The 288,358-nt window shown below is 38.0% G+C and overlaps 3 long non-coding RNA genes and 1 pseudogene across 4 annotated transcripts, besides 4 other annotated features; 2 read left to right on the forward strand and 2 right to left on the reverse strand.

Annotated features, from left to right (window-relative positions):
- Window positions 1–14,377: 14,377 nt before the first annotated feature.
- LOC105373682 (uncharacterized) lies at window positions 14,378–30,074 on the reverse strand. The gene is made up of 2 exons (XR_923467.3): window positions 29,827–30,074; window positions 14,378–16,577 (listed from the first exon to the last, which is right to left on the reverse strand). It is a non-coding gene; the product is annotated as an uncharacterized LOC105373682 (long non-coding RNA).
- A 3,159-nt stretch (window positions 30,075–33,233) lies between these two features.
- Window positions 33,234–219,936, forward strand: LINC01818 (long intergenic non-protein coding RNA 1818). Of its 2 annotated transcripts, NR_187171.1 has the most exons (5): window positions 33,234–33,384; window positions 78,079–78,157; window positions 189,938–190,099; window positions 217,799–217,835; window positions 219,173–219,936. It is a non-coding gene; the product is annotated as a long intergenic non-protein coding RNA 1818 (long non-coding RNA). The 2 variants fall into 2 exon arrangements; NR_187172.1 differs by lacking the exon at window positions 189,938–190,099.
- LINC01817 (long intergenic non-protein coding RNA 1817) lies at window positions 98,637–120,752 on the reverse strand. The gene is made up of 3 exons (NR_146972.1): window positions 120,604–120,752; window positions 109,328–109,432; window positions 98,637–98,946 (listed from the first exon to the last, which is right to left on the reverse strand). It is a non-coding gene; the product is annotated as a long intergenic non-protein coding RNA 1817 (long non-coding RNA).
- Window positions 190,105–192,703: an enhancer, noted in NCBI's record as "VISTA enhancer hs1386". NCBI's record gives its function as "enhancer in: neural tube[6/12] | forebrain[12/12]" and the evidence as "EXISTENCE:transgenic organism evidence [ECO:0001131][PMID:17130149]".
- Window positions 207,203–208,402: an enhancer, noted in NCBI's record as "BRD4-independent group 4 enhancer chr2:151199972-151201171 (GRCh37/hg19 assembly coordinates)". NCBI's record gives its function as "activates an origin of replication core promoter dependent on BRD2, P300/CBP, MED14 and CDK7 cofactors, and independent of BRD4, by STARR-seq in HCT116 cells {active_cell/tissue: HCT116}" and the evidence as "EXISTENCE:reporter gene assay evidence [ECO:0000049][PMID:35650434]".
- Window positions 219,208–219,710: an enhancer, noted in NCBI's record as "NANOG hESC enhancer chr2:151211977-151212479 (GRCh37/hg19 assembly coordinates)". NCBI's record gives its function as "activates a minimal SCP1, AML or CMV promoter by ChIP-STARR-seq in naive H9 embryonic stem cells {active_cell/tissue: H9 hESC(naive)}" and the evidence as "EXISTENCE:reporter gene assay evidence [ECO:0000049][PMID:30033119]".
- TRE-CTC9-1 (tRNA-Glu (CTC) 9-1) lies at window positions 226,508–226,580 on the forward strand (annotated as a pseudogene).
- Window positions 274,503–275,392: an enhancer, noted in NCBI's record as "OCT4-NANOG-H3K27ac-H3K4me1 hESC enhancer chr2:151267272-151268161 (GRCh37/hg19 assembly coordinates)". NCBI's record gives its function as "activates a minimal SCP1, AML or CMV promoter by ChIP-STARR-seq in naive and primed H9 embryonic stem cells {active_cell/tissue: H9 hESC(naive and primed)}" and the evidence as "EXISTENCE:reporter gene assay evidence [ECO:0000049][PMID:30033119]".

Below are 288,358 nucleotides of genomic sequence, written 5' to 3' on the forward strand. Positions count from 1 at the left end.
CAAGGCATAATATTCCATGAAATACACAGATGATTTGAGCCAATTATCCCACAAAGCCAGTAAAACAATCCCATCTTTATTATTCAGAATTCAGGTGAAATTGGTTGAGCAGTGGTGTGGAAAGCCACGTATTATAAATGTTCTCTCTTTCTCTCTCACCCCTCCAAAATATTCAAATGGACAGGGCTGATTATTTTATTTGGCTATTTTAGCAACTGCTTCCAATTACGTTGCTGACTCATTTAAAGATGATTGAATATAGTAGAAGCAAAATTGCAAGTCAGCAGAATATCCCTTTGACAGTGTCTCACTTCTCATACTCCAGTCTTCTCTCACTGCTCCACACCCTAAACGTTGTTTCCTTTTGTAACTAGGATTCCTAAAAGCCTAACTCTGTCACTCCCATATATATTCTGACAGGCCACCAGGGGCAAAAATGACCTTTCTCTACACTACCTCCATGCACATCCGTTGAATTTCCCATTTCCTAAGTTGGCTGATCACTTTAGGAGTTTTGAGATAGAAAATTGTGCTGATTCAATCCAAAGTGTACCAGATGGATGACCCAGTTAATTCAGCCAGGGTTTTTACTTTTTAAAAAAGATTTAAAGCCCTAAATATAGTAGATTTTTTCTGAGTTGTAGTATACGTTGAGGTAGGAATGTCTAAATGGGAGAATTTTAAGCCATGTGACCCAAAGAGGGTAACCCAAATGTCCCCATGTTCTCTAGGCTTCGGGGATCACTCATCTCGTTAATACCAACTGACATGGAATGTGCCCTATCCTGTACAGCCATGGGAAGTCAGCTCTCTCCCCCTTGTATTTCTGTAAATCCTAAGGAATGCTGACATGTTAGACAAATCCATCCTGTAGCGATTTGTCAGCTCTTGTTCTGATCTGCCGCTCTGAACATCTTTGTTGGATACCTCTTTCCACATCATAACACTGCTCTGGGTTGCTGCCCTTCTGCCTTATATGGCTAGGCACCAAACATTGAACGAGTATCCACTTCGAAATGCCCAAAGTACAGCAAACACCAGGTTATGGTATTTAACATTTTACTATGGCTTGAGATGATCTGAAGTGAACTGCAATGGAAAAAAACAAAATTAAAAATTCACTACTCACATAGAATACAACCTTATATTCTTGCCCCAAAAGATTTCCTACCATCTCTCTTTTAAGCCTCCTCACTCCACCCCATCCCCTGCTTTCAGCTTGCACCATGTTCCAGGAATCAGGTCATCTGCCAAGTCTATAGGAATTACAGAAACAAACCAGTGAGTTGTCTGCAAACATCTTGCCCCAGGTGGTGCCCCAACCCAATGGAATGAGATGGACTGCGGTGATGAATGGACACATGAGTTAACCATGAGAGAAACTGACTTATAACTGCTGAATTCTTCTCCGGGGATATCCTAGGAGGACATGCTTGTCTCAGAGTAATGCTGGGCTCAGGAAAATGGACATCTTCCAGGGTCCATTTCTGAAATACATGCAGTTGAGAGAAAAAAAAATGTTTCTCATGGCAAACCTTTTCTCAAAAGCACTGTCTACATCATCCTCTGTTTCTGCTCAGTTTTTCCTGTTCGCACGGTTCTCAGAGACAAGCACACAGCCATTCACTTATTTATTTCATTCAGTAATTATTTACTAAGTACTTCTTGTATACTGGGTGCAGTGCTAGTTGTTAAGGACACAGGATTCAAATAACATCTTTGGTTCCTCCCTAAGGACCTCAGTTAGCAGAGGTTAGGTGATACACAACTAGAAGCAACGCTTAAATATAAAAATTGCAAACTGTGCTCAGTGCTATAAAGAAAAGCGACATGACTTTCTGAGAGTCATTGAAAACTGTCTTTTAGGTTAGGGGCAAGAAAACACTTTATGGAGAGGTGATGTTTACACTGAGAAAGAAGAATGAGAAAGAACTAGCCAAGTGAAGACAATATGTAAGTATGGGCACGAGTGTGGGATGGAAGTGGGGTGGGAGGAGAGAAAAAGAAGATGAAAAACATTCATATCAAAGAAACACTGTGTGCAAAAGGCCTTAAGGGCATTTTACAGGAGCTCAAAGAAGCAGCAGCAACAACAACCAAAACCAGCCAACAACAAACTCAGACACCTGGAAGCAGTGATGCAGAGAGCGGAGGAGATGAGATTGGAGGGCAGCCAGGGACCATTTCTTAAAGGCGTTCATTGTAAGCCCTAATAATGCATTCCATTGCCCTCTTATTTTAAGTGTAAAGGTGAGATTAAGGATGAAGGGGATGAAATGATCAGTGTTGTAGTTTTTAAAAGATGACTCTGTAGAGATAATGAATTGGTGAAAGTAGAAGCGGGGAGATCATTACTGGAGTCGTCCAGGTGAAAGATAATCATGGTGAAAGCAGAAAAAATGAAGAAAAATGAAAAGGCTCGGGATAAATTATGGAAGAATAGCAAGAGTGAAAAACAAGAAATCAATGACTCCCAGAGGGTCACAAGAGAACCTTCTGGCATCTTGGAAATGATCCAGGTGGTTACACGGTGTATTCATAAGTAGAAGTTGGTTGAACTGTACACATCAGATGCATGTGCTTTATGCTCTTTTTGCTCTGTGGGCTATACAATACTGGAACAAAAATGTTTAAATAAACTTTCTGGCTTGGCAACTGTGTGGGTATCAGTGCCTTTTTCTCAGCTGGGAAAGCCTAGGGGAGGAGGTGAGGGCAAGGAATCAAGAGACCCATTTTGGTGTGTGGGCACTGAGGTCCCTGAGTGTCACCCAAGTAGACATGCCACATGGGCAGCTGTGTTTATGCATCTGGGACTGAGAGGAGAGACCTGGGGATAAATATCATGGACCCTTCTCATTTTCAGAATTTACTGCTCCATTCTGAGGGAAATCAGATAGGAAATAATAAACACACCTTCTGAGGAAACAAATTGTGGGAAGTTAAACAGGCTCATAAAATCTTAAGAAGTTTTTACACAGACTGTCTTTCGTTTCTATTGAAATTCCAAAGGCCTGATGGTAACCAGAAGCACTATTAGGCTTTCACTCTATGGAATATTTCTGAAGTTCTGGCAGCAGAGAAGATATCCATAAAAATGATTTCCTAAAAATCATGATTGCCCTAGATTTTATTATTGTTCAAAATCTTTCACAGAACTGCAATACAACTGCTTATGTTGGTGATTTTGAAGTGATTAGATAAAATATGGGCATCTATGCCTTCCAAACTTTTGGAAAAAGTAACCAGAAGGAAAGACTCAAATCAAGCATTTTAATACCTAAAGGGTATGGTAAGTTACAATGTTGACTTTGTTAATTTAGTATATACTAGTCAGCAATCAGTGACAACATATCTGCACCCGTATGTCCCAAAGTCACACTCTTTTCCTGGACTTGGAATTATAACAAGAGGAATTGCAATTATCCAGGTAATTAAAACAAAATTACTATGTGTTTTATTCTTGTAAATACATTAGATAACCATTTTCTCTGAAATCGACTAAATCATTTAGTGTCTTCATTATATATTGCTCTGCCTCCTTGATCCTTTTTTATTTTGAGATGAATGAATCTCAGATGATACAATGAAAACAAAAATAAAAGTAGATATATACGCTTGTGTTCTACCCATTCTCATACACACACACATGCACGCACACACAGAACCTTTGCTATTGACATGCAAATGCAACTGTTGTGGGGCGATGTTTACTATAAAGAATAGTTAAGAAATATAAACCCCACTAGGAATCTGCTCCATGAAGAAATATGTTTAGAAACAGATCTGCCACCCACTGAATAGAATACATGTCCAATCTGAAGGTTCATTATAATTATTTCAGAATGAGTTGACAGCAAACTGCATTGAAAGTCAAACACAACATTTAATCTGCCTCCAAGTTAATCATGGCGGGAGTCACACAGTGATTTCTGTGGGGCTGGGAGGATAATTTTCTGGACTATCACCATCCAGTTTACACCAAGTCACTGGAGATACAAAAACATTTTTGAGTCCCCTACATCCCAATAAATTATACAAATTGTCTGTCAAAAGCAAGTTTGATTTAGTAGGCACTAGTGCTAAGCAAGACACCCAGGGGAGCAAACCAGAAACCACTGATAGAAAATACAGAAAGCCTGGAGGGCACAAATGCAATGGGAAAAGATGCAACCGCCATATGGCACAATATAGCTCATGTGACAGTCATTTCTTTATGTGTACTTATGTTGTAAGCACGCCTTAAAAATTCAGTCCAGACTCTTTTAGGGAAGGCGGCAAAAATAATGTAGATATTCAGCGCTTAGAATAGAAGGAGGCATGGACCAGGGTTTGCAATGGCAAAGTGATAATTGAGTTACAGATTACAGAGGTAATCAACATCTACATTCTACATTCTAAATAGCTGTTAATGTTCTAAGCATTAGAACTAAACTAAAAGCAGCAAAAAAAAAAAAAAAAAAAAATCCAGATTCAGTTTATTTGTGGGAGAAAGATGAACAAGTTAATATCAGTGGCTAAACAAAAAGCTAGTACCATGTAGGAATTGCTGAGCAATTTGGCTGGAGTCAGAGACTGCTGTGGAATGAAACCAGGCTCAACCTCTTCCTAATTTCCTAGCTGTGGGAAAACCATGGCAAGTCTCTGTGCCTTCATTTCCTGGTATGTAAAATAGGAATAATAATGGACCTTTCTCATAAGGTTATCTTGAGGATTAAATGAGTTAATTCTTGTTAAACCACTGACAATGCTTGTTAAATAAGTAAGCTCTTAATAAATGTTAGCTACTGTGATTTGCAGATGATGAAACAGCTCAATAAGACGTTTTCCTCTAATCATTATTCTCATGCACTTATTTCATGTTTCACAAGAAGGCAAGAAGTAATTTATGAAAGTTTGTTCACATCCTTACTTGCCTCATTTTCTACTAAAAAGCAAAGGTGACCATATCCTCAGACAATCTTATTCCTTCTTTTTGTTCAATGAACTTGGAGGAACTCTGGCAGTGGCAGTGTCTTTGCTGTCTCAATCAGAAGCTAACGTTCTAGAGATATGCAAATATTTAGTACAAGAGTGTTTTTACAAATTATGTACTAGGCTGCATGTGGGAGTACAATGCACAATAAAACTAGGTCCCCGCCCTCAGGCTGTTACAATAAATTTCCTGGCAGATATTTGGATCCCAGGCAGAGTAGGTGGGTAAGAAGTAGGCAGGTGCCAGGCTGTGCTGCCTGACATGCAATGCATGCTCAGTAAACACTCTCTCTTCTCAGTCTTATTTTCACAATGTTTAAAAACTCTCTAGAATGTCTTTCAATTTTTCAGCCCTTCACAGTTGGATTATGGAAAAAGTAAATCAAGATTTTCCAGTGTGTATTCTCATGCTTAAGCTCTATCACTTACTGTTTTCATGAATTAAAAACAAAATTCTATTTTTCATTGTATTAAAGACTTCCGTTGGTGGTTCACCACACAGAGAGGAAATGAGATGCATCTATGGCCCATTATGTCATTTTATGGCTATTTTTTGCTCGTATAAGAATATTCCCCATAGGATGATTGCTTATCTAACTGTAACTGACTCATGTCATGATGCTTCCTGCCCTAGCTTTAAAAGTTTAAATGATGTCAGATTTTATGATTGAAGACTTTTACCAATAATGAATCTAGTTTGTAATAGAAACTGACAATTTTTAGTCCTGCAAAACTTACCTCTACATGGCACAAAAAATACAGAAACATAAGTAGAAATCAAATTGTAAAATGCGTCCCTGCTGTCTCAATCTGGAACTAACATTTCATATTGTCAGAATATCAAAAAGCTTCCGTTCACAATCATTTGTCTATTTCAGGATATCATAAATGTTTGCTATTACATAGATCAGCATCAAAACCACACTTTAGAAATTTCTTAACAATGAACATTGCAAAGCATAATTCTAACAAGAACTGAATGAATATTGATTGTTACAATAAAATATTTTATTTAAACATTGTATGCACTTGGTGCTTTAAATTGTAAAAGTTATAATTGTTAGATTAAATTAATATTTTGTTATAAAAATTCCCAAAATATGATACATTTATTTTTGAAATGGAGTTTGATCACATGAAGTAAGACTATCATCCTTGATTTTCTATTATTTTATGTCTAATGTCATAGTCCATTTATATTTTTGACCTCATATAATTCATTCATTCATTAATTCAGTAGATATAGTTATTATCTGCTCTATATAAGGCACTGCAGTGGGATCCGAATTGTAGAAGAGAACAAAGCTGACAAAATTCTCTGCCCACCTGAAGCTGCCATCCTAATTTCTCAAACAGCTCTAAATCCCACAAGAAACACAAACATTACTCTGTTATCAGGGATGGTAAAGAGTAGTCAGGATAAAAACATTAACAAACATTTTATGCATTGTCATGGCAATATCATAGAAACAAAAAATGATTCATAATAGAAACATTCTTCATCTATTGAACACATAGTATGTATAGGTCATGAGCTAAGCATTTTATGGGCATTACCCTGTTAACCTCAAAATCTGATGAGTTGTACCATAACTATTTCCATTTTACATATAAGGAAAGCATGTTTCATTCAAGATGACACAGCTTTTAAATGATAGGTCTTCATTTCAATATAGGTCTGGGGTCCAAGTCTGTGTTCTTAAACATTATGTTCAATAAATTCTGGGTTATGCGAGAGGCAGTTGTAATATAATAAATTTCTAGAAAATTAAGCCCATCTAGATTTAGGGCTGATGAGATATTGAAAAAACAATAAGTGTTCAGCAACTCTATTAGAAAGTCTGGCCATAAGGCTGTAGAATTAGCATTTGCACAAGGAACTAAGAGTGGTGCTTCACAATCTTACCGATACATGTGATCGTAATACTTAACACGTGGAAAAGTTGAGTGGCCCAAAAGGTAAGCATTGTTCAAGAGGACCAAAAGAGGATGCAACATTCCTAAGCTCTGTTTCACTTTTGATTTTCACCATTCTATTGCATTAATTCATGACGTTTTGAGTCATTCAGAGGTCATCTGATTAGAGAGTTGCTTTCTTATAACTTTTCCAGACAACTCGCATTATGTATTTGTAGCTGATTCCCTGTGGAAAGAAGTATGAAAATAACCTCATTCTTTTCAAGTCTGAGAAAAGATGCCAAATGAAGGAGGTCAGTAACACACACGACATGGGACAGCTGGGAAACAGGGGACAGGTGCTTTGTGAGTCAGTAGTAGCTGGATTCCGCTCAAGGGTTGCATTCTTCAAGATGTCTAAATATTTGCATCAAGATGAGTGTATTTAATTTGGAAACCATATAAATTAATACAGATCACACATACAAATTAATGCAAATTCAGTGCTCATTTTGAACACTTTTAACAAACCTCTTAATAAAGTCAACTAAAATTCTGGATAATTTAAAAAACAAAACAAAAAAACCTTATGAAGCAGCATGAAAGCAAGAAAACTATGGGTATCAAAAACAAAGAGAAGTCAGGGATCCTGGGAGTTGTTCAAACACCAAAGTTGTCTTTTCTCCTAAGAGCAGAAACTGGGAGATTGGAGACTTTCATTGTAATGGCTGCAGAGAGCACAGAGATCAAGAGATAAGACTTAGGGTTGAGATTGTTACTCTCTACTCCCAGACTATTACTACAGACACAGAGAGTTCCCAGTATTCTGGTCTTGCCGTTCCCTTCCCCAAATAAGTTCAAGCTATAGCCGGATAGCAAAGAGGAGAGTGTGGAGAACAGTGTATGTGGGTCTGGGATTTGTCTTTTCCTTCCTCTCATCTAGATGGATAAAGAACTACCTAGATTTGTAATCTCACCTTCCCCTCCCTTGGGGTCACACAAAAGCCCATCAAGCTTTCTGACAAATGCACTGCTGAAAGCACATTCATAACCCTGTCCAGAAGTGAGCACAAGAATGCACATTCATGCACAATGGATTTGCTCTTGTCTTCCCAAAATCCCAGAGACAAGCCTGGGTGCTTGTCATTTGCTGATTGGAACAAAGGCAGCTACATGAAGGGTGCGCTGATTGTTGTTTATTTGCATGCTGGGCAGTGTTTCCATCATGGTCTATATTTCCTTGGACAACGCCCTCAAATTCCTAGTGAAGTTAGTTTTAGGACTTCTGTAATTTGCTCTAGCCCTCACTTTAGGTCTTTGGACTCTCTCTCCTTCCTTTGCAGATGGAAAGGCAGAGAGGACCAGAGACTGCCAGTAACACTATCTCAGGCCACTTACTTACTCTGGGCTAACACTGCTAGGTCCCAAACACATGTGGCAGGTACTATCATCCCCATTTTGTGAATGTTAAAACTGAGGTTCAGAGAGGTCTAGGAACCCACCAAAGTCACACAGCTAATAGGTAACTCAGGATTCAAATGTTGCTCTGTCTGACCCTACTGCCAGCTCCTTAGAGCTCCCTCACACAGCCTCTGCCTTTGTGGTGGCCGCATTATCAGCTGCTCAGTTCAGGAACTGGCAGTGAGGCTTCTAGAAGCTATGAAGAGTAGCTGTTCCCAGTGTCAATATCCCAGCAACCTGCCTCATGATTCAATTATGGCAAGAGTCTCAATCAAGCTAGGACTTTTAATTGGGCAGACTCAAAGCATTTAGAACACTTTAAAAAAATAAGATTCTTAAAATTCTCAAGTTTTATTGTTTCTGTTTTATTATTCCTTTAGCACTAGATGTCTTATAAAATTAGCTCAGTTATAATGATCACAAGAAAAATACTTTTAATTTCGTTGAATAAGGACCATGTATAGTAGGGTGAGTAATCTCTAAGTCTTCATGCTCTCCCAGAATACAAGATTACTCATGATTCATAGGGACTGTAACACAGGGTCCTTGGGATCTTATGAATAAATCAGTTTCTTTTTCTGAGTGTGTTAATATTCAACTCTTATTGAGAAGGTCAGTTCTCTCTCTGCAGCCATTAGCTTCTTAAGGCCATGGAGCACATTTCTGGAAGCCTACTTACTTTTACCCATCACCTTTTTTCAAAAAACCTGAAACTGGCTCGAATATAATATATTGAATTATGTTTGGGAAGAGTGCTGGGAAAGCTGAACTGATGATCCTCCAAAATATGCTTGTCACCTGCTGTGAGTTTCTGAATCGTGCCATGAAGAATAAAGTACTGCCAGGAGTGTCTCCGAGAAAGTGTCAAAAGTGTCTGATTTAATTGTTAATGTAAGGATTTAAGATGCTGTTTTTCCCTGGTGCTAACATCTCTCATTGATTCTGGAGCATTTCCATTTGTTGTTTAACAGAAAGAGCCTCGGTATTTATAGCCCTATCACTCTAGAAGGGAAGCATTTGCAATTTGCACTTTCAATTTTGACTCCTAGCCTTCTTTTCCTTTAAATACCCTTCAAATGAGTGTCAGATGCAATTCAAAGAATGCTTTGCAAGAGGTTGCACAAAGCAATTCTCATCCCTATAGGTGAACATTTCAGAAGAATCCCCATACTTCTTTGCTAATTGAAATCTAAACTCATGAGCCCTAGTTAGCCTCAATCCCACTATTGTCAGGGCTCAGGGGAAGATTTGTGTGTGTGCGTTCTTGTGTGTATGCTGCAACTGGAGTCATACCCTATGGCAGATTGCTTTATCTAAAAGTGGTCACATCCGTATGTATTTCTATTCCATTCCACATGCTTTTCTTACATGTGATGTTAGCATTCCTCCGTCAAGATATGGGGTCTTTGTTTCTTCCTCTTGAGCTTGAGGGGATCTTTGTAAATCCTTTGATCAATATAATGACATAGAAGTGGTGCTGCATGACTTCCAAAACAAAGTCATTAAAGGCAGGACATATTCTACCTCTCTATTTCTCTCTCTCTCAATGCTGCCCTTTAGCCACCATGTTTTGAGGAAGCCCAAGACACATGGAGAAGCTATAAGTGGATGTTCTAGCCAAAAGTCCCTGGAAACCATTAGCTGATATTGTAACCATCCAATGGGTTCTTTTTGTCCACTGCCCAGGTAGACCCTATTTATCAAGGCAGGGGAATTGCAATAGAGAGTTTAATACACATAGAGCCAGATGATGGGAAGCTAGAATTTTATTATCACTCAAATCAGTCTCTTCAAAGGCTCAGAAGCTAGGGGTTTTTCAAAGCTAGTTTGGGGGAAGAGGTGGAGATTGCTAGGCAATGGGTGCTTGCTGATTGGTTGGGGCTGCAATTATAGGGGTATGGGAAATGTTGCTCCTATGTGCTGAGTCACTGCTGGGTGGGGCTACAGGAGTGGTTGGCTGGTCCAGGCAGAGTCATCAGTAGTCAGATATGCAAAAAACTTGAAAAGATATCTCAAAAGGCCAATCTTAGGTTCTACAACAGTGATGTTATCTGCAGGAGTAATTGGGGAAGTTGCATATTTTGTGACCCCAGGAATAATGGCTGGCAATCCTTTATGTCTACACCTTAGTAGAATTCAGGCTCCTCTATCCTCCTAGCCTGGTGGTCTTTCATTAGCTTTACAAAGGCAGTTGAGTTTTGGGGAAAGGCTATCATCATTTAAACTATAAACTAAGTGTCTACCAAGATTAGTTTGGCTTAAGCCTAAGAATAACTAAGGGCAGATTGAAGGCTAAAGGCAGGATGGGGATTGGCTAGATCAGATCTCCCTTACTACCATAATTTTATCACCAATAAAATTTATGCAAAGGTGGTTTCAATTTCATGACTTCAACCTCACAAGAGACTGAGTCAAAACCAATCATAGGTCAAGCCACACCCTAATGTAACTGCTCAAGGGATTCACCTTGCCCGTTGCCTAGAAAGAGCCAATTTATCAAGACAGTGGAATTGCAATAGAGAAAGTAATTCACACAGAGATGGCTGTGTGGGAGACCCAAGTTTTATTATTACTCAAATTAGTCTCCCCAGGCATTTGAGGGTCAGGGTTTTTCAGGATAATTTGATGTGGGGGGTGGAGCAGTGAGTCAGCAGTGCTGACTGATTAGGTCAGAGATGAAATTATAGGGAGTTGAAGCTGTCTTCTTGTGCTGAGTCTGTTCCTGGGTGGGGGCCACAAGATCAAATGAGCCATTTTATCTATCTGGGTGGTGCCAGTTGATCCATCAAGTGCAGAGTCTGCAAAATATCTCAAGTATTGCTCTTAGGTTTTACAATGGTGATGTTATCCCCAGGAGCCATTTGGGGAGGGTCAGAAACTTGTAGCCTCCAGCTGCATGACTCCTAAACCATAATTTCTAATCTTGTGGCTAATTTGTTAGTCCTACAAAGGCAGTCTAGTCCTCAAGCAAGAAGGAGGTTAGTTTTGAGAAAAGGCTATTATCATCTTTGTTTTAAACTATAAACTAAGTTCCACCAAAGTTAGTTCAGCCTATGCCCAGGAATGAACAAGGATAGCTTGGAGGTTAGAAGCAAGATGGCGTTGCCTGGGTCAGATCTTTTTCACTGTCTCGGTTATAATTTTTCAATGGTGGTTTCACTAGTCCATAGAAATTGTGGGAGATAATATATGATTATTGCTGTTTAAAATTATTACATTTGGAGAAGATTTGTTATGGCACAATTTAGAGATCAATCAGTTCACAAATATATTTTTCCTATTTGGTGGACCAGGGAGAAGAAACAAAGCATTGATCTACTCATTCATTTATTCAACAAGTATTTGCTGAGCACGTACATGTGCCAGGCCTTGTTCTGGGGCTGAGAAAACAGCAGGGAATAAAATAGAAAATTACGCTTCCCTCATGGAGCTGACCTTTTAGAGGACTCGACCGTGTTGCTCCAAGTTTCCCAGGGTGACCACCATGCATTCCATGCTGCTCCCTCCTGTTCTGCTGAGTCAGAACTATTGAAAAGGAGCCAAGTGTGGAATATCCTTAGCATCACAAGGACATTGTCTACTCTTCTCTAATTATAAGTAAAAGAGCTAATAGAATGCAAAGCTAGGGGAAAAAGAGGAAAATGTTAATACTGAATCAAACCTAACTCAATTAAAAAAAAAAAAAGAAAAGAAAAAGAATTTGGTAATAATTTCTGAAGGAAAAAGAAGGAGGAAGGTAATTTTTGATGGTAGAACACTTCTGAGCATGGAAAGTGCATCTGATTAGAGACTTTATCCAGTCAGAGGGAAGCCGGGGACATAGGAAACCATAGGGTATAAGTCAGAAGGAAAAATGAGAAAAATCCAAAGGAACATTATGCTTCCCTGGAAATTGTGCCGAGCCAGCTCTTTTGAAGACACAAAGGGCTACAAAAATCACAACCATTTCTAAGTCACCCCAGAGCTCATATAAAATAGCCAGATTCTATGACAGGTTGCCTGCAATTTTTCTTTTGCTTAGCTCTAAGGGTTTATAAGAGGAAGAGTGAAATCACCAAGCCTAACTTTTCTCTAAGGTGGGTCAATTGACTGCCCACCATAGGCAAATTGCAGATTTTGCAGGCCCCTAGAAAGTTGTAATTGCAGATTGATTCCTCCATCCTAAGAGGAGGAAGAGTAAAGCTGCTCACTAGGCTCGAAGCTGGGTAGAGAGCCTGGTCAAACTGTTGGTGCCTCATGACTCAGGAGCCAAACAGCAAGGCACCTTGTGAGAAAAGATTGGAAGCACCGCCAGAGCTCTGAGGACTTCCCAGCAAGCCTAGGAGTGTGAATGCCTAGGAGATGGCCAGCTGGAAAGCAATCTTGGGTCTCAAAGGATTTCTCTGCTCTCTTGTGAAAAACAATAATCTTCACTTCCAGCAATCACCTGATTAAAAATCTCACTTCCGTGGTCTCTAAAGTTCTTTCAATATCTAAAAAAAATTTGGCATAGTCTTTTATCACAACTATGGCTAAGAGGAAGCAAATAAAGTCTGGGAATCTTGATAGGTATTTTTTTGTTGTTGTTAATTAAAGAGTTTCTAAGATTAACCTTCTCTCTACAACTTACAGCCTCTTAAAGTGGAAAAGATAAAAGTGTCATCTAAAGAAAAATGCCCCAAACTAAAGCTGGCTTAAATGGAGAAAACTCATAGAGAGAGTTACTTGTGTTTTAAACACATACACAATATAAATGGTGTCAAAAGTTTAGAATCTAGAATTTTTAAGTCTACTTTATGTTATCTACAGAATACATTCTAAATTTGAAAGCAAACTAAGAACAATATTTCTCTTAGTGTTTATTTCAGGTTTCTTTTGCCCCAAATTAATTGGGAAGCAGGGAAAAATAAAAAACTAAAAAATGTTTCATCCAACCACAGGGAGAAAACCAAACACTCAGCCAAGCTATTCGCCTGGGCAGCCTGCACCTAGAAAGCACAAATGACTCTCTCTTCTACCCTTCTCTCTGATAAAAGAATACTGAGCTATTCTTTGAATGAAAGAAGAATCTCTACCTACATAGTGAGATATACCTTTAAGGGGAAAAATAAAAATACTTCTTGGAAAGTACACAGTTATATGGTTAAGGGATTTTTTTTTCCCCTTAACAGAAAAATTATAAACCTACCAAAACATGAACATTGTCAAAAGATCAAGGAAAAACATTTTTGCCATATTTATAGATTTTTTTTTTTAGTGACAGCTTATTCAAATCACCCAATAGGAAAATGACTTACAACCTGGCAGAAAAATGGCAAAAGGATGTGAAGTGGCAATGTACAGACAGCAATATAAATAGTTATCATACAAGAGATATTCAGTTTCACTCATTCATGAAAATGTAAATAAAAAAATAAATGGGATATCATGTTTTACTTCTCAGGAAGACAACAAATTTAAAAGTTTGAGGTCATCTGGAGCTGTTAGAGAGCTGGGAAATGTGAGCTCTCATAAATTGTTAAGTGAGATAATAATTTGGTATAATTTTACAAAAGGAAAATTTGCCAATACCTATCAAAATATAAAATAAACATGTCTTTGACCCAGTAATTTTACTACATATACACACACTCAAATAAAGTTTACTTCTAAAAATGCCCCTGAATATACATGAAAAAATTTTATGTTAATATGTGTGTTTAATTATTTGTGTGTGGCATGGCCTTATCTTCACACATATGGGTGTCCATTGCAGCACTGTCTGTAAAAGATTAAAACTAGATACGACCAAAGTCCATCTGCAGGGATGTGGGACTGTAAAATAATAAAACACTGTAAAGTCATTAAAAAGAATAAATTAGACCTGTATGAAATTATATGGAAATATCACATAATGCAAGTGAAGGAAGCAAAGTGTAGGACAGTCTATCTAGTATGATTATTTTGTTATGAAATAAACATACAAACGTGCAGGGAAAAGAAAGACACAAGGACATGCAATGACCTCCAACCCCCACTGTAAGATATATAAAACCGTCAATCAGTTACACTTTGGAGAAAGCCTGGGAGGTGGGGTGGGCACAAAGGAAAAGAATTTTATTTTTTTGACTTGTACATTTTTGTATATTTTTAGCCTCATACATTGCTAATTTTATAAAAATACCAAAAAGTTATCTGACAAGGAAAATTATCCAACTCTTGTTTTCTCCTTTGTACTTCTCTGCACTAAATATTAGCTAATACATTAATATATACATATAGTTTCCTGGCTCTTTTTCTTGCATGTTGAAAATCAAAGTTAAATTTCTCTACCAGTTATATAATTAAAGCCTGTCAGATTCAAAGAGAAATTATGAAAACTGATTTTCTAAGAAAGGGAGGACATAAGGATGCACCACTGATGCTCTTACTTTTAATAAATCCTTTTCTTTAAACAGCAATAGGTTTTCTAGCCAATCTTTTAATGTGATTCTTCTGCTCATGCCAATTCATGTCTGGGGATGGTTTCGCTGCCTTTAGTTAAACACTAAAGAGTTGTCAGGCAAAGGCACCAAGTCAGGCGTCTTCAGGACAGATACCGAAACACAGAAAGGACCAAAAAAACAGAAGTAAAATAAACCTGAGAACTTAAATAAAATGGACAAATTCCTTTAAAGGTAAAAATTAGCAAAACTACAACATGAAAGAGAAATTCTGAATAGTTTTATAGCTATTAAACAAATGGAATTACTAAGTAAAACCCAGTAACAACTAGTGTACTATTATATATACTAAAATCTAAAACCTGACAATAGCTAGAATGATCTATATGGTAATTGATTAGAGTAGGAGACATTAATATGAATTCATGTTAGATTAATGTAGATATAGAGATAGATTATATGTAGAAATATTTATCGATTATATACTGCTGGAGTGAAAGCACACAGGTATCTGTATAAAAAGGATCATTATCTCTTACATCATGGCATATGAAAAAATTAACTTAAAATACATCACAGACCTGAAGGTAAAACTTAACTATAAAACTTCTTATAAAAAAAGAATAAAAATCTTTGTATCCCTGGGATAGGCAAAGATTTTTACACAGAACACAGAAAACACAAAATCATAAATTTTAAAAATAAAAAAATTGTATTTTATCAAATGAAAACCTTTTTCTCTTTGTAAGACAACATTATGAACATTAAAAAGCAAGCCACGAAGTGAGAGGAGTTATTCGTAATATGTAGATCTGACGAAGGACTTTATTCAGAATACATAAAGATATATCACAACTCAATAATGAGAAAAACAAGCTATTTAATAAATGAGGAAAAGATTTGAAAAGATGTTTCAAATGTGTGGCGGGGGCAAGGGGTATATGGGACATCTCTGTAACTTCCTTTCAGTTTTGCTGTGAACCTAAAACTGTTCTAAGAAAATAACGTCTTTTTTTAAAAAGCAGGCATTTTATAGCATAGGCTAAAACTGCATATGCAGCCATGATATAATTCTATGGATACACGCACATCATATGGAAATGTTCCTTGACTGGGTCTTAAAAAGTAACATAAAATGAAATAAAGAAAAATCAAATAATTTCTAATCAATCAGTTTACAATCCTGGGAATTTTTCATTTAGCTAAACTTACCATAGAGATAACATAAGATGCAAGAAACAAACCAAAAAAAAAAAAAAGAAAAAAAGAAAGAAAGAAAGAAAGGAAATAAGAAAGAAAGGAAGTCCATTAAGCAGAATTCAAGTTGTCACATATTTATAGCTCCATCAGAGGGGTCCATTTGTTAACAGCCGATGAACCTATGTTGACACATCATAATCACTCAAAGTCCACAGTTTACATTAGAGTTTGCTATTGCTGTTGTACATCCTATGAGCTTTGACAAATGTATAATGACACGTATCCATTTTTATAGTGTCATATAGACTAGTTTCACTGCCTTAAAAATCCTCTGTGCTCCAGGTATCCATCCCCCAATCCCCAACCCCTGGTAACCACTGATCTTTTTATGGTGTCCATAGTTTTGTCATTTCCAGATGTCATATACTTGGAATACAGAGTATGTAACCTCTTCAGATTGGCTTCTATCACTTAGTAATATGCATTTAAGTTTCCTCCATGGCTTTTCATGGCTTGATAGCACATTTCTTTTTAGTGCTGAATAATATTCCATTGTCAGGACGTACCACAGTTAATTTATTTGTTCACTTGCTGAAGGATATCGGCATCATGGTTGCTTCCAAGTTTTGACAATTACGAACAAAGCTGCTGTAAATATAAAAAAAAGAAAAGACATTTCAGAGAAGAACACATGACATCTAATAAGTACATTTAAAAGTGCTCAACATCATAAGTCATCAGGGAAAAAAGTTAAAATCACCATGAGATACCTCTACATACTCATTGAAATAGCTAAAATTAAAATGACTAACATCAAATGTTGGTTGGAATATAAAGCAACTAAAATTTGTATCTATTTTCTTGGGACTACAAAATGGTAAAATCAATTTGGAAAAATGTTTGGCAGCTTCTGCTAAAGCTGAACATACATCTACCATTAAATCCAGACATTCTACTCCTAGATATTTGCCTAAGATGAAAACATATAGCCACACAAAAACTTGTACACAAATGTTTATGGCAATTATTTTTTGATAATCAAAAATCAGAGGGAGGGGACCCAAATGTCTATAAAACAGATGAATGTATAAACTGCAATGTGTCCACACAAAGAAATAATAATTAGCAATAAAAAAGATCAAAGTACTAATTTAGCAACATAGATGAATCTCAAAATTATGTTGATTGAAAGAAACAGAGCATTCTGTTATTTTTACACTTTTGTATAAAATTTAGAAAACGCAAACAATCTGTAACGACAGAAAGTAGACCTGTGGTTGCCTGGTGCCAAAGGCAATGTGTAAAATCAATTTTAGAGAGGAAAGAGGAATTGGGGAGGGAGATGGTGATAAAAATGCCGTGTCTCCATTGTAGTGATGGTTTCTTGGGTGTATACGGGTGTCAAAACTCACATAATTGTATTTATTGTACATAAATTATATTGCAATAAAGTTTTTTAAAGAGTCATTTACCTATTATTTTAGACAGAAATCATCAAGAATTGAGAGAAACATACACAAGAGTTGGAGTAAAAGGTGGAGCCAAGATTTAGTCCTAGCTGATAAATATCAGGAAGGCAGAATCAAGAGAAAGATATCTTTGGTCTTAACTGCAAGAGATGGCAAGTTACCAGGTCTGACACTGATGTGTTCAAAGGTTCTGGTGTTGTGATAGGAGGTGTTATCTCACCAAGTTGCTTTCTCTAATCCATTCCTTCTTTAACTGGTCCCCATACTCCCTGCCTCTGAAGCTATGGATTCCAAGGTTAACACTCACCTTAGAACTCTGCCATATAAATAGTAAGATATTATCTGTTAAGCCAATGTTTCAAGTAGTGATGTCTAACAATCATTTAATGTCCTCTTCCTTCAACACCCCAACCCCAGTTGAGACATTTGACTTTTAACAGGGTGCTCCCACATTTAGTAGAACCCACACTGTAAACTCTATAAAGGTGTGAGTCACGGCACTAAGGCTGATGAAGGGCGGGATGAGTTCAATCAGTGGAGCTTTTAGCTTGGCTCCTGCAACCATGAGATATTTTCCCTTCTAACAGTAAGGTCTGCCCTACCAAATTGTAAAAGAATGAAGACCAGGACTTTTAGCAAACAGAAAATCACCCACACAAAATCAGAGTGTCCCCAGGACAAATGGCACCTTTCCAGGACATCTTCTGAGTTCTACCACTGTTGTCATCTCATGCTTCAGTAGGGGACTCAGGTGCAAAGGTAGGGCACACATGCCCTAGGTGACCTCCTCAGAACCCTGACCTATTTCTTTCAACTACTTGCCCATATGCAAAGGCAACCTAATAGAATCAAAAGAGTTTCTTTTTAAAGCAGGTGTGTGATCTTGTGTGGGCAGCTTTTTAACTTCTACCCCGTGAGAAAAGCAAACATCTTAAGCAATCAAAAATTATGTAGTATGTGTAGTAATTGTTTCACAAGCTAATAATTTTTCTCCTCCCTTCCTTTTCCCTTCCCTCAGTGCAAGCTGTAGTGGCTTGAATTGTGTTCCACAAAAAGATACACCGAAGTTCTAATTCCAGTACCTGTGAATGTAACCTTATTTGAACACAGGGTCTTTGCTGATGTAATTAGTTAAGGATCTCCAGATGAAATCATCCTGGATTTAGAGTAAGCCCTGAATGCAATGACTGGTGTCTTTATAAGAGGAAAGGACACTCAGAGGAAAGGACACACAGAGACACAGAGCAGAAGGCCATGTGAAGATAGAGGCAGAGAGGAGCTGCAGGCCACAGAGCACCGAGGACCACTGCGAGCCTCCAGCAGCTAGGAGGAGGCAGGAAAGATTCTCCCCTAGAGCCTTCCAAGGAAGTACGGCCCTGCTGTCACTTTGATTTCTGACTTCAGGTCTCCAGAGCTGTGAGAGAATAAATTTCTGTTGTTTTCAGCAACCTAGTTTGTGGAAATTTGTTATGGCAGGCCTAGGACACGAAATATACAGGCCAATCCTATAAACCCACCCAGAGCACCAATAATATTTAATTTAGACCATGTCCCAAAGCTATGTCAGAAGAGCAAAGAACTAAAATTATAAGCTGTAATTTTTCATGCTGGGTGCAGTGGCTCATGTACTTGGGGAGGGCGAGGAAGAACAATGGCCTGGGCGACATAGCAAATTCTCTCTACAAAAATATTTTAAAAAATAAAAAATGTGCTGGGTGTGGTGGTGCATGCCTGTAGTCCTAGCTACTCAGGAGGCTGAGGTGGGAGGATCACTTGAGCTTGGGAGATCGAGGCTGCAGCTGCAGTGAGCTAGATTATGCCACTGCAATCCAGGCTGGGCAACAGAGTGAGACCCTGTCTCAAAAAAAAAATAAAATTGTAAATCTAGTTTAAGATAAAATCAAAATACTAAATGATGTCATGTAGAGAAAAGCCAAGAGCTGTTAAAATTGCACAGTGGTACAAGTATTTTGAAAAACTACCTGGTATTATCTTGTAAAGCTGAAGATGTGCACATCCTTTCACAGAACATGACTACAGTAGAGAAACTGTTGCACATATTGACAAGTGTAAGAATCTTTCTCAAACATCGTTGTTTCTAATAGCCACAAACTGGAAATAATCCAAATGTCCATCAACAGCATAACAATATACAAAATGCACTGTATATTTACAAATAAAATGTTATTCTACAGTGAATATTCATAAAATACAGCTACATGCAACCAACTGAATGACTTTTTCAAACATGATGTTGAATCAAAGGCAAGAATATACATATGTATATATATATATATACATATAGCATGATTTCATTTATATAAAATCTTGAAGATAGTTCTCAAATGTAAATTATGTTATTTGAAGATGAATACTTGGGTAGTAAAACTGTAAAGCAGAACAAGATAGTGATTAATATAAAATTCAGGATAGTAGCTAACTCTAAAAGGGAAGGTCAGTGGTTATGATAGGGAAGAAATACACAGGGCTGAGGGGAGGGGTGGGCTTTTATTGCATTGATAACTTTCTTTTTATTTCGTTGGGTGGTGGTTTTGTGATTATTTATATTTTTTCTATACCTTTATTCATTATATTATTTTTCTTAATATAAACTATTTTTTAAAATAATTTTTTTGAAAAATGATAAAGGATAAAAAAGGAACAAAAAATATCAACAGAAGCATAAAATGTTCCTATTCACGTTGAAGAAATGTGTATGTTTTCATGTGGTTCTTTCACATTATCTTTCCTGCTCTGGTTTCCAGCCTGTCAGCTAAACTCTTGTCAAGGCATTTTCTACTGAAATCCACGGTTCTGGAAAAGAAGGGAATGTGATGGAAAAGCTCAGCAAATCTCAACTGTTACCTTGGGGTCAGGGCTCTATGGAGAATGTGGTTTAGCTTTGCCACAGACTACCTCCCCCAAAGCTGCTAAGTGGTGACAGAGCTTGGTTGGGGATTGGTGTAGGTGCAGAAAGAGGCCAGCTAACATGTAGCACTTTGCCAATTCAGAACGGATTTTCACGTGGTCTTGTCTGAGCCTCACCCTAGCTCTGTGAGAACACCTTACTGCTGCTGTTATACTTTTGAGATTGTTAATGCTGCAGAGAAATTAAGGGACTTGTGCAAAGTCACAAATTAGGGAAATGACAGTGCCAGAATTGGAAACCAAGTTTTCCCCAGTGGAATTTGGTGACCTTTAATGGAGTTCTGTGGCAAATTTACTGACATCCACATAAATGTGGCAGGAGACTCTGCAGTACTTAACTGATTTGATGCAAATGTCTCAAACTCAGGCTGTCATGGTGGGCTGTGAGCCAGCAGGCTCTGATGGGCTGTCCAGAACACAGACATGGTTTAAGCTAATCACAGTACATCTGAAGACATTAGTCTTTTGTAAGGCTTGTACATATGGCATAGTCAGAAGACAACATTAATATTGCTCATGAGGGTTTGTACTGCTTAGCAAAGTCCTTCGTTTCTCTTCCATGTGGTTGATATTCCATACCCTCCCAAACATTACACACTCCTAGCCAAACCTCAGTTCTTTATAAACTCAAAGCAATGAATCACTTAGTAAATCATTTCAGATAAATAGACAGAATCAGATCTCCGTTTGGATTTCCTGCTGAAGAAAGTAGTGTGCCGACCCTGGCTATTTCATATTGCTGCCCTCCATGCCAATAAATCAACCACTTGCAATATTGTTTCTAAGAAATCTCCCAGGTCGTCGTGAGGTTTCAACAGAGGATATATGAAAAGACTGAACAAATATGATTGTTTCATCCTCATTTCTTTCCTCAAAGCTTTTGCAAATTTAAGCAAGCTATTTTTTTATGATCTCCTCAATGAATTGCAGAAGTCTATTGAAACCATTCCTGGTATTAGTACTTTGACTTTAGGTGTCAAAAGGTAAAGTTTGCATCCCTTAAATGCTTTGATAAAGTAACTTTGAAATAAAATATAAGCTACAATAAAATCCAAACTGAGGTCCCAGTCAGCATTAAGATGGATATATTTCTCTTGCTTTTTCAAGATGATTCTATCATACACAATGCATTTGAGACATAGGCCAATGAATTAGTAATTTTGCAGAATGGTAAAGCTTCGTTAAAATCACTAGAATCTGGTAGACAGAGACAAATCAAAGATGGCATTGTAATGAAACAGCACATGGTTGCAATGGTGTTTGCTTATTATCTATTAAGCTGCATGTGATGCTGGATTTAGGCATAATTTACTCCCTATTCTAAGATGGGACTGGTCACCTTGTGGATATGTAAAAGAGCATTCAGGTCACCTCCTTTTCTCTCCTCAGCCCTGCCTGAGAGTTACCTTCATAGTACAATTGCACAGGCCTTTATCACCTAAAATAATCTCTCCATTGTCACCATGCTTCCATTTCAAATGAAAAACAAGAAGAAAACGAGTTGGAACCTTAGTACAGTATACCTCATTTGAAGAATTAGGAAGCCCTACATCTAGAGTTTGTCTTTTAAGTTAGGATGGCACACGTATCATATAATCGATATATAAGAATAAGGCAATTATTTTATTTTTAGTGTCTGGTGGAGTCCAAGGAAAGGCCATGGAGAGAATGGCTGTCATCTGGAGCTGGAATCTAGCATGACTGAGGTGCATGACTCTGGTGAACCAAGTAACAATGGCATTCCTTTTCTCAGTGCTCTCACTGTGCGTTTACATCTAAATGAAATTGTCTTTGATATGAGAATATACAAAGATATAAAGAGGAACAAATCAGTCCGGATTCTTAGACCAATAATTGCAGAAAAATTTAAGTATTTTTACACCTACTGGAAACCTTCACTTGAAATTGCTGGAAGACTTAGAACCCATAAACCTCAGTTTCCAAATCTGTAAAATAAGGATAATAACTGTACTTTCTTTACTGGGTTGCTGTGAAGGTTTAATGAAATCATATAAAGTACTTAACAAGAAGTTGAGTACCTAGTAATTGCTTAATAAAAGTTACAATTAATGATTATATTTGCATTGTTTCCCAGCTAAAATATTCATTTGCATATAAAATTTTAAGGTTAATAAGGTGAAGCAATAATAAAAATACCATATACCAGAATATTGTGTTGCAACCTAAATATCGATTTTTCCTCCATTATGTCATTTACTGTTCACAGACATCTCAAGGTTCTATATTTCCGTGTTCCAGGAGAGAAAACCAAAACTAATCTCTCTGGGGAGTTCATACACAGAAAGCAGAAATATTGCATTGCACTTGTATAAATTGATTGTATTAAAGACTGTCTCAAACATTTCCAAAAATTGGTTTCAACTTTTTTAAACTAATATGACTTTGAACTATATTTTATAATTTTGATCATGACAAAATGTTCTTAAATTGTACTCTGACCATTCAGTCAGAAGTGCCATATTCAAGTAAGCCTCTTTCATTTTCCTTTTGTGTGTCTTTCTTTAAAAATAAGGAGAATATTAAAGGTATATGTGCAGGAATATGTCACGTGTGCAAAGGCACCTCATGGGATTTTAATCAGCAGGTATCTCAGGGACCTTTTGCAAGAAGGATGAAATGGAGGTGCAAATAAGGTAGTGGCTTTATTTTGTTTGCTTGTTTTCAACAAAAGCTTTATCCAATTAACCATGGGATAGGTTAATGATAATTTCTTACAGAACAACTGTGTTAAATCTATGAAGTGTTGCTATTTTCATGGGAATTGGGGGGTGATTAAAAAGATTTAATGGTTCCTTAAAATAGCAAATGACACCTAATCTAGGTAAAGCAATGAGCTAGCTCCATCCTGCCTGAACAATAGAATCACCTGGAGCTTTCAGAAATGACTCAAGTCTGCACCTCACCCACAAGAAATGGAGACTTAACGGGTCTGCAGCGGGGCCTAAACACTGATATGACGTAAAAGCTCTTCAGGCGTTTCTAGTCTGCAGCTGTGGTTGGGAGTTACTTTGATGTTACTGTGATAGATGAATAAAAGACAAAATTTAATGTCCCATCAAGGAGCTTCAAATCCTGCTTAAAGAAAATATACTTCAAAAATTTATTGATATACTTTCAACAGGTGCTGAATGACCTGATTGCTGATAAATTTCATATTTCTTTCTCTTCCTTTCTCTCCTGTCTCATCTATCCCTCTAGCAATAAAATGACTGGAGGCCAGAGACAGAGAAATTATACCTTAGAATAAATTGTAGAAATTTCAAGGGCCACTTAGTAATATGTTTTGTTGCAGGTACCCTTAATTACTCAGAAAAGACATTTTTTTGAAAAAGGATGCCCAACAAGTATCCCCAAAAAATGTACCCAAAAAGTGTCCAACTACAATTATAGATGCTTAGGGAGTCTGCTAATTGTGAGAACTGAGCATTAAGAATGGACTGTGTTGGCTTTATTTAAGGCTCTGTTGATGCTCATGTGTTTGGTGATAAAAGGGAATCCAGGGCTTTCCCATTAGTTTTATCTTCATCTCTGCCGTCCTCACTAAACCACAGGAAGCTATAATGTGAACCCAGTTTTGTTATACCATGAGGAACCAAGCTTGCCCTGTTCATAGGCTATGCCAAAAGCTGGAAAAGTCCCCGTGGAGGAAATGTGATTCCAATTTGGGTATGAAAGTACAATTCCCCCCTGCCAGGTTTAAATTGAGAGCATATTACTCATTTTTAGTTAATTTCTCAGCCTACAGAATAATTTGGCACATGTGTGCAGTATGTGTTCTCTCAGCTGCTTCCTTAGGGACCCCGGCCTTGACGGGATAGTCGTAATTGGGGGGAAAAGTTAATCAATGAGAATCGTGGTTAAACACTCTATTTATGTAAGAAAATACGTGTATTAAAATTAAAAGCAGAGCAATCAAAACAAGAGGAGCAGATTAATACATTTTTCTTATCTCTGACAATCTTTTTCTTAATGTCAAGGCCTGAAGCCCATGAAGGTACAGAAATGAAATGCAATGGTTCTCAAAGCACGTGTTCTGAGAAGAAAGAGGATCGTAGTAAGTCAGTGTGGGAGAAGCCATCCTGTTCATGGGGAAACTAAACCTTCCCATGGATTTTAAATTCAGATCCTTTCTCATAGATTTCTTATTGGTGTACTGAAAACTTCAAAGGAGATTTTTCAGGCTTTTCTTTTCATCCCTTTTAAGTGTATTCCTTTTTAACATGAAAAATTATTGCCATCTCCTATGTGACTGTAGTCTCCCTAATTCAGAAAAATACACAATGCTCAAAAGCTCCTATGTACGTATGTATGTATAATACACATTTATACATTATATATACTATGAAGTGCAATTGCATTTGCATACATTTGAAAAATAGTGGTAGATACAAGGTCACCTAAGTTTCTCCCTGTTTTGTAGTCAATGGTCATTCTTTCCTTTGACAAACAAAATACATTCCTAGGTAGCCATCCTAGCTGTCTGCGGTTCGCTCACTATGTTCTGAAGATTCCTGAGTAGGTTGCTTCTTCCTTCCAACTCGGTTTCTTTTTCCCCGCAACTCATCTGACTTTCATGACTGCCATCCTTCCATCTGATTTCATCACCCCAGGCATGGACACAAATTCCTCCCCTTCATTGGCTAAAATGTTACCCGTACAATAGTGTTGTGCATAAATAAGACTTTCGGTAAAGATCTGGGAGTAACAGCAGGGTGCTATCACACCACAGCAAGGGAGGCCATTTAAAATTGAACATCACACATTGTGTTGGCCAGTCATGTGTCAAGCATGCCTTACCAAATATTATTTCACACTCCCACCCCCTGCCCCTTTCTTCTCAGGATCTAGCTGGGATCTGCTCTCTTCTTTTTAGCAGATGGAGGAGTTGGAGTGCAGTGGGGAGATCATAGTTAGCTGCAGTCTCAAACCCCTGGGTTCAGGTGATCCTCCCACCTCAGCCTCTCCTGAGTAGTGATCTGCTGTCTTCTAACCAATAATTATTTTAACCAATAATTTCTCCTACATCTAGCACCCCTTTATCAACAACCTTTCCTCCTGCCTCAGACCCTCCCCCACAGCAATGAGGATTCCAACTTAGCTTGTCTCTGACATCGGGGTAAATTGAAAATCTCTATTATTTCATGACACAGAGAAATTTCAATCCCTTTGTTATTATTGTGTGTTTTATGATTAATATAAAAAGCCCCATTATGTGTCTTTCTTCCTGCCCTCTCAGAGCAATCTGCCCATACTTCAGTCAATTGTAGCACAGTAGCTTTTTCTCCCTGCTATAACTATGACCGACAACTATTTATTTGGCTTACAGCAGCATTGGTGCACCTCTTAGAACCCCCTTCAATGTGCCCCATTAAAGATCTACAGCCACCCCAGCTTGGAAACAGCTGATCTCTACAACAGTAAAACTCGTGAGTGGGCAAATGAGGTCTGTGACACAGTTCACTTTTGGTGAAAACACGCTTTCCTCTTTACTTTATCATGAATTTTGCTCCTTGTTCTTTTCCTCACCTGCTTTCTTTAATAAAGATGATGAACACTTACAGAGAAAAAGTAAAGGAAGACCTGTAGCAAGGTGTTAACTCTCCCAGAAGCACCGCATTTGAATGTGCAACACAATCTTAAGCCAAGACAGTTTAAACAAAAAATGAGTGTCTTTGGCTGTGAGATATTAATCATCCCAAAGCAGAGGGAGAATATGTCTTTGGGGGAAAGGGGCCTTCCCAGCTTCCTGGAATTGTACAGTATAACATGACTTCCTATTCCATCTTTCTATATGCCTCCCTTTTGTAGACTAGCTTACTTTAACAAAAGAATTGAAATGGATGAGGTCCAAGTGAAGTCATACCTTCCTCTTCTCGTCCATAGTACTGGATTAATAGCTCAAGCCTGTGCTTCTTTCTTTATCCTCCAAACTGCCCACAGCCCCTACTTCCTGCTAGGTATTCAGCAGATAACCAGTGCTCAGTGCTCTGGTCTTATAAAGCACTGATTGATTTCTGAATGTTAGAAATATGCATCTCTCTTCCTTACAAAAGTTAATTAAATTGTAAACTCGCCAATCATGCTGTACACTTGCATTTTGGAAGAGTGCCAATTAAATATTCAGCGACTGGCATAATGTCGCAGTGGTTACAATCGTGAATCAGAATCAGACCCCCTGGGTCTCCAACTCAGCTCTGACATGTACCGGGTGACCCAGGGAAGGTTATTTAATACATCTGGCATAGTTTCATCATATGTAAAATGGGAATAATAAAGTACCTGCTTCTTGGGTTTGCTGCAGGAATAAAACAAGGCAATTTCTGTTTAATGCTTAAAATGGTGTATGGCAAGAAATTCAAATATGGCTTTGTATGTCTGCTTTCACTGAAGTATCTGTGTGATAGCTGTAGGTTTCAAGGTGATGGTAAAGCTGAACTTAGAACATACAAAGAAAAGTGCAATGAATTGGCTACACAGCTCTAGAAGTTCTAGCTTCTTCAAAACTATAAAATGCAGAGGGGAGAAAAAAAGGAACTAGTTATGAAGAGATTTATTTGGAAAGATCTGTTGCTGACTGGTCCCTAGAATTTGTCTGGGAGTGGATGGCTGGGATGTGTGGTCTTGTTACCTTTTAGCCCACTGTTTTGTAAATTTGAACTGAGAAAGGAATTCAATGTGAATATTTTGAGACCTGCCTATACCGTGTCTGGGGCTGAAGAACATTGTGGATCTCACTCCTGCTTCAGGGATCAGGAAAGGTAAATAAACAGAGATGGGCTCAGTGCCTGGGAAACAGAGGCAGGACCATTTTTATGGGTTAGAGACAGCCTGCGGAGCAAGTATTTGTCAGAGCAAAGGGTTTAGTTGCTTTTCTGAGGAGCAGATGCTGACTATCCAGGAGAGAGAAAGTTACCTGGTACATGTACAGTCACACAGAGTTGCCTGAGAGGGATGGAGGACCCCAGCAGCTAAAGCCAGAGGGGAGCATCAGTGTTTGAAAGGAGTCACATGCAACCACCCAGTGCAAGGATGCATTGGTGTGTTCAAGGTTATTGCAAGAGGGTGAGTGCACCTAGCTTCTGCAATGAGATTTGGGAAGAATCAAGCAAGTGTTCCAGAGAGATATAGACAGATTTTTCAACATTTGCCAGGCTGGAGACTCAGCAAAGAGTTTCAGTTAGAATCCAAAGACAGTCTGCTGGCAGAATTCCTCCTGGCTTGCAGGAGGTCAGTCTTTGTTCTATTAGGGCCTTCAACTGATTGGCTAAGGCTCACAATGTTATGGTGTTCAATTTGCTGTACTCAGAATGCACTGTTTTAAATGTCAATCTCATCTAAAAAAAATACCTTCACAGAAACATCAAGAATAATAATTGACCAAATATCTGGGTACTATGGCCTAACCAAATTGACACATAGATTTAATCATCACAGATGGGTTGCAGGGAAGAGTATGCAAGCAAGTGAATGAAAGAGGAAAGCCAGACACATCCCTTTCCCACTTTGGGTTTGCGGAACTTGGGAAAGCAGGGAGGACTTGACGTTAAATTACACGGTGACTTTGATTTATTATGTACTAGATCTTCTGATTGTTCACATAAAAGTATCTGTACAACCCCAAGTAGACTTAGGATGCTGGTAAAGAAAGTACTGATACTGCCCAAGCAGGCTAAAATATTAAACTTTTTAAAAAGAATAGCAGTATACCAAAAAAAACGGAACAAAACAAGTCTTTCGATTACCCCAGAAGTATTCATGCATAGTATACCAGTTACATGCACCTGGTACATGGTAAACATTCAGCAAATACTCACTACTATTACTACATATACATACACATATGATAATTTCCAGTAAATCCCACACAAAATCTATATACTTTTATATATATGGTTTTTTGATGGTTCCACATAAATTTAGACTGACGGCCTGAAATAGCAGCAAACATTCAGCAAAAAAACCAATTTTTAAATGTATTTACTTCTTTTGTAAAATTATATTCCAAAGATTGCTTTATGTTTTGATGTTTCACATAACTATATTTCCTGAACTTTGCTCTGTGGTGGGATTTATATATATAAACTTTAAAACTTAAACATACTCATGCTATGTCTTTGTTGATGTTCATTATTGTCTGTAGTCTTGGAGCACTATTGACTCTTAGGTGAACCAATAATCATCTTGCTGAATTGAAGTAGGAAGTTGTAATTAAAGAATTTGCTTACTAGTCTACCTTCCCTTGCTCCTTCTCCCTCTGAGTTTCTCTCTTCACAATATACCTGCCTACTCTGCTACTCTGGATTCCAGAAAACATAGTTGCGTGTGGTACTCAAAGTAAGTCGATCAGTCAGAGACATCAGTTAGCTTGACCCAATACTGGTGTTCAAAGGTCCTTTTATAGATGTTATTCTCTAGGCTGTACGAACAGCCTTTTAAGAGATGCTTTTAAGGTTGGAGATGAAGATCAATAAGAATAAATTGGGTGCCCAGATCTAAGGATGTAAAAGGCTTGCATTAAGACGGCAATTGGCTTTCTTACACAAATAAACCCTTTCAGTTACAGCTTTAGTGGGTTTAATTTAGCCATGAGCTTCTTGATAATCATTTTTTTCTTGTTTTTTCTTGTATTTGTTTGTTTTATTATCTTTTATTCAAGGGAGTTAGGACTTGATTACACGAGACTTAACCCAAGATTGTTATATAAATTTTGACTTTACTTTTAAAAATTTCTGCTAAAGCACTAGCTGAAGTAGTTCTTACTTCAAAATAAAATGTATGTGTAAACTCATGGGACCTATAACCCAAAATAAATTACTGTAGTGGGTCACTGGTTAAAAAGAGAGGTGGACTGGGGATGGAATTGTGTTGTCTTACTTTCCGGAACAATAAAGGGAAAGACTTGGCTGCATCCTTTGGCAACGTACTGCATGTTAACTAATTTGTGGTGAAGGTTTAAACAAAATTCATGCGGGAAAATCAAGCAGTTTCAAGAGCCCCATTCTCATTCCATCAGACCACTTTGAAAATAAGACACTGCCAAGTTTTTGAAAGTGGGGTAGAAAGAATGTAAGTCTCGCCATTGACTTTTCAATGCTAAATAAGTCAAAAGGCTTGCCAATTGGAAGACAGAATGAACACCAGCATCCACAATGATGCCGGCAATGGCCCTGGTAAATGTTGAGTCTCGGAAATTGAAATTGTGACACTGTACTCATATTAAGCAGCAGGAAGGAGATGATCCTCAGAATTCTGTCAATTTAAGTGTCTGATACCCTTTCAACAACCTGTGCCTTTTTGTTAAAACTCAGAAAAGCACTTTATAAAAAAATAAAGTGTGTTTTTTTTAATCAGTTCTCTAGGCTGTAAATCATAACCAATTCATATTTCTTCAACATCTGCTAGGAGCTGTAACATACATTAATAAAATTGGGTAGTAAATTTAGCATAAAGAAGAGATACAAAAAAGAAGGCACACTTACATGAAAATATGAAAAGAAAGAATGGACTTGGAAAGAAAATCTTCTAGAGAGAAGAAAGCTGCCCATCCAATTTCCACCCTGGTATTGCCCGTGATTGCATCACATTGCAAACTCTCATTGCCAGGCTTGTCCATTTTCTTTTTGGGTCCTGAGATCATTTTATCACAGTTTCTAAGATGTCACCTTCTCCTCTCTTTCAGGGAAGGGCTCCCCATGCCTCTGAAAGTTACTGAAAGGCAGGTCCTACTGAAGCCCCAAGAGCTGAAAATCTGAGAAGGTAGTGAAAGTGACCAGAGCTCTCCCTGCCAGCAGTCATAGGGCTTTCCAAGTAGGCAACCAGGAAAGTAAACATGCCAAGGGGCAGAACAGGAGGTCCTCTCTGGGTAAACAAAGCATGCTTCCCACATGACCTCTGTCTGACCTCCCAAGGGAAAAAGCCAAAGTAGTCAGCACCTCCAGCCAGTGGAAGCAACATCGGTGACAATTGGCGCAGGAACTCCCGGGCTTTCTGAAGGAGCAAAGAAATGACACAGCAGTATTTCTAGACAGGGTGAAATGATGATCATACTGCAGAGGCTCCTTTATTCTCAGTCTCTTCTCCATTACCTGTCACATTTCCCTAACTGGTAAATATCAGTTAGACTTATGGAGATTTGTTATGAACCCAGTTATTCTGTTGCTCTTAAATGGGATGAGTATTTACAATCTGTAACATGTGATATATGAAGATGCAAGGCCTGTTAATTTTAATTGGGTTCCCGAGTAGGTCAAAGAATGCTGAGCTGCTCTTGCGGTTTTGTGGGCTTGTTTCAGCAGAGGAACTAGCAGCAATCACCATGAACACCCTTCTTATAAAAATGATAAATAAATACGGAATGAGACTTTGGGGCCAAATTGGCATTGGTATCATTTAATTTCTTTGTGTGTTTCCAGCCAATTAAATGAATGGGTGCCTGTGGTAATTGAACTCACTTTGATAATTAGGCCTTAAGGATTCTTAAATTACTGAATGTTAATGAATATTTCCCAAGTATGGTCCCTGTATCCTAAGTGCTGCCAAATGGAATTTGCCTCTTTATCATTAAAATGTAGTTCTTTTAAAAATTCCACATAGGAAATAGAAACTAGAAACAGAGGCCGAGGCGGGCGGATCACAAGGTCAGGAGATCGAGACCATTCTGGCTAATGTGGTGAAACCCCGTCTCTACTAAAAATATAAAAAATTAACTAGGCATGGTGGCGAGCGCCTGTAGTCCCAGGTACTCAGGAGGCTGAGGCAGGAGAGTGGTGTGAAGCTGGGAGACGGAGCTTGCAGTGAGCCGAGACCGCACCACTGCACTCTAGCCTGGGTGAAAGAGCAAGACTCCGTCTCAAAAAAAAAAAAAAAAAAGGAAAAAAAAAGAAACTGAGGACTTAGTTCTGTTGCTTCTCTTTACAGGTTTGAGCAGGTTGATGAAATTTAAATCTAAGAAAAATTTTACTATGAAAGAGACATAGTTGAATTTACCCCTTGGAACTTGGAAGGCCATATATAACAGTATGCAAATTAAAGCCATATGCAAGGAGGAAACTGCTGCTTCACCAAAGCTACCTACAAATGCTGTTCAGCTGACAAATGCCCACTATATTTACCAATAATTTGAGGGTACGGATGGGGAAAGGTCTGGGCTATCGTGGAGGTGTACTCTCCAGGCAGAAATGTACAATGGGCCTGCTCTGGTGATTCCACCAGGAGATGAGTCATACCAAGCATTCTTATCTGAAAGCTGTGGTTTCCATTTTTCTTGGTATTATTTTACAAACCTTTATTATTTGTCCCTCAGGCTTACAGTGCAAATCAGTAAACTGAAACACACTTAGATCAAATACTTACTGCAAACACTGAGTAATGAGGGAAACATTTCTAGGGCATGCTTTATTTGTGCTTATTTATTTCATATATTTCAAACATTCAAACATTTCAAATATTCAAATATTTTCTTAAAAATCTATAACAAAGCTCTTACATAATCTTCCTTAGAAGGGGAAGGTGTAGGGGGGCAGAAAATTAGCTTCTCTTAAACATCTTTGCTACGGTCTGAATGCCCTTCAAATTCATATGCTGAAAATCTAAACACCAATGAGATAGTCTAAGATGGGGCCTGTAGATGGTGATTATATCATAAGCCCTCATGAATGGGATTAGTGGTCTTATAACAGAGGCCCCAGAGAGCTACCTTGCCCCTTTTCTGCTATGTGAGATTACAGTCAGAAGTGGGCCCTCCCCAAATATCAAATCTGCTGGCACCTTGATCTTGAACTTCCCAGTTTCCAGAACAGTGAGAAATACATTTCTGTTGCTTACAAGCCCTAAAGTTTATGGTATTTTGTTATAGTAGCCAAAAGGAACTAAGAAAATTATTTAGGTCTCAGACCCTGTACTGAATCCACACATATGATTTCATCACTAAAAAGTCATGAGATTTTGAGGGGTGGAAACTGCATTTCTGCTAAACAAAACCATGTGGGACATTAGGGATAATTCAATATATTCTACACTAAACCAATCTATTATTTAAATCAACAAATTCACACTCATTCACTGAGGTCAAACGAGCCCTGCCATTTCAACACCATTTTAAGTGAACCTCCAAAGCCTTGATCATATCTCTGCATAAAACATGGATAATAATCCTGCCAAGAAGAGATGTTGTAAGAACCAAGCTTCATAACATGAAAAAAGCCACAGCAGAGCTCCTGGTATTTGATAAATGCTACTTGCTCTCTTTCCTTTTTCCCTTCTTGACAGAGTAAGGAATGTCCACCTTTGTTGCATGCTCAAATTTGGTCCTAAATAAATTTTAATTGCACCATCTGATGTAAATAACATTAAATGTATGAGTCATTAGTATTCAAATCACAAAGATTTGAATAAGGTTTTGAGTGTTTTTATAAGGTTCTCCTGCCCTTCCCCATATGGAGATATTTTTGTTCCAGCCATTTTATCTATATTCCTCCCCTTCAAAGCTTGCATAACATTTGTGATTACTTCCCATTGGTCAGAAATTAGTTATTTGGCCTCACTTAGATACAAGAAAGCCTAGTGTGTTAATCAGGGTTCTCCAGAGGGACAGAACAAATATCTATTGGTTATATATATATATGAGAAAGGGAGTTTATTAGGGAGAATTGAATTGGCTCACACAATCACAAAAGTGAAGTCCCATGAGAGGCTGTCTGCAAGCTGGAGAATGAGAGAAGCCAGTAGCATGGCTAGCTTGGCAGCCAGGGAAGCCTTTGGTAGCATTACTCACTCCAAGTCTAAAAGTTTCCAAACCAGGAAAGCAAACAGTACAACCCTCACTCTGAGGCCAAAGGCCTGAGAGTTCCCAGAAGGCCACTGGTGCAAGTCCCAGAGTACAAAGGCTAAAGAACCTGGAATTTGATGTCCTAGGGCAGGAGAAGAAAAGGGGTACTGCTCTGGAAAAGAGAGAGAAAGAGAGAAAAAAAAGGAAGCAAGAAAAAGAAAAAAAGAAAAGCAAGCAAGCTGAATGTCTTCCTTCTTCCACCTCCTTTGTTGTAAGTATTCCTGCAGCCCATTAGATGGTACCCACCCACATTGAGGGCAGGTCTTCCTCTCTCAGTCCACCGACTATCCTGTCAATCTCCTCTGGCAACACCTTCACAGATACACTCAGAATTAATGCTTCGCTGCCACTGAGCCATCCCTCAATCCAGTCAAGTTGACACCTAATACTAACCATCATACCTGGAAAGTACAGTTTTTATATAGGAGGCCATGTGTCAGCTAAAAGTCAGATTCTATTACTGATAAAGAAGAATCTATTGAGTGTCAAGCGCTACTCATTGCCACAAGAGGTATTACAAATTTCAAAAGACATAAAGGTAGCTTGAGTTTTAGATATATTTTGAAGGTAGAGGCAAATAAATTTATTGATTAATTGAATATAGAGTATGAGAAGAATCAAGGATGTCTCAAAGGGTTTGGGGTATAAGCAATGAAATGAGAGTTGCCTTTGAAAGAGCTGGAGAAGACAGATGGGGAGTAGATTTTTAGGAGGGCTAAACCAGGGTTCCTTTTGTGGTTTAGTGTTTGAGATATCAGTTACACATAAAAGGAGAGATGCACAAAGACAGATGATCTATAAGTCTAGAGAGTTCAGAGAGAAGGTCTGGATTGGAAAATTGATGTGGGAATCATTAAGGAACAGAAGAAAAGAGTTTCAAGTTCAGAGTGTGGGAAGCCCTAATATTTACAGATCTAAACAAAGGAAAAAACCAGCAGGAAACACTAAGAAGCTGCAACCAGTATTGTGTCCAGAATTGGTGGGTTCTTGGTCTCACTGACTTCAAGAACAAAGCCACGGACCCTCGCAGTGAGCATTACAGTTCTTAAAGGCAGTCTGTCTGGACAGCCTTCCTTCTGATGTTCAGATGTGTTCAGAGTTTTTTCCTTCTGGTGGGTTCGTGGTCTCACTGGCTTCAGAAGTGAAGCTACAAACTTCACAGTGAGTGTTACAGCTCATAAAGGCAGTGTGGACCCAACGAGTGAGCAACAGTAATATTTATTACAAAAAGCAAAACAACAAAAGTTCCACAACGTGGAAGGAAAACCCAGTAGGTTGCCACTGCTGGCTCAGGCAGCCAGCTTTTATTCTCTTATCTGGCCCCACCCACATCCTGCTGATTGGTCCATTTTACAGAGAGCCGATTGGTCTGTTTCACAGAGAGCTGATTGGTCCATTTTGACAGGGTGCTGATTGGTGCATTTACAATCCCTGAGCTAGACACAAAAGTTCTCCACCTCCCCGCTAGATTAGCTAGATACAGAGTGTCCATTGGTGTATTTACAACCCCTGAGCTAGAGACAGAGTGCTGATTGGTGTATTTACAATCCCTTAGCTATACATAAAGATTCTCCAAGTCCCCACCAGACTTAGGAGCCTATCTGGCTTCTCCCAGTGGATCCCGAACTGGGGCCGCAGGTGGAGCTGCCTGCCAGTCCCGCGCAGTGCGCCCGCACTCTTCAGCCTTTGGCGGTCGATGGGACTGGGCGCTGTGGAGCTGGGAGCAGTGCTCTCGTCGGGGAGGCTCGGCCAGGCAGGAGCCCATGGCGGAGGTGGGGCGGGGGAGGCTCAGGCACGGCGGGCTGCAGGTCCCAAGCCCTGCCCCGTGGGGAGGCAGCCCAGGTGCTAAGCCCCTCACTGCCCGGGGCTTCCGGGCCGGCCGGCCGCTCAGAGTGCGGGGCCTGCCGAGCCCACGCCCACCCGGAACTCGCGCTGGCCCGCAAGCGCCGCGTGCAGCCACGGTTCCCGACAGCGCCTCTCCCTCCACACCTCCCCGCAAGCTGAGGGAGCCGGCTCCAGCCTTGACCAGCCCAGAAAAGGGCTCCCACAGTGCAGCGGCGGGCTGAAGGGCTCCTCAGGCGCCGCCAGAATGGGCGCCGAGGCTGAGGCACCGAGAGCGAGCGTGGGCTGCGAGGGCTGCCAGTATGCTGTCACCTCTCAGTATGATAGAAAAAAGTGAGTATGGCGAACTGGTGGTTAAAGAGAGGAAGAGCACTCGTGGAGGTCGTAGCTCCAGATATCAGGACAAAGCCCAGCTTGAGACTAAGGCTTAATCAGAGCGTTAGGGAACCCTTTCTTCCCCCACTGCCACCCTAACACACTCAGTAAAAATAGCCATGAAATTCAACCGGAAGAGCTGCAAGAGATAGATCATTATTGGGGGGCAGTACAAAGACAGATTAAAAGCCAATGAAATAACAGACATTGAGGAAATAATCTCTGTTAAATACACAGTATCACAAGAGGAATTTTAAGCCTGAGGGGCACTTGGGGTAATATAACATCAACAAACCCCCAAACTTAGCCCAACTCCTGAATAGATGAATATGAGCCCACAGTTAAGGTCCAGCTGAAGAAAAGGCATGCTCATCTCCAACGTTAAGAAGAGATTTATCTCTGTATCTGTAGCCCTACACAAGATGTCTAATTGTCAACTAAAAATTGCAAGGCATGTAAAAAGACAAATACACACACATACCCCCCCACACACTGAAGACGCAAGGTAATCCTTGGGAGCAGGCTGCATATGACACCACGGATATTGGGACTATCAGACAGAGAATTTAAAATAACTATGATTAATAGGCTATTAGCTTTAATGGAACAAAGTAGACAACATGTAAGATCAGATTAATTCAGCAGAGAGTGTAAAATCTAAGAAGGAATCAAAAGGAGAAGCTGGAAGACACAAATAGTAACAGCTATAAAGCCAGGCTCATCAGTAGAGCCCACACAGCTGAGGAAAGAATCAGTGAACTGCATGATAGGCCAGTGAAAATTATTCAAACTGGAATATAGAGAAAAGAGTGAATAAAGAACACAGCATCCAATAGTGTGGGACAATTCTAAACTGAGTAACATATGTGTAATTGAAATCTCAAAAAGAGAAGAAGGAGAAAATGGGGCAGAAGCAATATTTGAAAAAAAATGGCATAAAATTTTACAATATTAACAGACATAAAACCACAGATTTAAGAAGCTCACAGAATGCCAAGTAGGATAAATACCACACATGCACACACATACACACACACACACACGCACATATCTAGGTATATGGTATTTAAACTTTTGAAAACAAAAGTGAGAAAACGGTGAAGTTAGGAGAAAAATATATGTACTATCTACAGAGGAACAAGGCTAAAAATTAAAATATATTTCTATCAGAAACTATCCAGAACGAAAGAAAATGTACTGACATATTGAAAGTGCTGGGGATCTGAAAGTGTGTGTGCATCAGGGGGTGTCAACCCAGAATTCTATATTTAGTAAAAAGAAGTGAAAGGAAAACCAAAAATCATATCAAACAAAAATTGAAGCAATTAATTGCTAGACATATTCTGTAAGAACTGCTAAAAAAATTCTTCAGGCAGAGGAACTATGATATCAGTCAGAAACTTGAATCTGCACAAAGAAATGAAGAGAACAGGTACTGGAACAAATGACAGAAAAAAATTAATTTATTTCTTGCTTGAGATTGCTCTAAAAGATAACCGATATATAAAAGTGAAATAAATGACAACAATAGCACAAAGGATGGGTGAGGGAAATGGGACTATTCTGTTGTAAATACGTTTACGCCACATGCGAAGCAGTATAATGTTATTAAAATGTCAACTCAGTTTAATTTAACATGTATACTGTAAGCCCCAGGATAATCATTTAAAAGTTTTTAAAAAGAGGTTTAACTAGTAAGTCAATAAAGGAGAGAAAATGAAATCATGAAAATGCCCAGTTAACCCAAGAAAAAGCCAATAGGGAAGAATAAAGAAACAAAGAAAAATGTAACAAAGAGAAACAGCTAGCAAGATGTTAAATTTTAATCCAACCATATCGATAATCACTTTAAATGTAAATGGTCTACATGTACCAGTTTAAAGACAGATTGTCAGACTGAATAAAAAGCGGGACACAAATATGTGCTGCCTACAAAAATAAACATTTTAGGCTGGGTGCGGTGACTCATGCCTGTAATCCCAGCACTTTGGGAGGCCAAAGCAAGTGGATCACCTGAGTTCAGGAGTTCGAGACCAGCCTGGCCAACATGGTGAAACCCTGTCTCTACTAAAAAAAAAAAAAAAAAAGAAGTCAGACATGGTGGTGCACACCTATAGGCCCCGCTACTGGGGCAACAGTAGCTACTGAGGTTGAGGCAAGAGAATAGCTTGAACCTGGGAGGTGGAGGTTCCAGTGAGCCGAGATCGCGCCATTGCACTCCAGCCTGGGCGACAGAGCAAGACTCAGTCTCAAAAAAACAAAAAACAAAACAAAAACAACAAAAAAAACCATTTTAAACATAAAAACATAATGCGTGTCTTTAAATATTTAAATAGAAATAATATAAAATATGTAAAATGCATTTTATGTTTTAAGAAGTATTAAAATTTAAAATATTAATAAAGTGAGTCATTAACTTCCGTAGGTGCTGACTCTGTGTCATACACATGTGCATTTTACATTATCACAGCATCTTCTAAAGCATTCATGTTTTACTTTAGAGATTAGAAAACTGTGGCTTAAAAAGTTAAATAATATTTCCAGTGTTTTTTTAGCTAGAAATAGCACAGACAGGATTAAAACCCAGGCTGTCTGATTAGAAATCCTACACAATGATTCACTATTTGGAACTGCCACTAAGTATAGCTTTTGGTTATGAGTTTAATAATGCCTATGAGTCTATTGATTAAGAATGATTTCACAGTATTTTCTGGTTCTTCCCAGTGCACGCCTTGAGTAATTATGAAAACAGGTCTGTTTTATTATAGAAAAAGTGAAGGGTGATAGCATGACCTCAATTTGAAATAGTTACAGTTTTACATGCCAATATTTTATAGGTCTATAATAGCATATTTATAACTTTTTAACTATCCAATTTTACTTGGCCCCAGTGATCTTAACTTCTCATGCTCTCAAATTTTCTAGACACTAACTACATTATAATATTTATCTTACTCTTTGCATAATACTCTTTTGTTTAGAAAGTAAATATTGGCTAGAACACCACATACCTTTGCAATATCCAAGTTTCTATAAACTTAGCATAGGTATCAATTTTTTAAACACCTTATCTATTACTTGTATATGTTTTGAGTCCATTAAGCTACATAAAAAAATTTATGTAAAGATAAAGCCAGGAACTGGAAGTAATTTTTTGGGAAGCATTGACTATCGCCAAGAAATGTTTATATAAGAAAATAAAAGCCAAAAGATTAATAGGATGTTTTTACTTAAATGTTAAAGTTGTAAATTTTTTACTATAGAGTTTTACTTTAGGTATGATTGACTCAATAGCCAGCATAGAACAAAATCTTGTATTCTTTACTTAATAGTCACAAGGGTATATTTGGAATGAAAAACTTCACACTCATTTTTAGCTACAGATGGTTGTTGTAAAGAATACTAAAAATGGCCATAAAGCAATTGGCCAATAAACACACTAAAAACAATAAAGTGTATCTGGAACAAACTGGCTTTATAATAGCACATACCACCCATTGTAATCACCAATATCAGTTTCAGCAATAAACAAATGATATGAACTAGGACAGCTGTTAAATATTAATCAGTAATGCTAGGCTGTAACTAGAAGTGAGAAAATAAAACTTGGAAAAAATGTATTATCTGACTGACAGTGGGGCATGTCCTTGTATAGCTGACTAAGGATCACTCTCTGCTCTAGAATTTTTCTAACTTTTCAAGTCAATCTTCTGGTTTTTCTGATTGATTCTGGTGTCCGGTTGGTAAAATATATATTTGCTTGTGCTCTTTGGCCCCTAAAGCTATCACCATGCTCCATTTCATCCATTAGAGGGAATAACAAATTGGAACAAAAGAGCAATAGATATCACCCTGATTTTTCTCAGCTCAGGATAACTGATGAGCTGAGCTCTTTCTTCTCATTGCCCCAGACATGAACAAATCCCACGTCTACTTGTCTTTGTTTTCAAACTAGTATATGTGATTCCCACCAAAATCATTTTTTTCTATTGATAGTTAAATAAAATCCCTTTATTTAACATTATACTATACTATACTATACTTACTATATCTGATACTTACTATATTTTAATACTTTATGCTTAACATTGTAATAATATATGTGTGTGTGTATATGTGTGTGTGTGTGTGTATATATATATATATATATATATATTTTTTTTTTTTTTTTTTTTTTTTTTTTCTTGAGACAGAGTCTTGCTCTGTTGCCCAGGCCGGAGTGCAATGGCATGATCTTGGCTCACTGCAACCTCCACCTCCTGGGTTCAAGCAATTCTCTTGCCTCAGCCTCCCAAGTAGCTGGGATTACAGGTGCACACCACCACGCCCAACTAATTTTTTTGTAATTTTAGTAGAGGTGGGATTTCACCATGTTGTCCAGGCTGGTCTCAAACTCCTGACCTCGTGATCTGCCTGCCTCAGCCTCCCAAAGCGCTGGGATTACAGGCATGAGCCACCGTGCCTGGCCTATTATATTTCTTGAACACTTATCTGTTAGATACTAAAAAATCATTTTAGAGATATTTCTTAATTTAATGTTTACAACAGTTCTCTCAAGTAGGTTTTATATTGTCACCATTTTATGGGTGAAAAGAGTAAGAAATAGAAAAGTTAAACACCCCCCTCAAGAGTACCCAGCTAGTATGTGGTGAGCTTGCATTTAAATCCCCATGTAAGAGAGTGGCTCTCTCAATGAGGGCAAGGACTCTGTTCACTGTATCTCCACATTTCATAAGACTCGGCACATAGTGTTTATCAAGCATTAAGTGAATTATTTTAGGAATTTTAAATATTAGATCACTTAATAGAATTAACATAATTTCTCATGACTAGTTGTTTCCCCTTTGTTCTCTAGGAACATCTGAAACTTGTTTATTCATTCAATAATATTTATTTGGCCTTAATGTCTTCTATTTAGCATTGCAGTAAGAGCTGGGGAAAGCATGATGAACTCAGTGCACACTGTCAAAATGCTTACAGTCTTGAAGTCATTACTTTTGTGTTCAATGTGCCACAGGACCCTTAAGGAAGGATGATGGGGAGTCAGGAAAAGCTTCATAGGGAGAAGGATATTTGATACAAGACTTGGAACCCATTAACCAATTGGAACTGATGTATCCAAGGGGAGCAGTGCAATTAAACACACTGAATGTGATTAGCCAAGGAATCATTTTGCATGACTGTAACCTCAGGCATGAGTAAGGAGAGGACTTTAAGAGAGACCGGCTGTCAGGATTCAAGTCATAGACAAGCTTGTTGACTACAAAAAGGCACAGGTTTAAGACTTTAGCAATGGCAAGCTGATTGAAAACGTTTAAACACAGAGATATGTCATGATTGGATTTGCTGTTATAATTTTAAGACAATTAATAGCTTATTCAATAGTAGTTCAGATGAGGTATTATAGGTACCTAAGCCCTAAGGAAGAGTTAGTGAAGATGAGAAGAGAGTTAGAATTATTAGCACTTAGACTTGACACAATATGATGGGGAAAAGGATAAATTAAAAATATTGGTATTAGCATCTGGTGTGGGAAGCCTTGTCATTAAATAAGATGAGAAATTAACAGAGAAGGAAAAGATTGCCTATATAATTATGAGATAGTGACATTTTAGTCAATAATGGGGATAGAATATATGATGGTGGCCCCAGAGGATTATAATGTAGGTGAAAAATTTTTATCACCTAGCAATGTCATAGCCATCATAATATCATAGTGCGATGCATCACTCATGCATTTGTGATGATGTTGATGTAAACAAACTTACTGTGCTGCCAGTCTCATCATATAAAAGCATAGCACAATTATGTACAATACATAACACTTGATAATGATAATAAATGACTATGTTACTGGCTTATGTATTTGCTATACTATTGTTTTTAATGTTGTTTTAAAGTGAATACTTTCTACTTATATTTTAAAAAATTAACTGTAAAACAACCTCAGGCAGATCTTTGAGGAAGTATTCCAGAAGAAGGTATTGTTAGCATAGGACATGACAGCTCCGTGTATGCTATTGTCCCTGAAGACCTCTGAGTGGGACAGGATGTGGAAGTGGAAGACAGTGATATTGATGATCCTGACGCTGTGTAGGCCCAGGCCAATGTGAATGTTTGGGTCTTTGTGTTTAACAAAAGAGTTTTAAAATTTAAAAATAACTGAAATTTTAAAAATAGTAAAAAAGCTTGTAGAGTAAGGACATAAACAAAAAAATTTTTGTATAGCTGTAAATGTGTTTGTGTTTTAACCTATAAAAAGTTAAAAAAAACTTTAAAAGTTTATAAAGTAAAAAAGTTACAGTAAGTTAATGTTCATTTTTTATTGAAAAAAATTATAAATTTATTGCAGCCTAAGTGTACAGTGCTTATAAAACCTACAGTAGTGTATAGTAATATTCTAAGCCTTCACATTCACTCACCACTCACCCAGAGGCTCACCCAGAGCAATTTTCATCTGCAAATTCCATTCATGGTAAGTGTCCTATAGACATATATCATTTTTTATTTTTTATGCCATATTTTTACTGTACCACTTTTATGTTTAGGTACATTTACATATACAAATACCATTGTGTTATAGTTGCCTATGGTATTTAGTACAGTAATGTGCTGTATAGGTTTGTAGTCTAGGAGCAATCGGCTATGCCATACAGCCTAGGTGTATAGTAGGCTGTACCATCTAGTTTTGCATAAGTATACTCCATGATGTTCACACAATGGCAAAATCACTTAATGACACATCTCTCAGAATGTATCCCTATAATTAAGCGATGCAGAACTGTATTTAGTTTTAGGATATATGACATGTTTATATCCTAGCGGATATAGGGTGTCTAGTACACATAATAATAATAATAATTCAGTTTATTGAAGAAAGTGAGAAGAGCATGAAAGATAATAATGTGGAACCACCAGTATATAAGGAGTGTTCAAAAGCTAAAGTATGGGTGAATAAAACTAAGAAGGAGCAAGCAAAGAGGCAGAAAGGGATTCAGGAAGTTATGCAATGGTGGAAGCCAAAGACTATAGAGTTTGAAGGAAGAAAATGCCAGCAGTGTGCAATCCACAAGAAAGATCATGTAAGATTAAGCACTTAAATGAAACTGGATTTTACAATCAGGAGATTATTGATGACCTCAAAGAAGGCAAACTTGGACAGGAATTCATGGTGGATGTTTGCTCACAGTTAACTGAAGTGTAAATAGAAGATGAAGTAGAGATATCAAGTACTGATTACTTTTTTTGAGGAGTTTGCTGTTAACAGAAATAGCAAACTGACACTATCTGGAGGAAATGCAAATGTGAGGAACATTTTTCTTTGTTTACCTAATTATCTTGTCTCTATTTTCGATTGTGAGAAAGTCAGAAAGGTTACTGAGTGCAGGCACATTTCCTATAGAAAATTGAGCAGGGAGGCTGAAATAAGTTATTGCAGTTTGAAGAGCAAATGGAAATGTGGAAGAGAAGGCAGGCGGAAGCTGACTGCAGCTAGAGAAGCATGTGGTGAATGCATTTTCTAGGTTTTGAACACGAGGTTCAAAATGCTTAGTGACAGGGTATATTGTTGCCTTTTTTTTTTAGGTGAGTCATAATTGAGATAGCAAAACTTTTCCCAACTTATCTCCTTGAACTAGTCTGAAGCAAGTTGTACAGTTAAATTCTCTTTTTTTCTTATTTATTTATTTATTTATTTATTATTATTATACTTTAAGTTTTAGGGTACATGTGCACAATGTGCAGGTTAGTTACATATGTATACATGTGATGTGCTGGTGCACTGCACCCACTAACTCGTCATCTAGCATTACGTATATCCCCAGTGCTATCCCTCCCCACTCCCCACACCCCACAACAGTCCCCAGAGTGTGATGTTCCCCTTCCTGTGTCCATGTGTTCTCATTGTTCAGTTCCCAGCTGTGAGTGAGAATATGCGGTGTTTGGTTTTTTGTTCTTGCGATAGTTTACTGAGAATGATGATTTCCAGCTTCATCCATGTCCCTACAAAGGACGTGAACTCATCATTTTTTATGGCTGCATAGTATTGCATGGTGTATATGTGCCACATTTTCTTAATCCAGTCTATCATTGTTGGACATTTCGGTTGGTTCCAAGTCTTTGCTATTGTGAATAATGCCACAATAAACATACGTGTGCATGTGTCTTTATAGCAGCATGATTTATAGTCCTTTGGGTATATACCCAGTAGTGGGATGGCTGGGTCAAATGGTATTTCTAGTTCCAGATACCTGAGGAATTGCCACACTGACTTCCACAATGGTTGAACTAGTTTACAGTCCCACCAGCAGTGTAAAAGTGTTCCTATTTCTCCACATCCTCTCCAGCACCTGTTGTTTCCTGACTTTTTAATGATTGCCATTCTAACTGGTGTGTAATGGTATCTCATTGTGGTTTTGATTTGCATTTCTCTGATGGCCAGTGATGGTGAGCATTTTTTCATGTGTTTTTTGGCTGCATAAATGTCTCCTTTTGAGAAGTGTCTGTTTATGTCCTTTGCCCACTTTTTGATGGGGTTGTTTGTTTTTTTCTTGTAAATTTGTTTGAGTTCATTGTAGATTCTGGATATTAGCCCTTTGTCAGATGAGTAGGTTGCGAAAATTTTCTCCCATTTTGTAGGTTGCCTGTTCACTCTGATGGTAGTTCTTTTGCTGTGCAGAAGCTCTTTAGTTTAATTAGATCCCATTTGTCAATTTTGGCTTTTGTTGCCATTGCTTTTGGTGTTTTAGACATGAAGTCCTTGCCCATGCCTATGTCCTGAATGGTAATGCCTAGGTTTTCTTCTAGGGTTTTTATGGTTTTAGGTCTAATGTTTAAGTCTTTAATCCATCTTGAATTGATTTTTGTATAAGGTGTAAGGAAGGGATCCAGTTTCAGCTTTCTACATATGGCTAGCCAGTTTTCCCAGCACCATTTATTAAATAGGGAATCCTTTCCCCATTGCTTGTTTTTCTCAGGTTTGTCAAAGATCAGATAGTTGTAGATAGGCGGTGTTATTTCTGAGGGCTCTGTTCTGTTCCATTGATCTATATCTCTGTTTTGGTACCAGTACCATGCTGTTTTGGTTACTGTAGGCTTGTAGTATAGTTTGAAGTCAGGTAGTGTGATGCCTCCAGCTTTGTTCTTTTGGCTTAGGATTGACTTGGTGATGCGGGCTCTTTTTTGGTTCCATATGAACTTTAAAGTAGTTTTTTCCAATTCTGTGAGAAAGTTATTGGTAGCTTGATGGGGATGGCATTGAATCTGTAAATTACCTTGGGCAGTATGGCCATTTTCACGATATTGATTCTTCCTACCCATGAGCATGGAAGGTTCTTTCATTTGTTTGTATCCTCTTTTATTTCCTTGAGCAGTGGTTTGTAGTTCTCCTTGAAGAGGTCCTTCACATCCCTTGTAAGTTGGATTCCTAGGTATTTTATTCTCTTTGAAGCAATTGTGAATGGGAGTTCACTCATGATTTGGCTCTCTGTTTGTCTGTTGTTGGTGTGTAAGAATGCTTGTGATTTTTGTACACTGATTTTGTTAAATTCTCTTTAAGAAAATCTGATTGTACCGCTTGATCACCTGTGTGCTTGTAGTCCTTGCTTAAAACCCATTCAAGTGAAATAGTTCTCTGTAAGGCTGCCCTGCTTACCCTTGGTGGTAAATAGTCCTGAAATATGGCCACTAAGAGTTCCTTTTCTTCTTGAGAGCATGCCAAACCATCCATTAAGAGATGGTCTACTTACCCTGCTTTGCATATGGCTGCACTTGTGACTTGCTTATCAAGAAGTTCTGTCTGTCTCCAGTGATCCAATTTTAAAAAGCAACTTCTCATTTACATTCCATTTTGTGGTAATTTTTAGCTCCTTGAAATTTGTGGCTTTTGTTGGGATTGCGGAAATGTCTTTTACCATGCTCCTCTGGTGCTACTTTAGCTTTATTCCTGTGTAGGAAGGTTGTTTCCTGTGCACTCTGCTTGGGAAGAGCTGATGGTTCATGTTCAGATGCCACTTGATGGTCACCCAAGACTTAGAGAGATTTGTCAGTAAATAAGGTATTCAGATATTGTTTCTATAGGTCAGGGGTGGATTTCTAGTGCCAAAACTTCAACGGCACCTTCACATACATTCCCATACACACCATTTGAACTTTTTGTTTAGTCTAACCCAGATTGCTTATGAGTAATTTTCAGTTTATAACAGACAGTGGGAGAAGTTGCTGGGCTTGATATCTTTTGAAAATATTGGTTTATTTAAAACAAAAAAAATCCACTAAAGTTATTTGCAGATTTCAATTATGTACGAAAATGAAAAAGAACAATATTTAATTTCTTAATGCAAACCAATTTTCAGCCTTAAAGCCTTAAGAGAGCTGCGGAATAGATCTAATGTCATTGTGACGTAGAAGGTCTTAATATGAGCAATCTCCCAATTAAATTAGGTGCCTACATAAAATAACACACTTGGCTTTAGAGTAAAATTTAAATTTCTTTGCAATTCCATATTAATTTTTATTATCCTTTCTCCTCTAATTTTATTTTATTTTATTTATTTATTTGAGACGGAGTCGGGCTCTGTCACCCAGGCTGGAGTGCAGTGGTGCTATCTCGGCTCACTGCAACCTCCGCCTCCTGGGTTCAAGTGATTCTCCAGCTTCAGCCTCCCTAGTTGTTGGGATTATAGGCGCGTGCCACAATACCCAGCTATTTTTTGTTTTTGTTTTTTTTTAGTAGAGATGGGGTTTTGCCTGACCTCTGGTGATCCTCCCGCCTGAGCCTCCCAGAGTGCTGAGATTATAGGTGTGAGCCACCGTGCTGGCCTCCTGTAATTTTGCCTGACCTCTGGTGATCCACCTGTCTGGGCCTCCCAGTGTGCTGGGATTACAGGCATGAGCCACTGCGCCCAGCCTTCTCTAATTTTAGATAATTAAAATTTTATTATAATTGCACTTAATAAAAGATGTTTAACATGTTCTGGGTTTAGTTCAAAGATTTCTCATCAAGGCTTGGTTTTTCCTGTTTACACTTTTTTTCCACTCATGTCTGGCTTATCTTCTGAATCAGGAAATAAATGCCATCTCTTACCAGGGACACGGCAAAAATAGAATGATTGATATCACTTGGCACCTACTACACTGAATGCCTGAAGTGGAAGACTGGAGATCAAAGGCAGACCCGGAATGGCTGATAATTTGTATATTGAGTTCATAACCAGACAGCCATTGTTCTGATGCAAATGGATAGACTGTGTGTGCATGGAAACTTAAGTACAGTAGAAAACAATCTGCACGAGGATTAAACATTTTATATATTCCCATTGTGATTTCTGAATATCACAGTGCCTTCATAAGAAATGTATCTCTAAGCATGTACTTCTATCACAAGCACTCTGATTTGCACATCTGGTTCTGCAGATAAAATTATGCGCTATAGATAATGGGCAGATGTATAATGTTTCGATGATATGAGCACATATGCCTTATGTCTCTATTAAATCTATCAGATACATGTTATATACTCTATAGAGAGAAGGAGAATACAAATGGGTGTTTTTATTGCCAATTTCAGTAAAACTGGCATTTTCCTTCAAATTATGTAAGTCATTTCAGTAGAATCACATAGACCAAGATATGATAAACAATAGCTGCTACTAAGTTTCAATAAACTCGCTAGAAAAATCTCATAAAAAGAGATACTAAGCAAAAGGGACAAAATTAACAGGTTTGGAGCAGTGGTTCAGACAATTCATACTTGATTTAAAACAATTTTGAGGCCAGGCACGGTGGCTCAAGCCTGTAATCCCAGCACTTTGGGAGGCCGAGGTGGGCGGATCACGAGGTCAGGAGATCGAGACCATCCTGGCTAACTTGGTGAAACCCCATCTCTACTAAACATACAGAAAATTAGCCGGGCATGGTAGAAGGCACCTGTAGTCCCAGCTACTTGGGAGGCTGAGGCAGGAGAATGGCATGAACCCGGGAGGCGGAGCTTGCAGTGAGCCCAGATCGTGCCACTGCACTTCAGCCTTGGCGACAGAGCGAGACTGAAAAATTTTTGATTGGTTTTTCAAGAATATCAATCAATTTAGACCTCAAGGCATTTTTAAACAATATTATAAACCACTGCATTATAATTTAAAGCAAGGTCAGGTGGAAGGAGTGGGAAAGACAGGTTGATAGCATGCATAGAGAGGGCTATGTGTGTGTGTGTCTGTGTGTGTGTGTGTGTACACGCATGCACAAGTCAGAAAGTTATTCTTTGGCGTTTTTGAGTGTTCATTTGTTAAGGTAAAGAAGACTTGGTGGAGGCATTAATAACTTTCAGGACTTTGTTGAAAACTTGCCCTGAAGGACAGAGCTGTATTGGAAGATGAATACTTAACGACTGTACTCTAGCTTGTCAAGCAGCCGCAGAAGAAAAGAGAAACAATGCGAGAATGTTGATCTGCATGTATATTCTACAGAGTAAGCAGATGATCGATTATTTGTTGATGCTATTTGAACAGGAAAAATATTCTAGAACCAAGGGGCTGTATAAAAACATATTTCAAGAACAACTCCAGGCATTTTTCCTGTCAGTCATGTTATCACTATCCATTGGGTTATCTGATATTTTATCATTAAGAGTATTTTTCTTAGAAATTCTATTTGGAATACTCCTATATATGGCTTCTCTTTCAACAGCAAACTCCAGTTCTTCTTTCTCCTCCCCACCCCCATCTCTCCAACACACACACACACACACACACACACACACACACACACCCCCCTACCTGTCCTGAAAGTTACCCTTGCTTTACATAGCTAAAGCTAAGCAGCATGGGGACAATGGAATTCGGGTCCTAAATAAGGACCTAACAACTTAAAGCTCTGTCTAATTTTTAAACTTTAAGAATCATAGAAGGGTAAAATTTTTCTTGATTTAAGTCCTTTTCCAAATTTTCTAACCAGAAACGATCTCCAAAATGATCTATTCTAACCTTTCCCCCAAAATTTTTTCTTTTAAAAATAAGACATTTTGTAGACATGCAAAAGCCTCCCAGCCAAGAATCAAAACCCCAAAGCTGTAGATGGCAGAATTCTTTAATTCTTATTTTTAAAAGAATAAGAATGTTTAAAAATAAGAATTATAATTTTTCTTGTTTTATACATAAGAAAACTGAGGCTCCAAATAGCAAAGTGACTTGCCTGGTAAACACTTAACAAAAATTTAACAATGACCTTTTCTGGATTAAAACCTTCTTGTAGTTTATTATCCCCAACAGTATAAAGCATTAAGCACTTTGACGAGGCTCTTCCTTTACTTCCTGTGCCCTCGTCACCCCATTCCCCTCCATTATTGTCAATCAACTTGGAACTGCTACGACATCTCCACAGGCCTTGCTTAATGCCGTCTGTCCCTGGAGCACCCATCCACCTCCCCCTCCTCTGCCTGACTCTAACCCAGTGTTCAAAATGTGAAATAAACCATTGGACAGTCATAAAACTGTCTCTACTTCCCTCAGTTTGGCGTACAGGCTTATCTGTGACCCCATAAGACTGTGATTATCTTGATCACAGTTCTTAGGCTTTTGAAATTATCTGTTAATTGTTTCTGTCCCATTAATCTCTGCATACTTTAAAGACAGAGATTGCGTCTTGTGATCTTTGCATTCCCAGCAAGTGTCTGGAACAAAGTAGTTTCTCAACAAATTTATGGAGTCTCTATTTTTCTTGCTAAAACAACCTCATCATTTTCTCTCTTCCCATCTACATGGTAAGCATGAGCCTGTTAGATTTACAGTGATTGAAGTTTATTAAAAATATATATCACTTATATAGCAACTGAAATATTGAAAGCACTTGCATGTATGTTATTTTAGGCAAATACTAGAAGTATTTTATAAATGCATTGTATCAGACTTTTTTCCATATATTTCTGCCATGATATTTGAACATAAATGCAGGAATATAATATTCATCCTGTTTAAATTTCATTTTATTCTTCAGACAATGTTCTGTCTATCTTAGATGCTACTTTGACAACCCGGATAAAACAAATATGCCCTGGAAATGGAAGGCTGGATCCTTACACACTTTAAAAATTATTTATTTTAGTCTCTACTAATATACACTTATTTGTCACAAAGCATGCAAAGAGTTGGTAAATAAACGCTATAACATTTTGGATTTAATCATTGTGGCATAGTGGTTAAGTGTGGTCTCTGTGTCCAAAAAGCCTGAGTTTAAATCCTAGCTCTGCTATTTAATTGTATAACTTTAGACAACTGACTTAATCATTCTCTGCCGCAAGTTCCTCATCTAGAATATGGAGTGAAAAATCTTGACTCTTTAAAGGGCTGTGAGGGTAAGTTAATTAAAATATCTAAAGTTTCTGTCACATACAGGACTCAATCAATAGTGGCCATTATTATTATTTAGGTTTAATTGAATCAGCTGATGCTCTTGTTTTCCACACTTTTGTACAACTTCATAAAAGGATATGGAAATTAAGAATAACTCATCCATTATTTTTCCCTTTCACTTGATTGATACTTATATTGAAGTATTTCATTTAATATTTTAAAACAAAATCCTCGTGTAGGCTATCAACACAAAAATATGAAATAAGTAACTATATGTTTGCTTATAAGTTTTAAAAATACATGTAATTATTACTGATATTTTAAATATTATATAAATGGATGGATGGTGAAAACAGCACCTTTCAATGAAATATACAAATAAAATTAGCAATATTTGTGTTTTGATTCATGTATGTATGCATGTATGTTACCAGCTTATTGAAGGCTTTCAATGCTGTAGGTATTGTGGCAGGTACTGTTGATTATCATTCCCTTCCCTCCTTACCAAGAGAACCTTAGAGCACCACACCATTGTGCTAAGTTAAAGGGATGGATTCAGTTTCTCAGATTGCTTATACTTGACATGGTCATGTGACCCAGTTCTGGCCAATGAGGTATGAGCAGAAGTCCATCAGCAGGACCTCTGGGGAAGTTTTGCAAAGGGAGTCTTCCAGCCATGTTCCATTTGATCTTTTGCCTTTTGTACTGTGCCCTTCTTCCTTCCTGGAGGATAGATTCTGTACCTTAGACGTGCAAAAAGCCTTTCAGCCACAGAATCAAAACCTACAAGTTGTGGAAGGCAGAGCAGGAAGACACTAGAAGTCTGTGTCTTTAATCACAGTTTTGAGGTGTCATACCAGCCCTGCAATACTTATCCTTGATATGGTTAGGCTTTGCGTTCCCACCCAAATCTCATCTTGAATTGTAATCCTCAAGTGTTGAGGGAGAGACCTGGTGGAGGGTGATTGAATCAAGGGGGCAGTTTTCCCCATGCTGTTTTCATGATAGTAAGTGAGTTCTCATGAGATCTGATGGTTTTGTAAGTGTTTGACATTTCCTCCTATATACACTCTTTCTCTCTCCTGCTGCTTTGTGAAGAAGGTGCATGCTTCCCCTTCTGCCTTGATTGTAAGTTTCCTGAGGCCTCCCCAGCCATGTGGAACTGTGAGTCAATTAAACCTCTTTCCTTTACAAATTACCCAGCCTTGGGTATTCCTTTATAGCAGTGTAAAAGTGAACTAACACAATCCTTAACAACGTTTTACCTCTTAAGCCAAACAATACCTTTGAGTTTAAGCCCTTATTTATAGGGATATCTGTTAACTACTACGAGTTCAGTCCCAAGCGAAACAAATATAAACGTGATTTATTTGTTTTTGCCAATCACTACTTTTAATCATTTTTGGTTGAATCTCTTTGTCTTATTCCTCAGCAAAATATTGGTGAGATTCTATAATTCCTTTATCACTTTTAATTATAGAAACTGAGCTAAATTTAAGCATTCAATCTTGAAATTGTTTTTCATCTCTTTTAGAAAAAAAAAAAAAAGGCAATCACCATGATCCAGAAATAAAACATCCCTAAAACTGAAAGGTGAAACAGTGTCCACATTTTCAAAAATAGAGGACCTTTTAGGACCTCTAAATATTTAGACTAAGAAAGAAAATGTCAAAGAGAATCAAGATCCATGATTTAAAGTATCTAAGATCCTTTATATGAAAATATGATTTCTACTATATAGCAAATACGTGAGTAAAAGGAGTAGACAGAACTAGCATGACAGAAGCTGAGTAATCATTAGTTAAGACTGGTTTATAGAGGATTCCTATAAATATAGACCCTTAATCTTCAGGAAATATCAAAGGATATGCAAAAATAAATGATTCCACTTTATTGTCTGTTGAAATTTTGATTTTTTCAATGAAATGTTAAATAATTGTAGCTTTTTAAAAAAGTCTTGACTATTTTCTATATAAATCCTGAAAGGTAACTTTAATAAAATCTAAACTATTTCACTGGAATTTATGGGGGAAGAAAAGCATAAGTCAAGGACTGACCACATTTAGCCATCTACAATGATAATTGATAGATAATGATCTTCAATGATAAAAATCATTATTTTGCATTGAAAAATGTATTGTATATTATTACCAAAAGATGAACGCAGTTCCATGGAAAAAAGTAGAAATTTTTAATATAGAGTATTATCTGTGTTTTGAGAACATAAATCACCCTGCACTTTCCTTCTGGCTTCTTGGCAACCTCCAATTTTAAATTCCATCAATAGGTGTAGCCCACGTAACATAAAACTCAGATGGCAGTATGTGCATCTTTCTATTTGCTTTGGCAGACTTCTCATCTCTCTTAATAAGACTTGGATAACACGTGGAAATCAATAAAATTATAGTTGGTTATGAAAGACGGCAATCCTAGCTTATTCAGGGTTTTGTATTCCACCTCCTAGGGAACAAAAATTCCACAGATTTTATGCTTCTTCGGGTGGCTCAGTGTAGTTCCTTGGACAAACAAAGGAAGGGGATTTACACATTGTTCTTGGTGGTTTTCCCAGGTGTTTATTTTCTTTCAAAAAAAAAATCGTAGCTACTTTAGACTTGCTAGGGAAATACAAGCATTTTGGGGGCAGGCTCTCAGTTTATTTTTCTAATCTCCCTATACTATTTATTTTCAGCACCTTTGCAAGTTCTTCTTTTAGGTTGTTCTTCAACCATCAGCATTTAAGCCAATGGTTTATACATATTCCCGTGGGTATACACAGATTTATTTGGGATTCTCTGAGGAGTAATTATACTTAAATCCCTTTATTTCAAGCTCAATAATGCATATCAAAATACTCACGAGTGTGATGTTATGTAGATAACCTTGAATTTGTTGTTTTTTTTCAGTAAATCATTCTCAAACTTTCACACACTAACTGTCATAGCTAACAAATTGCAACATACCCCATACCTATTTGCATCATCCAGGTGTCTTTTCCACTGAGGTGGAAAACTGCTCTTTTAAACAGCAATGGAGTTTGACCTGCCTATCCATGATGTAACAGTTTAAAAATATACACACTGAGGTTTTAAAGATTTTTTGTAGTCAGTCAACCTGATTTACTCTTTAGAAGCATGTGCTATTTTAACGAACTCACCCACTCAAGTCTGTTGAAACATGGAAGCTGATGTGTCCATCTGACTGCAGTGGCATTCATTTCCATATTGATGGCATATATTTGTTATTTTCTGAACCTAATCATAAAGCTCATAGCCTATAACATGCAGCCTGTGGTGTTGAGACTTCTTTAGCTTTGCAATGCCAGCAATTGGTTCATGATAGCAAATGGTTGTTCAATTAATGTGGAAGAATTCTTGTGATACTAGAATCACAGGGTATCTCAACTGACCAATGTTAAAAACGAGGTCTTAACGTTCTTGAATAGGGTAGGTAGTTGATAGCTTCTGACTTGATGAGTACAGAAACTCTTCTTTGAGGGTGCAAGAAAAGGAAAGGAATGTTTGTATTCACCAGGAGAAAGATTGGAAATGTCAAAGCAGTAGAGAGGATGGCATAGCAGCTCTCTAATCCAGCTTGAAATAGAATTTTATTATCAACAGAAAGGTTCAGAGCCTTAAGCCGAAGAAAAATGTTTTCATAAAAGACTTCGTGAAATTCTAAACACAAGCAGCGCTACTTGGGAAAAAAAAAAAACAAGTGCAGCTTAAAACTGGGGACAGATGGGTTACTCTCCCCACTTATACCTTGTCAGCACCTCATTAACCCCCTCAGGTCTTGAGGCTTTCCTCCCAATCTGAGAGTCTCTTTCTTTTAAAACTTGAGTTCATCTTATTTACATTTACTGACATGACAGATAGGCTTGTTCTTAGTTCTTATATGATTTGTCATTGCTGCTTTGTAAATTGTCTAATTTTTATATATGATCTGTCTCCATGTTTTGTTTTGGTTATGTTTCCCAACCAGTAGCTTGGAGAGTACATTCTCTGTTTTTAGATCCTGTAGTGTTGATGTTTACAAATTGTAACAATAATGCTTCTTATTTCTTTCATTTTTACAGAGTGTATATGAATTGTCCCTTTTAAACAGTGAATGAACTGGAACATTCGTATTTTCTCCCACTTTTCTTCTCTACTTCATCTCTTGATTTTGGTTATTATGTTCTCAATTTAAATTTTTCTTACAGATCTCTTAAAATAATACATATATATACATATACGTATGTATCTTCAAATAATACATTTAAACATTTGCTGCTTGATTTGCCTACTTTAAACAGTATCAATCAACTTCCAGTGTGAAAAATCAGAAATTTAACCTAGTTATATTTCTATCACATTTCACCTTCAAGAGTATGTTAATTATATTGTTATTTTGAAATTCTCAACATTTTTAAATATTTCTCTTGTGATCTAAATGACTCCTACATTTGCTTATTGTTAATACTACATCTGAATAGATTATTATCTATTAATGCTCAAATAGATGTATAGCCAACCCTTTCCCACAATGTCTCCATTATGTTTTAAGAACCAGGGTTAAAGGGTGCTTCCACAGATAATCTTCACCCCTAGATTTTGTCATTATAATAGTAAAGGAGTGTTGGATCCATCAGAGATAGCCCTACTGTTTGAGGACCCTGCTATATTAGGATGATTTTCACTATGAGTAAGAAGGCTGAAACCACTAGGACATGCATTATCTTGCATGTTGAAGAATGATGAGAAAAGCATTTTCAGGGTGATTATTCAGTGGAACAGAGACCTTATGAAACACTCAAATCCTCTGCATCTTTTCTGACTGCCAAAATGGGCACACTCACTTTCCCCTTAGGCTGGCTCCCTTTGCGGTCCCAGGTGCCATATTTCCAAGCCTTACATGCAGATAATGCTATTCAGAGGCCCTAAAGAGGCTTAACCTTATTTGTGTCCCTTTTTTTTTGAGATGGAGTCTCATTCTGTCACCCAGGCTGGAGTGCAGTGGTGCAATCTCGGCTCACTGCAATCTCTGCCTCCCGAGTTCAAGCAATTCTCCTGCCTCAGCTTCCTGAGTAGCTGGGACTACAGGCACACACCACCACGCCTGGCTAATTTTAGTAGAGATGGGGTTTCACCATGCTGGCCAGGCGGGCCTCAAACTCCTGACCTCAGGTGATCCACTTGCCTCAGCTTCCAAAAGTGCTGAGATTATAGGCGTGAGCCACCGTGCCTGGCCCCTGTGTCCCTTTTTAAAATGAGAAAATGTTTCCCAGAAGCACACTGTTGCATACATTTTCCAGAATTGTGTCACTTCTCATTCTCAAACCAGGACAAATCATGATCGGGGGCTACAACTAATCATAATTAGTCTCTGAAGTTTGTGACCACCTCATACTCACAAAAACCAAGGCTCTGCCGACGAAGAATAAAGCCTGAGGAGGGAATGGGCAAAAAACTAGTTTTCCATTTTCCATTAGACAAACAGCAATGTCTGCTGTTGCTGAAACATTGCCAGAATTCTACAGAATGTGCGTCTGTCCTTGGTATTGTCTCGCAAGACTTGGCAAGTTATTCTAATAATTTTGTGGTATGTGGTCATAGCCATTTCCTGTCTTCATTGAAGATGGAATTTTTTTTTCCCTTTTCCTTCTCTCTGTTCAAGAGGCAATAGTGAGAAGACACAACTTCATTCTGCTGTCTATCAAACTAGAGATCAATGGAAGGGATATTGTCCTCAAAATCATTAACTGGAAAAGCAGTGGAGGAAAACTTTAACAATGCACTAGAGGAAACAACACAAACAGAATAGTTCTTGGAAAATTAGGAATGCTTCCTTTATTAGAGATTGACCATTTATCTTCTTTACATCTTAGAGACATAAAATTTCACAAGAGTAAGGAGAGATGGAAGTGGGTCAAATGATTTCCTACATCTTTTTTTCCTTATCAAATACAGTGCTCAAAAAATTTAAGCATTCCCTTTATTGCTTTCTTTCAGTCTTTTCGAGAAAGTGGGAATCAGTTCAAGTAGCCGTGAGGATCAGACATGGAATAATTTATTTGGTGATGGGAGGGTACAAAGACAGATTTTGCCTACAACCCATAATTGGTCTTCTGTAGGGACACTCAGGTAAGTATCTCAGCAAAAGGAAGACATATAGTTTTTATAGACTTTCTGGGCCAGATGGTTGCTGATGAAAACTCACAAGCTTCTCATAGACTACTCCCATTAAACTTCACCCAGAGGAAATCCCACCAGGCCTTAAGCAAAGGGACGAGTCCCTTCTAAATAGATTAGAGGACATATATCCAAAAAGTAGGCTTTCCTGGAATGTCAGTGAGACAGAACCATTAACTCACCTGGAAAAGGGGATGAAGCCAGGGAGCTGAGTGCTCTTGCACAGCGGATCCAACCCCCATGGAGCCCAATAAGCTAAGATCCACTGGTTTGAAATTCTTGCTGCCAGCACAGCAGTCTGAAGTCAACCTGGGACTCTCGAGCTTGGTTGGGGAAGGGGTGTCCACCATTGCTGAGGCTTGAGTACGGGGTTTTCCCCTCACAGTGTAAACAAAGTGCCTGGGAAGCTCGAACTGGGCGGAGCCCGCCACAGCGCTCAAAGCCCTGGTAGCCAGACTACCTCTCTAGATTCCTCCTCTCTGGGCAGGGCATCTCTGAAAGAAAGGCAGCAGCCCCAGTCAAGGGCTTACCGATAAAACTCCCATCTCCCTGGAACAGAGCACCTGGGGAAGGGGTGGCTGTGGGCAGCTTCAGCAGACTTAAATGTTCATGCCTGCCAGCTCTGGAGAAAGCAGCTGATCTTCAAGCACAGCACTCAAGCTCTGCTAAGGGACAGACTGCCTCCTCAAATGGGTCCCAGACCCCCATGCCTCCTGATGGGGAGATGCTTCCCAGCAGGGGACAAGAGACACTACATACAGGAGAGCTCTGGCCGGCATCTGGCGGGTCCCCCTCTGCGATGAAGCTTTCAGCGGAAGAAGCGGGCAGCAATCTTTGCTGTTCTGCAGCCTCCGCTGGTGATAACCAGGCAAACAGGGTCTGGAATGGACCTCTAGCAAACTCCCACAGACCTGCAGCAGAGGGTCCTGACTGCTAGAAGGAAAAGCAATAAATAGAAAGCAATAGCAATCAATATCAACAAAAAGTACCCCCATGCAAAAACCCATCTGAAGGTTACCAACATCAAACACCAAAGGTAGATAAATCCAGAAAGATGAGGATAAACCAATGTAAAAAGGCTAAAAATTCCAAAAACGAGAATGCCTCTTCTCGAAAGGATCACAACTCCTTGCCAGCAAGAGAACAAAACTGGATGGAGAATGAGTTTGACGAATTGACAAAATTAGGCTTCAGAAGGTGGGTAATAACAAACTCCTCTAAGCTAAAGGAGCATGTTCAAACCCAATGCAAGGAAGCTAAGAACCATGATAAAAGGTTAGAGGAATTGCTAACTAGAATAACCAGTTTAGAGAAGAAGATAAATGGCCTGATGAAGCTGAAAAACACAGCATGAGAACTTGGTGAAGCATAGGCAAGTATCAATAGCTGAGTCGATCAAGCCAAAGAAAGGATATCAGAGATTGAAGATCAACTTAATGAAATAAAGTGTGAAGACAAGATTAGAGAAAAAAGAATGAAAAGGAATGAACAAAGCCTTCAAGAAATATGGGACTATGTGAAAAGACCAAACCTATGTTTGATTGGTGTACCTGAAAATGACGGAGAGAATGGAACCAAGGTGGAAAACATTCTTCAGGATATTATCCAGGAGAACTTCCCAACCTAGCAAATCAGGCCAACATTCAAATTGAGGAAATACGGAGAACACCACAAAGATACTGCTCGAGAAGAGCAACCCCAAGACACATAATCATCAGATTCACCAAGGTTGAAATGAAGGAAAAAAATGTTAATGGCAGCCAGAGAGAAAGGTCAGGTCATCCACAAAGGGAAGCCCATCAGACTAACAGTGGATATCTCGGCAGAAACCCTACAAGCCAGAAGAGAGTGGGGGCCAATATTCAACATTCTTAAAGAAAAGAATTCTCAACCCAGAATTTCATATCTAGCCAAACTAAGCTTCATAAGTGAAGGAAAAATAAAATCCTTTACAGACAAGCAAATGCTGAAGCATTTTGTCACAGCCAGGCCTGCCTTACAAGAGTTCCTAAAGGAAGCACTAGATATGGGAAGGAAAACTGTTACCAGCTACTGCAAAAAAAATACCAAAATGTAAAGACCATCAACACTATAAAGAAACTGCATCAGCTAACAGGCAAAATAACCAGCTAGCATCATAATCACAGGATTAAATTCACCCATAACAATATTAACCTTAAATGTAAATGGGCTAAATGCCCCAAATAAAAGACACAGACTGGCAAATTGGGTAGAGTCAAGAGCCATCGGTGTGCTGTATTCAGGAGACCCATCTCACACGAAAAGACACACATAGGCTCAAAATAAAGGGATGGAGGAAGATTTACCAAGCAAATGGGAAGCAAAAAAGAAGCAGGGGTTGCAGTCGTAGTCTCTGATAAAACAGACTTTAAACCAACAAAGATGAAAAAAGACAAAGAAGGGCATTACATAATGATAGAGGGATCAATGCAACAAGAAGAGCTAACCATCGTACATATATATGCACCCAATACAGGAGCACCCAGATTCATAAAGCAAGTTCTTAGAGACATACAAAGAGACTTAGACTCCCACACTATAATGGGGGGACACTTTAACACCCCACCGTCAATAATAGATCAATGAGACAGAAAATTAACAAGGATATTCAAGACTTGAACTCAGCTCTGGACCAAGCAGACTTAACAAACATCTACAGAACTTTCCACCACAAATCAACAGAATATACATTCTTCTCAGCACCACATCACACTTACTCTAAAACTGACCACATAATTGGAAGTAAAATACTCCTCAGCAAATGCAAAAGAATGGAAATCATAACAAACAGTCTCTCAGACCACATTGCAATCAAATTGGAATTCAGGATTAAGAAACTCACTCAAAACTGCAGACAACTACGTGGAAACTGAACAACCTGCTCCTGAATGACTACTGGGTAAATAATGAAATTAAGGCAGAATAAATAAGTTCTTTGAAACCAATGAGGACAAAGACACAACTTATAAGAATCTCTGGGACACAGCTACAGCAGTGTTTAGAGGGAAACTTCTAGCACAAGTGCCCACAGGAGAAAGCGGGAAAGATCTAAAACCAATACCCTAACACCACAATTAAAAGAACTAGAAAGCAAGAGCAAACAAATTCAAAAGCTAGCAGAAGACAAGAAATAACTAAGAACAGAGTAGAATTGAAGGAGATAGAGACACAAAAAACCCTTCAAAAAAATCAGTGAATCCAGGAACTGGTTTCTTAAAAAGATCAACAAAATAGATAGACTGCTAGCCAGACTAATAACAAAAGAGAGAAGAATCAAATAGACTCAATACAAATGATAAAGGGTATGTCACCACTGATCCCACAGACATACAAACTACCATCAGAGAATACTATAAACACCTATATGCAAATAAACTAGAAAATCTAGAAGAAATAGATAAATTCCTGAACACATACACCCTCCCAAGACTAAACCAGGAGGAAGTTGAATCCCTGAATAGACCAATAACAAGTTTTGAAATTGAGTCAGCAATTAATAGCCTACCAACCAAAAAAAGCCTAGGACCAGATGGAGTCACAGCTGAATTCTACCAGTGGTACAAAGAGGAGCTGGTACCATTCCTTCTGAAACTATTCCAAACAATTGAAAAAGAGGGACTCCTCCCTAACTCATTTTATGAGGCCAGCATCATCCTGATACCAAAACCTGTCAGAGACACAAGAACAAAAGAAAATTTGAGGCTAATATTCCTGATGAACATTAATGCAAAAACCCTCAATAAAATACTGGCAAACTGAATCCAGCAGCACATCAAAAACCTTATCTACCACAATCAAGTCAGCTTCATCCCTGGGATGCAAGGATGGTTCAACATATACAAATCAGTAAACGTAATCCATCACATAAACAGAACCAGTGACAAAAACCACATGATTATCTCAATAGATGTAGAAAAGGCCTTCGATAAAATTCAACACCCCTTTATGCTAAAAACTCTCAATAAACTGGGTGTAGATGCCATGTATCTCAAAATAATAAGAGTTATTTATGACAGACCCACAACCAATATCATACTGAATGGGCAAAAGCTGGAAGCATTCCCTTTGAAAATCAGCACAAGACAAGGATGCCCTCTCTCACCACTCCTATTCAACATAGTATTGGAAGTTCTGGCGAGGGCAATCAGGCAAGAGAAAGAAATAAGGAATATTCATATAGGAAGAGAGGAAGTCAAATTATCTGTTTGCAGATGACATGATTGTAGATTTAGAAAACCCCATCGTCGGCCAGGCACGGTGGCTCATGTCTGTAATCCCAGCACTTTGGGAGGCCAAGGCAGGTGGATCACGAGGTCAGGAGATCAAGACCATCCGGTCTAACATGGTGAAACCCGTCTCTACTAAAAATAGAAAAAAATTAGCCAGCCATGTTGGCTGGCTACTCAGGAGGCTGAGGCAGGAGAATGGCATGAACTCAGGAGGCAGAGCTTACAGTGAGCTGAGATCGTGCCACTGCACTCCAGCCTGGGCAACAGAGTGAGACTCCATCTCAAAAAAAAAGGAAAACCCCATCGTCTCAGCCCAAAATCTCCTTAAGCTGAAAAGCAACTTCAACAAAGTCTCAGGATACAAAATCAATGTGCAAAAATCATAAGCATTCCTATACACTAGTAATAGTCAAGCAGAGAGCCAAATCATGATTGAACCTTCATTCACAATTGCTACAAAGAGAATAAAATACCTAGGAATATAACTTACAAAGGATGTGAAGGACCTCTTCAAGGAGAACTACAAACCACTGCTCAAGGAAATAAGAGAGGACACAAACAAGTGGAAAAACATTCCATGCTCATGGATAGGAAGAATCAATATCATCAAAATGGCCATACAGCCCAAAGTAATTGATAGATTCAATGCTATCCCTATCAAGCTACCATTGACTTTCTTCACAGAATTAGAGAAAACTACTTTACATTTCATATGGAACCAAAAAAGAGCTGTATAGCCAAGACAATCCTAAGCAAAAAGAACAATGCTAGAGGCATCACACCACCTGACTTCAAACTATACTACAAGGCTACAATAACAAAAACAGCATGGTACTCGTACCAAAACAGATATATAGACCAAGGGAACAGAATAGAGGCCTCAGAAATAATGCTGCACATCTACAACCATCTGATCTTTGACAAACCTGAGAAAAACAAGCAATGGGGAAACGATTCCTTATTTAATAAATGGTGTTGGGAAAACTGGCTAGCCATATGCAGAAATCTGAAACTGGACTCCTTCCTTATACCTTGTAGAAAAGTTAACTCAAAATGGATTAAAGACTTAAACATAAGATGTAAAGCCGTAAAAACCCTAGAAGAAAACCTAGGCAGTACTATTCAGGACATAGGCATGGGCAAAGACTTCATGACTAATCACCAAAAGCAATTGCAACAAAAGCCAAAATTGACAAATGGGATCTAATTAAACTAAAAAGCTTCTGCACAGCAAAAGAAACTATCAGAGTGAACAGGCAACCTACAGAATGGGAGAAAATTTTTGCAATCAATCCATCTAACAAAGGCTAATATCAAGAATCTACAAGGAACTTAAATTTACAAGAAAAAAACAAACGACCCCATCAAAAAGTGGCAGAAGGATATGAACAGAGACTTTCAAAAGAAGACATTTATGCAGCCAACAAACATGAAAAAAAGCTCATCATCACTAGCCATTAGAGAAATGCAAATCAAAACCACAATGAGATACCATCTCATGCCAGTTAGAATGGTGATCATTAAACAGTCAGGAAACAACAGATGCTGGAGAGGATGTGGAGAAATAGGAATGCTGTTACACTGTTGGTGGGAGTGTAAATTAGTTCAACCATTGTGGAAGACAGTGTGGTGATTCTTCAAGGATCTAGAACCAGAAATACCATTTGACCCAGCAATCCCATTACTGGGTATATACCCAAAGGATTATAAATCATGCTACTATAAAGACACATGCACACATATGTTTACTGCAGCACTATTCACAATAGCAAAGACTTGGAACCAACCCAACTGCCCATCAGTGATAGACTGGATAAGGAAAATGTGGCACATATACCCCATGGAATAATATGCAACCATAAAAAAGGATCAGTTCATGTCCTTTGCAGGGACATGAATGAAGCTGGAAACCATCATTCTCAGCAAACTATCACAAGAACAGAAAACCAAACACCGCATGTTCTCACTCATAAGTGGGAGCTGAACAAGGAGAACACATGGGCACAGGGAGGGAAACATCACACACTGGGGCCTGTCAGGGGTTGGGGGGCAAGAGGAGGGATAGCATTAGGAGAAATACCCAATGTAGATGACGGGTTGATGGGTGCAGCAAACCACCATGGCACACGTATACCTATGTGGTAAACCTGCACGTTCTGCACATGTGTTCCAGAACTTAAAGTATAATTTTAAAAAATTGAAAAAGAAAAGAAAGGCTTTCTAAACAAAGGAGATCCAAGTAGGGTTATTTCATTTCCTTCAGAGCAAACAAAGCAGATATTTTATAAGAAAGTATTCAGTGACCCTTGCCCAAGTTTCTTCAGAACATTGATAATAATCTCAGTGTACTCCTTTCCTGTAAGAAGGATAGATCACTACATGGCTTAAGGCATGTATAAAGAGGTATTTCCTGACATCTTCTACAGAAACACATTGAGAGGGCACCAAGATACTATAGCAAGGGAAATTAGGAGCTGGGAGTGTGATAGAACTCATCATAATATCCATCACTTTAACTTCTTTACTACCCTCAATTTTATGAGGCAAGACTCAGAGACTTTCATGCTAAACATACATACTTAAGCAAAATTAAGGCCAAGTCTCTTAAAACAGATGAATCTTCACCACTTCTCCATATAATTCTGCCAGGATGAATTGAAACTGATTGTGTATAGGAGCCATTCTTGAGATGGAGGCAGCAGCTGTGACGTGAGAGAATGACTCTAAGAACTCTTTGGGTGGTAATTTTAGTCAGATTCCTCAAACCAATCCTCTCCATGGTAGCACAATCAGCAGAGGCCCAGAAGCATCAGGTACTTAACTACTTAGAGTACATGGATCTATTGATTACTATGATCAAAACTTGGATCAAAAGGAATCTCAGGACTGCTCTGATGTTATGATTGTAGTCCTGGAGTGCTACATAAAAGCTAGCCAATGCCATATCTGAAGAAACGTAGAACAACTCTGACTTGTGCAGAATGCTTAGGGAGTAAGACCTATTAGTTACTTAAACTATCTGGTGGTTCCACAAATATAGTCTGTGGATAATCACTTTTTGGAGGGACTAAATGTAATAATTAACATTACAGAAGCATAATAAATTTGCTTTTCTCTCTTTTTGATTATTCAGGAGGCACTTTTGATCTTAGATTTTTTTCTATGTTCAATAACCTCTATCTTATATTTCTATAGAAGAAAAATATGGCTTTTTCAATGTTTTAGGGGCACTTTTTGCATTAGATAAGGCCTTAAAGAGGGAAATGGGACACATTAACTACTATGATTTATTTATTTTGAGCCTCCTTCATCATTCCAGTCCCTAAAGACTAATCAACAGAAACCTCTTGATTGTAACATCTGCCAACATACTTTCTACAGCTTCTTTGAAGAACTGAGACAATTATGCTAAAATCATGTTTAAAATCATATTCGCTTTAAAGAGAAAATGAAGTGTGGTTTAAAATTTTGAAACATCTAGATACTTATCACATATTTTGCCCTGAATTTTCATGGACAAAGCTAAAGGAATTATATAAAAGCTTCAAAAAGTAAAAGATGAGATTTACCTGTTTCTATGATGCCTGTCTCCATGGTTCCCGGTTAAAAGGACACATGCATGACCCAGAAGGTCTTTCACCTCTTATTTTTGCCAGTGGTGGTAAATAAGCTTTATACAGTTTAAATCAGACATCTTGTTTGAATCTTACATTTTCAAAACAATTATTTCTTCATACTGTGCTCCTTGAGAAATAGGAACATTATTCTATTCATGACATATGCTTATTTCTACACCACTGATTCACAATGGCCCATCTCATTTCTTCTCCTGCCCACCATAATGTGTCTAAATTACATCAAAGAGAGTATATAATAGTGATTATAAATCAACATATAATAGTGATAGAAATATCATCCCTTTAAAGAATAGCACTCATTTAAGAGTTCTTATTTTACCACCGATTAATTTTTTTGCCATTAAATCAAAAACCCATCTTTCACTTCAACTGTACATATGTGTTTTGAGCCATGGTTAGTCATATGTGTGAAAGTAAACATTGAACAGTGAAAATTCAAGGAGACAACACATTAACATTAAAAAAAATTTCAGTAGAATGAATCAAAAGAAAATGTTAGTAATAACAATAACAGTACCCTTACTACAGAAGATTGACCAATTAATTTTATTTAAAGCTAGAATCAGGAGAAATCCTAGTTCTACTCTGTTATTATAATAGTCCTGAAGTAAAATAAAAGTAAAAGTAAAATAAAAGTTTGCACAAAAGCACTTACTAAGCACCAGGTACTATTTTAAGAGCTTTACACATATTACCTTATTTAATCTTGATATATACCCTATGAAATAGGTTGTTAGCCCCATTTTTACCACAGGAGGAAAATGAGACTCAGCAATATTAAGGAGTTTGCCCAAAGTTACACGGCTAGTACATGTTGGAGGGTGAACATGAACAGAAGCTGTCTGGCTCCAGATTCTGTGTGTTTTGTTTTGTTTTGAGATGGAGTCTCGCTCTGTCACCCAGGCTGGAGTGCAGTGGTGCCATCTCAGTTCACTGCAACCTCTGCCTCCCAGGTTCAAGTGATTCTTGTGCCTCAGCCTCCTGAGTAGCTGGGACCAAAGACTCGAGCTCAGAGTTCAACACCAGCCCCCGGGCAACATGGTGAAACCCCCATATCTCCCCAAAACACAAAAATTAGCACAACCACCCCTGGCTAATTTTTGTATTTTGGGGAGAGATGGGGTTTCACCAAGTTGCCCAGGCTGGTCTTGAGCTCCTGAACTCAAGAGATCCACCCGCCTCAGCCTCCCAAAGTGCTGGGACTATAAGCATGAGCCACTGCACCCAGCCCAAGTTGTGTGTTTTTAATCACCACGCTGCTGCAGTGCAGGATAACCATGATGCAATCAACAAGGAGAAAAAGAAGGTAAAATTAAAAATCAGTGGCAGAAAATTGATCCATGCCTGAAGTATATTTCTTATGGTATTTTTGGTCACTTCCCCCTTCCCCTGACAATAGTAATTCTAGGCCCCACCCATATTTTCAGCCATTGATTTCCCCCAATTTGTTCTTGCTTCTTATGCTTAGTTCTTCACATCCCAACAAAGTTCATCTCAGAGAAATCAAACTACCGCAAATAATTGTCTTCTGGACAGAGCCTATGAGACACATTGTGGTCAATCAAAAGAAAAATAAATTTTTAAATTTTTGATTCTATTTTCAGGGAAATTGGGGCTTGTAATACTTGAAAAAAAAAGGTCATTTTTTTTTTCTTATCTGAAAATCATGCAGGGCTCTTTGTAATCTTAATGAGGTGAATGATCAGCTAAGAAAAGTCCCGCAGGTGGGTGAACATGCAATTTATTGTCTTAAGTAGTACACTTCGTGTGTAATAGGCTGTCCTATTAACATTTATGCTGGAACAACAGACATAAAATGGGACTCTGCTGGACAAGCTGAGACATTAGATTATCTGGACTTTGGAGGTTGAAGAGAGGCAGGAAGAAGGTTGAAGTAGGGGAAAACATATGACTTTCTCCTGATGTTGGAGACGTTTCCATCTATATTAGATATGCTTGCATTGGCTTTCAGATTTGTTAATTACCAAGGTTCATAATTTCTAAATGTATTTATTATTGTTGCTATTATCATTTCATTGATAGAGAAATTACTATAGGACTGGCAGTGTGCTGAGGACTTAATTTGTATTGTTTTCATTTATACCTCACAACAATCTCATTAGGTAGGTACTATGATTATAGTTATTTTGGAAATGAAACGTAAAAGAAAAGTGATTTGGCCAGGGTCACACAGCTTGTAAATGGCAGAACCAAGACTTGCATACTAACACCCTTGATTGTAAATACAAAACCCACTGTATTATATGCATCTCAAAGTATTTGGCCCTAGAATACTTTTAAAAATATAACATATTGATTTTCTCCACCAAGAGCTTCTGATATACAATTTGCCTTAAATTAAAGTATACTCCAACTATTGTCTCATAGATAAATTTATTACTATAAGAGAAAATATTTGGAGTTTATATGACTAAAATAGTAAAATATTGACCAAAATTGCAAACACACATTCAAATAAAAAGACAGGCTACATGACTTGTGATGATTCACAGACAACATGCTCTGGAGTGATTGGCCCCAAAATGCTGATTTGCATTACATGTACTCCTTTCTTAAAGTCAAACTATTCTATAAAGTTAAGAATTATATATAGGTGGTTATATATATAATACCTAGTATGGTCTAAATGTTTGTGTCTCCCAGAAGTTCGTACGCTAGAATCTAACCCCCAATGTCTTGGTATTAGGAAGTGGGGCATTTGAGAAGTAAATAGGTCATGAGAGTGGAATCCTTGTAAATGGGATTAGTGCCCTTATCAAAGAAGCCCAAGGGAACTGCCTGCCCTTCCATGATGTGAGGACACAGCAAGAAGGCACCATCTTGAAGCACAGAGAGCAAACCCTCACCAGACACTGAATCTGCTGGTGCCTCAACTGTGAGCAATAAACTTCTGTTGTTTATAAATTACCCAGTCTAGGGTAATTTGCAATAGCAACAGAAACAGACTTATATGGTGCTCCCTATGTATGAGTCACTGTTCTAAGTCCTATACTTAAATTAATTTCATCTATCCGCACAGCCAACCTGAGATTAAAAAAAAAAAACTATCATAGTCCTCATTTTGTAGATGAGGAAGCTCATGCACAGAGATGTGAAATAACCCACCAAAGCTAGTGAGTAAGAGAGCCAAGATTCAGATGCAGGCCATCTGGGTCCAAATCAGTGCTGGAAATGACTATTTCACATGGGCTTGTGAACAGTATTTTTCATGTGCTTGTTCTGTGTGTATATCAGCAGACATCATAGATATGAGATACTTGTTAAAAATCTTCTAAAATACATTTTTGTTCCATTTTATTTGGTTTCCAAGATACCTATGAACATTTCTTAAAATATGTGGAACTTAAAAGTGGGTATCATATGTGAGGGGCATGAAGATGAGTAGAGCTTTTCCCAGTGATACATAAGATGAGACCAAGAATGAGAGTCTGAACTTCATATGTAAGCAAATAAAAGATTTTTTAGAATTCAAATGCATAAACAAGCATGTGATTCCCTCTAGTCCTATAATACACATTGTGCCACTGCCAAGTGAGTTTTCAATCTGAGTTTTTGCTTTGTTGTTCTTGTTTCTAGTGGTATTCTTCCTTGTGTTTTATGTGATTGGCTTTGGTTGCCTTGATTACATTACTTGGATCCTTACTTAAAGTGCGATTTGTGGAGCAGCAGCAGCAGTAACATTTCCTGAGTGCTTATTAGAAATGCAGCCGGGCCTCTGGTTCACAGCTGTAATCACAGCACTTTGGGAGGCTGAGGTGGGTGGATCACTTGAGGCCAGGAGTTTGAGACCAGCCTGGCCAACATGGCAAAACCCAGTCTAATAAAAATACAAAAATTAGCTGTGCATGGTGATGCATGCCTGTAGTCATGCTTGTGGTCCCAGCTACATAGGAGGCTGAGGCAGGAGACTCGCTTGAACCCAGAAGGCAGAGGTTTCAGTGAACCGAGATTTCATCACTGTACTCCAGCCTGGGTGACAGAGTGAGACTCTGAAAAAAAAAAAAAAAAACAGGAAGGAAGGAAGGAGGAAGGAAGGAAGAGAGAGAGAGGGAGGGAGGGAGGAAGGAAGGAAGAGAGAGAGAGGGAGGGAGGGAGGAAGGAAGGAAGGGAGGAAGGGAGGAAGGAAGGAAGGAGAAAGAAGAAAGAGAGAGGAAGGAAGGAAGGAAGGAGGGAGGGAGGGAGGGAGCGAGGGAAGGAAGGAGAACCACAGGTCCCACCCCACAGCTCCTACTGACTTGGAATCTGCACTCTGACAAGATCCTCAATGATTCTTAAGCACATTAATGTGTGAGCCCTGTTGTACAAAACCATGCTAAAATCCTTCACTAAGGAGAAACTGTCTCATTTTAATATTTTTTGAACTATTATAATCAAATAGAGGAAAGGTCAAACCAAGTCATCTCTCTGTAGTGGGGGCAGGAAGGATGGCTAGATAAGGAGGAATAAACAGTGCTCTGTTTCTTGCCTGCTCTTCCACCAAAGAGGAAGATTTCCCCTACTGCCACCCACACACACAGTCAACTCATCATACACGTACACAACCACGTAGAGTTGTGCAATCCATAATGTTTGTCATGCAGGGCAAGTTCTTCACTCAGGAGAGAATTCAAGAGTGAGCCAGTGGCTGAAGAAAGCAGCTTTTTTAAGGCATGGGCAGTGTTACAGCTCTGTGACTGCTTCTGCAGAGCAGGGTTACCTCATAGGCAGTGCACTGAGAGGAGCAGCATTACGGCATTTGCAGTCATAAACCCACTTTAAATGACATTCTAATGAAGGGATGGGTTATTCAGAAATAGCTAGAAAATGAGAGGTGGCTTCCAGGTGTTGCCATGGCAAGGGGCATTAACTTTCATGCATTGCCATGGCACTGGTAAACTGTCATGGCACTGGTGGTAGTGTCTTAGGGGGATGGGCAGCAAGAAGTGCTTTGGGCCCCTCTTCCAAGTTTTGGCCAGTCTTCACTCTGGTCCTGAGACTAGTCCTGCCTGCCTCCTACCTCATTTGTATCCAGAACAGTGCAATAGAGGACATTAAATCTCAGAACAGGAGCCTGTAATTCTGTGTTAGTAAAAGGGAGTTCTGTTTGTTTATTTACCCAATTAACCTGTAGTAAGAAACTTGTGGGCAACAAACCTTTATCCTGCACCTACGATCTGTAAAGTGTGGAAAGAATATGTAACTGATGGAGTTGTTGTGAAGATTAAATTGGATATTTGTTAACTGTATAGCCCAGTGTCTGAAAAAGTAGGTCACATGTCCCAAAGGATTCAAAACAGGAAAGTGTAGTAGGGTATAAAGTTATTGAGTGTCTACTATATGCTTCATATATGCAGTCTCCTTAAATCCTCATAATTAGTTGATGAAGCCTTTATGTCCACTTAACAGATTAGGAAACTGAGGCACTGAAAGGTAAATATAATTGCCCACAGTCTCACAGTAAGTTGAGGTGTCCAGTTTCAACTTTGGTTGGCTGTCTGTCTTCTACCCAGTGCTCTAGCTATTACCCAAAACTAGAGGGGTACAAGAAAGTAGGCAACAGGGGCTGGGCACGGTGGCTCACACCTATAATCCCAGCACTCTGGGAGGCCGAGGCGGGCGGATCACGAGATCAGGAGATGGAGACCACCCTGGCTAACACAGTGAAACCCCGTCTCTACGAAAAATAAAAAAATAGCCTGATATGGTGGCACGTGCCTGTAGTCCCAACTACTTGGGAGGCTGAGGCAGGAGAATTGCTTGAACCCAGGAGGCGGAGGTTGCGGTGAGCTGAGATTGTGCCACTGCACTCCAGCCTGGGCGACAGAGCGAGACTCTGTCTCAAAAAAAAAAAAAAAAAAAAAAAAAAAAGTAGGCAGCAGGTCTCATCAAAGCTGAATACCTCTGTCTTATCTTTCTGTTTTGCTTTAACTTAATGACAATTGTTTCTAAATTGTACTTCTGGTAAATTATTTACTATAGACAGAATCTTCTACTTAAATGAACAGAAAATAAGTAAAAGGCCATGTTTTTGCCATGAGGGAGTTTACAGTTTATCTCAGCAGAAAAGATAAATCCAAACATAAAAGCAAAGAAGAATTAGACTTGAGCCAGGTCCTTGACTATTAGCACAGAGAGATTCAGAAAACAGGTCATCTGAGTTGTTGTGTTCATCTGAGAACTCTTTGAAATGAAGTGGACATTGAGATAAGATCTAGAAAGATTTCTTACTCAGGTGTAAGCATCATTGAGTTGATATTGAGTTAATATCCTAGAACTTTATTCGCATACTCTTGAGAGGCTTGTTTATTTGTGCTTCCAAGTAAGCATACATTTGGACAAGGATTTCATGGCTAAAATATTTTGAAATAAATATTTTAATTTCGTTTTTAATAAAGGTAGGCTGCTAAGGTAATAGATGGGGGTGAGGTGGTGTTTGTAGCAGGTGGAGAGAAAATGGGGTGCTGAAACGGTGTAGAGAAGATGCCATAGGGAAACCTAATTCCCTTCAAAATGTGACCTAGGACTGGCCATGATCAGCATTAAGAATGTGGGTCAATCTGTCACAAATGTGGAAAATTCAAAATGACAGACTTTTCTAAGTAGAATGTTCATTAAGAAAATTGTTTGGGTCTGGGTACGGTAGCTCACGCCTGTAATCCCAGCACTTTGAGAGGCCGAGGCAGGTGAATCACATGGGGTCAGGAGTTCAAGACCAGCCTGGCCAATATGGAGAAACCCTTTGTCTACTAAAAATACAGAAAAAAAAAAAATTAGCCGGGGGTGGTGGTGGGCCCCTGTAATCTCAGCTACTCGGGAGGGTGAGGCAGGAGAATTGCTTGAACCTGGGAGGTGGAGGTTGCAGTGAGCCGACATCATGCTGCTGCACTCCAGCCTGGGCGACAAGAGCGAGACTCCAACTCAAAAAAAAAAAAAAAAAAAAAAAGAAAGAAAGAAAAAGAAAAAACCAGAAAATTGTTTGGGCAAGAGTGTTGGATCCTTTTAGCTAAATTCAAACTGTGTCCCAGCTGACTTGTCTTCTGCCATCAGGTCCTTTGTTGTGTTGGCAGCCTCACATTGAGCATGTCTGAAATGTCACCAGAGCAGTTCCTTCTGCTGAGTCTTGAGGACAATTAGCCATTGTCATTACCTATAGGTGTTAGTGGTACATTCAGAAGATTTCACATTGCCTGGATGCCTGAAGAACATGTACCTGGAGGAATTCCTAGTATGGTTGCACTTAGCCCCATTTGGGGACCATTAGAACTTAGAATCTTTAAAGTGTCACTCCTGAAAAGGAAAAAAATAAGCATAGACAAGGGATTTCAGAGAAAAGCTACTGAAAGAGCACTGAGGTTGATTGAAATGGTGGTCCACCTGCTTGTGATGCAAGGAAGTATCTTAACTCTATTCATGCAACAAATCTTTATCTTGTACCTACTATGTGCAAAGTGTGGAAAGAATATCTGATAGGATTGTTGTGAAGATTAAATTGGATAATATTCGTTAACTGCATAGCCCAGTGTTTGAAACAGTAGTTGCTCAGCAAATGGTGACTGAGATTAGTGGCAATAATCAAAGGCACACTTCCATATTTTCATTACTAAGCACAATCCATATTTAAATTGAAATAATTGTAGAATACCTACATGCAAAGATGTAGTCTGCACAATTCCCATTTCTAACAGAAAGGACAGGTCAAGTCTCCTTTTCCAGACTTGTAAGAACCAATTTAAACTTTTCAGTATACTGGAATTTTGATGAATTAAATATTGTTCCAATAATAATAATAATGTATTTTTATATAGCTTAAAAAAACATTTTCACATTCATTAACTCAATGAATTATTGCCAGTAGGCTTGGAAATCTCCCTGTTTCATAGAGATTTTGGTATGTAAAATTTTTCTTAAATGAATTTGGGCTGGATCAGAAAGTGAGGTAAAACAATTAAAATATCCAATTTGGGAGAATTCTTGGTAGGTTTCCAGCATGTCGTTCATTTTTGTAATCAAGCTGTTATATGATCTTTTTTTTTCATTATGCATGAGCAAATAGACTCCACTACAGTCAATTTGAAGCAATTATTATCTCTGGCACGATATAATCAAAAGGCTACTGCTATTTGTTGAAGGATTCTTTGTTTGCCAAGATTATTAATCAAGTTATGCCAGGAGCACATACAGTGCTGCTTGGCACTCAGCAGCTGGCCCGAGCAACAGGAAAATAAATCAGAATTCTTGGTGCTTGTATTTTTTAATATTCCTGCCAGTGTGGGTATTGGAGAACATTTCACATTAAATAGCACTAATTGCCTTAATTGGCTTATGGCTAACAGGCCCACTGTACTGCTGGTGTGTAGTCAAAGTCATTGGGTTTACTGGGAGCACTTAGATTCTTACATTTTCAGTGGTTCAGGTGTGACACACAGAGCAAGACAGTTGCAGTGCATGTATGACCCTGGTGTCTTATAGAATAGTGGGGTGTGGTGAAGGTAAGAAGCCCCCCCTGATTAGCCTGGGGTGGCAGCTCTTCACACAATCATTCATAGTAAACAACTCTTTATAGAGAACACATGAAGGTTTATCAGCCAGTCTTGACTAACTCCCAGAACAATCCATGAGAAAGGAAGAGTTCTCACTTGCTTGGAGGGCAGCTGTATTTGCAACTGGTAGAACTCAGCTTTGCTTTTAGGTGTCTAACAATAAGTGTAATAACACTGGCGAAATTTAAATTGCCTTCCTATTTCATCATGTCCCAAATATGTAAATCTTGATCCTGTCTTCATTGCCATTGAGTGTTTTCATTTTATTTTTAGTGAGGTATGTCATCCCAAAGGGCAGCCTCGTGGCTGGGTGAAAATGTGCCCAAGACTGTTCAGCAGACTCAAGAGAGTACAGCCACCCCTGTCTCCGTTAGCTCCTTTGTCAGATTGCAAATGCTAGAAGTTCTGCAGAAAGGGCTTCACCCCTTTAAAATGCAAATGGACCTCACCCATGCACACGCAAAATGGCCATGTAAACTTTCATACATTCACATCTTAATATGCTTGAGTTTAAAATGCTGTAAAGGGACGTGAGGTAAACACTCTAAAGGAGCTCCTAACAAAAAGGGATAATGGACAGGTGTAAATAGGGAAGAGAGCTCAAGATGGGAATCGTTCCCCAAAACCATTACACTCCACTGCTCTCAAGTAGTGAAAGTGTGCTTTATTTACTGATTAATGTAATTAAACCCAAAAAAGCAACTTCTTATTATACCTACACATTTAAGGAATAATTTCACTGCTAAGTGGTATTGAAATCACATGTGGCTAAGGAGGAGCGAAAGTATTAGAATAACAAGGTTTGCCATTTGTAGTGGAAATTAAGCTGAAATTTCAATTCAGGAAGCATTAGAGTCACATCTTATCAAAAGGGGAAAACTCACCATTTTGGGCGTATTTGGTACGTAGACAAAATTTTGAGCCTAAAAGTCATGACTGCGATATGCCAAGTGCTGTTTACACGCTCACTGGAGTAATCGATGCCACCTCGCTGTTTGAAGGACCTGGGGGTCTGGTTTTCCAGAGATGAGGAGGTGGGTTTCAGTCTCAGCCCTACCCCTGCGTGACCTTATCGGGGCCACTCTAGGGAGGGCTCAAGTCTTTTATTCTCTATCTGCCCTGGGAAGGGCCCCATAGCACACAAGAGTAGCTAGGTAGAGATCACTCAAATTTGGAGATTTTTACTAACATAAGAAAGGGTAGAAAGGAAAAATGAAGCCACAAAAAACCCTTAAGTGATAGAGCAGTTCAGTCTGTTTCTCCTTTTCTCTGATGTTATTACATCTGAAATTTATAATCACTTCTTATCCATACTTGTGAGCAATTAAGAGCATCTGCCAAGAAAAGAAAGGAAAAACTGAAAGTGAGTAATGGAATTGATGGCAAAGCAGGGAGTTGTTCGTGTTTCTTAAGTTGTAGGTTTATTAGGAACACATTCTTAACGATTAAAAGCAGTGGTTATTTTCATCTTATGTTCAAGTTTTAACCTATTAAAAGTAAAACATAGGTAGACCTATTTTTTTCTATCCCAGATGAAAGGCCTCCTCATTACAGTTTTCAATGCCAATCTGTTTGAAAACTAGCACAAAATAAATGCATTCTGAAGAAAACTATTTCTAAAGTAATCCTATTACATTTCTACCTCTTTGGATGCTCTGGTAAGTAGAATATCCTTACAAAATGTAAATGTATTCCGTTTTTTATTCTTTCAACAAAAGTCTGTTAGGCAGTCACTATCTGCCAGGTGTTGATCTGGACTCTCAGGATATAAAGAAAATTAAATCCATGACCCATGTCTCTGGGTGGCTCGTTGTTTATTAGGGAAGATCTAATATGTTAAGACGCTTTTGGTTGCAAGCTGCATCTGTAGCTGTCTTCAACAGTGAGGAAGGGCATTGAGATATATTACAGGAAAGCCTGACATAAGGCTGTTCACGGGGAGCTAATCCAGTGGGCATAATGTCATCAAGAGGGTCCTTTCAGACATTCAACTCTGTACAACCCATGGTGTGCCCATTTCATCTTCTGGCTGCTTCTCCTAAGCTCATGGATGTCTGCGGGTAGCATCTATGTTTTCTTGCAGTGGAAGAGACAAATAGCTTCCTTTGGCTCTTAAGAATCATGAAATTCCTTGCCCAAACAGTAAACCATCTTGTATGGATTTCAATAGCTCAGATTGGTTCAGACCTACAATATCTCTGAACCATTCCCAAGTAAGGGGCTGGGATTGCCATCATTGGTTTAGCCTAATCAGGGTCCATCTCTGCAGCAGGGACCCACCAGATTTCCCTGAAGCATACTGGCCATTCAGAGAAGGGTTCTATTAGGCAAGAGGAGGGAAATGGTTCTGGGCTATAATGTTTCCCTCTTTATCTTTTGTAATACTAAAAGCTATTTCAGTAAAGTAGGACTTGAGCAGCTGATGATATGGTTTCTGAAGGATATATTTTCTGCTAGGCTAATGGTTCTTAAACTTGAGAACCTGGAGGGCTTTTTAACATACACTTTTGTTAATTCTCAGGCTGTACCCCAGAGTTTGCTGATTAAAGAGGTCTGAGGTAGAGCCTTGGAATTTGTTTCTAATGCTTGCAAAAATGCTGGTGAGAACCACTGTCTAAGATGTTGCATCTAACAAAGAATTGGCAACCTTTGATTGGCTAAGATTACTATGAGAGTTGGACAAACCTTACTTTAGATTTTAGAAACATTTCTTTTCATGAGTCACAGTTTTTCATTTACTTTATCATTCAGATGCCTGGTTAGCCTTGAAGACATTCTTTCCTCTTTAAGATATGCCCTTGTCAAGTTACACAAAAAAGTCCTCAAACATCTTTTGAAAGTTATTGCTACTGTTAGTCTAACAGTCTTCAAAATTATCTTTAATAGTGTACATGTGAAATGTAAACTTTATTATAGCCAAGTTTTAAGAAAGTTGCAATTCACATTTCTGCAATTGTGAAATATCTGTTATTGTGTAAATGGAGCTCTTCTATTCAAGGGAAAATATAGTACTGAAAACATTGGAAAACTAATGGGATATAAAAAGATCATGATGTATTGACTCTCCACATGTTGAAAACAGTCTGTTTTTTGACACCAAATACAGTAATTTAAACCATCTCTTTAGCCCAGTTTAAATAATGGACATTTGTTTAACTTAAGCAGTAAGATTGGAGATCTCTGTCACTGGAAACTTGCTACATTTTCCAAGACAATTTGAGTTGGCAGTTGAACCACTATGGCCAGGTACTATTCTGAGAACTGTATCTATTTCATTTAATAAATATTTTAAAAAGAAAAAAATCAATAAGAGCTTTTTTTTTTTTCTTTTTAAGAGTCGAAGTCTTTTCTGTTGTCCATGCTGGAGTGCAGTGGCACAATTATAGCTCACTGTGGTCTCAAACTCCTGAGTGTAAACAATCCTCCTGTCTCAGCCTCCCAAGTAGCTGGGACTACAGGCAAGTACCCACCACATCCGGCTAATATTTTTTCTTATTTTTTGTAGAGCAGGTGTCTCTCTCGTTGCCCAGGCTAGTCTCAGACTCATGACCTCAAAGAGTCCTCCCACCTCTGCCTCTCAAAGTGCTGGAATTATAGATGTGAGCCACTGTGCTGGACCAGTGAAAGCTATTTTAAAATGTTTTTATAATTTTGTGCTTCTCTTTTAGTGGCTGCTATGGTCTGAATATTTGTGTACCCCCAGATTCATATGTTGAAATCTCCTCCCCCAATGTTACGATATTAGGAGAGCAGGCTTTGGGAAGGAAATTAAATCATGAAGGTGGAGCTCTTACGCATGGATTAGTCCCCTTGTAAAAGAAGCCCAAGGGAAATTTTTGCCCCTTCCTCCATGCGAGGACACAACAAGAAGATGAACCAGGAAACTGGACCTCACTAGAACCCAGCCATGCCTGACACTCTGGAATCTGGGACTTCCAGTGGGTGGAATGTGAGAAATAAATTTCTCTTGTTTATAAGCCACCCAGTCTGTGGTATTGTAGTTTAGTGGCCTGAACAGACTAAGACAAGGACCTAGAAAAGATTAAGATTCACAGCAAAGATCTTTTAAATATGTCTTTCCTTTGCTTAAGACCTTTCAGTAGCTTCTGCTCACTCACTGCATGAAGATCTAGTTTTCTAATGGCACCAAAACCCCACGTGACTGCCTTACTGGTGGAGCCTAGCCTGGGGCCCCTCTGCCCAGAAAGTTTTGCATCCAGCCGCTGACTTTCCTTCTGGGTCAGGGCAGAATCATGCTCCCTCCCACTGTGGGTTTCTGCACACGCCCTTCCCTCTGTTAGAAAAACTTCCTCACACCACACTTGCTTGATCATCCTATTCACATAGTCCACATCTTCACATCTGGACTCAAATCTCACTTTCTCAGGAAAAACTTGCTCTGTCACTAAGATTTGTGGAATGAATACATGAACACAAACATTTAAGAGCCTATTATAAGACAGGCATGTGCAATATGATACTTAATCCTTCTGTCCAGTAATCAGCCAGCTAAAGGCAGCTGCTGCTTCAAACGTGAGAACTATAATTTGCTCAATATTGTGCTGGAATGGTGCTGAATATGGGACCTCATATGCTTCTAGTAAGCAAAGAAGAATGTTTTCTATTTCTACAAAGAAAACAGGATTATCACACACTGTCTGCCTTGATTATATATGGTCTAGTATTATCTAGTAGAAGGTATGTTTTGTTTCTCCATACCTTGGTGAGGCATTAAATTGGCCTCACCGAGAAATAGTATTAATTTGAGTAGTGCAACAGAAGCTCCCTTGGAAAATCCAAGTAAGAGTTTCTCTGCCCATAAATGCTGATAGGAAAAGCAGTTAGTTCTTTTCTTTCTTTCCTGCTCAATGCTTGACCCTCTATTGAACTTAATAAAACATAATAATGCATATGAAAATGTTTTAATGTAAAAAGCACAAAATAATTGTACGGTGCTATTTTTATAAATAAATGCTTGATGAAGGACTTAAAATGATGCTTAAGGAATATCCAGAGATTTTTCTAAACTCTGTGTAGAGCAGGAAATTTGAATTTTTACAGAAAAGAATGACTATGATTCATTAAGAAAAACAACTAATTTAAGACCCACAACTTAGATTACATTCAGTGAAAATGGCTCCAAATTTAATGTGAAATTAATTTTTTTAAAGAATAACTTCTATAACATTCAGGAGAAGCCTGAATTTAAGACATCCCCCTTTCTCTCAGCTAGGCCATGACATTCAGTCTCTCCATTTTCATTGCATGGTATATATTTTACATCCATATCTTAATTGAACCTTTGTCAAGGACAGTCTTCTACCCAGAGGAGATGGCCATGCTCAACATCATGGCTTAGACTTGAAATCTGAAATTGCATGTATTCTTAGGATGCTAAACCATTTCGGGGTTTTATTTTAGCTCGTAGTCTTCTAAGGCATAACCACTAAGATGTGGTTTAAAGAAACATTGCACAAAGTTAAAAGAAAAACAAATTTAAAGATAAAATTTCAACAGAGTTCTTGGAATTTTGGAGATGTAGTAAACATTCAGAGCAAGGCTAAAAATTATACCATGTTTGTGAGATTTAGATGAATCTAAAACTGCAGGTTTTCTAGAAGTTTGCCTACAAACTCTAATGTGCTATATCTTTTCCTATAAACAAAGCAAGTAAAGCTTAAATTACAAATCCATGTAAAGTTTCTAGAATTTTTCTTTTAAGACAGCTTTTTGTTATTTCTTTTTCAGCCTGCTGTACTGCCACTGCCCAATATATAATATTTCAGGAAACATTGCTTTATGAAGGGCTCCATAACAGTTAATGAAGGTAAGTCTGTATGGCATGTTATTGTAATGAATTTTCTGGTGAAAATTAATTAGATGTGTGAATGTGTGAATGCTAACATTTATTTACATCCCAGTCTAAATGTTCAAAGAGGTGTCTGTTATGCACACAATTAGAAGCAATGATGCATTAAATTGGCCTCACCAAGAAATAGTATTAATTTTAATAGTGCAATGGATGCCCCTTGGAAAATCCAAGATAAGATTTTCTCTGCCCAGTTGCCTGCTTTTGAGACTCCTTGTCTGACTAAGTCACTTATTTACATAAAAGTTGGTGGGAAATTGAGGATGGAAGGGGAAAGTGCATTTCCTATTTCACATCATAAGGCTGGCTAATGTCTCATTAACCTATGGACTTGCTCCCAATTCCTTTTGATTTGCACTGTGCAAACAGTATCTAACAACTCCTTTTGCAAACAGTCAATGACCTTTTAAACCAGGGAGGGAATTCCTCACAGCTGGGAGCCCTCTGTTTCTGTGTTCTTTTTAGAAGTGTTACTTTCCTTAAACTATAAAGAAACAACAACAGTCCTTCCTCATTCCCCGGATTTCTCTTAGTTTCAGGTAAGTTCTTGGTAGACAGGAACCACACAACCCTAAGATGAGCAGTAGAGACTTCCTTGCTAGCTCAAGCACCATTCTAATATTCTGGGATTATTTTTAATTTACACTGGGAGTTCACTGGGCTGCCTTTTAGTCATATATTTAGGTTTGAATATTTTAGTATTCTAGTGCTTCCTTATGTCACACTATATATAAACTAGTAAGAATAATGACTACCATCTATTGAATCCTAACCATGTGTGAAGCACTGGGCTAGTATATTACATGGACTGTCTAATTTAATTGTCTCACAAATGCTATGCATGCATAGGCTTTATTTACATCTCCATTTCATGGGAGTGAAAAGTGGTGCTCAAAGGCTAAATAACTTAACAGTTGGTAAGTGTTCGAACTAACTGGGATTTGAACCAATGTTTGTTTGTCCAGTATGCCAATCAGCCAATGCTAAATGTTTAGGTGCAGTTTGCATTATAATCTTTAACCACATTGGCTGATTAAATAATAGTTCTTTTGTGATTTTCTATAATGAATATCTTATTGAATCCTCTAAATAAATTTCACGTATGTATAATACAAAAAATCCCAAGAGATATTGAATAATAAAAATATTGGCCGGGCGCGGTGGCTCACGCCTGTAATCCCAGCACTTTGGGAGGCCGAGACAGGTGGATCACGAGGCCAGGAGATAGAGACCTTCCTGGCTAACATGGTGAAACCTGTCTTTACTAAAAATACAAAATAATTAGCTGAGCGTGGTGGCGGGCTCCTGTAGTCCCAGCTACTCGGGAGGCTGAGGCAGGAGAATGGCGTGAACCTGGGAGGCGGAGCTTGCAGTGAGCCGAGATCGTGCCACTGCACTCCAGCCTGGGCGAGAGAGTGAGACTCCATCTCAAAAAAAAAAAAAAAAAACAAAAAACACCACAATTACATATTGTGTTGCACACAGGAAATAAAGATTGTGATAGTTTGCAGCCTTATAAGTTTGCAAACTCCCTCTAAATTAAAAAAAACACTAAATTATACATTTTGTGTAAAGTAATTGCTCATGTAACGAGCCCCCCACGCCATGCTTAACCCAAATGTCCTATTCTCCAGAACTGACAGCTTCACAGAAAGAAAGACAGCAGTTAATGAACTCAATAACAAGGCTGAGTTAGAGTATGTACTAGTCTAAGAGAAACTTCCGAGTCAAGTAACATATTTCAGTAAATAAAAAATGATTTCAGACAGCTCCAAATTCTAGATAAAACTGTTTTGCCTCAGAAAAACATTTCTGGAAGAAAAATGGCAAATTTCATCATCCCTAAAAGTGTGAACACAGTCAACACTTACAGCCTACACCTACCTGAACTTTAGTTCTTGTAAAGCCAGTGAGAATTTGACATCACCTCAGGGCAATGAGGATGAAACTCTATTATGAATGTGTAGGACTAACTGAGGACCTCATCACCACATTTCTGTCTAGTCTGTTATCCACAGGACTGAAGAATTTGATCAGTATTCTCCTCAATTTCCCGTATAGGAAAAAGACAGAGAAAGGATAAGAAACATGTGAATTTGTATTCTGAAAGCAGAATAGAAAGGAAAAGTACATCTTATTAAGACCTTGGCAAGTGGCAAGTACTATAACGTTGAGGTCAAATCTTCCTTGTTTACAAATGTAATTCTATGGCAAAGCTATTATAAACTGTCTTATGGTTTCAACCTCATGTAGGTTAATTTTACATCAACACACATAAAATTTAAAGCTAAAGGAAAATTGCCAAATAATTCCAGGATCTAACTTTATTTGTCCAGTAAATATTGTTAATCACCTACGGCTAAGCATTGCGGTGGGATTGGAGGTGGGGAAGTAAGTAAAATAAGTAAAACCTTCTCTCACTTTAATTGCATCTGTGAGATTTTAAAATTGTAACATATTCTCTGTGCTAGTTTTTTAAACAATTCTGATTCTACAAAAAAAATTTCATTGGGATCATTCCAAAACATATTTGTCAAGGTGGTCTGTCACTGTGAGGGTTTATTCTAACTTTTCACTTCAATTTAAAAAAATGATAAACCTTATTAACCATAGAGTGACTGGATTATATCAAGATCTATAGTGTAGTTCAAATGTTGCCTCCTCACCAAAGCCTTTCTTGACTTCCTCAAGTGGATGTAATATACTCTTTTTTTCTGAACTTCCTTGTCATTTTTTTAAATTTTCAGATAATCATTGATTTAGAAACAGTTAAGATATAACTGTAAGATATAATACAGAGATTCTGTGTACCCTTTACTCAGTTTACCTCAATAGTGACATCTTGCTTAGCTGTAGCATAACATTACAATCAAGAAGTTGACACTGAGACAATCCATCAACTTAAGATTTCACCAGTTTTGAAAGCATGCAATTATATATGTATGTGTGTAATTAGTTCTATGTAATTTTATTACATATGTAGATTCATGTGACTACCACAGTCAAGATACAGATAGTTTGTTCACAAGACTACATCATGCTATTGACAGCCACGTAGCTCCCTCCCTACCCCCATCCCCAGTCTCTAATCCCTGGCAGCCACTAACCTGCTTTCCATCTTCATAATTTTTATTGTTTCAAGAATGATATATAAACGTGTTATATAATATGTAACTTTTCCAGTTGGCTTTTTCACTCAGCATAATTCCCATGAGGTCTATCCAAGTTGTTGTGTGTGTCACTAGTTCATTCTTTTTTATTACTGAGTAGTATTCCATGGTGTGGATGTACCACAGTTTGTTTAACTGTATACCCATTGAAGGGCATTTGGATTGTTCTCAGGTTTTGGCTATTACAAATAAAGCTCTATGAAGATTTGTGTGTAAAAAAAAAATGTATGATATTCCCAAATCTACATCTTGGAAGAAACATGCTGATACAAATTTGTAGATATAAAGGAGTTATAAGCCACTGGTAAAATCAAATCCGTAAACTCCTAGGATGAGGGAGAACTCACAGATCATCCAGTTCATTCCTCACACACAGACATAATATGTTAATATTGTATACATTATTGTCATGTGTCTGCTTGAAAATTGTCACTTTTCCTTTTGACTCCCAAACTTGAAATGATTCTGTTTCAAGTCTCTCATCTACCTCCAATGAATCTGAAAAAAAAAAAAAAAAAGGGATTGCAATATTCCCCACCTGCAAAATAACCTTTGAAAGCAGTATGAAGAAAAGCAATCAGAAATGAGTTGGGCAAATTGGAATTCTGTAATAATTGTGGGTAGTGGAGAGTTCAAGTTAGGATATCAGATTGATTCCTAGTTTCTTAACTCCCTTGACTGGTGGTTTCCAAGGTTAGCTGGAGGTCTGGTTAAAAAGTCATCTCTGGCCCCACCCTCAGAGTCTGTGATTGAGTAGGTCTGGGTGGAGCCTGAGAACTTACAATTCTATCAAATGTCTAGGTGATGCCAGTGATATTAGGGTGGGGAATGAGGCACTTTGAGAACTTCTGCCATAGATCACTAGATAATTTATTTTAACTAGCTGAGCTTCAGCTTCCACATCTCCAAAAGGGAATGCCGTTACCTTTACAGTCTTACTATGAAGACAAATACCTTAGCACACAATTCCTCCTACATAGTAGATGCTGAAGAAAATGTTTATTTCCACCCCGTATCAACTTACAATGCTGAAATATTTGGGAACTCCTAAATAATCCATATACAATAAAAATATAAGTGGGGATAAGTTTGAATGTGTTATATGTTTGCTTGCTGTTTTTTGTTTGATCAGTGTGATTTGATTATTCCTAAAGTTTCCATTCTTCTAAAAAATAATCTTGATTGCTTTTTATTAATTTTTTCTATCCTTCACTATAAAAATCCAATATCAAACTCATGAAAAACAAGATCTCTATTTTAGGATCCTGAATATCCACTATCTACTAATAGGCTATAATTTTTTGATTTAAAGGTATCTTAGAGATTATCTAGCCAAAACTGCCCATTTTATAGATGAGAAAACTTACCCAAGGTCATAACGCCATGTAGTAGTGACTAGACCTCAGGTCACTCAGGCCACTAGGCTTGACCTGAGTGACCTGAATCTGGTCACTTCCTGAAAAGGACTTCGCAACATTTTTGTTTATTATTGAACAATATTTCTATTAAATAATAAGTTGGCAGGAAGGGGAAGCAGGCAGGATCAGGGCCTGGCCTCAGTGTGCCTGAGTCCCAGTGATTATGTCTGGCTTCTGTAGGAGCCTGCCCCATGGGAGGTGGAGCCGGCAGCTTTAATCACTAGAGGTGTTGGGTTAGAGTTGGGTAGGGGGCCCAACCTGGTACTAGGGGATGACTGGGAGAGCATTAGAGGACCTGGATGTGGGACAACATTCACTTCCACCAGGGCAGGGGGCCTTGGTTGGCCTCCTGGGGCAGGTGCTTGGGTGAAGACTCCTCTTTGGACTCCTGCATCACCACATCTTCTGCAGGTGCCTGTTTGGCCTCTTGTCAACCATTCTGCCTTCCCTCCAGGCTTCAGGAAATGATGCTCTAGTATCCACTGTCTAGAGTGCACAGCCCCCAGCAGTGGGAGCAGATGGGGGAGGTGGCGGGCAGCAGGGCCATCTCCACTGGCTCAAATCAGCAATCTCTTCTTAACTTCAGGAAAAAGAATACTGTTGCTTATCCTTGCCTTTATTACTTTAACTTTGGGGAAGAAAGTACAGTGTCTCTTTAATAAATAATACTGTGAATTTTTCTGCAAACACTTTTGCTGTAGAAAAAACTGTGTTCTTGTCACACAACCAGGAAAGATTAGGCTTGCACACACTTTGAAGGGTGAGGGGGAATGGAATTAATTGAGCGAAAAGGAAAAAAACTCAGCAAAGCAAGAGGGGTTCCAGTTAGCAGGCCCCCATCTCACAGATTGAACCCCAGGTCACCACCCAAGAACAGGAGAGACCAGGCTCCTCCCCTCTGCAAATGGTGTGAACTTCCTGAGGCCCCACCCCGTCCTCCCAGTGTGCAGGTGGGCACTATTCAGAAAGAATCAGTCGGGAAAGGGCAGGCTTCATCTGGAAGGGGCAGTCCAGTTTTTCAGCCTTCAGGCTGTTTTAGGCTTGAAGTAGGGGGTTTTGCAAGGGAGGGGGACCCTTGGCTGCCTCCTGTCTCTATCTCTTCTACTTTGATGGTATAAAGCTGTCTTTGAAGTAAAGATTCTTCTAAGGACTGGAGATTTCAGGGATTCCCAGCAGCACTCCTGTGATAAGTTTTCTCATAAAACACCCACCTTGTTATCTTGTCTCTTCTTGTACCTCTGGTGATTACCAGTTATTACGGCACAGAAAGAAAATGGGAGATAGGAATCTCAGATATCAGTAGGTGGGAAATATCCTTTAATGTTTTTACTCGCCCATTTTCTGGGTTGTTATTTAAACTATTTTAATCTGTAATTAAAGCCATCCATGAATATAGCAAGGTTCAGTCTGGAAATGATCCCTACTACCATCGATGTCCCTAAGGTTCTTGGCATCTGGGGGAGGATATAATAAAACAAATGGGAAGAAAAACAAAAGACTATTTAATAGTGATAGTCTATGCTGGTGATTTTGAACCACTGAGATTCCCAAACTGAGTAAGAGAAAAAAACTAAAGGGACTGTTACGCACTGAATATTTATGCCTCCTCTCTCCAAATTCATATGGTGAAATCCTAACTCCTAATGTGATGGTACTTGGAGATGGGGCCTTTGGGAGATAATTAGGGTTAGATTAGGCAATGAGGCTGGGACCCTTGTGCTGTGATTAATGCCCTTATAAAGAGGAGGTGACATGGAAATCCCTCTCTGCTCTCTAACATCTGAGAATACAGTGAGAAGATGGCCATCTGCAAACCAAAAAAAGGACCTTTGCCAGATGCCAGGTCTGTCAATACCTTGGCCTTGGACTTGCCATCTTCCCCAAACTGTGTCAAACAATCGTTGTTGTTTATATCATCCAGTATACATTTTTGTTATAGTAACTGACACTGACTAAGACAGCAACTGAAGTTAAGAAGCTTGGAGAAAATAAGTCTGAAAACTCACTTTTTTTCACACTAACTGCAGAGGAAACATAGGAAAAAAATTGTATATATTGCAAGATGAAAGGTATATTTAGCTATACAGAAGAGCCTTATAAAAGCAAAGAAATTGTTATAAAAGTCATGAGAAAGTTGCTCTTGACAGAGGAAAGAGCCTGTGGAAGTACACACACAGGAGAGACGGGGCCTCTTAGGTGTCACCACATTCCATTTCTTATCCTGGATGGGTTTGGGTGTTTGTCTTAGAACTATTGGTAAATGATACAAGTGCTTTTATGTACTTTTCTGTATGTATATTTCCTAATATTTTTAGAGCCTTGTAACAGAGATTAAATGTCTGTTAGATGTTTGGAATTTCTGTCGGAAATCTTGAAGAATTTGATTGGAGTATGTTATTAGTAATACAGATAAAATAATATTTCCTGCAATAGCATATTGCTGCCATTTGTATGGCCCTTGATTTCTCACGTTGCTTTTTCCCGAAAGGCTGAATTTATTAGGTGCTCTTTTTAATATCTTACCATTATCATTTATTAGATTTTAGTCATTTATTATGTGCCTAGGTTTTCAGGAACAACAATAAGAAGTAAACCAAAAGTGTTTACTGATTTTATTTTGAAAATAAAATAATGAAAAGTGACACTTAGGCTAAAAAGAAGTTTTAAAATTTAGGTTTACACCAACTGAAAAACATGAAGAAGAAAAGGAAGGAAGAAAGAGATGGTAGAAAGAAAGGAAAGATGAATGGAAAAGAAAAACTACTACTTGTGGAATGCTCAGTGTATGCTAGATGTCTTCATTGGTAGCATTGCATTTACTTCTCAAGGATCAGGAGAGGCCATTTCCTTTTTACAAAGGGGAAAAAAAAACTCCAAGAGGAGAATTTCTTGTACCCCTTCAGTTCGGTGGCATGCAATCTCTAATGTTAGCATTTATTAGGAAGGGGGAAAAAGGCGATGGAGTCCAGGTCTGGTGGTATTGACAACCTTCCAATTAAAGTGGCCTTTGAAGAAGTTTCAGTTGCTTCCTGTCATTTCATTAGAGACAAGGATTGGGAACTCCATAAGGTTTCCACACTTGCACTTTTAAAACCAAAGGGGCTTACATTAATACAATACATGTGAATAGATCTTTTCTTCAAAATCTGACATGTCACCTGGCTCCACAGAGAAGACAAACTCACACCTTATTGGGGGATGGTGGAATAGACTTTTGAAATTAGGAGAAATTGTATGATGTGTCATTAAATGCAATTTCTTTTTAAGAATTCTCTCATTGGTAATTATTCTTATTATGTAGGTGGACAGTCTCTTAATATAGATAAAGACCTTTGCAGCTGCTCTCATCGTCGGCCTCATGTTTAATATGCACTTTGTAATTAGTGTGGATGTAAAGCCCCACATTTGCAGTCAGCCTCCCTTTCTGTCAGATCGGTTTTTAATCTGGGCTATGTTCAGCTGCGAAAGGCTGATAAGCATTTCTGAAATCTCTGTACATGACAAACAGCACTTTAATCTCGTCTTTCAATTTCCAGTGCACTCATTACACAAATTCAGCTCAAAGAACCTTGATGCATGAAAATTAGCCTTCCTGGATGTGGTACAATTTCTTTTAACCTTTTCTAAAATACTCTGATCCTCCAGGCCATTCGGCCCAGGAAAATGTAGGCAGTGGCTTACTTGTAAAATGGGGAAAATGTATCCCCAAGGCCCATGAATGCTAAAGTTGAGCTAAATGTGAGCTATTTGTTTTAATTGAGGATGCGGGAAATGATTTCTTCAATTTTAACCTAATTTTCAGAGAATAAACATCATTACATAGAGATAAATTATATTTCCACGTAATACTTTCATATAAGGAACTGTCAACTAGCCCAGCTGCCTGATGGAGCTTGCTCATTTAAACCCCAAGCCAATTAGCACCAATTTTCAATCAGTTATGTAAGTATTAACCTGTTCCTCTCTGTATGTAATCTGTCAGTGAGCTGGCTTGGAGGAGATGAAATTCTTAAAGTGTCAAATTTCTTTCCTTAATATGTGCTTAGGTCTTTATTTGCGTTACACCCTAAGCTCTGATTTCAAGCTTTCAAAGATAAAAATGTGTGAAATAGCTGCTATGCCTTGCTAGTCTCTAGAGATGGGTGGGGACTGGGGAGGGATATGTATGACCTGCTGAAAGATTCTCCAGTGGAAAAACTGAGCCTATCCTACAGGGAAGCAGGAATCAATTTTATCTTTCATTTGGCCGCACGTCCCACGTAATATTCCTTGAACCCAAATCACGTTGAATTGAGGACAAAAGATTCCTAATATATTTAACCCTGTTGGGATTGTTAAAAATAAAAAGAGCATCTGAAATTATCAGGCAAAAAAGACAGATTATTGTATGTAAATAAACGCTTTAATAGAAGCTATAAACGTTTTTGGTGAGAAAGTTTTCGGAAATGACTGAAGGGCTTTTCTCTAAGTTTGAAGAGGAATAACTTGTCGCCCCACAAGCCCCTGCCTCACCCAAGCACAATACAAAGGCTACAGCTGAGCTCAGATCTTCAGGCCTTGGTTTAGAGATTTGCTTCCCCACATTTCGGCCATAACCTCTTCAACTATCCGTAGGCCAGGAGAAGTTTGGGAAAATAACCATGTTTTATGTTTAGGCAAGGTATTAAGCAAATCAAATTCAAGGTGTCGCATAAAGACAAAAGAATAATATTTATTCAATGACTTTTGTTGCCAGACCTTTCATTGAGATCGACCCAGGGGATCTGTAAAACCCTTAATGAAGAATACAGCTTCTTTAATAGGAAGAAATATCTGTTCTCCTGAATACAACACAGGGATTTAAGAATGAAAAATGGATAAAATGTGTGTATTCTCTTTATTTTTAGGAATACAGAGTCTGAGGCCTCACCATTTATTCACAAATAAGCCTAGTCTTCAGACTTTCTTGACGCAGAATTCTAAGCCTGGGACAACAGGCAAGGGCAGGAGAGAACTTTGGAGGAGGCTGGTTTGATGACACCACAGTAATTTTCTGTTTTCAAACCTTGTTGAGCTTTGTTCTTTTAGAGAACTGTCTTAAGGACTCCACCCAAAGGCAAGTTGTAAGAGACAGGTTTCCAGGGGGCTAGCTAAGTGAACAATTGCATTTAAATTACAATATCTGTCACATTTGTCTACCCGTGTATGCAGAACTCTAATAAGGGAGGGGAGTAGATTTCATTTCTATAATGTCACTGGAGGCAAACAATAGAATTTTTCACATGGTAGAATTTACTTTTTGTAATTGTAAAATTCTCTTTTAGTAATTCTAATGCTGGAGGCAACTGCTTAAGAAAAGGCCTGAGCTGCCTCCCAGAGTATATCACATCTCTGAGGACTCCCAACCTGAAAACAAGAAAGCAAGCACAAATTCCTGGGGATCCAGTCTTCTTCACCAAAGAACTTCCAATGATTTGGCACTGGCATTGGCATTATGCCAATTGTATGGACATGTCAGTCCACCATGTTTACCCCACAGTCCAGACCAAAGCCATCTGCTAAGGCTGCCTTACCAACCCGTCAGTAGGTCCACCCTTGAGGACTCCAAAATAAGCCAGAGGTCACTCAAGTGAGCACCCTAGACCGCGATAGTTTGTTGATGTGCTGTGAGAAGTGGCCTGTAGGTTCTGCTCTCAGGTGATGGATACCACTCCCATGTGGTGTGGTTAACAACTTACAGGTTGGACTATCATCTGTTTCATTCAGTCATCCATCTATTTAAGTAACATTGCTGAGTAGTATTCATATGTCTAGCACTGCCCTTCAGTGAGTGGAGAGTAGGGGGTGTATGCGTATGCAATGGTGTTTATCTCCATGTTAACTTCTTCCAAGGAAGATCTACTCAAAGCTCAAAAGGTCAAGGAAGAATTTGAAGAGTGATAGTGTCTCTAGAAAGACCACATCTTTCAGCCCTAGAACACTGTATCGTCTATCATTTTTGTACTTTATTTATTATGTCTCAGCTGTTTTTAATCTGCTTGGAAAAAGGTGATGAATCTTTTTCCAAGTAAATCCAGTGGAGCTCTCTCGGACTCTTCAAGCCACTTTCATGTGTTAATTTAACAATGCTGTACTGAAATAGAGATACACAGATGAAGAAGGCAGATGTCTGTCCCTCAAGGACCTCTGAGTTTAGGGAGATAAATGCAAACATAAGCATTTAATTATGATACAACCAACATGTATGTCCTAACACAGCATTTCTCAAAATGGATTCCATAGACTTTCCAGTCTTTTCCCTAAGGTGTGTGAATCAATCTGGGCCAGAGAGATCCAACTGTACTTAAATCTCAGTTCCACTGTTACTGGTGGAAGAGATCTGAGTTACCCTGAGTTACCCCAGTGTATCCTTTGAGGTCCATAGCAACTTCAGTCCTTGTCTCCTCAGAAGAAAGAATTTGACTGAGAGGCGTAAGGTAGAAAAAGAGACTGAGGCAAGTTTCTGAGGAGGAGTGGAAGTTTATTTAAAAAGGCTTTAGAAAAGGAAAGAAAGGAAAATTCATTGGGAACAGGTACCCGAAAGTCCAAGAGAGAGGAGAAGACAGCAAAAAAAAAAGGAGGTCTTTAAACTTGACCTTTGGATTTTATAGGTTCACCTCTTTCCCATGATTCTTCCCTTAGGGTGGGCTTCCTGCATGCACCGTGCTTTCCTTACCCTTTGGAAGTGAGCACACGCTGTGTGTTTAGGTAATTAAACCTATGCCCTTCTGAGGCTTTTTTTCATTCTTTTGGTGGTGTGTGCTCCCGGAACATCAGACTTCGCCATTTTGTCTCTTAATATGCATGCCCAAGAAGCTGCTTCTCCCTGGGGCCTGCATTCAATTAACGCTTTTAATGTTAAAAGGTGTGGACCATCAGGAGACAGTCCCTCCCTGGCTGCCAAATTATCATTTTTAGAGAGGCAATGCGATAATTGCCAAACCATCACCCAACATTTCTAGTGGGTAGGGGGAGCACTCTCTCCTGCCTGCTCATGCCTGTCTACCTCTAACACCACTACTCACTGCTCACAGCATTACAGGCAGCATACTTTAGTTCCTGAGTCTTAGTGTTCTCCTTGTAAAATAAGGACGCTACTTGCTACTTTTGTTGTGGAAATTAAATGGTAAGGCAACATGTAATGAATTGATGAATTACATTTCTTAGAGTGTGCAGAGTGCCTTATGTGTCTTACTTCAGCCATACAGTATTAGAATTGCCACTAGATATGGAACAAAAAAAGCACAGGTATATAAATGTGTTAAAATGTATGGGAGGCCATTGTTTTGGAGTAGCCTCCTGCACTACATCCTTACAGATCAGACAAAACCAGAATCTAGTCACTTGTGCTAAGTGCCAAGTAATCAAACTAAACTTTGAAACAGGCCAACTTCCCAAAAACAAGAGATTCGCAGTAACTAATCAGATGGGTCCTAGTTTTCCTGAGACAGTATGACAAGGAAGTTCTATTTCAACCCATTCCTTTATTTTAATGCCATAAGAAAAGTAACTTTGAAATGACCAATCCCTGTCCCTTGTTGCTGCTTCCTTCAGCCCTTTTCTGCCTATAAAACTTCCTCTGCTCAGCTCATTGGAGTATTCATTCGATTTTATGGAATAAGGTATTGCCCAATTTCAGAATCACAAATAAAATTAACTTCTTAAACAAAATTTGTTATAATTTTGTCTTTTGACAAAAGTAAATACACTGATAGCTTACTTATGACAAAAGAGAGAGAGAGCTACTGTATACCACTGACAGAATACACCTATTATTAATTTATTCTCCTCTTTTCTTAAAAATGCCAACTTCCTGCTTAGGGATTCTTTCCATACCAATCCAAATTCAACACATTTCCCTCTAAATTTAAACAGTTCAAGCTGGAACTGTTTTCCAAGCCCTTGGATGAATGACCCAAACTTCTGTTTTCAACAGAAGACTGCTTTTAAAAGTAAACATTGAATTGAGACTATCTCTCCATTAGTACAAGTTTTAATAAAAATGTAAAGTGGTTTGATTTCAGATATTTTGCATCTGCTTTGGAGGCAAAGATTTGAATTTCATGATAAAATAAAAAAGATTTTGACATTTCATGATAAATATCAGCTCTTTTCAAATATATTATTCTGTCCTGGAATAATGGCATTTCATTCAACATCATTTCCTTATAACATTGATGAGAAAAGAAATCCATTGCCAGCTGCGACCACTCCCTGTGGAGTTTGCACATTCTCCATATGTCTGCGTGGGCTTTCTCCAGGTAGTCCAGTCTCCCCCGTATCCCACAGATGTGCACCGTAAGTGAATTGGCATGTCTCCATGAAAGCAGACTGATTGAGTGTGGGCGTGAGTGTCAATGTGCCCTGCAATGGGATAGTGTCCTGTCCGGGGCTGGTTCCCGCTTGGAGCCCTAAACTGCTGAGATAGGTTCTGGCTACCTGTGATCCTAAACTAGAATAAGCAGGTCAATAATTATCATTCTTGCTTTTATTAATTGTTCTTAGTCCTTAAATATTTGTATAGCCCACATTTATTTCAGTGGTTAATCTGAGAAGTGTTTGGGGTCTTTATGAAGTGTGGTGATGTTTTCGTGATCAGAAATATGCCATAGAAGCTCAACTCTTGTTTATATCAATTTGCCTGTGGTCGAATTGGTTTTGTTCTAAGTTGTTTTGCTTACAGTCAGTTTCGTAGAAGCTATGGACAACACTGAGTGAGGACTTGCTGTGATATAAACAGGTTGCCTTTGAAGAACAAGTAAAGGAAAAGGAAAGGAAAATCAAATTGGAGCATAATTCTGACTCTTGAGGTTGGCCCTAAGTTCAGATACACCTGTCAGGTAACCAGGGGAGGTATGGCTACTCTACCAAAAGAGCCGTACTGCTGCCAACATTCAGCTCTAGAATATATGGGCACCACTTTTCAAGAGCAATAAACAGTACATAAAAATACCACACATACATATCATTTCAATGCCTGGTGGATGCTTCGGTGTGCAGAACAGAAAAAGCAGGAGGTTGTATTAAATTAAAATTAACTTGAATTAAACAAATATTCCATATTTCCTCAATCCTAACATGCCCTTGATTTTAAAACATGCTAAATATTTGGTGGCAGCATTTCTTGGAAAAAACATACATTTCAACATGAATATAAACAGAGTATTTCTAGTAACAAATCTAACATAGATTTCTCCACACAATTGCATGCCACTTTAATCTTTACTATTACAATTAACCTTGATCCCAATATTTCTTCACCTTCAGGGTCTGTGTTTCTAAGTCACTTTTCACTATTGGCAGCCCTGGTTAGCATCATGCAGCAACTAAATACTATGCTGAATGAGCCTTGGAAAATCTGTACCCTTCCCTGAGATTTGAATGCATAATCAGAGGCTCTTGCCCAGATGTTTCAGTACCATAGCCCCAACTACTTCATTCCCATTTATTTTCAACCTTAGTTTATTCTCTACTTCTCTGCCATGTAAAGAGTTTAGCTCTTAATTGGGTAGTATCTTGTAGAGTTCTTAATGTTTTCATGAGATAACACATATAAAAATGCTTTCAAAACTCTAAAATGCTTTATAATATCCATTCTTCTTATTTAAATGTGTACTCTTCTCCATCACCCTCTCATCCTCCAAATTGAATTCTGCCTCAGAGCAGACTGTTGCCTGCCTACTTTATGTCCTGCATAGCATTAGAAGACCTCTAGTCCACTTAACATGGGCTTGGCATATATTTTGTTACTAAAGCAAAGGGCTTAACAGTAAACTGATTAACAGGTTGGCATTTTTATTTTAAAAGTGGGTGGTGTAAATGTGCGGGGGAATTAGCTCTGGCAGCTTAGTTGCTTGTTCCCACACCCGATTTGACTTAGTTTATCCATATAAAAGAGAAGAAGAAATATAAAATAACCACCATTTCAGGATTGTGAGGATTTGTTCAAATCATCAGGCATAACACATCCTAGCTTGGCTCTGCAATCTGTGTGGGCTTTGCTGTGGCACTCACATAAGAGAACCATATGAGTTTATTCTGCAAAATCTTTATAAGATAGAGTCCTCACCCACATTTCCTGTGAGTGTTTCTGTTTTCTGTCTCTTGCTTGCAATTAAAAACTGATTCTTAGAAAATTGCAGGATTAGTCAGCAGTATTGACAGAAGGAAAAGATAAACACTGAAAGAAAAACCTACAAGAGACGTGTCTCAACATAATGGGGATAAATTGCTCCAATTTTATCTCTGAAAACTGGTTCAAGAAACATTGGAAATCCATCCTTCACCTTCTAAAATTCTTTGATTCTCCTGGAAACAATAAACACCTTGAAAAGTCTGTCTTCAGTTCAACAGTTCCATAGGAGAAGCTGTCTAGTTTTTAAAAGAAAAAAAGAAAGAAAGAAAATATATATTCTCCATCCCTATAAAACAACCACAGATAATTTTATGTTTATGTTTCATAAGGGACTGAACAAGTTTAAGCAAAGCATGACTCTTTCTGTTTACTGCCACTATTTTCCTACAGTCATCTTTGATAGGTTGTAGGTATTTTCATATGAATCCTCTCCGAGTATCAAATGTGTTTTTGTAATTTATCTTGAGCAATAATAGTGGATCTTATAGCTATAGGCTATATTGCCTGACATCAGTACCCGTAAGTGACAAAATACAAATAAAAAACATTTTGCACAATGCATATGCTTTGAAAAGAGTGAGAGTGGAAAGGGCAAAGGCAATGTGCCCGATAGGAGAATGTTGTCAACTACCAGTCAATTGTGCACATTGTTAAATTGAGTTGGCAACTACTGGATTCAACATCTGTTAAATCTGTTAATAGTATGAGTTGTTTCATTTTACTTATTCATATATTTAGTTCACGTTCATTTATTATGTAGGTAGTTATATCATCTAAAAATCTTACTTAATATGTTAGAACATTTTAATATTTGTTCCTAAAGATTGCTCTAATTTAAAACCATTTCTGTCTAGCTCTGTCTTGAGCAACACTAAAAAAATAAAAACAAAACAAAGGCTAATTACCTTTCTTTGGTTTAGTGAAGCCTCATGAACTTTATTCAGGTACAAAAGATAGAACAGCAGAGGTAAAATCCCTGTGTGAATGATGATTAAGTCAAGCAATACATTACCAAATATTTACTGAGTACATACTGTATGCTGGGCACTAGTTAAGATTTCAGGAAACAAAACAAAGTCTCTGCTCCCAAGAATCTTGTTTCGTGTATGAGACAGCCAATGAAAAAATAAAATAAAACAAAAACATTTAAAAGAGTACCCTGTAGTAATATTAAGTGCTACAAATAAGTTAATAAGAAAGGGAAAAAAATGGCTGTAGAAGGGAAGGTTTATAGTTCTTGTTTAGCTACACTGGCCTGGGAAAGCTTCTCTTGAGAAGGTATCATTTAAGCTGCATTTTGAATATGGAGAAGGAGCAGTCATATGCTGGGAAGTCAATATTCCAACTAGTGTGTCTGAGAGTAACAAACAGGGGGAAGGGTACAGGGAGATGGCTTTGAGAGGTAACAAGTGCCAGATCATGTACGATGTGGGTAGATCACAGGCAAAAAAAAAAAAAAAATTAATTACTCAACTATAGTGAGATGGAAAAACTGTGGTGGGGGAGACAATTAGAGAAGGCCAGTCTAGAGATGAGATATTTGACTCTTGTAGAGTTCAAATTCAAAACCAGTACTGCAGGCAGAACAACTTATACTGATGCATTGGATGTGAATTGGAAAGTGACAAATAAAATTGGAATTTTGACCCTAACAGCTAGATGGATAACATTACTGTTTATATAAATGTTGAAAACTTGGTAAGAAGAAGATTCTGGGGCTTGTATATGTGTGTGTGTTTGGCAAGGGGATCAACAGTTATTTTTTGGCCATGTTAAGTTTGTAGTGACTACTAGACCTCCAACCAGAGATGTGAAAAAAGCAATTAAATGAGTACAGAGTACAGCAAGGAAGCTAGATTTAGAAAATAACATTTAAAAGTTACCATGATGGAATTCATTTTCAAAGTCAAGAGACTAGATAAATCACTTGGAGAGTGAATGTAGTCAGAGGAGATGGCCGGAGAGATACCTAAAGGACATCAATGTTTCAACAGTTGGAAAAGACCCTGAATTGAAGGAAGCAAAAGCTTCCTCTAAGCCTAGAGAAGAACTTATCTAGAAGAAAAGAATCAAGAGCCACTAGGAAATCAGGTAAAAGGAAGACAAAAAAAAAATTAACCACTATCTTTGCAAAGATGTGTGTCACTGGAAATCTTAACACATTGAGCCATATCACTGGATGAAATGGGAATGTAAGCTTGATATGAATTGGTTAAGGAGAAAATAGGAGGTAAATAACTGAAAACAGCAAATACATGCAGAACCTCTCTCAAGGGTCTTGCTATGGAGGGAAGTAGAGAAATGTGGCAATAAAAGGATTTGGAGTCAACACCATTTACTGTTTATTTTAAGATCAGTGATATTGCACTCATGGTGGTGGGAATGATAAAAAGGTAAATAGGGAGAAAGTAACGATACCAAAGAGAAAAGGAAATTCTGCTGGATGAAAGCCACAGAGCAGTTATGAGGGCAAAGGAAGCAGGGCACAAGCGGAGGATTTGTCATAGATAAGAACAAGGCCAACTCATCTGCTGTCCCAGTAGGAAAGAAAGGCAGACTCGATGGGTGTAGGTGCAGGTAAACTGGTAGAATTGGTGGTAGCTCAATAACAAATTGTAATGGTGTTCTCTTTTAAATATGGCCATCAATTAAGTCTTTGGAAGTAATTGCTAGCTATAGATGAATGATCTTCATTGAAGGTGCAGTATAGCAGCTTTATAGTTGTTAAGAGAATGATAAAGGCAATAATCTATTCTCTGTGATATATATATATAGTTATATATAATTTATTATTTATTAAATTTATTTTTATTAAATTATTCATTAAATTTATATTAAATTGTAGTTATATATAACTATAATTTATATATACTATATAAACATACATATTTATATATGTAGTTATATGTGTGTATATATATATACATAGAACTACAATTTAATGTTTCCTATTGAAATTGTCTCTGTTAAATACACAGGTAGAAAAAAAGCAATTTTATAATAGAAAGTAAAGAAAGCGAATTTATCTGCTTGAAATATATACGAAAATGACACCAAACAATATTGATTTTAACACGAACCTCCTTTATTGTCAGCAGACACATGTTCAAGGCTTCCACATTTTAATTTTTTTTTAATAGGGCAATTGTCAATTTGAATTACTCCATCCTGCTTTGCATAATAATTTACATGTTTATCCACCAAGAATGCTCTGATAAAGGACAATATCCCACGAGAGATGAAAAGGCTTGATTCTTGAATCACACTTTTGCATCCTTGAATAGCAAACCCCCTTTTCCAGCAGCAAAATTGTAGCATTGAGAAAGACAATGGACCCAGTCAGTGGTTTGTAGTTAATTTTTTACTATGAAATTCCATTATACAAAATTGCTTGGAGCAATTTTAGCCTACATCACCCCAGTTAAAACACATTTTTTGTTTTTTAACCATGAAGAATAATTCTTACCTAAAAGGGGGTGATCACAAGGAAGCTTTTATGAGCTCCCAACAAGAAAAGCCAAGCCACTTTCGAAGACAAAAAAAACTTGTTTGTTCACAGTTTTTATTTAACACACCTAGTAATTTTAATATTTACTGATATCCTTTACTTATCAAATAAAGATTTTGGTCTTTAGAGCTTAATGCTCTGCTGAGAGTTGCTGAGGGTTATTAGAGTTCTCTGAGATTTTATTTTTATCTCAGACATAAAGTTGTCTGGGTACATCCTAAAAATACCATACCTCTCTTGATTTTTTCCTGCTTCTCTGTTAGTGAGGCATGGCCTGAGGCTAGGATAAACTCCCATTTAAACTACTTTATAATATGCCTCCCTGGTGTGCAGCTTCTCTGTGTTGCTTTCTCAATTTCTCCAAGCATAGCACATCAGAAAAGACCACATAAAACCCTGGGAAGATGATCACATGTGGGTTAGAGATTGTTGGCATCCAAAACTTAGGCATGAGACTAGGAGTTGGAAATGCTTAAGGATTCCCATGACACTAGTGAAAATCCACTGTTAATACCTGCATTAATGGTTGAATGTCAACTCCAGTGGCCTTACTGTGGCTCCCACTAAGAACTGTCCGCATTGGCATCACCTTCCACTGCTCATCCTTCCTTCCTGTCTACCTGCCTTTTTGCCCAGCCACAAGATGGTCACTTAGTTTGGATTCTCACAGGGTTCAGTTATCTTTTCCCAAGCCAAATGTTATTTCAGTGCTTTTAAAAGTATGTTTCATAGAGTGGTAATGTCTCATGGATGGGTCTCACAGTCACATCTGGGAAGTATTTTTTCAGCGTAACTGGGAACTCTCCAATCTGGTCTTTTCAAACAGAGATCATCTCCGTTCCTTTTTATTTTGTAATACAGATTGAGTATACCTTATCCAAAATGTTGGGATCAGTAATGTTTCAAAAGTTTTTTTATTTTGGAATATTTGCATTATTCTTACTGGTTAAGCAACCCTAATCCAAAACCCCAAATCTAAAATGCTCCAATATGCAATTTTTTCGAGCATGATGTCAGTGCTCAAAAGGTTTCAGATTGTGGAGCATTTTAAATTTCACATTTTTGTATTAGGGATACTCAACTTGTATTAGGGTTCTGCCTTATACTTTCTTTTGAGAAAGTGATCTGTTTTGAAAAAAAGAAAAGTTGGAAAATTACAGAAATGATCCATACTAATGGAAGTGGAGGCATTAGTCTGTGAATCCTCCTAGGTTGAATTTTAACAACGATATTCTGGAGGTAAAACCTTGTGGGACTAAGAAAGTGTGAAAGTGAAGGATGGACATTTATGGACAGTTCTTATGTGACCTCAAATCACATGGACAGCCAGCCTCTTCAACTTAGATGTGGAAGACAAGCATTGCCTCCATATTAGCAACAGGAAAACATTCTCTCTGGATATCTGCAAAAATATCTTAACATTATTTTTCTTTTTCCATTTCTTTGTGGCCTCATTTGCTTTTTGCAGTCTTTGGTGTAGTACAGTGCTAGGGGTAGAAATGGAAATTTGTATTTTCCTGGAGAAAACATAAAACACAGTTAAATAAGGGCTGGTTTATAGTGTCTCACGATTCACCTAGTAAGTCACAAATAGAATGATGAATGGCTCTTCAGTCATGAACACCCACAGCATTAATCGAAAAAGATTATCATAACATATAAGGTCTCTTTTCTCCTCCTGCAATGTGGTAGAATTACAAGATTAGTTCTCTCTTATGGCAGAGAAGAGTTTCTGCTCCAGACCCAGTATTTTTAATTCATCTTGGGAACTAGTCTATGAACAAGCAACAGGATGCAGGGACTGAAAACACCTAGGTTCTATCATACATACAACTTTCAAGAATTCTTTTTGTATTTAATTAAACCAGATATTTTTGCCTTATAACATCTTGTTGATGGTAGGAGCTACTTATTTGTTTTGGGGTAGGGGTACTAGTGAACAGAAACAGTGAAGCGTGATTCTCCCCAGTTTACCCCCACCCCTCCATTTCAGGGTCAGCATAGTTCATTTTTCCATAAATCATTTTTTAAGCAAGATCCTCAGTCAAAATTCTGGCTTTTATATAGAAAAAAGAATTCTGATCCTTTGTGTCTCCGTAATCAGCTAAGCTCCTCAAGTCTCACTTTCAGTTAGCGTGAGTAAGAACAGAAGCCATTTGTTCTGACTTGGCTAATAACCACGTCTCAAGAAAGCTGGACCTTGCTGCCTGATGGTGCTGCAAGGAAATAAATGTTTTTCTCTGATGGAGCACTCACACAGTCGGGTTTGTGTTGTAAAACGGAGGAAATTATCCAACGGCTGTAATTACAGTGACTCATTGACACAAATGCTGAGAGGCAGATGTGGCATAAATAATGAGAGAACACAAAGAAGACTCTTCATTATCAAATCCAGCCTTCACATCTTCATCATCTTCAACCATGAGAATCCCTCTTTCCCCCAAGGCTCTTTGATTATTCTTCCACCTGGAGAACTGGGTGGTGGATATCAGACTGACCTATGAGAGTAACGCAAAATGCAAATGTGAGCCATCCTCTAAGACTGCAAACTGTGTGCCATCAAATGAAAACTGCCATATGGATGGAATAAATAAGGCATATTTAGGGACTGTGCCAAAACCACAGAGCAAAAGAGAAACCCAAACCAAAGCATGACTCCAACAAAAGTCAGGCTGAGCCATGAGGAGACAGTAATAAACTGCAGTGAAATCAATTTCCTCAGCAGCATAGATGGTAGCTAGCACAGGAGGACAGAGCTGTTTTGAAGTCAGACACACCTGGATGACTTTAGAGAGTCACTGATGCTCTCTCAGCCTCAATTATCTCCGTTATAAAATGGGGGACTTGTTTTAGGGAACAGAGAACTAACTCTTACAAAGCTGTGAGAATTAAGAGGTAATAAACATGAGCATAAGGCCAGGTGTGGTGGCTCATGCCTGGAATCCCAGCACTTTGGGAGGCCAAGGATCATTTGAGTCCAGGAATTGAGACCAGCCTGAGCAACCTGCAGAAACCTCATCTTTACAAAAAATACAAAAATTAGCCAGGCAGGGTGGTGCATGACTGAAATCCTAGCTACTTGGGAGGCTGAGGTTGGAGGATCACTTGAGCTCAGGAGATTTAGGCTGTGGTGAGCCATTATTGCGCTACCACACTCCAGCCTTGGTGACAGAGCAAGACTCTGTCCCCGTCCCCCACCCCAAAAAAAACCACAACCATGAGTGTAAAAGGTGAGCATGACTCTAGGGATATATCCTCAAGAAATGGTAGTATTTGTTTCGATTTTCTAATAAGAATGGGGTCTGGATATGCGTTGAGAAGTGCTCAGAACAAAGCACTCACTCGCTCACTTGCTCTCCTTCCCCTCCCCAAACTTCTTGTCCTCTCCTCCCACCGGCAGATATGCCATCCGTATGATAGGAAGTTGAATCCCCATTGAGTGTATTGACAGAGCTAGTTAAAATAATGGATGTTTAGAAGGGAGAACAACATGAAATTAGTTATCATCCACTTAAATACTTATATAATTTATTCAAGTTTACCTTGGAATCAGATACTTAGAGAGGAAACTCAGCGTAGTCTTAAAGAGCATGGACTTGGGAGACTGCCTGTGTTCATATCCCACCTCCCACTTGCTACTTTGTGACCTTGGGCACTTAAATCTGTTTGTATTCCAGTTTTCTTTTCGTAAAGTGGGGAAAGTTATCCATATAATGCTATGAGAGTTACAAGAGTTAATTTTGGTAAAGTGCTTGGGATATTTATCACCTGGCAATTAGTAGGTGCTACTTAAGTGTTTATTAAATAAATAAACACTAATAGATAGGTATGGTGTGGTGGGATATAAAGGATAACTAGTAAAAATTACATTTTTATCTTTTTATTCAGGTTTTTACCAGAAATTTGAAAAATATAAAATTTTAATTAAAGGTCCCGACAGTGATAACAAATACTTAGTTTAACGTTATACCTTTTAGAAGAAAACAAATGGTAAGCCTTGTCTGCAATGATATGAAAAGAGAAAGACATATCTTACAATTTCTACATCATGAGCACTGTATTGACTAAAGCCTGAGTGGTAGTCATATACACTATGAAGGTTCCTTTTTTTTTTGAGATGGAGTCTTGCTCTGTCACCCAGGCTGGAGTGCAGTGGCATGATCTCGGCTCGCTGCAACCTCCACCTCTGCCTCTGCCTCCTGGGTTCAAGCAATTCTCCTGCCTCAGCCTCCCAAGTAGCTGACATTACAGGTGTGCACCACCACGCCTGGCTAATTTTTGTATTCTGAGTAGAGACGTGGTTTCACCATGATGATCAGGCTGGTCTTGAACTCCTGACCTTGTGATCCACCCACCTCGGCCTCCCAAAGTGCAAAGTGCTGGGATTACAGGCGTGAGCCACCATGACCAGTCCAGTTTCTACTTTTTGTCTTTGTTTTTGCATCTTATAGTATTCCAAAATGTCAATTTATAATGGTGATACCTGTAACAACTACTTTATTTCTTTATATTTTTATGACATGAATGAGGACATTTAATTAATTATGTATTTTTTCTATTTACAGATTTTTTATTAAGTTGAATACCATAAAAATCCAGCATTAGCGCTAAAATATCAATGTTAATTATATTGCTGCTAATACTAGTTAGTAGTAACACTGTTAGTACTGCTGATAAGAATGACAACAGAGCACCTGAGCTAGTCCAGTGAATTGTGCATTTTTAAGCCAACATCTCATTTGCGATTTCTGCCTTTTTTCACTAAAGTAAATGTATTTTTTATGACCATAGAGTAGCAATCTGTATTTTTAGTTCCAATAGAAGTTCGACATTCCAAGACTGTCACACACTCTGTATTTGTGTTTTTCACCCACTTCACATTTATTGCAAATTATTCATTCATTCATTTATTCATTCATTCATCCGATACTGATAATCTATGAGATGCTAGAATCTTTTCTTAGAACTTAGATACTAAAGTGAGGAATTTTCAGAATTGTTTTCACTAATGTTCACTACGGTTAGTAGCTTTTACATATTTTGGAATCTGGAGAACAATGAGTGGATAAAATTCATAGCCTTGAACAGTCATTTAAAAATTTGGAAACATTCACCAATTAGTGGATTTCTCTTTGTAGTATAAGTATACCATGGTGGAAGCATTTCCCCTCTGGGAACAAGGAAATCCAGACCCAAAAGAGATTAAAGTTTTAGGTACAGGACACACCAGTCCCTCACATGGGTACCATGGGAATGATGATAAACAAGGCTGCTTATACTTTTACTCCTAGGTTCCCAAGCCCATATTTTCTATCTATTAGGGGCACAGTACCATAAAATGGTCATTGATTTAGAGTGTATATGCTGTCCTGAAGGACACCAAACATTCAAGGTACATATTCTGGTTGGCACTCTAGGTGCATCTTCAAAAGGTGTTTTCATGCCATGTCAAGCTGGCAACTTCTGGGTGATGCAGGACCAGTGTGATAGGACCAGTGGATTCCATAGTCTTATGCCCATTTCTGTATTTCTTTTACTGTAGAATGGGTCCTTTGTTTTGAGGTAATATTATGAAGAAACCAGTGTCAGTGGATCAATCTCTAAGTGCCTGAGTAGAGGTGCTGAAAAAGATCCTGTGGGCATGAAAGGCAGATAAGTGTTAATCTCAGTGAAGATAAACTGCTGCCCTCCGTCAGAGTGGAAGGAGTTCAATGTAATGAACTTGCCACAAGTAGCTGATTGAACTTGATGGATGGTGCCATAATGGGGGTTCGGCATTGGTTCTTATTGTTGACAGGTTAGATAATAGGCAGAGGCAAAGGCTGGATGGTCCCTGGTCAGTGGGAACTCTTACTTTTGGCTTTATGTGTAGCTTCCATTCCTGCTACCCTGGCTACTACATTCACAAGCTTATTGTGCCAGGACAGGAGAGGCTAGCTGACATCAGGTCACTGGGCCATTTCATCTACTTACTGGTTCATGGCCCCTTATTTAACATGTGCTCTTTGATAAGTGTTAACATGTGATACCAAGGTATTTATACTCCATGCTCACACCTATAAATCCATCTGCAGGATTCTATCCCAGACCTCCTACTCTCTGAGCTTCTAACCTTCTTCCTTCCAGGACCTGGACTATGTAGCCATATATTTTCTTTACCTAAGGCCACTTCTGTTCTACACAAAGTGCATGACAATATCTACCACTGAAAACTATTTATTCTGAGGGTTTCTGCTTATTGCCACCTTTCAAGGCCCTCCCTGAGTAGGACTGTGGCTTAGGAAGAGTTCCTTTTCAGCTTTCACTCACTGGGCTGAACTATCTTTAAACCAAGCTCAACCATTTTCCTCCTTCATGAGCTACTCACATGGGACACTCAGCATGGCCATAGCATGACCTGAGGGTGAGGAGGTAGTGCAATGATGGTAGATGACCTGGAATTCTGTGGCACCTACTTATGCAGCTTACTTTGGACCTGCTCATGTCTACTCCTGAGTGAACCACTCTGTCTTACGATGAAGTGTGTCTGGCCCCACTTCTTATGACTTGGTGAATCTGGCAGAAGCCAAATCATGATATATAGTTCTGCCAGTGTGGCCATTTGATGCCCCATGACAAGATGCTACCAGGACCTGATTTTAAAATGGTGAATATTTCTGGGCTTTAGATGGCATGGCCTTGGTCCAGAGACTTAGGGATGCTTGCCATAAACCCTATACAGCATATCTTCCCACACAGACACCAGATGGGTCATAGGGAGCAAATGACAGGGCTGCTTGCATCACAGAAACAGAGCTCTTTCTGCATCTGGATCCCAATGAAATCTGCTAGTTTTCTATGTCACTCTGTAAATGGGTCACAGCAGCATTCCCAAGAGTGAATACAGTGCTGTTCCATTGTATTATGCCTTTTTATGTGTGTTATTGGGTGTTTCGAAATGTATTACTTTGTCCTTTACTTTGGAGGAAATATCCTACTATGTCCCAGACCACCAAACTCCTAAAATCTTCAGTGAATATTTGGAGGAATTACCTCTTACTGTCTAGAGCACCATGTATTTTACCAAGTCCTGCAGGAGCCTACAACTTCATGATCACGCTGGCTGATTAAAATTATATGGACCAATATGACCTTGTTCTGGTACCTCTAGACATGTGAATATAAACTACTTTTAATTCTTTTTGCTGATATGGGTGGAAAATGATGCATTCATCAGATCAATGGCCATTTACAGTGCCCTTGCCCTCTGTTTCAGCAAAGGTACCATACTTGTCACATCAGTTCCAATCAAGGCCACTACTTGTTTAAGTTTATAACCATCTATAAGTCATCTTCCAGTACCCTACTGTTGTTTTTTGTTGGTTTTTTTTTTTTTTTTTTTTTTTTTGGAGAGGCCAGAATACTGAATTATATGGGGACATGATGGTGACGATCAAGGTTATATCCTTTACATTTTTTTTTTTTTTTTTTTTGAGACGGAGTCTCGCTCCATCGCCCAGGCTGGAGTGCAGTGGCGCGATCTCGGCTCACTGCAAGCTCCGCCTCCCAGGTTCACGCCATTCTCCTGCCTCAGCCTCCCGAGTAGCTGGGACTACAGGCGCCCGCTACCACGCCCGGCTAATTTTTTGTATTTTTAGTAGAGACGGGGTTTCACCGTGTTAGCCAGGATGGTCTCGATCTCCTGACCTCGTGATCCGCCCGCCTCGGCCTCCCAAAGTGCTGGGATTACAGGCGTGAGCCACCGCGCCCGGCCATATCCTTTACATTTTTATGGGTGACACTAATTATTACCTAATGTTCCAGGGATATTGTATTATTTTGGATTTAATTATTTATTATTTTGGTTGAGATAGGGGCAATTATAGGGCCTCCACTTAGTCTTCCCGAGTTGTACCATTACAAGTATGTTGTTTCCAACTCTGCATTTTGGGACAAGAGAAGTGTTTAAAGTTATGTCCATGGATCCAGCAGATCCATCTCATTTTTATCTTATGACAGGATTCCATTTATTATCTGGCTACTGCAGGTCCCAACAGTAACAGTGGCCACAATAACACTTTGGGTTCCTCAGTATCAGTGCCGATTTGGACCTAGTATCCAACTATCCTCAAAATATTTTAGTATTTTTCTTACTCCAGTATGTGACTATCTGAGTACAGTAGTGGGGGATACATTGTAAGACCCCCAGTGGATGTCTGGAACTATGGATAGTACCAATGCCTATATATATAGATGCCCCTCAACTTACAGTACAATTACATCCCAGTAAATCCATTGTAAGTTGAAAATATTGTAAGTGAAAAATGCATTTAATACACCTAACCTACCAAACATCATAGGTTATTCTAGCATTAAACATTCTCAGAACACGTACATCAGCCTACAATTGGGCAAGATCATCTAACACAAAGCCTATTTTATAATAAAGTACTTAATATCTCATGTAATTTATTGACTATTGTACATTATGTCAACATTGTGATGGTTTAGCGCCACTGTACAGTCAAAAATCTCATGAATACTGTATGTCAAAATTGTGATGTTTGGCACCATTATAAATTCAAAAAATCATAAGTTGAAAGATCATTAGTCTGGATCATCTATACTATACTTTTTTTCTATACATAAATAACTATGATAAAGTTTAATTTATAAATAAGGTGAATTAAGAAATTAACAACAATAACTAATAATAAAATAGAACTATTATAACAATATGATATCATCACTACTCTTGTGCTTTGGGGCCATTATTGTGTAAAATAAGGGTTACTTAAACATAAGCACTGCCATACTGCAACAGTCTATCTAGTAACCAAGATGACTGCTAAGTGATTAATGGGCAGGTAATATAAGCAGAGTGAATACACTAGACAAAAAGATGATGCGCACTGGTTAGAATAGGGTGCAATTTAAAACTTATGAATTATTCACTTCTGGAATTTTCCATGTAATATTTTCAAATCTTGGTTAACCACAGGTAAATGAAACTGGAAATCAAAACTGCAGATAAGGGGTGACTACTGTAAATAGCTTTATAAGAACTGGGAAATCCTTTCAATCCATACTTGCCTTGGTATTGCAAAGCCTTTCTTCATCTATACTTAGCCTCTCCCTCAGTCAGTGGAATTTAAATATTATAATTGGTTCAGGCCTGGAAATTAAGCAAAGGATTTATGACTTTTTCTTGGGCTGGCTGGTCTCAGCCTTCTGATTATCCATTCTTGATTTCTTCTTATTACAACAAAGAATAAACAGTACCCTTGTTGGCCACTGATCTATTTTGCCCTTGGACTTCAATGTTCAATTAACCATCTCCATACTCTCTGTGGGTCAGGTCCCAAGACTGTCATTCTGACCTTGCTATTTATTTTGATAATTGTGATCACTTTCCTTCTGATGCTAAGGTGTCATCACCTGGCCTCAATTATTTGTGTTTCTGTCATCTCATTGCTGCTAGAGAGCCCAGCTCTGTAACAGCATCTCTTATTGTCAGCCCTGGACTATAGCCGTAGAGATAGCCATAATTGTGTTTCTAAAGCTGGTACCCCTTGCCACCAGTCTACCTTAAAGAAGAATGGGTCACTTCTACAAAACCTTGAAGTCTCAGAGAATTAAAATTTCAAGGTTCTAGAGTGCATCAACCTGAGATTTCCTCAACCCAAGTGACAGAGATAAAAAGAGTTGTGCTGCTTAATCTATCCTGTAAGACATTTTATTTATTTTCCTTACAACTTTTTGTTTTTAAAAACTTCTCAGTCTTCCTCAATTATGATTATTAGAATCCCCAACTAATGAAAGTTACAGTTTTATTCATAGTCTATAGGCTTCTGATTAGGTACCTATATTCGATGGAATATATTTAAAATTTAAATAGACTTTTTATTTTGAGATAATTGTAGATTCACATGTAGCTGTAAGAAATAATACAGAGGCCAGGTGCGGTGGCTCACGCCTGTAATCCCAGCTCTTTGGGAAGCCAAGACGGGCGGATCACGACGTCAGGAGATCGAGACCATCCTGGCTAACACGGTGAAACCCCGTCTCTACTAAAAGTACAAAAAATTAGCGGGGCGCGGTGGCAGGTGCCTGTAGTCCCAGCTATTCGGGAGGCTGAGGCAGGAGAATGGCCTGAACCCGGGAGGCGGAGCTTGCAGTGAGCCCAGATAGCGCTGCTGCAGTCCAGCCTGGGTGAAAGAGCGAGACTCCGTCTCAAAAAAAAAAAAAAAAAGAAAAAGAAATAATACAGAGAGATCCTGCATACCTTTTACTCAAGTTCGACCAGTGGTAACATTTTGCAAAACTATAAATTCAGTATCATAGCCACGATATTGATATTTATAAGCAAGATACATAACATTTCTGTCACCACAGGGATCGCTCATGTGGCCCTTTTGCAGCCACACCTACTTCTCTCTCACCTGCAGCTCCTCCTTAACCCCTGGAAACACTAATCTGTTCTCCATTTCTCTAACTTTATCATTTCAAGAATGTTATATAAATGGTATACAGAGATACCATTAGGTAAATATATACTCATCATAATTCTCTGAAGATTCATTCAGGTTGTTGTGTAAATCATTTGTCTGTTGCTTTTTAGTGCTGAGTATGATTCCATTTAACTGTTAACTCACTGCAGGACACCAGGTTGTTCCAGTTTGGGGCTACTGTGAATAAAGCTGTTATACACATTAACATGTGAGTTTTTGTGTGAACACAGATTTTCATTTATCTCATATTAATGTCCAGGAGAAAAAAATGTGGGTCATACTGTAGTTGCATGTTTAATTTTTAAAGAAATTATGACTTTTCAGGGCAGTTGTGCCATTTTACATTCCCAGAAGCAATGCATCAGTAACTCAGTTTCTCTGTGTCCTTGCTCGCATTTGGTTGAGTTTTTCAATCCATAAACATGGTACATCTCTTGATTTATTTAGATATTCTTTGATTTCTTTCATCAGAATTTTGTAGTTTTCATCATATAAGTCCTATATATGTTTGTTTTATTAGATTTGCACCTAAGTATTCCATTATTTTCTTGAGTGATTGCAAGTGGAAGCGTATTTTTAATTCGATTGCACCCACATGTTTACATCTAGTATTGAGAAATACAGATGAGTTTTGTATGTTTACCATGTGTCCTAAGACCTTGCTGATCAAACTTACTAGTTCTGGGAGGGGTGTGTGTATGTGTATGTGTGTACCATTAAGCATATGTCACCTGTAAGATGTTTGCAGATGTCTTTTATCAACTTTAGAAATTCTCCTCTACTCCTATTTTTCTGATAGATTTTATCTTGAATGGCTATTAAGTTTTATTAAATTTTTTCTGCATTGATTAATATAGTCATGTAATTTTTCTTCTTTAACCTATTGACATGGTAGATTACATTGATTGATTTTTAAATATTGAACCAGGCTTTAATTCCTAGAATAAATCTCATGTAGTCATGGTTTATAATTCTTTTTATATATTGCTGAATTCTATCTCTAATATTTTAAGAATTTTTGCATCTATATTTATTAGGGATATTAAATTGTCATTTCATTTGTTTGTTTCTTTCTTTAAACTGATTTTCTCTGATTTTTGGCAACAGGGTAATGATAACTTCATAAAATAAATTGTTGAAGTGATCACTCATCACACTTTATAAAAGACTTTGAGTTGAATTGGTGTTAATTTTTCTTTAAACAATTATGGGTATTTTCTGGTGAAATTATCTGGGCCTGCAGATTTCTTTTGGGGAGTTCTACAATTATGAATTCAATTACTTTAATAGTAAAGTTATATTTAAATTATCTCTTTTGGTTGGGCATGGTGGCTCATGCCTGTAATCCTAGCACTTTGGGAGGCCGAGGCAGGCAGATTGCCTGAGCTCAGGAGTTCGAGACCAACCTGGGCAACACAGTGAAACCCCATCTCTACTAAAAACACAAAAAATTAGCCAGATGTGGCCATGTGTGCCTGTAGTCCCAGCTGTCGGGAGGCTGAGGCAGGAGAATTGCTTCAACCCAGGAGGTGGAGGTTGCAGTGAGCCAAGATTGTGCCACTGCACTCCAGCCTGGGCAACAGAGTGAGACTTCGTCTCAAAAAGATATAGATATAGATATAGATATAGATATAGATATAGATATAGATATAGATATCTTTCCTGTTGGGTGAATTGCTGATAGTTTGTGTGTTTTTTGAAGGTTTAGTCCATTTTGTTGAAGTTGTCAAACATATGTGTATAGAGATGTTCACTGTTTTCCCCTATTATCCTTTTAATGTCTGGAGAGACTATAAGGATATTCCCTGTTTTATTTCTGGCATTGGTAATTTTTATCTTCTCTCTTTTATTCTTTGTCACTTTTCTTAGTTTGTTTTGCATTGCTGTAAAGGGATACCTAAGGCTAAGTAATTTATAAAGAAAAGAGGTTTATTTGGCTCATGGTTTTGCAGGCTGTACAAGAAGTAAAGCACCAGCATCTGCTTCTAGTGAGAGCCTCAGGGAGTTTTCCATTATGGCAAAAGAGGAAAGAAAGCAGGCATGTCACATGGTGAGAAAGGGAGCGAAAAGAAGAGAGGAGGAATGGCCATGCTCTTTGTAACAATCAGGTCTCATGTGAACTAATAGAGTGAGAACCCATTACCATAATCATTGCACCAACCCATTCAGGAGGGGTCTGCCCTCATGACTCACACATCTCCCACTAGGTCCCACCTCCAACCCTTGGGATTGAATTTCAACATGAGATTTGAAGGGCACAAATGTCCTAATTATATCATCAATCTTGCTACAAGTTTGTCAATTTTATTGAAAAACATTTCCAGGTTACTGACTTCTTCAGCTTCAATTTAAGGATACGTGAATCAGAAAGCATGCCTGGAGAACTTACTAATGTGTTGTTCCTTTGGTCTCAAGTTCCCCAGCAATTCTGCCTTGTCTCTACCTTTTGGAGTCTTCTTATGCTTGTTTCATATAAAATGTCCAGCGTTTTTAGCTGTATTTAGTGGAGAAATAGGAGAATTATGTTAATTTTATCTTCCTGCAAGCAGAAGCCAATAGAATAATTTTTATATGTATTAAACCTGTATCCCAAAGCAGGTATGAAACAAAAATACTGAATGGATTAGAAAAGACAATTTGGATGAAATGTGGATGCAGTTCCTTGCAAAGGAAAATGTGAAATATTGTCCTTGTCTATTATATTTTTTCTGAATATATGAAACAAATTTTGCTTTTCTCTTATTTTTGGTCATAGAGCCTACAGAGCCCTTAATATGTACAGAAAACATTTAATATGGGTTTGAGTTATAAGGTAAAGAGATGTAAAATTAAAGCCCTGGCTGGGTGCAGTAGCTCATGCCTCTAATCCTAGCACTTTGGGAGGCTGAGGCAGGAGGATCACCTGTGGTCAGGAGTTCAAGTCTGGCCTGGCTAACATGGTGAAACCCCATCTCTACTAAAAATACAAAAATTAACCAGGTGTGATGGCACACGCTTGTAATCCCAGCTACTTGGGAGCCTGAGGCAGAAGAATAGCTTGAACTCGGTAGGCAGAGGTTGCAGTGAGCAGAGATCGTGCCATTGCACTCCAGCTTGGGTGACAGAGTGAGACTCAGTCTCAAAAAAAATAAATTAATTAAATTAAAGCCCTAGTAATTTGTAAATACAAAGATTGTATATTTTTCATCTTATAAACTGTCTTAATCCATTTTTATTCCTATAAAAGAATATCTAAGACTGGGTAATTTAGGAAGAATAGGGGTTTGTTTAGCCCGTAGTTCTATATGCTGAGAAGATCAAGGTCAAGGATCTGTCTTCTGGTGAGGGCATTCATGCTGCATTACAACATAGCAGAGAAGGTCAAAAAAAAAAAAAAAAAAGGAGGAGACATGCAAAGAGGAGGAAAAGCTGAGGAGCATTCTGGCTTTATAACAACCCATTTTTGAGGGAACTAATCCATTCCTAGGCGAACAAATCCAGTCTTAGGAAAGTGAGAACTCACTACTACAAGAACAGCACCAAGCCATTTATGAGGAACCTACCCCCATAACCCAAACACCACCCACTAGGTCCCACCTTTAAACGCTGACACATCGGGGATCAAATTTCAACATGAATTTTGGTGGAGAAAAACAATTAATATTCAAACCACAGCATAAACTTACAACCTAATAACCATAATAAACAATAAATTTATTTCCTAATAATCGTATTTTCTTACAACGTTAGGAATAACTGACAAATGGCAACTATCTATGAAGATTCACAGCTGTTAAAAATAATTATTTTTAATATTTACTGTCCATTATTTCTATACATTATATGGAAAGATAAAAAATATGTTAAACAAAGATTTTTATATGTATAGACCAATATATATATGCATACATATATTGCAATTTATATACCAATAAATACACCAATATATATACACATATACATATATGTACATGTAAAACATTTTTGTTTAACATATTTTTCTCTTTCCATATCACAAATAGAAACAATGTGCAGTAAACATTAAAACTAATTATGTTTAACAGCTATGAATCTACGTAGAGAGTTGTCATTTAATAGTCTTTCCTTTCCCACTGAGACAATTTCAGGAAAGTAAACATATTCTTTTAATTGTTTAACTGCCTAAAAATAAATAAGGCTCTGGGGATTCATTTAATTATTCTCAGAATTAATTTAATTTTTCCAAATACGATAATTTAATTTGTGTGTGTGTTGTTTTGTTTTTCCAAAGGTCATAAAGTACATCAGTTCAAATATCCCTGTGTTTTGTTCATTAAATTTCCCTTTTTAAAAAAGAGAATTGCTTAAAGTACTAGGTTATTGATTTAGCATATAGTGAAGGTTTTCATGTGTTTGTGTAGAAGGACTCTCAGCCTGAACCAGGGCTAAACCATCTTAGGTTTTCCTAGAGCTATCTGGAGTACTGAGTAAGTGGCTGCTTACAATAGAGACATCACAGGAAATAACTCACCCTAAGGAAATGGAGTTTAGACAATAATTAGGTAGACAATAATACTCAGTACTATGTCAAAATTGGCCATTAAGCAGATCACAAGTAACTTCATCAGTTTAAGCTCAACATGAAACATAAGAACCATACTCATTAAAGAAAGAAACAATGCTGGGGAAATCTGTTCTCCCCGCTATTATCCAACATTTTAGTGGAGGCCCTAGTCCATGCAATAAGATAAGAAAAAGAAGAGTGGTTTGAAGATTAGAAAATGATCATACAATAACTATTACTGTTATATTTTATTAAAATCCATCTAGAACTTGCAAGTCTAATATGGTAGCCACTGACTTCATGTAGCTACTGAGCATTTGAAGTATGGCTAGTTGGAGTTGAGATGTGTCATAAGTGTAAAACACAGGTGAAATATTTTTAAAGATATATTTGAAAAAAATGCAAAATATCTCATTAAAAATGTTTATATTCAGAATAGAAGTAATATTTCAGATAGATAAGGTTAAATAATATAGATTGCTAAACTTAACCTGTTTCTTTTTACTTTTAAAAATGTTTACTAAAAATTTAAAATTGCATACTGACTCAAATTATATTTTTATTGCACAGCACTGTTCTAGAAAATTCAAGAGAATAAATTCACAAATTATTAGAAATTCTAAATTTCAAGTGTTTGAGAAAGTTTTAATTTATATTTTTAAAAGATTAGAGCAGATTAAAAAGTTATACATTTAATAATTCTATTTGGTCTAATTAGCATTTTTTAAAAGCTTTAGTGAGATCTAAATGGTAAAATTTAAAATTCTCTCATTTAAAAGGCACAATTTAATGTTTTTTAGTATATTCATAAGGTTATAAAACTATCATCACAATCTAATTTTAGGACATTTTGTCACTCCTAAAAAATACTCATTAGCAGTCAATTCCCATTTCCCCTACCTTACCTCCTCAACCATAAGCTACCACTAATCTGTTTCCTATCTATATAAACTTGGTTTTTCTGCACATTTCATATAAATGACATCATACTATATCTATATAGTATTTTTGTGACTGGCTGTTTTTCCTTAGCATAATGTTTTCATGTTGTAGTATTTACCAATACTTCCTTTCTTTTTATTTCCAATATTTCATTATATGAATATACAACATTTCATTTATTCATTTATCAGTTAATAAGACATATGGGTTGTTTACCCTTTTGTCTATTATGAATAATGTTGCTATGAATAAGTTTTTGTTTTTGTTTTTTTGAGACAGAGTCTCACTGTCACCAGGCTGGAGTGCTGTGGAGCGATCTTGGCTAACTGCAACCTCTGCTTCCTGGGTTTAAGTGGTCCTCCTGCCTCAGCCTCCCAAGTAGCTGGGACTACAGGCACGTGCCACCACACCCAGCTAAGTTTTGTATTTTTAGTAGAGACCAGGTTTCACCATGTTGGCCAGGATATTCTGGATCTCTTGACCTTGTGATCTATCTGCTTCCGCCTCCCAAAGTATTGGGATTACAGGCGTGAGACACTGCACCCAGCCAAGTTTTTGTATGTTTTTATTTCTCTTGGGTATATACCTTAGAAGTGGGATTTCTGGGACATATGGTATCTCTATGTTTAAAGTTTGAGGAACTGCCAAACTGTTTTTCAAAAGGTCTACACCATTTTACAATCACCCCCAATGTACAGGGGTTCTGATTTCTCTGCAGTCTCATCATCACTCATGATTCCCATCAGCCTCTGTATCCAGGAGGTTTATATTTGTTAATTCAACTGACCACAGATTGAAAATATTTGGGGGCCAGGGATAGTGGCTCACGCCTGTAATCCCAGCACTTTGGGAGGCTGAGGCGGGCAGATCACCTGAGGTCAGGAGTTCCAGACCAGACTGGCCAACAGAGGGAAACCCCATCTCTACTAAAAATACAAAAAACAAGTATCCAGGTGTGGTGACACATGCCTGTAGTCCCAGCTACTCAGGAGGCTGAGGCATGAGAATTGCTTGAACCTGGAGGTGGAGGCTAGCCTGGGTGACAGAGCGAGATTCTGTGAAAGAAGAAAGAAAAGAAAACAAAAGAAAAGAGAAGAGAAGAGAAGAGAAGAGAAGAGAAGAGAAGAGAAGAGAAGAGAAGAGAAGAGAAGAGAAGAGAAGAGAAGAGAAGAAAAGAAAAAAGAAAAGAAAGAAGGAAGGAAGGAAGGAGAAAGAGAGAGAGAGGAAGGAAGGAAGGAGAGAGAGAGAGAGAAAGGAAGGGAAAGAAAAAAAAAGAAAGAAAGAAAGAAGGAAAGAAAGAAAGAAAGAAAAGAAAGAAAGGGAAAGGAAGAAAGAAAGAAAAGTAAAAGGGAAAATATTTGAGAAAATTATTGCACAAAGTTCAAAAAAAGCAAAACTTGAATTTGCTGAACAACTAGTACTACGTTGAATCAATGTGAATGAAATGATTTATAGGCATTGTAGTAGCAATTATAGGTAATCTAGAGATTATTTAAAGTATACAGGATGATGTGTATAGGTTAGATGCAAATACTATGCCAGTTTATATATGGGACCTGATCATTCTTGGATTTTGTGTCTGTTGGAGGGCCCTGGAACCAATCCCCCATGAATACCAAGGGACTACTGTTATTTGTCCTCTTGGTTATACCTAACATGGGAAATGTGAATTGGTAACTCATTGTTTTGATTTTTATTTTTCTAATGACTAAGGTTACTGAGCATTGTGTCATATGTTTATTAGCCATTTGAATATCTTTGGAGAAACAGCTATTCAAAATATTTGCCTATTTAAAAATTGGATAGTCATCTTTTTATTATTGAGTTTAACAGTTCTTTATAGGCCGGGTGCGGTGGCTCATGCCTGTAATCCCAGCACTTTGGGAGGCCGAGGCAGGCAGATCACGAGGTCAGGAGATCGAGACCATCCTGGCTAACACAGTGAAACCCCGTCTCTACTGAAAATACAAAAAAAAAAAAACAATTAGCCGGGTGTGGTAGCTGGCGCCTTTAGTCCCAGCTACTCTGGAGGCTGAGGCAGGAGAATGGTGTGAACCCGGGAGGCAGAGCTTGCAGTGAGCCAAGATCCGGCCACTGCACTACAGCCTGGGCGACACAGTGAGACTCCATTTCAAAAACAAAACAAAACAAAACAAAAACAGTTCTTTATATATTCTGGATACAAGTGCCTGATCAAATATATAATTTGCAAATATTTTCTCACATTCTATTGGTAGTCTTTCTTGATGGTCATATTTGCAATGCAAAAGATTTTAACTTTTGGTAGTCTCACATTTTTTTTGCTTGTTCTTTTGATGATGTGACTAAGAAATCATCAACTAACTAATCTAACCCAAGGTCATGATGAATTATGCCTATGTTTTCTTCTATGTGGATTTATGGTTTTAGCCTCTATGTTTGAGATCATTGTCCATTTAGAGTTAATTTTTGCAAATGGGTGAGTTGTGTCCAAATTTATTCTTTTGTTTGTAGATATCCAGTTGTCCCAGGGATAGTTGTTGGAAAGAATATTCTCTACACCCTTCCCCTATGCATTTAATTGTCTTGGCACCCTTCTGGAAATCAAATGACCATAAATGTGCTTAATTTCTAGAATCTCAATTATTTTCTATTGATATATATGTCTATCCTTATGCCTGTAATATACTGTGTTGATTACTGTAAGCCTTGGAGTAAGTTTAAAAACTTAGAAATGTGAGTCCTCCAACTTTGCTCTTTTCTGAGATTATTTTGTCTATTCTGGGTTCCTTGTATATGTACATTAATTTTAAGATCAGTTTGTCTTTTTCAACAAAAGAAGCCAATTGGGCTATCAATAGGAATTGCATTGATGCTGTAGATTTGGAAAGTATTGCCATCTTATCAATATTAAGTCTTCTGATCCATGAACACAGGGTGCCTTTTCATTTATTTAGACTTTACCTTTTTCAATAATGTTTTATGATTTTTCAGTTTCAAGTCTTGTGCTTCTTTTATCAAATTTACACCTAAGTATCTTATTTTTGATGCTACTTTAAATAGAATTGTTTTCTTAATTTTATTTTCAGAATACTATTGCAAAAATATAGAAATACAATTAATTTTTGTATATTGGTCTTGTATAGTGCAACTCTGCAAAACTCATTTATTAACTCTAACAGTTTTTTGTGGATTTCTTAGTGTTTTATGTCATCTGTAAATAGCATAGTTTTGCTTCTTCCTTTCCAATCTGGGTGCCATTTATGTATGTATGTATTTCCTAATTGCCCTGTAAATAGAAGTACCAAAAATGTATATCCTTAACTTGTTCCTAATCTTATAGGGAAAGCATTCAGTTTTTCTCAGTTAAATATAATGTTAGCTGTGGTTTCTTCATAGATGGCATTATTAGAGTCTGTGATAGCATTTTTAAGCCTACCTTTCTAGGAGTTACCCTGGGTCAGAGTAGCTTATTGTTCAGTCAGTTTTTGCCAGAAGTTGTGTGAAGCTTCTTCCCTGTGTTGATGGGTCTGTCTGTGACTTGGGTAGATTTGGAAATGCTTTCAAGTCAGCTCCATGTCCTGCTCTGATTGCCCCCAAATGGGTGCAACCCAGCACTTACACACAGCCCTTCTAACCTGTGGAACTGTCTATAATCACAGGGAAGTTCACCTTGATTGTCTCTCGTTCCCACTGTTAAACTTTTGGCTGTTCTGCCATTTTGCCTTTATCAGATCTACTGCTCTTTTAATTTTTTCAACAATAATCTCCATTATTTTAGACAATGAACATACAATGGAATTCGTCTCTCTTTTTCCCAAATGAAGTCAGTCTCTATCGGCAGAGCTGTGAAACTCTTTGCCTTTATGGCTTGCTTTTCTCCCGAAAAGAAATCCTACATCAATTTGCTAGAGCTAGGAATGGGGACCGCTTTCTGATAATGACACTCTTGCTCTGTGAGTAGGCATGGGAAGGGGTGGCAGCCCCTCCAGGCATGGAACCTCTGCCCTACGAAAGAACTGGGGCTGTGGCAATCAGGAGCTTAGTATTCTCAGTCTGCCATGCCTGAAAGCCTGCCAGCCATCCTACAAGTCAGGGCTGGGTGAAACTAGAGAAGCCTGGTCCCCTTGGCTGTTCCTGCCTGGAAGAGAGCTTCTGCAAGGGAGAGTTGGAGAGAATGGGGAAGAGAAATGTCAGCAGTCTGCCCTTCCCACAGTGAAACTATAGCTTCAGACTAGGAGGCTGGGGAAGGGAGTACCACTGTCTCCCTGACCACACCTATGTGACAGTAGGGCTTCTGGCTTAAAGTTTCCCTAACACACAGATGGGGGATAGTAGAGGTTAATGGAGTGAATTCTGACTGAAATATCATGGACTCTTGCTGTTCTCAGGTTCACTAGATTTTCTTGAATAAATGTTTCTTTATTTCCTGTTTTTCCTTGGGACTATTTATAGACACTTTTCATGTTTTTTTTAAATAACTTTCACAAGTTAAATTGTTGTTTCCCTGGGAAAGGGTCCACTGGCAGTCCCGCCCCTGATTTGTGTTTTGCTATGTTTCCTTGAATGGAAAAGAAAGGGAAGGAGTTATAGTGTCATTCCTGTAATAGCACACAGGACTATATCACTGGAATGAAGACGTAATATCCCATGTGTGATATGGTAAAATGTTGGGGACATCTAAAATAAACAATGAACAGTTTAAGGGTTTTGAACAAAGGAGGAATAGGATGGTATCTGCTATGAATATGGCAGTTCTTGCAACTACCACAAGAATATGAATTTGATAATGATAAGATGGGCAACAAGAAAATAGATTAAGAAGCTTTCAAAACTGAATCATATGTCTTATCAGTGCTCTCATTTGCAGTTTGTCCAGGAGGGAAAGCTATGCAAATGAATCCATAAAGGCATATATTAGAATTGATGACATTTGAATGGAAAAGAGGGGTGAGGGACAAGATATAGTGGAGGAAAATTTTATTGACTTTGGCAATGGATTGGTTGAAGAAAGGGAAGAAAAATAAAGCATCAAGGGTTACATTGAGTTCCTAAGGCAACCACCCTGTTTGTCGTTTCCAGAAACAGGGAATTCAGACAAAGGCTCTAATTTGTAGGGAAAGCTAGTGGATTTGGATGTTAGACTTAATGAAGATGAGTACCATTGCTGCTATAAAGAAGGTCTGGATTCATCAGATCTGAATTGTTAATTTGTATCTGGATTTTAGGAGAGAAGTTATTGCTAATGAAGCCGTGAGTGTAAATTAAATAGATTATATAGACATAAAAGGGTCAGGAACTCCCTGGAAGAGCTGCATATAAGGGAATAGAGGGTGACGGAGTTAGTAGAGGAAACTCCAAAGGAGTAGTCAAGGGAAAGAAATAGAGACAAGAGGATAGTCTCTGTTATGCTTACAATTCAACTTATTATCTGTATGTTATCCAGTCTTTAGATTATCAATGTTTCTGTAATTTTATTTTAAAATCTCAAGCCCAGTGTCAGTTTGGTACAGGAAGATATAGTCGATGGCTTCATCACTGAGTTATTTTACAGAAAAATATTTTATTCCTTTTATAAGATCCTTCTGGTGATCTATTCTATGCCCCTAGATCAGAAATGAAATACAAAATTAATACACTGGGACACTCCTAGCCTGCCTTCCTCCTATATGTCTACATCCCAGTGCAAGTATTTAAAGCAGGGATGCCTATACCTTCACTTAAAGTTCAATGAATTCTTAATTTAAAATGAAGAAATACATTGAGCTTACTTATTAGGGTATTTGCCTAAATGAGTTATTTTACTTTGGTGCCTAAGATGTGGTCTCCATTCTACTTTCTACTGCTTTCTATTTCTGCTACCAACTTTTTTCCCCTCTCACCTTCTTTTGTTTCTTAGTCTATGGAGTCCTGCAAGTACAGCCAGCTCAGCACAGGTTACTCTCAAGGTGAGAGAGTCTTCACATTTCATACCTTCAAATGGCAATGACAATAGCTGATATTTATTAAGCATTTAGTATATGCCAGATGCTATATTAAACATTTTAATGTATCAATTTATTTTTTAATTTTTATTTTTTTGAGACGGAGTCTCACTCTGTCGCCCAGGCTGGAGTGCAGTGGCATGATCTTGGCTCACAGCAACCTGCGCCTCCCAGGTTCAAGTGATTCTCCTGCCTCAGCCTCCCGAGTAGCTAGGATTAGAGGCACGTGACACCACACCCGGCTAATTTTTATATTTTTAGTAGAGATGGGGTTTCATCGTGTTAGCCAGGATGGTCTGGATCTCCTGACCTCGTGATCCGCCCACCTCGGCCTCCCAAAGTGCTGGGATTACAGGCGAGAGCCACCACGCCCAACCTGTATCAATTATTTTGACCTTCACAAACACACTCTTTAGTAGGTACAGTTGTTATTGCCATTTTGCATATATGTGAACTGAAGCACAGGGAACTGTAAGCCCTGCTCAGACTCATATAGCCAGGGCCTGTGCAGAAGCAAGATGCCACCACTCGCTAGCTCAGAGCCAGACCTATCTTTTCCACTCACCACCAGAATCTATAATTATCAGAGCCAACATTTTCCTTATCTATTTCCATAGATCTTTACGAAAAAAATCTCAAATCATATATTCTTTCTCAGACCCAAAGTACTTGGAAGTTAAAATACAAATCTGATACAATTCTACTGAAAAGTTACTTATAATTCTACTGAAGTTACTTATAGCAACTTATTGTCAAAACCTACAGGTTCATCAAATATGAACCTAATAGAAAAATACAATCTGAGAACTATTAACAGACATGGTAGTTTGCAAATAGGTTTGAAAAAAAAAGTGTCATCTGAAAAGCAGGCCTTTCATTAACAACATTTTTTCTTTTCCTTTCTTTTTATTTTGAAAAATAGTTCCCACTCTTTATTTTCCCTTTCCTATTGCTGATATCTTTCACTGTTTATTTAATACCAATGGAACTGGACTCTAAGTATCAATGGTTCAGCCAGTCCAACACTTGAATAAATATTATTGGGCTCCAAATGCAAAGCTGTTGGATGTAAGAGACACCAGTACATTACTCACAGTGGTATTCCATAACAGAATGATGGGCAGCATGCCATTCAATATCTCATCCCATTCCACATTACAGACAGCAATTACACAAGTATGCATGGGGCCAAAGGCCTTGGGACTTTTCCTAAGAAAGGAACATGCTTACACCAAGGGTCAGGTTTGATAGATATCCCTATTTAAAGTAAGCATGCAGCTGAAGCTTCAGCCAAAGATCCAGCTGGTAATTGTAATACTGAAAGTGGCATTGGAAAAACTTGTTAGATTTTTAAGTGGCAATAGAGCAGCCAGTTGAGAGGAAATAGTTAAGCCCATTCACAGGTTTAATCCCGGAAAATATATACTGGAATAACTGTTACTTGTTTGTGAGGAAAAATATGTCTAAAGCACTTAAAATTAGCACTGAAAGTCTGGGTCTTTGGCCCCAGTTATTTACTCAGTCGCTATGATAAACCTTTATGCATTTTTATTGGGGAGACTTGGCCACAATGCTGTTTTGCTCCTAAGATGTGCTTTGGCTTTGTGAACAAGAAGTGCACCAAGATAAACCTTGGAACATATTTAAATCCAGTTATTTAACTCGCAGTAAACAAGGTCACAAGCAGCAAACTTGGTAAAATGAAATGCTCTTTATGAAAAAAGATAATCAAATATAACCTAGTCCACAGCAAAACCGAGACCCTTCCCAGACCTTTCTTTGGGTTCAGATGGGAGAATGCATAGTTGTCTCTCTCCTCCTTGTTCATCACTATGAGCCCATTCAGATGTGGTATGGGGGAAGAGGGGAGGGAATCTGCCTCAGTGACTCCTATTACACTGTTAAACCAATTTGTATCCTAGATGCAGATAGCTGGTGGGTTGCCCTAATTTTCAGGAATATTATAAAAGCTTTGCTATTCTACTGATCCTTCTTCTCAGTATTGCAAGGTAGCTCAACACAGCAAGTAGGACAAGTAAAATTCATTTCATTTATAAGAACACCCTTCAGGCCCCTCTCCCTTTGAAATATGAGAAAGAATTAGGCCTATTCATGCGAGTCAAGTATTTAATCAGATTGTAAAAATAATATTTACTAGTGTGCTCTTAGAGTCACTGAACATTTGGGACCCTAATTAAAAGTATGATTGTAAAGTTTTTCCCATTGGGAACTACTTACATTTGCAGACGTTTTCCAAGTATCTCTTTCCACAGGAATTTGCCTTTAATTTTTGAATTGAAACACACACACACAAACACTGAAACCAGGAATTTAATCACAGCTGGATGGATTGTGCACAGATGTCTCACGCAAGTTAGCATAGAGCTGAAAGACAAAAATAAAACTGAGGGAGAAATCAGTGTTATCTTTTATTGACACATAGAAGGGCAGAACTGGGTGCTTTAAAGGAACACAATAACTAATAGCTAGTTGATTCATTAGCTGATTAATTCTTATAGAGTCAGAGAATAGGAAAATAATGCTTAAATTCTCCTTCAGAAACTCTCTTGTTTTGCTTGTTTTGATATAGTTTATATTTAAAAAGGTAACAAAATTCTGAAATATAACAGGATAGACCAAATAGATCCACTTAAGGAAAAATGCACATATTTAAATAGATGACTTATCTCCTCTAATCTTTTGTGCTTCTAGTCTTTAATTCATTTTTTAAAATTCCCATTGTCATAGTCCCAGCTTATGTTAGCCGAGAAATAATCTTGTTTAAACGTGTGCACGTAGGCCGGACGCGGTGGCTCACGCCTGTAATTCCAGCACTTTGGGAGGCCGAGGCGCGTGGATTACGAGGTCAGGAGATGGAGACAATCCTGGCTAACACGGTGAAACCCCGTCTCTACTAAAAATACAAAAAATTAGCCAGGGGTGGCAGCGGGCACCTCCAGTCCCAGCTACTCAGGAAGCTGAGGCAGGAGAATGGCGTGAACCCGAAAGGCGGAGCTTGCAGTGAGCCAAGATCACGCCACTGCGCTCCAGCCTGGGCGGCAGAGCGAGACTCCATCTCAAAAAAAAAAAGTGTGCACAGAAGTTGATTTCTTTCAGCCTGTGTGCAACATTGAAGGTGGCATTGAAATTAGAGAATATAATGAGGAGTATCTCAAATGTAAAACAAATTTTACTGCCTTTTCTCAGTGTTCACCATCCCATAGGAATTAATAAAATCAAATTCACGGTAATAATTCAGTTATCACTGTCTTTGCTAACATGGAATCTCTAGGCCTCAGCAATGTCCCTTCCAGGTGTCCTTAGTCGTCCTCAGGGAGAGGCTTTCAAGTGCTTGAAAATATGAATACTCGCCAAAGAGCAGCCGATACTCCATTTCTCAGTGCCCTCATAAAACCCAGCTGAAACTGAATAACTTTTGTAATGTTTAATGGCTTTTCCCCTTTCTGTCATATTTTACTAAATACTTCTCAAATCAGCCCTATTTGCACTCTAGTATCTTAGAATATTTGGTGAAACAGCTCCTTCAATCCTGTTGTTTTGTTTCCATGTGTATCTGAGTTTATTCTTAGAATCTACATAGGTAATCAAGGCTTAGGCTAGGTGCGGATTGCATAGGAGCTACCATACCGTGCTCAGTGTCACAAATATGATTTTGCAGCTTACTCAGTGTCTTAGTGCCTAACTCCTCCTTCTCCTGAATAGACTATATTGTTATTATCTGAGAAGATTCTCTAGCCCCTCAGCTAATAGCTTCTCTTTGGCCAACATAAGCAGTTAATCACACACACCCAGACCTGTCCCTAAATGAGTCTGAACTCAAGCTGGAACCTCTGACAAAACCATGTAATTGTCCTTATATATAAAAATTTATGTTACCAAGTAGTCACTGCATTTTTAAAAGTAAGACATTAATACTATGTAAAAGATTTGTTTCTCTTTTGGAACCAATGGCCATCATGCCCATCACTTTCTGAATTCACACCTTCCAAAGAGGTCCAATTTGAGGGGCCCTGGAGAAAAGACGACTGTAGGAAACCATGAACAATGCTGTGTTGGCTAAAGTATCACAATGCTGCCTCGTGGAATTAGCTATAGACCACATTTAATAGAATCTTCTCTTCTTTCATCTGGGTAACATTTACCAGTCTTTCCATAGGGAGAAGAAGAAATAACAGTTGGCGTTCTGTTCTGCTGAGACACAAAAAGCAGGCACACGTTGAAGGTCAACGCTACAGTCTGTCAAGTTGTGGGATGTGTGTGAGGCAGAGCATTTGTTTCATTCCCCCCTCATATTAAAGAAAGTATCTAATCATGTCCCTTTGAGCAAAAGGATGAAAAAAAAAACTTGGAAAGCATCAGTGTTCTTTGGATCACTTGACAGTGCATGAATTATCAACATATATGAAATTATTCATTTATGCAAAACTGTAATTTGTATAGCCTCTTATTCAGCATGAATACTATACATGTGTGCCAAACACACACAGTCGTAACTTCATTAGAATAAGTATTCAAGGCAGGGATGTCTAACCTCTAATTTCCTTCCCTGTCGCACACACACGCACACATAAATTGCAAGAGAAAGTCCGCATTTCCTCATGATAGCCCCCTTTGTTAAAGGCAGTAACCAAAATATAGAAAATACGCAATGTTCACTGGAGAAGATTTTTATAATTGTGTGAGCAAAGTGGAGACTCCAAAGGCAATATCTGAAGGCTACGTGATCCCTTGAAAATGACAGGAACTTCACATTCCTGAAGGAATGTTACAAGGTAGCAGCAGATGAAAGTGCAGGGAGAGAAAAAAGACATATTCATTTCACATTTAAAGCACTACCACTATAGAAAATATACAGAATCTGTCCTCTTAATTATTCCACAAATTTAGTATTAATTAGCTAAGGGTTTTGAAAGTTTCACAGTAAGAGTGAAATAATTGTATAAATTCATTCTATAAAAAGAACCAACTTCCTGATTATTTGGATTATCTCAGTAGGAGATAAAGAAGGAGAAAGAGGAGGAGAAGAAGGAGTAGGAGAAAAGAAAGAAACAAAAACAACTAAAATGTCGCAACCTATTGGGCTAAGTAAATACAACCAAAACAACTAACAGATGGCTTTTTCTTTATGATCAATTTTTATGTGCCCAATAGTAATATTTACATTTGTGGTTTTTTTTCCAGGGATAGTGGAATGGGAGATCAAGGGTGATGGTTACAGTAACCAACTCTGTTCATTCTTTCTGACAGAAGAAATGCCATTTCAGGAGTAGTGGTTGTGGTGGTGGTGGTGGCTAGCTTTCCAACTGTCTTTATGGGCAGGCACAAAGGAAAGGGTAGAGGCAGCCAAAACTATTCAACAGCAAAGACTCATTAGTGTCTGAATGTGGAGCCCCAGCAACACAGCCCTTTGTAGAGTGAGTAAATGCCAGGAATGCTCACTGCTTTCCTCTTACCCAAACCCTACTCCAGCTCTTAACTGCGGAAGCTTTCATTGATTTGATTTGTTTTTAGCAAAGGAGGGAGAAGGGAGTCCCAAACAAGTTGAGCAAGAGGCTTAATCCCACACTGTTTTCCAAGAAGAAAATCTTTGATGGACAGTCTACCTCTATAACCTCATCCTGTACATCTCTAGTCTACGGAATCCTCAGTGGACCTTCAAAGAGCTAAGCGTTAACTCTAGACATGCCTAATGGGACTGGCTGTTCAGCCCAGTGGAGCTGTTATTTAGAATAGTGGACAATTGACAAGCCATCTGATTAAGATTTTATTATTTTTGTTATTAGTAGTGGTATTTAAATAGAGGTAGAAAGGAAGAAATAAAAGTTGTAAAATGCTGCATGAAACCTCTTTGACTCATCATTTATATCTCCAATATCCAGATATTTTGTTATCATCAACCAACCACTGAGCACATTGAAATGACATATCATTGTGGAAAAGAAAAAAAGATGCCAAATATCACATAAAAAGAAGAAACACTAATCCAAGTCTACTTACTTTATGTAGAGCTAGCTATGAAGATAATGTTTTAAATTGTTATTAGAGACTTCTGGTTTCAGCTCTGAAATGAGAGTGATCATTTCCATGCTGTATGTAAATACTACTACAAGAGAAAGTTGGATGGTTGTAGGGCAAACCAACACCCTGAAATTGGGAGAAACAAGCACATGGAGAGAATGACAGCTAAGATCAGCTGACCAGGAGCAGAAGCAGCTGGAGCACATAAACTGGTAAGACACTTAACTGGTGATTTGGTGAATCGCTGGAGTCAGAATGTGGACTACTACTCTGAGAGTGAGAAACTCCATTTGGGCTGTAGTACTGGGGAGCTTTGCCCCTTTAAGGGCTTTAACTCCAGAAATCACACTGGGCAATCATGATAAATAGCTGAGCTCTCATGGCTTTGATAAAGGGAGATAAAAGTAATTATTGTAAAATACATCCAGAGCTTTCTCTATAACAGAGCCCTACTCTGCAGGGGAAATATTTTTGCAGATCCTTATCCCAGTTGGAGAAGGGCATTTCTTCTACTTTATCCCCCTTGAGTCCTTCTAGTCTCACCAAAGTGTGGTTGTGTGTATGGAGGGAATAGTCAACAGAGATCAGGACTTCAAGGAGATAAATTGGGAACACTGTAGTCAGGGAAGTAGGGAAGTGGGATGGGGAGGGGCTATATCACTGAAAAACACTTGTGAAAGTCAGAGCCCAGAGACACAGGCTCACTAAAAGACTGAGGTATAATTGGAACATTATAGAACATTCCTCTCCCCCATATCTTACCCCCACATCAGCAAGGCTCCAGTATAAATATAATTACAATAGGTCACAGTTGAAAAAGTTGTAAGACCCACTTTCTGAGGAGGAATATTTAGAGAAGGCCAAAGTAAATGAGGGAGATGAGTAAAAGGAATACTCGAGGAATATGAGGCCTCTGACAACTACAGGTACAGCAAATATTAAAGACAGTCTAGCTCCTAGCCAGATTAACATAAAACTCCACACTAAAGGTCTATTTAATCAGTAGGCCAAGAAGTAAGAAAAAGAAAAAAAACGTGAGGAAACAAAGCAACCATAAGAAACAGATTCGTATGTTACACAGAGGTTAGAATTATTAGACAAGGAACTTGAAATAACTATGATTAGTATGTTAAGGGGTCTAACAGAAAAAGTAGACAGCATGTAAAGTACAGATAGATAATATAAGCAGAGAAAGGAAGCTCTAAGGAAGTGCAAAAAGAAAAGGCTGGTAATAAAAAGTACTGAAACAGAAACAGAAAATGCCTTTGATGGGCTTATCAGTAGACTTGACCTGACCAATAAAATAATCAGAGAACCTGAAAATAGGACAATAAAAACTTTCCAAACTAAAATAAGAAAAGATAAAAAGAATATCATAACACCCAAGAGCAAGAGCTAGGAACATTTTTTCAACAGGTGTAAACTATGCATTATTGGAATACCAAAAGGAGAAGAAAGAACAATTGGAACAGGAAAAAACACTTGAAATATTTATGGTCAAGAATTTTCCAAAATTAATGACACACACCAAACCATAAATCCATGATCCAGGAAGCTCAGAGAGCCCTAGCAGGATGAATATCAAGAAAACATACCTCAGTATATTATATTCATACTGCAAAAAACCAAAAACAATTAGAAAATCTTGAAAGAAGCTGAGACGGGTGCTTGGGAAGGCATTAATTAAAGAGAATCAAGAATAACAATTACAGAAGACTTCTCATCAGAAACCATGCAAACAAGAAGTGAGAGAAGTGAAATGTTTAAAGTGTTGATGAGGAGGGAAAAAAAGCATCAATAATTGAGACAATTGATTATGAGCAGACCTGCCCTGCATGAAAAAGTTCTTTAGGCAGAAAGAAAATGATATAGGTTAGAAATTTGGTTACATGTAAGGAAAGAAATAATATCAAAGAATAAATGAAAGGAAAATACAATCTTTTATTTTTTATATTTTCATTGATCTGATAATTTTACAGTGTTTAATGTAACAATGGTAATACATTGAGTGATCGTAGTATATGAATAAGTAAAATGAATAACAATAATGTTGCAAGGGATGAGAGAGAGAAATCAGGAATATTATGTACTTACACTACTTATGAAGTAATATAGGGTTATCTGAAGACAAATTATTAAAAATTTGCATGGCAAAATCTAGAAAACCATCATAATTTTTTTAAAAGCATAATTGTTATGGTAAGAGAAAAGATAATGTAGAATCATTTTCAATGCTTAATTACAACTGGAGAAGGGAGAACAATAGGAATGAAAAATAAAAAGCAAATGCCACAAATAGAAAATAACTATGAACCTAGCAGATATTTATCCAACTTTATCAATAATTACTTTATATATGATTATCTAAAGGCTTCAGTTAAAACACAGAGATTGCCAGAGTTTGTATAAGAAGGCTACTTTAAATATAACTCAGGTAGAATGAATAGAGATATGCTATGTTACTATGCTAACAGTAATCAAAAGAAATCTGAAGTAACTATGTCTATGTTAGTTTCAGACAAAGCTGACTTTGAAACAAGGAAAATGCTTAGGAATAGAAATGATATTATCTAATGATAAAGAGACATTATATAATGACAAGGGGGCATTACGTAACTATAATGTTCAAGAATATATAATAACCCTAAACATGTATGCACCTAATAAGAGACCACTAAAATACATGAGGCAAAAACTGATAGAACTAGACAAATGCACTATTATAGTTGCAGCCTTAATCACTCATCTGTCAGTAATTGATATATAAAGCAGGCAGAAAATCAACAATGATATAGTTGACCTGAATAGCACTGTCAACTTGATTCTCCATCCAACAGAGGCAGAATACACATTCTTCTTAAGTTCACTCAAAACATTTGCCAAGATGACATATTGATCCATAAAACACACATTAACAAACTTAAAAGAAAGGAAGTTATAAAAAATACAATTAAAGCAGAAATCAATAATAGAAAGATAACTAGAAAATTTCAAAATATTTGGAAATTAAACAACACATCTAGACAACAGATGAGTCAAAGAATGTCTCAAGATAGTTTTAAAAGATTTTAATTAATAAAAATGAAAATACAAGATATCAGAATTTTGGGGTATAGCAAAAGCAATGCTTAGGGGAAATTTATAGTTTTAAAGACTTTGGATAACTTAGATGAAGTAGATTAACTCCTTGGTCAAAATCCACACAAGGGGAAATAGATAACCTGAATAGCCTGGAAAAGGCAATAGTATAGAGATGATAAACAGACCCATTGTTGCATTTGTCAAAACCCACAGAATTTTACAGGATGTAGTGTGAGTCTTAATGTATGCAAACAAAAAAATTCATTTAGGAGGTTGAAAGATCTCAGAATGGAATGCAGATTATGATAAATGAATCTAACTGTATTACAAAGGTTTGAGTTGGCTTCACTGGAGGAGGTAGGAGAAAATGGAGCTGACCTAACTTTGAAAATGGGTGGATTTTTTAATAATCAAGGCAAAAAAGAGCTGTATATAAGAGTTTAGTTGATAAAGGTGTTTCCCATAGGTGTACAGATAAACAATTCTAAATGTAATCCCAGCTACTTGGGAGGCTGAGGCATGAGAATCGCTTGAACCTGGGAGGTGGAATTTGCAGCGAACCAAGATTGTGCCACTGCACTCCAGCACCTGGGTGACAATGAGACTCCATCTCAAAAAACAAAACAAAACAAAAACACATTTCTATACATGTAAACTGAAATCGAACAATTAAACAAAGGGATGGTAGTTGGTGATAGCCAGATGTCTCTGTTGGAGTGAGAAGTTACAGGTAAGCAAGTGGAGGAGGCTAGAATGATCCATGTGGTAAGAATGATTTGATTTGGTGACATGAACATGAGTTCATGTTTAGCTTCAGATAAACACACATGGTTAATAGAGGTATTTATAGATCTGTGTATATACTTGGGCTAGTATACACACATACATTCCCTTGCTCCGTCAGCTGAGATGGCCTAGAAACAATAACACTCTAGTAGCAACAAGCACGCCTAGAGCTTACATATTGATTTATAATTCCATTTTCTTATAAAAGGAAACAGAACTTCTTGAAGAAGTGGCTGAGTCTAGAACTAGGGCAGCAAATATACAATATGAGTCTGGAGCATCCTGTAGTGCCAGAAAGTAAGAAAGTTCTCAAACACACACACTCAAACACACAAACATACACAGACATGCACATGATGGGGGTATGTCAAGGAGTCACAAAGAGCCAACTGAAAGCATTCCCGCTAGCCAAAGTATTGAAGCAATTTGAACAACAAAATAGGGTAGTTATTGATTATAACCTAAAGTATAGAATAAATATCTGAAAGCCAATACTAATATAAACAAATGGTTAAAAAGATACATATAAAAGGCAAATTTCCCATTCAGAAGAACTCCAAATAAATTTTGTAGATATTTCACTCTCACAGAGGTGGAACAGAACCACCCCACTCCTTAAAGTATGGGCTGTGCAGCTGGGCACGGTGGCTCACGCCTGTAATCCCAGCACTTTTGAGAGGTCAAGGTCGGGGGATCACGAGGTCAGGCATTCAAGACCAGCCTGGCCAACATGGTGAAACCTCATCTCTACTAAAAATACAAAAAAAAAAAAAAAAAAAATCAGCTGGGCATGGTGGTGGGCCCCTGTAATTCCAGCTACTTGCTTGAACCCGGGAGGCAGAGGTTGCAGTGAGCTGAGATCGTGCCATTGCACTCCAGCCTGGGTGACAGAGCGAGACTCCGACTCAAAAAAAAAAAAAAAAAAAAAGTATGGGCTCTGCTTAGTAACCTCCTTTCAAAGAGTGAAGCATGTAAAGGGGGAAGAGGGGGTGTGACTTTACAGGGGAGAAAACTGATGGACGGACACTACCTCAGACAGGGGATCAAGGAGAATGTCAATATTGATGTCATGTTGACAGAATGTACCCTTGATACGATGTGATGAGAATAGCACTTTACCTTTGTGGTCTTCTTTCCCAAAACTCATAACCTCAGTCTAATCATGAGAAAAGCATAAGACAAATACCAATTAAGGGATATTCTAGAAAATACCTGACCAGTACTTCTCAAAACTGTCAAGGAAATTAAAATAAGGAAAGTCTGAGATTGTCACAGCCAAAAGGATCCTAAGGAGACATGGTGACTAAATGTAATATGGTATCCTGAATGGGATACCCTAGAACAGAAAAAGAAATTAAATAAAAACTAAGCGAATCTGAATAAAGTATGGACTTTGGTTAAAGGTAATATAATTGTGACAAATGTACCATAGCAATGTAAGTTGATAATATAGTAAGTAGGGTGTGAGGTTTATGAGAATTCTCTGTTTAGATTACCTTCACATTTTTTCTGTAAATTTAACGGTTCTCTAAATTAAAATGTATGTTTAAAAATTACTATTGGAGCTAAAATTTTTCAGCCTTTCTTTAAACATTTTAAAATAACATAAGTAGTACATGGTTATTGAACAAAAATTATAAAATAAAATAGGCAAAAAGAAAGTAAAAAAATCACCAAAATTTCAATTCTTAAAAATAACCACTGTTAATATTTGGGGGTATTACTATTCAGACTTACACATATATATTTTTTCTTTATATTAGGATAATCCTATATGCACCATTTTGAATCCTGTGTTTTTTCACAAAAATATATATTTTCAATATCAATTCATTGTAAAAACAGACATCTTTATCATAATGTTTAATTATGACAGTATTCTATTTTGCCTTTGTAATGTGATTCATGTAACTAGTCTCCCTACTGAAGCATTAAATTATAGATTTCCCGCCAAACCCTTTGTAAGCATACTAATAAATTATTTCAGGTTAAAATCTTAGAAGCAGATTGTTTAATTAAAAGATATGTTCTTTCTAAAGCTGTTTGATATATATTGATACGTTTCCTTACAGAGTGGTTATACAATTTTATACTCCTCCTAGCAGTATAACTGCATGGACTTTTCTTTATCTCTTAGTCTGTCTTGTGCCACTATAAGAAAATACCATATGCTGAACAATTTATAAAGAATGGAAATTTCTCACAGTTCTAGGGGGTGGAAGGTCCAAGATCAAGGCCCAAAGTCCAGGTTCATTGTCTGCTAAGGGTGCACTCTCTGCTTCCAAAATAGTGACTTAAACACTGTGTCCTCCAGAGCAGAACACTATGTCCTCAGATGGCAGAAGGCAGAAGAGCAAAAAGGGACAATCTTCCTCTGTCAAGCCTTTCTATAAGGGTATATACCTCATCCCTTTCATGGGGTAGAGCCCTCTGGACTCAATCACCTCCTGAAGGCCACACCACCTAAGCGTACTCTCTTCAGAATTTAGAATTACATGCTTACAATAAAAAAAAATAATTTTCCAATGTAGAAGAAAAAAAAGATATTTGATTGTTATTTTAATTTGCATTTATTTATTAGGTTGGTGCAAAAGTAATTGCGGTTTTTGCCATTAGTGAGATTGAAGATGTATTCACATATTTAATGCTCATTTTCATTTATTTTGTGAATAGCCTCTATGTATCTTTTGCTTGTTTTTCTATGATTGTATGTCTTTCATTTAATTTGTTAGAATTCTTTATATATTAACAAGAGTAGTTCTGATATAAATGCTACCAATATTTTTCCATTTAGTTTAAAATTTCTTATAATTTTTTTCTTCTTTCCTTTCTTCCTTCCTTCTTCCCTTCCTCCCTCTCTGTCTCATTTTCTCTCCTTTTCTTTCCTTTCTTCTTTTTGCAATAAAGCCAACTATATTAAGCATTTGTTTTATACTTGTACCTCATAATTTGTTGTTATTTGTTGTGAGGTAGGGATATAACATTTTTTTTCAAGAAAGTATTAACCAGCAATTCTAACACTTCTCATGGTACATCCTTTCCCTACTGATTTACAGTTTCACTGTATAATTTTAGACACTTGTTTCTATTTCTTGGTCTCCTAATGTCATTTTTTAAATTTCAATGCCTCTTCCAGCATATGGAACATTTTTAATTTGTCATTTTCATTTTGATGACTAAATTGACAACTTCCTGAATCTTCCTGTTGCTTAGCAAACCTCAATAACCTTGAGAATGTGCAGATTTCAGGAAGTCTTTTCTTCTTTGACCACCTCCTGGGAGGAAGGGGGGCCTGGAATTTACTAATCTGAGTGGAGGTTTTAGTGTCAAATACTCTGGCCTTGGCCTTTGTGAAAGAGGAGACCATTTCCTGACCAATGATTGTCTAAATGTTAATTCCATTTTAAAAGTCAGACAATTTCGTGACCTGTTTGTTCAGATGTTAACACATGTTAAGTGCAATTGATTCTCTTGTTTTACGTTGTAGGCTTAACACTCAAGAGGTCAGGAAGGATTAGTCTCCATACCAATCTGCCCCATCCCATAGCAGTAGCACAGGATAGTCCCATGAAACTGGTCAAAAGCTTTCTCACTCTGAAAGTGAACACCATTCACCCTTAAAGCATTTATTTTCTGCTATCAAGGCAAGCTTCTCTGGGCAGGAACATGCTTTGTTAAGACTTGTTAAATCTTAACATTTCTGAGAACTCTATTCCTCCCATGTTAACAGAAGTACTTTCTTAATCACCATTTCTATTAGTGGATGCATTACGTAAGATTGGAAAAATTTTAGGGATTTGAAATCTAAGCAGTTTTAAGTGACCCAATGGATCCATGGTAAGGCTGGATCTATGGATGAGCTTTTTTCTTTCTTTCTTTCTTTTTTGTCTTACCTTACTGTTTGCTCTAAGTTTTCCAGGAAAGCAGAATTTTATGTTTGAATTTGATGCTTCTATTTATTGAATGTACATGTTTCTTCTACACATGAAGTGGCTTAGTGGTTAAAGGTATAGATAACTGAGTCAGATGGGACTCAAATTCTGGCTCCACTATTGCTAAGAATAATTATGGGAAATAAGGCAAAAGGATCACAATGATTTTTCAGTGTTATACTACAGCATTGTCTAAAAGACCCACCCAAGGATTCTTTAATTACTGTTTTTGATTTACAATTCAGATCATCTGCCCAAATATTTTAGTCTTAGGGCCCTTTTACATTTTAATTAGTTATTAAGGACACCAAATAACTCTTATTTGTGTGAGTGTATTTATTGATATTCATCATATTAGAAATTAAAAGAGAGAAAATTTTAAAGTATTTATTAGTTCATGAAAAAATAATCATAGTGATAGACCAATTACATGTTAACAGGAATAACTTTTTCTTTTTTTTTTTTTTTCCAAGACAGTCTTGCACTGTTGCCCGAGCTGGAGTGCAATGGTGCAATCTCAGCTCACTGCAACCTCCGCCTCCAGGGTTCAGGTGATTCTCCTGTCTCAGCCTCCCAAGTAGCTGGGATTACAGGTGCACACCACCACACCCAGCTAATTTTTTTTTTTTTTTTTGTATTTTTAGTAGAGACAGGGTTTCACTATGTTGGCCAGAATGGTCTCCAACTCCTGACCTTGTGATCCACCCACCTTGGCCTCGCAAAATGCTGGGATTACAGGCGTGAGCCACCGCATCCAGCCAGGAATAACATATTTTAAGAAAAAATAACTATTAATATGTTTTCCAAAGCAAAAAATTTCGTAAGATGAATGGCATCTGATGGGAGTTCAGGACATGCTGCCTCAAAATATGGCACCTTGGCACTGAGAAAATAGAAACAATAAGGTCTCTCTGAGTTTCTCCCCTGAAGCAGGCAATAAAACCTCTGTGTATAGGTACCCTCCCTATATACAGAAGAAGCAAATGTCTTTATCTCTGAAGACATGGAAACACAAAGAAGAATCTGAACAAACAAGCCATGTTAAGTTCCTCCCAGTTTACCTTTAAATCATACTCTCTTTGTCTGATCATAGTTCTCCATAACTATCCACTTATTCATCAAAGTTAGCATGAAAATACCTAGGTTTCTCTATTTATTTGGGTCTTCATTACCTTATGAAGGCTCCCATGTCGCATAAAACTTAAATACATTTCTATGCTTTTCTCTTATCAATTGTCTTGTTATAGGGGCCTCAGCCATGAACCTAGCAATGAGTGAAAAAAGAAATCTCTTCTTTCCTATACATAGTTTTCTGTTTTTGCACTTCTCCTCAATTTTTACAAATAGAAGTAAACCGTGTTCTCATATCTGCTCCTGCACTTAATCTGTTCCTGTATATTGTTTTGGTTGAAGTTTATAAAGAAAATTTGGCATCATAAAAGTATGTAGTTGGAAGAGTCTTTAATTGCATCTTCTGACAGTTGTGGATATTCTTTGTTAATACACTGAAACTATGCAAGCATTTGCTTGGAAAGATTAGTTGCAATGTGGAATCTGAAACCACATTAGTGAACTTTTTGCATTTCACATTAATGTATTGGTATATTTTGCAGTTTAAATGTGTTATTTGCCTGTGCATAATTTTGTACCATCATGCATTGTCATTTGGAAAATATTGATTTATTAATTATGCAAATATTCTAAATGTTAATGCATTTCTTTATATCAAAAATTATAACTATTAATATCACTATTGATCTTATCAGATAAGTCTTTAACTATTAGGAAGCTATCAAGCTCATGGTTGCAGGCATACTTTTTCCAAAATTCTAATTTTAGCTTGAAAGTTCTAATTTTATCAAATCAACAAATATTGATAGTTTTTTTGAAGGGTCATAATTACTTTTTTCATATTTAAGAAAATGCCTACTGAATAGCTAGATCTGAAAAACTATGGCTTTTTACTTTTTTTCCAAAGAAAGTGATTTATTTATTTATTTATTTATTTTAAGACGGAGTCTAGCCCTGTCGCCCAGGCTGGAGTGCAATGGCGTGATCTCGGCTCACTGCAACCTCTGCCTCCCAAGTTCAAGCAATTCACCTGCCTCAGCCTCCAGAGTAGCTGGGACTACAGGCGCCCGCCACCATGCCCAGCTAAGTTTTTTGTATTTTTAGTAGAGAAGGGGTTTCATCATGTTGCCCAGGCTGGTCTCTAACTCCTGAGCTCAGGCAATTCACCCGCCTCAGCCTCCCAAAGTGCTAGAATTATAGGCGTGAGCCACCGCGCACGGCCAGAAAGTGATACTTTTATTTCATGAAAATGAAATCTGAAAAGCATTAGCCAACCCACTCCTGAGCTCAGACTGCAAGGTTTACTTGCACTGACTTCGTAAAATGTCTAGGTCAGTTAACAACTTAAATAAAAGGGCTTCTCCTCAAGACTACTGTGGAATTTCACTAGGCAGCAGAAGTTTGTTATGTGTACTTCTTATTTTGGAACATAGAATATTACAAAGATATATACTCAAAGTTTGAAATGTAATAAAATTAATGTTCTTATATTAAGGGCATCTTACACAAAACAATTTTTTTTAAATCTGTGAATATCTGGTGGTAAAGAAGGTAATGGCTACCAGTAGAGTGGTGTTATCAATTTCACCCACCATTGTTCAATGTAAATTTCAATTCAGTAAAAAGGAAAATAATAAGTCATTATTATTATAAAAGCAGTTTTGACCTGTAGGCCTCTGAAAGAGGTTCAGTTTTTCTAGAAGCTGGAGGATCACAGTTTGAGATTTGATGACTTGTATTTTAGCATGTAGAGCCAGTAAAATAGCACGTAATTTCTTTCTGGTAAAGAACATAACCCTAAAATAATAGATTTATTTTTCTATAAAGCATAAACTAGTTTGTCTCTAACTTAGCAAACTTATTTCTGCATGCTTTTCCTAAATGACTATATAACCTCTGTTTCTCAGATTCTCTTGAATCAGCTGCACTGTTCTGTTAGTTCTTTCATTAATGAGTTAAATATTAACACTTACATGTTCCCACCATATATTTGCTTAAGAATTATGTCTTACCTCTTAAAAATTATGTTTTGACACCACTTACTATGTGCTGTTGAGTATGTGGTTTAAATTCTCTATGCCTTATCTGTCAAATGGAAATATTTATAGCTACTACATAGGGTTATTGTAATAAGCAAATGATTTAATACACGTACCACACTTAGAACAGTGTCTGGCATAGCATAAATACTGAACACTATATAAGTTTATCTATTACTCTTTATATTATTAAGAAAAATTCTCTAATAAATGTTTTTAAATAGACATCTCCTCCACCCTAGGAAAAAACAATTAATTCTCATGTGACTAGTTTTGAAAACATGAAAACAGTCCAAAATTTTAGCATTTATACAAATGTTTAAAATAAACCTAACATCCCAAAAGACTATCTTGTCCTTTCTCTGATACATAAGGTGAGGTGAAACCAAAAGAACTACAAAAATCTCTGTACTTGGTGATCTTTCCCCAAGAGCAAATGCTGTGTAAAATAAGCCCTATACTCAGCTGAGGTGAGTCAATGGGGTTTGGTTTTCAGATAACTCTCCCCTCAAGTCCTGCTTTGCTTCTGTTGACTCAGTTATTTGCCAATTATTGGATGAGTGCAAAACATCTGAGAATGACAGAAACAAACCTTCAGTGAAGTTATGCAGTTCCAGTCATGATGTAGCCAGAAAATGCACTGAAAATGGAATCTGAAAGGCATTAGCCAACCCACTCCTGAGCTCAGGCTGCAAGGTTTACTTGTACTGATATTCATAAAAATAGTTTAAGTATGAATCAGGGAAGAGTAACTATTTTAAAGCTGCCAATAGTTTCTTTTTATTGCTTGAGGTAGAGTGAAGTAGAGAGTTGAAAATTGTTAAAGTAGGAATATTTTGCATTTTGTTTTAAACATAGAATTTGTCATGGGGTAGATCTTTCCTTCCTTCCTTCCAAAAGGCATCATTTTAGCCAGTGTTTTCTAGCCTTGTAGATGCAAAGTCATTATACTGGCAAAAACAAATCCAAAGGCAGAGACTGCAGACTGAGATGTTATTCCATTATTGATTCAAACTGCTGTCTTGGCCTTTGCTGAGATGAGTATGGCTCTGTGTACTTGTTCTTTCTCTCCCAGAGGCCTGAGAGAGGGCAGGACTCCTGGACTTCATAAAAGAAAGGAACAGGGAGTAACTCAATCTTTTTTTCTTAAACTGGTCAATTTTTGTTTATTGATAGTTTTAAAAAGTTTCTTTCAGTGTTGTAACTTCATATTGTCAATGCCATATAAATTATTCAAATAGTTGCCAAATTTACAAAAACTTCTCTTCAGTTTGTTAATGTTTGTAAGATTTTAGAGAATTTCAAATTTTTTTGAACAGCAACTAATCTGAAATACTCTTTCAATTGATAATGCTCATTGATCAGTTTGTCAACAATGTTCTCATTTTATGATTTATTGTGAGTTTTATATTATCTGATATGTGTTTTGTCAAATCAAAAATGTAAAGCTTTTAAAATTTGTTCACATAGTTCCCTCCTCCCCACTAATGAAATCATTAAATAATCGAAGGACCTCCTAATACTTCTTTGTAAAATGTATCGTTTCGTCCAAATGACTGTTCCTTTTGGCATGATCCAAAAAATATTTTGTTACAATTTACTTTTTGTAGTTAGAATAATTTCTATCAATTTTGTTGCTCCTATGTATTGCTTCTGTTTCATATTTCATCTGACTTTTTTCTTTGAACAATAAATTGAAGGGTGAAAACATAAGGTACTCTTCATATATATCTAAACCAAGATTCACTTGTTTTATTGAAATGGTCCAAAATATTATTTCAAATTGCTATTACTTAGTGTAATCAAGTTTTGTCAACTTTGTGAATATCACTTATATACAGATGGTAGTCTTTAAAATGTTGAAGCACATTGCAAGAACTAGACAACTTTGTAACAAGCAGACTCTTATTTTTCATTTAGACTTGGTGATGAAAAATCAATATTAGAATGAGTCTTAGTCTGTTTTCTTTTGCTATAACAGATTACCAATGACTGGGTAATTTATAAAGAAAAGAAATTTATTTTTTGCAATGCTGAAGGCTGGGAAGTCTAAGATCAAGGGCCCATATCTGGTGAGGGCCCTCTTGCTGGTGGGGAATCTCTGCAGAGTCCCAAGTTGGTGCAGGGCATCACTTGTCAAGAGGGCTCACAAGAGAGAACCCAATTGGCTTTTATCACAGACCCACTTTCATGATAACTAACCCATTCCTTTGATAACCCATTAATTCACTAACCCATTAATCCATAAATTGTCCAATCCATTCATGAGCACAGAACCCTTAAATGCTCTTAATACATGAGCCTTTAATACACTTCTTAATAGATGAGTTTTAGAAGAAACAAACATTCAAATCGTAGCAGGATGTATATTGAAATAGAGAACAAACATTCAAATCGTAGCAGGATGTATGTTGAAACAGAGAACTATTTCAACTTTAGCTGAATCAATAAATACTTTAATAATAAAATAGTCAACCTAGAAGTAGCAACTTTGAGGCTTATGGGGGCAGATTTTTCTTGTGAGATTTAGGGAGTGATTTGCATGTGGCCATGTTCTTATCATAATGTGACCTTCAGCCCTGCTCCTTAGTGTGATGCTGCACAATAAATGAGCACAGTGCATTGGATGCTATTTCTCTACCAGGATGGCTAATATTCACTTGAATATGCTAAGAGACTTATAAATACTCCACTGAGAACTAAATGACTAAAAAGCTCATGACTACTTCAACACCTCCTGTATTAGTCATCTACTGCAGCATAACTCAAGACACAACAGGCCAGGCACGGTGGCTCATGCCTATAATCCCAGCACTTTGGGAGGCCAAGGTGGGTGGATCATTTGAGGTCAGGAGTTCGAGACTAGCCTGACCAGTATGGTGAAACCCCGTCTTTACTAAAAAAAATACAAATTTAGCCAGGAGTGGTAATCCCAGCTACTCGGGAGGATGAGGCAGGAGAATCACTTGAACCTAGGAGGCAGAGGTTGCAGTAAGCCAAGATCATGTCATTGCACTCAAGCCTGGGCAACGAGAGCAAAACTCCATCTCAAAACAAAATAAAACAAAAAAGACACAACAGCTTAAACAGCAAACATATTAGCTCATAGTTTTTATGGGTAAGGAATCTGAGCATGGCTTATTTAGATGCCTCTGTCTAAACATGTCTATGCAATCAACTTGTTGGCCAAAGCTGTAGAGTACCATTCACATCCAGGCTTACCTGGGTAACTGCTGGCAGGCCCCAGATCATTTCCAAAATTTACTCACATGGGCCTCTCCACAGAGCTTCTCCATGAAGTGGCACCTGACTTCCCTGGAGTGAGTGGTCCAACAGAGAATAAAAGAAATAACAGAAAATGGAAGCCAGTCTTTTTTATTATCCAACCTTATAAGTGACATCCATAACTTCTGCCATAGTCTGTCAGAAGTAGGTGGGTAAGTTCAGCCTACAATCAAGGGAAGGAGATTATACAAGGGTGTGCGTATGAAGCAGTGGGGATCATTGGGTACCATTTTAGGGGTATGAAATAGGTATGATGAAGGTAGGTCAGAATTTTTTTTAAAAAGTCAATCTTAAAAAATTGTGATGAAAACCTCTTACTTCTGAAAATCTTACAATAACATATGGCCATATGACCATGTTCTTAGAGGCTTGGAGGAGGCACAAGTGAGGGTTCCTGAAACTTCAGCCTCATTAGTTTCATGGCAAACCCCTTCTATCTACACTTCTCCTAGGGCAGTAGCTGGCACTTAGTAGACTCATGGCAAGTGATAGTCCCTGTTGCTAATATTAATATACTCCTTCTATTAACATCCATATATTTTCCAGCTAGGTATGGGCACCATGTATTTTCCAGGTAATCTGCTTTAAATTTTAAATTTTTGTTCTATTTTCTTGGTCCACCTTTCCCATTTTCCTGTTTAGACTTTACTATGTCATTCCATATGGTCCTTGGCTAAATTTTTCTCCTCAGTGATGCCACATGTTAGAACTTGAGTTGTCAGCATTTAGTTGAAAATTCTCTTCAGGGTAAAGAAAATGTGTAAAGTGAAGTGCACATGCTTATAATTTGAGAAAATCGGGGCCCTTCCAGTTTTTACTTGGTCTCTGAATCCCAAACTCATCAATCACCATTTTCTAGGCCATGTGAAGGTGGTAAAAGGAAAGAAATAATGTGAAACATCAGTGTTCTCACACTGCTATAAAGAAATATCTAAGACTGGGTAATTTATAAAGAAAAGAAATTTAATTGGCTTACAGTTCTGCAGGCTATGTAGGAAGCATGACAGCTTCTGGGGAGGCCTCAAGAAACTTTTAGTCATGGCTGAGGGTGAAGGGCAAGCAGGCACATCTTACATGGCCAGAGTAGGAGGAAGAGAGCGAGAGGTGGGAGGTGCTACACATTTTAAAACAACCAAATTTTATGAGAACTCTATCTTAAGACCAGCACTCAGGGGATAGTGCTAAACCATTCCTGAAGTGATCCAGTCACCTCCCACCAGGCCCCACATTCAACACTGGGGATTACAATTTGACATGAGATTTGGGCAGGGACACAGATGCAAACCATATCATTCTGCCTCTTGCCCCTCCCAAATCTCATGTTCTTCTTATATTGCAACATACCATCATGCCTTCCCAACAATCCCCCAAAGTCTTAAGTTATTCCAGCATTAACTCAAAAGTACAAAGTCCAAACTATTATCTGAGACAAGGCAAATCTCTTCTACCTATGAACCTACAAAATCAAAAAGTTAGTTACTTCCAGGATACAATGGGGGTACAGGTATTGGGTAAATACTCCTGTTCCAAAAGGGAGAAATTGGCCAAAAGAAAGGGATTACAGGCCCCAGGCATGTCCAAAACCTAGTAGGGTAGTCACTAAATCTTAAAGCTCCAAAATAATCTCCTTTGACCCAGTGTCTCACATCCAGGGCACTCTGAGGCAGGGGGTAGGCTACAAAGGCCTTGCACAGCTCTGTGTCTGTGGATTTGCAAGATTCTGTCCCACAGCTGCTGTCATGAGCTGGCATTATGATTCTACCATTCTGGGGCCTGGAGGACAATGGCCCACTTCTCACAGCTCCACTAGGCTGTGCCCCAGTGGAGATTCTGTGTGGGGGCTCTAACCCCACATTTCCCCTCCACATTGCCCTAGTACAGGTTCTCCATGAAGGCTCCACCCATGCAGCAAGCTTATGCCTGAACATCCAGGCTTTTTCACACATTCTCTGAATTCTAGGTGGAGGCTCTCAAGCCTCGACTCTTGCACTCTGCAAGAGTTTTGGCCATGGCTGGAGCTAGAGTGGCTGGGAGGCAGACAGCAGTGTCCTGAGGCTGTTCAGTGCCATGGGCTCTAGGTCAGGCCCACAAAACCATTCTTTCCTCCTAGCCCTCCCAGCCTGTGATGAGAGGGCCTGCTATGAAGATCTCTGAAATGCCTTGGAGACCTCTTTCTTACTGTCTTGGGTTTATACTTTTGAAAATTTCTGCAATAGCTGGAATTCCTTTCCAAAAAATTAACTTTTCTTTTCTATCACATGATCATGCAAAATTTCCAAACTTTTACACCCTGCTTTCCTTTTAAATATAAGTTCCAATTTCAGATAATTTATTTGCTCATACATATGAGCATAGGTTATTAGAAGCAGCCAGGCCATGTCTTGAACACTGCTGCTTACAAATTTTTCTCTCCAGATATCATAAATCATCATTCTCAAGTTCAAGGTTCTGCAGATCCCTAGGAAAAAGGCAAAATGCAGGCAATTGCTTTGCTAAGAAAAAAAGTGACTGTTGTTCCAATTCCCAATAAGTTCTTCATTTCCACCTGATACCTCCTCAACTTGGCCTTCACTGTCCATATCACTATTCAGCATTTTGGTCACAACAATTTAACCAGTCTCTCTAGGAAGTTCCAAACTTTCCCTCATCTTCCTGTATTCTTCTGAGCCCTCCACACTATTCTAATCTCTGCCCATTACCCAGTTCCAAAGTCACTTCTACATTTTTAGATATCTTTATAACAATGTCCTCCTCCTCAGTACCAATCTTCTGTGTTAGTATTTTCTTACACTGCTATAAAAAAAATACCTGACACTGGGTAATTTATAAGGAAAAGGAGTTCAATTGGCTCATGGCTCTGCAGGCTATACAAGAAGCATGATGACTTCTGGGAAGGCCTCAGGAAACTTTCAATCATGGCTAAACGCAAAGGGAAGCAGACATGTCTTATATGGCCAGAGCAGGGGGAAGAGAGAGGTGGGAGGTGCTACACACTTTTAAACTACCAGATCTTGTAAAAACCCTACAAGAACAGCACTCACAAGAACAGCACTAGGGGCATGTTGCTAAACTATTCATGAGAAACTGCCCCCGTGATTCAATAACCTCCCACCAGGCTCCACCTCCAACACTGGGGATTACAATTACATGAGATTTGGGTGGGGACACAGATCCAAACCACATCAATCAGTAAGTGCTTATTCATGGGCACTATTCCAAATGGGCCCTTGGAAAGTCCTCTTGATTGGATTTAGCTATTGTTATTAATGGCATACCTTTATATAATAAATTCCATGTCCCAGGCACTGTTGTCCTTTATCTGTATTAAAGTGCAAGGAACTGATTGTTTGTGTTTCCCAAATTCATTCATTAAAATCCTAACCTCCAATGTGATGATATTAGGATGTGAGGCCTTTGGGAGGTAATTAGATCATGGGGGTTGAGCCCTAATGATGGGATTAGTGCCCTTATAAAAGGGACCCCAGACCTGACATGGTGGGCTCATGCCTGTAATCACAGCACTTTGGGAGGCCAAGGCAGGCAGATTTCCTGAGGTCAGGATTTCGAAAACAACCTGGCCAACATGATGAAACCCTGTCTCTACTAAAAACACAAAAAAATTAGCCAGGCATGGCTGGGGCAGGAGAATCACTTGTACCTGGGAGGTGGAGGTTGCAGTGAGCCAAGATCGCGCCATTGCACTCCAGTCTGGGCAAGAGGAGCAAAACTCTGTCTCAAAAAAAAAAAAAAAAAAAAAAAAAAAATAGACCCCAGAAAGCTCTCTTGCCCTCTTTCTACCATGTCAAGATAAAACTAGAAGTTAGCAGTATGAAACTGGGAAGAAGGTCCTCACCAGAAACCGCCCATACCCTGATCTCAGACTTCCCTTCTCACAGCCTCCAGAACTATGATAAATAAATTTCTCTTGTTTATAAGCCACCCAGGCTATGGTATTTTGTTACAGCTACTTGAACTAAGACACTTATTTAGTCCTGATAGTAGTCCTGTGAAAGAGGTGCTATTACATCTACATTTTCAGATAAAGAACAGCTGCTCAGAGAGATAAGTAACTGGCCATCATCGCATAGTTAGTACTTCACAGGTAGGATGCAAACTCTGTCAATCTAGCTGTACAGCCCATGCCCCAACATAGTTCAATGAAAGATCACAAGGCCCATATTCCAAATAAAGGATGCCTGGCAAATTAGAGACAATGTTCAAAATTCTGAAATTCCAAAGCTCGTCACATGGCATATACTCATCAAAAGATATGTGACAATGTTTCTTTTTTACACCAACTGGATACTGATATAATCTGGCTCTGTGTCCCTACCCAAATCTCATTTTGAATTGTAATACCCACGTGTTGGGGGAGGGACCTCATGGAAGGTGAATAGATCATGAGGGCAGTTTCCCCATGCTGGTCTCATAATAGTGAGTTCTCATGAGATCTGAGGGTTTTACAAGCGTCTGGCATTTCCCTTGCTGGCACTCATTCTCTCTCCTACCGCCCTGTGAAGAGGTGCCTTCTGCCATGATTGCAAGTTTCCTGAGGCTTCCCAAGACTTGCAGAACTGTGAGTCAATTCAACCTCTTTTCTTTATAAATGACCCAGTCTCGGGTATTTCTTCATAGCAGCGTTAAGAACAGACTAATACAGAAACCACTAAGTTTGTCAACTTCCAAAACAAGTTCTTGCCCTATGGTGAGCTTCTAGGGTCTTTATCTGTGCAGGTATACAGGTCTCAGTACTGTCCATGTCTTGGACACAGCACCTTATCCCTTCCTCTCCTTCCTTTCCTATCTCTATCCTCCAAGCCCTTCAAGGTATTGCCCTCTCTTTAGCTCATACAAAGCAAAATAAATTATTCAGTTCCTTTTCTTTCTCAATAAAATTGCTTGACAAACATGAACAGTAAAACAGATCACTTGAGTTCTTGAGTTTAGACACATGAAAATCAGACTAAAGTATGTCTATGTTCTCAAGATTTCCTGGAAAGAGACCTCTTGCCTTATATGGACAGGGGACTTTCTGCTTTAATAGGAAAATTTAAATCATTAGATGAGTTCTCGGCCACTCACTCTGCTAGTTAAGTCTTTGTTGGCACATTTTGCTGTTTCTTTCCATTGTTTAAAACTGCAATATTTTATTTATTTTAAGAAATGTTGCAAAATTTCTATGCAAAACTGAATCTGGTACACTGTTTTTCTTGATATTCATAGATGAATGTTTGCTAGAGAAATATCTGAAAGAAAAAAACAGCTCTAACTATGCCTGCATCCATTTGTGGGAACAGAATTAAAATACAAATAAAGTGATGTTTATGGTTTCTGCTTCTTTTACTCTGTTTTCCTAAAACATGGAAGGAAATGAAGCCTTTTCCATGGTTTCAAAGACTCTAGAGAAACTTTTACATAATCACTGATTCTGACAGTTTTCCATAAATCTCTGAGAAAAACACAGGAAAAAGCTTCAGAGTGGATCCTTGGGGATACTGAACTTGGAAAGATGCCTGAGACTTCATGTGACTCAGTGGAGACACGTGTAGCTGATTTATCCACAGAATTACTTCTTTCCTGTGTGCTTTCTTGTATGTGGAAAGAACCTTCAGAGGGTTCTTTCACAACCTTCCACAAACCTTTCCAAAGGTTCTGGAATCAGGCAGAACTGTTCCTTGGAGACAGATGACACCATACTCCCAACACTTAAGTAGAGGAAAGCTATCTTCAAATTTTCCTTGGGCAGTGACAACCAAGACTATGAGCACTTTGGGGCTGTATGAATATAACACATTTCCTCATATAAAACATCTGTCTTTAGGGCCAAAATGAAATTTTCTCTTCTATTGCTTATTTATAGTGAACCTAAAAGATTTTAATGAGATCTTTTTAGTAACTGCTAAAATCATGTCCATCAAAAACATTCTTATTTCTTTGCATCAAAATCCATCCCCCAAACAACAGCACAATTCTACCCACAGCTCCTTTGAAGTTATCATTCTTTTCTTGCTCTAATTTCTGGATTCAGATAACTTGCTCAGTTTCCACATTTGACAAACTTCCTGTTTCACTTTCACTGCTGCTTCCAAATTTGTTTCTTATTCTGTTACAGAAATGGATGTGGCCACTTAAAAAATTGATGTGCTAAATACAATTCTGTTTTCATGGCTATAATCTTTGGGGTCTGTAACTCTTTATAAAATAGTATTTTCATCCCAGTGTTTGTCCTTCAAATACTATCTGGAGTTCTGCTTGTTTCTTATACACAGAAATGATTTTTTAGGGAAAATAATTGGGGGTCCATTAGCAAAATAGTTACTTAGCTGAGAATACGAATCTTGAATTTTAATAGCAGAAGCATGTCTGGGCAAAAGAGAACACTGCATTTGGAGACAGGATGGTGGGATTGGAGAAAGGCTAAGGGAATGGATCTATCTGTAAAAATGCCCAGAGGAGGAACATTTGGTCAGGCCAAACATGGGTTATCTCAATGGTGGGTGGTGCTGGGGAATACAGGTAGGGCATGCTCAAAACTTGCTGTGCAGATAGCCCTCCTGCCTGCTTAACCTTCTTGCATTGCAAAAGTAGGATTTTGGCTGGTGGGCAATGGCTAAGGCTGCTAGAGCCTGAGGGGCCAGGGCCAGGCAAGAGCAAGGAATGTTTTTTGCCAGAGCTTAGAGATTGGAAGTTGTGAAGCAGATGATTAGATCAGAGACTTAGAAATGGACCCAAGGAAAGAATACAGTTCTAACACCTGTTGCATGGATTTGGAGGAACAGACATAATGGTGATGGAGGGGATAACAATTAGTATACATTATTAGAATCAGACTAAGCAGCCATGCTGTTGACGCTGAGCTACCAATGCCTTACTGATCTTCCCCACCCCCACATCCACAGAGACACTTTATATAAGAAGAATCAATCCCTTCTTGAAAAGCACTAATAAATGTATCACAGTGAAAAAGTAAAAATGTTTGAAGAGCTCAGTGCTCTTCTCTTGTCTCCTGCCCCTCCTTTCAGTAATACCGACTTTTGCACCAGCACACATTGGTGCCTATTTCCAGGGCAACTTGCCAGTAGAGAATTTAGAAGGTAAGATGGGGCAAAGGCAGGAAAGATGCAAGAAAAAGAACATGTCCTGTAATGTGCAGGCTGTTCCTTTCCTCCTGTTCACAACCTAAACAGCATTCTTTTTGCTCTGCAGGAAAAGGAAACTTCATTCCTCTTCCTGATCCACTCCACGCCCACACATCTGCAATCCCAAACCAGTCAAGGAGGTACGCAAATGGAATTTACCACATGTTGAGTTGCTTCCCAGTAGGGTAAAGCAAATGGAAGCTGTAGCCCACAACTACAGCAAGTTAGGTTTTTCCAAGAGAGGTGAGGAGCTATTGTTATCTAAGAAGAACACTATAGCTTTGGGAAGTTGTTGAAGAGTTTTGCTGTGCACTAGACCCTACTTTGTGCGCACTGGGGTGTATGTTTGGAATTGTCTCAGCTTCTATGTTTCCACGTGTTTACAACTGCTGCGCTTCCATGCTGAGATCATGCAATGTGTGTTAACACCTACAATGAGTGTGTGAGCCCAGAGCAGCTGTCCAGCATGTGTTTCCAATGGTCTGGGGTATGTTCTAGCTGGAGCATGTCCACAGGAGTCTCGTAAAATGCTTCATGCTGTCTTTTCCTTTAGTTCTTCCTGACACCTGCATGTGGGAGTTGTGAGCTGAGTGTGTGAAATAGAATTGAAATGAAATCTGCCCTTTGAGTTCATGCAGGAGGTTCTTATGTGGGGGAAATGCACACGGAAACTTCTAGAGTCTTCAAATGAGGCAATATGCCAATAGGCCATTGAATTGTGGTCTTGTATGTGTAATGTTAAGGAATGGCTTCAATGGTCCAAACTTTCAAAATATGTTTGACCTACAATTATTGCCAAAATCCAGTAAGCATTGAGGATTGGGTTCTTTCTTGCCTGCTTGCCTGCCTGCCTGCCTTCTTTGGACTGCCAGGGACTTATGTGGCCCAGGGCCCTTTCAAGTTCTCTATGTTTCAGGAATGTTCTGGAAGCACTGGAATGTTATTTAGCAGCTGCTTCTTCTGGGGATATAGTGGTTTAATCACTAATGCAAATCTCCAAAGCATCATGTCTGACTGACTTGGAATGCCTAATTCCCTATTTCACCATGAAGCCAATATTTGAAATGTTTGTATGAAGAAAAAAATCTCTCTCTTTTAAAGTTGACTTTGAAATAGTATTGCAACATCTAATGATTTTGTGCAGCGACTATGTACAAGGCCTAGCTTGTGCAAAATGCCAGATCCTTGTTATTTTGGATCAGCTTTTGCAAGATTCTTTTAGCCCATTGCCCTGACCAGCTGGGATAATACTCTGCTTGCTGTCCCAGGCCAAAGGGCATGACTGTTTCATCTAGGGTGGCCTTCTGAGTAGCTGATGTAATTCAAAAAGACAGTTTTAATGGTCTAAACGCTGAAGCCATTGCCCTTCCATTCCCACACCCCACTGTCATTTATATATTTATAAGCTGTGCTCTATTCTGGAGTAACTTGAAACAAGATGTTTGAAACTTAATTATTTTGTGCTGATTCTCAAAAAGGAACTTAACTATTAATGAAAGAAGAGTTTTGTAAAGTATATATTTGTTTACACCATGAAGAACAGCAAGTTTCTATTAAAACAATTTAAAATGTAAAAGATAAAATGTGTCTAAAGGCCTCTATTCAAAAATGCATATAAGGGATTTTTGTGCATATGATGAAACAGTAACTTATAGCTTTGAGAAGACAGAGGAGTGAATTCTCTATTGCAAGGGTATCAAAAAGGTGATCATTTTGATATTCTTCAACAGGCACTGATTTATAGAAATACACATATATATATATAATTTAATAATAGTTCAATGTAGCACCTAGTTTGGCACAGATTTAATTATATACACTATAATGTGCTATATTTCTACTTAATCTCTGATTAAAATCAGCAACCATTTTGCTAATTCTTTTACTGCCCATGAAGATTTTTTTTTTTGGTCTAGTAGGCCTAATTTTCTACGAACATCACCACCACTGCCAGCAAACAGATGAATGGAAGAGAAGAACCTTCATTTAGTTCGCTATCTAGTTGATTTGTTTCCATAGTGACACTCACATATACACATTTACACACATGCACACACACGCAAGTGTGCACACTCCAAAATCTTTGATTTTGTGACTATAAATATTTGGATTGAAATAGTATTTTCCATTCCCTAGATATAGTTTAGTTAGAACTTGTCAGTTTACAATTTTTTTTTTTTTACACAAAAGGGGAGGAAAAAGATCTAGAGTAGGTATCTGCAGACTTTTTTGTAAAGAGCCAGATAGTAAACATTTTTGGCTTTGAGGGCTGTGCTGCCCCTGTGGCTGCTATTAAACTCTGCCATTGTAGTGTGAAATCAGCCATAGGCAGCGGGCCAGGTTTGTCCTACAGGCTATTCTTACTGATCCCTGATCCAAACCGAAAGGTCTATCTTGTTTTCAGGATTCCACCATACCCTATTGAAGGAAGATTTAGTCACTCCTTATTCTTTCCACCCTAGTTTTTCATTTGAGTCCCCACATATAGACTGAAGTAGGTATTTGAGGCAATTAACCTCATCAGTGATTCCTAAAGTGTGTTCCACAGAACATGTAATACTGAAAAATCCTGTTAAATTCACTTCTAATGAATTTTGGAATTACTACACACTATATCCCTCTAAAGGCTCAGTGGAAGTCTATCATAAAGCAACCTGTTTACCCCAGAGTCTCTCAGACTTGGAAACCCTTTTGAACATATGTCTATAAACATCCTGTAAAGGTAGTGTTCCAAAGAACCGGCATTGAGAATGCTGATATGCTGATCTAGATAACAAAGGCCTTTGAAATGTTCTGCATTGCTTGTTTGAATATTTCTAATAAACTTAAATTTCCTTTTGATTATCCCAATATCTTTTTTTTTTTTTTTTTTTTTTTTTTTGAGACAGGGTATGCCTCTGTGGCCCAGGATGGAGTGCAGTGGTGTGATATTGACTCACTGCAACCTCTGCTTCCTGGGCTCAAGAAATCCTCCTGCCTCAGCTTCCCAAGTAGTTGGGACTACAAGCCTGATCCATCACATCCGACTAATTTTTGTATTTTTTTTGTAGAGATGGGGTTTTGCCATGTTGTCCAGGCTTGTCTTGAACTCATGAGCTCAAGCAATCTGCCCGCCTTGGCCTCCCAAAGTGCTACGATTACAGGCATGAGCCACTGCTCCTAGCCTATTCCAATATCTTTTCATAGTCATTTATTTCATTATGTGGTTCAAAAATGTCTTGGACATCTAAAGTATTCAAAGAAGTTCCAGATCTTGTTATATATACAAATGACTTAAAGTCGTTAACATTTCAGTGAGGTTGATATGAAGGTAGCCTCACATATTACTTTCAACTCTGAGCCTGCTTAAACTTTATTATTTCAAGTGAAGGTCAAGGTGACAGTAGACTTTTTTAATTATGGGAAGCATTTATTTGCTCCACCCTAACACAGACTGACACAATAACACAATATTTCAAATTAGGCTAACCTGTGTGCAAAGCTCTAGGCTTAATACTTTAGATGTGTAAGGTTAGTGAATGTACACAAGATAAGTAGTTATTAACCACATTTTACAGACAAACTGATATTTAAAAGGTTATCAGCAACTTGCCCAAAGTCACACAGTTAACCAATAGTAGCAATGAATAGCTACATGTCAATTTTTTTCTAATAAAATATCTTCATTGGAAAATTATTTCAACTCTAACTAAATTTAATGAAATAATTTCATATATTTACATATAATGAGAAAACTTATCCATAAAAAAAGCACTGGTGTCAACTTCCCCACATGGAATTATTTTGGGATTAAAATAATCTAAATCATCCTTCTCAATTATATAAAAAAATTGTTAATTATATTTTAATAAGTTTATCACATTGATTTAGATCAAAGTTATTGATATTGCTCTATTTTTGTGAGCCAGATAAATACTTCATGGTTTCTTAAAATTCTTTTTTTATTGATATTTTCATTACATTTCTGTCATCAGATTTGAAATTGTAACTTTCTTTAACAGGAAAAAAGGTTTATCATTGTTTTACATATGTTTTCATCATGTATCACCTATGTTTATGTATGTTTTTATCACCTATAGTCAATATTTAGTTTTTATTTTTCATTACATGCTGGATTAGGAATACAATTTTACTTAGAATACTGTTCTATGGAGACATAAGATCGTCTCAAGAGTAATTCATTTTACAACATTGTGTCCAAGAGCATCTGAGGATAAAAACAGCAAAAAATATTTTAAAAATATATGCATGACTGTTTCAGTTTATGTATGTTAGACGAAAAGGAAAAAATAGAGAAATAGAAAAGTGGCTGTATTAGTTTCCAAAAGTTGCCATAATAAATTATCACAAACTGGGTGGCTTAAAACAACACAAATGTATTCTACACAGTTCTGAAGGTGAGAAGTCTGAAATCAAGGTGTCGGCAGGGGCACACTCCCTCTGAAGGCTCCGGGGAAAAATCCTTCCTTGTCTCTTGCAGCTTCTGCTGGTTGTCAGCAATCCTTGGCCTTCCTTGAACTATAGTAGCATAACTCCAATCTCTGCCTTAGTCTTCTCGTGGCCATTTTCCTTGTGTGTGGGTCTGTGTCCAAGTTTCCCTTTTCTTATAAGGACACCTACCAGTCATCAGGTTAGGGCTCACTCTAATCCAGTATAACCTCATCTTAACTTGATTACATCTGCAAAGACTCCATTTTCAAATAATGCTGTGTTCACGGTACTGGGTGTTATGACCTGACCATATCTTCAACCCAGAACAGTGGCTAATAAGGAAATACATGAGTTTGAAGAACGAGCAATTATTCTTCTCAAATAATGTTAATTCATGCCTCTATATTTAGCATGTTTTGAAGAATAATAATTTGCTCACTTATGTAGTCTTCTGTGACTCACTCTGACCAAGTCACACTGATACAGGATAGGCAAGCCCTAAAACTGAGGGTTCTTGGCTTCGCCCAGGAAAAGAATTCAAGGGTGAGCTGGTGGTGTTAAACAGCAACTTTTTTTGAAGCAGCAATATACAGCAGCAGAAGAGGCACGGCTCCTTGCAGAGCAGGGCTATCCTATAGGCAGTGTGCCCAGAGTAGCAGCTCAGAGGCAGTTCTGCACGCATATTCATGACCACTTTGAATTATATGCAAATTAAAGGGTGGTTTATGCAGAAATTTCTAGAATGAAGGAGGTAACTTCTGAGTTGTCGGGTCATTGCCATGGAAAGGGGCGGTAACTTCTGGGTGTTGCCATGGCAATGGTAAGCTGACATGGCACACTGTAGGTATGTCTTATGGGGAGGTGCTTCTGTCCCAGATCTGTTTTAGCTAGTGCTCAGTTTGGTCCCCTGTCCAAGCCCTACCTCTAGAGTCAAGTTCTATCTCCTACCTCAACGTTGTTGTAAAAGTGACACTGTATATGCAGCTAAAAATGCAAATCTCACACCACAGACACATACTTGAGAAATTCTCTCACTTACTACTTGCTGATCTTTAACAATAGCTTAAAGAACTACGAATAATTTGTTTGTTTGATTATTTTAACTGAACAGGTAATTCATGAACATTTTAAAACTTTGAATATCAAGCAAAAATTATATTGCCCAGCCATGAACTTCTGTTTCTTTCTTTTTTTTTTTTTTTTGAGACAGAGTCTCACTCTGTTGCCCAGGTTGGAGTGCAGTGGCAGGATCTCGGCTCTCACTGCACCCTCTGTCTCCCTGGTTCAAGCAGTTCTCCTGCCTCAGCCTCCCTAGTAGCTAGGATTACAGATGGAGTTTCACCATGTTGGCCAAGCTGGTCTCGAACTCCTGACCTCAGGTGATCTGCCTGCCTCAACCTCCTAAAGTGCTGGGATTACAAGCGTGAGCCACCACGACCAACCGTGAACTTCTGTTTCTGTTTCTCAAATAATTTCTCTTGGGACAATCACTGTTAAAAGTTTTTTGTACATGCACAATGATTTACGTGTATGTGTGTGTGTATATACACACATAAACCCCCCTTTTTAATACACATTTAAGCTGTATAGATTGTTCTCCACCTTTCTTTTCTCCTTGACAATTATTTCATATCAATGTGTATAGATCCTCCTGACATACTTAACCACACATGATATTTTATTACATGAAGGAGCTATAACTCATTTCATATTGTTAAATTGAAAGTTTCCTTTTGTTTTGGTTTGTTTTATTGTCTCATTCATTGGGTCTTCTGCTGGTTTGTTTCTAGATAAAATGCTACAACAAATATTCTCGTATGTGCTTCCTAAACGTATCTGCAGGTGTGTCTACAGAATAAATTTCTGAAAGTAAAATTGCTGGGACAAAGGATATATAATTTTCTGTTTTAATAAATGTTAAAAACTGTCTTTCAAAGGAATCGTGACAATCTTCTGTTGCAGCACCAATGTGTGAACGTTTCTATTTTCCAATGATCTTGACTCAAATGGTATTTAGTACTTTCATCTTTGCCAGTTTGATAGGCGAAAAATTAAATCTCATTTATTTTGCATTTTCTTAATCATAAGTCTAATTGACCCTTTAAAAAATCTATTTTAAAGCCACTTGGATAGTGAAATGTGTATTTATATTATTTTCTCATTCTTCTATTGGGCAGTGATCTTTTTTGAAATTATTATTTACAGGGCTCTAACAAACATTAAGACAATTATTTCATCATATGTGTTGCAAATAACTTTTCTAGTTTTTCTTTTGACTTTTCTCATTCCAAAATGTTTGATTTTACCAATCCATTATTACTTTTGCTTTGTGACATGTTTTGAGAGATGTTTCCCCTAATCTAAAATTATATATTTAAAAAATTCTCCCATATTGTTTTTATAAGTAATTTAATTATGCTCAACAATTTGATTTTCCTGAATTGATTGTGGATTAGGAAATGAGGGGAGGATACATTAATGGAGGGGAACAGGTGTACAAAAATTAAAACATATAAATTTAGAGCAATTAACATAGTTTGCATGAATCAATGAATAAAAGACCACAAAATATGTAAGAATTTAATACAATCAAGGAAACATTTCCAATTCTTACATATTTTGTGGTCTTTTATTCATTGATTCATGCAAACTATGTTAATTGCTCTAAATTTATATGTTTTAATTTTTGTACACCTGTTCCCCTCCATTAATTTTTCCCCAGATTTTTATGGTTATCCATGCAGGCTTTTTATTTTTGCCCTTTATAAACTTAAGATTCAACTTTTCTATTATGCAAAAGAAAAATCTGATTAAATTTAAAATAGTTTTCCTCTTAAGCATATATATTATTTTAGGAAAAACTAATGTGGTTATAATAACATAAAAGAAGATAATCTAGACTGCTAGCTTAAATTTTTTATAATCTCCTTGTTGCCATTACTGTCTTTTTAAAGATCACACCCATTTGTTAAGTTTATTCCTATGTATTTACTATTTTTGATGCTGTTGTAAATAAAATACTGTCTCACCATGAAATTTTCAAACTGATTACTTTTACTATGAAGAAAATTTATGTCTAAATCTTTATCAGATTTGTAATGTCAATAGACTTAATGTTTTATTATATGTCATAGTTATTACTTGTGTCACTTGGCTTTCCAAGTATACTATCATACCATCTACAGATAATTATAATATTCTTTCTTACTTTCTAATTTATTACAATGCTACTTATTTTTGTTCTCTTTTTAAATTGTATTAATATTTCCAGAACAAGGTTAGGTAAAACTGGTAAAAATGAACATCTTTGACTTGTTTCTTACTTCTATGGGACTTTGCTTAGTATTTTGCCTTTCAATCTGACATTGAATTTAGGCTTATAAACTTTGAAGAAAGTAACGAAGATAATCAATATATTCATATTTTATGGAGGATTTTTCAAAAAACAATAATGAAAGCTTAAATTTTTATGTCTTTTTAGTATCTATATATATATTTTTCTTTTTGATATAGTAATATGGTAAAATATTTTACTACATTTACTAATATTGCATTATTCTTGAATTCCTGATATGACTTCTTAGTATATCATTCTTTCCATGTATATTCTATATGCTAACACTGTATTTAATATATTTTGCCTAGATATTCACAAGGGAGGCTGGTCTATAAGTCTGTATTACTGTGCTCTTTTAGATTTTTATGTCAATGCTTCATTTGATTTATAAAAATATCGTGTGCTCTTTTACTCTCTATGCACCTCTTTATTTTGAACACCATTAGAACTATCTCTTCCTTAAAAGTTTGGTAAAATTTTCTTGTGAAATGTCTTGCACTTCTTATAAAAACTAATTTTATGGCCGGGCATGGTGGCTTATGCCTGTAATCCTAGCACTTTGGGAAGCAGAGGCAGGCAGATCACGACGTCAAGAGATCAAGACCATTTTGGCCAACGTGGCAAAACCACATCTCTACTAAAAATACAAAAATCAGCTGGGTGTGGTGGTGCACACCTGTAGTCCCAGCTACTCAAGAGGCTGAGGCAGGAGAATTGCTGGAACCTGGGAGGTGGAGGTTGCAGTGAGCCGAGGTTGCACCACTGCACTCCAGCCTGGCGACACAGTAAGACTCCGTCTCAAAAAAAAAAAAACAACTAATTTTATGGACATGAATTTTTTATCTTTGACCCTAAATAATAAACTTACTAATGGTTTCTCTTCTTTGTATATATTTGACCCAGTTCTGATTTTGACATATTTAAGCAGATAATGTTAGAGACTATAATGTTACTGATATTTAGATAAGTGAAATCTTTCAAAGTGAAATGCAGCTAGCAGACATCCTTCCTGTTTTTGAATTGACTCTCATCACCATTTGAAACAATGTAATTATTTTAAAGATTATCATTAACAGAGTTGATGTTTCCAAGTTAACTTTACTGTCATGTGATTAGTCATATTAAACTGTTTTTGTGTAAACAAGCAAAAATGTGCACATATTATTCTCTTAGGTGTTATAGAAAATTAAATTTGTGTGTCAAAATAATTACTGGCCAGGCGTGGTGGCTCACGCCTGTAATCCCAGCACTTTGGGAGGCTGAGGCAGGTGGATCACAAGGTCAAGAGATCGAGACCATCCTGGCCAACATGGTGAAACCCTGTCTCTACTAAAAACACAAAAAGTAGCTGGGTGTGGTGGCACGTGCCTGTAATCCCAGCTCTTCAGGAAGCTGAGGCAGGGAAGTCGCTTGAACCTAGGAGGTGGGGGTTGCAGTGAGCCAATATCACACTGCACTCCAGCCTGCCAAAGAGCGAGATTCCGTTTCAAAAAATAAAAATAAAAATAAAAAATTATTGTTTAGTTCTAGTCTTTGGTGCTATTTATTAAAAAGTATAAAGTGTATGTTATAATCCTAGCTGTTAATGTTAATATTGAAGATTGAGATGAAGAGAGTAAAGGTAGAAGACTTTTTTAAAAATCGACTTCCTTTTCTCCTTATCTTTCTTTACAATACATTTAACTTACAAAAGATAAGAGATAGCTCACACCAAATTATATAATATTAGAATTGAAAGGGAACTTACACATCATCTGCCCTAATAAAACCATTTTATAGATGAAGAAATTGAGGCCAAGAGGCCACTGATTTGATTATATGATACTCATTCTGCTTCTACCTTGAGAAAACAGGCATTCTGTGTCACAGAGTAACATTCTGGGGAGCAGCATTCCTCATAAGGGCAAATCTAGGGTTTTTGGGGACTTGTCTTAGTCCATTTTGTGCTGCTATAACAGAATAGCACAGACTGGGCAGTCTATAAAGAATAGAAATTTATTACTGACAGTTCTGGAGGCTGTAAGTGCAAGAACAGGCACTGGCATCTGGTGTCTAGTGAGGGCCTTCTTGCTGCATCCTCACTTGGCAGAAGAGCAAAAGAGAGTAAACCCAACCTGAAATCTTTTTTAATAATGGCATTAATCCATTCATGAGAGTGGATTCCTCATGACCTAAACACCTCTCTTTAGGCCCCACTTCCCAACACTGTTGCATCACAGATTAAGTTTCTAAAACATGAATTTTGGAGGACACATTCAGACTGTTGCCCATCTCAATTTTCTACAGTTTGGAGGCTCTCTTTATGAGTAAGAGCATCTTAATTTGCAAATATAACAAAAAACACGTTAAATAGAAATTTAATTGGGAGGCCATTAGGCTGAGATAGCTCAGCACCTTGGGATACTAAATAAGCAAACTGAAGAACAACGTAAACAGTAAAACAAAACTTAAGCTTTACCAAATAGAAACTTCCAACTACACTTTAGGGACTTTTCACTTTAACCAATCAAATATATTTTCTTCATTTTGCTTCCATGAACACCTTATAAAAGTTTCCTTTTTGCCCCCACCCCTACTCTCATTGAAGTCCTGAACCACTTGTGGTCTGTTACTGCCCAGTTCATGAATTGCTATCTGCTCAAATAAACTCACCGAAACTTTAATGTGCCTAAGTTTACCTTTTAACACATATGGCCATGGCATTGCTAAAGACTGCCAAAGACCCTTAGAGGGGCCAATGCACATACACAAGAGAAAGCTCTCACTCTGCCCTTTCTTGGCTTCATAGTGAATTTACCTCTGCTTCATAGCATTTCTGTAAACACAAGTTTAATTTTCTTTAAGCTAGCATCTGAGCAACAATATCAGTAATGTCATTTTTGAGGTTCTTCCTACATCAGCCCAGGACTTTTGTTGTAATTTCCCACAGAAATTCTCCTAAGCATAATCTAGATTTGAATTTTTATTTTAGATGTTCTTAGATAATTCTTCAAAGTCCCAGTCTATAGGTAAGACTTCATTGAGAGAAACTATGCATATTCATTCTGTTCAAGATCTTGCCCTCTTTAGGTTATTTTTTCTAGAATTCTTGAATGTAAAATGGATGCAGTCCCCAGTTGGTGACATATTCACATACCCATTCATCAAGCTGATGTCTCTCCTATTCATTTCCATCTTCCAGACAGGCAGGGCTACCTGAACAAATAGCGCTAAATCCCATTAGTACTACTTTTTACTCCATAATAACATCTGCAGTGAATTTAGCTTCCACTGACATGTAGGATGATATATGAGTCATTGAACAGCAGAAAGATATGCTCCTGGCTTCTGTGTAAAGATGACTTTAAATCCTGGGGTTAGCTATTTACTCTTCTGTAGGAGAGAAATGAGTGGATACACAAGGAATAAATAATCCCCATCTATTTTCAGTCCTAACAGTGAAGATTATACACACACACACAAACACACACATACACACATAAAGAGAGAGCTTTCAATACATCAGCAAGAAGAGCAGGGCAATTTTCATTGATTGTAAGTAAATATGTCTCATTTTTGGAAGTGCTGTTCTGATTCTGAGAGATCTATACCTTGTGTTTTCTATAGAACTTTCTTGGCAAAATTCGAGGAATTAAACTGTCTCCTGTTTCTCTGCTTTCCTGTTTATTTTCTTTGTTAAAAGAAAGCATTTATTAAGGTTTCATTGTATTTTTTAATAAATACTGTGCCAAACTATGCCACTTGATGGGTAGAATAACAAATTTGATCTGCCATTGGGACTTTAGGAACAGATTTCTACAGAACTATAGGAAGACAATGCAGCAGAGTGAAAAGGATTGGGCCCTGAAAAAAGTAGGCCTTACACTGAACCCAGTCTCTGCTATTTACTATTTGTGTCACCTTGAACTAATCAGTTAACCTCACTGGAAATAAAAATTCTTCCAACCTGGAAGAGGGGTGGGAAGGATTAGGGACAGTACGTAAAATTCCTTATACATAGTAAGTTCTCAGTAACAGTGCTATTATATGGTAATCTCATGCTCCCGTGCTTAGAGCCCGTGGGACAACTGACATCCCATTCATATTAATTAATACTTGAGTTACACTTTCTGGACCAGCTCACCCTGTCTTCCCTCAATAATTCCCTCAGTTATTGCTGGAAATTCCCAAGGCCATGGTGTTGAATCTGAACTAAGAAACAAGTCCGTACATGTTCCTCCACTTACCAATGTCTTACACCCCTGCTTCTTCTGCCAGTGACTTCCATGGAAACACACTACCCCATCAGGCCCAGCCTCTGCTGATACTCGTTCTAAGTGTGGATGCCAAAAGCACAATGAGGGATGGAGTGATAGAGAGGAAGAACATGGCAGTAGTTGGGACTCTTTGGGTTGTAACAAAATAATTCAATACAAACTTGTTCATACAAAAAGACATGTATTAGTGGGTATCACAGAAGTCATTAGGCTATTTGGCTTCAGAAACAACTCAACCCAATAATTCAGAGTGCCAACAGGACTTTGTCTCTTCCCATCCTCTCCCCTGCTTTTCTCTCTGTAGATTTCACTCACAAATAAGCATTTTCCATAGGGTAGTCCCCATAGCTTCAGGATTAAATCATCTACATCCTATGTATAAAAAACACAGAACTACTCTTTATCACTTTTCCCAACAAAAGACCTATAAATATGTCCCATTTGGCTTGGTTCCATTTGTTTGTCTGTCTGTGAACTAATCAATGTGAACAAGAAGAGATCCATGTTTGCGTCCTAAACCCTAAACCCCTGGATCTGTAACATGGTGTCAACTCCACCCAAATTCCACTGATGATGAATGGGAAAACTTTCCTGAGATGCCTTTACCAGAAGGGTGAGTTGAGGCTGGACAGGAAAAAGTATGAATATCCTCTTAAATTGGTACTCTTAACACCTTGAACTATAATGCTTATGCCAGTATAAAGTCTTACAAAGTCTTTTATCAATATAACTGTTCAGTCTGAAGCTCTAAACCCTCTTTCTATGCAAACCCATATCCAGTCCCTAGGCCAGCAGGGGCACAGATGTTATCCTAACCAATCCCACCATTGCTCCCTTCTCTTCTATTTCTAAGCTCCTTTGAACTGCCATACACAAAATTTCCTTGAGCCAAAAATATAAATCCCCTGTGTATCTCAACCAATGGTTGTATACTAAAAGTGGGTCAATTGTCAGTCAGTTAGGCAAATATCAATAGAGTTTGGGCTGATTTAGGCTCTGCTTCACCATCATCCCTTTATTATTATTATTGTTGTTATTTTAGATGGTTGATTTTCCTATCCCCACATTTTGTTCTATTGTATGTTAGATCAGGCATGGAGGTTTACCTAAAAATCTTAGCAACATCTAGGGAACCTGAGGGAGTGAGAACAATTGCTTATAGAGGCATGGGTGATATAATTATTAATATAAAAACAATAGCCACCATTACTGTAAGCTAAGCTCCTGGATAGGAGGTTTTCATATGGATACCTGTGCAAGAGGAGTGCAGCATTATGAAAGTGACTTAAATCATCTGATATTTATTCTATCACTTCTGTACCAGGCTTCCATTTCACTGGGGAAACAGAAACTAAAGCAGCTTGCCTGGCTCCTCTTCCACCTTCAGAAATAGAACAGAAGCAATATCAGCTACATTTACATTGCACCTGACTCCTAAAACACAGTGTAAGGTGTTAGAATGGATTAGTTCAAGACAGACTGGGAATAAAATTCTCACTCTTCCGCATTCTCAGAGATAATATTCCCAAGCCAAAGAGGAGAATTGAGCTCAGTCAGTGGACTATTTAACAAGGACTACATTTTATTTCCCAAAGGCTGAATTCCATTGACTTAGAAAAAGACTTAATCCATGACATGATTGCTTTCATAGCAATGTTCTTTTCGGTGACCATGGTACATGAATCAGAAACTTCAGACAGTGCGAACTCATATTCCAACAGAGTGTGACTAGTGATGGCAACAGAATTTGATATGACCTCCTTATTCAATAGGCTCTATTTACCTTATGCTTCAAACAGGAACCTTCCCTCCAGGGGTAGAAACTTGGAAATGCCCTTTTCAATAGGGCTATTTTATAAGAAGCTGAAAACAGACTCAACTAAGTTCCTCAGCTGTGTCTGATTCTACCACAATTATATAGGCATAGTAAAGTTTATTTATACATTTCAAAATGCCAGAATCAGAATAATGAGATTATTACATTTGAGGGACTTGTTTTTTTTCCATCTTGGAAATCTCAATATACAGACGGTAGTTCTTAGTCTTATTGTAAAATATAAACTCAATTTAAATGTATTTCATAAGAATGGAGGAAGAAATTACAGCTTATAGAATAAATAAATTCTCTAGCTCTCTGTTTGATTAGAGAACTCCAAGACCTCTGAAAGTTCTGTTGCTTTATAAGTATTTTTGCAGTCAATAATTTGAATAAAAATTTATGCTCAACCCAAATGTAATTGCTAATGTATTGGAAATTATCAATAGAATATACTGAAAACATTTTGCTTTTAATGGCATGTGTAACTCCAAAATTGTAAATATGTAGTTAAGAAAATGTTGATGTGTATTGTCAGGAATAACAGGAAAGCCTAAATTCTTGGCCATGCTTGGTTACAAGAAGAAAATCTCAGAGCCTTTCATAATTGGCCTCTTGTTTCTGACAAAATATCTTAATCATATTAACTGAGAGTTCTCAATCCCCTGAATGCTTTTACAATTTAATGGGGCTGAAAGTATTATATCAGCAATCATTTGTTGTTTTTTCTGTCATATGTATGTGAATGTGGTATATATTAAAAATATGTAATTTTAAAAATTAAGAACCATTTCTTTAAGAGATGATTGATTAGCAGTTTCACAGAAATCTGTTTAGGCAACGTGGCTGCAGTCAGAATCAAATTTTTAGTTGATTGACCCAGTGCCCAAAAGTTTTAGCCCTTTGGTGAAATGCCCAGGTTAAATGGCCATTTGATTGAAATACATGACTGAAAGCATTAGGGATTTGGCAAAGCAACAAGATTGACAGCATGACACTCTCACATACATAAAAGAGGCAGAATAAAAAGATACATGTGGTTGGCTTTCCATCCAAAACAGAATTTTAGTCTCAAGTGGAAGGACAGCCAGTGCTTTCCCAGAGATAAAAAGGAAACATCATCTCATTCCCCTAAATGGAGTCATTGTTTAACATACACAGATGCAACACCACCAAACACACAAACTTACAGGCCAACAGAGGAAATGATTAAACTTCTGGCCCCAGGAAACAATTGCACACAGCCTCTTATTTTTATTTATTTTATTTTCTCTTAGCTGATTCACACTTTGTAACACTGTAGCCAATGAGTCTTCTATGTCTTTTACAAACCCCCTGGTTAAATTGGCAATACCTTTGACAGAGCTTAAATGGCTTGACAGCATTAATTTGTTCTTTTATTTTTTAGTTGTCTGAATGGCTGATTGCCAGGAATCAATCATAACACCATGTGGCCAACCTAATATAGTAATTATTCCAAAATAGGAATTGCATGATAAGTTTATTAGTAACTAGTCTACAAACAACCCATTCTTGCAACCACACAGACTCATCTCAAGATAGAGGTAGTGCTTGGTATTTTCTGAAATTAATTACTTCACTTTAGTGATGGGATTGGGTTTTTTTTCATATTCAAATTCATTGATTTATGTGCAGTCTTTATCAATTCTGTTTAACTACTTTCTTTTGTTTTCTTTTGTTTTGTCTATTAGATTTTAAATTTACTCAGTTGAACACTTAGAGTGCTTTTACATAGTTTTTGCTTAGCTCTTTTTACTTTTAGAAAAAAAAAAGCACAGCTCGCTGCCAGCATTCATTTAATTTTTTGTAAACGCGCTCTTTGAAGCTGAGGCAAATCTGATTTTCATTGTGAAAATAAAATATAAAAACTGTATTTGGAGTTATTTATAAACAGAACTAATGTCAGAATCATCTATTTTGGAATAATCAGGTTTATCAAATAAATCTTTGGCCAACTACTGTTTGAGAATGATGGTAACATCACACATAGGGATGCTATGTTTTCTAAAATTTGATGTTTTCAGCAATATAGAATTACTATATTTTTTAAATGGAAATACTACTACTAAAAACAAAATGCTATAAAAAGAATGATGTCTTTTGTTTCCAAAGTCAATACTAGAGCAATGTGAAAATAATAATAAAAGTGAGATAGTTCATGGCAAAGTTATCTAAGGGTAAATGCTGCAGCCACAAGGGGCCACTGGTGAATATTCTTGGGGCAAAAGGGAAAAGGGTTAATTAAAATAGACTATAAAATTGTGAACATTCCCCTCAGTAAGGTTTTAGCTATCTTCATAGTTTTGTTTGTTTGTTTGTTTGTTTGTTTGTTTGAGATGGAGTCTCACTCTGTCACCCAGGCTGGAGTGCAGTGGTGTGATCTTTGCTCACTGCAACCTCTGCTTCCCAGGTTCAAGCGATTCTTCTGCTTCAGCCTCCCAAGTAGCTGGTACCACGCCTGGATGATTTTTATATTTTTAGTAGAGATGAGGTTTCACCCTATTGGCCAGGTTGGTCTTGAAATCCTGACCTTGTGATCCGCCCACCTCAGCCTCCCAAAGTGCTGGGATTACAGGCAAGAGCCACCACGCTCAGCCTATTTTCATAGATTTTGATAAGAAGTGTTCTCAAATTCATTTTCAACAAATAAGTAATTTGTAATATCTGTATTATTTTCCTCTTTCATCTGAGAGTTATTTAGATTAGTGACTTTAATATTTATTGCTGGCTTAACTATTCTTACTAATTTTTTTATATTTTGAAAATAAAGAATATATAAATCTTTTAATAAAGGACTTATCTTCATTAAAGCATACTATACACACAGGAAAGAGAAGAAATCATGAGGGCCCAACTTATTGAACTTCGTTACTTTATAACAACATAAATATGTCTGTGTAACCATGGCTTATGTCAAAACACAGCAGCAAAGCATTCCCCTTCTCTCCTCCCAAGGGTAGCCAGTATTCTGACTTAAAACACCATTCAGAACGCTATGTAAATTGAATCACACAATGTATATTTTATGTATCTATCTTTTTCTGATATTAGTTGATTATTGATTGATATTAGTTGTTGCTTTAAACTGTACTCTGTTCATTTTTATGGCTTTGTAGTATTATGTTGCATGAATTAAACAAAATGCATTTAATCTGATGTTGATGGGCATTTCTGCTGTTTCCTTTCTTGGAACTATTTCAAATAAGGTTGCTATGAATATTCTTGTACATGTGTTCACATTAAAGTGTGAATAAATTTGTTTTGGCTCTATACCCACAAATGAAATTGCTGTGTCAACTTTTATAGAAAACATTGAAACGTTCTCCAAGTGATGGTACTACTTTGCCCTCTGCAATAAATGAGTTATCCATTGCTCTTCATTTTCATAATCACTTTTTACTTATTTTTTTAAATTTTCATTATTTTAGAGAGTATGTAATGTTTTCTTATGGAGGTATTAATTTGCATTTTCCCAAAGGACTTAGTGAGGTTGAGGACTTTTTAAAATACTTACGGGATGCCTGACTGTCCTGTTTTGTAAAATTTTTATTCCGTTTTCTTGCTTATTTGTTAATTGAGTTGCCTCTGTTATTCTTAAGGATTTGAAGTATTGTGTGTATGTGAGAGAGAGAGTGCAAGACAGTGTGTGTCTGCGAAGGACAAAAATACTTTGCTATATTTTTGGAAAACATATTCTTTCACTCTGTGACTTTTGTTTCTACTCTCTTAAGGTCTTTTGATGAAGAGAAGGTCTTGAGCCAAATGTATACCATTTCATCAATACTTTATGGTTTCTACTTGTATGTACTTTCAAAGAAATCTTCATCTCCTTCACAGACATATAAGTATTTTTTTCTGTTGGTATTTTCTAGACGCTTTATTGTTTTACCTTTTGCATTTAGATGATGTGAGGTAGAGGTCCATTTTCATTTTTCCAATTGGATATCCAATAGATTATGCACCATTAACTGACAAGATTGGGGTAAAAGACGGGACTTTGAAGGCTGGGCTCAGACACTGAACCAAATTAAGGACTATCTAAAACAGGTTGAGCAGAAACAGCTTTCCATAAGATGTGCCCACCAGGGGCCATGTTAGTTTACCATTGCCATGGCAACACCCAGAGGTTTTCAACCCTTTCCATGGCAATGACCCAATGACCCAGAAATTATCACCCTCATTCTAGAAATTTCTGCATAAACTACCCTTAATATGCATATAATTAAAAGTGGGTCAAATATGAGTGCAGAACTACCTCTAGGCTGCTATTCTGGGCACACTGCCTGTGGAGTAGACCTGTGTCATAAGAAGCAGTACATCTGTTGCAGCTGTGCACTGCCACTTCAATAAAAGTTGCTGTTTAACACCACCTGGTCACACTTGAATTCTTCTCTGGGTGAAGCCAAGAACCCTCCTGGGCTAAGCCCCAATTTAGGAGCTTGCCTGTCCTGCAACAAGATCATTGTTTCCTCACTGCTGGGTGGTGCCATCCTCGTCATAAATGAAATATCCCTTTATGTACAGATCTGTTCCTTGACCCTCCATCTGGTTAAGTGTTCTCTTTTTCTGGTTAAGTGGTCCTTCCACAACTTTTAGCATTATTTAATTTCTACATTTAATATCTTCTGGAACAACTTGTAGAATAAGTTCTTCTCTTCATTTTATTTTCATCTTACATTTCCATATGTATTTTAGAATCTGCTTGTCAAATTCCAATAAATTTTGTTGGGAGTTTGTTTGGATTGCATCAAATCTAAAAGTCAGTTTGAGTAGAATGGACTATACAAGATGAACATGGTATATCCCTCCCTTTATTTAGGTTTTTATTAATTTCTATTTATGTTTTATAGTTTTCTCTGTGTTGACATTTTGCACGTTTCCTAAGTCTTGTTTCCACAAAATTGATGTGGATGCAATTACTAATGTACATTCTTAAAATGCAACTTACTGATTATTATTGATATATGGGAATATCAATGTTTAAAATTTTTACCAGGTATTCATTAACTTTGTTATACACATATTTTCATTTTTCTATATGCATTATCATGTTGTTTTCAATAATGATTTCATTTCTTCTAATATATATATTTTTCTATTGTATTCTTATACTACATAGGTCCTCAGAGCAATGTTAAACTGAAGAGATTATTGTGAGCATCCTGTGTCTTGGGGGAACTCTTTCAATATTTCACCATTAAATAAAATATTTACTGAAAAGCTTTAATGCAATTAGGTAAAATTCATTTTACTCAAGTTTGATAAGAATTTTTATTATGAATAGATATTGAATTTGATGTGTGAATTTAGTATATCTTCTCAGCTGATTGTTTTTAAAAAATCCTTTATTCTGTAAATATTATGAACAAAACAAGCCTGTCTTTGTGATGTATCACCATTTTTTATAATGCTATCGTTATTATTATTACTTCACCATTTTGCATCTATTTTTGTGAGGGTGATTGGCCTATAATCTTCCTTTCCTAGAATTTGCTTATGAAGTTTTAGTGTGAGGATATGCAAGTCTCATATAATGGGGTAGTAAAAAAATTCCTTTTTTTCTATTCTCTTAGTTTATATAATATTGACATTATTTCTTACTTAATATTTGACACAATTTATCATGATTGGCATCTGGAATTTTCCTTAATAGAAACATTTTTCATTAAAGATTTAATTCCTTTCATAATTTTAGAACTAGTTTTGATAATTTATTCTTGTGTCGGATTTTAAAAATTGTATCATCCTAAGAATTTATTGGCTTATAATATCTTCTTATTGCTGTTTCAATATCAACTTCATCTGCAGTGATGACACATTTTTACCTCTGGCATTATTAGTGCCTCCCTATCTTTTTAAAAAAATTAATGATCAATATTGCTGAATTTTATCAATTCTATTAGCTTTTCCAAAGAGTTAGCTTTCAATTCCCTTCTTATTTGTTTTTCTATTTCTTATCTTATCTGCATCTGATGTTAGCACTTCTTTCTTTCTACCTTTTGAAACTTAATTTTCAGTTCTAGAGATGGAGGCTCAGTTCATGAATCTTCAGTCTTTTTTTTTTTTTTCTAAGATACTAACTGAAGAGTAAAATCTTCCTTCTTAAAGCATGAATTTAGTTTCATTACACAAGTTCTGAAACGTAGTATTTCTATTTTCATGCAATATAAATTATTTCTAATTTTATTTTTAATCCATTTGTTATTTAGAAGTATGTTGCTTAATTTCCTAGCATATCGGACTATCAAGTTATCTTTCTTCTCTTTATTTTTCCCTTAATTTTACCCTTGTCAGAGAACATTTTCTGTATAATTTCAGTAATTTGAAATTTTTTGAGACACATTTTCTGGTCCAACATGTGGTCATTTTTATCAAATGTTCTGTGTGCTATTAAAAAGAATTAATATTATGCAGTTAGTGCAAGTAAGTCACAACTTAATACATCATTTGGTCAAGTTTTAAAATCATGTTTAAATCATTTATCATGGATAAATTTTTTTCTGATTATTCTATCAATTAGTAAGAGAGATACATTAAAATCTCCTACTATCATCATGCATTGCCTGTTTTTGTTCAGTTATTTTTTGCTTAAGGTATTTTAAAACTGTTGTATTACTTTCTCTTGACTAAGTTAGAATTGTTTTAACTTCCCAGCAAATTAAAATTTATCAAAATGAAATATCCTTTTTTATTATTCGTAGTTTTTATCTTAAATTCTACTTTGTCTAATAATAATTTAGTTTAATTGTGTATTTTCTACAACCTTTTTTTTTAATTCATTTTGTGTCCCCATAGCTAAAGTACATCTCTTGTAAGCTGTGTACAATTAGGATTTGTTTCTATTCAGTTGGAAAACATTTGCTTTTCAAAGTATTTAGTTCTTTCACATTTAGTGTAATTAGTAATGTGCTTGAGTTTAAATTTACAATATAACTTTTTTCTATTTGTTTGAACTGTCTTATGTTGCTTTTACTCTTATTTCTGGCCTTTTAAAATTAATATAGAAAATGAAAAAATTTAAAATTATTTAATTTTTTTCTTCCTATTAGCTTGGTAATTATACATACAATTACACAGTACTCTTTCAAGGTCACCCCAAAGATTAGAACATGAATTCTCAAATTCTAATATAAGTTAGTATTTTTACCATTTCTCTGTTAATAGAAATGCCTTAGAAACCTTAGACCATTTGCCATCTCCCCATATTATGTGCTAATTTTTTCATGAATTTAAATTTTCTTTGTCATTTATTATTATTTTATTTGTCACTGTTATTGTTAATATTGCTTTATACTTGCAATACTCATTTAGATATCTCAAGTCCTGACCCTTTTCACTGCTCTTGATTCTTTCCCTCATATCCATGCTAACAACAAAAATCATTTTTCTTCTGCCTAAAGATGCCCTTTATTGTGTGCCTCCATGTGTCCATCTGCTGCTGATTAATTCTTTCAGCTAACATTTGTCTGAAAATGTCTTAAGAATGAAGGATTTCACTTTTTGAAATACATTTTCACTGATAACAAAATTTGAAGTTGGCAGTTACTGCTTTCATTATCTGAAAGACATCATTCCATTGTCTTTTGGCTTCCATTGTTTCTGTTGAAAAGTCAGCTTTTTTGTTCAGGCGCAATTTCTGCTTTATTTCAGAGGTCCCTTTTTACTTCCTCTTTTTTTCAACATCCATGTAAGTAAATGTTTATAATTTTTTTTCTGATGAAATCCTTAGTATGTCTTTTTCAGGCTGAACTGTGTCTGATATGATGTCATTATCTAATGTGTACATTTGATAATGCTACTGTCTGTTGGTTGATTCTCTTGTTCTGTTGATATATTGTCTTGTTTCCTATATACTTGGTTATCTTTGTTTGAGTGCTAAAATCTCTGCAAGAAAAACTATAGAGATAATTTGAGGCTGGGTGTGGTGGCTCATGCCTGTAATCCCAGCACTTTGGGAGGCTAAGGCTGGTGGATCATTTGAAGTTAGGAGTTCGAGACCGGCCTGGCAAACACGTTGAAACCCCATTTCTACTAAAAATACAAAATTAGCTGGGTGGTAGTGGTATTACATGCCTGTAATCCCAGCTACTCGGGAGGCTGAGGCAGGAGAATTGCTTGAGCCTGGGAGGCAGAGCTTGTGGTGAGCTGAGATCACACCACTGTACTCCAGTCTGGGCAACAGAGTGAAACCCTGTCTCAAATAAATAAATAAATAAATAAATAAATAAATAAATAAATAAAATAATTTGAAGATCTGTGTTCTTTAGAGCAGAAGCTGGCAAGCTTTTTCTTTGAAGTTCAGGTGGTAAACATTATTGACTGCAGGCTTTATGGTTTCTGTTGCAACTGCTCAACTTTAACATTGTAGTGTGAAAAGTATTATATAAAATATGGAAATAAATGAATGAGCCTGGCTATGTTCCAATAAAGCTTTATTTAAAAACAGTCATCTGGCTGGATTTAGCTTAAGGGCTGCAGTTTGCTGACCCTCATTCTAGAGAGAATTTACTGTTGTCTCTGATAAATTGATAATCAAGGTGCACTAGCAATCGGATGCTACCTTATTCCAATAAGAAATTGAGATAATTCAAAGCTAGACTTCTGTTCTCATTAAAGCTGATCTGTATTGTATTCATCTAAATCCTTATTGATTAGAACAGGGTTTCTCAAAACTGGCACTATTTTGGGCCAGATAATTCTTTGTTGTAGAGGGCTATCCTGTACATTGGAGAATGTTTGGGAACATCATGGTCTCCAGCCCCTACATTCAGTAACACACTCCACATTACAATTCTGATAACTAAAAAGTCTCCAGTGATGGCCAAACAGCCTTGGGGGCAACAAAATTGCCCCTAGTCAAGAACCACTGGCCTGAGGGTCCCCTTGATGGTCAGATCTACCTCCATTTATTATTCTCCTAATGTTCCTCATGCTGTATACCTTGAAAGCTCTGCTCAGGTTCTCAACTTTCAGCCACCTCTTTAAGAATGGGATGACTACTTTAGTGTAAACTCACCCCAAATATTCATCTCATCCCTTTGGATTTTCTTCTCCTGGGCTTTGGCACACTCTTGTTTTCTAATACACCTTTTCTGTGTTCTATTTTAGATTTTTTTTTCAAGTTTAGTAGCCTGCTATTACTATAAGTAGAACACCCAATATATAGCACTTTTTTTGTTTGTTTTTTGAGATGGAGTTTCACTCTTGTTGCCCAGGCTGGAGGGCAATGGCACCATCTCAGCTCACTGCGACCTCCACCTCCTGAGTCCAAGTGATTATCCTGCTTCAGCCTTCCAAGCCGCTGGGATTGCAGGTACCTGCCATCACGCCCAGCTAATTCTTTTGTATTTTTAGTAGAGACGGGATCTCTCCACGTTGGCTATGTTGGTCTTGAACACCTGACCTCAGGCGATCCACCTGCCTTGGCCTCCCAAAGTGCTTGGATTAAGGCATGAGCCACTGTGCCAAGCCATATAGAGCACTTTTAATGGATTTTGTTTCCTAAATTTGTCTTTCATTAAATGTAATTGGCAGTGGAAAAAAAGTTCAATAGATTCTTAATAGATTCCAGTTATACTAAATGTCAAATTTATTTTAACTTTTCTATGTACATTAGTCAGTTAATTATAATGTTATTATCCAACTTAAAATTAAATAATTCAATTTCCCTGGGGAAAAAAATAGACTACATGCTAGGCTTTTCAAAGTCAATTTGGAAATCTAATCTTGATATAATTTATTTATTAATCATAATTTAGTACTAAAATAAAACGTGTATATTATTTAAAGATATTAGATTTTGTAATGGATAAAAATGATTTAAGTAAAAATTTTAAAGAAAATTAAGCTTTAGTTTTTTCCTAGAATAGTGCTAATTGAATTTGTTGTAGTTTTAATTATGTCATTATCAAGGACTTAATATGTTCAGTGTACCTGGGTCTTTTATTGACAACCTGTGTGACATTGATCTATTTGCTTAGTCTTTCTGGAACTTAGTTTTATTTCTATAAAATAAGTGCTAGCAAACATGTTTTGAACACAATTTATGCACAGCATTGGTTTAGGTATTTACATGTATTAATTTGAGTAATGCTTATAGTAACCATATGAGTTTGCCACTATTAATATGCCCACTCTTCAGATAAAGAAACTCATTTAATAAATAGAAATTTTATATTAATTTTATAAAATTTTATAAATATAAATGTACTGCTTACATTTGATATAACATGACAAAAGATTAGAGTTGGAGATTTGGCATGATGAATTCTGTTTAACTTATAAAGTTACTGTTAAACAGCTTTACTTGAATGTAACTTTGTAAAACAAATTGCAACATACATTGAAACTAACATTATAAAATACCTTGCTCAGTGATATTTTAGATGACCATTTTCCTGTAATGTTTGGATGTGCCCATATATCCAATTTAAAACTACTAACATATTTTATTGCTTTTAAGCAAAGATTTAGCCAATCAATATCAAGATAGTACTTACATTCTCTTAATCAGATTTGCTTTTCCAAAACTAGGTATTTTAAAAATAATATTCTGTGATTTGTCATCTGTAATTGGCCACCTGTAATCCTGTGCATGAGCTTCAACCAACTCCAAAACAAAAAACACTGCTTTAATTTTCTCTACCCTTGAAGGGTTAGTCAACTTCCAAGAATCAGATTGATAAATCATAAAACTGTATTTTTAAAACATTCATTTGCTCACTAACAATTTTTACAACACAAATCATTAAAAACTTGTGTATGTGTATTGAATGGCTAACCTATGTTTATGGTATAAAAGTAAAAGGGTATCCAGTGAGAAGTAAGATTACATCCTATCTCCTTCTCCAGATACTGAGTTCCCTTCCTTAGATTCCACTACTGGAAATTAGGCAAGCATTTGAGAACAACTACAGTAACTAATTTTGAAGTAGCATTTTTCTTACAAGAATCATATTCTATCTTACATATAGTGTATTATAGCTTTTATAGTTTCTTAACATACTTATTCTTTAATAATCATTTGCTCAATGGCTAATAGTTTCAAGGTGATGTTTAAATCAATAGTTTTAAATTTAATGCATATTTAAATTCAACAAGAAGATTTTTAAAGAATACTTTATTACCCAGCCAAACCAACTAAGTTGAAATCTTGGAGATGAAACGTTGAGGCATTAAGCTGAAAAAAAAATCAGATTTAAAAAAGGATTTTTAAACTGTCCAGTGGATTCTAATGCACACCAGATTAAACATGGCACCTCACACCCAACACTGGAATGTATAAAAATATATTTGGCACCAGATTTTTTCCCAAGTTGCTAATAATTAAGTGGGTAAAATATCCATGGTGTATTATAATGTTTAAAAGCTGGCTATCTGAACAGAAAGCCTTCATTTGTAGCATTTGCTGATTTTCATGGTGTAAATGCGTTCATCATGCCCAATTTAAAGCTTACAACATGACTCACTGTAAATGCAGAGTTGGGAAGAAATGCAAAACAGCACACCATTACATAATAGGTTATAGAAATAACCTCAAAATCACAAGTAATAATAAAATGGAGTAAAATAATTAGGAAATAATGAGTTTTAATTATTTATTGTATATATTTTAATATGATGTATTTAGTTGTCAGTTTAAATATATTTATATAATCTTTAATAATGGCAGTCTTTACCAGTCAGCTCACAAAATCCTCCAAAGTTTAAAAATCAGTTTTTGCAAGGCTGTACAAGTGAGCTCTGACAAACCACCACCTCTAATACATACTAATATGTGAACTATAATAGATATTGGAAAAGAAAATAGGCACCATGGAAGCATATTACCTTCTTTCCTCCTGAAAACCACTTCATAGAGGTGATAAAGTGCCTATTACCCTCTTTTTTATTGGTGAGGCTATAAAAACTCCCAGAGATCTCAATTTGCCCCTTCCTGAGTAAGCCACAGATCTGAACCAGATCACTGCCACATGACTCCCATTCACTGTCATTACCAACAAGTCTTTTAAGGATCATCCTAGAAACAAAAAAAATATAAATATGGGAACTATTTTTTAAAAAGGATTTTAATTATTGACATATCTATATTTAAAAGTTGTCCATGCTAATCGTCACTAATCATTGAGCTGATTTCCCTTTAATGATGAAGCTTAGAATAATATTTCACACAGAAGCTCCCTGCATTATTAACTAATAAACATTCACCAAGCACTTACCTTATATTCTGCTTGAGACATAAGGGCAGCAAAAGGAATACAAGCTTTGATGTCTACACTCAAGAAGCTTTCAGTCTTATTGATCCCCAAAATAGCAAAAACATAAAGCAAGCCAATTTATTTTAAATAAAATTACTAACTTGGAGTGTGACGAAAAATTCTAGCAAGTCAGAGAATGCTCAAGACGTTGTGTTTGATGAAGGAGAGAAGACTAGAGTTGGACCTTCAAAAATGGATAAGTGTCTGTCCTAAAGGGAGAAAAAAATTATCTCAGACAGCATGAGACTTCTTAATTTCCTCACTTCTCACACCTGCTTGTTTTGGAATGGCATTAGGGCTCAGCCCTGGCACCCCTGTCTGATCACTCAATGGTTATGACTATGCAGATCTTACTGAACACTGACAAAGGGGTGGTCTGAATCAACTTGATTTGCCTACAGAGTTGTGTGGCTACAAGCAAAAATGTTCCCCACTTACTTTCACCTTTGATAATATTGGGAAATATTTATTTGTGCCTTTATTGAAAATACATTTTCCAATAAAGGCCTCCTAATTGTGAATAGCGAGTCAGGTCTCTACACTCCCTTACCTATGTTTTTAACACTCTCTTTGATTTCAGATAGGTATATAGTAGAGAGATGGGGACAGGAAAGGGCTTGGGATCAAACAGAACAGCACAGTTCTTAGGTACATTGGAATTCTATAGTGCTAGCTATAATGTAGCCAGGGTCAAAACTAAAGGAACCAAATGCCCAAAGCACATTTTAAAGGAGGGAAATAATGAAATTTTAAAAAGTTATCAAGCTGGGGCCAAGATGGTTGATTAGAAGCAGCTGCAGTCTGTGGCACTCATAGAAGGAAAAAAAAATGAGGCACATAAATACAGGACCTTCAACTGAAATATCCAGGTACTTGCACTGGGACTGATCAGAGAAACAACTCGACCCATGGAGATCAAAGAAAAGCAGGGTGGGGCGATGGCCCACTGGGGAGCAACAATGAGCCAAGGGAAACTCCACCCCCAGCCAAGGGAAGCAGAGAGTGATTGGGTTACCCCAGGAAACCACACTTCTCCCACAAATCTTTGCAACCCACGGATCTGGAGGTCCCCTTGTGGGTCCACGCCACCAAAGCCTTGGGTTCAAAACACAGTGCTGTGTGGAGTTTCAGCAGAGCAGCTGCTCATACACACACAGAGACCAAGGAGCTTTACAGACTGCAACCCTGGGATCCCTGGCAAGGGTGTAGGTAGTTCAGGCAAGGCAGAGGGTATGTGCATACACCTAGGAAGGGAGCTGAATCCAGGGGGCTGAGTGGTGACAGTCTGTGAGCCCCACTTCCATAGCACATCACAAGATGAGACCCACTGTCTTGGAATTCCAGCCAGCCACCAGCAACAGGGTGGAGACTGTCTGAGATGGAACAGAGTCCCCAGGGGAGTGGACTGCCATCTCTGCTGTTTGGTCAATTCAGCCATTCCAGCCTGTGGGCTTTGGAGACTCCAAACAGTCCAGATGAGGAAGGGTCCCCCCAGCACAGCACAGCTGCTTTGCCAGAATGTGGCCAGACTGTTTCTCTAAGCGGGACCCCAATTCATTCCTCCTTACTATGTGGGACCTCCCAGACAGGGCCTCCAGCTACCCCCACCTGCCCATATTCTATGGACAGAGCTCTGATCTCTCCCTGGGGAGGGGTGGGACACGACCTTGGTTGTTTGGATGACTCAACCATTCCAGCCTGCAGCCTTTGGAGAGTTTAAGCCGACAGGAGCAGAGGCAGTTCCCCAGCACAACACAGTTGTTTGGTCAAGGTGTGGCCAGACTGCTTCTGTAACTGGGACTCTGATCCACTCCTCCTTGCAGGGCAGGTCCTCCCAGCCAGGGATTCCAGCCACCCTTTTCCATGTTCTATGGCCAACAGAGTTCTAATTTCTCCCTGGGATGGAGTGCCTGGGTGACAGGGCAGGCCACCACATTGGCTGTTCCAGCATCTCAGCAGGTCCAGCCTGTGGGCCTTGGAGAGCCCAAAACAATCAGGGGTTAACGATCAGGATCCCCAACACAGCACAGCTGCTCTACCAAAAGACAGCCAGACTGCTTCTTTAAGTGGGTACCTGATCCCATTTCTCCTGACTGGGTGAGACCTCCCAACAGGTATATCCAGCCACCTCCTACAGGTGTGTTCAGGCTGGCAACATGTCAGTACTCCACTGAAATGGAGTACTCCACTGAAATGGAGCTTTCAGAGGAAGGGGCAGGTTGCCATCTTTGCTGTTTTGCAGACTTCATTGGTGATACCTCTAGGTATGGGAAAAAACCAAGGTGATAAGGATGTGGAGCAGACCCCCAGCAAACTGCAGCAGCCCTATGGAAGAGTGGCCAGGCTGAAAAAAAAAGAAAGAAAGAAAACAACAACAAAACCACAAAACCCAACCCTATCCAAAGGTCAGGAAAGTCAAAGATCAAAGGTAGATAAGCCCATAAAGATGAGACAGAGTCAATGCAAAATCACTGAAAACTCAAAAAGCTGGAGTGCCCCTTTTCCTCCAAATAGCCATAACACCCCAGCAAGGGCTCAGAACTGGGCTGAGGCTGAGATGGCTGAAATGACAAATGCAGGCTTCAGAATGTGGATAAAAACAAGCTTTGCTGGGTTAAAGAAGCATGTTGTAACCCAATGCAAAGAAGCTGAGAATCATGATAACACAATGAAGGAGCTGACAGCCAAAGTAGCCAGTTTAGAGAGAAACATAACTGACCTGATAGAGCTGAAAAACACACTCTAAGAACTTTACAATGTAATCACAAGTATTAAGAGCAGAATATACCAAATGGAGGAAGGAATCTCAGAGCTTGAAGACTATCTTTCTGAAAAAGACAGCCAGATAAGAACAGAGCAAAAAAATAAAAAGGAATGAACAAACCTCTGAGAAATATGGGATTATAGGAAGGGACCAAGATGGCCAAATTGGAACAGCTCTGGTCTGCAGCTGCCAGTGAGACCAATGCAGAAGGTGGGTGATTTCTGCATTTCCAACTGAGGTACCCAGTTCATCTCATTGGGACAGGTTAGGAAGTGGGTACAACTCATGGAGAACTAGCAGAAGCAGGGTGGGGCATCAGTTCACCCGGGAAGTGCAAGGAGCTGGGGGATCTCTCTCCCTCAGCCAAGGGAAGCCTTGAGGTACTGTGCTACCAAGCCCGAGTACTATGCTTTTCCCACTGTTTTTGCAATCCACAGAACAAGAGATTTCCTCACGAGCCTACACCATCAGGGCCTTGGTTTTTAAGCACAAAACTGGGTGGTTGTTTGGGCAGGCACCAAGCAGTTTTTTTCATACCCCAGTGGTGCCTGGAACCCCAGACAAACAGAACTGTTCACTCCCCTGGAAAACAGGCTGAAGCCAGGGAGCCAAGTGGTCTTGCTCAGTGGGTCCCAGTCCCACAGAGCCCAGCAAGCTAAGAACCATGGGCTTGAAATTCTCACTGCCAGCACAGCAGTCTGAAGTTGACCTGGGATGATTGAGCTTGGTGGGAGGAGGGGTATCCACAATTACTGAGGCTTTAGTAGGCAGTTTTCCCCGGACAGTGCAAGGAGGTTGGGAGGTTTGGACCAGGCAGAATTCACCACAGTGTGGCAATGCGGCTGTGGCCAGACTGCTTCTCTGCATTCCTTCTCACTTGGGCAGGGCATCTCTGAAGGAAAGGCAGCAGCCCCAGTCACGGGCTTACAGATAAAAGGCTCATCTCCCTGGACAGAGCACCTGAGGGAAGGGGTGGCTGTGGGTGCAGCTTCAGTGGACTTAATCTTTCTGGCCTGCTGGCTCTGAAGAGAGCAGCTGATTCTGATAAGGGGGATTCCCCCAGCACAGCACACCAGCTCTACTAAGGGACAGACTGCCTCCTCAAGTTGGTCCCTGACCCCTGTGCCTCCTGTGCCTCCTGACTGGGAGAGACCTCCCAACAGGGATCAACAGATACCTCATACAGGAGAGTTCTGGCTGGCATCAAGCTGGTGCCCCTCTGAGACAAAGCTTCCAGAGGAAGGAGCAGATAGCAATCTTTGCTGTTCTGCAGCCTCCTCTGGTGATACCCAGGTGAACAGGGTTTGGAGTGGACCTCCAGCAAACTGCAGCAGACCTGCAGAAGAGGGGCCTGACTAACTAACAAACAGAAAGCAACAACATCAACATCAACAAAAAAGACCCCCCCCCCCACCCCGCGCAGAAACCCCTTCCAAAGATCAACATTCAAATTCAGGAAATGCAGAGAACCCCAGTAAGATACTCCATGAGAAGTTCATCCCAAAGACATATGGTCTTCAGATTCTCCAAGGCCAAAATGAAAGTGAAAAGGTTAAGGGCAGCAAGCGAGAAAGGCTAGGTCACCTACAAAGAGAAGCCCATCTGACTAACCACAGACTTCTCAGTGAAAACCCTACAAACCAGGAGAGATTGGGTGCCAATACTCAACATTCTTAAAAAAATAAAAAGAATTTCCAATCCAGAATTTCGTATCTGGCCAAACTAGGCTTCATAAGTGGAGAAATAAGATCATTTTCAGACAAGCAAATGCTAAGGGAATTCATTACCACCAGACCTGCCTTCCAAGAGCTCCTGAAGGAAGCACTGAATATGGAAAGGAGAAATGGTTACCAGCCAATACAAAAACACACTGAAGTACACAGACCAGTGACACTATGAAGCAACCACATAAACAAGTCTATAAAATAACCAGCTAGCATCATGATGACAGGATCAAATCCACACATAGCAATACTAACCTTAAATGTAAATGTGCTAAATCCCTTTAATAAAAGATACAGAATAGCAAGCTGGATAAATAACCAAGACTCATAGGTATGCTGTCTTCAGGAGACCCATCTCACATGCAAAGACACATAATAGATTCAAAATAAGGGGATGGAGGGAAATTTACCAAGCAAAAGGAAAACAGAAAAAAGCAGGGGTTGCAATCTTAGCTTCTGACAAAATAGAATTTAAACCAACAAAGATAAAAAAAGACAAAGAAGGGCATGACATAATGGTAAAGGGGTAAATTCAACAAGAAGAGCTAACTAACCTAAATATATATGTGCCCAATACTGGAGCACCAAGGTTCATAAAGCAAGTTCTTAGACAAGAGACTTAGATTCTCAAACAATAATACTGGGAGGCTTTAACACCCCATTGACAGTATTATACAGATCATTGAGACAGAAAATTAACAAGATAGTCAAGACCTGGACTCAGCTCTGGATCAAATGGACCTGACAGATATCTCCACCAAAAGACAGACGTCTCCACCCGAAAACAACAGAAATATACATTCTTTTCATCCCCACACCTATTCTAAAATTGTTCACATAATTGGAAGTAAAACACTCCTCAGCAAATGCAAAGTAACTGAAATCATAACAAACAGTCTCTCAGACCACAGCACAATTAAATTAAAACTCAAGATTAATAAATTCACCAAAAACCATGCAACTACATGGAAATTGAACAACCTGCTCCTGAATGACTTTTGGGTAAATAATGACATTAGGGCAGAAATCAAAAAGTTCTTTGAAACTAATGAGAACAAAAGTACAGTGTACTAGAATATGTGGGACACAGCTGAAGTAGCGTTAAGAGGGAAACTAAATGCCCACATCAAAAAGCTAGAAAGCTAGAAAGCTCTCAAGTTAACAACTAACATCACAACTAAAAGAAGTAGAGAACCAAGAGCAAACAAACTTTAAAGCTAGCAGAAGACAATAAGTAACCAAGCTCAGAGAAGAACTGAAGGAGACAGAGACACAAAAAACCCTTCAAAAAAATCAACAAATCCAAGAGTTGTTTTTTGTAAAAAATTAATAAAATAGATAGACTGCTAGCTAAACTAATGAAGAAAAGAGAGAAGATTCAAATAAACACAATCAGAAATGATAAGGGGCCTATCACTGCTTACCCCACAGAAATAAACAACCATCAGAGAATACTATAAACACATCTATGCACATAAACTAGAAAACCTGGAAGAAATGGATAAATTCCTGGGCACATGCACTCTCCCAAGTCTGAACCAGGAAGACATTGAATCCCTGAATAGACCAATAATGATTTCTGAAATTGAGGCAGTAATAAATATCCTACCAACCAAAAAAATTCCAGGACCAGATGGATTCATAGCTGAATTCTACCACAGGTACAAAGAAGAGCTGATAGCATTTCTACTGAAACTATTTCAAAAAATTGAAAAGAAAAACTCATTCTATGAGACCAGGATCATCCTGATACCAAAACCAGGCAGAGATACAACACAAAAGGAAAACTTCAGGTCAATATCTTTGATGAACATCGATGCAAAATTCCTCAACAAAATACTGGCAAACTGAATCCAGCAGCACATCAAAAAGCATATCCACTATAACCGAAGTGGTCTTCATCCCCAGGATGCAAGATTGGTTCAGCATATGCAAATCAATAAATGTGATTCATCACATAAACAGAACTAAAGACAAAAACCACATGATTATCTCCATAGATGTATTAGAAAAGTCCTTTGATAAAATTCAACAGCCCTTCATGTTAAAATTCTCAATAAACTAGATATTGAAGGAACATACCCCAAAATAATAAGAGCCATATATGTTGGACCTGCAGCCAATATCATACTGAACGGGCTAAAACTGGGAGCATTCCCCTTGAAAACCAGCATAAGACAAGGATGCCCTCTCTCACCACTCCTATTCAACATAATGTTGAAAGTTCTGGCCAGGGCAATCAGGCAGAGAAAGAAATAAAGAATATTCAAATAGGAAGAGAGGAAGTCAAGCTATCTTTGTTTGCAGATGACATAATCTTATATCTAGAAAACCTCATCATCTCAGCCCAAAAGCTTCTTTTTTTTTTTTTTTTTTTTTTTTTTTGAGATGGAGTCTTGCTCTTTTGTCCAGGCCAGACTGCAGTGGTGCTATCTCAGCTCACTGCAAGCTCCGCCTCCCAGGTTCACACCATTCTCCTGCCTCATCCTCTGGAGTAGCTGGGACTACAGGTGCCTGCCACCGTGCCTGGCTAATTTTTTGTATTTTTAGTAGAGACAGGGCTTCACCATGTTAGCCAGGATGGTCTCGATCTCCTGACCTCATGATCCACCCGCCCCGGCCTCCCAAAGTGCTGGGATTACAGGCATGAGCCACCGCACCCGGCCCCAAAAGCTTCTTAGTCCGATAAGCAACTTCAGCAAAGTCTCAGGATACAAAATCAATGTACAACAATTGCTAGCATTCCTATACACCAACAACAGGCAAGCAGAGAGCCAAATAACAAATAAACTCCTATTCACAATTGCCACAAAAAGAATAAAATACCTAGGAATATAGCTAACAAGGGAAGTGAATAACCTCTTCAGGGAGAACTACAAATCCCTGCTCCATTAAATCAGAGATGACACAAAAAAGTGTAAAAACATTCCATGCTTACAGATAGGAAGAATCAATATAATGAAAATGCCCACATTGCCCAAAGCAATTTATAGATTCAATGCTATTCCCATTAAACTAGCACTGACATTCTTCACATCATTAGAAAAAACTGTTTTAAAATTTATATGAAACCAAAAAAGAATAGCCAAGGAAATCCTAAGCAAAAAGAAAAAAGCTGGAGGCATCACACTACCCAACTTTAAACTATACTACAGTACTACAATTGCCAAAATGGCATGGTACTGTACCAAAACAGGCACACAGAGCAATGGAACAGAAAAGAGAACCCAGAAATAAGACCACACACATCTACAACCATCTGATCTTCCACAAACCTTACAAAAACAAGCAATGGGGAAATGATTCCCTATTTAATAAATGGTGCTGGGAGAACTGGCTAGTGATATGCAGAAAATTGAAACTGGACCTCTTCCATACACTATATACAAAAATGAATTTGAGATAGAGTAAAGACTTAAATGTAAAACCCAAAACTATAAAAACCCTAGAAGAAAACCTCGGCAATACCATTCAGGACATAGGCATGGGCAAAGATTTCATGACAAAGATGTCAAAAGCAATTGCAACAAAAGCCAAAATTGACAAATGGGATCTAATTAAACTAAAGAGCTTCTGCACAGAAAAAGAAACTATCAACAGAGTAACTAGACAACCTACAGAGTGAAAGAAGATTTTTGCAATCTATTTATCTGACGAAGGCTAATATTCAGCATCTATCAGAACCTAAACAAATTTACAAGACAAAAACAACCCCATTAAAAAGTGGGCAAAAGACATGAACAGACACTTTTCAAAAGAAGACATACATGCAGCCAAGAAACATGTGAAAAGAAGCTCAACATCACTGATCATTAGAGAAATGCAAATCTAATACACAATGAGATACCAACTCAAACTACTCAGAATAGCTACTATTAAAAAGTCAAAAAAACAACAGCTGCTGGCAAGTTTATGGAGAAAAATGAATGCTTTTACACTGCTGGTGGAAATGTAAATTAGTTCAACAATTGTGGAAGACAGTGTGGCAGGAGATATAAGAAACAACACTGTTCTGTTCCATTGATCTATATCTCTGTTTTGGTACCAGTACCATGCTGTTTTGGTTACTGTAGCCTTGTAGTATAGTTTGAAGTCAGGTAGTGTGATGCCTCCAGCTTTGTTCTTTTGGCTTAGGATTGACTTGGCAATGCAGGCTCTTTTTTGGTTCCATATGAACTTTAAAGTAGTTTTTTCCAATTCTGTGAAGAAAGTCATTGGTAGCTTGATGGGGATGGCATTGAATCTATAAATTACCAAAATGCTCACCATCACTGGCCATCAGAGAAATGCAAATCAAAACCACAATGAGATATCATCTCATACCAGTTAGAATGGCAATCATTAAAAAGTCAGGAAACAACAGTGCTGGAGAGGATGTGGAGAAAAAGAAACACTTTTACACTGTTGGTGGGACTGTAAACCAGTTCAACCATTGTGGAAGTCAGTGTGGCAATTCCTCAGGGATCTAGAACTAGAAATACCATTTGATACAGCCATCCCATTACTGGTTATATACCCAAAGGACTATAAATCATGCTGCTATAAAAACACATGAACACGTATGTTTATTGCAGCACTATTCACAATAGCAAAGACTTGGAACCAACCCAAATGTCCAACAATGATAGACTGGATTAAGAAAATGTGGCACATATACACCATGGAATACTATGCAGCCATAAAAAAGGATGAGTTCATGTCCTTTGTAGGGACATGGATGAAATTGGAAATCATCATTCTCAGTAAACTATCGCAAGAACAAAAAACCAAACACCGCATATTCTCACTCATAGGTGGGAATTGAACACTGAGAACACATGGACACAGGAAGGGGAACATCACACTCTGGGGACTGTTGTGGGGTGGGGGAGTGGGGAGGGATAGCATTGGGAGATATACCTAATGCTAGATGACGAGTTAGTGGGTGCAGCACACCAGCATGGCACATGTATACATATGTAACTAACCTGCACATTGTGCACATGTACCCTAAAACTTAAAGTATAATAATAAAAAAAAAAGAAACAACACAACAGGCATATAAGAAACAACACAATTGTCAATAAAACAAAAAAGCCAATCAAAAGCAGATTCAGAAATTGGAAATATCACATATAGTCTTGAAGATAACTACACTATATCAGTCACTGTCTAGTCAAGAACACAGAAACCATACTAGGGATTTTTATCATGGAGAATTGAATATTAATATGTACTTAAACAGGTGTTAGAGAAATGAGAAAATAAAAAAGGACCTATAAAATAACAAACACAGAAATGGTGCCTAAAAGAAGGAGCTGACTTTTCAACAGAAACAATGAAAGAAGACAATGGAATGGCATCTTTGAAGTAATGAAAGAAAATAATCACTAACTTAGAATTCTATTATCAGTAAAAATGTGCTTCAGAAAAAGAAAGCAAATGAAGACATTTTCAGACCCAAAAAAATAAACCTAAAAGATTTTGTCAGCAATAGACATACATAGAGGCAAACAATAGGATGCTCTGCAGGCAGAACAAAAATGATCTTGGATGGCAGCTTGGATATGCCGGAGGGAATGACAAGCAATGGAAAGGGTCATGATGTTAGATATATAAATGAACATTGCATGTATAAAGCAATATGAATAATAATGTGATGAGAAAGTTAGAAAAATATTCCTGAAAACATACTGTATATGGGAAAGTGGTAAATGATCTGTGTTCTAAGGTACATGCGTTGACAGGAAATTAGCACGAGTATTAATTGATATATCCTGATTCCTTCCTTTCTTTTCACAGTTTTCTTCCCTTATACACTTTTTACATTTCTAACTCTATTCCAGTGTCTGTTTCCTGGAGAAAACAACCTGTGATGAGTATCTTCAACTTTAGAAGCTAATGCTATTTTTTATTTTTCCAATTACACTTTCGCTAACACTATGTGAATGCTCCAATTGGTCTACATTCTCACAAACACTTGGTACTATCAATCTTATTGATTTTGGCCACTTTGGTGGTTATATAGTAGTGTATCATTGAGGTTATACTGTATATTTCCTGAATTGTTAATGATGTTCACCATATTTTTATATGATTTTTTAATGTTATTGTGAAATGCCTATTCATGTCTATTTCACCTTCAATTTTTATTGGTTTGTATTTAGTGATTTAGATTTATATTTTATGTTCTTTAGAATATTATCTATGGAAATTATTGGAGGCATAAAACTAAATTTTGTTCCATCAAAGAGAAATTTATTTGCATTTGTTTCGAGCCTCCTACAAACACTTAACTACAAACACTCCTACAAATAACTTAACTTTTACAAACTGAAAGTTAAGTTTGGCAAATTTTAGGTCAGGTGGTGCTTTTGGAGTCCATTCGGTGACTGAAATGAGTATGGGTTTGTAACAGAACCTCTCAGAGTGGACATTTAAAAAAATTTCCTATCCTCTCAAAGCTAAATGTAGGCCAAACAAATATCTCTTAAGTCTTCAACTAAGGGCAATTTTATTTTGCTTTATTAAACCCGCTGAGTGTGTCATCCTTCGGGATCTAGTTTTACAAGAGGAGTCTCCAATATTCAGCCCTTCTCCCTGGTTAACCCACAGACTTCTACCCAGATGTGTGGCCATTACAACAGATCTTGGCTATTAGAGATAAAGAGAGAAACTCCAGGAAAATTTTCAGCCCCAGGACTCACTAAATTCCTACTTTCTTATCTCATTTGGTCAGGGGCAGTGGTGTGCTGGTAAATATTTAACAAATAGATCTCCAGAAAAAAAGAGCAAAAAAAATTAAATAAATAAAAAGCCCAACTTCATAGTGTTTGCCAATTTTCATAGCGGAAATATTCCAACCATGGTCAATTTCAAGCTACTAATATGACCTCGCTAAATGCAGAGTTGGGGAGAAAGGTACAGCAGCACACTATTGTACAGTATTTTCAAACTATAGATACTATAGATGTAAAGAACTTAAAAAGCATAGGTAATTAATATTTAGTGAATTAAGTTATTGATGTTTTATTACTAACATCAATGTCAATATCAATATTTCATTCATATTGATAATTATTAATAGGATTGTTTGATTATTGATAATTTAAAAAACCTAATGGAACTATGTTCTCATGCTTCATCATGAATGTGACTCAGCTAATCTCCTCATGTCTGTTTTTGTGTGTGTGTGTTCTCTTCCGCTTCTCTTCTGACCTTCTTCTCTCTGGACTTTCAGTTTCATTCAATTTTCAAGAAGACTTTGGATTGACCCAGCTAATAACTGCAAACTTTGGTCACTGGCAAGTCTCTGGATTGGCTGCCCTTGGCTGGATTTTGATACCAGGTTCTACTCCCCCACTTATCTTCGTAGCAGAGGTTGTGGCAGGGCCATTTTCTTTACCAGGGGCAACATGAGGCAGGCAGGCAGGCAACAATGATTGACATGTCTAGTACAAATAGGATAACTGTAGAACTATAAAAAGAAAAGTGCAAGATTCCCCGTGCTCAGAGTTCCACCAGTGGTTGTGTTAAATCAGGATACATGACTCCATTCAGGGCAAGAAACAATTTGCCTGGCATTGCACAGTGAGTCAACAGTAAACTCCAAAACTCCAATTTATGTAAAGGGGCAAAAATCACTTTTATTATTCTTTGAACAAAGCTGCTCCTTAAAAAATCACCCTTATATTAATATAACAATACTAATTAATTACCTTCATAAACATTCCTCAAAATTTTCTTTTCTTTTTATGAGTGTTATTTATTTATTTATTTATTTATTTATTTATTTTGCTTTCTTGCTCAGTGGCTATATTGTGTTTGGGGATGTGAGTTCAAAAGTCAAGGACTCAGTTTGGTTTAATTTCACTTATGTGGCACTGTGGTTACACATCGGAATTTAAAAGAGCTGAAAATATTATTCTTTCCTATCTTTTTTTAAAAAACCATATCTGAAGATCCCAACAGCTTTTATGACTTATTCCAAAAAGGCTTTCCCTAAAATAAACTGGAAGATTCGGTTTTATGTTATTTAGGTCATTTAATCAGAAAGCAAATCATGTGTCTTTGATCATGCCCTTGCCAGAAGATCCCTAACTCATTAGTGTGCTATTAATGAGGCTGCATTTTAAAGCAGGTGTTGTTAAGTGCAATCAGAGCAGCTTTATTAAGCCACAAATTGTCTTGCGATGACAAAGGAAGTCAGATTGGTCTATGCTCAGTTAACCTTTGTCTATATGCATGACTTGGCTGATTAAACAGCAATTGATAATGACCTTCAGTCTTGCAAAGCCAGAAAAAGGTGATGCCTAATGTTGGCATTCATTGTGTGTGATGTGAGTGAAAGGCAGGCAGTCTCTTTAATTTAGAAATCTATAATGCAATTGCAAAATTAACTAATATTGCAGTGCAATGAACCACTAATTTATGTGTATTAAACTGATATTTTGATGTGCATGTTATTTCAGAGTACAGCTTTATTGCAGAGTTAACTTCAGGTCAAAGAAATTTTGACTGGCCATCCTTAGTAGCTAGAAATAGAAGACTGTGGAAGAAAAAGGAGAGTTGTTTTTGAAGATTTGTTAATTTCTTTAACAAGCATACTAAGCTCCTAATATGTTGAAGATGCTGGCCTGGTAAATTTATCACAGGCCCTGTTTCCCAAGGGCTCACAATGGGGTGATAGACAGGAACACCAATTTTATTACAATTTATTCAGTGCAACAACAGTTTATCATTAGCACCTGAGAAGAATGCTGTCTGTCATTCTCAGGACCTCAACTGATTCCAAAAATGTGGAGGGAGATGCAGCAGACTGTAGGGAAATTTTAATTTATTGAGTGTCTGTTATATGCTAGTCACTTCATTCATGTTGCCTCATTGAATCCCTATAACAATTCTTAGGTAAATATTACTGACCTCATTTCACAGATGAGGAAACAAATTCTTTCATGGGTTAAGTATTTTTTGCCTGAGTACAGTCAAATGGTAACAGTTTGAAGTCGAGCTCTGTTTGTCTCTAAAACCCACATTATTCTAAAACCAATGTGGAAACACCCAAGATAAATAGAATAAGAGTAAACGGCAAATTGTTTATCTTCTGTGCTCTATGTGCATGTGTTTGTTGGTGGGGGCTTGTGTGTATTCTAGCTTTTTTGTTACCTAGTTTGGGTTTGAAATCCATTTTGAACAATGGCTTCCACCTCATGGCATTATAAATTTCTCTGTATTCTTTGTAAGTTCACCTTCATGAGCAGACATTTGATGACTTCATCACTTATCACAGCATCCATCCTTAATATTTAGAAGGCTTTACAAAGTACCCTCCTAAAATATGAACAGTCTGGAGGTGGTCATAACTTGAAGTTTTGCTAACACACTTCCCAGCTTGGGTTAAGGGCATTTTATTCTGGGGTATATTAATAGACGGGTCAAGAAAAAATACCAGGGGTCAAGTAGATATGTTTAACTGTTAAGCAAAGTTAGAGAAGTTTCTTTCTTACTGCAGGACCTTTCAGAGCCTTTAACATGTTAATAGTATTGTGACTTTCCAGGAGAGAATTGGGGTACTCTGCATTTCCCAAGCTTTCTTGACCATGAGGCTCTTTGTTCTTTGAGTACCAATTAACACTCATAAGAATTAGTGTGTGCAGAACACAGCAAGCCCCTGCTGTATAAAACACTAGCAGCCAACTAACAGCATAGAGAAGGCAGAGAAAAGAAATACAGAGGAAGAGACACTGATACAGGAAATACGAAACCCAATGATTGATTTAACCTTTTTCGCAGCTTTGCTAGAACCTGTCGTGATTATTTAAATGCTGGAACAATCTTAATGAATGGCATGATCATTAATTATAAAAATATAAATAATGCTCATTTAAATTGCCAAAAGCAAATATCAATAGTTACTATAAATATCAGCTGAGTCTCCCTGACCTTTATCTTTCTTCTTTTTTAAAAAAATTGTTTCCTATAAGTTTTTGGGGAACAGGTGGTGTTTGGTTACATGAGTAAGTTCTTTAGTGGTGATTTGTGAGATTTTGTTGCACTCATCACCTAGGCAGCATACACTATACCCAATTTGTAGTCTTTTATCCTTCACCCCCGCTTCTACCTTTTCCCCCAAGTCCCCAAAGTCCATTGTATCATTCTTATGCCTTTGCACCCTCATAGCTTAGCTCCCACTTATGAGTGAGAATACACGATGTTTGGTTTTCTATTCCTGAGTTACTTCATGTGGAATAATGGTCTCCAATTCCACCCAGGTTGCTACAAATGCTGTTATTTCATTTATTTTTATGGCTGAATAGTATTCCATGATGATATGTGTATACGTATTTTATATATATATATACACACACACATATATATATATTTTATATATATATATATATATATATATCACAATCTCTTTATCCACTCATTGATTAATGGGCATTTGGGCTGGTTCCATATTTTTGCAGTTGCAAATTGTGCTGCTATAAACATACATGTGCAAGTATCTTTTTTGTATAATGACTTCTTTTCCTCTTTGTAAATACCCTGTAGTGGGATTGCTGGATCAAATGGTAGTTCTGCTTTTAGTTCTTTAAGGAATGTCCTATTTTTAGTTCTTTAAGGAATGTCCACACTGTTTTCCATAGTGGTTTTACTAGTTTAAATTCCCACCAGCAGTTTAAGTGTTCCCTTTTCACTGCATCCCTGCCAACACCTATTATTTTTTGATTTTTTGGTTATGACTGTTCTTGCAGGAGTAAAGAGCTATCACATTGTGGTTTTAATTTGCATTTCCCTGATCATTAGTGATGTTGAGCATTTTTTCATATGTTTCTTGGCCACTTGTATATCTTCTTTGAGAATTGTCTATTCATGTCCTTAGCCCATTTTTTGATGGGATTGTTTTTCTCTTGCTGATTTGTTTGAGTTCCTTGTATATTCTGGTTATTAGTTCTTTGTTAGTACAGACTGTGAAGATTTTCTCCCACTCTGTAGGTTGTCTGTTTACTCTGCTGATTGTTTCTTTTGCTGTGCAGAAACTATTTAGTTTAATTAAGTCCCACCTATTTATCATTGTTTTTGTTGCATTTGGTTTTGCGTTCTTGGTCATGATGTCTCTGCCTAAGCCAATGACTAGCAGGGTTCTTCCAATGTTATCTTCTAGAATTTTTATGGTTTCAAGTCCTTGCTCCATCTTGAATTGATTTTTGTATAAGATGAGAGGTGAGGATTCAGTTTCATTCTTCTCCATGTGGCTTGTCAATTATCCCAGAGCATTTGTTGAATAAGGTGTCCTTTCCTCACTTTATGTTTTTGTTTGCTTTGTTGAAGATCAGTTGACTGTAAGTATTTGGCTTTATTTCTGGGTTCTCTATTCTATTCCACTGGTCTATATGCCTGTTTTTATACCAAAACCATGCTGTTTTGGTGGCTGTGGCCTTATAGTATACTTTCTAAGTCAGGTAATGTGATGACTCCAGATTTGTTTTTTTTGCTTACTCTTGTTTTGGCTATGCAGGCTCTTTTTTGGTTCCACAGGAATTTTAGGATTGTCTTTTTTAATTCTGTGAAGAATGATGGTATTCTGATGGGAAGTGCATTGAATTTATAGATTTCTTTTGGCAGTACGGTGATTTTCACAAAATTCATTCAACCCATCCATGAGCATGGAATGTGTTTACATTTGTTTGTGTCATCTATGATTTCTTTCAGCAGTGTTTTGTAGTTTTCCTTCTAGAGATCTTTTACCTTCTTGGTTAGGTATATTCCTAAGTGTTTTATTTATTTTTTTGCAGCTATTGTAAAAGGGGTTGAGTTCTTGATTTGATTCTCAGATTGGTCACTGTTGGTGTATAGCAGAGCTACCGATCTGAATGACACTTGAAGGAGTTGTTCTTTTTCAGATTATATAAAGGTAATTAAAGAATTAATGGGGCAAATGAAACATGGGATTTTGAAATCAACTATGTAGATTTACTAAAATTGACTAAATCCCATTCTAGTACAAATTATTTGCAGCTTTATTAGTTGCATAATTCTAGGTCACTTCTGGTTGCATTTTTAGACTCACCTTTCAAAAATACATTTTAAAAATGATCTTCCAAGATCAAAATCTCTGATGTACAGTTAAGGTCAATAGTCAATCTTCCCTCACTAAAGCAGTATCTCTTTGGTCTTGCATAGGGTCCTCCACTTTTTGTCTTTACAACATTGTTTTTGTCCAGTGTTCATCCTATTGGTTGCCTCCTAGTAACAATGCTAAGAAATCAATAACATTAAACTCTGAAACTCTCCATCTGCAAGTGCAAAACGTTACATTACAGGTTATCTCTGTCACCCCAAGTCCGTTTGCTCTGTTATAATTGTGATCGCTATAGTATTCCTGTTCTTGTCCTAGTACTGCATTAATCCAAGTATCATAGTCACCGTAGGAGCTGACCTGTCATGTAATTCCTCTTGCAGCCCCTGGAATGTTTCCAAGCATGCCTTAGGATAGTATTATTGCTTGAAAATGCTTTCTACTCACAGGGAAAGAAGGCTGGCTGGAAGACTGTTGGAGGATTGTTATATTTAAGAAGGCATCAGGTTGATTTGCCATGGCTTTATAATTTTTTTTTCCATTTAAATATCTTTTAGACTTCCTTGGAAGACTGCTTGATTCTACCTACTTTAAAGAAGCCCTGTTTTCTTCGGTCTCCTACCTAACCTCTCACTCTTGCAGGAAGTAGATCCCCAAAATAACAGGTGATAAAAATGATAATTGGCACTACTGACAATGACCTGTTCATTCAAAATGGATTTCAGACCCAAACTAGGCAACAAAAAAGCTAGAATACACCTGTTCAGCCCAATGACAATCTCAAGTGACTTATACATACAGGCTAGTGATCAGTAAATATATGATAATGATGCCTGGTCATTTCGCCACCTTGTGAGACAGGTCTGGGATGTGACCCAGATGGAAAGTTTTGTAGGATAGAGCAGGAGTGATCCAGGTCTTCCTCCAAGGTCATTCATTTCTGTGCCAAATAACAAACAGGTTTCAATAAGGATTATTTTATAAATTGAGCAACCACAGATTATTCCTTGGATAGGTGAAAATTATTTTGGTGAAAAGGATAAGAGAAGCGCACTTCAGCTGATAGATGTTTCAATTTTTCTGAGAAAAGAAATGTATTTACCAGATCGGAATCATTTTGGTAAATTACATTTCAATGCTGAGTCATCTGCACAGCAGTGCGGTAGTGCACGCCCTTTTGAAAGATAAATTGTACAGCTGCATTATTCAAATCTCTGCATTAGAAATGGCTTGAGACGAGCTCTGAAAGGAACTTAATCCATACACAAAAACTTCTAGCTTTTGCAATTATCTTTTAAAGAGGAAAAAGTTCCAAAGATCTTAGAAAGAATCTCCAGGAAATATTTACACTGAAAGTAACATTGCTGTGAATGACTGCCTTGTTTTAGACTTCACAAAAATTGTGACTGTGACTACCAGATGGATAAGAATGATGCAAAATTCAAGATGGCATTGCTGAGGCTGGTTCTTACATGAAATTGAATAAAATTCCAAACTGTTTTACTGCTTAATTTGACTCATCCTCATTTTCAGTTTTATTCACTTCACAGTTGCATGAGAAGCAGTGTGATATTCGAGGACAGAGGTTCTCAAACTGTCTTCCCAGACTAGCAGCATCAGCAGCATCAGGGAAGTTGTTGAAAAGCAAATGCTGTGGCCCTCTGCTGCAGACCTACTGAGTCAGAAAGTCTGGAGGTGAGGCCCAGCTATCTGTGCCTAACAGTCCTTCATGTGCTTCTAATCATGCTACCGTTTGAGAACCTTCCTACTAAAATCTCTGGAATTAGGAGAGTCTGCAATTCACCAAATCAGCTGGATGAACATAAATAAATCCTCCAACGTCTCTGAATCTTAATTTCTTATCTGCAAATTGAGGAGTGTGGGCTACATGATTTCTAATGTACTTTTCAATTTTGTAATTCTGCACTAATACTTCTACATGGAAATTTTAATTCCACCGTAATAGCTCAGTGTTGAAAGTCAGAAAGCCGTGATTTCAAATTCTGGCCTTACTCCTTAATAGTTGTGTCCTTCTTCTTATGTTTAGCCTCTCAGAGCCTCAGTTTCCACATTTGTAAACTGCAGATAACAATAATGCTTATGTCATTAGTTTGTTTGTTTGTTTGTTTGTTTTTTGAGATGGAGTCTTGCTCTGTCACCCAGGCTGGAGTGCAGTGGCGGAATCTCAGCTCACTGCAACCTCCGCCTCCCGGGTTTAAGAGATTCTCCTACCTCAGCCTCCCAAGTAGCTGGAATTACAGGCATGCACCACTATGCCTGGCTAATTTTTTTTTTATTTGTTGGTAGAGATGGGTTTCACCATGTTGGCCAGGCTGGTCTCGAACTCCTGGCCTCAAGTGATGCACCCACCTCGGCCTCCCAAAATGCTCGGATTACAGGCGTGAGACACCAGGCACCCGGCTATGTCATTGATTTTTGAGGGTTAATGGAGCTAATACATGTAGAGTGCTAAGTATGGTAGTTGGCATAAAGCCTCAATAAAGGATAGTTACTATTTGGAGGTGAAGCTCTGAAAAAGATGCTTAATTTTCAAAGTCATAAAATTAGAAAAGAGACTTCCCTTTGAAAGCCTATGTAGCAAGGAGCAAAGACTGCAAGATTCAGAACAAATGGGCATTTCAGCTTCAGTTACTTGTCATTAACTGATTTAGGCTGTTAGAAAATGCATTGGCACTTAAGATTTCCATTCTTCTGTGAAGAAAAAGATGCGTGTTTTTTCACATTATTTGGATAAACTACAATTATTTTAAAATATGAAGAGAAATTCAGTAAAATTTTGGTAAGACAATAAGATGCTAATGTGATGGTGGTAATGTCTTTTTCTTCACAGCTTTATTTTTGTTTGGTCAAAAAAAAAAGAAAACACAGTTGTTTATAGTGTATTTGCAAACAATCAACTAGGAAATCATGCATTAATTGTTCAGATGAAAGCATGATGCTGCTCATATTTATCTGTGTTTATCACGGCACCAGACGGCCTGATTGGGAAAGTACTTCGTAGCAGGAGAGCCCAAGACACAGCAGCTAAATAGATGCCTCTTTAATGTGAGGTGTTCGGTATCAGATGGGGCTTTGTTGACCTTGTTCCTAAGCACAATCAGCCTGTATGGAGGGCTCTGTGCAGCAGCGCCTAGGCCTCTGTTTTAGTTCTTAATTTCTTTCACGGCATCAAAAGGCTTTTCTATTCAAAAGCTTTTCTTTTTCTTTTACTCGTGAGCCTCTGCAATTGAGGCAGAACTGCAATCTACCAGCAGCAGCCTTTGTTCTGGCCTTTCAGGAGGCTGGCGAGCAGTGTGAGTCCTTCCTAATTAGCCTGCGGACCAATGAAATAGTTCTTTGAGCCAGGAGAGGCTGCAATCCCACAGCCCAAATGGCAGAAAAGGGGGGAAAGGCCTCTTTAATTAAGGCCCAACAAAACTGGTAAAAAATGGTATTTTGCTCTCTACAAATGTCTCTTTTAAATCCCTGTAAATGCTGGCACATGCACATGCTTTTAAACTGTGCCTTCCCTTTTGCCAATGTACTGTCGGTCTGCTTTGGCTAAAGACTACAGAATTTATTGGTCCGTAAGAGTTTAGGACCCAGCAGCCTTGGGCTGTGTCTGTGTTTGCATTTGCACGAGAAGTACAGGCTGTGCTGGAGGCAAAGAGCTGATAATCAGGAGATGGTCTTCACTTATAAAAGTGATGCATGACAGCCCCACCTTACAGGCTTGGCATTTACACAGGACGTTCACAAATGTCACTGCACAAAAATCCTGCCAGCACCGCAGATGTATTAATTTATTAGTTTCCTCCATTGTTTTGCTCCTCATTTATGTCTTTTGACTGCAATGCATTTATTTTTTTCTTCACTGAACTCTTTAGTAGCTTAATATTGTACAGGTTAAGAAGATAGTTTTGGACATGGCACTATGCATTATCCTTTCAGACCACCTTTTACATATGTGGTAACTTTATCTTACTATGCCTGAGTGAATGATTAGGTTTTGCTCCCTTATTTTTAAACTGAAAATACTTTCCCCAATTTTAAAATTATACACATTTGTTGCAAAAAAATATTTTAAGATATCTAATGCAGATAATTATAAGAAGAAAGGTACTGCCATTTAGAGATAAGTACCATTAACATTTTGTAGTAAATCAGTTCATCTGCATATGCTCATGCAAATTTACACAAATAAAATGTTTTCATATATATTCTTGTCGCTTGACAACATGTGCGGATGTACATTTAAGTCAGTACGTAGGACTGCATTATCATTTTTAGTGGCTGTGTATTACTAGTCTTTTGAAGAATAAAAAAGACCATGATTAGACATAATTATTGTGTTTACACCTATTTAAGATCTGATTAGATTCCTTTGAATGCATCACAACATTAGACAATTTCAAATTCCCACTTCAATGAAAGTTTTTATCTTTTGTAGGTAATATAGTCTCGACAGAAATATATATGATAAAATAGAATAATTGCATGTATTTTATATGATGGGAGTAAGAAATACACACAAGCATACACGATGCTTTTATTTTTAATTTTTTATTAAACAGAATTATTTTTCCAGCATGACAACTGCAGGTAATTTGCTTTTAGTCAGAGAATGTCAATGGTCTCTTGAAAGCTTTCTTTGTGAACATCTCAAAATAGTTTGGTTCGTTTAAGTAGTCTGTGCCTATAAACACCAAACATTCAGTCAATTTATTACAAAGTTGGTCAAACATTGAAATGTTCAGCAGATTTTTTGTTTGAGCTCATTATGAGCGAGGCATCATGTGGACACATTCTGAGTAAATGGGAACAGAGGGAAATAGAATAACTCCTTGAAGTCTTCTATTTACTCTCCAATACCTATCCTAAAATATGTATGCCTCTAACATGGACAACATCATATAAAGTGTGACACACTGGGGGAAAGACTAAACGTAAAAACAAGCTGCCAAAGATTCATTGTTTCTACCCACAATCAATACTTTCCGGCCACTATGTCATTATCTATAAAAGGAGGAAAATGTCTCAAAGGAACACTGTAAGGATCAAACATGATAATGTCAATAGCTAGTACTTCATATTTTAATTATATTCAGAAAAGATTCTTTAAGTGCCTACCATGTTTCAGGCTTGGTGAAAAACAAAACAAATTTTATTTCTGTAGCATATCATAGCATACAGAGGACTATCACATATATGATCTCATTTTTTTACTAAAACTTGGGAGTCACTGCTGCAATTATCATCCTCGTTTTACAATAGAGGAAACTGAATTTCAAAGGCAAAAAAATAATACTTTAAACTTGCAAAGCTTGCTAAATTTTAGAGTTGAAACTCAACCTCAAATTTTCTTATTCCTGGATTCAGGAATAATGTTCAAGCACCTAAGCTTAGCAAGATCTTGAAACAACATGATGAGTGCCTTCAAAAATGAATTTACAGATGCTTAGACATTTTCTTTTTATGACCATCTCTTCGATGAAAGTGTGACAGTTAAGTGCAATGGAAACCTGTGGAGGTGTTTCTCTAAGTGCTTTAGCTGCTTAAAGCAAAAATCATGGTGCTTGGTGATCTGAGGAGCCGAACTGTGAGACAAGGAAAATGTAGAGTTTTGGAAGTATGGAGTGGAGTTTGAGGTGAGGTTTGTACATCCACAAAAAGACACCAAATAGGCAGGTGAAAATGTGGTTTAGAGCTCAGAAGAGATGCTTGAGCTAAAGTTGTGCAATGTGAAACTCATACATCTGAGTTAGCACCTGGAGCTGTTGGCATTGGCGGCGAGATGGCTCTATGAAAACCTTCTTGGTGCTCACATATATCCAGAAGTAAAAAGAGGAAGAGCAATCAAAAGAAAAAAAAAAGGAAGAAGAAGAAGAAGGCTGGGTACAGTGGCTCACGCCTGTAATCCCAGCACTTTGGGAGGCCAAGACGGGTGGATCACGAGGTCAGGAGATCAAGACCATCCTGGCTAACACGGTGAAACCCCGTCTCTATGAAAAATACAAAAAAATTAGCCAGGCGTGGTGGCGGGCGCCTGTAGTTCCAGCTACTCCGGAGGCTGAGGCAGGAGAATGGCGTGAACCTGGAGGCGGAGCTTGCAGTGAGCCCAGATAGCGCCACTGCACTCCAGACTGGGCAACAGAGCGAGACTCCATTTCAAAGAAAACAACAAACAAACAAACAAAACAAAAAAGAGAAGGCTTTAGAATGGTGCTCAGAGAAGGAAGAAAACTCAATTCTACAATGTAATGCGAGGATGTGGGGAGACTACTGCAACAGGGCATGGGGGCCATGAAAAAAGAAACTAGTACATATTAACTGTCTACCATGGCCTGATGTGGCGCTGGGCACCATCATGCAGTTACCTTTCACATGCATAATCTTGTTTAATTTTCCCAATTATCTTGCGAAGTCCACTAGTGCTTGGAAAGTTTTGATAATTTGCCCACGCGCACCTCATTAGTGCTGGAACTGTGCAGTTAAGATATGTCTGACTCTAAAGTCCATGCTCAACAGCATTAAATCCATGTGCAGAAATCCACAGAAAATAAGTGAAAGAAGGAGATGAGATCATTGGTATCTTCGGGTGATAGCTGTCTCAGTAGAAAGAAAGAGAAGTTTAGGTGGAAAAAAAAAGCAGTAAGGAAACAGAAGCAATGATTATAGATTATGCATTCCTTAAATGTGACTCTGAATGCAAAGAGAGGAATGTATGTCATTCCCAACAAGAACAGTTGATTATCTTTTAATTATTTCGAAACAATTCAGAAAATCTAGGAAATAGGGAGTCCACTAAAGGGAGGAGAGTGGATTATCTTGAGGCTCATATGACAATCAATTTAATGTTATATAAATTTAAAGGGAATGATTCTTTTAGCACTACCTTTTCTCTTCTAATATTTACTTTCCTCCTGCTATTTTTGTACCATGAACAACTCAATTTCTTTTCTCTAACAATCTTGTTTTGTTTTGGAGACAGGGTCTTGCTCTGTCGCCCAGACTGGAGTGCAGTGGTGCCATCATGGCTCACTGCAGCCTCGACCTCTCAGGTTCAAGCAATTCTCATGCCTCAGCCTCTCAAGTAGCTGTGATTACAGGCATGCACTACCATGCCAGACAATTTTTGTGTTTTTAGTAGAGACAGTGTTTCACCATGTTGGCCAGGCTGGTCTTGAACTCCTGGCCTCAGGTGATCCGCCTGCCTTGGACTCTCAAAGTGCTGGGATTACATGATGAGCCACCACAGCCAGCCCACAATCTTTTTTAAATTAATTCAAATTTTTAGCTCTAAAAGGCTCTTCTTGAAAATGTGTTAAAATTTTATATTATTATTCTCATTCAAGCTCCTAAATGCTCACCTGATTTGCAGGAACTGCCTGCAAGCCTGAGGTTGGCATTGATAAGGAAAGACGTTGAGAAAGGATGTGTGTACAGAGCTGGGACAGTCACTATGGTGTGCTTGCTGCATCCAGCTATGATGTGTTTTGGTGGCTGTGAATCATCAAGAGCAGAAGACACCCCTCAGTGGGACTGCACATTATGGACAGTAATAATGCTTCTTCCTCAGCTTTCTTCGCATATTTCTTTTCCCCAGTAAGTCAGCCCAGGGTCAAACACTGAATTGACAGGCAAGGACGTCAGCAAGTGGATCCAGGTCTGCTTAATGCAGGAGCTTATGTGAGCACGGTAGCATCTGGAGTCCTGGGTTGAGGCCATCTCCAAATGTTCCCCTAGAAAAGCCACAGCACCTGAAGATGTGATGACAGAGAAAATTGTGGCAAAGGCTCTGCAGCCCATTGAGATTATGGAGTGATATTCTGAAGTGATCTTACAGTAATGGAGCCACCTACCTGCTGCCCAGAACATGGCCAGTGATTCTTTGCCCTACAATTCTGAAGGTAAGTCTGCCAAGCTCTGGCAGAGCAGAAGGAATGTCACAAGGATCTGCCAAGTAAAGCATGGCAGTGAGGCCCACTTCTATGTGTGCCAAGGATGTCAGCCTGTAGCAGAAGGTAGGGGGCCAAGACAAGCCTTGTGCAAAAGCTATATAAATAGCGACACGATTTTGTGGCACCAGGTTCTAGATATGTTAGGATTAGGTGAACTTGGTTAAAGCAGAGTCATAGTCTTTTTTGTTTTATTTTGCTTTTTGTCTTAATTTTGTTTTGTTTCTTGTGTTCCACCTTTGCCTGTTACACATGGGCTTTCTGTATCTGCATTTTGTCTTGCTTTGTTTTAAGTTGACAAAAACAGCTATTTTTTTTTATTCACCCTATTTATTTATTATTTAGTCACCCTATTATTATTATTATTTAGTCACCCTATTATTCCCAAATCAAAGTAAAAATAAAAATAAATGATGATATTCAGCTTCGGGCTGGAGTCAAATTGGGCAATGTTGCATTTTCTGTATCTTTCTAGTTCCCTTTAAACTGAAATATATTATGTGTAACAAGAGAGAAAGATTAATAATAAAGTAGAAATCAAGTAAAGGAAGGTCAAATTGACTTATTTATCACAGTCTGTCAAAGTAGTGATTGATATAAAATTTGGAAAGACTGTTAGAAATTTGTGAGGGAAACCAGAATATATTTCAAGATAGAATTAGAAATTAGTGAAGAGAAATATTAGGCTTGTAACATTTCAAAGGGTCATTTTATTGTTGTTCTTCTTTCTTTCACTATGATTTTTATTTTAACTGTTAACTGTATTGGCACTTTTCTTTTGCCCACTCTAGTCTAGTTCAGTCCTGAATTTATAAAGAGATGATTCCAGTTCCGTCCTCAAGGATGCATCTTGTGGTTCGTTTGACAAGTCTTTGTATCCTTTAGAAACTTTGAATAATTGATGCTTAGTAAATACTTTTTGGAAAGATAACCATGTGCAGGGAATTGACGGAATGGTGCATGAGTGTTCTCCAGAGAAATAGAACCAGTAGGAGATATATCCTATTGCTTCTCTCTATATATATGGACATAAGAGAGGATTTATGGTGGAAATTGACTCACAAGATTATGGTGGCTGAGAAATTTCAGGATATGCCATCTGTCCACTGGAGGCCCATGAAAGCTAGTGGCATCATTCAGTCCTAGTCTGAAGACTCAAGAACCTGGAGCTACAGTGTCCAAGGACATAAGAAGATGGATGTTCCAGCTTAAGGAAGAGGGAATGAGAGTTTGCCCTACTTTCACTTTTTTTGTTCTCTCTATGCAGGCCCTCAACCAATTGGATGAGGCCCATCCACAATGGGGATCTTCTTTACTCAGTCTGCCAATTCAAATGCTAATTTCTTCTAGAAACACACAGACATACACAGAAATAATGTTAACCAGCTATCTGAGCAACCCTTAACCTTGTCATGTTGACATAGAATAAACCATTACACATGGCTTCATTGAGTGGCCCTCCAGATAATTACTGGGGACATCTTACTTGTTCCCACCACTTATATTTCCTTTTTCATCTCTGCTCCTTCTCTCTCCTACTTCTTTCTCTCTTTCCTCTCTCCCTCCCTTCATTCCTTTTCCCTTTTTTCTTTTTTTGATTCTTTTTTTTCTGCTTCCTTCCTTCCTTCCTTCTTTCCTGTTTTCCTCTCTTTTCCTATCTGCTTCTTTCTTTTTCTGTCTTGCTTTGAAATACTTTTTGCTCATTTGCCTATAATTTACTTGTTGGTTTCTAAAATTTAGATGAACATTATATAGTATTACTAGGGGTCACAGGGGCTGAAGTGGTGGTCCAGTGTCGAGGATAAACCACTCACAATCATAACTGGGGTGACCAGCATTTTCATAGCTGTTTGTCTGGAGTGGGTTTTCTATGATCAGTCAGCATCCTAGATCTCTGAATACATTTGCCTCAATGTATTCTGTAAGCCATTTACATTTGGATAAATATCCACACAGGAATTCTGAAGTGATTATGAAAATTGAAACAATACAGGGCAAAATGACACATTTTACAGGGGATAAGACTCTACTAATGGCACAGTATAATCTATTCATCGTATTATGGCCCTGTGTTCTCTAAGGAGTGTCTGAAATCTATGAGATACTTCTATATCCAAATTTACATTGGTCTCGCAAAAATCTCTCTGAAGGCATTAATTGCAAAATAGATCAAGGTTTTTCCTCGATTTCATTCTACTTGCCGCAAGTGCTCTGAGAGATTACATTTCTCTGGATGAAGTCAATGAAGCCCTGAGATTAACATTCACCCAGGAGGGGTGATCAGCCCCCGGAGAGCTTGGTCTATGCACTTTGAATTTTACAGGCCAAGGAAAAGAGCCTATAACTCAAAAGCTCACAAGCAGGATCTACCCAAATTTGTCCTTGTCTCTAGTTCTGCTTTTTTCCTGAAGTTTTTTTTCTTCCCTTTCTGCCTCTTCCCTTCTTGCCACCTTTAGCATGACCACTCCAGTAAGGACGTGAATGATAAGAAAGCAAAACAACCTTATTGCTAATGCAGAGAAAGTTTTAATGGTCTGGATAGGGGATCAAACTAGCCACAACATTCCCTTAAACCAAGCCTAATCCAGAGCAAGACTCTAACTCTCGTCAATTATATTAAGGCTGAGAGAGGTGAAGAAGCCACAGAAGAAAACTTTGAAGTTGGTTCATGAGGCTTAAGAAAAGAAGTCATCTCTGTAACATACAAGTACAAGGTGAAGCAACAAGTGCTGATGTATTTTGATAAATTTAATCAAGCCAGCTTGTGTACAGGCATATCATATTTTATTGCACTTTATAGATATTGCATTTTTACAAATTGAAGGTTTGTGGCAACCCTGCATTAAGCAAGCCTATCAGTGCCATTTTTCCAACAACACATGTTCCCTTTAGGTCTCTGGGTCACATTTTGGTAATTCTCAGAATATTTCAAACTTTTTCATTATTATTGCATCTATTATAGTGATTTGTGATCATCAATTTTTGATATTACTATTGTAATTTTTTGGCAGTGCCATCACCCACACCTATATAAGACAGTGAACTTAGTCAGTGAATGTTGTGTATGTTCTGACTGCTTCACTGACCAAACATTCTCTCTTCTGTCTCCTGCTCCTCAGGCCTCCCTATTTCCTGACACACAAAAATACTGAAGTTAAGCCAATGAATAACCCTACAATGGCCTCTAAGTGACCAAGTGAAAGGAAGAGTCACATACCTGTCACTTTAAATCAAAAGCTAGAAATGATTAAACTTGGTGAGGAAGGCATGTCGAAGCTAAGATAGGCCAATAGCTAGGCCTCTTGCACCAAACCATTAGCCAAGTTGTGAATGCAAAAGAAAAGTTCTTGAAGGAAATTTAAGGTACTATTTCAGTAAACAAATTAATAATAAGAAAGCAAAAGAGCCTTATTGCTAATGCAGAGAAAGTTTTAGTGGCCTGGATAGAAGATCAAACCAGCCACAACATTCCCCTAAGACAAAGCCTAATCCGGAGCAAGACCCTAACTCTCTTCAATTTTATGAAGGCTGAGAGAGAGGAAGAAGCTACAGAAGAAAACTTTCAAGTTGGTTCATGAAGCTTAAGGAAAGAATCCATCTCTACGGCATAAAATTGCAAGGTGAAGCAGCATGTGCTGATGTAGAAGTTACAGCAAGTTATCCAGAAGATCTAGCTAAGATCATTGACAAAAGGTGGTTACAATAAACAGATCTAAAACCGTCTTATATCAAAAGAAAATGCTAGGTAGGATGTTCATAGCTAGAGAACAGAAGTCAATGCCTGGCTCCAAAGCTTCAAAGGACAGGCTGGCCCTCTTGTTAGGGGAGTAATGCAGCTGGCGATTTTAATTTGATGGCACCATCCATTTACCTTTCCAAAAATCATAGCCCCCTAAATAATTATGCTATAGAAATCCTATCTGTGCTATATAAGTTAAACAACAAAGCCTGGATGACAACACATCTGTTCACTTCATGGTTTACTGATCATTATAAGCCCAGTGCTGAGATATGCTTCTCAGAAAAGAAGATTTCCTTCAAACTACTGTGCTCCTTGACAATGCACCTGGTCACCCAAGAGCTCTGACGAAGTTGTATAAGAAAATTAATTCTGTTTTCATGCCTGCTAACCCAACACCCTTTCTGTATTCCAAGGATCAAGGAGTAATTTTGACTTTCAAATCTTATTAGTTAAGAAATATATTCAATAAGGCTATAGTTGCCATAGACACAAATATTGATTAGATTCCTCCAATGGATTTGGGCAAATTAAATTGAAAATCTCCTAGAAAGGATTCAGTATTCCGGATGCCATTAAGAACATTTGTGATTCATCAGAGGAGGTCAAAATATCAACATTATCAGGAATTTGGAAAAAGTGGATTTCAACCCTCATGGATGACTTTGATGAGGGGTTCAAGACTTCAGTGGAGGAAGTAACTACAGATTTGATAGAAATAGCAAGAGAACTAAAATTAGAAGTGGAACCTAAAGATGTGACTGAATTGCTGCAATCACATGGTAAAACTTGACTGGATAAGGAATTCCTTCTTATGGATAAGCAAAGAAATTGGTGTTTTGAGATGGAATCCACTCTTGGTGAAGATGCTGTGAACATCGTTGAAATGATAACAAAGGACTGAGAATATTCTAGACACTTAATTGATAAAGCACTGGCAAGGTTTGAGAGGATTGACTCCAACTTTGAAAGAAGTTCTACTGTGGGTAAAATGCTAGGAAACAGCGTTGCGTGCTATAGAGAAATCTTTCATGAAAGGAAGAGTCAATCAATGCTAAAACTTCATTGTTGTCTTACTTTAAGAAATCACCACAGCCACACCAGCCTTCAGCAACTGCCACCCTGATCTGTCTGCAGCCATAGATATTGAGGTGAGACCTTCCACCAGCAAAAACATTACAACTGGATGAAGGTTCGGATAATCTTTACCGATAAAGTATCTTTCAGTTAGGGTATGTACATTGCTTTTATTTTTAACATACTGCTATTTCACACTTAATAGACTACATTATAGTATAAACATAACTTTTATACACACTGGAAAACCAAAGCATTTATGTGACTTGCTTTATTGCAATATTTGCTTTATTGTAGTGACCTGGAAGAGAACCTGCAATATCTCTGAGGTATGCTCGTGTATAATACAAAATTTAGGAGCTCTTGAAACCTTGTTATTTTTGCAAATAATGACAATAATTATACATCGTAGAGCAATTTGGTAGGTACAATTTTTCCTAATATAATATGTATCTGAAACCCAATAAGTGGCACAAAGTGACAGACCTGAGAGAGATGTCAGTAGTACATGACAGGTCCATCTCCAAAACTGAATCCAATCTAAGTAGAAAGGTATTTCTGACAAAATTCTGGAAGTTGATTTTACCCCCACTGAGCATGTATTGTTGAAACTCAGTGACTTGCTTCATGAAATAGACTCTGAAAATTCATCAACTTTAGCAATCATTTGGCTGATGGTGTTCAAGAAGTTACATTTTTTTGTAAAGGAGAATCACTCATCTTTAACACTCAGACTCTTCCAAGTAATAGTGAAAAATTGATATTGAAAACGCTAGAGAATTAGACATGTTATGAGCATTATCTACAAGCTCTAGTTTTCCTTGTGAAGCTGTTGGAATGACTGTGGGCATGGTGAAGAGAGATGCAGGTAAGGCTAACTAGATGTTAATTGTTGATGGGGGGAGTGGGGCGGGCTGAAGGAAGTCACTCATCCTTCCTGGTACTCAATTTCCTTCTTTGTAAACTAGATTAGTGTTTCTCAGATTTTTACATTTCATTATCCAGTAGCAATGTAATAGGATGCTAAATATAATAGGGTTATCAACTTTGAGTTTTGCCAACTAAGGACATTAAAAAGTTGCCATCTACTCTCACCATAATTTTATAAAGGGTAGGAAACCTTAGCACCAAAAAAGTTATTAAACCTAACTTTAGAAAATCTTTCCACAAAGTTCTTTTTTTTTTTTTTTTTTTTTTTTTTTTTTTTTGACATGGAGTTTTGCTTTTGTTGCCCAGACTGGAGTGAAATGGTGCAATCTCATCTCACTGCAACTTCCGCCTTCCAGGTTTAAGGGGTTCTCCTGCCTCAGCCTCCTGAGTAGCAGGGATTAAAGGCATGCGCCAGCACTCCCACTAATTTTTTGTATTTTTAGTAGAGACAGGGTTTCTCCAGGTTGGTCAGGCTGGTCTTGAACTCCTGACCTCAGGTGATTCGCTCACCTTGGCCTCCCAAAGTGCTGGGATTGGAAGCATGAGCCACCACGCCCAACCCTCTACAAAGTTCTTATTTTTCTAGGACTTTATCACTGACCCAGTGTGGGTCCTCGGAACATCATTTGGGAGTCCTGGATATTTACAGCCCTGATTTTTATACATGTTAATGGCTATGGTCTGAATGTTTATTTCAGCCACCAAAATTCATATGTTGAAATCCTAGCCCTCATGGCGATGGTGTTGGGAGATGGGGCCTTTGGGAGGTGATTAAGTTATGAGAGCAGAACCCTCAGGAATGGGATTAGTGCTCTTATAAAAGAGGCCTAATGTTTGCCCCTTTCATCATGTGAGGACACAGTGAGAAGGCACCATCTATGAACCAGGAAACAGGCCCTCACCAGTCACTGAGTCTGCTGGTGCCTTGATCTTGAACTTCCCAGCCTCCAGAATTGTTGGAAATAAATTGATGTTGTTGTTTATAAGCCATTCAGTTTATGGTATTTTATTGTAGCAGCCCAAACAGATGATAACCCAAAACAAAAATTAGGTAGATGTAGTCTTCAAATTCTGTATGACTCAAAGCTTATTACTCATCTATTTTCTGCCATTTACTATTTCTTCATCAAGTTCTTAAGACATTCCATTTTGAGAAATGCATTTTTAAGCTTTCCTTCCTATTTCACAGATATCACCAAAATGTAGGTTTACTAATTTTTTTCTCTACCCCAAACGCATTCTTTCTTATTTACTGAACTTTTATTTGATTACAACAAAGAAAACACACACACACACAAAACCTCACACTCATTTCAACTGCTTGATTGTCATACGTGGCTGAGAGTTACAGGACAGAAAGTCCTATTAGAGCTTTTTAAAGAGTATAAACAGAATATTAATTTTCTTTTTTCTACCTACAATTACTGAGTGAGGAGTTAGAGAAGAAGAAAAGAACTTATAAATTTTGCACAGTCACCAGCTGAATTGTAGTCAAAAGTAGGTAGATTTTGTTTAGGAGATTTTCTTGGTGTAGATCTTTGTGACTGTGCTCTGACATTCTTCTAGTATATTGGTTTGGCTACTTCTTTCTTCTTACGTAATACAACAAGAACAAACATATTTTATAATTTTGGTTTCTTGACATCCAGATTCAGATTCAGTTCTGGGCTCTCATATTATATGGGAGTGAAGGGTTTTTGGAAACAGCTGGTCTGTTTGGAATACCCTGCTTTCCTCCTTCCAGCCATCCTTCCCTGCCACCTCCCCATTCAGTCTTCATTTACTCAGTCTCACAGGCAAGCTTGCCAAACGGCCTCAAATAAGCTCCATCTGCTCACTACCTAATCTCTATTTAAATCAAGCTAAATAAACACTTTTTTTCTGGGAGAACTGGGCACATTTCTGTAGTAGGATTGTATGGAAACACCTCTCCTCACATCTTCCACAGCATTCGTTTGTGGAGTTTGTTTTTCTTTAAGGCCTTTTCAGGCTACACTGTAATTAGCACTGCAGCTTTTGCTTATTTTTGAAATGATTACCCAACACAAAAAAAAGAAAGGCAAAGTTTGTGGTTATTTGGTTAATTCAGGCAGTGGAGTCAGCCACAGCAGATAATTATGTTTCTCTTAAAGAAATCATTCAGAGAATGAATTACTCTGTGAAGTTACCTGCATTGATCTCATCCATCAGATACTGGGCCCTCTATTCAGTGCTTTCTAGAAAAAAAAATCTACATCTCTATTACCTTCCACACCTGGCGTTCCCAACCTGTCCATCCCTCCCCTCCTGTCTCTTTTTACTTCCCCAAAAAAATCAAGGAAAGTGAAACTAAGGTTACTGTTGTTTTAATGGTCATTCTGAAACCTGACATTGTTTTCCTGGAAATTGTTCAGTGCTCTGCCATTTCTAGATGGATAGGAGGGGATGTGATCAAAATCAAAGAGTGGAGCCGAACTAAGGGCTAATATCTAATAAATCTTGAATTTCAATTTGCAATATATTTATTAATCACAAAAATCTTTGACAGAAAGTCATGCATGCCCATGCTCATGGGTGCCTAATTTTTTTGCAGAGAGTATTGATGGTAACTTCTTCTGGTCCAAAGGGAGTCAATTTTAGTAGCAACAATAAAACGTCATGAGAGGTTCCTTTTTTATTTTCTGACTTTTAAAACAAAATCCAAAACATCTACGTCATCCCCAAACTTCAAATGTACCCAATTCTTTATTTGCTGTTTTCTTGATACTATAGTTTTTCTTAAGGCTTATACAGATTCTTTCTGGTCTCAAAGGAGCATTGCTCAGTTCTGCTCTGGGCACACGTGGTATTCTGCTTTCTTGGGTTTATACCCTTCGAGATATTTTTAGATGTCACTGGCAAATTTGATTCCTGATTTTTTTCTTTTTCAGTTCCTTTTCTATACAAAGTCTGTTCCCCAACTAGTTATTCACATATTCATGGCCTATAAAGATAACTGCTTGATATGGTTTAGATCTGTGTCCCCACCCAAATTTCATGTAGAATTGTGATTCCTAATGTTGGAGCTGGAGCCTGGTGGGAGGTGATTGAATCATGGGGCAGTTTTCTCACGAATGGTTTAGCAGCATCCCGTTGGTGCTGTCCTTGTGATAGAGTTCTCATGAGATCTAGTTGTTTAAAAGTGTGTGGCACTTCCCTCCCTCTCTCTTCCTCCTGTTCCAGCCATGTGAAGTGCTCACTCTCCCTCTGCCTTCCACCATAATTGGAAGCTTACTGAGACCTCCGCAGAAGCAGAAGCTATTGTGCTTCCTATATAGCCTGCAGAACTGTGAGCCAATTATATACCTCTTTACTTTATAAATTACCCAGTCTCGGGTATTTCTTCATAGCAGTGCAAGAACAGACTAATACACTGCTGTATTTCAACATGGTATTATTTACACTCAATGTTCCATTTGTGAGAACAGAAAAATATTCCTGGTAATTTTCTCCAACTATTCCACCAGCAGAGGCTTCACATGTTCTCCTACAAAAGCCTCTCTTAGTGTCATTGTGAATAAGAGGCCACATTTACCTAGTATAATACCATGTCTTAAACTTCAGGTGATTGATAAAAATAAAGTCATTGCTCCTTTTATTTTATTTGTTTATTGTATTGATTATTAGAAGAAGTATGCTTAATGACAAGAAGACTGATAATTCCTTGCACTTGAATATTTCCTGTGGCATGGAAAAAGCATGGATGTTACTATCTATTAGAAGATGTGGCTCCAGTTCTGGCCTTGCCACTTTCTGGCTGTAAGACGTTGGATGTTAATTAGCCTCTCTGACTTGATGACTCATCTATTCAGAAAAACAAACATATAATCATCTATAACTCACAGGGCTGTGAATCAAAAAGACGGTGTTCTTCGAGGACAAGAACTATCTTTTCATCTTGGTATCTCCAGCACCCAGTGCATTGCTAACCAAAAAAAAAGTAGGAACTCAATGAAATGGTAGTCTGAATCAATGAGAAAGTAAAAGGATGGATGACTGAACTAGTTAATGGACATGAAGACATTACTATATAGAGATAAAGAGAAGTTGTTTTATTTTATCAAAGCAAACAGGACAAAGTTTAGTATAGAGGACTGAAAGTCTTACAAGGAAGTTGAAAGCCACTGTGGCTTTAGGCACTTTTGTTTTCTAATTAACCCATAAAAGCGAGAGTTGAAACCAGTAGCAGTCTTGATTACAATTTTTCAAAGTATTTCTTGAATTACTGATAATGTCAATCACCATTATAACAACAACAATAACATTAAGAGAACACTTACATTGTGCTGGGCACTCTGCTAAGTGTTTAAGGTGCTTTATTTCATTTTATCTTCAAAAAGAACCCTAAGAGGTAGACACCAACATATTCCTTAGATATTAAAAAAATTAAGTGACATAACTAAGGTCACACAGCCAGCACATGGCCAAGCCCCTGCTGAATGCTATTTCCTTATCATGACTTCAAAGCCACACTGTAATAAAATATTTGGTTTACTGGCCTCATTTGCTTGACAGACATTACAGGAGAGCATAGTCTATGTTCTATTCCATTTTAAGTCCTCAGAATGCAGATGGTGCCTGGCCAACTGTGTACTTGAATGTTGAATGAACTAATTGGTGGTTCGGCCCATACATAAACTTTGTTTTCAGGCATCCCAGAGGCCTCTGTTGAAGGAGTTCTGTGTTTCTTTATCTTCCCTTCTTGTTCCTCTATCCCAGCCCAAGACTTACTGCCCCCACTGACCCTTTGGCCAACCAAACTTCTGGTTTTCTTGGCAAGACCAGTTTTGGAAATCTCAAGTCCAATCTATAATTTTTTTTAAAAACCACATATAATTTATTCCACTCTAAAATTAATATCTTCCTTTTATTATGCTTCATTTTTCTATTTCAAGGCAGTCTTATGTTGCAAACCACTTTTGGATCATGATTTGTAATGTGTATGTGAGTTTGAGGTGTACATGCTCACAGAAGATGTTTCTTTTTTTCTGCAGCAACTCACAGACCAAATCTATTAAATTTGGACCAGAAAGAGCATCCTCTTACTAAAGACTCAGCCTGTAAACTGGAAAAAGAATCACGACTATTTTGGGGAGCAGCTGCCCTCAGAATTCTGATCATCCATCTTTAATTTTTTTTAATGACTAGATTGCAGATGACTTCAATCTTGCCCATAGGGATGCTGTGTTCCATTAACTGTCTCCATACATCTCTACAGATCAAGCTTTTCTGGCTGCCCCTCTGACTTTGCTGCTCATTATGAAATTGTGCCCACTTGGCTTCCCATTGTTAAGTACTGTCTCCTGGCCCCTAATATGGGATCCTGTCATCCCCATTGCTATCAGGAAGCCCAGTTCTATAAAAGTATTTCCAAAGGCTAGTCCAGGCCAATAGAGAATAGCCATCACTGTGCATCTCAAAGATGAGGGTGCCTCTCTCACCAATGCATTTCTTACTACTTTGGTAAGTGGAATATTTGCCAGGTTCTCTCTTGAAACAGAGTTGGCTACTGGACCTTCCAGCCTTATCTGCTGTATCCTCTTCAGTGTGCCTTTTCTGAGGCTTTGAGACCTTTTTCCACTGTCAGTCATGGCAGCTCTGGCATTTCTACTTCACTAAGCTTGGGCTGTCCATCACTGTCTCCTAGCTTCCAAGAGACATCCTATCTGAAAATTTCCCCAGTCTCCTGGTGACTTTGCCAGGGTATGTATTCCTGTATCATGAGGCAGTACTAACATATTGACAAAATGTTCCTTTTCTAACTTTCGTTCTGCTTCCCTTGATCAGCATCCGCATTCCCTTACATTACTCCCCTGGCTGGATTCTACAGCTTCTTTGTGGGATAGCCCCTTTCTCTCTTAGCAGACTCAGAACTTCCTCACTTGTATTAAGTTTTGACGTAACCACAGTTATTTTTCTGTGACCAGAAAGAGAGGTGAGGGTACATCCTGAAGGGAGTTCATAGTGTCTTGCAAGTCAAGACCCTCTGAATCATCTGCAAGCAGGGAAGAGGAGAAGCTAGCCTTTCACAGGGAGAAATCAGCCACTTCTGTGGAACGAGAAGGTATAGAAAGATTTGGGAGTTCAAGATTCTTTAGTGCATTGTCCCAGATTCCCCATCCCAATTTCAGAGTTTCATTCTTTTCCAATGAACACCCTAACCTTGGCTTGGCTAAATTGCTGAAGTTGAAAATTCAACTGTCTCTGGAATTCTGCTACTCTTGTAATGACGTTAGGGGCCTGATCCTCACCTTTCTCTGCTCTCTGGTTGCAGATGAAGATCTCTTTGTTTGCTGCCAAGGAGACCATCTGGTTTTCACACTTCATCTTGAATTGTTGATTCATCATCCTCAGCCTGTCATTATCTTTCTCCAATGCATCACTTGGCCCCAGCAACAATTTTCTAATTCTATAATTCTTTTATAAGCACTTCCCCAAACCTGGTTTGCCAGCTATGAAAGCTGTAACAGTTGTACCACTACAGCATGCCAGAGCTATCACTACCCCACTTACTAGGTGATGGGATGTATATTGCCAATCATCCAGTTCCAAAATGCCATTTAGTTTCTCCCTCCTAATGTCACTCCTGATACCCTATTGCATATCAGGTTTCTTGGAAAACAGACTTATATAGAGGTTTGCATTCAGGAAGTTCACTGGGGATCCCTCTCAGGGGCCACACCTGTGGGTGCATGAGTGAGGTAAGATTGAACAGAGAGAAGAGTCAAATTTGGAGCCATCACTTCATAAGTCTCGGGTGATCCCATAGTGAGCTGTCAAGCTGGGACAGTTTTTTATATTTGTCCCACCTTAAAGCAAGGGAGTAAGAGCTTTACACTCTTCCCTCAACCAGCTGCTCCTGGGAAGTGTGCTTCAGTGTAGACAAAACAGTTCTCTTCAGCTGAGAGCAGTTCTGAGAAAGAATGCATCCAGTACTCCCAGAGGCTAAGGGCAGGAGGGCTGGTCCTGAAGGGATCTGGGCAGCACACATTAGCCACTTGTAGATTCCTTTACGTAGGTAATATGTCTCACTCATACTCATAAAGTCAGCTCCTAGCATGGTGCACCTGACATATAGCAGTATAAAATACATGTGGTTGACTCAATGAAGGTATGTGGGATGGTGAGGGAAAGAAATAGACAGTGAGATGGAGATGAAATTTAGACATCTAGACATATTGATTTTAAGAGGCCATTTTGACTGTTTAGTATAGATGTTCAACAAACATATATATACAAATGAGCTTAAATCCAGAGGAAAGTTCATGGTTAAAGCAAGAGTTTGGGGGTCAGAATATAAATGTTATTAGAGCCCTTCTCCTTACTGATAGAACTGTAATTAAACAATAAAAGAATTTCTTAGTCTTGTTTGCAGATGGGTGTAGCTACGTGACAGAATTTTGTAAGTGTAGGTTATGGAGTGGAGATTCTTTCAATAATCCTAAGAAAGGTGACAGATTCAACTACTGTTTGTACTTTTCCTATGTTTCTGAGCCTGAGTATCTGTAGATTGGGCTGTTAGAGCTGCAGCAGTCCACAAAAGAAATGCCAACAGTCAGCAGCCCCCAACATCCCAGCTCAGGAAGGCTGACCTCAGGATTCCATCATACGAAAGAAAAATAAAAGCCTGTCCTGTGCACACCTCTCTTTTCAAATTCCCTATGTGCCAAATGCAATCTATAACTAATGAACTTGGATGAGATAGCCTCAGGAAAGAATTTGGAGTAGGGAAAGCAGATGCTGTGAGAAACTCTGGAGGAAACTAATGTGTGAGGAGTGAGTAAAAGAAGAACAGGCCATGAAGAAAACTAAGAAATCAGCTGTGGATGCAAGAGGAGGCCCTGAAGAGAGTGATATCATTGGCTGGGAGCGGTGGCTCACACCTGTAATCCCAGCGCTTTGGGAGGCCGAGACGGGCGGATCAGGAGGTCAGGAGATTGAGACCATCCTGGCTAACATGGTGAAACGCCGTCTCTACTAAAAATACAAAAAATTAGCCGGGCGTGGTGGCGGGCGCCCGTAGTCCTAGCTACTCGGGAGGCTGAGGCAGGAGAATGGCATGAACCTGGGAGGCGGAGGTTGCAGTGAGCCGAGATCACGCCACTGCGCTCCAGCCTGGGCGACAGAGTGAGACTCTGTCTCAAAAAAAAAAAAAAAAAAGAAAAAGAAAAAGAAAAAGAAAACAGAGTGATATCATTGAAGAGAAAAGCGTGCTAAATATTTTGAAATACGGCAGAACAGACTAATACTAATTAAAAATGCGTCCATTGGATTTGATATTTAGGAATCTATGTAGCTTTAGTGCGCCAATAGAGAAGGTAATTGATACATTCTTACTGGCATTGCTTAATACTGAACTTATCATGATGATTGATTTATTCAACAAATAATTATTGAGCACCAAGCAAGTACAAGGGACTATATGTACAATGATAATCAAAACAGACTGAATGCTTAGAGCCTTATAATTTGTAAAGATGCTTCCCATTCTCATAATGAGAGTGTGAACATTTACAGCTTTGCATTCTTGAAATGCCTGCTTTAAACATCCATCATGAAGTTCTTTAAACAATGACCACAATTCAGCCTATGTGACACAAATACTTACTCACAATCTTTCATACCTCATGGTAACCCAAATCTCTTCATCATTTTACAAATGCTGAAAGCAGCCATGGGGTAGAACTTGTGGTTGTGTCTTAGGGAAAGAGCAATGAAATTGGGTCATAAGGCAGTTATACCTACTCAATCACTCAGACGTGATTGGTCTTGTGCGACTCCATCCATATATATGAATAACTCAAGTGACGGAAAAGATGTGCGTGAATCAAATAACATCTAAATGTGTAGATAATGACAACAGGAATACTTACAAAGTGCTTTTGAAATAGAATAGACTACCCAGACTACCATCGATACATGTGTAACCTAATTTTTTTCATTTTCATTATTTTATCTATTATGTAAACAGTTAATTTGCAGGTCTAAAAATGAATCCAAATGCATAGCAAGTGGCACATCACAGTAACTTAAGCTCACTTTGGCAATTGTTGAATTTCACTTGCAGTGCATAGTAAAACAAAATGTTTCATGAAGTAGGTGTAGTTGCCCACATTTCATTGTGATGTGTGTACAAAAATCATATCCCACTTTAGGAGAATTGGTTGCTGGGCTTGAACTCTTTGACAGAATGAATGGATTTTCACTTGTTCCGCAGGCCACTCAGCACTGCAGATCAGTAACACCATTGATTTAGAGGCAGTTACAAAGCAAGTCAAAGCAACAATAGGAACTGGTTATTACAGGAAGAGAAAAAGAAGGGGGGTGGGGGTGCTGGAAAGATTTTTTTTAAATGAACCAGAAAATACATATTATTTTGCACACTGGGTTTCCTAGCCATAGGTCATAGTGGACAAGAGGAATGATGATGACAAAGAAAGATAAACATATTTCAACTGCTCCTAAGTACCTGTTTGAAATGGATAAGTGAGAATTTGTTTTATTAGGGTCACTATGGTTTCAATTTCTAACTCTTCTAACTCAACAGGAGCTTTCCCAAAGGGCTTCACAGAATACAAATGTGTTTCACAAGTTTTTAAAGATCTTGTTTCCTCAAGGTATTTTGTTGTCTTTGAGAAGTACGGAAGGCTTAGCACGGAGGAAAATTATGGTAGGACAACTTTCCTGGTCAACATTGAGCATTGTTACATGCTTACTTTGATATCTATGCGGGAGTTTTATTGAGTGCTGGTCACAAGCAATTAACAATAAATATTCAAAGAGGAATAGGTAAAATGTAATCATAATTTGGTATGACATACTCAACCTTAACAAATGACTAATATAAGGTATATATACCATATGGTGGTATGCTGTATATACAAATGACCAAAGGCAGAAAGAATTGAGCAAATTTCTTTCTAAAATATGTGTTTCTCTTAATACTTTCGTTAAAGATATTCCTTTAAGTAGATGAATTCAGTGAAATACCTAAAATCTTTAGGCATATCGAGTTTAGATTAACACTGGTTTCAAAGACTTTAAGGGATGCATTAGTGATAAGCCTACAGGTAAGCAAACAAACAAACAAACAAGAAAGACAATTGTTAATTTTAGGGAAAGAAAAGGGTTGCAATAAAGAGAGACTAATCACAGAATCCCATTGTGCTCAGGTGTAAACAGAGCATCATACCCAAAAAAATGCCAATGTGAAATACTTATTACTCAAAATAGTTTATAACTATATCTATGGGATGGGAGGAAGGTGATGGTATGTGTTTGTGTGTGTGTGTGTGTATGTGTGTGTGTATGTTCATACACACACACACGGAGTGGGGGTCAATAAATAATGCCTAACACTGAAAACAAAAATAGCAATATAAGCATACTACCAAGAAATATGATGGTAAGTATTAAGATAAATAGCTAACATTTTTGCAAGTTGTTGCCTCTGGAGAGCAGGAAGGTATTTGGAGACTGAGGTTTTCTTAGTGAGCTCTGGAAAATGATGTGACTCTTTAAAACCTGTAAGTATGTAATTTTGATAAAAATAATGACTTAAATCTAAAAATACATGTTACATCACAGTATGTCATAAAAATATATCCGCTTTTATATATTTAAGAGATTTATAAGGATTAATTACAGTTAATAATTCTTATTTCTGGGGAGTGGGATTATGGCAATGGGGAGAGGAGGGAAGGGCTTTTACATATTTCAGTAGATTTGATTTTTTGAATGAGCATATGTTATTTTTCAGAAGTTAAGTTTCTACATAAATAAAAATGTGTATACATTAAAATGAAAATAAAGCACATTATGAATTAAATAATTTCATTTATATTAGGGCTTATTTGTACACTATCATAAATGATATACATGAATTTCAAAACTCAAAGAAATTGAATTACACATTTATAATTTGGAGACTGGTTTAGGGAAGACATAACAGTAAGATACACAGGAACAAAGTCAGATCAAGTAGCTTATTTGACAAGGTTAAGTGAGATCATTACACACATTGTACATTTTAAAGTGCGCATTGTACATTTCAAAGTGCAGAACCAATGAATGTATAAATTATCACACCTGGAGCAGATGTAGGCAAATAGTAAACCACAAAGAGGCAAATGGCAGCCCAGAGACATGCTCTTTTCAAGATGACCCAGAACCACTCGGAGACTTTTAGGATTGATTATCATTCAAATATATACCCAGACAGCTAAATGCTTGGCATGGTATGTCTTAGTATCAAGTGTAACATTTAAATTAAGTTCAACTTCCCTAAGTTATGATTAATTATTCTGTGAGAAGCATATATGGTTATCTAGGTTGCTCAGAGAACTGATTGAGTACAGCCAAGTTTCTTGCTCTGATCCCTAAGTCAGCTGCCTGGCTTGGTTCTATGCCTTAACTATAGACCTTACTCTCAAACCCAACAGTCTTAGAACCGCATACCCTGGGCCACAAAGGAGATTAGACAGGGAAGTGTGGTTAATCTGTGTAAATCCATTCACTCTATCAGATAAAAGTTCAAATAATGTTCCACTATGTTAGGTAACTAGCAACATATTTATGAATAGGCAACATATTACTATCTCATCTTGACATTGTTTTACTCCTGCTGCTGGGGATTGCAGCTCTTAGAATATTTCTGCTTTTTCCAAGCTAAGGTACTTAGAATCTCAAACTTGGAAGAAACCCAATAGGTCATTTGATCCACTCCACTGCATGATGCAGAACTTTTCTCTACAGCATCGTTGGAAAAATAATTTAGTCTCTGCTTGATCATTACTGGTGACTGACGGGGTGGGTAGTACTCCTCATGTCAAATGGACATTAACTTTACTCTTGGACAGTCATCATTGTTAAAAGTTCTCCTATTGAAGAGCCCAAGGATTCTAGTTTTGTTATCTGGCAGAACATGGAATAATTTTAATCTTTCTCTGATTTGTGTGTAGACCCATGCTCTTATATGCCTTTTCTGTTTCTGACAAAAAAAAACAAAGCACATTTTTTAACCATTTCCAAAGGTCTGCTTTTCATTTTTGTTATGATCTTGATATGTTCCGGGTTGCCAGTTCCTAGCAACACCTTTCCCTCTGAAAAGGTGATAACCTGATCTATAGAAGTCTCAAGATGTGGTCCACCTTGGACGATAACCCTCTTGCTCTCTTCAATTTCTTGCTTGTGTACTTCTATGGAAACACCACAAGGAAGACGCACCACTGGCTGCTGTAATCCCAGTGTGGTTTAAGTTGGTGTCCTGAATCTTACCCTGTCCTTTCCTCTGGGGTATAAAAACCACCAGGGCCAGGGCAATAAATCAAGGACCCAGTTGAAATATCGAGCCTATTTTGAGAAAGTGAATAACTCCAGGATAGCTAACAAGTTATTCTATGAGTCATGTACTTCCAAATTATTGCTGTCAACAAAACTGAGAGAGGAGTTAATCCAGTTATCAAAGGATAGATCATTAGAAACGAGTTTTTATGATAAATTCCCATGCAGTTATGCCATTCAGAAACTGTGAAAGAAATTGGGTGATGTTTTTATAATAAAACTTCTTCCATTCTCATCTATTTATTTATATAAATAGGTTTTCTTAGTGTTTACAACCATAAAAACAAGAAAATCAATAATGCTAAGGCTGAATACTATTTCATTCTAGCAATAAATATTTGTCGATGAATTTATAAAATAATTTTATAAAATCTCAATTTACTTTATCAAGAAATACATATCCACTACAATTTTGCTTTTTATGCCTAATAAATATGTATTTAAATTTGTAATAAATGTATGCTATTTTTGTCAATTATATGCTAATAATAATTGTCAATTCAATCTGGAATATTTTAAACACCGAAAGGCTTATGTTGATAAGAATATTTTTAATTTATATATAAATGTGTATACATATTATTTTTAAACTGTTATAGCATGATTAATAGAAGACTTTGGAACAAAAAATATAAAAAATGAAATATATGAGTTGTCATAAAAAATCAGCAACATAAAATTTCATATGATGAAAGAGGAGCAATTTCCTGTATTTTGTAAATGATTATACATATCAGATTATTAAATTATCTAAAGTCCATTAGATACCTTTTAAATATTGAAGTAACCATTTTGTTTTTAAATGTCAATGTTATCAATATGCCAGAAATTATATTCTTTGGAACTATTTTAAGAATTATATCCTGCAAAACTATGTATGATCAAAATGCATAGTTGTCCAACCAAAACTGTATGAAGGAATATATATATTTTAGGGGGGTGGGGGGCAGGGTCTTGCTCTGTCACCCAGGCTGGAGTGCAGTGGTACCATCACGCCTCACTGCAGCCTCGAACTCCCGGGCTCAAAAGAGCCTCCCACCTCAGCCTCCTGAGTAGCTGGGACTACAGGCATGTGCCACCACACCCGGCTAATTTTTGCATTCGTTTTAGAGATGGGGTTTTGGCATATTGCCCAGGCTGGTCTCAAATTCCTGGGCCCAAGCAATCTGCCCGCTTCAACCCCCAAAAGTGCTAGGATTACAGGCATGAGCAACCACACCCAGTCTCTTTTTAAAAATCAAATTAAACATTTTTTAAATGAAATTTTAAGTTGTTTTTCCCTTTTATGAGCAAAAGAGTTGAATATCACTTCCCCAAGTCTTCCACTAAGAAACCTGTTGCTACTCACTCTGGACTATCTGGCAGGGAAACTATTTGGAGGAGTGTCTCAACCACTTAATCCTTTAGAGCCCTTGGTTGGAGGTGAGGTACTGGGAGCTAAAGCAATACACTTACTAGTCAGGACTGGGTGAAAATGGAGAGATAGGGCAGTGCCAACAATAGTAAAAACAGACTTATATGTAGCTCACCTCATTACTCTTGCATACTGCCATAGACCATGCCTACTAGACTTTCCTAATGGTATGAAACTGATATTTCCCCCATTTACAATATAAGAGTCAAGTATTTGACATTTCCACTTCAGATAAAAAAATGCTTTAAGCATAGTTCCAGCAAAATATATATTTCACCTACTCATATGTGTTTTAAATTGTCAAAGGTTTAATGACTGCCAGAATTTCATTTGTGGGCTCTCCACGGCCAATTTTAGTCATGCTGCACTTAAATGATTGAAACCACTCCTTGCTTATTGATTTTTCATACCATGTGAAATGAAACCCTGTCTCTAGCGGAGTTTTGGAAAAGCAAATAGAGATGCTGCTACAACCTTTGATTTAATTTGAGGGCTTCATTTCCTGCCTGATTGAGCTCATGTACTTTTATGAAAAATTATTCAGCCTCATCAGAATAGCGTTATGAGTCAGTCCTTTGTGGAAAACTAGAGTGAGGGCACAAAGCCTCTCCCACCGAACAGAAAAGGATGTCCGATTTACCAGGGAGAGAATGTGGCCTGGAAGAAATGGGCTCAGGTACGCTCTGCGGAAGAGCAATGGCTTTGTCTTCAGAAAAGGCTGAAGCTTCATTTGGCAACCAATAGAAAAATGACTTTCAGAGATTACTTTGCTTTCACCAAATTTTGCAATTGCTTTTAAATGAAACTTTTCATGACTTCAGCCATTTCTAGGCTTGGCTATATCTGGGCAAGTTCATAGATACAAATTACACATATTTATTATAAGTTCATATAAAAATTGTATCTCTATTAAATATATAATTATATTAAACTATATATCATATATAAATGTTAATATATAATTTATATATGAATATGTACTTGTATATTAATATATAAAATATATATTAGATATATTTCATATATAAATATAGTTTTATATATAAATAAAGTAAAAATATTACATTTTTCTTTTCTTAGCACCAATATAACCACACCATCGCTGGAATTATAAAAATACCAAGAAAATTTCTGTTGATAATGGATTAATGGAATCATAGACTTTTAGAGTTGAACATTTGAGTTTATCCAGTGCCTGGTTCCAGATGAGGTGAACAGAGGCTCAGTGAGTTCCAATTGCCTGGTTAAAGATGATAATGGCAAAACTAGGGTTGGAATCCCAGTTCTGCTACTTCTACTGGCTCTGCTAGTCAACTGTTTTTTATACCCTTTGTTTCTTTCGTCTTTGGGTATGAAAGAAATGTGTTGTTAAAATAATGAGAGTCTTCTCTTCCTCTGGCAGTTCTGTTCATTAGCAAATCTTACCAGACAATTCAACTCCCTTCTTTCCTGCCACTTCCACAGTACGGAACAAAGAACCTAAGTAGTCCCCTTTTAAGTCACCATTGCAATTAGAGGTCCTTATGTTACATAGATCTAGACTATAAAATGCAAATAATGTCTGCCATGGACTCAAGAAAAGACTTTTGCCTTTTTGGATAAAAGATATGTAGAACTACCATTGTCTTTTTCTTTTTTCCTACCTTGAGCACAAATTTGCAATGCAAAGCTGAATCAACCATCTTGGGAAGTGATAAACATGAAGAAATATCCAAGAAAATTATAGAAATGCCCTAACAAGTTTGAGCCACAGAACCATCACCAACAACTGCCTATTTCCAGATTTCTAGTGATACAAGAAAAAAAACCTCCCTTTGTTTAGACACTTTATTTGTATTTTCTATTCCCTGTAGCAAAAACATTCCTTACTAACATTTCTATTTCTCATTTTGTGCATAAATGCATATTCCATAAAGGAGAGCCAAGATACCCACCTTGGAGCCCAAGCTGAGGGTAAGTGTATGCCAAATGGCTTAGGCCACCTGATGGAATTTGGGAAGTGTGTCCTCTGCATCCGCTACCCATCTTTCTGAGTTCTCTGCTTTCAAACTCACTCCCCATAGAGGGTTAAATAGTGACTCCCAAAAGATATGTTCAAATCCTAACCCTTGGTACCTGTGAATATGACTTTATTTGAAAATAGGATATTACAAAAGTAATCAAGTTAAAAATCTCAAGATGAGATCATCCTGGATTTAAGGTGGACTCTAAATCCAATGACTAGTGTTCTGACACGAGAAGGGAGAGGGGGATTTGATACACTCAGTGTCAAAAAGCAATAGGCCGCGTGAAGATGAGGGCTGAGAATGGAGGGCAGCCACAAGCCATGGAACACCAAGGATTGTCAGCAGCCACAGGAAGCTGGGAGAGAGCCATGGAACTGATTCTCCCCCGATGACTTTCAAGGGCGCATCGCCCTGCTGACATCCTGATTTCAGACTTTTACCTCGCGAACTGTGAGAGAATAGAGTTCTGTTGTTTTAAGCCACTGTTTGTGGAAGTTTGTTACGACAGCCCTTGAAAACTAATACACTCCCAAAGATGCGCAGTGCTTCGATGCTGCAGAAGAACAGCCTAAAATAGGAAAGGTGACCTACACTTAACACTTCAGGTGGGAAAAACATGTTGCTAAAATGGTGGGATCCCACGCATTAGTAGGATGCCCTCTAAATCATGTTCAGAGCACAAGCAAGGCTGCTCTGGCAGACTTTTAAGTTTTTCACAAAATCCATACTCTGGAACATAGCATAGGACTGAAAGGACTGGCAATATAACGGAAACCTGTCATTTCACTAACACCTTAGGAGTTACCTGCATTTTCCTTATAAGGACAATGAAGGCAAGGAGCAGGCATGTTACCAGAAAGGGGTCGCGATCCAGACCCCAAGAGAGGGTTCTGAGATCTCATGCAAGAAACAATTTGGGGTGAGTCCACAGAGTAAAGTGAAAGCAAGTTTATTATTAGAGAGGTAAAGAAACAAAAGAATGGCTGCTCCATAGACAGAGCAGCACTGAGGGCTGCTGATTGGCTACTTTTATGGTCATTGCTTGATCATATGCTAAACAAGGGGTGGATTATTCATGAGTTTTCTGGAAAAGGGGTGGGGATTTTCTGGAACTGAGGGCTCCTCCCCCTTTTAGACTATATAGGGTCCCTTCCAGACGTCGTCATGGCATTTGTAAACTATTATGGCATTGATGGGAATGTCTTTCAGTATGCTAATGCATTACAATTATTTCAGTGCCATCTTGGTTTTGATACGTTTTGGTGCATCTTATTTTATCAACAGGGTATTTTCGATGTGTATCTTGTGGAACCAGTCCTGCCAATCTCATCCAGTGACTAAAAATGCCTAACCTCCTGGGAATGGAGGTCAAGCAAGTTTCAGCCTCATTTTACACAACACCTATTCAAGATGGAGGTGCTCTGGTTCAAATCACTCTGACAAGCAGTCACTACCCCTGCCCCAAAGCCAAGCATTGTAGGGAATCTTATCTGGTAACAAAGAGTTGATCTGAAGTGATGTTTGAAAATGAGTGGGGTGGTTGTTTGTTGAATCAGTGAGACAATGAGTAGGGAATGAGGGAGACTGTCATTTAATTGGTAAAGACCAGAGGTGCTAATTGTTCTGCAATTCCATAGCATTTCACTCAGCATTCCACAAAATCAAGCATGCTCCCTCCCGAAATATTCACATCGCCCCACTGAGAAACTGCCCCAGAGCACCCTGGGGAAGCTCAGCTTTGCATTCCCACTTCTATTAGACAGCCTTTGTGACACACACACCTTGTCCCTGTGAACATGGTGAATGGAAATTATCTTCTCCACATTAACTTTGAATACATGGGCCAAGGAAATGGCCCTAGGTGTATACCAGTCCTGCTTCTTTCTCACTCCTTGGCTAGAGAAAGAAAGAATTTAGCAAATTCATCATTAGTCAAGAATAAGGGGCTGCATTTTGTTTTAAAAATCCTCTCCTTCCATTTTCAATTCTAGTACAGGCCATATCAGAATTATAATTAATGAAATAAATGTTAATTCAAATTATCTATATTTAATGAGTTCATGATTCATTAACTTGAAAAGAATCCATTTGTTTGCATAAAATGAATCTCAATGATGGAACTATATAATTATTTAGTATGAATGATGATAGTGCACTTAATAAAATTAGAACAATTTTTTGGTTAATGTTACAGATTAGGATTAATTAATACTAGTTATATGTAATTAATACTAGTTATATGTAATAGTTTTATATATTATATATGTAAATTATACTATTAAAATAATTAAAATCTTCCAATGTGATTCTAATAAAATTGTAGAACTCTATTCTTACTCTTATAGTAAAAGTTTTCCAAATCACCAAAATGAAACAGTAAGTTAAAATTGTATTCCTGCTATCAAATCTACTTCCTTAAGAACAGCTGTATTTGGCAAGGAAAGGTTCAGTGGTTTTATTTCATTTATGTTGACATAATATTCTCAATGAAAACAATCACTTCAAAGTGTATATCATGCTCTTAAGAAACAAATACTAATATGGTAATTTTATAGAAAGAGAACACTGTAATGGCAATTTTTGCCTCCTAGAAATAAGCAGCAAGGTAAAGAAAGAAGGAAGTAACTGACAAACTTATTCCAAGACAATTGCTAGCTCCTAGAGACATCATTTGCCTCAATTATTTTCTTTTCCTACATAGACAAAAGGGTTCCCTTTTAGAATTACTAAAAACCGGTTGCCACAGCCATCGGTATTTTCAGTCATCTTATTCCAGACAAGACAACTATTTTGTCTTAACAGAAGCTTTGGATTAACAGAGCATTTATTTTACTATGAGGCTTCAAAAATAAGCAATTCTGCATTACTGTCCAAAAGAGAGAGGCTAATTTATACCAAGTAAAACTGAGGTATGGAAACAAAAAATGACATGGCTCAGTCAGCTACAAGACTGGGATTAGAACACAGGAATCCTTCCTCAATGATCCGTCATTAAAATACTAGAAAGTTCCTTCGGGAAAAGTGGGAAGAAAAAGAGAAATCCATAAGAAAAAGAAATATTTGGTACACATATGGCAAATGTTACTCATTGAAAAACTCAGGCAAAAAACGCCATGATTTTTCTAGAAAACTTGACCTCTAAGTCTGCTTATGGATAAAGAGATTTTCTTCTGGCTCCACTGCCATCCAGGATTGTTTTGGGCCAATATCCTTCAGACCATGTCCATCCAAGTCCAGATATGTTCAACAGTAATGGGTCATAAGCCCCTAGTAAGGGAATTCACAAAGCCTTCTGTAAATGGGGCCTTTTCTCAATAGGGTGAGCCACATGTTGATGTGGAAAAATAACGTACAGCTTTGAAATTGTGCCTAGTAAATTAGGTGGTCACAGAAAGGTTAAATAGAGAATATATATTCTCTAAAAATATACATTGGTGTCTATGTTATTTGGATTTCCTAACTGTAACTATATTAATGAATAAATTCCAAATATCCATTTTAGGGGCACTGTGCAGACTTAGCTTTAAGTCTGGTATAGACATAAGAAGTAAATTGAGTCAGAACACAAAAAATCCCTTTCATGTGGTAGTTTATGAAAGGGATAGAATTCATCATTCCGTGTACAATATAACAAGTACACTAAGCTTTTCTTCCCCGAGCTTTTCTGAGTATTGCCAAGATTTCTATTAATTTACATATGGTAGACAATATGTGATTGATTTATTGATTGGTTGGTTAATTAGTTTATTCATTCATCCATTCATTCAACAAATATTGATTGAGAACCTTCCATGGAAAAAGCTTGGGTGAAAACAAACATGAAGAGTACACAGTACTTTGTCCTTAAGCTCCTAGCTGGTTGAGGAGACAGACAATAATAGATGATTAGTAACAGTGCAATCATGATCCATTCTGGGGCAGTGGTATAAAGATGCATAGGGGAAGATAGTCAACCCTGCTTGGGCAAATCAGTTTTTCCAGAAAGGAGATATATTTCAACTAGAATAAGGAGAAAGAAGAAATGAGATTGGAGATAAAGGAACTCCAGACAGAAAAAAATGCCACAATAAGCCATGAAAGTATGAAGTAATACTAGATTGCAAATTCAGAGGATTTTTCATGGGCGAGGTGCTGTTGTAAGCAGTTTCATGTATTGACTCATTTAATTTTCAAAACAACCCTATGAGGTGAGTGCATTTCTTTTTATAGGTTACAAAACTCAGGTCTAGAAAGGCTAAGTCACTCCCCTGAGATTTCAGGGGTGGTGATGGCACAGCTGGGGTTTCAGCCCCAGTAGTCTGACCTCAGAACCCCCATGGTCCAACACCACACTTCTGTTTCTGAGTCTCGATATAGAAGAATCGTGTGATGTAGCAAAAGCATCATCTGCATGAAGAAATATAGAAGGAGCCAACACCAGAAAGGCAGTGCAGGGGCAGTACATCACAGTCTCCAGGCCTCCACAGCTGACAAGCTAAGATAGCCAGAGCATAGCAGCTTGTAGAAACAGCCATTGTGTGTTGCTCCACTATCATGAAGGCCAGAGAACAAAAAGCAACTATGGAAGAACATTAATCACCTGCCTTACGTTGTTCTAATTACCTGTACAGATGAATGAGTCTCAACCACCTTACTCTTGTAACACTGGTTTTTGTTCTTTTGTCACATTTTTATTCTCTAGCCAGCCTCCCTCAAGTGTTATATGACACGTATTTATTTTCAATACAGATGTTGTATTGGGAATATTATGACACTGCTTAACATATCAGGAGATAGCCTGAGGTGTGACAGTTACCAATATGGATGGTGCAGGGGTTTCATTGCTCCATTTCTCCTAGCGTAACACACATGCCCATGGTTCTCCTTTGCTGTAGGCATTTCTCTTTCTAATTCACATTAAAAGCAGCCTCAGCCAATGGAGCACGTGAAGTCTGCTGTTGCACGGTGTCAACAGAGCCCTGGCACAACTCAGTTCCAGTCATCGTTTCCCTTTGGAAACTGTATGTGTCTGGTGCAGCCCCTAGATTATAAGGGGTCTAAAGCAAATGGCTGGTGTCTAGGCTTTATGCTGCAAATGTGTCCCGGGTGTTTTGTGTGAAAAGCAGCAAATTGAGAAAAGATGTCAGACACCTGGGATTTTTATCAGTGGACTTTGAGGGCAAAAGTGTCCTCTGGGGTCCCTGGACCTACAGAGTTGGACAGTATGATCACGGTGACCCTGGTAATGAAGTTAGCTTACACATATCTGAGCACTTGAAATTTGCTTTTGTTCTATGCCTACTAGTAGATCAATACATTTTCATTTTTGTTTGTTTTTGCTTCCTTCCATTCTGGGTAGAAATGTCTCTAGGGTGTTAAATGTATAGAAGATAAGAGCTTGCAAGATGAAGAGCCAAAGAGCTTTTTTTTTTCTTTTTTCTTTTTTTTTTTTTTCCTCAAAGACCGGGTCTTGCTCTGTCACCCAGGCTTGGAGTGCAGTGATACAATCATGGCTCACTGCAGCTTCTAATTCCTGGGCTGAAGTTATCTTCCCATCTCAGCCTCCTGAATAGCTGGAACTACAGGCATGCACCACCACACCCAGCTAATTTTTATGTATTATTTTTATTTATTTTTGTTGAGACAGTGTCTCACTGTTTTGGCCAGAGTGGTCATGAACTCTTGGCCTCAAGCCATCCTCCTGCTTTGGCCTCCCATATCCTTGGAATTAAAGGTGTGAGCCACCACACTTAGCCTGCTGGGGTTTTTTTCTAGCTTCTTTAAGACTGACCCTTCTTTGAACCCTAATTTTGAAGATGAGGAAGCGAGAGAAAGAAGGAGAGAAAAAGAGAGAAAAGGAGAGAAAACAGTCTTCCTATTAGGGCAGCTTACAATGTCTCTATGTCTGTCACCTTGAAGCCTGAGGGTCATCTGGCCACAACTCAAAGCCACATACCTGATCTCTTGGTCTAAGGCTCCAGGTAAAGACCCAGAAAAGACAGAGCCAAGCTCTCAGAAAATACTAGAGGAACAAACATGCCAGCTCCTCTAGCACCCTGCCCTTAGCTATTTCTCATACCTCTCTCATCCTTACAGCACTTGTAGCAGGAGCTGCATTTTGGTTGCTGACTTTGAGAGGAATGGAAATGCATGCCTTCTTTCTGCTCAAGGATAGTGGGAGAGTGCTATATATTCAACACTTGTCAAAAGTCATGATGGATGGGAGACTGCATCAGAATCAAAGCATGATGCTACCTCCTGTAAGAAGCCTTCAATGATTTCCCATATTTGCTTTATTATTTTTAGCTACCATTTCTCATGCATTTATATTGTTGGCAACTGAAATTCTTTATGTGTTTTATCTCCCTTAATTTAATCTTCAAAACAACTTGGTGAGATAGGCATAAATATTCTTCATTTAGGATCTTGGAACGTTTAAAGTGATCAGGGCAAGAGCACATCAACACTGTTTAAGTTACAGAGCTGAGATTCAGGCTCCAAAGTCAATGCTTTTAGCCACTCAGTTACACTTCCTGGAACTCAATGAAGAAAGCATCATGCCACTCTCTTGGTTCTATGATGTTCTGCCTTGTATTATTTGGGGGGATTACTTTTTCAAAATACTATAATAAAAACTATTCGTGATTTGGAATTAAATAAAATTTCTGCGTTGGAGCCCCAAGTTTGCTGCTTACTAGATACACAAACTTTGGGAAGTGCACCTGAACTCCCAGAATCTCCATTGCTGCTTCTGCCAATATAATAACCTCATAAAGTGGTTGGGGCCAGCACATGGGTACTCGATGCATCTACATAACAGAGGTGTGTTTTCAACTTTTTCTGTCCTTCACAGCACCTACTATAACACTTAGTTACAGAATGTGCTAAAAAATTTCCTCAAATTGGATTGAAATTTTAATACTGAGAGATAAAGTTATTAGACTTATGTAACATCCTTATTACTAGGTATTTTTGCCGTGTGGTTTGGACTGGGCTTTTTATGTTTGATGTTCCCTATATACTTAGTCACTCATTCAGGAGTTCGAGACCAGCCTGGCCAACATAGTGAAACACTGTTTCTACTAAAAATACAAAAATTAGCCGGGTGTGGTGGTGTGCGCCTGTAGTCCCAGCTACTCGGGAGACTGAGGAGGGAGAATCGCTTGAACCTGGGAGGCAGAGGTTGCAGTGAGCTGAGACCACGCCATTGCACTCCAGCCTGGGCAGCAGAGTGAGTCTCCATCTCATAAATAAATAAATAAATAAATAAATAAATAAATAAATGAAACTTTAATTTTTAAGAGTTTCCAATCTCTTCTCACTAGGATAGCAAAATTTGCACATTGCATGATCCACCACTTTCTTAAAGCTCCACCAAAGATCAGTGTCCAATACCGTTTTGTGATAGTTGGAAATAAGCAGTGCACTGAATCTAGACAGACCCTTGCCAATTCTCTGCTATGGGATCTTGTGAGCTGATTAACTCTGGGCTTTGAGTTTCCCATTTGTAAAATTAGGCTTGATAGAGGGAACTTCTGGAGTTCCTTCAGGCTTCTACATTTGATTAAATCTATTCCTTCACCCATGACAGTGGTTGCATGGTCTAGAAATAAGAAAAAGTACACTGAGCATTTGCCGGTAGCCCAGTATAACTGGCTGGTGACAAAACTACCTCATGTACAAACTTTGGCGCTCCAGACCCCCCAGTGCTCTCTGTCCCAGACTGTAAATATGGGATGAGATTTAATGTTCTCCTTCCTAACATAGAGGGTCTAGAATAGGAAAACAAATTATATTTCTATTGCATTTCCTTTAGTGCTAGTTGGCTAGTTTCCCTTCTTGGTGGGTAACTTTCTCAATTTAAAAAAAATCGTTGTTAAAAGAAGTATATTTTCTTCATTCAAACGAGTCTGCATTCTTGGCCCCAGATATGATAGTTTGCTCTCCATTGGCACTAGTGAGGATTCAAAAACAGGACATGCCTCAGCTTCTAACTTAGATTACTCAGACTGGTCACTTTTATCTTCTAATGTCTCAGGCTGGTCACTTTCCCTCTCGGCACTTCCCACCTCCCTCAAATTCTGTGCTCCTTTTGCTGCATGCTTTGAACTTGCCTGTTTCCTCTACTGAATCCAAGCCACTGGAGGACAGGAACCTCTACTTGCACCCATGTGTGATCTTTGAGTGGGATACACCACTGGCTGAAGTTCAACAGAAAGTAGCATCTCCATGTAGTGATCAGGAGTCCCCCAAGTGCACAGGTCCCAGGAATCTTCCTGAGCTTGGGACCACAGACTCTATGATGTGCTCTGCTGGCAGATCAGGGGACTTTGAGTACCTCTCCTGACTTTTCCTCAACAGTCTGCTAAGTGGATTCTCTTGGCTAGAAACATGAGAATTTTCAACCATTTCACTTGTCTTGGTGTCTTAGTCCAAGAGTGTGTAAATACAAGAGTGTGCTCAATACACCATGGATAAAGTAAGTTGATAAATCACTTCCTGTTTCTAATTCCAACTCCTCTTCCATGCCCATACAGGATGTTATGAGTTGAATTGTGCCCTTCCTCTCCATGTGTTAAAGATACAAAGTTATAACTTCTGATACCATAGAATGTAAATTTATTTTGGAAAAGTGTCGCATTCCCCTTGGTCTAGTGGTTAGGATTCAACACTCTCACCGCCGCAGCCCGGGTTTGATTCCCAGGCAGGGAAGCCTTCCTTCTTTGGCTCTGCCTGCCAACTGCCAGGCCCCTTCACACCTCCCCTTTTGGCCGGGCACGGTAGCTCACGCCTGTAATCCCAGCACTTTGGGAGGCTGAGGCAGGCAAACCACAAGGTCAGGAGTTCGAGACCAGCCTGGCCAACATGGTGAAACGCCATCTATAAAAAAAATACAAAAAATTAGCTGGGCATGCTGGCAGGCACTTGTAATCCCAGCTACTTGGGAGGCTGAGGCAGGAGAATCGCTTGAACCTGGGAGGCGGAGGTTGCAGTGAGCCGAGATTGTGCCACGGCACTCCAGCGTGGGTGATAGGGAGAGACTCTGTCTAAAAAAAAGAAAAAAGAAAAAATGTCCTACGTGTCCTTGTAGATGTCATTAATTAAGGTGAGGTCCTTAGGGTGGGCCCTAATTCAATAGGACTTATAAAAAGGGGAAATTTGGACATGAAGACAAGCCCACATACAGGGAGAAAGCCATGTGAATGTGATGATGGCAATCCACAAGCCAAGGAGAGAGGCCTGGCACAGATCCTTTCCTCATAGCCTTCAGAAGGAACCAACTCACCAACAGCTTGGTTTCAGATTTCCACCCTCAAGAACCATGACACAATAAACTTCTGTTATTTAAGCCACCCAGCCATGGCACTTTGTTACAGCAGTTCTGGAAACCAATACACAGGGCCATGGTGCTTTTTCAGGCTTCTTTCTGGGTCTGCCTTTGAGAACTGCCCCACACTTAATGATTGTGGAAGGGTCTCCGAGGGATAGTTTCATGTCAATGTTTCTGTCCAGTGGTGTTCCTGTCTTGTTCTCTCACCTCCTGAATTCCCGTGACCATCTTACCTTGTCCCTCCAAGACATGTTCAGATTCTCCTGGCTAGATTGAGACTGATTCCTGAGTTCTTAGACCACTTCTGGCTCCTGAGGGCACAGGCTAACTTATGGGAGGACAGGGCCTCTCCCAGGGGTGAGACCAGAGATCACAAACTCACAGCCTGCACGTCCAGTGTGATCCAGGGAGAAGTTGTTGGTTCTACTCAAGAGATTTCGGTTTCCTTACAAATTTAAATTTAGTTCCAACATTTATAATTTCCATACAAAAATACATCTGTCTTAAAAAATACATTGGAGAATTTGACAACACTGTGTTATTATCTCTCCGTGTCTTGCAAAATTGGTTCAGACCAATCTGGTCATGTACAACTCCTAGGTTCTTCTGATAGATAGAAACATCAAAAACTTTGAAGCAAGCAAGAGTTAGCTATCCTACTCAACTTCAAAGTAAATCTCAGACCAAATTCTGTGACCATCTATTGTTTAACTAAATAAACATTTACTAGCAAGCTGTCTATGAGGTTGGTGAAGTCCTATCAAGCTCTTAGTAATTTTTGTTGCTTTCAATGAATGTCAAACAAAAGGTACACCGCAGGAAGCTGTCACAGGATTCCAGAAACATGATTCTAGTACCCTGAGTTTCAGTATTGGATGAACTTCCATGCTCAGACCCAATGGCTAGATGCAGAGATCAGCTTTGGACACCATTTTCTTAGGTAACAGGCCACAGGTGCCACTAATTTCTAATGTGAAATTCATACAAGTTTGGGTAGTGTCTCAAAATATGCTTTAATTCTGCCAAGAAGCACCTATTTCTTAAATTCCTTATCTAATTAAAAAGCCACTGATTAAAAGATGAAATCTGTGACATTGAATATGTTTATTAGCTGAATTTCTGTGTTGATCTGACAGAAGCATTTGTAGTAGCCACTTCTGGACTGTGGACTTCTAAAAATAATATTGGGTGACTATCGCTGCCGTATGAGTTATTTACTGATCATGATGCCTGCTGCACCTGGTTTGTAGCTTAACCTTACTCCACACAACATAGCATTTTGTCTTGGCTGCAGTTTCTTACCCTGGCTGCGCATTAGAATCACCTGGAGAGCTTTAAAAAAAATTCCAATGCCCAAGCACGACCCCCAGAGATTCTGATTTAATGGGTCAGAAGCAAAGCCCAGACATCAGCATATTTTAAAAGGTCTTCAGGTGATTTTAAAAACTGACAATCGCTGGTTTCTGCTAAAATATTTTAAAATGCACGACTGTCATGGTAACAACAATTAGCTGGAGCTAAGTGGAGGCTGCTCCGTTTCAGTGGGATGGTGTTCCGCCATGGCCTCACAGGCACTTAGTGAGTTAACCCTATGATTTGCTTGGCTTTCTGGCAACTGTGGAACCCATGGCAAGTCTACATCTAGCCTCCAGAACATTTCTATGCTCTCCTAGGTCCAGTCCCTGTGTAATTGGTCCGCCCTTTACTACCCAAGCATAGAAAGAGAAGTAAAAATCAATTTGACACTTTGGGAGGCTGAGGCATGTGAATCACCTGAGGTCGGGAGTTTGAGACCAGCCTGACCACCATGGAGAAACGCCGTCTCTACTAAAAAATACAAAAAAATTAGCCAGGCATGGTGGTACACACCTGTAATCCCACATACTTGGGAGGCTGAGGCAGAAGAATCACTTGAACCCAGAAGGTGGAGGTTGCAGTGAGCCGGGATTGCGCCATTGCACTCCAGCCTGGGGAACAAGAGCAAGACTCTGTCTAAAATAATAATAATAAAAAAAATTTAAAAATCAATTTGCAAATTATACTTTCATGCAAAAGAACAGATTTTTTTACTTAAAGAAATTTGCTTAAAAGGTCTTATGCCCAGTAAAAGTTTGAGAGGTGCCAGGTTAGCTCTAAAGAAGATTTTCAGTTTTTCTAAGTCCTTACACCTTCTCCTGAAGAAGCTGTTTCCAAGTGAAGAGCAATGACATAGTGACTGGGCTTACTTCAGTTGTGGTCAATGATTAAACAACAGGGATTTATGTAGCTATATCCTGCCATCAACTTGACCATACTTTTTCTATAAGAAAAGTTTTATTTAAAAAAATTTATTATTTCTCTTATTTATTTATTTCTATTAATTACTTATATAATTCATTTCTACTAACAAACTCTTCCGCAAAATTTGAGTAAATGTTGACAGAAAATTGTTTTGTTTTAATGCGTTGTGTAGCCATTTATACTACCATGTAGAAGTTCTGCTTATTCCAAATATTTGTTTATTTTGTCCCCCCTTCTTTGTTGTCCTAAACTATTTTTATGGTTTCTCTCCTCTTCTATTTTAGCTTGTATCAACTGTTAGCTAGAATAATAGTACTCTAACATCCTAGTTAGAATATGAGGGTTAGAGAGAAAGATTTAGAATTCCTTGGATAAGGATGAACTAGAATGCCCAGGTATGAGTACTTGGACAAAATTTCTAGGAGATTTCAATATCCAGCATCCACCTCTCCCCTTCCTCAATCCTCTCCCAACCATCCAATCCCCACACGCCCAACGGAAAATGGATAGATAGATAGATAGATAGATAGATACATAGACAGATAGATAAGTAGATGATAGATAGATAGATAGATAGATAGATAGATAGATAGATAGATGATAGAAAATCACTGACCACAAACCCCAGGCCTTTATTTACTGAACACCTTAGTGATTTCTATATTTTCACTCAGCCCATTTAATGCTATATATAATGCTATTCATTTATTAGGAATTTCAGTGGTCTCTCCATCACTCTCTTCTAATCATGTTTCTCAAACTTGGTTGCACAGTGAATTACCTGAGGATCTTTTAAAGATGCCCAGTGCCTGAGATGCACCATAGATCAATTAAGTCAGAATCTCTGGAGGCAAGGCAAGACCCAGTAATTTTTAAAACACCCCAGGTGATACCAATGGCTGAGAAGCACTGCTCTGAATTGATTAGTAAATAAACTACTTCTAATCCACTCATCAAATCCCCACAAGACGTTCAAAGTCCAGTGAGTCTTAGACTTTATTATGCAAAAGAGTCTCCCTAGGATACGCTGGCCAGATTAGCAAATGAAAATCGAAAGGAAGTTTGAATCTCAGATATCCAAAGTTTCATATTATAGTATAAGCCTGTCCCATTTGGTTATCTGAGATTCAAAGTGAACTGGGCATCCTATATTTTCTCTGACAACCCTACCCTAGGTAAGTTTGTAACAGTGCGGATTCCAGGGCTCTGCCCAAATCCAATAGGTCAGGAGTAGGTCAAGCTATCTGTATTTTTAAGTAGCACATCAGATGATTTTGTTGCAGGTGATGGGCCACACTTTTAAGAATGTCATTCCTTTTATCACCTCATTTTTCTATTGGTGGCCAGTATCTAAAATTTTGGGCTTCTTAAAAGCATTACAATAAAACGTGAGCTTAAGTTGAGAAGTTGAATAGATCTCTTCACAAATGGTGACTCTCATAATTCAATCGATCCAAGGACTAGAACTGGAGTTCACTTGCTGGGTGTGTAATTAATTCCCTTGACATTTAGACAACAAACACTTTGAAAGTACCTATTTACTTACTTCATATTCAATTTGAGCTACACATTGAGAATGTTGAGACCTTGTTGTCAATGCCTGCAAGAATTGTGAGCACTGAAGAGTACAACAGAGAGATGCTAACTCTACCTAGCAAAAGTAAAGAATTTACTAGTAACACATTTAATTTCTTTAAAATTCAGTCATTCAATTGTTATTTCCATGTACATTTTAATAGAAGTCTATGATGTGCTGGGGTCTGTGCTGAGTGCTGGACTCAAACAGACAAACACAATATGATCCCTGCTTTAGGTCAGCAATCCTCAAATGTTTTGGTCCCAGGATTCCTTTTACCCTCTCAAAAACTTACAGAGAATGTCAAAGAATCTTTGCTTATTTGTTTAAATATTTATTTATTTATTTATTCATTTAAAATTAATAATTATACATTTGTGTAAACTAAAATAAATATTTTATGAAACATAACTGTACTCATAAACAATGGTGAAAGGGTGGCATTATCTTTTTCTGCAAATTTCTTTACTATCTGACTTAACAGAAGACAGGTGGAATCTTAATCTCTGCTTCTGCATTTAATTTGTTGGGTGATGTTGTTTTGGTTGATGTATATAAGGAAAATCTGGCCCCGTAAACATACTGAATCATCTGAACACAGGCTGCATTGAGAGAGCATACATTGTGGCAATGTGGCACACTGTGGTAGGCAGGACAGAGAGGCAAATCACAGATTAAATCAGTGGTCTCTATACATGTTTAATTACATATCTTTGCCAATTACATATTTTCAGCAGAAATACACACATGCACACATTATTATCACTCAATGATAATTCACTTGTTCTGAGGTTCTTTGTTAATTATAGGGAGTATAAATCCTTATTTCAAATAATCTTCTTAAAAATTTCACTTTTCATTTTCCCCCAGATCTTCACAGATCTGATTTCGTAATATGGTTGATAGGAGTAAAAGTGTCAGTTTCATGATTTTCTTAATGTTCACTTCTATTATTAGCATTTATGTTAATCTGTGATTTCTGTTTAAGAATATTTTTAAGATACTTGTCCATTTCATGAGGGCTACTTTAGATAACCCAGAAAACATAATCCATAACTCCACTCACCCAGAACCTAACCTACAGAAAGACTGAGCTACTGAGGCACCACTATTATTCCTGCAGCATCATGGAATCCCATTCTCCTCTGAGAACACCTTAGGAGCACAGTTGAAATAGTATCTGACCAGGGAACTGAGGGAAGACCCCAGGATCAAGCAATATATTAGATATGAGTTGTGCTTAATTTCTCTTCTTTTTTTCCTCCAAAATATAAGTTCTAGTGTTTTCTTTCCACCCAGGGGTATGGTCTGGGCACACCTGCGGGGCAGATCACTAGAGGAAACTGGATTGAACCTGGTGTGATTACCACCCTGGAAGACTGTAGGTGCAATGGAGGCATCATCAGGAGCACTGGGGCAATGTGACTGCTTCAAGAAAGGCTTGCTGGAGTAAGGAATACTTGCACTAAGGTTTGAAGAACAAAAGGACATGGAGTGGTGAGGTTGTGCATTCCAAACAAAGGGTACTTATATATTGTGATTTTAACTGGAATAATTTTGAAATTTCCTTCACTGAAAATCATAAATAAAAATCAATAGCGATAATTGATTAGTGACTAGGGGCCAGAGCTAGCTAAGTGTCATACACACATTTGGTCATCTGTTATTCCAACAACTCCATAAGTTGAGTACTGTGTTACATCTGAGGAATCTGAAGCTCAAAGAATATAAGGCCACACAGCTAGTCACCAATAAAACTATAGTAATAAGGCTTGTGTTCTCTATTGCTGTATGATATTGCTGCCTTAATGGAGCATATGGTAGAGTAGGAAAAAAATGTGAAATGATTAAAGTAATTTCAGAATGTGATTAGTGCTATTGGTAGTGGCAGAAGACAAATTCCTAGGCAAATAGGGACAAGTCCCTGGTGAAACCCAACTTTCTAGCTGAAGACAGTTTAAAGCCTGAAAACCAAGCAACGAGTCTCAGATAAATCCACAAACCAGACTGAGAACCTCTCTTCCCATTTGGCACACTTTCCTCTGATTAATCCCCAGCCTTCGCCTATTTTACATGTAATCTAACCTTCCCTAAATGGTTTTTTACACTGTTGTGCCCACCTTTGAGTAGTGTCTTTATTTATTTATTTATTTATTTATTTATTTTGGCTTTTTGCATACTCACAAACCAATCAGTACTCACTCCCCCATTCTGAGCCCATAAAAGCCCCGGGATCAGCCACATTTGGGAGAGGTACCCAACTTTGGGTAGGGGGTTGCCCCCTTTGAGTCCCCTCTCTGCTGAAAACTGTTCCATTGCTCAATAAAGCTCTCTACCCTGCTCACACTCTGGTTGTCAGCACAACTTCATTCTTCTAGGACACGGTACAAGAACTTGGGACCCACCAAGTGCAGGTATAAATAAAGCTATATAATGCTGTAGCCTTCTACCCGCTACCAGTGCCGAGCAGCCATTCCACGCAATGGGAAGCAGCAGTAGAGCTAGGCCAGCACAGCAGCCATGGACTTGAGCAAGGAAATGGGACTGGAAGAGCTGTTAACACTTCTCTATTCGCTGAGCTGCGAATGGTGGGAATGACACCCCTTGGGGCTCTGCAGTTCCTGGCATCTCTGAGTTTTCAGGTGCCACTGCGTCCCCCTCATCTGGACACTAGAGTCCACCATGGGAATCACTTGTGACATGCCTGGTACAGCTGCAAGTCCTGCCTTGAGCCCGCACCTCTGCTGGCACTTTGAGTAGCCTACCCGCCAGAGCAGCTGATGTGCCTGGCTGTGTGCTGTGGCCAGACCCCATGCTCACTCGCTCACATACCCCTTCCTGCTGTGGGCTGAGCATGCAGTCGTGGTGGTCATGGGATCTGGGCTGGGGCAGAAGCCGGGCTGGGGCAGAAGCCGAGCTGAGTGGGTACTTTGTGCAGTGAGCCTGGAGCTGAGCAAGGCCGGGGCAGGGGAGTCACTGGTCATGGAGGTCTCCAGCTGGTGAGGCCACATAAAAAAAAAAATCCTGTGTCACTATGAAATGGAAAAAATGAGCTGAGATAAAAAGTGATAGAGGAGCCTATTGGGTGGTCAATGATAGCATCTCCAAGATGACATTTAAGTTGAATTTAAAGGACTAAGAGGCTGTTGCCATGTACAGAGAATGAAGAAAGCCCATTCCAGAAAAAGGCAAGGGCATATACAAAGGCCCTGCTTTGGGACAGAGTCATCCGCAGAAACCAACTGCTGCCTTTGACTGCGTATGTGGGAAAATGGATAGAGAAAGGGGCTGGCTGGCTGCACATGGTGCCCCAGGAGGCAAGCTATAGTTCCATGGTTTGTATTCAGTGTGTTATGTCTCATTTGATTCTTCTTCAAGTGATTGGAGTATTAAAACATAAACTTGCCATTTGAGCCATAGCTACTACCTTATCACCTGGAGACTTTTATTATCTTGATAAGATCACTCAGGCATGACATGTGAACAAGGTACAGCTTGGCCTGCACTCAAAAGGAAAATCTGATGCAATCTGCACGTTAAAATAGAATTGAGCAATCAATTATTAATACGACAATGCAGACATGAAAATCTCGTTATGTAAAAAAGTAGAAATATTTATTTCTAAGATAACTTTAATAATACAGCATATTATCCATTTAACATATTTTTATAGAATTATCTTTTCCCTTAGAAAATCTTCAGAAATAAGTATGACTTTGCTGTGTAATCACTTACTGTACAATATTAATAATCCAAAAATAAATATATTTGCATGATTGCTGTACTAATGATGAAATTAGAAATTTGTGCTCACAGCTAATTTTCTTTGTCTTGTATCCCTAACACTTTGTATCCAATTTCACTTAAGCAGTGTCCGCTGGGAACACAGAGTTGTAGCACCAAAGGGAATGAGATTTAGATGTGTGTAAGGTACGTTTCATTTTCCTGGTCTCTGACACTCACTTAGCAACTGATAGCATTATTGATTATAGTGATGGCGTTGTTGATTTTAGGAGTCATTCTAAGCCCTGCAGGCCTCTGAAAAAAGGATCCTGCTTCACAAAAAAAGAATAATTTTCAAGATGTGGTGAGTTTGATCCTTTACCCTCTTGTGGAATAAGGAGCACATGGTTGGAAATCAGCATTAGCCTGAGGCTGAATCTTAGACTTAGTACCTTTTCAAGGTTTCTTATCAATTTAAGCCTGCTTGGCCTGACTTCCAGCCACACCCACCCTTGTGGGATTTCACTTCAAACTGGGCTGCAGTACCTGGTTCAGGACTTGTACCCTGTAAACCCCAGCAACTGCCATTCCTGGAAATCCTGCATTACAACAGCCCTGCCTTTGAAGAGAGAGGTTACTACAGTGTATCATCATGTTGCACAAGCACAACTGGAGTTATATAATCAGAATTCAGCTCTTTCATTTTGTCACTATTTCTTTAAATTTGTTCACATTTTATTGTTCTTAGATGAAAACTCAGACAAACCCATCCATGCCTTTTTGTGTGTCTTTTAAGCTTTAAGTCACACACAAAAAGTCACACACATGGTCATATTGTCCCTCAAGTCATGAGTTCTCAAATCAGAAATAGGAATCTAGTTCAATATATTAATCAATGGCCAGAATTTGATTCGATATCAGATCTTTTCCCCATTTTCAGGTCATGTCAGCTTTAGGCTAAAAATCTAAAATGAAAAAAAGGGGAAAGCACTGGTCTCTTTTCTATTTCTCTGCTAACTTCTTTCTATCTTCTTCTCACTCTACTTCATTTCTTGCTAGCCAGTTTCTGACTGCTCCATGAGAGACAGAAGGGCAGCACAGAGATAGGAAAATTCTATTTGGTCCAGTGCCTTTGTAATCTGGCCTCACACTCACTGGTGATGGTGCTGGTGTGTGCTTAAAGTGGACTCTCTTGAGCACCTGCATGAGCTCTTTGGTCATCCCTATGCCTGCCACCTGCCATCTAGATTATGATGTGAATAACGCCTCCTGGAATTCTGCAAGGCAGCAACCCTGCTTTGGAAGAAAGAAGTTATTATGGTGTCATTAGTACATTGAATAGGCAAAATTTGAGTTAGAATCAGAATGCAGCTCTTTTCTTCCAACTTTCATGACGTGACATGGGCAATGAGCATTTTCCTTCCCCTGGCTTCTCTCAAACTACCCTTCAGCTTTTGCTTCCCTGTTGGTCCTCCTCACTCAGACTTGGCTTTGAGGTGGTCTTACCAACTCCAGAGCGCCTTCTCTCTTGTGATTCACACCTGGGTCAAAGACAACGCTAGACATGTGTTGCCTCTGACCTGCCTGGTCAGTGTGTACATCACTTTATCCTGCTGCCTTAAGCGACTTTAGCTTGCTTGAGCTGCAGTCCATCATCCCCTTGACCACAGTGAATACCAAACAACTATCTGAAAGGTCCACTTGAAGAATCTCCTCACCAGCTTTGGGATTAGATTGTAGCAAATTCTCTTCTCCTTCCAGAAGACAGGGGAGTACAGGCAACAGCTCTCTCTATCACAGCACTGTTCAATAGAAATTCAGTGTGAGCCACACAGGTAATTTTGACTTTCTCGTAGCCACATTAAAAAGAAATGGGTAAAAATGTGTTAGTAATATATTTTATTTAATATGTCCATATATCCAAAATACTATTTCAACATGAAACCAATATATAAAAAGTATTAATGAGATAATTTATAATATTTTTACCCCATAAGTCTTTGAATCCAGAAAGTATTTTACACTTAAAGCACATCTCCATTTGGACTAGCCACATGTAGCTAGGGGGTACAATATTGGACAGTGAAGATCTATTGAAAATCTCCCCTACTCTCTCCATTTTTAAAAACAGACTTAATAAAATATTAAGACTTAATAATGCCCCTTAATAAAATACAATTTACATACTATCAAATTCTCTCATTTTGCGTGTACAATTAAGTGTTTTTTAGTAAATTTGCAGAGTTGTGCAACCTTCAATTCAATTTTAGAACATTTTGATTACCCCTCAAAAGTCCTTTGTAATCGCTGTCAGTTCCTACACCTAGATCTAGGCAACCACTAGTCTACTTTCTGTCTCTATAGATTCGTCTTTTCTGGACATTTCATATTAATAGAATTATACAATATGTGATCATTTGCTTCTTTCACTTAGCATATTTTTGAGGTTTATCCATGTTGTAGCATGTTTCAATATTTGGTTTCCTTTTATTGCCAAATAGTATTCCATTGTATGGACATACCACCATTTGCTTATCAATTTCCAGATCGATAAACATTGTAGGTGTTTCCAGTTTTTGGCTATTATGAATAATGCTGCTATGAGCATTCATGTACAAGTCTTTGGGTGGAAATATGCTCTAAATTTTCTTGGTAGATGCCTTTAAGTGGAGATGCTGAGACATATGGTAAATTGATATTTAACTTATGAAGAAACTGCCAAATTGTTTTCCAAAGTGGTTGTACCATTTCCCTTCACTTTCTGATTCCTTTTTATGTATCCTTGATTTTATAAGGATCTAAGAGCCAGGAAACCGGTCTTCCATGACTTCCTTTGAAAATTGTGCATGTGGAGTCCTGCATCTTTCATATTAGTAGTTATCAGATGGTCATATCTATAGATATCAAGTCTGCAAGAGTCCCATTTTAACATCTTCTTATAATATAGAGATTGATTCTTAGCACAAGAACCTCTTAGGAAAAGTTAAGCACTTCTTAAAAATGATCTCCTGTGACTCTTTAAAGGACACACACCTCAAAAGTATTGGAAAACAAGGTCTATGTGCACAGCATTTCTAGCATGTGGCTCTTGCAAACAATTAATTAGTAAAAGATGCACTTAGGCAGAGAATTTTCAATTTGTGTATAACAAAACAGGTGATCCTAACAGCTCTCCTACATCGTGGGAGGGGCATTATTTCTGAATAAGGGTCTCTATGAGCAGCTTGACTTTGAAAGAGACCTTGTCTCTCTCATGAGTGCATCTATGACTGCTAAATTTTAAATAAAAGGCCCCTAGATGTAGAAAGAATGGGAGGAGACACTGGACACAATTTCTTTGTAAATTAGAAAGAACTATTCTGTTGTTTCTTGTTTTTATCAGTTTAATAATCCTGTTGGGGTTTTTGAGAAAACTTGAGCCCAATGTCTTATGACTCCAGTGATTTTTCTTGGTGTTCACCGGAGGGGAATGAGAAAGACAATGTGTAGATTTAATCAGCATTTGATTTTTCCTCAATCCCTTTGCATGTAGAGAGGAGCAGCTGGTTGTAGGTAATCTTGCTCTTGGGAATTATCAAGTAAAAGAAAGAGACAAGCAGCAGCTTCTACAAAGGCAGCTTTTATGAGGCTGAGCTAGAAAATCACCAGAGAAGCAGCTGGGTTCACCATTTTCATCCAAGTAATTACTGGAAGAGATAGATGGTTTTCAAGGTCATTTGTAGAAAGGGGAACTAATGGCCAGCCCTTTCTCTGGGGGAACATTCACAAGACAGAGGATAGATGAAGATGTCAATTTTCCAGCCTGTCTGAAAGAAGCAAGAGCAGTGTTCAGAAATGAGGGCTTTTCCCATTGGGTAAGAAAGACCAGAGTTCAAACTCTGCCTCTGTTAGCGCTTAGCTGTGTGACTTTGGGCACATAGCTTAACCTCTCTAAGCCTTAGTTTTCTCATTTGCAACATGAGGACGATAATACCCATATTGTAGGTATTTTGTGAGTATGAAATGAGATACTCAGGTAGGATTTACTCCCATCTCCTTTTCAGAAACTAAGTCAACTAGTTTATCTAGAAGTCTCCATCTAACATAACCAACATCTAGGACAACAGGCGTTGTCCTTTTCTTTTGAAATCATTCCCATTAAATACATTTTGGAAATGATGTTTTCTGGTTATCACAGCCACTATAACAAATGAGACCAAAGATCTTTTAAATACCTCACCTTAAAAAATGAATCAAAATGAATAAATCACTTTTCAGAAACAAAACTCATTAAAGACATATTTTATTGCATAGCTGTTCCTTTGATCCAAACCAATTAATAAGCCATCTCAACCTATAAATGTTATTAACTAACCTTGAGCTTAGTCTTATGGTTCAAACTTGTTCTGGGGACAGGGCTGGTCTTTGCTGTGGCTGAAGTAGGGCCTCTTGATTCTCTGGGCTTCTAAGAAAGGGAGGTATAAAGCTATGTGGAGGTGGGGTTTGGTAAGGTAGTTTTTCATGCCAACCCTTGAGGGCTATTAATAGCAATACTGAGCTAAAGCTGGTTGGTTGCTATTGCAGTCCTCATAGAAAATTAAACTTTGTAATGTAAGCTTGTTATCCAGCAGTCAAGGAACTGGCTTGACGGCTGAAGTGCTTTCTTTATGTTTGGAGAGACAAGCGATAGACTGGCATATATCTGTATTTGCCAGTTACCTCAAAAGCCCTGATAATCGGTGTTTCAAAGAGTGTATTCCAAACCCAAATATATCAGAATCCCCCAGATTATTGGTAAAATGCAGATTCTTAGGCCCAAACTGTTGAATCAGTATCTGGTGTGGCCTAATAATGTGAATTTTATACAATGTTCTAAATGAGACATTCAAACTTAAAGCCAGAGGAAAAACTATTTTCGGAGTAGCCAAGAAGATCCTGTCCTATACGTAATAGCTAGGAGTTATGTTCTTCTCCATTCTCTGCACACACGTAAATTTTTCCCATATTTTTCTCGACATGTTCTATGTTAAGAGTTGAAAATCTTTAAAGCATCAAATAGCTGGGTTTAATTTTTCTATAAACAGAGAAAGCAATCTCACACATAGGGCCTTACGGCAATTTTGTTCTTGGTGGAAAGACAGAGATCTTCATAAAGTCATGCATCTGTGTCACTTGTTCCCCTTCCATCAAAGATGGCTACAGCCTCTAGCTTTATATTATTTTAAATATCAGCGGCAACAAAGGTTACATTGACAGAAGAGTTTTGGGAGACAATTCAACTCTGTTGCCATTTCTTTCTTTCAATAGTCTTTGCTGGTCTCCTTTATTTGCTTATTAAAAGCTTTCATCTTATTGCTTTTTCTCCCATTAGAGAATGATCAACATACTTTCTAACTTCTTTCCTTTTTAGGTTTAAAATAAAAGAAATCAATTTCATTACACATATAATTAATGCTCAATATTCGGACCTCAAACTCATTTGGTCTTCTTTTCCCTCTGTGGACAAGGCTAATCCCCCCTAAGGGTTTATAAATGGGCCCGGCTGCAGTTTGCAGGTGCAGTCGTTTGCTGGAGCCCAAGTCAAGATTTACATATGCAAATGAGCATGGATGTGCCCAAATTGAGTAATTGTGCATGCAAATAGGTGATTAAATAGACAATTACTAAATCTGCATGAACAAATGGGAGTTGTGCGTATTCAAAAAGCAGGGGACACCTGAACATTATGCAAACAGGCAGCTTTCCTCAAAGCCTGTGGAAATCTGGCCCCCAGGGCCTCGAAGTTGCATCAGTCCCAGAGCAAGCTGGGATCTCAAGTTGCACAAGTGGAATTTACACTTTGACCTCAGCTGCCATGGTAATGTCTAGATCTCTGACAAGGTCATCTCCAGGAAGTACATGGGAAAGGGTTTTGATTTCTGCCATTTCTTTCCATATACTAGATTTAAAGCAGAAATTTAAACTAATGATTTTAAAAATGATCAGTAGTAAGAAATAAGCTTTAGTTATTTTAGTGGGTTATAGTGTACACCCACTCCTCCAAACCAAAACTTCGAAACAGGCATAGAGAATTCAATCCAAGTTAAACAACCGTACCACAATGAATGTGACTTTATGATGCTCTTTCTCACAACTGTGCTGCCAAAAACAAGAGTGAGGCTTAATCACTCTTAGGTAGCTGTTTTTAGTTTGTCTTTGTGGGCTAGAGAAAAATACCCACTGGTTTTAATTCTTCATTTCTTCATAATTCGAAATCTCAGTTCTCTACCTACCGCCTAACATTGATAGATGGTGTTGTCAGCAGAGTACATCAATGAGAAATGATTTCACATAACCAGGGGGGCTTTTCTGACAAAAGATTAGTGGCAATGCCTAGACTAGCCTACCAAGAGCCGGAGATAAGCAGAATTTGAGACAGCCAAAGAGTGCTGATTGCTGAAATCCTCATATTTTTCAGGAAGATATTTCAGCCCTAGGATATTCTATCTTTTCCACATTCAGTTTTATATGAACCACTTCAAGTCTTTTACTTTACAAAGTAAGGAGTGATATCACTGCAGACCATAAAATCAATTACTCAATTCAATCAATAACCCAGTTAACTGGAATAATTTCTTTACTTAGCATCTGTCAGGAGGAGATTTCAAAATATTCTCACGAGGGGTCAGAAGTGAGTGGAATTAGCTGTGTCTACAGATGAAGTAGCCAAGTCTTCTATGCAGAATATTAGGCATTTCCATACATCATGCAGATATAGAAAAACATTAGCTGGTAATTATACAAGTCTGGCAAAGGAGATAATATGGAAACCGACTTCCCCAAAAGCACCCCTTCAGCATTATCTCTACACAGGTGCATTAGAAGCTAACCAAGGATTCCTCCAGAACTGTAAGTCTTGTGTATATAGTCCATTTGGCCAGAAATGCATTTAAAAGTGGAGAAATGCCTGTAATCCCAGCACTTTGGGAGGCTGAGGCGGGCGGATATGAGGTCAGGAGATCGAGACCATCCTGGTCAACATGGTGAAACCCCATCTACTAAAATAGAAAAAATTAGCCGAGTGTGGTGGTGTGCACCTGTAGGCCCAGCTACTCAGGAGGCTGAGGCAGGGGAATCACTTGAACCCGGGAGGCGGAGGTTGCAGTGAGCTGAGATCACATCACTGCACTCCAGCCTGGTGGCAGAGCAAGACTCCATCTCAAAAAAAAAAAAAAAAAAAAAGTGGAGAAACTAGCTTCACCAGCATAGTCTCAGAAGCCAAAGAAATCCATTCTCTTCCCAATTTCAAATGGAATTGTTGGTTCTTCCTTTTTCTTGAATATCTAAATAAATTTTTCACCAATTACAAAAACACCAGTGGCACAAATACTGCAACGCAATACATGTATGTATATACACTTATGTTTGCATTCATTAAAAAACAGTATATACTAACAATATAATGTCTCAGTCACAAGCTTCAGATTGCTACATGTTTGAGTGTTCAACAAAATCTACCAAATTCTAGCCTTTCAAATTACCTCCAGGGTTTTCTCCTCCCACATGATCCTTCCTGTATTTCATTGGTAGTAATGTCTCCCTCTGCCAGGCTCCCAGAGAACTTAATATACGGCCCTTTTCTTGACACTTAACAATGATGCTTTGCAATGAAGTTATTAATAATTATTTTCCCCCTTATTGTAATGTAAGATAATTGAGGGAGTTGCTGCAGTCAATATGGGAGGCAAGTAAGATTTATCCTCTATATCCAATGTCTCGGGCACCATGCCATCTTCATATGTGCTATCTTGTCCATGGTTTACAAACTTCAACTAGGTAAGTGCTATTAGCATTTTACAAATAATGAGAGGATGATTTGAGAGGTTTCATAACAGCTCAAAGCCTGCACCCTAGGTTCAAATCTCAGCCCCAACACTTGCCAGCCATGTGATCTTGGACATGCTTCTTGGCCTTTGAAAGTCTTGTTTTCTTCATTCATAAAAATGAGATAGAAATTGTGCCAATTTATTGTAGCAAGACATCTCATTATTAATGATAAGGATTAAAGGAGGCAATTCATAAGAAGTATTTAACACAATACTTGACTTATTGTCAGTGCTTCATGTTTCTGCTTATGTTGTTGGCAGTAATAGTATTGTTAGGTATTCTAATTAGCTTTTAAAGAAACTTTGTGTTCAAACATATAGATTGCACTTAGCAGTTGGCTCAGTAATTTTTTATCATTTTCTGGCAATGAATGAAGGAATGCACAAGTGAGTTCTAAGTATTTTCCTGGCACTTTGGTCACATTCCCTGGAACCTTGGGATATTTTATCTAGAGTTGCCAAAAACCTTGTTTTGTTGTGTTATAGATGCTGTCCCTATAGACTCCTCAAGTCTTCCAAAAGTGCAGAAGCCTGGAAAGCTGTTACAAATGAGAATCACTATTTACCAGACCCCTCCCAGAGAACACATGTGCATTTTGTCTTTGGTCTTCAAGAGGCTCTAACACACAGCTTCTTCCACTTTCCTCTTGATATTTGCCTTTTCCAGGTTTAAAGCAGAGGTTCTCAAAGTGTGGCATATGGAACCATAGGGATCCCACAGGCCCATTCAGGGAGTTCAGGTCAAAATGATTTTCTTCATGATACTAAAGTGGTATTTATCCTTTTCACTCCAGTGACATAAGCCCCGATGCTAAAAATAAGCAGTGGTGGGTGGAACTGCTGGTGCTTTATCTCAAATCAAGGCAGTGCCACCAAACTGTACCAGTAGTCATTGTATACCGCACCAGGCACTCACAGGGGGCAGGAAAAGCAGTTTTAAGAATGTCCTTGAGAAGAGTATACTGGGTTGATTTTATTCAATCTCTACCTTTCAGTTCACATCTTTTTAATATTTTATATGATGAAATGGTAAGTACACGTAAGGCAACTTATAAGGTGCACGCAAATGTACGATATTTGTTGGGGGAAAAGCACTTGTGTGGTTGTTTTAGTTGCAAGCTAAACTAGATACTTCCTCCATGAAATACCCTTTAATTTGAAAGAATGACTGACAGACAAACATGATTGTTCAGACTTAGGTATTTTGCAGATACTTTTCCAAAAGTGAAGTGATCCTGTCACTTCAAGGAAAATGACTGATGGTATTTGTTGCCAATTACAAAATTAAAGCTTGCAAGCAAAATTTAGAATTGTGAACAACTTGTGTCTACCACTGTGAGCTTGACAGTTTCCCAATATTTAGAAATTTTTCTTTTTTCTTTTTTTTTTTTTTTTTTCAGACGGAGTCTCGCTCTGTCGCCCAGGGCTGGAGTGCAGTGGCCTGATCTCAGCTCACTGCAAGCTCCACCTCCTGGGTTCACGCCATTCTCCCGCCTCAGCCTCCCTAGCAGCTGGGACTACAGGCGCCCGCCGCCACGCCCAGCTAATTTTTTTTGTATTTTTAGTAGAGATGGGGTTTCACCGTCTTAGCCAGGATGGTCTCGATCTCCTGATCTTGTGATCCACCCACCTCGGCCTCCCAAAGTGCTGGGATTACAGGCATGAGCCACTGAGCCCTGCTCACATTTAGAAATTTTTCTAATGAGATCGGTGGTAATATTAATGAACATACATTTTTTGAGATTGCAAAATGAAGCATGTCAACATGAAAATGGCATAACTCAGTGAACCGATATTTTCCAGATGACTGATGAGTGATGTTACAAAATTATTCATGACTAAAAGATTCATCTAAAGTGCAAGACAAGCTGATATATTTTAATGTTATAGAGTTCAAAATGTTTACTGATACAGGTTTTGAGTTCACACTGCAACCAACCTTTAAGAAACTACTAATTAGTGAGTTGTGGTATATTGTCAAAAAGAAATATCCACAATTATGTAGAAAGATTACCAAAATGCTTTTCCTCCTTCTAACTATGTATCTCTGTGAGGCTGACTTTATTTTTCATAGACTTCAACCAAAACAACATATAATAAATTTATTGCAGAAGCAGATATTTGAATCCATCTATCTTCCACTTAGCCAGATATTAATGAGATTTGCAAAAATGGAAAATACTGCCTCTCTTCACATTATACTTTTAGAAAACATAGTAATTTTTGATAAAAATATATTTATGTTATCATGTAATAGTTTTATTTTTATTTTTCAATGAATAAAGAAATATTTTAAATACTCAGTATTAATGTCGAATATATTATATATCAATAGACAACACCCATATAATTATTTTTTGAGGTCCCTAATACTTTTTTTTAATTTTATTTTTAATTTTAATAGCTTTACGGGTATAAGTTGTTTCTGGTTACATGGGTAAGTTATACAGTGGTAAAGTCTGATATTTTAGCATACCTGTCATCCGTGTAGTGTACATTGTGTCCAATATGTAGCTTTTTATTCCTCACCCTCCTCCCTGCCACCCACTTCTGAGTCTCCAAAGTCCAATATATTAATCTGCATGCCTTTTTGTACCCATATTAGATCCCACTTATAAGTGGTAATATATAGTATTTGGTCTTCCATTCCTGAATTGTGTCACTTAGAATAAATGCCTCCAGCTCCATCTAAGTTGCTGCAAAATCCATTATTTTTTCTTTTTTTATGTCTGAGTAGTATCCCATGGTGTATATATACCACATTTTCTTTATCCAGTAATCAGTTGATGGGCATTTAGGTTGGTTCATATCTTTGCAATTGTGAATTGTGCTGCAATAAACATACACATTCAGGTTTCTTTTGTATATAATGACTTCTTTTCCTTTGGGTAGATATCCAGCAGTGGGACTGCTGGATCAAATGGCAGATCTACTTTTAGTTCTTTGGGAAATCTCCATACTGTTTTCCTTAGAGGTTGTACTATTAATAATTTTTATTCCCACCAGCAGTGTATAAACAAACCCTTTGCACCACATCTATGCCATCCTTTCTTTTTTTTTTTTTTTTTTTTTTGACTTTTTAATAATGACCATTCTGGCTGGGGTAAGGTGGTATTATCTCATTATGGTTTTAATTTTCATTTCTCTGATGATTAGTGATGTTGAGCATTTTTTCGTATGTCTGTTGGCCATTTGTATATCTTCTTTTAAGGAATGTCTATTCATGTCATTTGTCTATTTTTTGATGGGATTATCTGGGTTTTTTTCTTGCTGATTAGTTTTAGTTCTTTATAGATTCCAGATATTATTTCCTTTGTTGGATGCATAGTTTGCAAATATTTTCTCCCATTCTATGGGTTGTCTGTTTTACTCTAATGATTATCTTTTCTGCTCTGCAGTAGCTTTTCAGTTTAATTAGATCCCATTTACTTATTTTTGTTTTAGTTGAATTTGCTTTTGAGGTCTTAGTCATAAATTCTTTGCCTAGGCCAATGTCCAGAAGAGCTTTTCCTAGCCTTTCTTCTGGAAGTTTTATGATTTCAGGTCTTAGATTTAAGACTTTAATCCATCTTGATTTGATTTTTGTATATGGTGAGAGATAGGGATCTAGTTTCATTCTTCTGCATGTGGCTCTCCAGTTTTCCGAGCACCATTTATTGAATAGGGTGTCCTTTCCCCAAATTTATGTTTTTGTATGCTTTGTTGAAGATCAGTTGATTGTAAGCATTTGGCTTTGGCTTTATTTCTGGGTTCTCTATTCTGTTCCACTAGTCTATGTATCTACTTTTATACCAGTACCATGCTGTTTTGGTCACTATAGCTTTGTAGTATAATTTGAAGTGAGGGAATGTGATGCCTCCAGATGTGTTCTTTTTGGTTAAGATTACTTTGGCTATTCAAGCTCTTTTTTGATTCCATGTGAATTTTAGGATTTTTTTTTCTAATTCTGTGAAAAATGATGTTAGTATTTTGATAGAAATTACATCGAGTCTGTAGATTGCTTTGGGTACTATGATCATGTTCATGATATTGATTCTTCCAATCCATAACCATGGAATGTATTCCCATTTGTTTGTGTCATCTATGATTACCTTCAGCAATGTTTTATAGCCCTCCTTATAGAGATCTTTCACCTCCTTTGTTAAATATATTCCTAGGTATTTTAATTTATTTTTGCAACTGTTATAAAAGGGATTGAATTCTTGATTTGATTCTCAGCTTGGTCGTCATTGGTATATAGCAGTGCTACAATTTTTGTACATTCATCTTGTAACCCGAGACTTTACTGAATTCATTTGTCAAATCTAGGAATCTTTTGAAGGAGTCTTTAGGGTATTCTAGGTATATGATCATATCATTGACAAACAGAGATAGTCTGACTTCCTCTTCCCCAGTTTGGATGCCCTTTCTTTCTTTCTCTTGCCTGATTACTCTGCTTAGGATTTCCAGTACTATGTTGAATAGAAGTAATGAAAGTGGGCCTCTTGTCTTCTTCCAGTTCTTAGGGGAAATAATTTCAACTTTTCCCCATTCAGTATGATGTTGGCTGTGGTTTTGTGATATATGGCTTTTATTATTTTGAGGCATGTGTCTTCTATGCCTAGTTTGTTGAGGGTTTTCATAAAAAGATACTGGATTTTATTGAATGTTTTTTTCTGCAGCTGTTGGATTCAATCTGCTGGTATTTTGTTGAGGATTTTTACATCTATGTTCATCAGGGATATTGATCTATAGTTTTCCTTTTTTGTTATGTCCTTTGCTTGCTTTGGTATCAGAGTAATACTGGCTTCATAGAATGAGTTAGGGAGGATTCCCTCTTTCTCATTATTTTGGAATAGTTTCAGTTGAATTGGTACCAATTCTTCTTTAAATGTCTGATAGAATTCAGCTGTGAGTCCATCTGGCCCTGTGCTTTTTTTTTTTTTTACTGGGAATTTTTTTTTTTGTTACTGATTCAATCTCACTGCTTGTTATTGGGCTGCTCATAATTTCTATTTCATTCAAGCTAGAAGGGCTGTATTTTTCCAGGAATTCATCCATTTCCTCTAGATTTTCTAGTTTATGTGCACAGAGGTGTTTATAGTAGTCCCAAATGGTCTTTTGTATTTCTGTGGTGTTGGTTGTAATCTCTCCATTTTCATTTCTAATTGAGCTTATTTGAATCTTCACTTCTTTTCTTGATTATTCTAGCTAATGGTCTATCAATTTATTTATCTTTTCAAAGAACAAATTTTTTTTTTCATTAATCATTTGTATTTTTAAATTTCAATTTTATTGAGTTCTCTGATATTTGTTATTTCTTTTCTTCTGCTAGCTTTGGGTTTGGTTTGATCTTGTTTCTATAATTCTTTGAAGTGTGATATAATGTGGTCAATTTGTAATCTTTTATTTTTAGACTTTTTGTTGTAGGCATTTAGCTCTATAAACTTTCTCCTTAGCACTGCTTTTGCTGTATTCCAGAGGTTTTGATAACTTGTGTCACTGTTATCTGTCATTTTGAAGACTTTTTAAATATTTTCTTGATTTCATTGTTAAAAGTCATTTAAGAACAGATTGTTTAATTTCCATGTATTTGTATAGTTTTGTAAATTCCTTTTGGACTGATTTTTAGTTTTATTCCTCTGTGATTTGAGGAAATACTTGATATGATTTTTATTTTAAAAAATGTATTGAGACTTGTTTTGTGGCCTATCATATAGTCTATCTTGGAGAATGATCCATATGTTCATGAGAAGAATGCATATTCTGCAGTTCTTGGGTAGAACTTTCTGTACATGTCTGTTAGGTCCACTTGTTTTAGAGTGCAGTTTAAGTCCAATGTTTCTTTGTTGACTTTCTGCCTCAATGATATGTCTAGTGCTGTCAGTGGAGTGTTGAAATCCCCCACTATTATTGTGTTAGTGTCTATCTATTTTCTGAGGTCTAGTAGGAATTATTTTATGAATCTGGGAGTTCAGTGCATATGTATTTTGGATTGTAATGTCTTCTGCAGAATTGATCCTTTTTTATTACATAATGATTTTCTTTACTTTTTTATTTTTTCTTCTTTTTTTTTTTAGTGTTTTTGCTTTAAAGACTGTTTTATCTGACATAATAATAGCTATTCCTACTTGCTTTTGGTTTCTATTTGCAGGGAATATCTTTTTCCACCCCTTTATCTTGAGTCTTTAAGAATCCTTATACGTGTAAGTGTGTTTCTTTAAGACAACAAATATTTGGTTTGTGATTTTTTATTTATTATGCTGACCTGTATCTTTTAAGTGGAGCATTTAGAATATTTACATTCAATATTAATATTGAGACATGAGGTACTATTCCAGTCATCACGTTGATTGTTACCTAGTTACTTTGTTTTCTTCATTGTGTTATTGTTTTACAGGTCCTGTGAGTTTAATGCTTTCAAGATGTTCTATTCTGGTGCATATCAACGTTTTGTTTCAAGATTTAGAATTCCTTTTATCATTTCTTTTTAGGGATGGTCTAATAGTGACAAATTCCCTCAGCATTTGCTTGTCTGAAAAACACTTTATTTCTCCTTTGTTGATGAAACTTAGTTTTGCTGGATACAAAATTCTTGGTGGATGGTTATTCTGTTTAACAAGGCTAAAGATAGGACCTGAATCCCTTCCAGGTGGTAAAAGGTTTCTGCTGAGAAATCTGCTGCTAGTCTTATAGGTTTTCCTTTATAGAATACATCATATTTTTGTCTCACTGTTCTTAGAGTTATTTCCTTCACATTGACTCTAGACAGCCTAATGACTATATGCCTTGGAGATATCCTTTTTGGAATAAATCTCCTGGGAGTTTTTTTTTTTTTTTTTTTTTTTTTGTTTAATGAATTTGGATGTCTAAATCTCTAGTAAGGCCAGGGGAAGTTTTCCTCAATTATTCTGTCAAATAAATTTTCCAAACTTTTTGCTTTTTCTTATTCCTCCCAAGAAACACCAGTGATTCTTAGGTTTGGCTGTTTTACATAGTCCCATATTTCTTGGATACTTTGTACACTTCTTTTAAAAATTTTTTATTTTTGTCTGATTGGATTAATTCAAAAGCCTTGTCTTTGAGCTCTGAAATTCTTTATCCTACTTGATCTAGTAAACTGTTAGAACTTGCCACTGCATTTTGTAATTCTGTAAATGTGTCTTTTACTTCCAGAAGTTCTAATTGATTTTTTTAATATCTATCTCTTTAGAACATTTTTAATTCACATCCTAAATTGTTTTTTAAATTTCTTTATGTTGGTTTTCATCTTTTTCTTGTATCTCTGTGAGTAACTTAATAAGCATCCTTTTGAATTCTTTATCTGGTATTTCAAAGTTGTCATCTCAGTTTAGTTCCATTGCTAAAGAGCTGGTGTAATCTTTTTGGGGTTTTATAGAACCCTGTTTTGTCATATTGCCAGAATTATTTTTCTGGTTTCTTCTTATTTGGGTAGACTATTTCTTTTAATTATTTTTGAATTTATTTTTGATTCAACTGTGCTTTTTAAAAATGTCCCATCCTTGAGGATGTGACTTTAATGTTTATAAATTGTTGTAACCTAATTCAGCTCTGGGTGAAGACTTTGTATGAGTTCTTTGGTTATAAAGAGCCTTTGTATGATGGCTTTTTCAGATACTGGTTGTAGTGGCAATATGTTAATGGTGTGAGTAGGTTCACTGTCTCCTATAATTTTGGAATGACAAAAGTCTCTTGAAGCTTATTTTTTTCCCAGTGGTATGTACTTTTTTATTTATTTATTTTCCCCCTACTATTTTAATCACTGGATTGAACAGTCCAGCCTTCAGGCCAGTAGGAAGTATCCACAGGTAAAAACCAGCTGTGGCTAAGGCAGGTGGGTAAGTGCAATACCCAGTGGAGGGCAGAGGTCACAGCATTGACAGAGGTAGTTGGAGGAGCTCTCAGTGAAAAACACTGAGGTCTTTTCAGGGTGAAGAGAGGGAATCACCTGAGTTCCCCTGCCAGGCCAGCAGGAAAGCAATCCACCTCTCAATCACACTCCTGACCCAGGGTTCCAGCTATTCAGATCAGACAGACACCTCTTTTCATCTGAAGGAATGCTGATGTTCCATATAGAAAAGGGTTGTCACTCTACCTCTCATGCAAACCTGAACCTGGAGAGCATTCCTCTTGTGGGGATACAGTCACTCTGAGATGTTCTAGAAAGGCTGTCTACAGAAGGACCTAAGTCAAGCTCCCATGAGAGAAGCCCCACCTGTGTCTTCAGTGGTGGGTGAGAGTGAGAAGAAGTCCCCTTCTCTGTGACACTTTATGAGCACCAAGGCTCCTGACTGTTGGGGTAGGGCTGCCAGCTTTTCCTACTGAGCCCAGCATTGCACTTGTGCTTCTGCTGAAAGAAACTTCCCAAAAGCTGAAAGTTCTGGGACTCAGGGCCTGTGGTCTGGATTTTCTTTGTCCCATTGGGTACACTCCCCCTTCCCCTAGAAGTAGTAGTCCCTGAGGCCCAAATTACTATGAATCCTTCTCTTTTACTGAGTCTAGCCTCCTAGGGGGCTGCCACACTCCAAGCTGGAGATGGGGAATGTCTTCAAGGGATCCAGTGATGTGACCTGTCCTCACGTCTCCCAGCAGCAGGTACCAGAACCAGTTCTGATGGCGTGGCAGGGGAGTGACTTAGACTCTTTGAGATTCTTTGGTTTTAAGCAGCCTTAGTGTGTTGGCTTTCTCACATGCCTGTTGTAGTAGTAATGAATTGGTCACATGGAGAGACTAAGGACCTCCTGGTTAGCCAGAGTGATGCAGGCAACGATGATAGCTGAGGTTATGCACAAGTCTTCCCCTTCCTGGGGGCCATGTTATTCTCCCTGAAGATGTTGTAATGGACTGTGTCAGTTGGCCTCCAACCAAGAGGTGGCACTTGTAAAACACCACCAGCTATTCTGGTAGCAGTGGGATTTGTGCTTGCCTTATGCTACTCAGGGGAAGTACTCTGGTTTCTCAGGCAACAAGCAGAGCCACAGAGCTCCCAGAGGTTTCTGTCCTTTGTGTTAAGCTACCAGGGCAGGTGGAGGGGCAAAGCCAGGTAGGGGCTGCATCAGGTAAGTCCACACTCTGCCTCTCCACATGCAGATGCAAGCAGTGGCCCCAGTGAGCAGTTCTCTGGCTGCTGGGGTAATAGTCCAGGGAGGCCACAGAGGGATTGGGGAGTAACAAGTGACAGTAAGCCCCACCCAACACCCACGCACTTGGCAAGTTAGATCTCCAACCTACGGTGTTCCACTAACAGTGGCTAGCTAAGTGCCAGGCAGTCTGAGCTCAGAACTAAAATCTCCCTCAGGCCATAAACCTTCCCTGTGAGACAGAAACCACAGCTTTCAGGCCATGCCCCTCTCAGTCCGTCTGTGAAGTAGGGGCATCCAGTTCCTGTGCCCATGACTACAACACACTTCCCACTGACCCCTTTGTTCTGGCCAAGGAGGTTTGTCCCAACTTGAAATTACATCATGAATCTCAGGAGCTTCCCTCCACCTGTGACCACCAACTGAGTTCGCCAACAGACTTCTGCGAGGTCCCCTGGGAGGTAGGATCAAGGATATGTTCCCTTCATCCCAGCTGGAGTCTGGGAGTGCTTATAAATTATGTCCAATGCCACTCCTTCTCATACACTTCCCACCACACACTAAATCAACTCCAGCACTGAGATAAGGCCTTCCCCTGTGGCCTGGATTGCCAGGTTCCCCAGTGGGGAATGTATATCCTGGGGGCAGTTTCTCCCCCTCTCACACTCTGGGGACTTACAATTTTCCTCCTCACTCAAGGCATAGGCTCAGCCTGCCATTTCTTTCAAAGGTTCTGTTATTTTTATTTTTCAGTTTTCCTGTTAATTTCCTGTGTTGCCTCTTGGAAACAAGTTCACAGCATGAGTCTCTACAAACTATTTTGTCTTTCCAAGTGGGAGAGGCATGCTAACAATTCCTCCAATCCACCATCTTGGGGGAAAAAAAGGCCCTAATAATTTTTAAAAGTGTGAATGCATCCTGATGCCAGAAAGGTTTTGAGAACTATCAAATAAGCAACTGATGTGGACTGAATGTTTAAATCCCTGTAAAATTTATTTGTTGAACTCCTAACCCCCAAGGTAATGGTATGAGGAGGTAGGGTCTTCAGGATGTGACAAGGTCATGAGCGAAGAGCCTTCATGAATGGGATTGGTGTCCTTATAAAAGAGGCCTGAGGGAGCCTTATACTTCTTCACCATGTAAGGACACAGCAAGGAGGTGTCCTCTATAAGCCAGAAAACAGGCCCTCACCAGACACTGAAGCTGCCTTAATGTTGGGCTTTCTAGCCTCCAGAAGTGTGAAAAATAAATTTCTGTTGTTTGTAAGCTACCCAGTTTATGATATTTTGTTATAGCAACCTGAATGCACTAAGATAGCAATGATTTATAAACTTGTTTGTAACATCGGAAACCTGTACTCAAAGGAAATTTTAAATTAAAGACTAATTTATAAAAAGATAAAAATCTGAGTTGCTATGGTGAAACAGAAAAATAGGACCCAAAGCCTCCCAGTTTTGCCTCTTCCCTATTCCCTTTCACTTCCTCATGAGTCCCTACCTGGAATCCCAGTTAGAAAATCTCTATGCAAAACCATCAGTAAGCTGATGCAGCAGGCAGCAGGAATGCAGCATCCCAGGCCAAGTGGGAGTGGAGAATGATGTCAGGGACAACGTTAAGATGAGTGATGCGAGAGCCTTAAATCAGATCATAGACAGGATAACCTCCCCTGTCTCCTTTTCCATTTATCCACTGGAGCTTTCTTACTGAAAAATACTTGACTTCTGATCTCTTAACTATGTGTGGAATCACCAGTGAGCACACCCCAAAGTGATTAATTTGGTATGAAGGAAAGGTGGTGTCTGAGCATGGGATGGAGACAGAGAAATTCCTGGCACATTTTTTTCTCTGAATTAGCAGTGTTGGGGTTGAGCAATTGAGGAATAATTTCCACCCAACTGTAGGACCAAATACTATTTTGAATGACCGGGGAATAGAATGAAATACAAGAATACACAGGAGGGTGAAATAATAGCAGCAAGTCTAGAACTGGGTAGAGTATTTTCAGGTGGTTCTGAGTTATGGACAGACAGTAGAATGTAGAGGGAGTATAATACAACTAGATAATGGAATTCCAGGACTCCATCTTTAGTGCTGGCCTCTGTGCTGACATCCAGATCAAAACCAGTTTCTGGGCTTTTACTTAGCTTTCTAAAAAATATCTCAAATTTAATTTGACCTGGACTTGCTATTGCATTCCTTCTGGTTCTATGTCCTATGTCAATTATGGCATTATCATTCACTGTGTCAATAAATCTAGATCTTCTGAAGTCTCCCATGATAAAGGTTTGGGGTGAACAATTGCCATTGGGAGGCTGTTCAATGTCCAAACCTCCTTTTCCAGTTGGGAGAAGCCACCAGACTTAACGACACACAATCTTCTCCTTTCCTAAGAAAGAGACATACTCTCCCTGCACCCTCAGGCTTGGCACCCAGTTGGCTTAACATCATTGGAACAGAGTGTTAGGGGCAACAGGTTCAGAGGGAGTCATGCTGAGTAGCAGCAGCTACACCAGTGCATTTGAGCCACATCTTTCCTTCCAGCGATGGTGAAGCTCCTCCCTACTCTTGGCTGTCCAGAGCCTTATTTGCCTTTGTGTTGTTTGTTTTACATTTTTAACATCTGGTTCTCAACTCTCACATTGGTTATCCCAACCAGTCTTAATAAAATTTTCCCAATAAAGTCCTTTCTACTCTCATAGCCAGAGACACTTGTTCTTGCTTGCAGTACAAATTCTTGAACTAGACACTATTTTCTTTCTATTTTATTTTAAAAATGTCTCCCCTACACACCTAAGTACTACTCTAAGTTCAGGCCCTTATCATTTGGACAAGAACAATTGTGCCTCCCTGACACCAGTCTTTCCCCACTCCAATCCAACCTCTCCACTCATATTGTTTTTTTCCAAAGATTTTAGCATAGCCTTCTTTCTTTTGTTCAATAACGAAAGCAACCAAATCTTCCTGGCACCCTTATGCTTGCAGAATAGTGTTTGACTACATATCATTCAAGGCCTCTCAATCTACTTTCCAATATCCAGCATACAGCTCCTGTGAGCAGAAGACAATTCAAAATTATTTTTGTAGCCCCAAGATCTGGCAAAACACCTGGTGTAAAGTAAAGCCCAATAAATGAATGAGTGCATGCATGCATGCATGACTTGTTACTCAGAAACCCAGTACACTCGATACAATTAAGTGTATGTCATTTCCCAAAGTCTCTACAGAAACATTCACATCTTTCTAAATATAGTCAGGCACTGCCTAACGATGTCTCGGTCAATGGTGGACCACATATAAGACAGTGGTGCCATAAGATTATAATACTGTATCCTTACTGTACCTTTTCTTTGTTTAGATATGTTTAGATACACAACAGCATTACAATTGCCTACAGAATTCAGTACAGTAACGTGCTGTACCGGTGTGTAGCCTAGCAGTAACAGGCCATCCCTTATAACCTAGGTGTGCAGTAGGCTACACCATCTAGGTTTGTGTGAGTACACTCTACGATGTTCAAATAACGACAAAATCATCTAAGGATGAAGTTCTCAGAATCTATTTGCATCATTAAGGGATGCGTGACAGCATATGAAAAAGTATACATAATGTCTATTTTGGGGGTTCTCTGCCTCATAGTGCTCTGTTTCTATGGCTGGTATGCACTTATCTTGATATAGTCAGTTTGATTCTGCCTGCCTTGTCCAATAATGCATAAGCTCTTTCAGGGCAAGAACCATCTGTTATTTATCTTTGCACTCTTAATGCTTAAACACAGAGTAGATGTTTGATATATCTTTGCTCAACTTGCCTCCTAAAGAGGAAATGTGTGGTATGAGAAAGGAGTGGGTAAGAATTCTGCTTGACAAAAACTTTACTTCCCACAACTCATGCAGAAATGTTTTCAAAATTTCAACATTAAATATGCTCTTTGCTGACTGCTTTTTGTCAACACCCTTTGCCAGATTGAGGACATCCACCTTTTGCTCTCTGTTTCTTGACAGTGGTGACCCTGAGGGCTTGACATTTGCATACCAGAAACCTCCTTGGCTTCAACATTTGCTCACATCCCTGACAACAGAGTTTCTGGGGCATGGTACTCACACTGTAAATTGCACAGACAGAATTGAAGTAAAAATCTCCCAACTATTTCTGATAATGAAGAGGGTTCTGAAAGCCTACCAAAGCCTCTATAATTATCTCAAGTGAAACCTTCTTATTAAACTTTAAGCTCTTTTCATTTTGGTTATTGTCATTTACGTGAAATGGGTGAATGGGAACGAAGCCTGGGAAAATTATGAAGTTGTTAAGCCTGTTTATGTTCATTCAGCTCAGAGTTTGAGCTTAAAAAGTGGAGTGTGTGTAGGGGAGGCAATCAACGCATCTTTATGAATGAAATCCAATAGTTATTAACAGATGCTGTAGCTTATTTTCCTTTGGCTGAAAAAAAAGGAGAAGGGTCAGTGTTAGGCAATATATTTTCTGTCTTATTTCATGGTAGACAACTTTGAAATATTTAATATGTTTATCAACATTTTTAGATATGCAAAAGAAGAAATTATTTGGCTCTTTTCTTATACAAGGATACTAAGCTATATTAAGCAATGTAAACATTTCTGCTTGTAGGGATTGGTCTCCAGTGGTTGGTTGTCAACCTCATGTAGAGCCTTCTCTTAGGTCCAGCAGCCCCCTTTTTTAGGGGTGTCTCAGCCAGAGGCACTTTGCCATGAAGGCGGGAGAGGCGTGGACGAACAGCAGCCTTGGCATGCCAAGTGGTGATACCTGCTCATCCATCATTTCATTTAGACAAATGAAAGATTACAGCCCTATGAGAAAAGGCAGTCACAGCCACACAATGCTTTGTGCACAAAGTAAATTGCTAGTTTCCTGTGATCTTTCTGACAAGTAAATTACTGCAGAAAATAACATAGATGGGAATACAATGACAAAAATGCAGAGACTTGGTCGTTCAAAGGAGTTATTGGACCTCTGACACAACCATTTCTAAAGAACCTTAGACCCTCTTTTCAATGGAAAGAGGATTTTCCTCCATCTTTCTATAGTGTATTTTGAAGAGAAATAATATATGATGGGCAGGGTAAGAAGTGGAATTCTCAGTAATCAAATATCATTTTTTCATGATAGGAAGATATTAAAATTATGCATAAAGAGAAGAGCTTGCTTTGGGGATTGCTGTGCCTGTGATCATTCTAGCTTGGCACTGAAGATCACAGTGATGCAGTCTATTTTGCATAAAAGATAGCTTCTGAGAGGTCTTTTTATATCTTAACAATCCTAGTTCTTCATATTTTTATTCAATCATAAAATAGGAGTTCTTATTTTGTTTTTTTAACAAATAAGAAGAAATTCCTTTCATTAGAATTCATTTCCCTTTGCCTATTCCAAGCCTAAACTCTCAAACGTCTTCTAAAGACTGTATGAATCCCCGAGGCAGAAAAATAAAAGCTTTATTAGCAAAGTCAAGTGGAGCTGAGGAGGGAAGGGTACTGAAGATAACAGAGGTAATAATCTAATCACAAATATCATAAATTTCTGAGCTTCAGATTCCTCAGAGATGTCTCAAAGTTGACAGACTTCATAAAATTGTAGAGTCAAATAGGATTTTTAGCAAGACTCAGTGACATGAAATGGTCTATTCAGTACCTAAGACACTGCACCGTGAAGCTGACACTAGAATCCTGATGTTGCAGACTGTAGAGCTTTCTACTACTAAAGTAGGGATTTCTTCCAGAATTCTTACAGCAGGGTGCTGTCAGGAGGAGAGCACTTAGTAGGGAGACCCAATCCTCCAATTGATAATTGGTTGTATGTCTTAGGCAAGAGACATAAACTCTTCGTGCATCGTGTGGAAGATGAGGGTGTGGGATGGGATTAGGCATTCTCAAGTGGCAGCACAGGGAGGGTGTACTTAAATAGCATATCTTCAAGACCCATGTCATAATTTTATACTTAAGACGATAGCCTACAGAATAAAAACCGTAGTGAGCAGAATGCAGTGAAATCAGCTAATGAAGCATATATTAAATGCACTGAAAAACACAGGAATAAAATGCCAAAATATTTCCCAGAGCTGATAGCCTTGGTGGTCCCTAATGACGGATGCTAATTCCTTCTTGTTCATACATTGTTGCCTTAGTCTCTACTTCCTCATCATTGTTGGTTTGTTACTGCATCAAGTCCCCTTCCAGGGTCTTGGGAAAACTGTCCTGTGAGCACAAAATCATTGGCAGATTTTAAGATGCCAAACATATCACTTCTTGCATTGTATTTAAACACTATTATTTAAATTCAGTTCAACAAACATCTTTGTATCCTTACTGTGTAAGTAAGACTTTGTTCCTGCCTTTGGGGGCTTTGTGCAGAAGATAGTCAGACTATCAAAAAATGACCTTTGGGGCTACACTGAGCTTTCGGTCTTCTGTCTCTTTGTCAGCTTTATCCTAAATAATCCCACACTCTGAGGCATTTGGGGGAATGCACATACATAGTAAGGAGAGAGGCTCTCTTCCTTTGAAAGAGCAAGCAGAATGGACATTCCTGAAAAGATTATATTCTTTGTAGTACGCTTTCCTGCAAACTGTTCATTTGAGGAGCAGAGGAATCTAGTGCTTACTTTATTAAAATGAAGTTTTGCTATCTGATTTGGTTGAGTAAATATCGACACCTGATTCTAAGGTGGAGAACTTATAATTTTCATTTCCAACAAATCCTCAAGTAATGCTGATATTGCTGCTGCAGGACCACATTGGAGAGCTCTAGACAAGCAATATACAAACTGAGATGTATGTACACGCAGGGATACATAAAAACGTATCCAGGGGTACCCAGGAGTAGATAGAGGCACTGAGAGCACTTTCCAGATCCTCAATTTCTATGTTATTATTTCCTAATTAATAAAATAATCCATCTGAGAATTTAGCCATGGCTTTACACTCCCACCTCCCTTTCTGCGATTGATTATTTTCTCCCACTTTGCACAAGAGAAGCATAACCCTCCCCATGAGGAAAAAGTTTGAAGAATTGAGTGAGAATGCTATTAAAAAATTCCTTCCATTTGTATCTACTTATTTATGTGAATAAGGCTTCTTAGTGCCTCTTTTTAAACAAAATAGCAATAGTAGTAAGGCTGAAATCTGTCTTACTCTAGCAGCAAGTAATATTTATTTATGGATCTATGAATCCATTAACAAAATAAAAGTTACACTCCTCATTAAGTAATATAGTTCAGTAAAATTTTCCTCCTTATAACTATGTGTTCAGTATTTTAACATATTTATTGCGTTTTGATTAACTGTGTATAAAAATGCTTATAATAATAACTAAACACAGAAGAAAAAATGTTCACACTTAAGGCCTGTAGTTACAGAAAATAAATAGAAAAATTTAACGTATATAAATATTATTGCAGCATATAAATAGGATAAGAGTATGAGTGAAAACTTTCAAAGATGAATATATCAGGATAGAATACTGAGAGAAAGGAAAATGAAAATATCAGGTCATGGAAAATAAAACAATGTATAATTTCACACTGTTTAAGAAGTCATTCGTACACTTTTAAAGCAACAGTGGTTATCAACTCACTATGGTATTTTGATTCTTTACCTACATTTAAGGTTTTTATGTTAAAATGTCCTGGTTTACAGTATGAGAGAAATTACAGTTTTTGTTACTTCTTAAGATTTTAAAACTTGTCTACTTAAAACGTGTTGTTTTACATCTTTTTTTCATAATTTTTTTCGGGGGTACTTCAACAAAAATTTGAAGACTACTGCTTGTGATGGTACTTGTAGCCAGGAGAGACTGTTTTTCTACTCAGGTAATTATCAACTGTTTATTTTATTAACTTTCAAAATGTATTATAGTTAACTCCAGGGTGGAGGCCATCAAGGACCTTCAGGGACTATGAAGTACAGTTCAAAATGTGGCCTCCTCCCCCAACTGACATTGTAAAGCCCCCTTGCACAAGTTTCCATTCCCTCCTCCATAGGTATATGAGAAATGGGAGAAGAGCCAGCTGTCTTTGCTTTTTTCTGCTATCTCTGCCCTCCTCTATTTCCCCATTTATGATTGCTATGTGTCAGTTCCGCCAGATGCCATCACATTCCGTTTTCCCAAGATTTGTGAAAACTTGTCTCTGATTGGCTTAAAAACTCTACTGGCTTAAAAAACTCTCTTGACTTCCAAGCTGTGCTTGAGTGTCTGACGGCATTTCTCTGGGCCTCTTTCTTTATCATTAACACCAGTTACCTCACCACAGGGAAGCTTGCTGGGCGTACAATGTAGGGTCAGAGGTATGGGCAGCTTTACCTGGTATAATCAATTTGTAATGTAAAACATCTTGAGCCGGGCGCGGTGGCTCATGCTTGTAATCTCAGCACTTTGGGAGGCCGAGGCTGGCGGATCACGAGGTCAGGAGATCAAGACCATCCTCGCTAACACAGTGAAACCCTGTCTCTACTAAAAATACAAAAAATTAGCCGGGCGTGGTGGCAGGTGCCTGTAGTCCCAGCTACTCGGGAGGCTGAGGCAGGAGAATGGCGTGAACCCGGGAGGCGGAGCTTGCAGTGAGCTGAGATTGGGCCACTGCACTCCAGCCTGGGAGACAGAGCGAGACCCTGCCTCCAAAACAAACAAACAAACAGACAAAAAATCTTGTATACATAAAAAATTTTGCATGACTGAAAGTTTAAAAAATATCTTTCCACATACAAAGTCAATACCAAGATGGATTTGGCCTTCTTCCACTAGTTAGCAAAATTAAAACTTTTGTGTTTCAAAAAATGACTTAGTATGAAAATGCATTTTAATTGATAGATATGACTATGTAAAAACTTCAAAACACTCTATGTTCAAGAAAACCATTAAGAAAATAAGACCAGCCTGGGCAACAAAGCAAGACCTCATCTCCACTAAAAATAGAAAACGAACAAACAAAAATAGCCAGTAGTTGAGCTATATACCAGTAGTCACAGCTACTTGGGAGGCTGAGGTGGGAGGATTACCTGAGCCATGGAGATGGAGGCTGCAGTAAGCTATAATAGTGCCACTGCACTCAGGCCTGGGTGACAGAGCAAGACTTTGTCTCAAAAAAAAAAAAAAAAAAAAAAAGAAGAAGAGGGCCAGGAGGAAATAACCATAACCCAATAAACTTGGAAAAACTCCTCATGTGTATCAAAATAAAAGGTTAATTTATTGTTTCTTTATGCCAATATACTTTTCTTCTTTTATTGTATATATTTCAGGTTTATAACATGATATTTTGATATACATATACATGGTGAAATGATTACCACAGTCAAGTAAATTAACATATCCATCATCTCTTATCTTTTTTATATAGTAAGAGTACCGAAAATCTACTCGCTTGGTAAATTACCAGTAAATGAGACAATATTATTAATGATAGTCATCATATTGTACATCAGATCTCCGTGCATTTATCCTAGAGAACTGCAACTTTGTACCCTCTGAATTACTTTTTCCCATTTCCCCAGCTCTCTTGGCACCCCCTCCACCATTCTACTCTCTATTTCTTCCATTTGAGGCATTTTTTTTTCTATTTTGTTTTGTTTTGTTTTTAAAGTCCACATATAAGTGAAATCATACAGTACTTTTCTTTCTGTATCTGTCTTATTTCACTTAGCCTAATACCTTCTAGATTCACTCATGTTGTGGCCAATGGAAGGATCTCCTTTTTAAGGCTGAATAATATTCATGAGTGTGTCACTATAACGTCTTTATTCATTCATGAACACACTTTGATTGTTTTCATATTTTGTCTATTGTGAATAATGTTGCAGTGAATGTGGGAGTGCAGATATCTTTATGAGGTGGTAATTTTATTTCCTTTGGGTGTATACCCAGAAAAGAGATTGCTGGATCATATTATAGTTCTAGTTTTAATTTATTTAGGAACTTCTATACTGTTTTCCACAGTGGCTACACCAATTTACATTCCTATCAACAGTGCACAGGGGTTCCCTTTTCTCCATACCCTCATCAACACTGATCAGTTGTTTTTTGAGAAAAGCCATTCTAACAGATCTGAGGTGATATTTTATTCTGGTTTTTGTTTTTCATTTCCTTGATGATTAGTGATGTTGCATACCTTTCCATGTACCTTTTGGCCATTTTTACGTCTTCTTTAGAGAAATGTTTATTAAGTGTGTTTGCCTATTTTTTTAATCAGGCTATTTGGTTTTGTTTTTTGTTTGTTAGTTTGTTTTTTTGCTATTGAGTTGTGTGAGTTCCTTATATATTTTAGATATTAATCCTTTATCAGTATATGGTTTGTAAATATTTTTTCCCAATCTGTAGGCTGCTTTTTCATTTTATTGATTGTTTCCTTTGCTATGCAGAAGCCTATTAGTGTGATGCTTATGTTTATTTTTGCTTTTGTTGCCTGTACTTTTGGTGTCTTATTTCAAAAATTCATTGCCAAGATCAATGTCAAGAAGACTTTCTTACGTTTTATTCTAAAAATGTTAAGGTTCCAGGTCTTATAGAGTTTTAATCCATTTTGATTTGATTTTTGCATATGATGTAAGGTAAGTGTCCAATTTTATTCTTTTGCATGGTGTTATCCAGTTTTCCCATCACCATTTATTGAAGAGCCTATTCTTGCTCCATGGTGTCTTCTTGGTACCCTTGCCCAAAATTAGTGGACTGAAAGGGTTAATTTCTTATCACTGGATTTTTGAATTATTTTACATATTCTGAATAGAAGTCTTTTATCAGATATAAAATTTGTAAATATTGTCTCCCTGTCTTTAGTTTGTCCTTTTATTATCTTAAGTAGTATTCTTTTGAAGCATGTGCATTCTTAATTTGATAAAACCCAATTTATCAATTTATCCTTTTAAGAGTCATGCTGTTAACATCATACCTAAAAAATTTTTGCTCAACCAAAGTCTACAAATATTTTCTCCTATATTTTCTTCACTAAGTTCTATAATTTTTTTCATTTTGCACTTAGGTTTATGATCTATTTGGGTTATATTTTGTATATGATACAATATATATTGAAGTTTTAAAAAATTTGAATATAAATATGTAATTGTTTCAGTAACATTGATTAAAATAATTCTCCTTTTTTCATGAGTTGTCTTGCCTTTCTATCTTTGTCAAAAATGAGTTGTCCATATATGTGTGAAAATATTTTTGGACTTTCTAGTTTGTTCCATTGATCTATTTGTCTGTTATTTTACAGCAATATCCAGTCTTAATTTATCTAGCAATATATTTTAAAATCAGGTAGTGTTCGTCTTCCAAGTTTATTCTTCCCTTTTCATGTTTTGGCTATTCTAGAGCCTTTGAATTTCCACACGAATTTTAGAATCAGCTTGTCAATTTCTACAAAATGTGTGCTGGGATTTTAACTGGGATTGAGTCTATAAGTCATTTTAAGAAAAATTGATTGAAAAATATTGAGTATTCTGTTCCTTGAAATAGATAAATCTCTCATTTCTTTAATTTCTCTCAGCATCATTTATAGTTTTCAGTATACAGGTCTTGTGCTTCTTTCGTCGACTTTATTCCTTAGTATTTTGTAAGCTTTATGCTCTTTTAGATTATATTGTACGTTAAATTTTGATTTTCTATTCCCTGTTGCTAGTATATAAAATCATAATTGATTTATAAATGTTATTTATTCTAAATCTTATATAAATTCCCTTATTAGTTCTAGTAACATATTTTCAATTCCATCTGATATTCTACATTGGCAATTATGTCAAATGTGAATAAAAATAATTTTAGTTATTTCTTTCTAATATGGACGCCTTTTATTTTTTCTTCTTAGATTATAGCTTTGGCTAGAATCTCCAGTATGGTTTTGACTAGAAGTAGTGAGGCCATAAATCTGTGTCTTGATCCTGATCTTAGGGGAATTTTTACCATTAGGTATAATGGTAGCTGTAGGTTTTTCATAGATACCCTTTATTAGGTTGAGCAAGTTCTCTTATTTTCCTAGTATGCTGAGAGCTTGTATTACAAAAGGTTGTTAAATTTTATGAAATGCAGTTTTGATATCTATGCATATTTTTCTTTTTTAGTTTGTTCATATGGTGAATTTCATTGATTGATTACAAATGTTAAATTAACCTTGCATTCCTGGATGAATTTCACTTTATCACAATGTATTACTCATTATTTAATGTCAGATTCAATTTCAAAATGGCCACAAGATTTGAAGAAATGCTTCACCAAAAAAAATATAGCTAGTAAATAAGCACATGAAACTATTTTGACATTACTAATTGTTCTGCAAATGCCAATCAAAATTACAATAAGATACCACCCCATACATATTGGAGTGGCTAAAATTTAGAATAAACTATACCAAATGTTGGCAAGAATGTAAAACAACTGAAACTTTTAAACACTGCTGATGAGAATATAAAATGGTGCAAACTCTTTGGAAAACAATTTGGTAGTTTCTTAAAAAGTTAAATGTACACATATCATATGAGCCATTCCACTCCCACACGTTTACCCAAGAGAACTGAAAGCTTATGTCCATACAAAGTGTTGAAAATCAATGTTTATAAAAGCTTTGTAAATATCTCAAAACTGAAAACAACTCAAGTTCCTTTCAACATGTAAGTGGACAAACCATTTTATAGCCATACAGTGGAATACTACTCAGCAATATTAAAAAAATGAAATAGTAATATATGCCAAAACATGGATGAATCTCAAAATAAGTTATGAGTGAAAGAAGTTAGACAAAAAAGAGTGCATAGTATGTGAGACTATTTTTTAAATGAAAAGAAACTTACAGTAACTGAACATCAGTCAATGGTTGTCGGGTGCCATAGTTTGGATTTTTGTCTTCCAAACTTCATGTTGAAATTTGATCCTTAATGTTGGAGGTAGGTCCTAATGGGAGGTGTTTCGGTTATGGAGGACAGATCCCTCATGAATGGCTTGGTGCCATCCTCACAATAATGCTTGAATTCTAGCTCTATTAGTTCCCCTGAGAGCTGGTTGTTGAAACGAATCTGGCACCTCCCTCCTCTCTCACCCTGTCTGGCTTCCTTTCTCTCACCATGAGATGTCTGCAAACACACACTGGCTCTCCTTCCCCTTCTGCCATGAGTGGAAGCAGCCCAAAGCCCTCACCAGAAGCAGATGCTGATGCAATACTTCTTGTACAGGCTGCAGAACTGTAAGCCAAGTAAACTTTTCTTTGCAAATTATCCAGCCTTGGGTTTTCCTTTAAAGCAATGCAAGTGGACTAAAATACCTGATAACATAGAGGGGACAAAGAGGACAGGAGGAAGGGAGACACAAAGGGGCAAGAAGAAACTTTTGGAGATGATGGATATGTTTATTATCTTGATTATAGTGATACTTTTACACATCAAAAGTACATTTTAAGTATGTTCAATTTATTTTGTCAGTTGTAACTCAATAAAGCTGTTAAAAGAGATAAATAGGCCAGGCACAGTGGCGCATGCCTGTAATCTCAGCACTCTGGGAGCCAGAGGCAGGTGGATCACCTGATGTCAGGAGTTCGAGACCAGCCTGGCCAACATGGTGAAACCCCATCTCTACTAAAAATACAAAAATTAGCTGCGCATGGTTGCAGGCACCTGTAATCCCAGCTACTGGGGAGGCTGAGGCAGGAGACTCCCTTGAACCCAGGAGGCAGAGGTTGCAGTGAGCCGAGATGGCGCCATTGCACTCCAGCCTGGGCAACTAGAGTGAAACTCTGTCTCAAAAAAAAAAAAAAAAAAGAGGCTTATACTCTTAATCTATGAAGAACTCTCATAATTTATTTAAAAAAATAAGCACCAACTAGGAAAACTGGCAAAGAACATGAACAGGAAATGCACAAACAAAAAAGAGAGATATAAATTGTTAATATACATTTTAATAATGCAACCTCTCTTATAATCAAATAAATTTAAATTGAAGTAATATATCTTTTGATTGAAATAGAAATATATTTAAATTACAGTATTTGTGTTGGAAAGAAATGCTTGATGAAAAGGTATTCTCATGCACCCTTATAAGAATGAAACAGACACAACCTTTCCAAAGTGCACTTAGGCAATATATATTAATCAAGAATGCCAAAAGCAATCAAATCCTTTGACCCCAGTATTTCCACTCTTAGGAATATATCCAAAGGAAATAATCAGAAAACACATAAAGATTAATGTAATGAAGCCTCAAATTCTATAACTTCTAGACAGAATTTTGGAAATATGTTAATGTCCAAAAACAGAGGGTGGTTTAAAGAATGCAGGATATGTCTAAATGATGAAATATTCTTTAACTCAGTAAAGATAACGTTTTCATACAATATTTAATGAGGTAAAAATACATTGCATGCAATATTTAGGATCCAGAATATGTTTGCAGTCTGGTTCCCAAACTGGTTAATATTCATAGGTAAGCACACAGATACACAGACACACACACATGCACGCACACAAGAATTATTTTATGATTAGAAGTAAATCAAGTCCAAGGTCCAAAAATGTTATCTTTAGCCATTGATAACAAATGACAAAATTTTTAAATATTCCTCTTTACATGTTTTTCTATTCCTGTTTTTTAAATCATAAAATATGTGATTTTATAAAGATATAAAATACTTTATGAAGAAAGGGAGACTGTACAAGAAATGACTTAGAACATTTCTTTTTCCCAGAGGACCAAAATAATCTCAGTAAAAAAATTAACATGCATAATTATACACAATGTCACTTCTCTCACCATCTCAGTCTTACACCACCCTCTTGTTTTATTGTTTTCTTATGCATCATTTCAAAGAACATGAAACTCGGTTTTGAAGTTTTCTTTAAGGGAGTTGGAGGCAAGCGTTTTGCCTCTAGGAAAGTTAGTTTAAACCAGCAGTAAAGAAAATAAAGGAGAGAATATTAGCAGAAAAATAGAAGTAATGGAAAAATTTGAAAGTCAGAGCCAAAAATTTCACTTTTCTCAGGAAGCGAAGAGAGGGACCTGAAGAAAGGAAGAAACCAATGATAGCAGCAGTTGCAGAAGACATTTTGATCAGACAAGAAAATGGTAGTCACTCATATCATAAAGTCTTCTCCCAACTCGAGAAATGGCCAGCTCCAAGTTCTGCTTTGGTCCACTACGATTAGTAATACTGGCTCTGTAATTTGCAAACTTTAATTTCCCTGAGGAACAATTCTAGGTGCTTTGACAGATCTGAATTATGTCACCCGTTAAGGTTTGGTGACCTTAACCATACATCTTACTTTATGGGCAAGTTAATCAGAATATTCTGTAATTATAATTCCATACTCTCTAATTTATAGTCTTTCTTTTTTTCTTACAAAGCAGTGCAACATTCTTCTTCCTCCCCTACCCCTCTTATAAGACCCTGATTTTTGTAGGAGGAATTATTTATTATAGCTTTGATGTAAATGTTTAAACCTCATTTTTGTGGAGGCCTCTCTAGCACCTTTTCTAACCTCGACGAATGGCCTGAAGAGCATTTTTCTTTCAGACAAATTGTATCCTACATATTTTCTGGTGTTGAACAACCTGCCACATCCTTACTTGTCAAGGCTAAGCCTTGAATTTACAAGAATTGACACAAACAACTTCAAATCTTTCGATCTTTGATTGTTTAGTCAGACCATTTTAGCTCCTTCCTGCTATGACTTCTCAAGTGCTCCTGTCACAGGTTTCAGCTCTGATGTTAAACACCTGGCATTTCTGCAGAGTTCAAGGTTTCAAATGTTCAGATAGATGGTTATGTCACGATCACACATCTACACCACTTACTTTCAGTTTCTAAAGACAGAAGAACACACAGTATTTCCTATAAAAATAACAAAATTATATGACTACTAATTTTAGTTGTATGTATTTCAAAGCAATGCTGTAATATTGCAGTTTAAGTGCCTTAGGAGAGAATCTGCTACATATATACAATACTCCTGAAAAACCGATATTTTGAGTATTTATTGGACTTTGTACTGAGTGCCCAACGCACTGCACAGGAATGGTCCCACACTAAGGAATATCATCGTGAAATTTCTAACCACTGGGGACAATGTAAAGATTCTACACATTCTCAGAAACAAAAGAAATGTTCACATATGAGGTATCAAGAATTAGAATGGCTTTGGGCTTCTCAACAATAACTAATAGAAGCTTTAAGTCAGTGGAACAGCACTTTCAAAATTCTGCTTAAAAATCCACCCAGACTATCAGTCAAGCCTGAGTGTAGAACAAAGACATTTTCAGACCTTCCAGTTCTTTAATAAAATGTCTTCTCTGCATGATTCCCTAGGAAGGTTTCTGAGAGTTTCTTCCACTAAGCCAATGAACACAAAGATGTGGGTTCCCAGCCGAAAGAGAGGCAAGAAGGTGCTAGTGATGGCAGAGGAGGGACTTCCCCAGGGCAGCTGTGCAGTAGGAGATGCCAGTTCAGACTGAAGCAGTTCAGGCGCTGTCAAGAGAAATGTATTCAATAAGAAAATTCATTAACCATAGGATACATCTAAAAATACTGAGAGGGGATTTTAAAAATTAGAGGAGTTTCGGGTCTAATTACTACAGAGTATACAGAAAACTAAGAAAGGCAGAACAATTATTAACTGCAGGGAAAATATATTTTTTTTAAAAAAAGGAAAGTTAATCAAAGTATACTGTATAGATCTAATTACACCAACACCGAATATTGCTATACCAAATTAGAAGGACAGGGCATAAGTGGCAGGGTGGGATGGTATAAAAAAGTTACATTCTTATTCTTTATAGTGAGAAATCAATATATAAGGCTAAAGAGTAAAAATATCAGGAGAGCAATAAGCAAGCAACTTAGATATATAGAGGTAATAGGGGAAAAAAGAGCAAAAAGAGGTGAAAGTGGTTGCCTCTGAATACTTGAGCAGGATGGCTACTATCTTGCTATATAAGCCGCCTATAAATATTTAACTGTTTTAAATCACATTCATCAATACTTACATGTAGCTCTTAATAAAAACTATACAAAAGAGACTTGGTTTTGAACATTAAAAATAAAAAAGCTAATGTCTAGTTTTTTTATTTTGTTATTTTCTTCTTATTACTTCTATTTAGAAATAATTGTCTTGAACACCTTCATTGAACACCTTTTTTGTGCTTTGGGTACACAGAGATATTGGATAGAATCCTTGCTGTTGGGGGTTTAATCCATGCTGTTGTTATTTTTAAAAGTAGAAAATCATAAGTATCATGAGAAACAAACATAATGTCACTAAGTTTAGAGGAAAAGCCATCATATCCAGCTGAAGGAGGCTCAGTGCTGTCTTCTAGCATTGGGAGGCTGTAAAGAGATACACATCCATGGCCGGGCGCGGTGGCTCACACCTGTAATCACAGAACTTCGGGAGGCCGAGGCGGGCGGATCTTGAGGTCAGGCGATCAAGACCATCCTGGCTAACATGGTGAAACCCCTTCTCTACTAAAAATACAAAAAATTAGCCAGGCGTGGTGGCAGGCACCTGTGGTCCCAGCTACTCGAGCTGCTGAGGCAGGAGAATGGCGTGAACCCGGGAGGCGGAGATTGCAGTGAGCCAAGTTCGGGCCACTGCACTCCCGCCTGGGTGACAGAGCGAGACTCCATCTCAAAAAAAAAAAAAAAAAAAGAAAAGAAAAAAAAAAGAGATGTACATCTGTTGGGAAGGGAAGAGTAGAGAAAGCTCATAGTGTTTGTATGAGACCTCATGTGGTTAGTTTGTTGTAGCTCAGAGCTTGTAAAAGAGGAATTAAGCTGGGAAGGCAGGCTGCAAATGTATTGTGAAGGCTGGTTCTGCCAGCTTAGAGGTTTCTGGGGTTTCAAATACTTTTCCCATGTACTTTGACTCTTTGTTTTCAGAAATGTAAGTCTGCAGAAAGAGGATGGCGGAGTCTAGCTATTGCATTATTCATAAAACATGCTATCTCTTAAAGTTCTCACCTTCTGAATCTTCCTATATCCCACAAGAGACTTTAACAGTCTCTCTAATTAAACTTTCATTTCCCAAAGGATTTTTTTTTTCATGTTATGGGTATTTTTATACAGAAAAACTGAGCTGTATTCTTCCCTTAACTCAACCTAAGCCTTCCCCGCCCCCCTCCAAAAAAAAAAAGTTAGCAAATGCAATGAAAGTAAATACTCTTATCTTCTGGATTCTTTTACATTTCTAGTGATTAATGAAGCAGTTATCATGTGTACTGGATAGGCAAGAACATCAGGTGCACAAAACCTTCCTCATATATGATAGGACAGGCTTTTATTGAGGCCCCTTTTGTTCTGCCCTTCTCAATTCTCACTTTTTTTATTGAGTTCTGGAATGACAAAATGACTCTCGTCCCAGGGAAGCCCTGTCCTGCATTCCTCAACTCTAGGAGCATGTCAAAAGCTAAATACCCTCTTTAGGGTAGCCTGGGTTAAAGTCCGTTACAGACAGGCAGCCCCTGGAAAACTGTAAGAGCAGCCAAGAAGAAAGCCATCAGGGACACTTTATCCGAGCCTCCCATGTCTCAGATTGGATTACAGCTCTTTGCTTTGATTTCTACCCACTTAGGTCTCTGCACTCCTTCCTTGGCTTCCCCCTGATTCTAACCTTTAGATTGTTAACTCCTATAGACATTCCTCAGGAGTGTGTTGTGAATCACTGACCCCTGGGATCTGCCCACAAAGCTTACTTCCAGATTATGGATTCAATGGGACCTCTGATATTGCAATCTATGTTAACACCCTAGCGCACCCCAGATTTTCTTTGTACCCAAACTTTGGGCTTGAGAGAAGTAAGAACAACAACTGGGCGCGGCAGCTTACGCCTGTAATCTCAGCACTTTGGGAGGCCAAGATGGATGGATCACGAGGTCAGGAGTTCAAGACCAGCCTGGCCAAGATGGTGAAACCCCGTCTCTACTAAAAATACAAAAATTAGCCAGGCATGGTGGCAGGCACCTGTAATCCCAGCTACTCGGGAGGCTGAGGCAGGGAATTGCTTGCTTGAAGCTGGAGGCAGAGATTGAGTGAGCTGAGGTCGCGCCATTGCAGTCCAGCCTGGGTGACAGAGAAAGACTCCGTCTCACAAAAAAAAAAAAAGAAAGAAAAAGAAGAAGTAAGAACAACAGACTGATTTAAGAGTGAAGTCTATTTAACCAGTGTACTCATTGAATAATGCCTCTCCTTCAGGGGCAGTGTCTTTTATTTTCAACACCTCCTCATTAGTTTCTATGGAGCACAGCTAAATATTTGGGGGCTGGCAAGCCCAAGGTTTCTACTTGCTGTTTGATCAGAATTTGGGGTAAGAATCTCATAGCAGTCAGAATGGCTATTATTAAAAAGTCAAAATAACAGCAGATGCTTGTGAGGTTGTGGAGAAAAAGAAAGTTTATATACCGTTTGTAGGACTGTAATTTAGTTCAACCATTGTGGAATACAGGTGGTGATCCCTCAAATACCTAAAGACAGAAACACATTTGACCCACCAATCTCATTACTGGGTATATACCCAAAAGAATATAAATCACTGTATTATAAAAATACATGCACACATATGTTCATTGCAGCACTATTCACAATAGCAAAGACATGGAATCAACCCAAATGCCCATCAATGATAGACTGGATAAGGAAAATGTGGCACAGATACACCATACAATACTATGCAGCCATAAAAAAGAATGAGATCATGTCCTTTGCAGGGACATGGATGGAGCTGGAAGTCATTATCTTTAGCAAACTAATGCAGGAATAGAAAACCAAATACCACATGTTCTCACTTATAAGTGGGAGCTAAATGATGAGAACACATGGACACACAGAAGGGAGCAACACACACTGGGGCCTTTTGGAGGGTGGAGGGCGAGAAGAGAGAGGGGATCAGAAAAAAATAACTAATGGATACTAGGCTTAATACCTGAGTGATGAAATAATCTGTACGACAACCCCCATGACACACATTTACCTATGTATCAAACCTGCACATGTATCCTTGAACATAAAATAAAAGTTAAAAAATAAAAAGAATTTGGGGTAAGAGCACTACCATTTAACCCCTGATGTAATGCTGAAGCCTCTACACCAGCATCAGGGTCTTCATAAAGATGAAGGTCAGGGAGCAGAGTTGATCCAGTTATGGGCTCAGATAGAGAAATCATGATGATGACTGAAAATCTGAGTAACTGCTCCATCTAGTTAACAGCTGAAAATCTGAGTAACTGCTCCATCTAGTTAATATTTGGATCCCAAATAAAAACACGATAAATTATGAAACTAAGAAAAACATAAGCAGAGAATGTGGAAAGAAGGGATGGCAACCAACCACGTGTCAGTCACTGATTTAGGACTGTATTTACATTATCTCATTTAATTTGCACAAAACTCTATAAGCAGAAAGGATATGTAAAAACACTTCTTGAACACTTTATTAGTCCACTTTGGTTCTAGTGGTAAGCAACACCAAAATCTCAGTTGTTTTTAACAACAAACCATATGTGTCTTGCTCTGGAGTCTGAGGTTGGCCCTGACTCTGCAAGGCTCTGCTGGACTCAGCTAGGCTTGGAGAGACTCCACATGTCTTCTAATTTTGGGAGAACTAACTAGGGTGTGCTTTTTATGGTGGAGGGGAGAATCTCAAGAGGAATGAGCAGAATGCCATGCTACCTATAAAAGTCTCTTCTCAGAACTATAACTTCCACTCATATTCTACTGTTTAAAGCAAGTTGCATGGCCAAGCCAGGCCAGAAGGCAATGGAATGAGGATGTTAGGGTCAGCATGGATAAGTCACATGACAATGGGCTGGTAAGTTTTATCCTAACCAAGTGTTAGGGGATATTGTTGGAAGCTATAGTCCAATCTCTGTCAATCTCCCACCCACTCCCCTTCTTTCTAAAATTTCTCTTCACTACAATAGCATTTAGAAATAAGAGGTATACCTGGCTTTATCGGCAAATGAATGAAGACTTTGAAAGGTTAGCTAATTTGCCCAAGGACTGGCAAGTATCGAATGAGAGACTTAAACCTAACCTGTCTGAGTCTCAAATCCATATTCTTTTCCCAACACTTTTGTTAGAGAATCACCAAGTCTGAGATTTAAAAAAATCTAAGACAACCAGAGATAAATTATGCACAAAGTAGAATTGTGGGAATCATTTCCCTGCAGAGTAAAAATATGAAATTAATTAAGTTTAATGAGTCTGAACATTAGAAACAATTTTCTTAGACATCTTCTTTTATAATACCACCCTTTGGAAGGATATGGTAGGATGAGGTAATGATTAGAGTGAGTCTTAAACAAAATTGTAAAGAAAGTTTTCTTTTTATGACCTTTCGTCCTTCTTTTATTTATTTTGTAATTCATCAGAGGCCCTGCTATCTGCCCCAGAAGCTGGCTACACATAGCTCCTTGTTGCAGTTCCTTCCTTGTGCTTGCCCTCCTGACCAATGCCCAAGTCACAGAATGTTCCTCTCTCCTGTAAAGCATAAAATCTCCACATTATCAGTGTTCCCATCAGAAGGTATACATTTTGAAAGAGGATTCCTGAAAATAACGTCTAGCCTCAGATAATGTTTCTTATGACCATTTGACCCTGGGGTCTAATGTCTAAAATAAGTAAATTTGAGTATGCAGAACTTTCTGACACCTCTACTACCAAGTGTGTGTACTTCAATTAATCTGTAAGCATAAAAAAGGATTTAATTCTTGTGAAGGGGGCAAAAGCCCTTCTTTCTCATTCATGGTCAAATGTCAAGTGGATTTTATACTTTCTTGGAAATAGATGTGTGGCTGCCAGCTGGAATGACACTTTACCTTTTTTCCTCATGAGACGCTTCTTATTTTTCTGTATTTATTTATTTATTTGAGAGAGAGTCTCGCTCTGCCATCCAGGCTGGAGTGCAGTGGCATGATTTCGGCTCACTGCAACCTCTGCCTCCTGGGTTCAAGTGATTCTCCTGCCTCAGCCTCACCAGTAGCTGAGATGACAGGCGCCTGCCACCATGCCCAGTTAATTTTTGTATTTTAGTAGAGATGGGGTTTCACCATGTTGGCTAGGATGGTCTCAAACTCCTGACCTCAAATGAGCTGACCACTTTAGCCTCCCAAAGTGCTAGGATATAGGTGTCAGCCACCACACCCGGCCGATATGCTTCTTATTTGAAAAAAAAAATAAAAAGTTTTTGGTAAGTTGACTTGGGAAAACCCATTCTATGCATATTGATGGGGAGGAATAGTCACAGAGAGCACTGCTTTCATGAGCTCTACCAAAGTATCTTCCCTAGCCGTCTACTCCACTGAAACAGAAGGTCTTCCCTCTAAGGGAAGTAGGAGAATGGGGGAAAAGAGAATGTGACGACAGTTCTTGCCTCCATGTTTCTCTGGTTAATCTGAATGCAGGTTTTCTAGCCAGTAAATTGTAAAATCAAGCTCATTATAATTTTGAAAAGAGAGATTAATCCACAATGTTCTTATTTTATGCCTGGAACATAGTTGGTATTCAATATCCATGTGCTCAATGAATGAATGCATGAGTGAATACATTGGTGAGTATTAATCAGGGCTTAAAGTCCACTGCATATATAAGAGGACTTTCGTTTGTGTTTATTTGACACTTGCACATTCAGAAATATTTTTAAAGTAACTTATAAGCTTTGTGATTTAAAATGGTACCTGAGCCATCATAAATGCTATTGCCATCTGGAATATATTTGTGACAATTTTCTTTAAAAGTCAGTAGTGTGAGCCATGATGCTTTGCTTTTACATGCTTGTGTATGCGTTGCCAAAGTATTTTTATAATATTATAGAATTCTGAATAAATTATCAAGAGAGGAGCCACTATCTTTGTGAAGTGTGGAAATGAAATTTGCTCATTTAAAAAGACACATCTAGAGTGTAAGAAATGTTTTATTGATACAGAATATACTCATGCATACTCACACTGCAGACATTTTAGATGGCAGCAAGTGCTTCTTTCAAGTGTTGCCTTTCGACACCTTGGTTGACTGATCTTATGGTATGGCTTGGTGGGAAGGGAATACAGGTCAATAAGCGGAGAGTGGTGTGGTAGAGAGAGGACAAAGAGTGAATAAGTGGATCATTGCTAATGTCAGAATTCCTGAAATGCCTGAGATGCCTGGAGCATTCCTGCTGGAGATTGAAATAACATAACAGAGTGACCCCAGGTCTGGAGATTCTTGCCTCATTTATTTTGCATTGGAAGTCACAGTAAAAATGGTTCTTAGTTTCGCTTGAGCACTGACCTACATTTAAATAGAAAGAAACCAATAACAGTTATACTTAAATCCCCAATGCCAATATGTCTGAAAAAATATGTTGTGAAGGAAAAGGAAGAAAAAAACAACTTTCATGGGCATAACTTATCTTTGACTGTCACAAAATCAATAGGCTTTACAGAGCAGAGGAAATTCAATAGCTCGGCATTCATAATAAAGATTGGTTTGGGTGATTTGTCTCTCTCTAATAAGGCAGGCCTTGGACCCCAGCTTCCCTTCCTTTAAAACTCAAAGGGGGTGAAGATTTCTTCATCACAGCCAAGTCTTCTTGCTTGTCTATTGTCAGGACTTTACAATGGTACTGCTTGTCTAGTCAAGCCTTGCTTCACCCAGGAGAACAGACTGCACATTGGGGTGTGGAGTAACAGATGCCCAGCTTTATACCAGCATTCAGCCTTCCTCAGCCTGCCTGACAGCCTTTTCATGCATCACGGATTCATCCATTTCAATGAGAAATCCAGAGCAATGCTGCAAGTATTTGTGTGGTTTTTTTGAGAGACTACTTTATAGAATGTGTCCAGATATTCACTCTGGAAACTGTGCCCATTGCAGAAAAATGTGAAAAAGATGTGAGTGCACTGGCCTGACCCAACTCTCATCTGAGGAAGCTTATGCCCAGACACCCATTGATATGTTCAGATCAAGTGGAGAGATAGAGGACCAGAAAGGATGAAGAGGCTGATTATCACAGGTGGTGTGCCACACCCAAGGCTTGCCAGCCCTGAGGCTGTACCACACCCAACACAGGTCCTTGAACATGGCAGGAAATAAACAGATGTCAGCTGAATTGAGGTAAAAGTCTAGCATATGATCGGGCGTGGTGGCTCACGCCTGTAATCCCAGCACTTTGGGAGGCCAAGGCAGGCGGATCACCTGAGGTCAGGAGTTCAAGACCAGCCTGGCAAACATGGTGAAACCACATCTCTACAAAAATTAGCTGGGCATGATGGCAGGTACCTGTAATCCCAGCTACGCAGGAGGCTGAGGCAGGAGAATCGCTTGAACTTGGGAGGCAGCGGTTACAGTGAGCCGAGATTGAGCCGCTGAACTCCAGTCTGGGAGACAGAGCAAGACTCCATCTCAAAAAAAAGAAAAAAAAAAAATTCTAGCATATATCAAATTCCTAACATGTGCCACTCTCTTTACATATTAGTCCTAATCTTCATAGCTTGCCGGAAAACAGATGTGTTACTGCTGTAATTCTCTGCTGTGCCAAAAACAAAAACAAACAAACAAACAAAAAACCCCAAGTTCAGAGGTTAAAAAATGGGCTCAAAGTCATATAGATAGTCTGGGTTAGAGGCAGGACTCCAATCAACACCTCCCTGACTCTGAGGCCATGTCCTTTCAACTACTCCAGAAGCCTTCTCTTAGCAACATTATCAGACCAAGGAGGAGCAAGCTGGGCCTAAGTTAAATGACATTGCTCAAAAGTTGTAAGCGTTAGGGTCCTCCTTCTCAGACTTAAGCCTCTATAACCCTACTGGACTTGAAAAACCTAGGTTTTAGTTTTGCTTCTGCCACTAACTCATGGTATGATCTTATGCCAGTTGACTTTTTTGAGCCCAGGGTTCCTTTCTATAAAGTGGCAGTTAAGAATCCTCATCCTACCTCCTTTCTCTGTGTGGACACATGAGAAGAAGAATGTACAAGCGCAGAAATTCTCACTTAACTTCTCCAATATGTTCTTAGAAACTGCGACTTTAAGCAAAATGTACTGCAGGCCCTAGAATCATATCATTTCTTTCAACATTGTTTCATTATAATGTTGATGAGAAAAAAAAAAAACAACATTGGTTTAGTTCTATGTTGTTTCACTTAAAGTTGCAGTAGATGAATCCTGGGTAGTCTAGAAATGTAGGCTAGCAGCAGTAGCTGGGGCAGAGCGCCGTGTAGGAACAGAGGGAAGAGCTAACCAACAGAACGATGGAGGGATAGAGCACTACCAGTAGGGTGGCAGCTGCCTCTCCTTCCAAGCTTCTCCGATGGGCCCTCTTGAAAAAGCAGAAAATAAACAACAGTGAGTCAATAAGTAACCACTGCATGCTTGTCAGTATTCACCTTTTGTCAATCTGTGAGCCCCCTGCAGTATGGATTGAAGGATTGGAGGCTAGGGCCACCACTGAGAAATAAGTTAATGGAATCTGCCGAGCATGGCAGCAGAGGTGACATTTAAGAAGTAAGAGCTGTAGAGCCACTGGCCCCTCATCTACCCTCCCTAGGCAGGAACCCCTCTCCTGACTAATTCCACCTGCATTCCAAGAGTGACTCTGACCCAGTGCTGCCACGGGACAAGAAGGTTGGCTGTCTTCCCCAGGATAGGCAGCTGGCGGATGAGCTGAGAGAGGTTTAAGAAAGAAGATGAAACCAGCACGCGGAACCATGGAAACAGCTGTTAGTTACTTGAAACATGATGAGTGAAAGAGCATGGAACACATGCCAGCATCAACCTGTTCCCCCACATGTTTTAAAACCTCAGGGCCTAAAGACGGCCATAGTTAGGGGAGAAAAAATGAAGATACGCCTGTGATAAGACCATCAATGGTGCTACATATGTTGTGTGTGTGTTAGGACTGGGTTTACTGTGAGTGACAGAAAATTTAAAATGGCTTAACTTTATAGAAGTATATTTCCATCATACATGCACACACATGGTCTGAAGATGGAAGACTGATAGAATGGCATCACAAAGTCATATGGAACTGGCTCCTTCTCTCATGCTGTTGCACCATCCTATCTTCAGCCTGTGACACTTATCTGACAGTCCACAATAAAGATTCAAACTCTAACCATCATCCCTGAATTCCAGCCAGTGGAAAAGAGGAAGTGAGAAAGACAGTGAACTCAAGAGTCTCACATGAGACTTCTACTTAGAGCTCAATGGCCAAAACCTGTGGCCTGATCCAGCTGTGAGGGTCATTCTTGGCCACGTTCCCAGCTAAAATGTATCTGTTCTGCCTTAAGTAAGGAAGGAAGGAAGGATCGATACTAGGAGACCATGTGCAGTTCTGTTACACAGTCATAATTAAAAATAATCCCAAAGCTTCTTCACCATAACCCTTAGAAGAGGCTAGCAGAAAAGACCAATGACTCTTTCCTACCATACCCAGATGGCTGACAATCAGCCTAGAGATATTACTCAACAGGTTGAACATGGATATACTGCAATCCACCAACTAAATTTACTTCAGAAGGTTAAAAAAATAAAACTTCTAAGGAAAGCAGAAAAAGAAAGAAGGGGAAAAAACTGGACAATTGATTGGATATGGGAATTTTAGTACTGCAAGTAGCCTGACAGACATACACAGAGGTCCCTGGAAATCAGGTCTTGAGGTTCCTCTAAAAAGCACAACCCTACACACACATACATACACCTACAGACATATACCCCTCATACTCATATTATTGCAAGTCCACATGCTGATGCCAAGGCTGTCTATCTGAGACTTGGTCACAGCTAACTCTTAAGAAATACTGTCATTTCACAAAAGATGGTTTCTATAAAAGCAACTTTCTTAGCACCGTATTACTCCTTTGATCACCAACAATCATGAACATGTAAAATATGTATTATCTGTGACTTTCTTTAAAAGTGCAAAACATATATTGAATGTAGAAGTGTTTTTCTTTTCTATCTTCTGTTGCTGAAGGTGGTGAATAGGTATAAAATTTTTTGACCCTTGCTTAAAAAGAAGATTTGAGGATTTGGGAGTTTGTGACAGCCGTTTCACAGATCTGGTGAACCAGCTAATCAGACTGCCAGTGAACCTGTTGCTGCACAAAGAAAAATTGTATTTTTTTTCAGATAAGCAATTTCTACAAATTGGATAAATTAGTGTTAGATGAAATATGATTAAAAATACTCATGACATGAATAGCTCAAAAACCCTTGGAATGTATTGTAAGTGCAGAGCCAGTATGAAGGACTAATGTCTTTTAGAAAAAGTAAATTTAGCTGCTTATTTTAATTGCAAATAGTGATGAATTAGCAAAAAACTAATAATATTTCTTTCCCTAAAAGAAATGCTGAATCTTAGTGAACTAATAACTTAAAAATTGCCAGTGCAAGAGAAATATAATATACAGTAATGTTCACCAAATATTTAATTTGTTTCTCTACATTCTTCAGTTTTCTTGCTATTAGGCAAGACTAGTTTTGCCTAATAAAATGTAAATAGATGCTGCTTAATACTTCCAGTCTCAGGCAGTAAAAAGTGCAAGAGCAGGCCGGGTGCAGTGGTTCATGCCTGCAATCCCAGCACTTTGGGAGGCCGAGGCGGGCAGATCAAGAGGTCAGGAGATTAAGAACATCCTGGCCGACATGGTGAAACCTTGTCTCTACTAAAAATACAAAATTAGCTAGACATGGTGGCACGTATCTGTAATCCCAGCTACTCGGGAAGCTGAGACAGGAGAATTGCTTGAACCAGGAAGTTGGAGGTTGCAGTGAGCTGAGATCGGGTCACTGCACTCCAGTCTGGAGACAAAGCAAGACTCGTCTCAAAAAAAAAAAAAAAAAAAAAAAAAAAAGTGCGGCCAGCAGCGGTGGTTCACACCTGTAATCCCAGCGCTTTCGGATGCCGAGGCGGGCGGATCGCCTGAGGTCAGGAGTTCGAGACCATCCTCAACATGGAGAAACCTCGTCTCTACTAAAAACACAAAATTAGCCGGGCATGGTGGTGCATGCCTATAATCCCAGCTACTTGGGAGGCTGAGGCAGAAGAATTGCTTGAACCTGGGAGGTGGAGGTTGCAGTGAGCCAAGATCACGTCATTGCACCCCAGTCTGGGCAACAAGAGCGAAACTCTGTCTCAAAAAAAAAAAAAAAGAAAGAAAGAAAGAAAGAAAATGCATGGGCAATTCTCTGATTTTTCTCCCTTCCCCTGTCATTGTGACCAAGAAGGTCTTATATTACAGATATTAGAACTACAAAATGATGTACCCAACTTTTTGAGTGATTCTTTTGTTTTTGTTATTTATTTATTTATTTTGAGACAGAGTCTCACTCTTTCACCCAGGCTGGAGGGCAATGGGGCTATCTTGGCTCACTGCAACCTCTGCCTCCCAGGTTCAAGCAATTCTCTTGCCTCAGCCGCCCGAGTAGCTGGGATTACAGGTGCCCACCACCACACCCAGCTAATTTTTTTAGTTTTAGTAGAGGCAGTGTTTCACCATGTCAGCCAGGCTGGTCTCAAACTCCTGAGCTCAAGGGATCTGCCTGCCTCAGCCTCTCAAAGAGTTGGGATTACAGGCAGGAGCCACCGTGCCTGGCCCTTTTTGAGTAATTCTATGGAGCAGAACTCCGATGGACCAGTGTGGGATGTGTAGCATGAATAATAAATTAACTTTTGTTATGCTTCTCTGATGAGATTGTCTATTACCGCAGCACAATTTAGCCAATTCTGTCTAAAATAGAGATCAACTAATCAAATATCTGGGGGAGAGCCAAGCTCTGAAATTAAAAATGAAACAAAGACAAAGCCTCAAAATCTCAGGTTCTCAATAGCTCTCTAAGCAGGGATTTTGCTTTAATTAGGTAAAGTTATTGCTAAGATGTTCTATCTAGCCTTAACTCAAGCTGTTTTATCTAACTGCCAAAAAATATTTCTCCTTAAATAGCTCTGGATTATTTGTGTGTCAACCAAGTCTACAAAATGGTTTTTGTTTATATAATATATTTTTTGACTGGGCTACTTTTCCATTAAGTTGAATACAATTTTAAGGTAGATTCCTCTCTTGGATGCTGGATCTGTTAGTTCTCTGATAGGAAATTCAGCCTGTGCAGGCCAAATCTTTGATAAAGGAAATTATCATGGGTTAGGAAGAATACATTTCACGGATTCTGCCAAATTGCAAAATCTACTCTGACCATGTATTGGAAAATCCTCAATTAGGACCCAAACTACAAAATGTTAACAAGTCAAATTAGGAACTAAGAATGATAGTGAATTGGCTGCCTGAAATAATGAATTGATGGGGCCTGTGTCAAACTGCTGAGAAGGGCTTTTATTGTAATTAGCCTAAGGCATCTAGCTGTCAACCCTAAGCACCTGAGGGTGCTCTCTAATTTCCTCGGCTTTTCAGAGCCCAGAGACATGAGGCTACCATCTAGGCAAAAGGTAACATTTATTGAGTATCTACAGTGAGCTAAATCAGGAGTCCCCAAGCCCCAGGCCACATACCTGTAGGAACTGGACCACACAGCAGGAGGTGAGCAGCTGCTGAGCCAAGAAGCTTCATCTGTATTTACAGCTGCTCCCTATTGCTCCAATTATCTCCTGAGCTCCACCTCCTGTCAGATCAGCTGAGGCATTAGATTCTCACAGGAGCACAAACCTATTGTGAACTGTTCGTGCACGTCAGGGATCTAGCTTGTGTAAGCTACTTAAGAATCTAATGCCTGATGATCTGAGGTGGAACAGTTTCATCCCAAATCCATCCCTCTGTTACTGGAAAGGGGTCTGGATCCAGACCCCAAAAGAGAGTTCTTGGATCTCACGCAAAAAAGAATTCAAGGTAAGTCTGTAAAGTGAAACGGAGTTTATTAGGAAAGTAAAGGAATAAAAGAATGGCTACTCTATAGACACAGCAGCCCTGAGGGCTGCTGGTTGCCCATTTTTATGGTTTATTTCTTGATTATATGCAAAACAACGTGTGGATTATTCATGCCTCCACTTTCTAGACCATATAGGGTAACTTCCTGAGGTTGCCATGGCATTTGTAAACTGTCATGGCACTGGTGGGAGTGTAGCAGTGAGGATCACCAGAGATCACTCTCATGGCCATCTTGGTTTTGGCGGGATTTGGCCAGCTTCTTTACTACAACCTGTTTTATCAGCAAGGTCTTTATGACCTTTATCTTGTGCCGACCTCCTATCTCATCCTGTGGCTTAGAATGCCTTAACAGTGTGGGAATGCAGCCCAATAGGTCTCAGCCTTATTTTACCCAGCTCTGATTCAAGATGGAGTTGCTCTGGTTCACATACCTCTGACACTCCTACTCCCATGCCAAAAAGGTTAGTGTGCAAAATGCCTTACTATACGTTTTCCAAAGTAGACTTCCATTTTACAGAAAAGGCAACTGAGGCTGTAAGTAGTATCTGTGAGTAGTATCTCAAGAGACAGGGTCAGGATTCAACCTGGGGCCAGGCTTTCCCATCATTGCATATGGCAACATTGACCAACATGTAAATGAGTCTACGTATCTGTATTAATCTTAATGGAAATCTTCTGGCAGGAGGTTCTAATAAAAATTGGTATCATGTTTTTAACCAAAATATCTGAGTGTGTATGGATGCATAATGTCACAGTCTCAATATGAAAAATGTACAGATTTTTGTGAAATTTTACTTTGGAATGGAAGAAACAGTAAGGCGACTCCAGGAGACAAGATTTATCACATTACATTCTTGCTGCACAATCAATAACGTGGAAGAATGCTAAAAGTTATAATTAAAACTAACATTGACACCTTGCTGGTGAGGACTCAGCACAGTGGAAAACATTTCTTTGTTCTACTCTCAATGCAGATTTTGCTTCTGAATAATGCAATTAAAATTTGTTTAGATTTTTGCTTCTATTTTAAAAAAATGTATCAAAGAAAAGAACATAGATGGATATCTAAGGCATAATACTTTAATCTCATTCTTTTTCTTTTTAATTAGATTTGAAAACAATTAGTTTTTTTTAATGTACATTCTTGATCAATAATCTTTCTGGTCATTGCAAATCCCCTTTCTTGGATATGTTACATGTATTTAGTCAGTGGATTCCTGCCTATTGCATATGAGCAATATTCATCTCATCTTTACCTTTGATTCTTACATTATGCAAACATGTAGAGACTTAAATCTTCCACTGAGGGGCTGGGGACAGGGGTAAGCTAAGAGAATTACAACAGGAAGGATGATCTTTCTGCTGTTTCTGTAACTCTGCCACCTGTTTCTGTGCTTTTTAAGCAGAGACAACTGGTATACCAACTCTACATGGGCCACAAGCTTCCTGAAAAGAGATTCTGAGCCCCTCGACCCAGGGGGCTTGCAGGAGGGGATGCTGCTAAGGGGGTTTGTTCTCTCAGGCTGAGGGAAGCCTCTTTCATTCACTTCCAGTGCTGTACAAATACTATCCTTTTTCCATCGTGTGCTATTTCTTAAAAGGTTTGAAAAATAGTGACTTAGAAGATGCAATTTTTGATCTGTTTTCTTAACAATTAAATTGCTAAAATTAATTTTACTTTCTAAATGCAGGATGATGTTTTCATGTGAATAAGCCTGATTTTACTTTAGTAAATTTCATCTGTAAAAATATAGTTCAGTGAGAACTGAAAAGCAAATATTACTGAAAGAAAACAACACGTTTCCTGAATCTTAGTAGGTAGCCAAGATATATTACCTTTCTTTCTTCTTTCCCTCTTAATCCTAATTTGTATCTGTGCTAAATGCTTACTAGGGTTTAAGTACTTTGTTTGAGGTCAGGCACCTTTTAAATTTACCCCAGTATCTACAGAGCCCTGAAAACTATGTGATGCCTTAATTGTTTCTTAAATGAAAGACATTCATTTCCTTATTTAAGAATTTTTATGTGCACTTTTACATTTTTATTTTTTTCCAACTTCCTAAGAATTAGGGGACTATAGCTGATACTTTTGGATTTCATTCTCACTTCAACCTTTCTTGTTACATGATTCACTGTGATTTCCCATCTCACTGAAATCATTCTCCAATTTCTCTTGGGGAATCACACACAAAAAAATTACCCTCATGCTCTGGCTCTAAATTCTTCTACAGAATATGGTTTTGATAGATAAACAAAGGTTTAAAATGCTTTCTTCTTTTATGTGTTTACTTAAAATGTCCAAAGTCTCAAGTTACTTAAGACTACTATAACCTGAAGTAAGAACTAGTTATTTAAAAAGAAAGAAAAAAAAAAAACAGTAGTTATTAATCCAAATTTTAGATGTGCAAATCTACCAAGGAGGTTTCTTTTTGTCATTATGTTCTCTTTTTTATTTTGTCTATGTTATATCGGAGCTGAAAATGTAATTTCCCAGTTACCTAAGTAAGCAAAGATTAACACAATAATTATAGTTTTCCTAGCTTTTCAGAATATATTATAGTAGATCTTTTCTTGCTCTCCAAGTTCTTTTTAGTTTTCTTTTTAATCCTTTCTTTCTATATTAACATTGTAAACTACCATCTTCTAGCCATTTTGAGGGAATGGTATTTTTCTTTCTTTCTTTTTTTTTTTTTTTGGCAAACAATAAAATTAGTTCAAAACCTTTGTTTCAAAGCAAAGAAAGGCTGTAGTCTTCTACCTGCCTTTATTCTAGGAAAAGCAAAACAAACCAAACATTTTTTCCTGTTACCCTCAGTCTTGTCTTTGAAATGTTTGTACAGTAGCTGATCTCTGTTAGGCCCCCTCTTGCCCTGAATAAAACTTCTATTTATAATGTCTATACATAATCCCAAAATGAAGGGAAAGGGAGAAGAAAATTATATGCATAGAGCTTTATTTAGTCATCAGAATCGGAACCCAGAAGTGAGCTGGTCAACCAGAAGAATGGGCAGTGGGTAGGGCTGGAGAGTGTATTGCTTTCGGTATAAAGATAGCCTGTTTTCTGTTTGTGCCAATAAGTAACCCTCAATCCACTCATAGCCCCATTCAGCAGGAGCAAACTATCAATCACTATTGCTGTGCAGCTGGGAAGGTGTTCCAGGGTGGTCAGCTCATTCCATCTTCATCAGAGAGTGGCTGAGTGCAGCACTTTCAAAGGCTTGTTGTAAAACTGAGGCCCATTAAAAACAACAAATAGGTAACATCAGGGAGTTTTCAGCTCATGAAACCAGATTCAGCCATCTTATGTGTGTGTTCTGATTGCCTCCTAACTGCTCATCTTCTTGACCAGCCTGCTGTCTATATGCTCTTCCACAATGACCTATTGAAAGCACAAGTCTGATGATGAAGTCTCAAAGACAAAGCCCCAAAGTCTACTGTACACTGTAAAATACTTTTTATAAGATTTCCCCCTGTGTATGTCTTGACTGTTATCTCCACCTACCACTCATTATTGCTTTAGCAATATCAAACTCTTTATAATTCTTTGAAGTTTGACCTCTGTGTTTTTTTGTTTGTTTATTTGTTTTTTATCCTGGAAAGCCATTTGTCCTTCTGTGTTCCCAGGAGCCAGTCACTTCCTTCTTTGTGCTATCTTTGCACTTTGCACATATATTTTTTATTGTATCTGTCATAGTATATCAAGTTATTTATTGACAAGTCTTCCACATATAGCCATGTAAGATTTTTCCTGTCACAATTCCAGAAAACTCTATTCACTTTGCAGAATATGCCACCTGTCAGTGTGACAGCTCTGCCTTTACTATTAGTATTAATAATAATAGCTGCTACTTATTGGACATAGGCCAAAGTCGTCTCCTTTTTTTATTTTATTTTTTTCAGTCAGAGTCTTACCCCGTCACACAGGCTGGAGTGCAATGGCGCGATCTCGGCTCACTGCAACCTCCGCCTCCTTGGTTCAAGCAATTCTCCTGCCTCAGTCTCCCGAGTAGCTGAGATTACAGGCATGCGCCACGACGCCCGGCTAATTTTTTTGTATTTTTAGTAGACGGGTTTCTCCATGTTGGTCAGGCTGGTCTCAAACTCCCGACCTCAGGTGATCTGCCCGCCTCAGCCTCCCAAAGTGCTGGGATTACAGGCATGAGCCACCATGCCCGGCCGGTCATCTCATTTTATCTGCACAATAAAATCATGAAGTGAGCACCATTCCTACCTCCAGTTTATTGATGAGGGAACTCAAGAGCATAGAGCAAAACTTGCCCCAGGTCCCATCGTAGATTGTGACTGCTTCAAGAGCAAGGTCTGAGTCTAATTCTTCCACTATCTCTGGTGCTTAGCATAGCATCTAGAATACAGGGTCAGCGAAATACATGTTGAGATGAGTGAATAAATGAATAAATGGGAAGCCTAAAAGAGAAGGTGGTAACTCTCTTCAACTACTGGAAGGGCTTCATTGAAACCAGGACTCTTTTGGTTACATGAAAACCTGGAATGTGAATTAGTTCATGCAAAATGGAAGTTATAGACTCAAAGAATTTGAATAGTGTAAGTGGGTCCCAGAATGCGGGCAAATTCTCTGTCATTCCTTCAACAGTTTTCTATTGAGCACATACTCAATGTCAGGCCCCCTGGGAGTTTGGGATACATTGGATCTCTGCCATCCTGGAGCTTATATTCTGGCAGAGGGAGACACATAATAAAAACACACATAACAATTAAGGTCTGGAGCATACTAAGGCAATATGTGCTATTGGGAAGAGGGAACTTAGAGCAGAGCAAAGGTGATGGAGTGTAAGACTGTGGTGTTCAGTGGGAAATTTGGGAAGGAAACAGTGAAAATTGAGCAAATACTTGAAAGGGATGAAGGTTATCCAGGGGTATATCAAGGTAAGAACAACCTTGGCAGAAAGAATATCCAGGCATAGTCCCTAAAGTAAGAGAGTGTCTGGAATTCCAAGAGACAGTGAGGATGCAATTTATCTGGAGTGGGGTTACCAGATAAATACAGGATTCCCGTTGAGTTTCCATATTGAGGTGTCACTGTTATAGTCGGTAGTCAGTAAAGTATCTGTGGTAATATAAAATTACATGTATTGCATGGAACATGGTTACGCTTAAAAAAATTCATTTTTTAAATCTGATGTTCACATGTTAATTAAGTGTCCTGTATTTGTATTGCTCGATCTGGCAGCCCTAATCTGGGTCAGAGTGAGAACAGGGGAAAGGTCTGTGTCTTGAGTCTCTGCCTCTCTCTGCTCATACCTGTTATTTCCCTACACACCAGTCCATCTTCCTCCATATGGAGGGAAACTTCAGGGCTTCGGAGCTTAATCCCACAAATTTTTCCATCAAAGAAGTCTAATTCACATGCAGGGGAGGACTCTGAGTGACGCAATATGAGCCAGGGACATTGTGGTAAACAGGACTAGGTACTGTGAGAGACTCAGCTTGGAACAATCACGTTGGATGGGGCAGCTACCATAGGACCCGCATGACTGTGGCTGAGAGAAGGAAAAAGTGTGTAGAGGGAGGTGAGCAGACACAGGATTTCCACACTAAGACACCTTGGCAGCTCCATGGTAGCAACTGCTTAATCAGATCCTCTGGTGGATAGAGACAACCATGATACTTAAATAAAACCCACAGTGAACCTTCCAAATTCAAAGGTTTGAATGGATTTGAAATGTATTGCCTACCTATTTTTGTTAGTTTAAAGTGTTATCTCTCAAATTATTTCATTCATTATGCCAATAATGTTCATAATTGTTTTAACATATACCAAGTGTCTTCAGGAAGAGATGTTCTACAAGCATCCTTGGTAATGAATGGGTAGAGCTTCCTAGAGTTGATAATTTCCCACAAGATAGTCCACATGTCACTGATTACAATGTTAAGCTTCCTATCCTGACTTTAGCACTGCTTGGATGGACATAAATGTTCTAGCATAGAATTACAATTCCACCTGGATTACAGAAGTTGGAATCATGTTACAATAAAAAAAAAAATGTTTGTATGTCCTCAAGGGTCTGCAAACCTGCAGTTCTCTGTCTCTCTCTCAAAGGCTTTGGATATACTGGTGATGGAATTCAAGCAATTTATCACCAGATTTTGTAATACATCTTGCTTGATAACTGTAATTATGAAGTGTCACCACTATAGCTGGCTGTTGGGGTGCTGAGGTGGAGAAGTCTCTGTGATGAAAGAAATTTACAAGCAAACATGGGAGAGTATTTTCCTGGCAGGATAAGAAAAGGGTGTGTGAGTTCTGGTGTTCAGGGTTGTGGGAGACTGTTTGGCTCCACACAGCTGGATAGAAATTATGCCCAGGGGTCACAGCCAAAACCCATCAGAAACTACACATTACAGTGTGAAGTGTCCTCTCTGTGCTCCCTGTGGAGTTGGGGCATCCTCATTTCATACATCATTTATTCATCCCATGGAGGGATTTCACAAAGAAATGGTCTGGAATAGTTATCAAGCTGCTCGTGACACTCGTGTGTGTGGGCCCTCCATTTGGGGGACCACATCTCAACCACTTGGGTTTTGCACCACCGCTTTCTTTCATGACAAACCAACTTGCTTGTTAATGTGTCTATGAAATGAGCCTTTACATTTCTCTGGAGACCTACTCACCAGCCATACCCAGACTCATGTTTTTATTTGGTAATGTTGCTAGAATCACATTGACTGGAGGAAAATTGTGCTGGGCCTCTCTCTGTCATAACATATAAACACATGCTGACACGCCGCAAAGAAGAAATCCATTTGCCGGCTTTGTCAGCATAATAGCTTCCTGAGCA

This window comes from Homo sapiens, chromosome 2 (assembly GCF_000001405.40).
Source record: "Homo sapiens chromosome 2, GRCh38.p14 Primary Assembly".
Taxonomy (NCBI): domain Eukaryota; kingdom Metazoa; phylum Chordata; class Mammalia; order Primates; family Hominidae; genus Homo; species Homo sapiens.